This window comes from Aythya marila (assembly GCF_965140915.1).
Source record: "Aythya marila genome assembly, chromosome: 2".
Taxonomy (NCBI): Eukaryota; Metazoa; Chordata; class Aves; order Anseriformes; family Anatidae; genus Aythya; species Aythya marila.
Window position 1 is genome coordinate 65,001,759 of NC_139043.1, and position 288,358 is coordinate 65,290,116.

General features: G+C 41.1%; 4 protein-coding genes across 25 annotated transcripts; 1 reads left to right on the forward strand and 3 right to left on the reverse strand.

The window, feature by feature from the left end:
* Positions 1-68,563: 68,563 nt before the first annotated feature.
* Positions 68,564-100,884, forward strand: ADTRP (androgen dependent TFPI regulating protein; the record flags this gene model as incomplete). Its single annotated transcript, XM_082755073.1, has 6 exons — positions 68,564-68,716; positions 76,746-76,880; positions 78,290-78,391; positions 89,395-89,510; positions 94,415-94,566; positions 100,595-100,884. 6 exons carry the CDS (start codon positions 68,564-68,566, stop codon positions 100,636-100,638), a joined length of 702 nt encoding a protein of 233 aa, XP_082611199.1. The 3' UTR covers positions 100,639-100,884.
* A 10,526-nt stretch (positions 100,885-111,410) lies between these two features.
* Positions 111,411-192,388, reverse strand: LOC309875139 (uncharacterized protein). Of its 22 annotated transcripts, XM_082754240.1 has the most exons (10): positions 191,741-192,388; positions 185,793-185,893; positions 184,358-184,524; positions 180,908-181,018; positions 140,371-140,482; positions 139,881-139,991; positions 139,294-139,474; positions 138,763-138,896; positions 137,689-137,794; positions 135,319-137,198 (listed from the first exon to the last, which is right to left on the reverse strand). In XM_082754240.1, exons 1-4 carry the CDS (start codon positions 192,281-192,283, stop codon positions 180,915-180,917), a joined length of 915 nt encoding a protein of 304 aa, XP_082610366.1. In that variant the 5' UTR covers positions 192,284-192,388; the 3' UTR covers positions 135,319-137,198; positions 137,689-137,794; positions 138,763-138,896; positions 139,294-139,474; positions 139,881-139,991; positions 140,371-140,482; positions 180,908-180,914. The 22 variants fall into 22 exon arrangements, with proteins under 22 accessions (XP_082610358.1, XP_082610353.1, XP_082610366.1 ...); XM_082754241.1 differs by lacking the exon at positions 139,881-139,991; XM_082754237.1 differs by lacking the exons at positions 135,319-137,198; positions 137,689-137,794; positions 138,763-138,896; ... (1 more) ...; positions 139,881-139,991; positions 140,371-140,482 and adding exons at positions 179,991-180,025; positions 182,321-182,560; positions 183,093-183,180 and having other exon boundaries at positions 180,908-181,241.
* Positions 146,301-164,157, reverse strand: LOC309875140 (transmembrane protein 170B-like). The gene is made up of 3 exons (XM_082754244.1): positions 163,783-164,157; positions 157,175-157,345; positions 146,301-152,821 (listed from the first exon to the last, which is right to left on the reverse strand). Exons 1-3 carry the CDS (start codon positions 163,877-163,879, stop codon positions 152,691-152,693), a joined length of 399 nt encoding a protein of 132 aa, XP_082610370.1. The 5' UTR covers positions 163,880-164,157; the 3' UTR covers positions 146,301-152,690.
* A 5,853-nt stretch (positions 192,389-198,241) lies between the features above and the next one.
* On the reverse strand, positions 198,242-202,855 carry CCK (cholecystokinin; the record flags this gene model as incomplete). The annotated part of the gene is made up of 3 exons (XM_082753258.1): positions 202,821-202,855; positions 201,407-201,664; positions 198,242-198,378 (listed from the first exon to the last, which is right to left on the reverse strand). The coding sequence occupies exons 2-3, from the start codon at positions 201,660-201,662 to the stop codon at positions 198,242-198,244; spliced, it is 393 nt and encodes a 130-aa protein (XP_082609384.1). The 5' UTR covers positions 201,663-201,664; positions 202,821-202,855.
* Between the last annotated feature and the right edge of the window lie 85,503 nt (positions 202,856-288,358).

Below are 288,358 nucleotides of genomic sequence, written 5' to 3' on the forward strand. Positions count from 1 at the left end.
TTCCTCCTGAGCTCACTTAATCTCCACCTTGAAAACACGCGTGGCTTGCAGCAGTGGTGGGCTCCCTGCCGGAGGCAGAAGCCAGGCAGATAATCCATCTGCAAACAACCAGGCTAGTCTGCAGCCAGACAGTAAGGCTGAGGTGACGTTCATTGCCATTGTTAATTAGAGTGTCATGGGAGGATGGAATCCTCAAAGAGAATCCTTAGGAAAAATACTCCATTCCACTGCCTCTTGTCAGAGAAGAAAAAGATGAACTCTTTGAGAGGAGCCTTTTCATCTTCCCCCTCTGGCTTTCAGAATTAGGGCTCTGACTTGAAAAACAGAATTGCCATTAGCCTGAGCATGCTGATATGATGAATTTGACACCCCCCCCCCCCTCCCAGGTGCTGACAGCTGAAACTTGTCCACCAGATCTGACCAGTCACAAACCTGAGCTCACATGACCTCTGAAATTAGCTCTGGACCTCCACTTGGCATCTTTAGCTGTCCTTCACCCATCTCGCTCCTTCCTATTCTACCCATTGCTGGAAAGCTTTAGGTTGTTATCAGCATGTCGTAAGGGAGGAAGAATCAGATGCTGCCCTTCCTCATAAGATGCCACAGCTGTTGCAGGTGCCAAAGGAAGACCCAATCCACCCATTTCTTTGCAAGGTCCTGAGTAAGTTCAACACAGATGCTCTGACCTGCAAGATAGCATGATAGACAGCAGGAAACTGAAAGAAGTAAAACTGCATCCCACCCAGCAATGTGAAAATCCATCCCTTTTTGCTCACCAATATGTACAGAGGTATAACCAGTGCCCTTCCTCTGCAGACAAGCACAAGTTGTCCTTCCAGAGCAATTCAGTGAGATGGCAAAGAGGAGGCAGCTCCTTGATGGGGGAGAAGAGGACAGTGGGGTACTCATATTTATCAAATGGTGCCAGTTAGAACATAAAAAAGGTGATTTGGGTCCGAGTACACAACACAGAACTGAAAGTCTGACCCTATGAGGTTGTTGCCACCAGGACCTGGAGAAGCAGCCATGAGCTGCTGCCGCTCCTCAGCCTGCACACCCCGACTGAGCAGGGGTAGGACCCAAAGAGTAGTCTCTGGTTCATCTCAAGGGTGGCAGAAAATCTGCTCCCAGAGCAGCCCTGGGAAAGTTTTGAAAAGACAGCATAACGGGCTGTTTGTTTCCTGGCCGTGTAAGCCTGGGCAGACCACTTCATCTTTTTCTGTCTGTTTTTCCATCAGTAAAAAGGAAGTGCATACCCACTTAGTACAGCACATTGGGAAAAGTACTATGTACGCTTGCTGGCAGGAGGCATGTAGTAATCTTCTCAAACCTGCAAATGAGGGATTTTTTTTTAAAGTTTTCAGCAACATCTGAAATGTCACATCGGTAAGCATGTTGAAAAAAAAAAAAAACTTTCATGGCAGAATTTAGATACTTTTAAAAATCTCACCGAAAAGAAGCCCTACAGGATACATTTTCCTTTTAAATGACTGCATGTATATCCGAACAGTGAAGATTAAGGCTTTTTTCCTGCTAAAACTCAACTATGCTTTCAGGAGGGTACCTATTTTTAAACATCCTCTAGATTTACACTTGAAACCCCTACGCTCAGAAACTGGTATTCTTTAATGGCTCACAGGTATTTTATGTATAAATATATACACACACACACACATTAGGCTCTCAAGAAACCACGATACATTAGGTACTTTTAAATAATTCATTGTTAAGCACCCCGTGATAAATCTCTAGTTGAACAGTATGTGATTTTGCTAGAATTCTTGGTATATAGTGAGTGAGAAGCACTGTGGTAAATTTAACTGTGCTGAGCATCAAATGTGAAAATGTTATACTGTACATTACATCCCAACACATGACAGAATCTTTATTATTAAGGCTTCAGGGAATTTTTGAGGTAACTTCTGAAGTCCTGAAAAGGAAAGAAAAAAAGACTGTGCACCATTTCTCTGCAAAAGTTGAAATTTTCTCAGAGAAGGGAAATTCCATAAGCAGCCTTTATTGAATTAACATAAAGGGCTTGTTAAGAGAATTGCCATCTAATAGCTTGTGCTCTGAGGCTCCTCATTCAGCCCAAATCAGCCAGAGGAACTGAAGTATTGTGGCTTACCTAGTACAAGCTAGTGCTCAGAGCATTTCCAGGGCTGTGTTCCTAAAGCAAGGCCAGAGAGATACGGCAGCATCTGCTGCTGCCAGGGGCAGCCATTTTTTCCACTTTTCTCTGGCAGTAACTGTCACCCCAGATACCCACACCTTGCCCTTGTCAGCAGCAGCCAGGCGTTCTCCTGGGGGCAGGCAGGGTCACCAGCAGGGGCCTGGCCACATGCCTTCTGCTCTGAGCACCTCCCTGCTCAGGACCTGACAGCAGTGTCCCCTGTCTCCACTCCCAGGGTGTCTGAAAGGGACATTGCTTTTCTTTTGTCCTGTAGATTGATTCAGTTCCTTCCCATTTGGACAAACTGGTATTATGCAGTGGAAAAATGCTCCGGTGAGGAATTTTGGCCCAATCTTACTTTCTACCTCTCCTGTGTACCACAGCTGTGTGTGATGGCCACCACGAAATGGGGCAAGTCCATCCAGCTCCAGCTGAACGGAGTGATACAGGGCATAATTTACTGACAGAGCTTTAAACCTTCTCAGGTATTATTAACCAGACATTTTTGCAGACATTCATTCAACCTTCCGTCTTCCTTCCCAGCACACCAGGCCTCATATGTCTGGTCACAGAACCTGAGATCAGCCGCAGAGCGAAGCAGTTGCTGAGGAGGACACCTTCTCACAGAGTCCCTGTGAGGTCTCCTTCACTACCACAAGCTCTGTTGAGGCTGTAGCACCATGCCCAGGCCATGTGTGTGCAACCCAGGCCTCCCTGCAGACACGGCCAAGAGCAAGAGGCTCCTCCTCAGCATTCTGCAGACTGGCTGTACACTCTGCCTAGCCAAACCCTCCGTGATGGCAGTGACAGCAGGGCTTTGTGGGATGCAGCATCAGCCCCTTCTGGGAGGGAGCTATGGTCACATGCAACTTTGAGATGGGCAATGGAGGATTCAGGAGAAGGCACAGGGTCATGTGCCATGCAGGATATAATACCATTAGGGTTACATTAAAAGGCTGAGACAGCTCAGCCTCCCTTCCTCCTCCCAGAGATGGAGCTCACCCAAGGCCCTGAGCACAGTCTTGTGTCCAAACACACAAGACAAGTTTCAGCTTGGGCTGGTGCTCTGAAGTTAGTGTAGATGCACCCATGAAAAGCAAGTCCCAGAGCTTTTTGCTTTCCCCTGAGAACTGCTTCTGTCTTTTCAGAAAGAATTGTTTCTCTGTAGCTCAGCAGGTTCTGTACTTTTGCAGCCATTTTACTTCCTTCCAACCATGTACTTTTACTCTCAACTGAGATAGACAGGTTTCTTGCCATCTCTGAACTTTTTCATAAAGTTGCTCACATTTTCCACTGCATCTCCCTTCACATCAGCTCACAGGTTTGCTCTGATCTTTTTTTTTTTTTTTTTCAGTAGTTTCTGAACAGTTCATTTAAATAGAGTGTGGTTTGCCAGCATTTTTTTGCAAAACCTTTTATTTTATCTATTGAAGAAACAGAAGGCATACATGCAGTTAAGACATGTTCACCTTGCCAAGATGTTTGCTATGGTATGCTTTTTCTTTACATCTGTCCATAAACATGTTAATATATCTGAATGACTGAAAAGCATTTCACCCTGTGGTTTCCTCTGAAAGTATTTTTGCCATTCAACTGCAGTCTAGCATTATGTTTGCCACAGACATGTATGAGAGTGTTCTTTTTAAATATCACATTCTGAGCACATAAAATTAGTTTAGCAACTCAAAGTTTGCAGGGTTGATGATGTATTATTCATTTCCTTACTTTCTTCCCTGTATACGTTTTCTCTCATACACTCTCCAGTACATATGTGAGTAAAAGAAGGCCATAAATATGGAGAAAAAAAAAAATAGAGAGAAAGAAAAAGAAAAACTTTGTATTGAAAATTTCAAACTAAAATTTCTGATTACTGGGATGTTTGCTTTGCCATGCATACTGCAAATAAGCAATCACAGCTCAAGAGTGAAACTTCAAGTTCCTCTAGCCTTGTTTTCCTGACTGAAATGACATTCAAGTAATATAGAGAGTACTTGCAATGATGCATCACAAGCCAGACATGTAGAACCTTTTATAAGCTATAGCATTTCTAATCATTTAAGTTCCGCAAGTCACCCTTAAATCCAAAGGACTACAGCAATAACCAAATGTACAGATTTTGCTTTGAGTGATCTTGATACTTTTCTTGCCATGTAATCTCTCCCTTTATGGGTCTCCTGAAAAATCAGTTTCTCCAGCTATGGTCAATGAATTTGTTAAGTCTTTATATCTGTTTTTAAAAACAAAGGCTAACAAGTGTCAGGCCCCAATGCTAAGGAGCATAAAGTTTCAAAACACGCTTTAGCAAATAAATGCGAATTGAAAACACAGCACTTGCTATTTTGCAGCTGTCCCAAAATTTCACAAAGCCAAAGCTGTAAGAGCCCTAACTCTCATTCTCCAAAATCCTATCACAGCAGCATGACTGCATCATATACCCTTTTTCACACATGGATGAACAATTACCTGTGTAGCATAAAAGATAGAGGGAAACTAGGCATACAGAGCAACAATGATACAACTAGGATACCTAGTTCAAGGCTGGCTTGTCACTATGCTAAGTCGTACTGAGAAAAATACCCTGGCCTTGGTCACACAGAGAGTGGTCAGGCTGGCTTCGCCGCCTCTGTCAGGGCTTCTTCAGGTCCGGCTGCACCCTTTTCAGGAGGTTATGCTATCAGCTTGTCACATCCTGGCTGCAATGCTCCTTTTCTCTAAGAGGGGACAAAGTTTTTCAGACCTGACTATATTTTACAATAGAATAGCATCTCTTAGGTTGGAAAAGACCTTGAGATCATCAAGTCCAACCATCAACCTGACACTACCAAGTCCATCACTAAAACATTTTCCCAAATACTGCATCTACACGTCTCTTAAATACCTCCAGGGATGGAGACCCCACCACTGCCCCAGGCAGCCCCTTCCAAGGCCTGGCCACCCTCTCTGAGAGGAAATCCTTCCTGACACCCAGCCCAAGCCCCCCCTGGTGCAGCTTGGGGCTGTCACCTCGTGTCCTGTCGCTTGTCACCTGAGCACGGAGGAGAGTGACAAGCTGCTCCTGGCTGCAGCCTCCTGTCAGGCAGCTGTGGAGAGCTGGGAGTTCTGCCCTCAACCTCCTCCCCTCTGGGCTGAGCAGCCCCAGGGCCCCCAGCCACTCCTCACACCTCTTGTTTTCTCTTCACCTATTTTTGGTCCTCTTCTCTGCACACACTCAAGCAACCCAAATCTTGTGTGTGAAAAGGGTCCCAAAACTGAACACAACACTGAAATTCCCTAGTCCTTCTGACCACCAATTTCTGATGCAAACAGTGCAATGTCTTAAAATGCAATGTCAAAATGTACTCTTGTTTACAATAGGAAGCCTCAAATCTACCCATCTATTGGCTTAAGACGTGCTTCAACAGAAAAAACAGCACTTCGTTTACTTCAGAGGTGAATCATTCCTCAGGCTCCTTTTTACAGCATGTACTAAGGCCTTTCCTATGTCACAAAAATAGAACATATATTGTGTTTTGACCAAATGGTGAAACAATCATACTGATGAATTAAATGTGACCATGTTAGTGGAGAGGAGAATCTGACACTGGTGCACAATTTAGCTAGCAGTTACGCTCATAGTAAATCAAGAAGTGGAAGTTAAGACATCACATCCTCCCTGAGTTTGAACTGGCATAGCTCCACTGAGATATGTATATTATATCATTGCTATCAAAATCCTACTGGAGGTGGTAGGAGTAGCTGGATAGCCTGTGAAACCTCAAATGTGGCATGCAGGCAACTCATAACAGCACTGAGGTTGATATGGGTGCCAAACGCCCTGGTCAGTGCTTCACTTGAAGAAACCCACCATGGAGGCCAGGCCTGCTGAGGTAAGAGAACCTACCCAGGTGTGGAGAATCTGGCACACAGATAAGGGAGGAACTTAGATTAGGAGTGAACTTAGATTAGGAACACAGATAGAGGGGGAAAGAAGAAACTCAGCTCCATGAAGGCTTTGCACACCAAGGTACAGAGAAGCAGGTAAAAGTATATAGCAGAGTATGAACCCTTCTCTGGAGAGGGGCATACCTTATGGAGCAGTTTTTCCTGTGTGTATCTTCAGGAAAGGGCTTGTGTGCCTGTTAAGTCCTACTAATGCCAGCAAGCATGCCTTCAGGAAGAGAGAGCATATGCTTAAGTGCTTGTTGTATCAAATTTTACAGGCATTATTTGAATGCACAAGTCACCCTGTTGGCTTGGTGGGACTACTCAACCATAGTGTTCCTAATAGTCTTACAATGGTCTCACCAGTAAGCTTCAAATGGAGAAAAAAATAAGTTCGTATTACAGTCATAAAAGCTCATAATTTTAATATAACCCATACACACACCTCCCACCCCACCCACCAACATCAGTCTTCATTTTGTACATATGATCCTATGAACAGCTTGCACAATGTGACACTGAGATCAGTGGGGCTAACAAAACATGGGTTGTGCCTTTTTGTTGAGTCAAAACCATTGTGTGGTGAAATTAAGAGCCTGTTCTGCAACCCTTGCTATGCACGATCTTATTATCAAGACTGTAGTGCCATTCTGGTATAATGATTTAGAGATACTTCTCTAGTAAAAAACAAACAAACAAAAAACAACAACAACACACAACTGTGTACTACTTCTGTTGTTTCTTAAATAAAAATACAAAAAGCTGTAAAATCCATTCATTCTAATTATGTTAGAAAACCAATCGCATTAGAAATGAAGCAGATGCCAAGAACATTTTAATAACACAGAAGTCAAGAGATGCAGAATTACTTCCCTGAGTTGCTATGGATTGTAGAATGAAGCAAACAAGACAGCTTCAATCTGGTTTATGGAGGCCAAACTCATGGCACCCACTGTGCGTTTCCTCTTTTTTTCCCTGCATGCTGCCTATAAGCTTTTGTTATTTTAAACATCCTTTCCACTTACACTTTAATTACTTCTTCATTCCACACACCCATTCCCAGGACTTATCTTGTTGCTGTTTTGTCTCTTTATCCTGTTCCTCCCCACACTACTCTCCCAACTTCAAAGGACCTTCTTCCTACCCAGGTTGAATAAGGAGATATTATATGCTCCATGTTATTTCCTCCCCAAATGCACATTTTGAGAAGGTGCAGATTAGGAAGAAAAAGGACTGAAGCTTCCTTCACCAACTTTTCTATTGTCTCAGCCTGTTAGCTGACCATCTGGTACATGCCTCTTAGGCAGCTCACCATGGGAGCACAGAAAGGATGCAGAAGTGCAAATAGCTATTCCTTGTTTTCAGATTTGAGACTTACTACCCAGTCATGGTAATACTGAGGCCAAACCAATTCCTTAATATTGTGGAATGGACTGGATGTAGTCACATGCACACACACACACAAAAGTAAGTCAAAATGATGTTTCTGGAATTCTATTGCAGAAACACCATCCAGTTTCAATCTTAGTCCTCTCGACCTACAAAATAAAAGCATGTTAGTCTGATTGATAAGAAACAGTGACTACAACCTAAACACTAAGCTCTGGAAACATTCACATGAACCACATTAGTGCATGCTTCTTACCTAGATAGGAAATGCTTTGCAGGCTCAATCCAATGAGGTGAAACACTGAATATGGGATTATCTTTATTCACGAACAAAGTCCTCTAGAGAAAACTGAACCATGAATTTTCGTGTCTGAAAATAAAAGTATTATCTAGAATTTCTTCAGCAGTGGAAATGTTATGGCAGGGTCACCAGAAGTTTCTGTTCCTTACTTCTGTCATCTTTTGCCACTTTGCTGCCTCCAGGGAAAGAGGAGCCAGTAGGAAGCAACTCCTTCTTCATTAGACAAAAAGAACTTCAGTTAGAAAGCTTCTGCAGAGGGGACAGAAATCACCATCTACTATTGCTTAAGTACTGACAGCCACACTAGCTCATCCCTACACATTAACAAACATAAGAGAGCATCAGAGAGCAGCAAGAGCATGTCTTCTCCTCAAGGGAAGAGGAGGTGAGGAGCTGAGGTGATCCCATGGCCTGCCCCACACCACCTGAGTGAACCGAGCAGGACAGACTCAAAGATGGTAACCAGGTCCAACCACGAACCCATGTCACAAGCCAAAAGCATAGTGATAGGGCAGGTCTAAGGTCAAACCAGGAAGCCAGTCTATGGGTCAGCTCTAGTAAATTCCAGGCAGAGCTGTGATGATGAGGCAGAGCCAAGTTCAAGCTGGGAGACAAATCTGCATACAAAGCTCAGGATAAAAGGACTCCACAGCCAGGCACAACTGAGCTGGAGACCAGCACTCCTCCAAAAAGCTCAGGCAGGGGCTGATGATCTCAGGCTAAGCTTAAAAGGTTTTCTGAGAGCATTTAAGGTAGGTGGAGACCACAGGTGAGGCTGGTCAGGGCATTAAGGCCTGCAAGTGGCCTTGGGGCCCCAACAGAAGGAGTAAAAGAAGTTGCAAACTACACTTGTTTACATATACAGACTTGTATATCTGTATGTATGTATAACACATAATGTAATGTCATCGTGTTAATACTCTCATTCTTAAACACCTTCTCTTCATTTCCAAACACCTGGCAGATGATTTTAGATCCTCTAAGGCTTGGAATAGTCCCTAGCTATAAAAATGTATCTGATGCCACACTGAAAGAAAAAGATTGAAAAGTTAAAGAAAGACACAGCTAAGGGATTGCAAATTTCAATTCAAACTCCAAGCTTCAAATACTATGTCCTGCATTCAAAATTATATCAAGTCCCACTTTAAAATCTCCTTGAGGACTTTTTATATCGCCTTGCTCCAAAGTATTATAATTCCACAGAGACTCCTCTTGCACTTCCTGCATCCTTCCTACATCCTATCTTTTTATTTACATTACTGCTTTCTAATTCTGCTGCTACCTGCTATGTTTACTCCTAGAACTATTTTCCTCAAATTAATTCTCCCTTTGATCTTTCCAGTCCACAGGGGTAACCTTTCCAATCTGCTCTCTATTATTTGTGGTCTTCAGTGGCACCTGTAGTCCATCAAAGTTAAAAATCAACTGAAAAAATCATTCATGTGCTGTTTCTTCATTCATGTGCCTTTTCTCTGCTCTTACTAATGAGTATCTGACACCAGGCTGCACCCTGCACTGAATCCTGAAATGGCATGAATTTGAACAAAAATTTGCATTCCCAGAACTTGCCCTTGCCATTGGCTGGGTTGTTACAAGCAGCATACATGCAGACAAGCACACGCACACACAGGATCAGGTTTGCAACAGTTGGGTTTCCTGGGACAAGGATTAGATCCCAATGATCCTGCAGCAAGACCTTTTGGGGCTGCTGAAAACAATATATTAAATATAAAACAATTACTTTCATTACAGACTTCCTCTACCTCATGTTCCAGCTTAATTTGTTTTTCTCTGTATTTACAGTCTGTTTTTAAGTCATAATTATTCCTGGCCAAATCATCTGAAACAATTTTTCTTAAACATTTAATTTTGCAAATGTTCCCATACAAATTCAAATCCTTTAATAGAGGTGGGATATTGTATTTTTTCTTTCCTCTTTGCTACAGATTTGTGTAATTAAATTTTAATTTAGTTTGTGTTGGAATTTGCTAATATTTAAAATCCCATCCATGCCCTAGCATCACCTCCACCAATGGCACAGGTATAAGTCAGCTGGATTTCAAGTCTGTGGATAAATATCCTCTACTACTCATTTTTCTTTGATATAATTAAGCACACTAGTGTCCTGCATGAAATTTACTACTCCAGCTCTGGCAGCAGAAGGGGTTGTGTGGACACTCCCCAAGCTGCTCCACTGCATGTGGGCTAGTTTAGACTGCCTTCGTTAGTGGTTTAAGTTAAATGAGTTAATTTTGTAAAGAAGCAAATAGCATATGTAAACATATTTCCAGCTGCTGGCAGGTCAGTGGGAATGGTGACCTCTGGCACCGGAAAAATAGAATACCTGGGTTGGCAACATCTTCAACCAGCAGAGATAACTGCAAAGCAAACATGCATTTGTCACCTACCTCAGCTAAAACCAAGAAAGCAAGAATACTGCAAGAGCTGTGTTAAGCTTTGGAAAGAGAGATAGAAGTGGCAAAGAAGAACTGTGCAGGGTATTGCATATGAGAGTTACAAGACTTGGTGAGCAATTGCACAGGGCAATTCCCTCTGGGTTGTTCTGGAAAATGCATGTGTGTGGAGCCAGAAAAACAGCAAACCATCCTGGATTGCACAGATGACTCAATAGAACTTCAAAACCATCTATACGGAATAATTCATCGAGGGTGATTCATGACCATTGGCAGAAGGGGATTATCCAGGGAGAGGAGAAGGGCAGTTTCACTTTCTGAAGCAACTTCAGAGAAAATGAACCAGACTCACACTGAACCCCAGTCACCAGTAGCAGCTATCATGCTCTGAACTGTAGACAGTGTCTGTTGCTCAGCATGCATAACCAGAGGAGATCCAAAATGCTTTAGAAACTACAGAGCAACCTGCTGGAGAGATGCAGCAAGGGCTCCTCTTCGCACTACATAAGCATGGTCTTCCTGGTGGAGAGGAGACCATGGCTGAGGAGTGGGAAAAACAAAACAAAAACAAAAATTTGATGAAAAGAGCACCATTCTTATACATTTATGAACAGGCAACTTCTTGTACCTTTTTTCATTTCCACAGTTACAGATGAGCTGCCAGGATCCAGCCCTCATCTGTTTCTGAAATGAAAACCGGCATTTAGTTGATAATAGTGATATTATCATAATTTAGTTTAATAAATTATGAGTGATATTATCATAATTTAGTTTAATAAATTATGATAATATCTAAAATTATGATAATATCTAAAATATCTAATAAAGTAGATAATTTAGTTGATAATAGTAACTCCACACATGAGTGTGGAACGGGAAATGAAAAATGCCTTTTCTAACTAATAACAGCAATTTTAGGTAGATGGAACAGTAATGGTGGATGCCAAGATGGATGCTGGCCACCCCATGGCTTTTCAGCAGCAGTTTTGGTCTTTGGAAGCTTTTTACAGGCTGACAATGATTCAGAAGAGTCTACTTTTGTCTGGGATTACAAAAATCAATTGCACAACTTGTACATAACATAAATAGTTTCTGTGTGGATAGCCCCTTCAGCTGACTGACCTTTATTCCAGGTTATCACATCCAGAATGCTGTCACAGAAAGCTCTTTCCAGCTTTATGGTACTGTTTATCAGAAGACTATTTCCACTTTTAAACCAAGTTTTCATTCTCAAAGGAGAATAAATTATTTTTCTCCTCACAGACAAAGTTAGCTTCCTCAGGGAAGGTTTAGGTGTTGGTAATGTGTCCCAGGCCCTCTTGGTCTTGTAAGCCACCTCAAGACCTACACTCAACACCCATGTCACTTGTAGCCTAGCACCTTTTGTCTACACAAAATGGATCTTCAGTTGTAACTACCTTTCAATCTTTCCTTCAGTGCAGAAAAGACATATAATTGGTAGAAATCAGAGTTCTGCCAATATTATACCTCCTTTCCATTGGAAAAGCCTTCTTAACCAAAACAAGCATTTTGTACACAAATATCACACCACAGCAGAGAATTGGGTTTGCTAGCTGTCCGTATATCTGCATTTCAGCCTGATGGAATAATAGAGACAACCCAGAGCAGTCTGAAAGCTATCCAGTTTCATGATGAGGGAATTGCCTAACTTGGCAATTCAAATTACTACAAAGTGAGCAGAGCGATTTCTAAATTTGAGGATGATGTAAGGATTAGGACTAGGACATCCCCACCACCAGGCAATGCTGAGTTGCTGCACTTGTCCCCTTTGCTTTCTCCTTTCATACTGTTCTTGGGGCCACCAGCAGTTGGCATAAATCAAAGAAGCCTTCAGTCTTCACTTTAGGTTGGGAAAACAGTTTTGTTCACATTGGACTCATGGACAATAATTTAAAAAATTCCCTTCACCACTTCTACCCCCAAAATGATGCCTTGTGCTGATCTACTTCAGCAAAGACACTTGGGACACAACACTTAGTAACTCCACAGTGAATCAGACATGTTACACAATGATTCGACTAAAGGAAGCATTCCTCTTCAACTGAGACACTGTTAAATCATGGATCTGCACAGAAAAACTTCCAAACTATCATTCATCCAACAGGCCAGACCAGCTATTAATATTTAAAGAGCATCAGAATTTACTAAGCATCTCTCAAATACCTATGGGATTTAAATGTTCCCTGTGAGGGCCACTTGATAGACTCACTGTGATTTTGGCCATGGTATAGGCCAAAATCATCTCCCCCTAGAGTATTTCCTGGTGCATGGCAAAGAAAAGATAGCAAAAAGATTGTTGTGGAAAGTCACACATACACATGATTCACATATATTTTACATAACATGTATCTCTATGTGTACTTAGACACAAAAACCTGCACAGAAAACATTACTCAGACTGTAAAGTTCGGCACTCTGTAGGCAGGAAACCCTACAAGAAAGACTGCCCACTCTGCTTTGGCTCAGTCCTGAGTGGTGAGTACAGCAAATCAACTTCGTGTTACTTTGCTCTGGGGGAAGCCACAGCATGCACCACATGTGGCTGGGGATGGCACTCCAGTGGAGCAGGGTCAGGTGTGTTTTGATCACAGCTCGTCCCGAGCAAGAGTCTACTGCCCTGGTCCTCCTGCCAGCTGCTCACCACCCCTTCTCTGCCAGGCATATGATCACACTTTCTGATCTGCCAGAACAGTTCCATCTGCAGTAATTTCTTAACGCAAGTTCTGTCGAATGATCTGTGGTTTGTGGTTTCTTTTTGGGTATATATATATATAAAGGTCAGACAAATCTGTGCCCCCACCAGGTCAGACCATTTTTGCAAACAGGAGCAGCTAGAAGTGCTTCTCTGCCAGCAGATCTGAGGGGTTAGCAACCTAAGACAGGATCTGATGCAGCCAGAACATTGTGTCTGCACCATTAATGAGCTCCTGTTCAATATTGCTTTTTCACCGTATTGCTCAAGGCGTGGTACCAAAGCCTTAGTAATGGTGCCTTTCAAACCCTGTGGTGGAGACAGGATTACTAATATCTACAACACCCACCACAGCAGTATCACAAATACCCATTTGTTCGTTAATTTTAAATGCCCAATTTGATTTTTTTTTTTCCAGAATCTTTAGCATTATACAGCACTTTGTTTGATCAGGGAACAACTTAGGTTGAATTTTGTTGCAAGCATAAGCATCAGCACATGAGGTATGGAATGTAGGATATAAGAAATATACTTTTTAAAATAAGCTGTCAGAATCTGACTAGCACCATATAGGAATTAGAGCAGAACCATGAACAGACTTTTTTTTTTTTTTTTTTTTTCCAGGCCAAGCCATGGCTCTGACAGTCTATAGTCTCTCTCAATCCTTCATCTCATATAATACACATTTGGTGATTTCTATGTCAAACAAAGCAGGGGAAAAAAGCCCAGATCTGCTCCAAAAGAGATCCATCCTGCACCTTCAGCAGAGCCCTCAGGGAAAAAGCATGCATGGTCATCCAATTAAAGGCACAAATCTCATCTCTGAGAGGATTTTGCTGCATGTGCAACCTTAATTCTAATAGTACCCAAATACTAGGAATTTGATTTTTTAAAACATTAATAAAAGAAAAAAAGACAATGATATAATTATTATTTCCTTTTGTTTTAAAAGCACCCTGAAAGCCCAGAAATTTATTTTTGTTGCTTCTCAAAGCCACAGTCATTGGCACACAGGAACCTGTACAATGGGTTTGAAGACGTCTGCCACTTGAGCTAAAGGACACCTTCCACTCATGTCTGACCATTGTCCTGTATATCTGCCAGGATCTCTGTGTGTGAGAGAGAGAGAAACTTTGTTTGTGGGTTTCACTGTTATCCACCAGAAAGTATGAACCAAAAAATATGTGCTACAAGAGGCCCGTGCTCTTCTAGTTTTCCTTCCCAAGTTCCTAAAAAAGTGTCTGAGCCCATGGGAGTCCCTCTGTAAAAATCTCAGTTTTCAGCATCATCTCATCCTGACCCTTTTCTTTCCCCTTTCCCACTGATAGATTGATTTTCCAGTCAGCCCCACATTGGACTAAGGGTGATTCTTCTCTCCCAGATCCCTTTCTCCCTGTCCTTTCCCACTGGGTGGGCATCATCTCCTTAACAAGCTTGCAATCTTACTACCTCTTAGCTTCATATATCCCCTTAAAACCTGTCTCCAGGTCTCCTCTTCAACAACTTCTCACTCCAAAGCGCTTGTCTGCTGGCATGTGGATGGATTATCAGTGATGAAGAGAAGAGGACTCTGAAGAGTTTGGTAATTTTCTCTGTCCAAAGAAGCCTGCAGCAGGAACTACAGAAGCAGACGTCTATCTTTGTCCTTCTAACCCTAATACACAGCTATAAACCAAGTATTGAGTATCAGTTGTCTGCTCATACTTACATGAGATGCAGAAGAATCTGCTCTAAAGGATGTGTAATCTAATTAGACATTAATGGAAGTGCTACAGCACAAAATATTGCCTTAATATTATTTCCTACCATTAGACATACTCAGTGAATGTTAATAGCTTGCTCTGCAAGGTCATTTACATGGGGATCTGAAAATCCCCTGAGGTTTCCCCATGAGCAAAGCTGAGAAGCTTGGAGAAAGCAGTAATGAGGCCCCACCTGAACCAAAGAGCTCCCACACACTTGCTTGATTTGTGATTAAAAAAAAAAAAAAAAAAAAGCCACTCAGATTCTCTGCATTCACCTTCTTTTCCACCATGGCATTTGAGCTAGGGAAAGAGTTCAGGCAGCGTAGGACTTCCCTTCCCAACCAGAGAGGTACATTCTCAGTGCAGGTGTGGCTCAGCAGAGCTCAGGAGCCAACCAAATAAGCTGTGCTGGGATCTATGCTCTTGTTTCTGGAGCAGCAAAAAATCAGCAGGAGCATGGGAAGCTGAGACACAGGAGAGAAAGCAGCAGCAAAGACTCTGGGCTGCTGGAGACTGAAGTGAGAACCTGTGACAAAGGTGGAAGTTATACACTGGGGACAAGGCTGAGGAGGAAAAAAAGTCAAAGCTCCAGTGCAAAGAAGCTTGCTTCAAAACTGTTGGCAACCACTGGCCTCACGACACTGGCAGCTTACAGCAATTAATGTATTCCATTACCTCATGGTTTTACGCTTCAGATGCAGATTAATAACACTCATTCAAACAAAGAATGATATCATCTGCATAAAATCCTTCCCAGTGTCATAGAGTATTATCTGGCTGATTATTGTTGGTTCACTGGGTTAGCAATGGTGTTTCAACCTTTATTTTGCTTTCTGATTTAAAATAAGTCCTTCCATCTTCCCATCAAGCTAGTTTTGCAATAATTCTCCTAATGGAGGAAGGACTTTGCATCCAAATCTTTATATCATCTCCACCCTCTCCTCATGTCTCCTTCCTGTGTTAGTTTCACACATTTAACAGTTCTCCTCAAATCTACTTCAGCAAAGTCTCCATTGTGGCTAACTGGGTTGATGATTAGCTACAGCACTGAGGTAAAATTGTGCAGTTGTTGCTGAAGCAATTTAGCTTGGGCATGGAGTCTTGACCAATGCTGTCAGATCTTGTAGGCCTCTCCTTCTTGCTTTACAGGACACAATTTCTTTATCTCTTACAGCTTACTATCTTAAGTAACTACCTGCCCTTCTCTTTCCTACAGCTACCTTCTGCAGAGAGCCTGTGTGTCTTCAGAGTTCATCCTACAAACAACCATCTGGGGGCAGATTGTGAGCTTGTGGGACCTTTTCTTGAGATAAAACAGCGATTACATTCCTATGTACCAGTCTGCAGCACACTCTAGCCCTGTATTTTTTGGTATCACGATCTTATTAAAGATAAGTAATCTCCAAAGATACTAAGGCAAAGGAAACGACAGAATATTCCTTTGGATAGCAAAAATCTCTCATATACTCATATACAACCAATGTCAACCTCTTGAATTTCAGAGAAACACAGTCTTCTCTCAGCTTTTTCACAAAGCTTCCATTAGAGACCAGTTGGGTTCACATGCATGGGATGAGGAGAATATACCCAAGGGCAGTTACAAAAGGTGAACAGGTAAAACAAATTCTAAAGACTTTTTTGCTTTGTCTTTTCATTTTTCAATCAGTTTCTATTCTGAAACATGCAATTAAGAACATGTTGTGCTATCTGAAACAATAGGTAGGGTTTACATATAGCTGTCAATTATCACAGAAGGTGCTGGGAAACATCCTGTAAAGCTCGATCTACACTATGTGAAAAGGAAATCACAGCTGCAGCTAAGCAAGCAACATAATAATAATAATTACCCTGAAATCATCTGCTTGAATTTTCAAATGAATCCACATGACCAGGCTTAAGCTCAAATAGCATTCCTTTTCTGGCAGCTTTCTATCAGTTCATTATTACAAGCTTGTGCAGAAAGAATACTTATAGGACCTTAGAGCTGGAAAGATTTTCTGGGTGTCTGATTTTTGCTCCCTGCTGTGCCTGGTAGACATTCTGTATTTGAACCACTTGCAGGTGATAAAGCTCTGTCTTTAAAAAGAAAAAGGTGGGCAATTCTTTCTATAATTTCCCTTTAAAAGATGCTCACCATTTAGAAGCATCTCATCTCCAGCTTGATCTTTTCTTAGCTAAAATTGTCCTTCAGCATCAATATCTTCCCACTGTTTACTACCTATGAACTCTTGCAGACTGGGTTTTCATTCAGTAAATAAGCTAAGCTTTTCTGGTCTCCTCCTATAGAAGTTTCTAGATAGTCAAATGAAGGATGGAAGGAAGGAAGAGAGAGAGAGAGAGAGAGAGAGGAAATAACAATCCAGATCTGTATCCAGACCTACATATGGAGATTTTCATCAGGTTTCTGCCATCATTCCACAAAAATAAAAATAAAAAAATCTTACTATTGTTCTGTGTTGTTGCAAGAAAACAGATTGCCCCAAAGCTGCAGATGGAGGGAAAAGGGAAATGTGTCCTAGGGCACATTTCAAATAGAGACCGATGGCTATGTTTCACATCCCTAGAAACCTTTTTCCCTCTTGCAGTCACTTCAACTTGGCATGTTCATTCTCAGAGTAAATCACAAGTAGAACACTTAATGGTCCCTTGTAGTCAGAAACTGCCTGAAGGAAGTATTTTCTCCCCAATGGAGAATGTTGACTCATCTACACCGAATGCTCCAAAGAGACTCTGATTACAGAAAATGTCCAGTTGTTGATTGTTACATGACCTCTTGTATTTAGAGATCTTTCCTGGGGCTAGTGCCTGGGCAATGGATGGATGGATGGATGGATGAAGTGTGGATGTATATAAGTGAAAGAGAGGTACAGGTCTATTTTAGATAACGGACTGGATGGGTCACTGATATTTTCAGTATGTTTTGACAGTGTGATAGGTGTGCTAAAGAAAATAGTGCTAAGTGGCATCAGTCTGACTGACAGCAATGTTGGAAGAAGGAGGGAGGCAAGGGTAGAACTCAGAAAAGGGAAAGGAAAACTGCTGTGGTGCACGGTGCAGGCTGAGGTTCAAGGAGAAGAGGCTCTGTATTCCTGAGAGCATAGCCCAGGAAAGCACTCAAGAACATCTTGGCACGGTGAGAAAACTGAGGCATATTATGGCACATAGACATTTTATTATTTTGTCTAGTAGTGTTGAGTGGGCAGGAAGGGGGTGTGGGGATGTGGTTGGAAACCTTCTGCAAAGACTCCACTATAAGTTTCATCTATCATGTATCCCTGAAGAGGCAATCTGCCAGAATACCCACAGAACTGGTGCTCTGGGAAAGGGTTTGATTAAGTCATTAGGGGGTCTCTGAGACCTGATACCAGGCTCAGGACCTGCATCAGTGACAGCAAACAGTTACATGGAGGTCAAATTCAGTGCTGACAAAGATTTGAGCTGGCACCAAAGACAAACCAGCTACAATGTTTTTGCACACATGAACTTGGTGCTAAATGCCAAAACCCCTACCAAGCTGGATGTCAAGGTCTCAGTTCTCAGAAGGGGATGCTCGCTTTGGGAGTACTTTGAGAACATGTCTAGAAACCCAAAGCCAAGAAGCAAGCATACTGCAGACTGGACCAACTCACACAGAGAGGAGGGAGAGCAGAACTGAGAGTACAGCACCAAGCTCTCCAGAGCTCACCATGCAGACTGCTGGGGAGTGATGAACTGAATCACCAGCCCACAACCTTCCAGCTCCTCAGGAAGGTGGGAGACCTTGTAGTTTGCAAGCCCTGGTCCTGTGAGCCACATGAACCAGTTTTCAGCACCCCCCCTTCCCTAGCAGCCTGCCAGAAATGAAGCAACCCCAAGGGATTTTCTTTTCACAGAAAATTTTAAAATTTAGATTTCATTCCCATCTGGAAAGGAACCAGATTTTGCTAGATCAAAATCCTCTGTGAAATCAAATGAGTTCTCATGGCACAGCTTTTCTGATTGATGTAGACTGCATCTAACCAAGAACAGCCCCCTAAATGGCTATTGTAATCAGAATTTCCTGGTCTGTCACTTTCAAGAACACAATTAACTGCAAAAACAGAGGCTTGCAATTTTGCAAAAAGGCAAAAAGGCCAAACAGATCAGATACAGCAACAACAAAATGTCACACAGCCTGCATCTCCCCTTGTCAACCTGTCTTGTCCAACTGAACTGTGGCGGTAGCCTCTGTCCCCCTGTCCCTCAACACATGCACAGGTACCTGCTTCTCTCAGCTCTGAAGTTTTCATGCTGCAGCCAGCAATACTGCAGCCATTTCTGTTTGCATGCACTACAGCTGAGCTCAGAGCAGTCATTGCTTTGTACTTTGTGGGAAGTTTGCAGTATGCTCCCTTGTGCTAATCAGCCAGCAGGCAGCCTCGATGGCTGGGAGACTGCTGGCAGATGTGTGTCTAGTTTTCTCATTTGTCTTAATCGCCCATTTTCCCCCAGTAAGAGTATTTGATTTAAGGTGGAGAGGAAATACAAATTGAGGATTGAGGAATTCTGTACATGAAAGAATACTGCATCAAGTGTTTTTGCACAACAATTACTTCTATTTATCACCTTCAAACACATGCACATGGCTTCAGTTTTTACAGCAGTTGCCTAACCTAGCTGCTGCATATGGACGATAAGATACTTGACTGTGAGACAGGTTCAATTAATTCTACTGTGCAGTTAGTTTGGTAAATTCATTGGATACTCCAATCTGAATGACACAGTCTTATTAATATCTGCAGGCACAGGAGAATGCTGCAGAGTAATATTTCTGAAACAGAAAAGCTCTAAGACATGATTGAGACAATACAACTTTTTCCTTGTTGTACAAGATGATTACTGTAAACTCCCTTTCCATTAAGTACCAAAAGCTGGAGGCACAAGAAAAGGCTGAGGATATTTATTTTTACTTCTTATTTTATTGGAAGAAGATTAAAAGAGAATAAGCATAAACTTTAAATGATGTGTTTCAGAAAATATAGCCTATAAAACAAGGAAATAGACCAACATGACTTTTTCCTTATATTCACCTCTGGAAGAATTTTTAAGCTTAGCTACATGTCTATGCTGTCCTTTTTGTTGGTGGTGTTGCTAGCTTGCTATGTTTTTCCTTATTTGTTCATGTCATTCATTCATTCCCCCAGCCCCATGGGGGGACCAAAGACCTACAGCCTACCCTGAAACAGAGCACTTGTCCTAGGCATCTCTGCCATATCACCCCCGAAGACATCATTAGGGCCAAGGCAGACAAAAACATGCTTCCAAAAATATGCTTTTCTGCAGCCAGAACTGAAGCTGTTGGGGAAAGGGGGAAGGCTGTACTATATAATGTAAGCAAGAAAATATGTTCATGTTTTAAAAATCAATATTCCCTAGGAATTTCACTGTGTCCTTGTGGTATCTAATTACTTGGGAACTTTCATTCACTTTGACATCTGTGTGTTGGAGGGAGGAAAGCTGAAGGGAACTGTTCATATCTTCCTTTATCCCCCACAAGTATTAGGTTTTAAAAGTTGTATCTGTTACAAGCATACTCTTTCCATTGGGAAACATTACATGTATAATCCACTTAGTATCTTGCTACCAAGACAGGTACTATTTGGAACAATACACATCTTTTTCAGAGAATCTGTAATCTCAGTTAAGCCATAAATAATCGATGAAAAGTCAGGAGTCTCTCTCTCTTTGGTCAAAGTTGTAAAGCATACAAAACCCAAGTGTCTGGCCATAGCCGGCTCCTCCTCTACCCTAACAGCATGCACAGCCACGAAAAAGCAGCAGTAATTAACACAGTGAGCTCATTTTAAAAACATCTCAAAAGTTTCTAGGAATAATTCCATTGACTTGCTCTTTTATACCAGACTTCTTTTGTTCCCTTCCTCTCCAGGCTGCAAGCTGTCCATGAGTACTTATGTGTGAGTAGTAGCTTACACTGGAACAGTAACAGTTATTTCTCTGGGGATTTCTGGGTGTTTGCACACAGTGAAGTTTTGTCATCTATCCAAAGAAGATTGCTTCCAGGACAGATCAGTTACCTGGAAACCAGCAGCTTTTATTCTCTTTTTCACTCTTTTTTTTTTTCCTCCCCCCCCCCCCCCCCCGCCCTGTCCCTCTCCCCCATTTAATTTTTTGTCTTTACATTGATTGCCAAGCAAAACAAACACCTCCCACGGAGCTCTAAGTAATGAGAGAACAAACTGTGGAACTTGTAATTATTGAAGTAGTGCCACGCAATGGAGTTAGCGTAAATTTGGTTCCGTGGTGCTGGGAAGGATCAGAGATGAGAAGTACACAACCAGGAGTAAGGCGGATGGTACACAGATCTCATCCATGGCGGTGTAAGAATGAAATACATAAAGAAAAGGAATTAGCTGCTCTCTTGCACAGGACTGCTGCAGTATTGGCAAGTGGGCCCTCATTATGTTATTACTCAGACAAAATGCTCAGCATTGCAGGCGTGCACACCCCATAAGACAAAGTTCAAATATTTTATGTGGGACTTATCTGGCCTGCAGGGAAATTCCTGATGCCCCTATATTTAACTTGTACCACAACAGGCCAATAAAATTCCCTGTGGTTTTAACTCTCTGAGTAGTGACTGTTCAAAATTAGCTGGCAGACTTCCTTTTATTTTTTATTTTTCATAATGGCATAAAGCTATCCAGAGGAATCTTACTAGATGAAATAATATTTACCCTGTGCTGAAGCAGGATGCCTCTTTCAAGGAGCTGCATCCACTTCTGTTCTTCACAATGTGGGAAAGCTGCTCGCACTCAGGTTTTGATACTACTGAAGCCCATGGTACCTGTGGAGCAGCACCAGCCCTGGGAGTGCAACCAAACCATTCCCACCATCACTGCTGGGCTGGGGCAGGGTGGCAGGCTGCAGCACAGGTCTTGTGACCTCTTTGCTTCTTTCTTTGGGGATAAGCAACATGGTAACTCGTTCCTTTGGCAATAGTGGAGCGTCTGTAGGTGACAGCAAATGAGAGGATATTTTGCATTCCCAGCTTGTGCTGTCCTGCACCCTGGCTATGCTGGATGTCACTGAATCACCAAATGGGTGAGGTGAGCGGGAGCCTCTGGAGATTATGCAGTCTAGCCTCCCTGCACAAAGTAGGGACAACTAGGGCAGGTTGCTCAATGCCACCTCCAGCTGGGTTTTGAACATCTCCAAGGATGGAGCCTCCATGGACACCTGTCCCAGCATTCAACTACCCTCAGAGTGGAAAAGCTTTTGCTTAGACTTAGATGGAATTTCCTTTCTTTTAAGTTGTCCATTACCTCCTGTCATGCCACTGGGCACCACTGGAAATAGCCTGTCTCTGTCTTTACTTCCTCCATCAGATGTTGCACACAGTGATGACTTCTCTTCTCCAAGCTGAACAGTCCCAGCTCTCTCAGCCCTCTATAGATGTTTCTTTATCACCTTCCATGGTGGTGCCCTTATCTCCCTTGCACTGGAAAGTCCAGAACTGGAAGCATCACTCCAGCGGTGGCTGCACCGTGGTTGAACAGAGGGGAAGGGTCACCTTGATCTGCTGGTAACATTCCTCCTGGTGCAGCCCAAGATGCTGCTGGGTTTCTTTGTGCCAAGGGCATATTTACTGATTCATGGTCAACCTGTCCATCAGGACCACTATGTCCTTTTCTGCAAAGCTGCTCACCAGCTGATCGGTCTTTATCACATGCTGGTGCATGGGGTTATTCTTATCGAAGGACACTTTACTTTGTGGAACTTCACAATGTTCTTGTCAGCCTATTCCTCCAGCCGGTTGAGATCCCTCCACATGACAACACAAACCTTTTGTCTTATCAATCACTTTTCCCAGCTCTGCTTTAACTGCAACATTGTAGAGGATGTACTATATCCCATCGTCCAGCTCATTAATGAGGAGATTACTCAGTATTGGATTTCGTCTCATCCATTAGGGCACACCAGTTGTGCCACTGATCACATTAGATTGTGCCAATGGAAAAACCTGTTGCCCTTTATATCTCTCACCAGGTTCAACTCCAGGTGGGGTTTGGCTTTTTTTTGTCTCATCTCTGAACGCCCTGACAGTGTCCATATATTCCTCCTGGATCACCTGCTCCTGCTTCAATTTCCTGTACACCTCCTTTTACATTTGAATTTTGCCAAGAGCTCCTTGTTCATTCATGCAGGCCTCCTGCCACCTTGTCTTGATTTCCTGTTCATTGGGATGGACTTTTCTTGAGCTGGGAGGAGGTGATGCTTGAAAATCAACCAGCTCTCCTGGACCCCTCTTATCTCCAGAGCCTTTTCTTACTGGGATTCTTCGATGCAGAAACTGAAGAGGCCAAATCCTGCCCTTCTAAATTACAGTCCAGGGCTGTAATTTAGTCTTGTTTCCTCCCCTCAGGATCCCGAACTCCACCACTGCAAATGCTGAAGAGCAGAGAGGCACCTTGTTCCCAGTTTGGCACAAGACATATGAAAAGCCAATTCTTCATGTGCTGGAGTGAGAAAAAAAGTCTAAAATAATAATAAAAATGATAGATTTTCCTTCGGAAATGTTGGCTGAAACATTTGTTTTTGTCTCTTTTTTTCTTCCCAAATGGCTTCCATGAGAATATTTCTTAATGCTTTTACATAACATTTTATATTGTGTTAAATCACTGATCAGATTTCTTTGAAGGGAATACTTGTGGGGCTTTTGCAATGCTAGAAAAAAAAAAAAAAAAAAAAAAAAAAAAGCATATTCCTTTCTTTCTTTCCAACTGGAAAAAGCCAACCCAAATCAACAGGGAAATGGTTTAATTTCATACTCCTACAGTGATATTAAACACATTATATTATTCATAAGGAGAAGAAAAACATTTTAAAAAGGTACAACTGATATTTCATTTTCTTTTCTGTTTCACATCAATCTTTCCTGTCCATTAAAGTGGTGTAAACTTTTTTTTTTTTTTAAGGTACAGATTTAAAATATTCGTTTCAGATACATAATCTTTGCTGTCAAAAAAATAAAAGCTTACATTCTTGTGAGAAGATGTGACATGGTGGCTCCAGATTGCCACCATTGCTTTGCTTTTTACCAGACATATTTGAACCATGGAGTTTTTTATTTCTTTCAGTGAGTGCTAAGAATAAGGTGCAGGTAATTCTACTCATTGTTGAGGGCTTTTGGAATATATACATCCAATTGCATGTTAGCTAAACTAGGCTTCACATAAAAGCTGTAGAAATTCAGATATTAGCTGAAGAATGTCTACCATAAATACTGTCACAAAAGTCTATAGAAGTATGCGAAACTATATTTTTAAGGGAGTATGGTTAGAAAGTTTATATAAGTTTCTGGAAAAGTTGGCAATTTGTGGAGTCTATGAATACAGAAACATTGGATGTACAAGTTTTTCATCTATTATGGTAAAATTTGCAGATTAAGTATCACTAGATTGTTTTCCCTTTCTGTCTTGTACCACTGGAGAAAAAATATAGACACACCAGAGAATACAATTTCCACACAAAACTCCATCCTGAACCACAACTAAACTACATGGAAATGTAGTTGTCCTGGTTTCAGTTAGGATAGAGTTAATTTTCCTCCTAGTAGCATGTAGGGTGCTATGTTCTGGCTTAGGATGAGAAGAGTGCTGATAACATGCTGATGTTTTAATTGTTGCAGAGCAGTGCTTACACTAAGCCAAGGACTTTTCAGCTTCTTGCTCTCTCCTGCCAGCGGGCAGGCTGGGGGTGCAGCAGGAGTTGGAAGGGAATAGACCCAGGGCAGCTGACCCAAACTGGCCAAAGGGGTATTCTATACCATCTGACGTCATGCTGAACAATATATAGGGGTGGCTAGCCGGGGTGGGAGGGTTGGACTGCTTGGGGTTAGGCTGGGCATCGGTCAGCGGGTGGTGAGCAACTGAATTGTGCATCACTTGTTTCATACACATTATTATTAGTAGTACTATTATCATTATTATTGTTGTTGTTATTATTATTTTCCTGTCTTAATAAACTGTCTTTATCTCAACTCACAGGCTTCATTTTCCTGTTTCTCTCCCCCATCCCAGAGAGGGAGGGGGGAGGGTGAGCGAACAGCTGTGTGGTGTTTAGCTGCCAGCCAGGTTAAACTACAACAGTAGTCCCCCTTTAAACGGGGGGTTTGTGTGTGGCTCTCTCTTTGGTAACCCATGGAAAACCGGCCCTGCCTGCTCCAGTCTCCCAGCTCTGTGGTGTCCATTTTTATTCCCTGCTTCCCCAGACTCCCAAGCAAAATATTTCCATTCTAGGGAGAGATTTCATAGAATCATAGAAACACAAGTTTGGAAAGAATCTACAAGATCATCTAATCCAACTGTCCTATCACCGATACTGCCCACTAAGCTACTAAATCATATCTTGTAGCATCTTGTCCAGGCGCTTCTTGAACGCCGTGAGGGATGGTGACTCCACCACCTCCCCAGGCAGGGCATTCCACTGCCTGACCACTCTTTAAGAGAAAAAGGTTCTCCTGATATCTAATCTAAATCTCCCCAGGTGCAACTTGTGGCCGTTTCCTCAAGTCATCATTAGTTATCTGAGAGAAGAGGCTGACCCTTTTCTCATTACAACCTCCCTTCAGGAAGTTGTAGAGACCAAGAAGTCTCCCCTGAGCCTCCTCTTCTCCAGACTAAACAATCCCAGCTCCCTCAGACAGTCCTCATAAGAGTTGTGCTCCAGACCCCTCACCAGTTTTGCTACCCTTCTCTGGACATGCTCCAGGGCCTCAAAGACTTTCTTGTAGTGAGGGGCCCAAAACTGAACACAGCATTCAAGGTGTGGCCTCACCAAAGCTGAGTACAGGGGGATGATCACCTCCCTGCTCCTTATGGCTACACTATTTCTAATATAGGCCAGGATACCATTGGCCTTCTTGGCCACCTGAGCACACTGCTGGCTCATGTTCAGCCGAGCATCGATCAACATTCCCAGGTCCCTTTCCTTTTCACAGTCTTCTAGCCACTCTGCCCCAAGCCAGAGTGCATGGGGTTATTGTGGCCAAACTGCAGGACTTGGCACTTGGCCTTGTTGAATGCCATCCCATTTGCCTCAGCCCAGCAGTCCAGCCTATCCAGATTCCTCTGAAAGGCCACCCTACCTTCAGGCAGGTCAACACTACCTCCCAGCTTGGTGTCATCTGCAAACTTACTGAGGGTATGCTCAATCCCCTCATCAATATGATATAATATGCTCATCAATAAACCTATTAAACAAGATAAGCTCCAGTACCGACACCTGGGGGACACCACTTGTAACAGGACACCAGCTGGACTTAACTCCATTAACCACTACCCATTGGGCACAGCCCTGCAGCCAGCTCTTTACCCAGAAAAAAAGTATACCTGTCCAGGCCACAGGCAGCCAGTTTTCCCAGGAGAATACTGTGGGAGACCGTGTCAAAGGCTTTGCAGAAGTCTAAGTAGACTATATAAACAGCCTTTCCCTCATCTACTAGTCTGGTCACATGGTCATAGAAGGAGACGAGGTTGGACAAGCGCAACCTGCCTTTCATGAACACATGCTGGCTGGGCTTGATCCCCTGGATGCCACGTAAGTGCTGTGTGATCTCACCCAAGATGATTTGCTCAATAACTTTCTCCGGAACCAAGGTCAGGCTGACAAGCCTGTAGTTCCCTGGGTCCTCCTTATGGCCTTCCTTGTAGATGGGAGTCACATCAGCAAACCTCCAATCTTCCAGGACCTCTCCAGATAACCAGGAATGCTGATAGATCATGGAAAGAGGCTCGGCAATTATCTCCGCCAGCTCCCTCAGCACCCTAGGGTGGAACTCATCTGGTCCCATGGACTTGTGGCATTCCAGATGCAGGAGCAGTTCTCTAACTGTCTCTTCCTGGATCACAGGGGGTGATTCTCTACCTGAATCACAGGGGACATCCGGGTCAGGGCATAAAGTACCCTGGGGATAACTGTTCCAACTATTAAAGACAGATGTAAAGGCGCTGAGAACCTCAGCCTTATCTTTATCCTCAGTGATCACATTCCCTGCTGCGTCAAGTAAAGGATGGAAATTTTCCTTGGCTCTTCTCTTGCTGTTAATATATTTGTTAAAGGATTTCTTGTTCTCTTTTACTGCAGTGGCCAGAGTTCAAGCTGGGCTTTTGCCTTTCTAACTTCCTCTCTGCATATCTTAGCAACTTCCTTGTAGTTGCCCCAAGTAGCCTGTCCCTTCTTCCAGTGGACTTAGACTCTCTTTTTCCCCCGGAGTCTTAATAAAAGTTCCCAGTTCATCCATGCCAGTTTTCTTCCCCTCCAGCTTGCCTTACAGGACTCAGGAACAGCCTGCTCCTGTGCCTTTCAAGATGATTTCCTTCTTGAGGAGCATCCAGGCTTCCTGCACCCCTTTGCCCTTCAGGAGTGACTCCCAAGGGACCCCTGCAACAAGTGTTCTGAATAGCTCAAAGTCTGCCCTCCAGAAGTTCAAGACAATGGTTTTGCTAGTAACCCTTCTAACATCACCAAGGATAGAAAATTCTAAAGTTTCATGGTCACTCTGCCAAAGACAGTCCCCAAATTTCACATCTCCCACCAGTCCTTCTCTGTTAGTGAAGAGCAGGTCTAGCGTGGCACCTCCCCTGGTAGGCTCTTGAACCATCTGTGTCAGGAAGCTACCTTTCACATACTCTAGAAACCTCCTAGACTGGTTCCTCTGCGCAGTATTATACTTCCAGCATATATCAAGGAAGTTGAAGTCTCCCATGAGAACGAGTTCTGGTGATTGTTTAATTTTTGCAAGCTGCTCATAGAATGCCTCATCTATCTCTTTATCCTGATTAGGCAGTCTGTAACAGACCCCCACCAAGATGTCACCCCTACAGGCCTTCTCCCTGTTCCTTATCCATAAATACTCAACTGTATTATTCCCAACCGCAAGCTCTTCAACATCAAAACACTCTTAAATATAAAGAGCCACACCACAACCTTGTCTATCCCTTCTGAAGAGCTTGTAGACATTCATCACAGTACTCCAGTCGTGGGAGTGATCCCACCATGTTTCAGTTACTGCAACTAGGTTGTAGCTAGCCTGTCACACAATCACTTCTAGCTCCTCCTGTTTGTTGCCCATGCTATGTGCATTGGTGTAGATGCACTTCAGATGGGACATCTGCCTCACCCCCAGTTTCAGCATTGTTCCCTTTGGCACTTTTCTGGTGAGCCTTGTTTTACCCCCCTCCCCTGTCATAGCTAGTTTAAAGCTCTCTTGATGAGTCCTGCTAGCTCCTGCACTAGGATTCATTTCCCCCTTTGAGACAGGTGGGTTCCATCCATTGACAACAGGCCAGGGGTCAAGTAAACAGCCCCATGGTCAAAGAATCCAAAGTTCTTATCTTGACACCAGCCTTTCAGCCAATTATTCATTACCTGCGTTTTCCTAGCTTGCTCTGCGTCCTTCACCTCCCCAGAAGGAACAGAACAAAACACAACTTGTTTTCCCACTCCTTGAACTATTTGCCTCAAACCCCTGAAATCTATTTTAACAGTTTGCAGGCTTCTCTGAGCTATTTCATCACTGTCCACCTGAAGTATGAGTAATGGGTAATCAGTGGGGTGAACCAGCTCCGGGAGTTTTCTAGTTATGTCCCTGACCCGGGCCCCAGGTAGGCAGCACTCTTCCCTATGGCTCGGGTCTGGTCTGCAAATGGGGCCCTCTGTTCCTCTGAGAAGGGAGACACCTACCACAACCACCATTCTTTCTTTCCTGGCAGAGGCATTTTGAATGCATGGAGTCAACTGCCTCTTCCTTGGTAACCTCTTTGGGGAATATTCCCATGCCTCCCCACTTACCTTCCCTTCAATGTCCAACACTAGGATTATTTTCAGAAATATTTAGTACCCAACATCTCTCCTAAAATAAATGGATAGATTTTCAAAAAAAGCTCAGCAGCTTCTCTATGGAGGAACTGCTGAGAGACAGACTTTCTCCTTCCTGCTGCCCCAGTTGGGCATCTTACTTAAATATCCCACAGGCTGGGTACCAGTCCCTAATGAACACTCATCAATGTGTGGCTTTCTAATTGTAATCATTAACTGATCTCTGAGGTTTGTAATAGAAATAACTATAATCCAAATCAGGTCACAAAGTTATTTACTTACCTAGAAGTAACTCCAAACTTCAGAAAAAGAGCTGGCATTATTCACAGTATAAGTCACTGGAGCCATATATTTCGGCACAGACAAATCAAACCTCTTCTGCATTAAACAGGTAGCAAAACACAAAGTTCACTTGCAAATCCAGGGAGATTTTCTTGCATAAAGGCAAAGCTGCTCGAGTTTTAAAAGGATTGAAAATTGCAAAACTATGCATATACAACCAAGCCTTGCATAAAACACAGTTTAAAATGATCCAACCTTTATAAATTACTGGCGACTATTAAAATATAGGCCCATTTATGTGGCATCTCAGAAGAGTGCAAACTGAACAGCCATTGCATTTCGTTGTGCAATAGTCAGAAGCAAAAGTGGTGCTGTGTTCTAAGCATTCATTAAATGTCAGAATATGTACTGAGGATATAAATGTTGACTAGACTCTCAGGGAAGTACATAATTCATATTCAAAACTAAGCTTCATGATAAATACCAGCTTCAAATCTCTTTGGACAGTGTCTCTTGATAGGTTTCTAAAATTGTACATTTATGGAGTAAACAGAATATTTAATGGCTGCTAGCAGTATATCAGATTTGTGATGCTTATGGGAGCTGTGGTCATCAAATATTCATGATGAAGGTTGTTATGCAATGCTGACAACTTTCTAACTTGTGAAATAAATAATGGGTCAGTGGGAACAGCTTTATCTCAGAAGGGTGACCACGCTTTCCTGTGGCTGCAGGAGGATTAAGAGTTGCATTCTCAAAGCAAGACAGAAAATTTGAAGGTGTATTTCTTCAGCTTACACATCTCTAGGTCTGGCCTTTATCTTATTCTCTCCCTCTAACTGCCCCTCCCAGATCATGGGAGGTATTTGTTGATGTCAAGGTCAAGCAATACAAAACTAACTCATAAGTTTCTGCTACCAGAAACTTATACTAGATCATTTCAGGTGAGGGTGAGAGGAGGTTGGTAGCATATACATAACCCAGCCTCATATTTCTTATGTTGGCAGTTTGCCCTTACTCCAATTAGGGCAAATAAAGGATTTTAAAGGATTTTGCCTCTTTAAGGAACATGAGAGAAGGTCCGGTCCATGAGGAGCTGCCTTTTTCTCTCTCTCTCTCTTTTTTTTTTTTTTTTTTTTTTTTTTTAAATAAATTGTCCCACACTCTTCAGTGCTGGTACACCTTCAATGCATTGTTTGAATACTACTAAACTACATGCCTCTGATTGACAATTTGGCATAATTAATTGGAAAAAATCTGCAAGTTAACCAGTTACTCATTATCATAAAACTATATCAGATAAGAGGACATTTCCAGCACAGATGTTCTTCAATATCTTAATTGGCCTTTATTTTATATGAAATCAATGGGTTATGCAGTAGTTATACATCCTTAGTACTATCTGATCTCAGTACCTGGCCTTCATCCCTCCAGTTCCTGGAATAGCTCTGTGCAAGTCAAGACAAGAAAGAATATCTTCACAACTGTCCAGAGAAACACTGTGTGCCCAGCATACTGTAAGATAACACCAGTGACTTTATTGGCAGCTATGTTCTTTTTAGAATTAAAACACAAGTTACCTTTGATTTACTTCTCAGGATGAGCTTCCTCATCTATGTGTCAACATGAAGAAATTATGGATCTCACAGATTTAACTTGTTGGTTACTTTAAATGGTAAATTACAGAATTTGAACAAAAACATTTCAAAAGTACAGTATGATGTCTATTTAAGCAAATCTATATTTACAATACAAAAGTCCAGTTTTCAACCACAAGATAAAATGCTTCAGAACAGAAACTGATTCCAATGCTCTTTCTATTAAAAATAAGGGGCAAACTCATGCTGAAGTCATGTAGGATTTTACCCGCACTCCAAAGAATGACTTGCCTCAAACATAGATAATGATGTAGAGGACCCTGGATAAGTCAATCTTTTTATTGCAGCCCTTGAAAGATAAGAATGTTAGAGAAAGGATGAAAGCCCTAAACCTCAGCCCTAGCCTCAGATAAAGCATGAGTAACCCAGAGCTTAATCTTGCAAATTTAACCTGGGCAGAGCTGCAGAACAGACTAAACAAGAAAAGTAAAGGGTGCAATTTGAATCTCTACTTCTTGTCACTTCATGCTTTCTTTGCAGCATAAACTGTAATTCAGTGGGAACATAAAATGTGAAAAAAGCCAATGCCTTCACATTGCCATCAAATTGCCTTTGATGAAAGTTGTATAACTATGATAGAAGTAGTATACACAGGAGACAAATTCTGTAAAGGACGGTTAAAGGATGATTTCCTGCTACAGAAATTTCTTTCTAATGCTCTGGCAGTCAGATGTTTGAATGTGCAGTCAGATGTCTTGAAGGAGAATCTATATTCTTGACAAGAATTCACTGTTTTCTTCTTCTCTCCCTGAAATCTGTGTGTTATGTATTTTTAGACAAGACAAGCTAAAATTCATTGTTGTAACACTGGTAAAGACATATATATTGTTCACACTCTTCTAAAATCATTTGCAATTTTATTTTATTTTATTTTTTTATTTACTATAACACACTATTACAAGCTTGCAAGATGTGAAAAATGGAAACTGTAGTTTTCTACTTGGGTCTTCTCCTCCAAATACAAATCTGTTAAAACAAACAAACAAACAAACAAAAAACACATGCAAAGATAAACAAACAAACAAACTCCCGTTCATCCTTCAAAGTACACTCGGTTCTCTTGAGCTTCTTTACACCAAATGCCAACCCCAGGAAAAACTAGCAGCATGGTATTGCTATCTGTACACCACCATAATGTTCTCATTTTCTATAGCCTTCCCACAAATATTCCATCATTACAGCTCCATTTTTATTTTTTAATTTATTTTTTATTTTTTTGCCTTCTCTGCTCCAGACCAGCTGAGGCTGGTGGGGGTAAATCAGCAGAAATTTAAACACAGAGAAACAAAGACAATTTGAAAAGCTCAGCTTCTACATCCTTAAAGTGAGAACTACTTTGCATATGCCTTCTCCAAGACCAAATCCATCTGATCAGTTCATTCTCCACCATTTCACCTATCTACCTTTTACTCTGATTTATGATTTTCCTGTTGATCATCTCTTACAATACAATACTTGCTCATCATATTATGCAATTCCCATAACTTCAAGATGTTCTGTGATCTTTTATGATTTAATTTAGTAAGCGCACAAATACAATTTTGTGGTTTGTAATTGTCTTACCTCCCAGAAGAGACTTTCAAACATCAAGGACACTGTGACACCTCTGAGATGTCCAAAATAATGGACGTCAGATAAATGCTCTTTCTATAAACTCAGTCCTTTTATCATTTTTATCTTTCACAAAGCCTAAGAGCTCTGGAGAATTTCTATGATCTAGTTTGTCCAGTTCTTTCAAGTTATTTTCTTCTCTGTAGTTTTGAACAGTACCACTGGCCAACCTCAGGAAAGAAAAGAATCACTCTTGATTAGGCGTCTTTTCAATGACTCAGTGACTTTCACGTTTCTGCAGTGATCCTTCTAACCATCCAAAATCTAACTCTTTTCTGAATTCTGTCCTCCTGATATGTCAAAGATTTCTTGCTAACTTTTTTTTTCTTTTTTTTTCTTTTTTTTTTTTTTGATGCGTCTTTCCCCCAGATATCTGTACCATTTGCCTTTTCCATTACAGCTCTTCCTTACATTTCTCCTGCTGTAGTTTAATTTCTTTTTATTGGCTTGATACACTAAAATTTTCACTTTCTGATGGTTAAAATTACATCCTGGCTACTCTTGCCTACTAGGTATATTGGAGTCCATGCTCCCTTCTTAATTCAGTGGTATTCCTGCTTTCTAGTGCTTTATTCTGGTGAGGGTCTTTTTTGTTTTTGTGTATTTGTTTTACCCTTTCTCTGCTGTTTCTGTAGGATCTAAAAGATATCCAAGCTTATTTGATTATTATTTTTTTTTAAATTATCCTTCTAAAATACAATGCTACTAGGCTAAGGTATGTTACATTTCACACAGAATCACAGAATTTCTAGGTTGGAAGAGACCTCAACATCATCGAGTCCAACCTCTGACCTAACGCTAACAGTCCCCACTAAACCATATCCCTAAGCTCTACATCTAAGCGTCTTTTAAAGACCTCCAGGGATGGTGACTCCACCACTTCCCTGGGCAGCCTGTTCCAACGTCTAACAACCCTTTCGGTAAAGAAGTTCTTCCTAAGACCCAACCTAAAACTCCCCTGGCTCAACTTTAGCCCATTCCCCCTCGTCCTGTCACCAGGCACGTGGGAGAACAGACCAACCCCCACCTCTCTACAGCCTCCTTTAAGGTACCTGTAGAGAGCAATAAGGTCGCCCCTGAGCCTCCTTTTCTCCAGGCTGAACAAGCCCAGCTCCCTCAGCCGCTCCTCATAGGACTTGTTCTCCAGACTCCTCACCAACTTCGTCACCCTTCTCTGGACCCGCTCAAGCATCTCCATGTCCTTCTTGTAGCGAGGGGCCCAAAACTGAACACAGTACTCGAGGTGCGGCCTCACCAGAGCTGAGTACAGGGGGACAATCACCTCCCTAGCCCTGCTGGTCACACTGTTTCTTATGCAAGCCAGGATGCTGTTGGCCTTCTTGGCCACCTGAGCACACTGCTGGCTCATATTCAGCCGACTATCAACCATCACTCCCAGGTCCTTCTCTGCCTGGCAGCTCTCCAACCACTCATCTCCCAGCCTGTAGCTCTGCTTGGGGTTGTTGCGCCCCAGGTGCAGGACCCGGCACTTGGCCTTGTTGAACTTCATGCAGTTGACCTCAGCCCATCGGTGCAGCCTATCCAGATCCTCCTGCAGAGCCTTCCTACCCTCAAGCAGATCGACACACGCACCTAGCTTGGTGTCATATGCAAACTTACTGAAGGTGCACTCAATCCCCTCATCCAGATCGTTAAGATATTAAAGAGGACCGGCCCCAGCACCGAGCCCTGGGGAACGCCACTAGTGACCGACCTCCAACTGGACTTGACTCCATTTACCATGACTCTTTATGCCCGGGTATCCAGCCAGTTTCTAACCCAACGAAGCGTGCGGCAGTCCAAGCCAAGAGCAGCCAGTTTCTTGAGGAGAATGCTGTGGGAAATGGTGTCAAAAGCCTTGCTGAAGTCAAGGTAGACCACATCCACAGCCTTTCCCTCATCCACCCAGCGCGTCACTTTGTCATAGAAGGAGATCAGGTTCGTCAAGCAGGACCTGCCTTTCATAAACCCATGCTGACTGGGCCTGATCGCCTGCTTGCCCTGCAAGTGCTGCGTGATGACTCTCAAGAGAATCTGCTCCATGAGCTTCCCTGGCACTGAGGTCAAACTGACAGGCCTGTAGTTTCCCGGGTCTGCCCTCCGGCCCTTCTTGTAGATGGGCGTCACGTTTGCTAGCTGCCAGTCAACTGGGACCTCCCCCGATAGCCAGGACTGCTGATAAATGATGGTAAGCAGCTTGGCCAGCTCCTCTGCCAGTTCTTTCAGTACCCTTGGGTGGATCCCATCTGACTTGTGCACATCCAAGTGCCGTAGCAGGTCACCAACCATTTCTTCGTGGATAGTGAGGGCCACATCCTGCTCCCCATCCCCTTCCACCAGCTCAGGGTACTGGGTATCCAGAGAACAACTGGTATTGCCGCTAATTTCCTTACCCAAAGATGTAGAAAATTATTAGTTTGAAGTTCTGCTGAAGCCAGGCTTACACTATATCAGTGTGATATCAAATACTTGAATAGACAATGACTACTATGTTTTTCTGTTGTTATTGTTTGTAAACAAACAAACAAACAAACTAAAACCAAAAAACACTTTCTGGGAATTCTCCATCAATCACCATCAATCACCTCTTGTCTTCCACAGAGTAGGCTAAGACCACCTGCTGAACTATGGGCCATTTGCCCTCACCTTGTATTTGCAAAATCAAGGGTAAAAGTTCAGCAGTTTCCAAATTATCTTTTGCAACAGGAATTGTTAGTAGAAATAAATCAGTTCCTGGTGCGACAACAGCTGGCCAACACACACACCTTTTTCCAATGAGGTTTCTACTTTTTCTTTTAGATGGTCTAGGGGGTTTATATAATAACTCATGTCTTACTGCTAGCAAAGTATTTTCATACATGAGGTTGAGTTCATCAACACAACTGAGAAATGTAGTTTCCCCTGCATCTAATTCACAGGTCTGTAATTATGGTTGTGAAAGAGAGCAAAAATAGGGAGCCAGCTTCCCACAACATACTTTTTTTTTTTTTTTTACACCTGTGTTTAGCCTAAATGTATGGAAAAGTCCTTAGCATAATCTTACACAATATTTTTATTTCCTCTCTTAAAAGGACTGAGCAAATTCATGAAATATCTTTAGTTGGTTTATCAGAGTATATTTGAAATCCTGCTAAACCATATTAAATCCTTCTTAAATAAAACCACAGAGGAAGAAATGTTATAACAGGGACATGAAAATAAATCTGATGTAAGGTGATACAAATCTGTTGGCACCTTTTTCAGTAACGAGATTGATTCTCTTCTCATACAAATCAGTGGAGAAGCAGAGAACTTGTCCCATTAGTGTTAAGGTATCTCAAGATTACTTGGTGTAGCCATCTGCACTTGAACAAAGCAAACAAAGCACAGTGACAAAAATCAGACAATAATTTCTTATGTCTTTGTCCAAGAGCTTTGGGCAACCGCAGGAGCACCTGCAGTTTAGTGTTTGTACAGGATGGTAACAAAGAGGTGCAAATGACAATGGCCCCATCCTGCTAGTAGCTCTGCCCCAGATACTGCCACAGCCTTGGCAGGAGGTCACCTGCCTTGGCTCGTCCCAAACAGAAACCCACAAACACTTTCCAAGAGGATTTGAACCATGTTGTCCTCCATTAGCAATAACTGTTGTAGGACCAGATACCAAAAATGACCTTTTCAATGGGCCAACTTTCCAACCATCCTTTCAGCAACATGCAGTGTAGCCCTCTTTTCCCTTGGGTTGGGATGACGGGTCTAGAGGATGTCAGTTGTCTTTGTCAGCCCCTCACGAAGAGGCATCCCCACCGAGACTAGCTCTGTACAGTTTTCATGACTGCCATTTCCACCAATACTGAAGACATTTGCTGGGGCACATGGTGCCTCTGCAAAGGCTCCGCATCGTACCATTTTGCCTTGTAGGATTTGCACTCCAGCAGCATTCCCAATTGCTGTTTCACTCTGTACTTCACCTGATACCAGAAATATAAGCAAACATGCAAAATGAGAAAAGGGATTGCTGAGATGTGACACTATGGAACTGCACTCACTAATTAACTGATGCTAATTAACAGAGTCTGGATTCAGCCTTGGGGGTGAGATGGAGTGAGAGGTCAGGTCAGAGTACCACCATGAAGAACGGCTACCTCCTGACCTGACACAGACTGCCAGCACAGCAGTGCTTTGTCTTTTATACCTCCTGGGGCAAAGAATGGGGAAAAAGTGTCTGCACAGCTTTTGAGGCAATGCCTACCTTTTTCTCCTCTCTGCAAAGAGAGTGCTTCTGCACACATGGTTACTTATAAAGGATGTCCCGTGGCTGGTACAATGGATATGTAGAGCTACATGAAAATCACAACGGCCTTTGGTACACATCTGAAGAGCCATATTAAGTCACAGAAATCGATGTTAAGGTGGGTACTAATAATCTGCTGGCTCAGACACTCAGAACAAGCAGCTAGTAATCTTTGAAACCTGCAGGAAGCAAACACAGACAAACTAAAATAACGAATACAGAGCAATGTGCTGTAATGCTTCCCAATAAACAATCCCATTTGGCTAAGAGGAAAATGAATACAAATAAACCAGCTGAAGCACAATAAAATAAATGATTTCCAAGATGCAGAGGAGAATCCAAAAATGCGTTAGTGGGGAGGGAGAACATATGGAAGGATGGACTGCATTATACTCAGCAGCTTCCTTCTCCTGATGGTGAATTATGACCACTCCATCCTCTCCTTTTCTTCCTCTTTGTCTAAACGCATTAAGACAATAAGACTTCAAAATGAAGAAATAAACCTTTAATTAATAGTCTACAAAAGAATTAACTTATCCATGGTGTGCACACGCTCAATACAATTTTGTTCCCTCTTTGTCTGCCTTCTTATATGTTTCTATCTTCAGTATTCTTCATTTCTCACTTTTGTGACTCAACTCATTTTTAGATATGACACATAATGAATAACAGTTCAATGTGTCTGAGTGGCAATTACATCACTTACTAGGTCAAGCATATACAAGCTATAGCGACCACTGAATGCCTCCTCTGTGTGAGCACACCATAGCCATACCTCAGATGCATTGTCGATTTTTCATCTCTTTCTTCCTTCCTCACCATGGTTTACTGTTAGATTTTTTTCTGCTGTTTTATATCCTGGCTAGATATCCTTTCTAGAAAACTTCATTAGAAGGTAATTATGGGAAAACCAGTTCTATACATACCTGTTTCCAGCCAAAGAACAGAAGATAGAATCAACCACTATACCACACACATGACCTGCATTTCCAAGTGATTTTTTATAACTTAAGAAAATGGAAGGAATATTTTTAGGTTTTCACTTATGACAACTCTTTTAAGTAGAGATAGATCAAGACTGAGATAACAATTTACTACAACCTATTGAGGTAAAACGTGCATAGTCACACTGAAGCACTATTTCATACATCTATAGATTGATTGTGCAAAGTACTGAGCATGAGGCTTCTGAAGTCCCAAAGCAACTTATGTGCATGCTTAAATGTGAGCCTATGGCTAAGTCCTATGGGGGTCAGCAACTGCAGAGAAAATGGGCTGGGAGGGGGAACCTGGGCCTTGAGCTCTTCTCTAGGGTTTGGCTGAAGGAGAGAAACCTCCAGGCCCATGCGGCAGCAGCCAGTGTCCCACCTGCTGCACAAATGCGGAAAAAAAACACTCCCTGATGCCAGCAAGGAAGGTGGTAGCTTCTCCCAGCCTTCCCACCAAACCATCTCCCTAGAACAAGCAACAGCCTGCCATAGCAGGGAAATGACTGAGACATATGCCTGCAGCGATATCATCTTCAATTGTGAATTAATCAAATCTCAGAAGTTGAGCTTAGGTGTTATAGGCTTCTCTGGGGAGCTCAAATTTACCTGAAAGAATTCAAAGAGTTTTAAACAAAATTATAGCTACAATTTAGCAAAGAAAATGTGTATAGCTACACTTCTTCTTGCTGGAGTGATGTAAAATTGAAGCAAATTTTCAACCTGATTAATTCATTCAGAATGATTCCTGTTGAGTAATTATCTTCAATAAAGATCTGTCAATACAATTCCTAGCTATTGTCATTTTATATCAAATATAAATTACACAGTATAATGAATTCAGGTACACCTAAACTCAATGTCAGATTAAATCCTTGCATGATAATCAAGTGCAATAATCACTCTGAGAAGATAAAAACAAAAGAACTTTCTTTGTACAAGAACCATAAAACCCCTCCTTGTTTCTGGATTAAGAGAGCATGAATGATTGTCAAAATTTTCTGGGATGTACATCCCAGGTAAGCTCAACCTAATAAAGCTTTCACAAACACATGTTGGAAAGAAAGAGCCATTATTTTGGCTGGTATAAAATAGCATTGCTTTAAAATAGATAAAATCATACTCGTATATATTCCAGGTGAAGACTGGGCAAAGAAACATTGATTTAAGCACTAGTTTGCTAATATATTTAGATAATTGTTGCATGGCCAGAAACACTGAAATGGCGTACTGCCCAAGGGGTTAATTTAACAGATTTATTAATTTCAGGGACAAAGAATCCTGCAGATATGTTTTGGATAGAGCATCGCCAGCTGGTACGTGGCCTGATACACCTGAATGAGAAAGTTTCAGTTCAGCTCTTCTGCTTACACCCAGCATTGGGAAAACAGGGTGATGCTGGACCAGAGGTCAGGCCACAGCTCTCAAGCATCTGAAAGTGCAACAGAGTTGTTTTTCCCAGAAGAAATTTATTTTTGCCCTGTTTAACAGCTTATAGGGAACTGACACCTAGCAGCAACAAAAATAGGTCTATAACCTCAGCCCCACTGAGCAAACACGGGATTGTCTCATGCTCAAAGCAGCTTCCCACAGGAGCTGCAGGGACTCAGTGCTCCGGAAGATCAGCTGTGAGGTGCAGATGCAGGGGCTTGGCCCCATGGCAGGTGTGGGCACTTAGGCTTTTGCCTGGCCCACTCCAGTTTCAAGGAGATAGGAGCCCTGGTCCTGCATCCTGTCCTCCCATGCCATTCACTGCCCTCCCACACTGTTCTCCAAGCCATGGCATGGCACGGCACAGCAGCCCCAGCTGAAAAATATTGTTTTGACAATCTTTTTTTTTTTTTTTAGTTCTAAAAGTGGAGAACATTTCTAAGGAGATGGGTTTTATGCCTTTAAATCTCCACATTGTTGTTCTCTCTTTCTCCAGCTCTTTGTCTGAAAGCCTCTCAAAGGCAAACAGCTTGTAAATATTTTTTAAATTCATCTAGTAGCCAGATTACCCCTGCACAGCAACAGCAACTCAACAACTTTTATGTTTCTTAATTGAAGATTTAAGCTAAAAAAAAAAAAACAGTGCTTTTATATATGTGGAGTTAATAGCAGAAACCCCAAAGTTAGGTGGAAAAACAGGGGCACATTTAAAAGCTTTTTTTTTTTTTTTTTTTTTTACAGGCCCAACAGAAGATTCAAACATGCATCACCCAAAACAGAAAAAAACAGCAGCCTCAAGCAGCACTCTACCAGATATCAGAAACTAGCATTCAGCTCTAATAATGCAGAATAAAAGCTACAAAGAGCTCCTTGCTTCTCCCTCCCAACTTAATAATAACTTATCTGTTTCAAAACACTCCACTAAACATGGTATTCTCCAGTGGCCCTTTCCAGTGGCAATATAACTTGCAGAGTTGCACATGCACAAACTCAGGAAGTGCATAACGCAGGACGAGTGTCTGCCTTGTAAATAAAACTCTCATCTGTCCGAATGGGACTATTAACAAATTATTTTTAACAGAAGTTTGAGTACTCAGATCAATCCTAAATGAAAGATTGACACTGTGAGATGCTGAGAGCTCTCAGCCTCCAAGTGTATCCTTGCTGAATTAGATGTATGCTCAGACTGTGTTTGGGGATTGTTGAGGTGATGCCAACAAAGCCTTTAGGAAACCAGCAAGTGTTTTGCACAAATCTGCATGGATGCACACTGCTAGGTTAGCTCCTTAATGTTTTGCACCTGATATTAAGATTTAATTATTCTGCAACTTGCAATTATCTCTCTTCCTGGCTCCTTTAAACCCTTGCTTTCTGGTTACTGTAAATCCCTGCTTTGCCTTACAGTTCCCCTTGGCTTCAGTTGCTCTATTATTAGTGATGGACTTACCAGAGTAGTAAATCAGCTCAGACAGGAAGACTGCAGTATTATTCCTCCGCTTACACTTTGCCTGACCAGGGGGGAGCAGAAGTCACACACATCAAAGTAGCTGGTAAATTGATTACAAGCCATACCAATTAAGATATCATCCGTAGTACATTATTTACTCAAGCTTGTGCCATAATAAAACTTATCCCAATCAACAACAACAAAAAAGCAATTACATTTTGAGATATTCCAACATTATCTATTGCAAGACACTGGAGCAAATACTGATTAAGCCCTATTTTCTTGTCTCCAATAATACATACATTGGACATTTTAAAGCAGGGTAGTGAAAATTGTTATTTTGCTGCTTCTTTAACTTTATATCACACTGAGTTTTACTAAGTAAAGTTATGTGACCATCTACATGTATAAATACATGTTTATTTATGCTTCTGCAGACTGCAATATAAAGCAGCACTTCTATAACCATAGGAGAGTGAAACAATGAAATTCCATTAACTTTTAGCTGGACACAGAGAAGGTTATGCTTCCTGTTACCTTTTATCTGCTTTTATGCATCAGAAATCTGCAGTTGTATTGGCATTCAGTCATTCAAAGATTTGAAGGAGAAAAGCTCTCGAAATTAATTTCCTTGATGTAAATTTTGGATGAACTGAAGGAAAAAATGCTAAATTATGTAACAAAACCAAGAATATTTGCTGAATAATGTATGATCTGGACTCCCTGTTTCAGAATTATAGAATCATAGAAACACAAGGTTGGAAAGGATCTACAAGATCATCTAGTTCAATTGTCCTCCTATCACCAATACTACCCACTAAGCTACTAAATGCACCAAGTATTTGGGCAGAGGTCTGCAACAGGTCCAATGTATTGGGGTCATTCCAGTTTACAGAAAGAGAAAGCAAAGCTTCTACCTTCCAAATTCATCATGCACTCCAGGATGGGAAAATTATGAATGTTTGATGTACTCTGGAAATAAAAAATATAAATCTGCTGCAGAAGGCACGTTATTCAAAGAGATCAGTAGTCGCAGCCCTGCATTCTTTAGAAGCCCCACCACTGCTATTTGTAACACTGCAAGTGTCTTTGGAGCTACAGAAGGCCCAGCCAGCACCAAGACAAGTATTTTCCCACCTGTGAGGACAGAGGACCTGTTTGTGCAGCAGTGACTCAGCAGCACCCAGCAGCTGGGGCTCCTGCAGCCCCGACACTTCCTATGTTTGCAGAGCACTCCTGGATGAGAGACGCTGCACGCACACACGCTGAGCCATGCTTTTGCAAAGCTAAATATATCGTATACAAGCTGGCAGGGTAAGCACCATAAAATAACACGGATTTTTTCAGGGAGTTTTCAATAGAAAGGTGGTTGTAGGAGAGCTTGAGAATGGAAACTCGTCCAGAAAGCTCCTTCTGTTCTGCTTGCTGCTCAGTCATCTGCTGATCATATTTGCAATGAAAGCTTATAGAGAACTGCTACTCCTCTTTCTAAGAGGAACTCTCACTCTCCCCTCTGCACCTGAGGTCAGTTGTCCTTAAATTTTCCCAGACAAAAACAACTTGTGTCTTTCCCAATAATTTTGTTTGGCTGTTTTGAATTTACCATGTCATTTGTTCTAGTCAAGGGGTTTGTATACAAACTCTGAGGCAAGTCTCAACCTTTCAGTAGCAACAGTAACATCTTCGATGCTGGAGGTATTTAATAAGAAAATGGCCTTCTCTGGAGTGGAAGGTACAGAATAATGCACAAAGCCAGCATTGCTAAGAAGTTTTTTAGCTCTCTTCTTCTCAAGTAATGCAACCACACCTCTGAGCTCTTATCTTCTAGACATGTTAGAAAGGAATCTAACGCTTGAGAACAAGAAGCCTTATGTGGTTGTGGCAGAAAGGAAGCTAATGCAGTTGTACAACTGTGTCCATGTGACTAGTCTCCCCCCCCCCCCCCCCCCTCCCCTTCTGCAACCCGTAGTCAGGATTTTGTTCTGTACACGGTGGTTTTGTTTTAAACAGGAACTGCATGTAAGGGAAAACTAAATTCCAGCTCCAAACTTCAGGTTGAATAAAAAATGGAATTTTGCAAATCTGTACTAGAGAGCACCTCAATGGACAAGAACCTCATCGCCGTGTTTCAAAGTAAGTCTGCAGATACACCTGTCTGCCAAGGACAGTAGTCAGGGAAATTGAATCACCAGCTGCAGAAACCGCAGCCTCTGGCTCTCCCCTCTGAGGGCCAAATAAGTGAAGAGAAAGAGACAAACGTAACATTTCCCTGCCAGCACAACTCGCGGTCACCCAGAAGGTTGCCACATTGGCATTTTCCAGCTTCTCTGGTCTTGACCCAACATGATCTAAAACTTATTACTCTCAACAAAAAGGGGATGTCTGATGTAAGGGTACTCCAGCAAGCAGACCCACTTCAGGTTCCCATTCCAAATCATGTGGACCGAGGATGTCAGTATAGGCCTTCCCAAGAACCACAGGGCTGCTGGCTCTTTGGCCTTCAGATTCAGTAATTCCAGTTGGAGCTGCTCCATTTTGTGCAAATAACTAAAAGTGAACATATCTGGTTTTGTCACTGCCATGAAGCTCCAGGTGGAATAGCACTAGGAAACAGTTTTCACAAAAATTCATAGTCCGCATCATGTCATGCTGTAAAAAGAAGTTGTGAATTTCCTCTGTGGTGAAAGAAGGAACTGAGGTTGGAAACCCCAAACCATGGGCAACATGTTTCAGTCCAGCTACAGAATAAAATTGAAAAACATGCAAATAATGGAGGAAAAAAACCACTGCCGGTATAATGTCACATCAGTAGAACTATCCTGGGAACCCTAGAGGCCTTTCTGCAGCTCAAAGACAACTGAATGAGGCAATGAAGACTGAAAATATCTACTTGCTTTACTTTATCTCAGCTCAGCAGGTGTTTCTGGAAAATTCCCTCTGTGCTCTGAAAGTGCACATCCACCAGCATCCACTACCTTACTTGGGAAAGCTTTTGTGGATGTCTGAGATCTGAGCAGTATTCTTAGGGCTGTAGAGCAAGTTTCAGAAAGGAATCAAACCATATAGGGATAGTGCTGGCAAGGAGAAACAGGTTTGAAAGCTTGTCCCTCACACACTCCAACCCAACAAATTCTGGCTTCTTGCAAATCTGTGTCTTGTGGTTGACTTCAAGCTCCCAGAGAAGTTTTTCCTGTGGTTCAGACTCTCAAAGGGTCTCTCTCACATGGGTACTCAGGCAGTTAGTAACGTATATGATCATGTTGCAGGCTTTTCCTGAACTAGGACATGCATCTTGCCTTTTTACTTTATTGGGCTCTAACTTTCACATGACAGATGGAATTTAACCATGTCTCAGACATTTTTCCTCTATAAAAAATATTCTCAAAAGTGACTGAAGGATTCAACCACTAAGAGGACCAAGCCAGGCAGCCAAAACAATTGCATAAGACTTGCTTCCAAAATTCAAACAAAATGAAAACAGAATTCAAGTAGCTGCCATCCTAGTCTCTTAGTTCTCTAATTCTAGCAAACTAGTTTGCCAGAAGGACTGGAAAATGTGCAGTCCAAAGAAGTCACATTGTCTGCATTTACAATGTCCTAAAGATTTAAGGCCTCCATTTTTGAGCCCCGTGTTCTAGAGTAGTGAAGAAATCAATGCATCATTTAGCAAAGCTTTCCTTCATTTGCCTGTTGGTTTTTTTTTGGTGAAAATATTATGAATATTTTATTGAAAATTTTCAGCGCATGGTTGAAAAACAGGCATGCTTGTGCAGAAATGAGCAGCCTTATCTGAGATATCATCTTCAAGAAAAAGTTTTAACAAACATTGTTTGGCAGTGCTCATCAGGATACATAGCTGTATAGCGTATGTACGAGGTGAGTAAAAAAACCTGTTTTACAGACTGATGCTCTGGTGAAAGGGGTAGCTGACCTGGCAATGGAGAAGGCCATATTCCATACCTACCACACAACACCCAGAAAAGGTGGACCTGTTCCTAAAGAAAAAAAAAAAAAAAAAAGAACCACATACAACAACAACAACACAAACAAACAAAAAAACTTTAGACAAACATGATCTGCCACAGAAGCACTTGGCAGATGGGGACTGCATTGACTTCTCAGTGGACTTTCATTACTGGGCAGGACAACCTACCCGACATTTTCTGCACCACCTACAAATTTTGCACCATGCAGGGCTGTCTCTTGGAGTGAAGTGAGGTGCTGGCACAAGGGGCATTGCTAGGCATTCAGCTCAGCCCAGGCTGGCAGCTAGCACCAGCTCCCTGCCCCAGGGGTGATAGCCAGACATTTGGGAGGAGGAAAAGGAAGAAGAGGGTGTCAGTGTTATGCCTCATACCATATGTAGCAGCAACCGCAGCAGCCAAGAAGGCTTGTCTGCCAGGGAACTAGATTGCAAATAACTGAGCCTCCTTCCATGGGTGTATACAACAGCATGTGGGAGGGTTATCTGCCTTGTTGGATGCTTTTTCCCTTGACTGAACCAGGGTCAGTAGCCCATCAGTAGCCATTTATAAGAAGCAATATGTGGCTCAAAATGCTCCTCTATCATTCTATGTGTAAATAATAGACACAGCACAAGCTGCATCATGTTTAACTGAAAGCAATGGCTTCTATAGATTTATTGTTGACTGTGTACATGCAAACATGAAAATACATTTTTAAAAGCCTAAACACAGTATATGTTTTCTGAGTCTGCATTCTTAAATTGATAAAACATCTGCTCTGAAGAGCTATTACAGCTTATCACAGAAACTTGAATCTAATTTACTGCCAGCAAAAAGCTTTCTCAAATTCTTGCTTTCTTTTTCAGAGGTTGTACCATAAAACATGATAATTCACATTAAAAATACATTTAAACACTGCTGAAAAGACAACTTGTCCTGAATAAAAGGCAGCATTCACCCAGGGTGAAGGCTAGCATAAAACATAGCCAAGACTGGAAATAAAAACTTCAGTGATTTGGAGTTCTGCAAGTCTTACCTGATGAGCCTCAAACACCCCTAGAGCCTGCTCAAAACCATTGCTCCTTATATCACTTCCCTTTTGGGACCTCAAAGCCACCAGATACTTGAGAAGCCCAGACCCATGATCTTCACCCCACTCTCCCTCCTTCATGGCTTTGGTACCCACTAGAGATAGGCAAGATCTGCTGCTGTCCCAATTCCTTGGATGTCATTAAAAAAAAAAAAAAAAAAAAAAAGAAAGAAAAAGAGAAGGGGATACAAATACCAAATACCTACTAGCAGACATTGGCAGTAAGCTGATGTTAGGTACACCACTGGATGCTCTGGCCCTCCTCTACCCCAAGGTCAAGCAGGTACTGCTATGCCTCAGGGAAAGGCTAAGGGGAAGAGCTTACCAAAGAAGCCTGAGGAGTTGGTGGGGTCCACGTGAAGCAGTCCTGCTTATTTCCCAGACCATCCCATGTAAGAAATATATTTATGGAGCCATTTCTATTAAAAACAAACAAACAAACAAACAAACCATATTTTTTATATACACAGAGTTACAAAAGAGCTTGGGATGCTGCAGTGCCAGCCTTCTGGAGAAAAACTTCTTTGCAAAATTGAGAATCAGGAACTCTCTGTGCTTTTAATAGGGTTTCGGCTTTTCATCTTGGCTTCAAAATCTTTTTTTTCCAATTAGTCCTTGGCTTACCAAAACAAAGTGCTGGCCTTGCACTCTCCTCAGAAAAGGCTACTCCAACCTCTCCTGGGCTTTTGGCAATTCATGGAGCATCACAACACTGAAGAAGCCAATACCAACAGCTACCCATTAACTACCTACCTCAGCTGTTGCTCATGTCAGATATAAGCAGCATCACACCATACCTTCCTCCAACTTAATGAGCACCATGTGCATTGCAAGCATCAGAGGAGAGCTAGATAGACAGAATTTAAGGTTGGAAAAAGCTTAAAAAGTCAAAATGCAGTTCTTCCTGTAATTGTTCTAGAAGGGGTAGAATGGGTGTAATTGCTCCAGAATGGGTGAAAGAAAGGATGGATTTTAAAGGATTGAAGGGGATTCTGGCATGTTTTTCCCTTTAGTGTTCCAAGTTTTGGGTTGGAAAAGGCTGTATTTGGGAGATATTTTTGTTGTTTTGGTTGTGCTGCTAGACATATTTAGTCTTTTTAACTGATATTACCCATTATGAGAAGTTGCAGTTGGAGTTATGGAGCCATTTATCAATAGAGAAAGTGCACACAATTATTACAGCATAGTCTAAAACAAAGAGCTCAATTTTCATTACCATGAGGTGTTGAAAAGGCTCTGACATTCTTCACTTCATTATTACTCTCTTGACAAAATTAATCTTTTGGAAACTGACTATACCTTTGTTATGAAGAGGACATTGGGGATGAACTGCTGTCCTGCTGCAGAGAAGCAGATGCTGCCTCATGGGTAACCCCAGAAAGAGCAGTGTGTCTTGGGCAGAGCCAGCTGGAGCCATCCAAAACAGAGCTAGCTGTTAAGCAGCATGAACAAACATCTTCATACAGGCTCTCTGGCACGTGCAGAGAGACCAAGAAAGTTGGGCAGGATGGCAGCGACAGGACACAAATTTGAACTATGCCTTTAGACTTGTATCATCCTTAACCCCTCCCCCTTTTGACAGAGTCACAGAATGGTTGAGGTTGGAAGGGACCTCTGGAGAAGGTCGCCTTGCTCAAGCAGAATTACTTAGAGCCATTTCCTCCAGACAGTGTCTAGACAGCTTTTGAATACCTCCAGGAATTGAGATTATTCCCTTTGAAACATTTGTTTTCTTTGTGTAAATGTATGAAGTGCCTTATTTTTACCCAAACCATCCTTATGACAGGAAACAAATCACCCAGGTAACAGATCTTCCCTGTGGAAGGGAAGATCAAGCAAGCCTGCAGGTACTGACAACGTGGTTGGTGATATTGCATGGTCAGGACAGCCTTTTAGCTCTCTCACAAAACAGCAACCATACATTTTGCTTCCTGTGAGCAACAATTCTTTAAATCCAGAGGAATTTTCCCTCTTCAGAACTTTCTCTCTTCACCTTTTCATGAGGATGTCTTCATATATGCACACCTTGCCTGTGGCACTGGGTCTTGAAGGACGATTACTAAGACTGAGGGATCCATCTCTTCTGAAACACCCAAGAACAACACAACCAACTTTTTGAGCACCTTATCCCATCAAAAAGGACAATGTGGATGATGAATATTGCAGAACTGCACTAGTTAGTTCTTGTTATCCATGCAGCTTCCCATGTCTTTTTTTTTAAAAAACAAAACAAGACAAAACTTCAGGACTTTGCTGACTTGCAGTGGTAAGAAGCTTCACTTTTTTTTTTTTTTTTTTTTTTTTCCCCTCCCCTCATCTAGCAAGGCATCTTCGCTGTATGTACAAAAGTACAGCTATGTACTTTTTGGAAACTATTCAGAATTCCCCACAACATTTTCATTTTCCTGTCATGATCTGTTATGTCCCTGCTCCAGCACCAGCTGAAATAATTAGGAGAGATCTTCATGAGATTCAACTGGCTGAGAATGAAATCTCTAGTTTCCTGGATGACACTTTTTGAAAAAGCCTACCACAGTGAGCTGCCCTGTGATGCAAGTGAGTCTTACTTGAGAGGGTGGCTGGGCATCTGGAAAATGAAACTGCATGTTTTTCTTGCAGGGCTGAAGGCCTCTCACTTCCAGTAGAGTGACCTAGCACTGAGGGACAACCATGAGGGATCAACCTCCTAGATGATCCTGTCTTGTATTACGTCTTTGTTTACCTCAGTTGTTATCATACCTAATTCTTCATTGACAATACAGTGTGACTCTAATGGCCCAAATTAAATGTACCTGCTCAGGTTAGTAATTGAAAAATATATTAATGAAGAAAAAAGCAAGCACAATCCCTTTGATTTGTGCCAGCTTATACTTTTAATTTCTTGTACCTTTATCAAATTGGATAATCGGGTTGATTCCATTTCTGTTTATGATTTCATTTTTATTTATGGTTAAATTTCACTGTTGGGATTTAGCTGCAAAAGATGTAACAGGGAAGGGACGGAGCTGTGGATGAAAACCAGCTGCTAACACTGGAATTTCCTAAAAAATGGGAGACATTTTCTACGTTTCTTTTCCTATCATTGCCTAATTTGTAGCAAATCACAAACACATTCCTACAGATGAAGGTGATGACAGTGTCAGAAGGGACTCATTGTTCTTAGAGGTCACAGGAGGATGACGGCAATGGGAGGACCAGGGTCCCCCTACAAAGATATTTTCAGAGGTTTTAGGATTTGCCCTTAACAGAAATCTAGGGTGAAAATATAGTTTGTCAAAAATGACTTCAAATTAACATTTTGGCAAAGACATCATGTACATGTATATTATCATTCCTACCATATACACATGATTGCTGCATCAGGCTGTTTTCAGGCTTTTTCCACAAACACAGATTGTGCCAAAATAAGAAATTCTAAGTTAACTATACAGTTTATTGTCTAAGCAATCCAAGTCCAAAAGACAGCATTAGTCTTTTCTTTAACCCCATAAAATACATTGGAGGGTCTGAACTCACATGTTTCAAGTTAGGTCATGCCCCAGATGGGCTGTGATACCTGGGTACCAAACACAAAATATCCCCTTTTGAATAATGCCACCCTGCCAAAGAGCAGAGACAAACAAAACAAGCAAACAAAGGGAATCATAGCAAGAGGTACCTTCCTCCACTGGGAGCACCAACATTTGCTATAAGCAAATTTCAGTGGTGTTAAGATGCATCCCTGCAGGGAACAGACAGCACCTCCAAGGGGGGCACACCACTCAGCCCTGCTCCATCAGTACACAGCTCACCCCATCTGTGCAGCACAGTGAGAGCACCTTAGCCACACTTTAAAACATGTCATTTTAACCCACCCCATGCTGTGGGTGCAACATCACGCTGCTTGGATATTTTTCTGAGGTCTTACATGGCACTTTCATTGCTCATGCTTGCTCTGTCATTCACCACTTAATTGATTTGGCTTCACACTCCAATTGGAATCCTGCACTCTGCTGGCTCTCACCTGCAGACTTGCTTTGATTCCTTAAATCGGGCTTTTACCTCTCTCTGGTCCAGCAAGCTGGTTCCTTGTTCATTATTTCCACTTGATCAATCACCATCATTATGTAGTAGGTCAGGACACTGGCTTTGTTTTTCGAGGTCCAGGCTGCTGATGGCATCATTCCTAGCTCTGCCTACCTCACCTGGCTGCAATCAGCCACAAGGTGAGATGATGTTGACAGGTGCAAGCTGCTGCAGTGCTCCCACAGGGAGACCAAAGAGGCTGTAGCTACACCGCTCTTAGGAGGATGCTCTGCAACCTAGTAGCATCTAGCAGCTCCTGGTGCCTTAACTTCAAAGGGAGATGGCTCCCTCATAAATATTATCTGGTGTAAAAACAGAACAAAACAAACACACCACATGCTCATCATACATCAAAGGGTATTGCTGAAAAACTAAGAACCACAGACCTCAGAATCATGCTCAGAAATGAATAAACTATTCATAGCAAATTATATCCTGTATTCCTTCACACCTTTCTCTTCTTTCAATTGCATATTGTCCACCAGCCTTTGGATGCATGAGTTGTCTAACATAAATCTTCAAATAACTATCTTCATAATTTGTCACGTAGATTATTTGTGAGCAGACTCCATAAGCATGTAATATTCAAAATTCAAGCTGTGCTGATTAGTCTTGATTGAACACCCAAATCAGCCAGTGTCTTGCTGTATTTTAATGACCGGGGAGGAAAAATGCCTATGTTTATTATGAAGTAAGAATTAGGTTTTGGGGGGACAACCATGATATGTGTCTTTTCTTATTTAATCTAAAAATCCACAGCACTCTCACCAGTATGTCCATTTACAGAAAATAAACAGAAGAGGTGGATGTATTCCAGTAGTTTCTCGTAAAAGTTGCAATTTATTCATTTACAAAAGTTCTCTGCAACACTTGCTCTGACCCCTGATTCTTCAGACAAATAGTGAATCTATGCTGATTAGCCGTGGACAATTTGCTGACAATAAAAGTCAAAGTGATTTAAAGTGGTCTTTTTTCTGGTCTGTCTTGCCTAGGATCAGATCAATGGATGTGAAAGACTGTAGACAGGGGATCTTCCATTTAAGTATTTTCAGAAGAATATCTTGAAAATTTCCTCTTTCTTTAAGATGAAAAGTCTTTTGAACTGCATTGCCTGTTCAGTGCCAGTATTGAGATCAAAATGAAGGGTTTCTTACCTTCCCCCCCCCGCCCCTTTAAGTATAAGCCTAGAGAAATAACAGCTGGCTGATATTCCTGGTTCCCTTTGTTTTCTCTTGTGGCAAATGTCCTCTTCATCCTTGGACACTACTGTCCTCCACTACACGTGTAAGCCCAGAGCCAAGGAAGGATGCCCTAAAAAATAACCCCAACTGCTAGATAGCAAGCATCACTATAAATATCCTATTACTAGCCAAATTTGTAACCAACCACATTATGTTGTTACAACAAAATACACAAATCACATCACGCAAGAGACCACTGATATCACAAGTAATCAATAAAGGAAAATAACCATGCAAAAAGCATATGTTCCCTTCGAAAACAGCATTCAATCAGAATCAAAGAAGCATAAAGTCATACCAGGTGTAGTGGGTTTATGTGGCAAGGTTTTGGTAGCAGGGGGGCGTAGGGGTGGCTTCTGTGAGAAGGATCTAGAAGCTGCCCGTTCTTTTGTAAGGGCCCCACTGCTGACCAGAGCTGAGCCAATGAGCAATGTTGTTTTGCGCCTCTGTGAGAGCATATTTAAGACAGGGAAAAAAACGCTGCACCACACAGCAGCTGGGAGAGTGAGAGGAGTGAGGAACAGCCTTGCAGGCGCCAAGGTCAGTGAAGAAGGAGGGGGAGAGGTGCTCCAGGTGCCAGAGCAGAAGTCCCCTGCGGCCTGTGGTGAGGACCATGGTGAAGCAGGCTGTCCCCATGCAGCCCATGGAGTACCACGGTGGAGCAGGGTTCCATGCTGCAGCCCGTGGAGGAGACCACGGTGGAGCAGGTGGACCTGCACCGATGGAGGCTGCGGCCTGTGGAAGACCCCTGCTGGAGCAGATTCTGGGCCGGACCTGTAGCCCGTGGAGAGGAGACCACGCAGGAGCAGGTGACCTGGCAGGAGCTGCTGCCTGTGGGGGACCCGTGCTGGAGCAGTTTTCTCCTGAGGGATGGACCCCGTGGTATGGACCCATACCTGGAGCAGTTCTTGAAGAGCTACTGCCTGTGGGAAGCCCATGCCGGATCAGTTCATCAAGGACTGTATCCCATGGGAGGGGCCCCACAGCACAGGGGATGAGAGTGATCGAGAAGGAGCGGCAGAGAAGAAGCGCTGTAGACTGACCGTAACCCCCATTCCCCTGTTCCCCTGTGCTGCTCAGGGGGAGGAGGTGGAAGAAGGTGGTTAGGGTGTTTTTGGTTTCTTTCCTTTGTTTCTCACTTCTCTAGCTTGTTAGTAATAGGTAATAAATCTTACTATCTCCCTATGCTGAGTCTCTTTTGTCCGTCACAATAATTACTGCATGATCTCCCTGTCCTTGTCTCAACCCTTGAGTCACAGAATATCACAGAATATCACAGAATTTCTAGGTTGGAAGAGACCTCAAGATCTTCGAGTCCAACCTCTGACCTAACGCTAACAGTCCCCACTAAACCATATCCCTAAGCTCTACATCTAAACGTCTTTTAAAGACCTCCAGGGATGGTGACTCCACCACTTCCCTGGGCAGCCTGTTCCAATGCCTCACAACGCTTTCGGTAAAGAAGTTCTTCCTAAGACCCAACCTAAAACTCCCCTGGCTCAACTTTAGCCCATTCCCCCTCGTCCTGTCACCAGGCACGTGGGAGAACAGACCAACCCCCAGCCTCCTTTAAGGTACCTGTAGAGAGCAATAAGGTCGCCCCTGAGCCTCCTTTTCTCCAGGCTGAACAAGCCCAGCTCCCTCAGCCACTCCTCATAGGACTTGTTCTCCAGGCCCCTCACCAACTTTGTCACCCTTCTCTGGACCCGCTCAAGCACCTCCATGTCCTTCTTGTAGCGAGGGGCCCAAAACTGAACACAGTACTCGAGGTGCAGCCTCACCAGAGCCAAGTACAGGGGGACAATCACTTCCCTAGACCTGCTGGTCACACTGTTTCTTATGCAAGCCAGGATGCTGTTGGCCTTCTTGGCCACCTGAGCACACTGCTGGCTCATATTCAGCCGACTATCAACCATCACTCCCAGGTCCTTCTCTGCCTGGCAGCTCTCCAACCACTCATCTCCCAGCCTGTAGCTCTGCTTGGGGTTGTTGCGCCCCAGGTGCAGGACCCGGCACTTGGCCTTGTTGAACTTCATGCAGTTGACCTCAGCCCATCGGTGCAGCCTATCCAGATCCTCCTGCAGAGCCTTCCTACCCTCAAGCAGATCGACACACGCACCTAGCTTGGTGTCATATGCAAACTTACTGAAGGTGCACTCAATCCCCTCATCCAGATCGTTAAGATATTAAAGAGGACCGGCCCCAGCACCGAGCCCTGGGGAACGCCACTAGTGACCGGCCTCCAACTGGACTTGACTCCACTTACCACAACTCTTTGGGCCCGGGTATCCAGCCAGTTTTGTATTTTCTCCCTGTGTTCCTCTTTCAGGAGGGGGAGTGAGAGAGCGGTTGTAGTGAAGTTTGGCCACCCACCCAAGTAAAACCACCACACCAAGATGCCAGGTTTCACTGACAATTAATTTTGGAAATAATACCAAAAAGTAAATGTTGTCAATATCAAAAAGACGGTGTTGTACAGTTTCAGTATTCTCAAACAGATTTAATGTTTCCATTTCCAAACAACTTCTCCTTCACTTTTCAGGGTTATGATCTATTACCACAAGAAAAGAAGAGTGGGGTGGAAATGCTCTAAGGCATAAGGCATGCTGGGACATGGTTTTGGGGCCTTTTTTTTTCTTTTTTCTTTTTTCTTTTTTTTTTATTATTATTATGGTCAAGAACTGTGCAATTTGGGGTTGTTTCTCTGAATCGGCAGGAAATAACACTTGGATAAAACAATTGAGAAATTATCGTGGAAGGGCACCTCCCTCCTTCATCCAAGGCAGAGCTGAGGGGTTTAGATGCTGCATGCACTCACAGTCTTCCCTTTGCCCAGCAGGGAAGGTCTAAGGAGCTTTGGAGTCTTGCAGTTTCTACCCACAAGGCAAGGAGGTGCTCAGCCACCTACAGCCAGCAACCCAGGGGCAGGGAGTTCCCCAATGCAAACATCAAGAAGGCAGAAAAGGTGGCAGGAAAGGGGGTGGGCATGTGGGAGAGGGAAGAGCAAATGGCAGCTGCTGCTGCTGGGGACATGGTAAAGGTCCCTAACCAAGGTTTCTGGGGGGTGGGGATTCCCCAGCAGTTGCTTTTTTTACCACTTCCAACTGAAGAACGGGGACTTGGGAAAATTTGTTTGTAAATGACACTGAAAAATACCCAGCCCTCCAACTTCTGTTTGTGCTTCAGATGGGGAAACCAACTGAAGCCTGACTCTGCTTTTTACAGCATCTGCACCATGTACATACACTTACATGCACCTTATGTTTTTGTTTGTTTGTTTGTTTGTTTTTCCTCCACGTGTCCATGAGGAGGACAGGGAAAGAACAGTGCCACTTAGAGATATGAAGCCTGTATTAATTTCACAAGAAGAGCAAGACAAAGTCAGACAAGGTGCAAGCTGGCAGAGCTGCATCTGTTTGTGTTGCAGAGAGGGTGGTTTGTTAGCTCTGAAGGGAAGCCCAATTTTAAAATGAGCCCTGTCTTACATTCAGGAGCTGTTTTACAAAGCTGAGCCCACCAGGAGGCTTCCTAATAAATATTGCCTTCACTCCCTGCATCTGCAGGTCTGTGGCTGTGGTCTGCTGCAGAAGAGAGCTGCTTGGGCATCCCTGCTGCTGGCACAGTGGGCTGAGCACAGTGGAATGGCACGGCCTCTCCTGTGTCAGCACCAGGCCCTCTCTCTCCTGGGACAGAGCTGGTTCACATACTGGGTGACCACATGGCAAAGCTCCCAAGCTTTGCACTAGCCTGTTTCAGGAAAACAGCAACAACAACAACAAAAATTGGCAGAGCAGAGGGACAGCACCATGTGAGTACATGCTCCTACTCACCAAAACACAGCTGGCTAGAGTTATTTTTAGACCTGCTTTGACAAGGTCCCTTTAAATTTTACTGGCTTTTGTCAGTTTTTATCACAGAGCTAACATTGTTTAAATGCAGCATATTATTTTTGGCCTGTGAATCATACCGCTCACTCAGGAACCTTTTCATGCAAGCCATTGAGAGGCCTCTGTTTTCATGGCATCGGATTATTGCTAAAAAACTAATCACCAGGTACAGCAAAAGGGCTTCAAGGACCTGCTAATTAAGAGTAAGTTATCAAATAGCTTCCTGGGGCTGTAAGCCATGCAAGCCCTGTTGCTCTTAATGAGGGTTTCTGCTGCTAAATACTCTTTTCTATAGGCACTCATATATACACACTGCAGCGCCTTGGATGCGAGGGCTGATGCACTCTCGGCTGATTCCCTCCTGCTCTGGAGCCACGTGGGGTGTCCCCGGTGCAACATCAATAAACCCAAGCAGCAGGCAACCAGAGAGGCCCCCCGGGATTCCGCGGCAGGGGCATCCCCGGGGAGCAGCGGCAGCAATCATTGGGTTGTGGTTTTGAGGGAAATGCTGGCAGAGGAGCTGTGGGAGTGTCACGAGGGAGGGTGAAGCAACAGGGGACTTTTAAGCAGGAAGGGAAAAAAAAAAGTTTGTTTTTCATCTGTATTCCCAAAGATGCCTGGTCTCTATATAAACATTGCCTTATTCTTAAGCACCGTCAGCATCTGGTGACAGGGAACATCCTCCTTTCCAACAGAGGAACATTGCCAGCCCTGGCCAGGCTCATATATGGGGCTGCCCTCAAGCATCACATTTTGTGGGGCTGAGTGCCTCACCCAGCAGCCTGCCAACTGTGCTGCACTTTGGGAAGCAAAACAAAACCAAAGCACACATTTCTCTGTTCTTGGAGTTGGCTGGGGGTGGGTTTAGGAGATGATTTGCAGCTGTTGCACAAGCCCACAGATCACTGCAGGCATCAGCCCCTTTGGAGCACCCAGGGGAAGGAAAAACAAAGCCCAGAGGAGGGTCTAGGAATGCAAGTCCTCACACTGAGCAGTCCCAGTTGTTGCTGGCTTTCCTCAGCCTCCTCAGTCTATACACATCCAAGAATGGCTATTGTAGAACCACAGGAATATCCAAATCATAACATATGTGTGAAAATGAAAGAAATGCTTGTGCTTTTTTTTTTTTTTTAAAGATCAGGTCTGGGGATTCTCCTCTGCTCTAAATAAAAACAGAGAAACGGAAGGGGTGGGGGTGGGGGAAGAAAAGTACAAGGCTTGCATTTCCCATGCTGAAATAAAGAAACAATTTGCTTTTTTGCACAGGGGAACTCCACACTATTCATTCCTCTGCCAAAAGCAGTCCCACAGCATGACCCAGGCACGGCTGCAGCCCAGTGGCAGGGCACAGGACTGGGCACCACCGGGTTGTCTGCAAAAATAACTTGGCTGTGGCCATGTTTCTTCCTCACTGCCCTCCAAGCGAGGGGGTAAGAGCCCTGCACACCAGTCCTACCTGCCCTGATTTCTCTTAAAAGGTGAGCCATGCTGTGGTTTGTTCAAAAGGGAAGGCAGCAGGGATGGATATGACAGACTAAAGAACAAAGAGGTTGGGAGAGATGAGAAGCAGCATTAAACCAGCAACAATCCTCTGCAGAATAAAAATGGTAACTACCAGGAAATGATGGTTTAGAGAGATACCAGACTCAAAATACCATATTGGAAGGAAAGGGAAGGGGAGGGGAGGGGAGGGACAGCAAAAGCTCGACAGGGACATCTTCAAACCTATTTCCTGTGCATTGCTTTTCTGCCCATTCTCTGTGCCTCCATCTTAATTTAAACCAGCTTTTGAGGTTAACTAGGACCTTGGTTTTGGGGATAAGTCTGATGCTTGGTGATTTTCATTAATTGCAAAGAGCTACCAGTTGCCACTACAGTTACCAAGCAGCACACTGGAAATATACTGTGCTTACCCAACCTTTCCGTTCACCCTGTTAGGCAGTGCCGTAAGCATATAATATGCAACCCATGCATTAAATGCAACAAGTGAGCCAGAAGAGCAACCGACATCAGGGCCTCATACAGAAGTACAATTCAGAGATATCCCTTCCTATGCCTGTCTGAATTTAAAAAGCAATTGGACTGTGCACTTAGTCACATGGTCTAAACTTTTGGGCAGACCTGTGCGGTGCCAGGAGTTGGACTTGATGATCCTTATGGGTACCTTCCAACTCAGGATATTCTATGATTTCTCCATCATGGAGCTGCTCTGATACAAATGAAGCAACAATGTAAGGTCATTCAACAGGTGGTCAAAATCACATGGATACACACACACACACAGAGAATCCAGAAGACATAATCCCTCCTCCTTTCTTCAAACCATTTTTTTGATTCTAAACCAGCAACCTTCATAGCTTATCATCCTTTACAGAGATAGCACCCAAAGATAACAAGGCCACTCAGAACTGCTGCTCCCAATAACTAACTATTTGTGCAGGTATCTTCTGCATTTGAAAAGCAGAACAGTTTGAAGAATTATACTCCAGCTTCCTGAAAGCTGGTTGCCATTTCCTGTTTCCATTCCTTTATGTCTCTTTTCTTCTGCATATTTTCTTCCTGTAGATCACAGGATATTTTTCATTCCTTGTCTTCATCTTCTTTTGCCTGCCAGACTTGTCTCCATGGCCTAAATGCAAAGCTAACCATTCAAGCACATTGTGAAAGCAAAGGTGAACTCTGTGAGACCAATTAGAAAGAATTGGACAGAAGAAGGGCTTTTTTTTTTTTTTCCTCCACTGCAGAAATACATTTCAAATACATCTTTAAAAGTCTGCACATGTCCTACAGACTTATGCAGCTAGTTAGATTTGTGACAGCAATCCTCAAATCCATCATTTAAAGATGCCCAGACCATTGCACTACTGAGTCAACTCTAAGAACTCATTTAAACCTATATTCTCCTGTTCCACACAGTTTTTCGTGGCTCTATTTCATATTTTCACTATATATATAGTAACAAATAGGACAAAAAAAGGAAACAGCATATCCTAATTTTATGTTGTATGTATTTGGAGTACCTCCACATTGAAGCAGAAGGCTCCTGTTTCAGATCTAAAGAAGGGCTTTTGTTCTCAGAGCTTGTCTGCTTCCTCCCACTGCATGAGGCATACTAATGAAAGCTGCTACCTTATCCCTCCTGTAAGCTTGAGTCACTGCTGGAATGGCCTCTACAAGTCCAGCAAAGCAACAAATGCTGTGGAGTCACTGGTGAGCCACAAAAACCAGTTTCACGGAAGAAACAGCTTTGGGATTTTAATGACATCTGGCTCAGCTTTTTTGTTAACTGGTTGCTCCCCACAAACATTATTCTCAAACTATAGCAAAGCTCTTGTATAGCAAAGTCTGTCCTGTCTTTGAGAAACAATCTCCTATATCATGAAGATGTAAGCCATTTTTGGTGCATGTAAGATCTGCTTATTTTATGCATTAGCTTTGTGCTGATGAAGAGCATCTCCTTTGCAACAGTAAAGCAAAGCAAAACGGCACTAGCAAATCCCTCTGGTAGCTTCATATCCTAAATCTGCAAGCTGCCTTGAACACAGACCCTTCTGGTCCTTTGCAGAACCTCTCGTAATTGCTTTTTGCTCTGCTTGTAGAAACCCTACCTGCATGATTCAGCCCCTGTTAGTTGCACAAGGTCACATTTTGTTGTGTGTGCATGCACACTGTCACGCTGCATTTCCTGGCTCCACTGTAAAGAGACTCAGGCATGCAGCAAGGGAGAAGTACAACAGCAAGCTCATCTGGACAGCTAGGGGAGCAGGGCTGTAGGGTGCACCACAGTTTCTACCTCCCACACAGTACAGATGCAGCCCAGGTGGTTTGCAGATCCTTTATTTCTGCACTGATGGAGGAGCTTGAAGGAATGCAGCTCTGGACAGTCTGGAAGTCATTATTGCATGGCACTGTCTTTAGAGTAGCTATTCTGCCTTGAACAAAGCTTTCTGAGAGCATATGCAGCCTAACTTTTATGACTGAATAAGTGAAAGCTTTACTTAAATTTATCCACCAGGGTATATAGATCAATCTTTGCGACGAGTATGCATTTGCTAAACCAGGAAAACTGTTTTGGAAAGCAAAGATAAGCTGTTCAAGGATTTAGGAAATACCTGCAAAGAACCAGAGAGGCCCAACATCATTCAGCATAGACCTTCGCTGCTCAGTACAGTCAGCCATATGCACACATGATACTTGGCCTTCCTGAATTGCATGTTTTATGCTCTTTTTTTTTTTTCTTTCCTTCTTTTTTTTTTTTTTTCCTTAATAAAAAGAAAAAAAAATAAGTAAAGTAAAAAAAAAGGCAATTCAAAGCACCCTCAGCATGTGCTGCAGTCATGTGCCACATCCTATCTGCTGCTAGGGAGGATTGAACTCAACATTCTCCACAGACAGTGGTTTGATCTGGTCACTGGTATTCTTGGCAAAGTCTTTCCTCTAACACAGCATCAGTTTCCCTCAGCTCCAACACCAAACTGGCTATCAGATCACAACTTTTGCAACCTTTATATGGTAAGCATAAATGTTTCTGTCTTGTGGTCACATGCAAAACAAAATTTCTCTCCCCTTTAAGTTTCCTAAAACAACATAATAACATTAGCTTTTGAGCTTGGAAATTTGCATCCCAGTGGAGAGGATAGAGACAAAAGGATAAGAGAGCAAAATAAGCAAAGCTGGGAATGGCTGCCCTTTTAACAGAGCAATTTGTCCACCAACATTCTGGTATGAGCTTTAGGTCCTTTCCGTCCTTTCCTTTAACTAATGACATTCACTGTTTGGTTATTCGTTAGTTTTCAAACAGTCTGGATTCTCTTCTGCTCTGCTCCTGGTTTCATCATGAAGCATGCACAAAATAATGCCTGATTTCATAGCACTGAGCCCACTCAGCTCTCAATATATCACCTTTCCTTGAAGCCACAGTAGACTGAACCAGATTGTTTTACTCCACAGTTACTGCACATTTAACCAGAAAAGCAGCAACATCTTGATTCGTGTTTATTGTATGAACCCCTCCACAGACCAAAGGAAAGAAACAGGCCATGCTTATGTACTTCTATGTAAATGAATGCTTCTGCCACCAAAGCCAGAGGAATAACAACAAACTGAACCCAAGAGCACAGGCGAGCTCCTGGCTTTTAGTATCATTGCAGGATCACCTGCTTTTTCCACTGTGCTTTCTGTATACATGCTGGGCTGAACTCCAGGGATTAATTTACCACCCACCATGCAGTTTTACAGAGGAGGAAGGGATCAAAGGCTCGTTCAACAGCATGAAGCTGTCACTAATGACGCAGAGGCTGACACTTCCTCTTGGCAGCCCAGGGCACAGAGGGAAGTGGCACTGGCACCTCATTAGGTGGCACCAGCACTCCTCTGTAGGACAGAGTAACACTTCTGGGAGCTGGCACTGCCCTGCACTTGCTATGTTTGGCTTTGAGAACCTTCAGCCTCAGCATCCCAGCCAAATTTCATCTCTGCTTATGTGAGGCTGGTGCTGATGGTAAACAGCAAGAGTCTCATCCAGTTCTGAGGGTTTTTGATCTCATTGCCACTCTGCCTCAGTCACCAGCACAAATCATCACTGGTCAGAGCCACCTGCAGCAGCAGCACTCAATGTCAGCAAACACAAAAGCAGGCAATGCCACTGCTGTGGGGCATGATTTGCTGAGATACAGGATTCTCTCAACTCCAAACTGCTGTCTTTTCACCTGTTTCCACCCAATACTTTGTGACCACAACCCTTGCACAGCTCATCCAGGATCTCAGGTTTATTCAACACAAGAGTGACTACGCCTTCCCTTTTTAATGTGTCTCAAAATGTGCAAGCAGAAAGCATTACCATGGATCTCTCCTCAGTCTTACAATTAAACAGGAGAAGAAAACTTCTGAGGAAAACAAGCAAGCAGCTCTGTCCTGCAGGCTGCAGATGAACTCAGGCTCACTGCCAAATGTGAGCAATTGTTTAGCTGCATGAGCAATAAACAGTAGAATGAGCTGATAACCAGCATCTTGAATTTGGCAGGGGCAGGTTTCTTGGTTTCTCTTCCAGCCCCACTTTCAGGAAGCAAGAATGTAAGAGAACTCCTAAGTGTATGAAACAAGATGACAACAACAAATCCTCCAGCAGCTGGTCCAGGACGCAGACAGGTCTACCAAGCACCTTGAAAGTGCTTCACTAAGAAGCTAAAACATGTGACCAAGAAAGCTCAGGCCCCTCAAATATTGTGCAACATTTAGTGTTTAAGTAATGTGTTTTCAGAGGGCAGCAGAAAGGAAGGGCTCAGTGCAAGAGTTTTGTAGCATATGGCCTTATTCCAAACTCAGATTCCTCACAGATATGTCTGATTATTTAACCAAAAACCAAGTGAAGTGCTGCAAAAGCTAAAGGCACTTCTCCTCAGCACTGAAAATAGCTGTAAAGTAAGGAAGCACACTACTGTGCTACACACAGCAATACCAGTAGGGATGATAGGAAAGGTAATGTGGATTTTGTCAAAAAAGATGGAAAAATGTTGATTTTTTGTTTGTTTTCTCCCATCTCTTCCTTGAACGCAAGTGCATTTCTACATACAATAACATTAAAAAAAGTTTTAAACAGACAGCCTGCCTTTGAGAAGCCACCACTGACCTGACTCAGTCCTCAAGATCCTGATATAGCACATGAATAAAGCAGGCCCTGGCAGCAGGTACAGAAGTAATACAGCTGCTCTCTCTTTCCCAAAACTTACAAGCAGAGATAGCAGGGCTGAGGAAGGAGGCAAAGTGTTCTTAATGTCACCTTGGTTATCTATACCTTTGCCTTTGCCTATGCAGATTGCAGATGGGTACCTATGTTAGAACTTGTTACTACCTAGCGCAGCTAGGTAGATAACACAGGTTTTACTACAGAATTTGGAGGAGATGGGAAAGGGAAAAGACACACAGACAGTAAGATCTGTGCAAATTAAAAACTACAGAGAGCAAGTGTATGAATGAGAGCTGAGAGGAAACCAGGGGAAGTAGCCCAACCCCAGCATCTTTAAGTGGGGGTCAGTCCTGGTAAACAGGATAAGAAATGGAGAGGAGGTGTAGACCACTTCAACTTGGAGAAGCCAGGTGTGAATGTGCACAGAGACTTGCTCAGAACACAGTCCTTTCTTATCTCATCTTCAACAAGGAACCAAGAAAACTCAGAGGGGAGATCTCCAGGTGAAGGAGCTGGGTAGCAGGAAACAACTTGCCAGCTCTTCAACGGCACCATTCACACACTGCTGTTGCAGAACAGTAGCTAAGACACTGAGATATCACTGGTACTTGCACAGCCTTCTTACTAACCCCTGTTTCAGTAAGGAATGGCTGACAGCTGGATTCTCATTACTGAAGTAGGACACAGAGCTACAGGCTGTGTCAGAGCCTAGTGATATCTTATGTGAAGACCACTACAAGAAAGCACTGCTGGTAGACACTGGGAAGAAACCCACTTTTTGTCCCCATCGCTAGGCAGGCAGTTTCACCAAGTCACTAAATTTCATAATGTTGTTGACATCACATTGTTAGCACCATTAAAGCATTTTAATCTTTATTTTACCCATGTCTATGACATACTGAAAAATTTACTTTTTTCTTTTCACTGTCAGGGGACAAACAGGAACTGAACATGGATTTGATATACTAAGGAAATCAGTGTCCCTGGGGAAGGAAGTCCCTGTAAATAATCAAAGCTGAGATAGATTCAGGGACTACAAAAGCACAGGCTATAGATGGGCCTTGTCTTTATTTCATTTTTCCATTATCCATTTGCAACCATAGATATATATATATATACATTTAAGATAGATTTGCACTTAAGCTACAACTGTTCAGCAAGTACTGACTGATGCGGTCACTGTTGGGTGACTCTCTATTGCCTCGTACTTCAAATAGCTATTTATGATTGCACATACACCACAAAGTCAGCACAAAGAGTTGTGGCTAGACCTTAGGAAAAAAAAAAAAAAAAAAAAAAAAGAGGGTTTATGATCTTTGGAAAAGAGGGTGGGCCACTCAGGAAGACTAAAGGATGTTGTAAGGATGTGCAGGGACAAAATTAGAAAGGCCAAAGCTCATCTGGAGCTCAGTCTGGCTACTGCTGTTAAAAATAACAGAAAATGTTTTTATAAATACATTAACACAAAAAGGAGGACTGAGGAGAATCTCCACCCCTTACTGGATATGGCGGAAAAGTGGTGATGAGAGATGAGGAAAATAATGAGGTGCTCAATTCCTTCTTTGCCTCAGTCTTTAGCAGCAAGACCAGTTCTCTGGTTACCCATTACCATGACCTGGTGGAAGGGGATGGGGAGCAGGATGTGGCCCTCACAATCCACGAGGAAATGGTTGACGACCTGCTACAGCACTTAGATGTACACAAGTCAATAAGGCTGGATGGGATCCACCTGAGGGTACTGAGAGAACTATTGGAAGAACTGGCCAGGCCAGGGAACTATAGGCCTGTCAGTTGGACCTCAGTGCCAGGGAAGCTCATGAATCAGATTGTCTTGAGTATCATCATGCGGCACTTGCAGGGCAACCAGGCGATCATGCCCAGTCAGCATGGGTTTATGAAAGGCAGGTCCTGCTAGACTAACCTGATCTCTTTCTATGACAAAGTGAAGCCCTTAGTGGATGAGGGAAAGGTTGTGGATGTGGTCTATCTTGACTTCAATAAGGCTTTTGACATCATTTCCCACAGCATTTTCCTCAAGAAACTGGTTGCTCTTGGCATGGACTGGCGTACACTTCGTTGCGTTAAAAACTGGCTGCATAGCTGGGCCCAAAGAGTCATGGTGAATGGAGTCAAATCCAGTTGGAGGCCGGTCACTAGTGGCGTTCCCCAGGGCTCAGTACTAGGGCCAGTTCTCTTTGATATCTTGATCAGTAATCTGGATGAGGGAATCGAGTGCACCTTCAGTAAGTTTGCAGATGACACCAAGTTAGGTGCGTGTGTTGATCTGCTCGAGGGTGGGAAGGCTCTGCAGGAGGATCTGGATAGGCTGCACTGATGGGCTGAGGCCAACTGTTTGAAGTTCAACAAGGCCAAGTGCTGGGTCCTGCTCCTGGGACACAACAACCCCAAGCAGAGCTACAGGCTGGGAGATGAGTGGTTGGAGAGCTGCCAGGCAGAGAAGGACCTGGGAGTGATGGTGGATAGTCAGCTGAATATGAGCCAGCAGTGTGCTCAGGTGGCCAAGAAGGCCAACAGCATCCTGGCTTGTATAAGAAGCAGTGTGACCAGTAGGTCTAGGGAAGTGATTGTCCCCCTGTACTCAGCTCTAGTGAGGCAATACCTCAAGTACTGTGTCCAGTTTTGGGCCCCTCGCTACAAGAAGGACATGGAGATGCTTGAGTGGGTCCAGAGAAGGGCAACAAAGCTGGTGAGGGGTCTGGAGAACAAGTCTTTTGAGGAGCTGGGATTGTTTAGCCTGGAGAAAAGGAGGCTCGGGGGTGACCTTATTGCTCTCTACACATACCTTAAAGGAGGCTGTAGAGAGGTGGGGGTTGGTCTGTTCTCTCACGTGCCTGGTGACAGGACGAGGGGGAAGGGGATAAATTTGCACCAGGGGAGGTTCAGGTTGGATATTGGAAAGAACTTCTTCACTGAAAGGGTTGTGAGGCACTGGAACAGGCTGCCCAGGGAAGTGGTTGAGTCACCATCCCTGGAGGTCTTTAAAAGATGTTTAGATGTAGAGCTTAGTGATATGGTTTAGTGGAGGACTGGTTAGTGTTAGGTCAGCAGTTGGACTAGGTGATCTTGAGGTCTCTTCCAACCTAGGTGATTATGTGATATAAATCACTTTCTGTCTTGCCCTTAAACATACATATAAATAAAATCTCATGCAAGATGAAGATGAGAGGCCAATGCAGAAAGTTGCATAAGCTTTCTTTCAACAGTTGAACTTTTCTGCTTTCCATAAACAGCAGGTTGGAGTGGCTGTGTTCAATAAAGTTCTGAGAAGGAGCAAACTCTCAGGATATTTTTATTGGTTACTGCTAACTCTGCCATGTAGTTAGGCAAGGCCCTTGGCTTTTATTAGCAGATAGAGCATTTTTACATTTGTCTCTCACACAACTGTAAAGAAGAGCTAGGAAACTCAGATCCCTAGAAGCTACTGAAATCCTAGACAAATAAGATTGGAAAGAACTAAATCTTGTGCATTACGCTAACCACGTGAGTTTTGAGAGCTTGCCTCAGGATTTGAGAACGTTAGAGGAGACTACACCAGGCTTGCAATTTTGCCAGTTATATTTCATTTCATTTCATACATTGGGACAGTCAGAGAATCATTATTGTAACTGTTATTACAAACATCCATAAGGACAAGGCTCACGCAGCCTCCTGCTATATGCTAAAAAGCTTTCTTAGCTAATACTCCTTAGAAAATGTGCCTTCTGCATATGCTCCTGCATTATCCACAACAACACCAGAACTGAGAAGAGATGTGCTATATCAGTGCTGGACAGGCTCATGTAACATACAGAAAATGCTGTAGAAGAACAGCCCTGGGTTCCGCTTTCAAGGAATGCCACCCTTAACACAAGTCAGTTTATGACAGCAGTAAATTAAAAAATAATTAAGCAATTAAATCCAGGCATAGGATAATAAAACTGCATTCATGATGGAAACAAGTGTCAGAAAGTTTGGACAAAATTGTACTTGCCCCACTCATCATGTCTTGTTCACCTAATAAAATCCACCTAAGACAAGTTCCATTTCCATGTAAGTCCCTGGTTCCTAGAGCATACCACCTGAAAAAGAAGCTAGACACAAAGACAAAGCTTTGTTTTCATATTCTTTCCTTCCTTCCACCTCCCCCAATGCCACCCCCCTCAAAAACAAACAAACAACAAACAAACAAAAACAAACCACTTTCCTAGTCTTGGTTTTGAATCCTTTCCTCCCACCTGTCCTTAACTGCAGTCACCTGCCTGCAATGTTCTGCCTTGGTCTTACTTGTTTTGCATTAATGGATGCAGCCCTGGCAGAAAGCAAAATAAGCCAGCACAAAAATATCAGAAAATAGTTGAAAGACACCTCATTGTTTTTTAAATAAATTACCAGCCCACGAGGAAGCAGGAATACTTGTTTCTAGCAGCAGGGGCAGCTTCCAGGTCCCAGAGCAGAGCCTCTTCTGTGCATTACACCTTGCAGGCCATTTGCATACATAATCACACACACATCGTAGGAACGAGTACTTATTGCTCCTATTTTTCAGTCTCATTAGAGACTGGTGGAAGTGTTAACTAGGCCCTGCATGGCAATAATGGGCTTAAGGGGACTGCTTGGTAGCCTGGAAATACAATGCCAATCAGTGGAGCCCATTTCAGGGCGAAGAAGGGTAAGCTCTCTCTCCTAGAAGAGGGCATGAGCAGAGGCTATTTTGTGTGCATAAGGTGATTTACAACACCAGTTACTTGTTAGTGTGCTGCAGCTGGATCACATTAATGGACCAAGCTCTGAATTTGCTTTAGTACAAAGTCAACTACTACTGCTCAAACCAGGTGAGCCCCTACAGCAGGCTGGGAGCATTGACAGGGTGCAATGTGGCTCAGCTGCAGGGGAGCAGTACATTTGAGCTGGGGTGTGGTTTCAAGCAGATGGAAAATGGATCTCCCCAACCTGTCCTACTTAATCTGTAGCAGTGCATCTGCCTTTATCCTGATGTGGTCCCTCTTCCTTCCTTGTGAAAGTCCCTCCATCCCTTGTGAAAAAGGCTTTGGATTTAATTTCCTGTTCCACTGAACCTTGAGTAGATGTTCACACCAATGGGGAGAAGGCAAACCCCTTTTCCAGTGTATTTGCTCTCTGCATCACACTGGCAGTGAGATAAGAAAGGCTCTATGAAGCATAACGTGAGAGACTTCAGGCCTATCTGGCACTCATCCTTTCTTTGTGACTTTTCTACAGTGGAACTTCATCCCTTACATCCCTTAGCTAAGCTGAAGGATATGTATCCTGCTTCTTGTATATGGGAAAACAAAGCAGATGGTTTCAGTCAGTGGGACAGGTGTCCACATCACAAAACTGTCACCAAACTTCACGCCTTCTCAGCCCTACTGGCTAAAATCCTCCACAAAAGAAAAACATACCTTGCCATTTTGCATGCATCTACATTCATTTTTGTGAATTCAGGCATCTGCTGAGAAGAAGCACATCCCTTCCTGTTTTTAAAGTTGTCCTATAGCAAAACCATCAAAAAGACTGGTGTGAAGATAACTTGTTAAGTGCTGAAGGCCTGGTGTTATTGATATTGCAAATCAATAATAAAAAATGGCCTTTCCATGCCATTCTCCTATTCTGCTCCTACCTTTTGTCATAGGGATGAGTCTTAACCAGGTGGAACAGAGGAAGCAGCTCATGACGGCGCTTCCTCTCCTCAGACAGCCTGTGAAAGTAATTGAAAACTATTTTCTACTGTATTTCCTCAGAAAAGGCCAATGACATTGTCAGAGTCCAAACCATATTCCCATCTTTTTTTCTTCACTTTTTTTTTTTTTTTTTTTTTTTTTTTGGCAAGGGATTTTCTCATCTATCCTTAAGCAACCACAAGACTATCTACATCTTTATTTTTCCTTCTTAAGGCAGAAATAATCCATTTGGGTTGTGATGGCTGGAGTGCCTGGGGAATTGGGATGCAGGTAATCTGAACTAGGGGAGAAGTCAGTGAAGCATGGGAGGATGTTTAAATGATTTAGTGTGATGACTGTTTCCTACATGCATGCACATCACTGTCTGAGTTTGTAGGAAATCATCCCACGTGGAGCCTTATGTCCAGTATCAGGGGGGGGGAAAAGATCCAAGAGAAAAACCAAAACAACCCAAAACACAGCAGATTGCTCAATGTTCCCTCCAGGCCAGTTAAAAGAGGAAAGAGAATTTAAAAAAAAAAAAAAAAAAAAAAGAGAGAGAGAGATCACTTCAATGCAGTCTGCTTGGCCGAAGCTAAGCCCTGTCCAGGGGGACAGCCTCTGTAGGAGGAACACTCAATTGTAGGAGGAACACTCAGTTGAGTGTATGAGGAACACTCAATTGCCATGTCCTGTCACAAGAAGGTTTGGGCAAGGCTTGGGCACAGCAAAACACCTGGGTGGAAAATATTGCCAACAGCACTGCAATTACAGGGACTCTGGCCCAGAAAAAGCTGTGTGCATTTTCCAGTGCTAATTAGGGCAGCATGGCAAGGTGGAAGGGGAGGGAAAAATGAGGTTTTCCATGGGAATTTAATTTTATGAATATGGTATGAGTACCATTTTTGCTCTGCTTCACTCTTGCCCCATCCAGTCACATCTGGGAAGAGGGGTTGTCTGAAGATGGAAGACAGCAAGAAAAGAAGGCGATAGGCAAGGGCTCAGATTTTGTCACCCAAAGCCCTCACCCCATGTTTCCATTCCTGCTGGAGGTTCAGAGTGACTCAGGCTCTGGCTGCCCTGCTGCGCACATGTGTGAGGGACTCCAGCTGCACACAGCAGCATGAAGGAGGCCGAACCTTTTCCCATAAAAAATGTCAACACTCAGTGTTTTTCAACCTGGAGAACCTTTGCCTACTAATCCTCTCAGCTTCCTTTCCACCTCCACAGCCTATTAACAACTCAGTTTCTCTTTCACAGACCGCTGTGTTTCCCACTTCTTCCTTTGGCACAAGGGAAAAGAGTCACAAAGGCTTCTTAAAGTAAGCCAGAGACATGCCTACACTGCTAGCTACAAGCAAGTAAAGTGCTGCTTATTTTCACTCACTGCCTAGAGCACAACAACCAGTTACACAAAATAAGTAGCAAAGCTCCCTCGTCTTCTTAAAAAAAAAAAAATCTAAAAAACTTATGTAATTGTGCAACTAATCTTCACTAATCTTGAGCAAGGCATTTAAATCCAGGGAATAAACCTATTCTTCTCCCTCCCCCTATCTTTGCAGTAAAAAGGGAAAAAAAACAGAAGCAAAGTTCACAGTGCTGTGAATATTCCTATCGAGAGCAAGTGTCAAAGGGGCCCTAGTCTGCTCCAAAGCAAACCCTCCTGTCCTGCCATTTCCCATGCACAGCCACTGAGGACTTTAAGAGAAAAGCTTCTTTCAGACTGATTATCACTTGCTTTTAGCTAAAGCATGGAAATCTCTACTCTCACAGTGTACCATTGCCTTGCTTTTGTCTGGTATTTTTTTGTCATCTATTCAATCACATGTCTCAGAACAGAAGAACGGCCATCTGAAGTGTTCCTTTATGGTGGCCAGTGGAAATATTTGACAGTCCTCAATCTGGTAAGCAAATCGTGTTGTACAATATGTCTATTTGTTTGTCTGCCATCTGTGCCTCAAGATACATGCAGCTGGTAGATTTGCTGATGTTAAACTGCTTCCTTTAATGGTTTATACCCCAAAGGAAACTAAATAGGTATCTATGCTTGTGCAATGAAATGTATTCACAGGTTTTATGCAGAAAGAATACGGGTTGGCAAGCTGCTGGTTTTTAAAGAGTATGTACTCCAGAGCTAGCTGCTTCTTTGTAAAAGAGATGAGGTACCAGTAAGAATAGAGGCACAAAGGTAGAATGTGTTCAGCCAGGATATGTGACTTTGATGCATGCTGTCTAACTGTTTGTTAATTAATAGTTAAGCAATAGCAATACACATTATAATGCTGCTTGCAGTTTGTCTTCCATTTCTATAAGGTTGTGTGTGACCTGTATATTCAAGAAAAGGTAAAACAAAGCAAAGCACAGTGCTAATTTAGCCAGTCAGAGTACATGCTTAGTTTGAAAATCAGTTTAGAGCATGAGGAAAAGAAATTCCAGCCTAGAGAGGTATGCTTGTGATATAATTATGTGTGTTTTAATAGTGTTATCAACTCTTTGCTACATTTCCTAAAATTACAGGGAAAAATGTGGACCATAATGTGTTCTGTTACACTAGCATTTCATGAGGAAGAAATCAAAATGAAAGGATGTGAGATAGTCTGAGGGGGAGAACGTGTTTACAGTCCAAATGGTACATCAAGTGACTTGGGGTGGTGGCAGTGGGGCGGGAAAAACTGGGCATGGGGAGCGGGTTTCTTCAGGGGACAGATTTCTGGGACACTATCTAACCTGAAAGGATGAAGGTCCCTTTGGTCTTTCATCCATTGTGCCAGAGCTAAAGACCAATGGGAGGCCTGGGTACAGCTGTATTTATCTTTTACTCTTCGGACAGAGACACACCACGGTGATGTTCAATGGAAGTCTAAAGGGTCCCTGGCTTTCAGACATCCTCAGGGATCTGGGAAATTTGGGTCCCTTCCAACCACAACCATTCTGTGATTCTGGGAAATATTTGCAATGAAAGCACAAGAGGTGGCCAACACCATCCCAGTTTTCAGGGACCCATGGGATTTTTCTCAGTGGACACCTTGTGGAAGGATGAGGGCATATATGTCACTGCTGTCAGGATGGCTTATGTGTGGTTTGTTGCTAAATTAGCTTCATAACACAACACTTGGACATTGGTGAAGTTTTCAGAAATTATTATTACATGTATTATTTTCTGAAATGCCAGCAGTTGAATGGAAAGGGTGCAACAATCTTAAGAATATACAGTTCCTCCTGCTGGAACATATGTCAGTAGACTAAAACACTAACAGCCAAGTCCAATGGAAGACAGGCTGCTCCCTGTAGGTCTAGCTCCTCTTCTTTGTGTTTTTGGTTAAAGCTGTCTCCACTAAAGCACCAGCCATACCCTCAGGCAAAAGAGCACTTCCATCCCACATCCCCAGGCACAGTTATAATGAGATCTACCACCCAGTATGTGACAGAGCCCTAAAGCAGCAGATCAAGAGGAGAAAGCAAGTGGCCTTTGTCTTGGCATTTTGGGAAGCAGAAATATCCATTGAAACTAGTATCCAGCTTCCCTTAGTGACGAACAGTGATCAGGTAAAGGCCGCACAAGACAAGAGTATGTGTAGGTGTAAAATAATCTTTCCACAGTTCTACCCTCTGAGCTTGCCTTCCAATGGCATCCAGACAGACCCAGACAGAAGGTAAATGCAGGCTGAGAGAACTAGTACTTATTCAAAGACTACCTGTCATCTATCTAAAGGAATAAACTTACTTGTTTATACTTCTGGTACCTTCCCTATTCCATGGCAATGAGTTCCACAACACAATTATGCCTTCCGTGAAAGAACAATTCATTTTGTTGGCATAAACCTGCTTCCTGACAGCTGAATAGGGTGCCCTTTCACTTCTGTGTTACAATTTAATTGTCTGTCCCTGTTCACTTTCTCTTTGCTGCTCATTAGATGTATCTGCAAGGTTTCCTTCCCCCAGTTATTCTTTTCTCCAAGCTGAAAGTCTGTCCTTTTTATCTCTCTTCACAAATGGATACTTCTTTCATTAAAGCACCATTGTTGCCCTTCTCCATCATTTTTTTAGTTTTAGGAAGGGGTAAGTAGGGCAGCCTGCAGTGATTAAGCTATGAGCACAACATGTATTTATACAGTGGCCTAAGGTGTTTCCTAGTCTGTTTGTTTCTTCTTAAAAAATCTTACCTCTCTACTTTCTTTTTTTGATAAACAATGAGCAAGGAGCCATCAGTGTGAGACCTATCCAGAGTGAGCTCCAAATTTATTTCCTGAATCATCACAGCTAATTTAGAAACCACTGTTCCAAAATACATAATTGAATTTTTTTTTCCTTTTTTATTATTATTTTTTCTCCTGAAATGCACTGCATTGCATTTACCAACACTTATTTTTGCCTGTTGTTTGCTGTTGCCCAGCTCATTTCCAAGTCTGCTGAACAGCTCAGGGCTTGTTAAATGCCGTGTTGCACTTCTCCAGTCCTTTGTCTCCCTTCTTTAACCACTTATTGATCTGGTTTTAACTCCAAAATGGAGGTGTCAGCCAACAGGGAGATGATTTGAGCTGAAGACACTGTTGTGCTCTGACACAGAAAAGGTGCAAGATTACTCTTTCATATCTGGTAGTCCCTCTGCTGCATGGGTTGGAGCCCACAGCTGGGCTGTGTTTCAGAGGTTCCTGATGGACTGTGCCTATTCAGTAAAGCCACCAGGCTGGGCCATGCCCTTGAAGCTTTCCGAGAGCCAGACGCTTAGAGCTCTGGTCCAGCTCTATCTGTTTCCTGCCATACCGTCATTGCCTGGCTTCACACATTGGCCAGCTGAATTGCTTGGAAATTTTCCCCAAAATTTCCTCCTAAAATTTGGAATTGCATTTTAAAAAGGCAAGAAATTCCATTCAGCAAAAAGCTGATGTAGCAAGCTCACTCTGATCTGAAATGGAAATACTGGGAAATGCAATTTTTCCAGGGGATGAAAATGCACTTTGACTCCTAGCACTGCTGGAGGGATGCTGGATGAATTTCTTCTAGATATGATCCTCTTCTAGCACTTCATCCAATGCCTTGCTAACCATGTGATTTTCCCAAGAGGGTGACAGCTTTCATGTTACTCCAGATTCATTTATCTATTTAATGATCATAGCAATCAAGATTCAGAAAGGAAATATTTTTGTAGGAAAAAAAAAAAAAAAAAAGATAAGTGGATTTTCTACCAAAGAAGTTCATTGACTGACTATTAAACCAGCAGAAATAACAGATAAAAAGAGTTTTGTATTCATTTGTCTGTTATACAAAACAGCATAAGCTGAATCATTCATTGCCTTAAATAGCTGAGCTCATAAAAATCTGCTTGCTGCTGTAAATCCATTAGTAAATCATTGCATAATGAGCACACTGCACCCTTAAAAACTATTAATTGCATTCCTGTCCCGTCTTATTCCTTATGCTTTTGTCTCATATAATTCATATAATTTAAATATTTTCATTTCTCCTGAAAGCTGTTTTTACTTATTTCCAAATAGACCCAGCATTTAGTACACACATTTTCCAGGTTGTTGTCCTGTGAATACATGGCTGTCTACACTAAATGTTGACTGTTTATATCTAATAGCCCCCTCAGAATATTAGATTTATATCCCTTTAAAGTATAAAGAGCTTGGAGCCTAATTTATTTGTACTAGTTTGAGAATTCAATATACACACATGGCTAGATCTCAAAGCAAATCATGACAGGTTAGTTAAACAAAAACACCCCTTTGATCAGTGCAACAGATGAAAATTAAGGTTTTCCTTTGTCACCATGATTCTTAGTTTGCAAAAAAATCAAACTGGCCAAATGAAGCACTTCTACAGCACCTAGTGCCATGAAGTTGTACAGGATCTGTAGAGGAAAACAACATCTCTCCAATAGGGATAATCATAACCATATTCTCCTCTTTGGGTTAATTGTTAGCTTTCTGAATGCTTCCAGTCTTCCTTCTGTTCATGTGGGAATACTTTAGGGGATCCTCTTTATTTCCAGCCAGTGTATTTATAGTCTACAATCGTCTGCAGTGTCTTGGTGAGCGCCAGCACTGCTGTTTGGGAAATTCACAGGACATCTGGAATAATTTAATGTTTTCATTTTGTTTGTTTGTTTGTTTTTAATGTCAACATTTTCCCACTAGTGAAGGGCTGCAAGATTTGGATATACTTTTCTTACAGGAACAAGCCTGAGTTTGGAAAAATGCAGGCTGGGAGTTCTGATTCAAGCCTACCAGTGGTTCATCCTGCCAGAGGAATGATTCTAGATAGGTGTTTTTTTTGGTATGAAACTTATTCTTCTCCTGAAAATACAGGGTAATCACCCAGTGACTGAAACCCTTTGAATCCACACATGGGTAGACATGGGCATGAGTAGGGCTATGAACAGCACAAAAATGAACTGCTGAGACTGAATTCCGACTTGTTCAGGAGATGCTCTTTTTAATGCTCAGCCAGAGAAGTGGGTCAGGTTACATATTTAGATAAATATTTTCCATTCAGAAGATAATATTGTCCTCCCCTGCATGTGACTGAGAATGGGGCTGTTTTGGGACTATATGTTTGTTGTTTTTTTTTTCAGATATGTTTGTTTTAGTTAATTTTGAAGGGCTGGGATGGAAGGAGAAGCCTACCCCTGTTCCATGATTAATGTAAGGCTGACCATGAACAAGATAATAATAGCCTCATCCTCTGGGAACCATGCCTCTCCCTCACTGCTTTATTGGTATTTAGTCACTGTGTGTCACCACACTGTCACCACCCTCATGTACATTTTTCATGCTTTTTACAGAAAGTTACTGCTGTGTTTACAGAAAGTTACTGCTGGCTTACAGGGTGTAAAAAGAGCCTTTTTTTTCCTTTTTTTTTTTTTTTTTTCTTTTCTTAGCTCTTCAAGGACTTTGTTTTAGTGTCCTGGTGAGGCCAAGCACTTGGGCGCGTGTTTGTGCTGAACACATGCTTGCTCTAAGCACACTGCTCCCCAGTATGTACTTCTCTGAACCAGACCCATGACTTGGAGGGTTGAATCCCCAGGGACTGAGATTGTGCCTGGAGTCACAGAGGCTGATTGTGCCTGGAGTCACAGAGGCTAATTGTGACAATGAAGAGAAAACCACAAAAGAGATGGTTTGAGTGCCTTGGAATTGAACAAAACCATATGTGTATTTTTATGTAAAAACGTGGCTGTTCACCTGTCGTGGTTCTGCTCGAGTGGGCAGCCGAGCTCCACCACAGCCGCTCTCTCACTCCCCCTCCTCAAAGAGGAATGGGGAGAAAATATGTGAAAAGGGCTCAAGGGTTGAGATAAGGACGAGAAAATCACGCAATAATTATTGTAACGGGCAAAACAGACTCAGCATAAGAAGATAGTAAGATTTATTGCTCATTACTAACAAGCTAGAGAAGTGAGAAACAAAGGAAAGAAACCAAAAGCACCTTCCCCCCCCATCCACCCTCTTCCACCTCCTCCCCCCAAGCGGCGCAGGGGAACAGGGGAATGGGGGTTATGGTCAGTCTACAGCACTTCTTCTCTGCTGCTCCTTCTCGGTCACTCTCGTCCCCTGTGCTGTGGGGTCCCACCCATGGGATGCAGTCCTTGATGAACTGATCCGGCATGGGCTTCCCACAGGCAGCAGCTCTTCCAGAGCTGCTCCAGATATGGGTCCATACCACGGGGTCCATCCCTCAGGAGAAAACTGCTCCAACCTGGCTCCCCTACGGGCAGCAGCTCCTGCCAGGTCACCTGCTCCTGCGTGGTCTCCTCTCCACGGGCTACAGGTCCGGCCCAGAATCTGCTCCAGCAGGGGTCTTCCACAGGCCGCAGCCTCCGTCAGTGCAGGGCCACCTGCTCCACCGTGGTCTCCTCCACGGGCTACAGCATGGAACTCTGCTCCACCATGGTACTCCATGGGCTGCATGGGGACATCCTGCTTCACCATGGTCCTTACCACAGGCCACAGGGGACTTCTGCTCCGGCGCCTGGAGCACCTCTCCCCCTCCTTCTTCACTGACCTTGGCACCTGCAAGGCTGTTCCTCACTCCTCTCACTCTCCCAGCTGCTGTGTGGTGCAGCGTTTTTTTCCCTGTCTTAAATATGCTCTCACAGAGGCGCAAAACAACATTGCTTATTGGCTCAGCTCTGGAAAACAATGGGGCCCTTCCCAAACATGGGGCAGCTTCTAGATCTTTCTCACAGAAACCACCCCTATGGCCCCCTGCTACCAAAACCTTGCCACGTAAACCCACTACATCACCCCATGCTCCTGAGAGGAAACATTGAGGTTTTACAGCTGAACCGGGTGGTGCATGACCTCTGCTACCTTGTCCTGAGTGACCCTGTAGAAAGCACACGGCCAGCATTGTCTCATCTGTAGCTGCACTGCTATGGGTGCATGAAGGCAGGGGGGATGCTCCACCAGCCCACCCTGCTGGCACCCAGCTGCAGTCTACCACAATGACCATCTCAACTGCGGAAAGGATAGAGAAGGAAGGATACATTCTTCCTCTTTGCCAGGAAGCTGGGAAATAGGTGGAGCAACTTGCATTTAAATGCAGGGATGCTTTGGTCATGCAATCTACAGTTGTTTTGCTCCCTAAGAAGACTCAGTCTCTAAAACTTTCTGTAAAGGCTTGCAGAAGCCCTTGTACAAAGATGAGCATGGAGAAATCAGTCCCTGCCTTCCCTCAGACATTTCAATAACAGGGATTTCTGATGTAAAAGCATTGCACTAATTCTGTCCCCTCCCAAGCACCACCCTTCTCTCTCCTTCAGAAATTAGTGAAGTAATAAACCACAACTTCAGATACTTTTCTCAAAATAAACATCTGATTCAGAGTAAGATCATGGCAAAAGAGATCTCATCCTGAAAGCTGTAACAATCTCTTTCCAGTTAAGCATCAACATCTGATCCAGCATTTGCAGTAGGTTGAATTTCACATATTGCATCACTTGGAACCAACCGAGCCTTAAAAAGAAGAGGCTACCCCATGAGTTACAAGAACCAAACTAGACTCAGCTATCTGAATGCAAGATAGCAGAAGAAGTGCATTTCTGGTAGGCTCTGTGTGTCTGATGCATCTGATTCTGCATGATTCACTGTGTAGCATTATGAGAGAAAACAAAGTAATCAGAAAAGCAACATTGGTTTAAACCACAATACTCTGACAATTTCATGCATAATTTCATACAAAATTCACAGAATTCTGTTTTGTCACGGTGCACTTGATTATTTACAAAATCCTCCTAGCACCCTCCTCAAACATCCCCACACTCACAACTTGCAAATGATATAATGACCACTCCCCACTCCAAAATTAATTAGTTATAAATAGTTTAACTTATTCAGTTTTATTTAGTAAAGTCTGTATCTCTCCTTCTAAACACTTAAATGACTTTTCTGAATCCTCCTGAGTTCAGCAAAAGAGGTTTTGGTTTTGGTAACTTCTGCAATTAATTTTTATGTTAGAGCATTTTGAACTACTTGGCTTGTATGACTCTGAGATCAGCTGCACCGTGAGTCCCCAGAAAGAAGGCCCTATGTCGACTAAGCCATGGGAGAAGCTATCTAGCAGTTCTCTTCCAGGAAGCATTTCCTATCATATTCCAAATTTTGTTCTGTCCTGGTCCTCCTTAGATACACTGAACACAGCAATTAACATATAAAGCATGAAGGAGCTGGCTTTCAACATATCCTTATACCCCTCCCATCTAAATCACATCACACATCTCTGTTCAGTCTATTAAACAAGATATTGTTAAAGTTATCTCCCAGAATACTTTATTTAATCACTTTCAGTTAGTAAAAAAAGGATTTAGCCAAAAGCTATTTCCCTCACATGGGCTTGCAGCTCACAAACAAAACAGCAAGAACTGAGTTCATTGAGGAACATGCTAATTAAAGCTGGATGAGTGTCCCTCATTAGATGTAATTACTTTAGGTTTTGCAGGCTGTCTTCTATGGGGTGTCCTTCCTGGCTGATGTGTTGAGACTAATTAAGAAACTGCGATGTGCTAAGTGCATAATTTCCAGCAGAGACCTTCTTTTCAGTGTCCTGGCTTTCCCAGTGTCCACAGTAAGTAACCTCTGTATATAAAAATAATGTTTGCACAAATGTGTATAGCAAAACATGCAAATATGTAAAACAGATAAGAATTGTAGACTCTTTTACTCTTTCAAAATGGATTTGGACCATCTAGAAGAAGAGATGGTGTTCAGATCTTTGTGTAAACCTTTTGCATTCATGGTTGAAAGCAAAGCCTCTTGTAAAAACTTTAGGGTGTTTGTCCCTGAACGAACAGAGATTGACCCCAAAGAGTGAAGTATAACCTCTCTGTTAATCTTATTTTCCAAATAGCTTTGGAGTTATCCACTTAGGGCATTTCTCTGAAGGGCAACGGGGGCCAGGAGGATATGAGAGGGTGCCTAGGATGCAGCAAAAGCTGACACCTCCTTCTCTGATTCCAGTATGACTTTAAATACACATTAGAGAGAAATAGATTCAGAGGACACTAATTATAGTCATAGCCTTCATCAGATCATGGACCACCCACTCCCTCACAGATAGTGCTGTTCATCTCATGCTGGGCATTGGAACCAATGGGTTACTTTAACATGTAGATGCTTCTGGTTGTGAGTGAAGCCTGCAATCACCTCTGAATCTCAAAGAGCTGAGAAGCACTTCTTAAATCTGGTCCACAAGCAGCTCAGACAGCTGGCTCACTAAAGAAATCCTGCCAGAGATGGAAACAGTGCGATTGGTAATTTATCTTTACTGCACAGCAGTATTCACCATGCTGCTATCCTAACCCCCAGGCATCTTCACCAGGACAGAGGCACAGAGTGGTCTCTTTTCTCCAGCATCTCAAACCCCTGATTTCCAGGAGGCACAAAGTGTGCTCGAGCACAAAGCTGGGCCATGAAAATGCCGATCAGCTTCCAGGTGTTAGTAGCTGATACCAGAGTGTGTTTCCTCCCATTAGCTTCTCCCACTATAGAATCTCTATTGGAAAAGATGGGTGCCCACCATGAAACTTGCATTTGCAAATTGGGAATTAGGCAGATGAATTGTGAAGATAAAATAAGTTTTAGGTGATCTGCCTTATCAAGGGCTTACTTTGTTACTGAGCTGAACAAGTGCTGTGGCTTGACCGCCAATCCATCAAAGGTGAACTCCAAAAATTCTATCAGAAAAAAAAAAAAAAAAAAAAAGTTTAAAACTAATCACATGGTCCACAGAAAATGTCAGTGTTGGCAATTTATAACGGAGCATTTTCTCACAATATCAATTCAGAACATGGAACCTCAGCGTAAATTCCTTTTTTTTTTTTATGTAGTAAGGTGAGATACAGGAAACTATCTGGCAATATCAATGTTTTCCATGTAGGAGATATTTTTCTTCTCAGAAATGAAAGCATTATCCAAATCTCATCAATTACATTTCTCTCATTTTGAAATATCGTTCTTTTTGTATTTTGTTTCCAGTTTGTGTCTATATCCTTTTGGACACTGTATACCTACAACCGAGAGCTAGTTTACCCCAAAAGCCTTGACGGAGTCATTCCGCTCTGGTTAAATCATGCTATGGTGAGTAAGAAACATCCCTGCATCTTGCTCAGAAGAGAGATTTTGCAATGTGTGTCCCACCATTGGGTTAGGTTTTCCAGAAAAGTTTCACAGCTTCTTCTTTCTCACCTCCTCCTTCCTACTTATCTGACTTTGATGTTGAGCTGTACACAACAAAAAGATGCGTGCTTGAAGTTGCCTCAAGAAGCCTTTTAGCACACCAGGAATGTCAGTGAATCATTGCTAGTCAAACCTCTGAAGCCACTGAAATGCTGTGCAGTCACAGGGAAAACAAAACAAAACAAAACAAAACAAAACAAAACAAAAACACACACACACACACAAAAAAACTTCTTGGTTATTGTAGTTCAAAAAAATCATCTCTGCAAACAGAAATATATGAAATACAAAGTGTCTGTGAGTATAACAAAGTGCTTCTTAGTTTTTAAAAAAGGTTAAAGAACCAAAGAATCTGATGGCTCAACAGCTAATAAGCTAATGTGTGCACAGCTTTGAATAGCTGAATTGAAATGATTGTTTACAGATTTCTATAAATACTTTCCAGATTTCTCCTTCATTTGCTCTGGCTGTTTTTATGATGTGTTGAATAATCACATATTTCTCATCAGTCAAGTGTAAGAAGGATGACAGTAACATGGAAACTGTGGGTGGATTGCAAGGTCAGGGAGGCTTCATAAGTCTAATGGGAAGGGGGAGAGAAGGGAGAGGTTCAGTGTTAGACTGAATCAGAGGAGCCAGAAAGTATGAAATAAGAGCGCAGAAGTCCCAGTCTTATTTCTCTCCAGATTTCAGTTCTTAAGTACAACACTTTGCAACCCACTGCAGCAGTTCCCAAGGCATTCAAAAGGTAAACTTGTCAAAGGTCTTGAACAGCCCTTTGATTGAGATAAGCTTATTTTGGAATCCAAAAACACATAGGCATGTCCGCATTGCTGATATCCAAGTGATAAACTGCAGTTGTTGTGCACTTTTAACCTTATCACCTGCTCTCTGCACACCAACCCATCTCCACTGGGGCTCTTAAGCAATCCAAACCTCCAAACAGATGCAAAAAGACACTGCTCCTTCTTAAAACCATCATCCACCAGAAAAGATTCTTTTTGTCCTCAATATCACAGTTTTCAGGTCCAGAGTTTGATATTGGTGACTGGTCAAAGGTCAAAATCTTCACAGTAGAAGATGAACTGGGGAAGGGGAGGACACAGGATAGTGATGAGAGGAGAGACTTTGCTTTTTGTTTAACCCTGGTGCACAGCTGAGAATTTGCCCTTTCCATTTCCACATTTGTTTATGACATGGGAAGGTTAGGAGGTGCTAGAACTTACATTTTAATTTCATGAGAAAGAAGTATTCAGATAAACTCCTAAAACGTATTCATTATAACTTCCTTCTTACCCTACCTACATCTACATTTTATAACAGAGTCATTTTGACAACAACAAAAAGTTTTTCCATTTTAGAGATGTCAAAAACAAGTGTTAAAAAAGGAAAACAATTCTTCCTCAAAATTATTTTGGTGAGAGAAATTTCACATAAAGCAAACTTCTACCACAACCTAGTATTTTATTTCTAAAGTTCTTAGTATACTGCATATATCTTGTGCTTGACAAGATATAATTTCCCTGGGTGGGAAATTTTCCTTCCAGTAGCTATTGAGTGCAAGATACCTGCCATGAGTTCCGACTGTTACCTGCATGGACTATCCGTATGTTTTGGGACACTTTTCCACAGCAGAGCACCTTAGAAATCAGCAGTACACTAGCTTACCAGGCTATAATGTGCTACGCTGCACGGCTCTGAAGCAAGGGCCAGGGTGCAGCCACAGCACCAACCAGCCACTCAGAAATGATCTGCTCAGTCCCATGAAAATATTTGGTAGTCCTACCACCTCCTCCTCACCACTGGGTAGCAAAGCTGTTTTTGTTGAAGGTGAATCATCTAATAATGATAAAGATTTGAAAATAAATCTTTAGTGCACTTTAGAATGAAGCTTCCTTCTAGCGTTGCAGAAAGCTTTCTTTCCAGCCCAACAGCATTCAAGTCTTCAGTCTTAGCTGAGGCATTTCTTTCTTCCAATCCAAAATATTCACTGTGAAGATATGGTGAGCTACTGACACTCTAAGGGATAATGTCTAGGTATTGATTACCAAGCAGATGCCTATTTTTGGGGGGGTTCATTTTCTTGCAGGTTGCTATGTTTTATGGCTCTGAGATTACAGACATTTCATAGCAGATTGAGGCAGCAGCTATCTGGCTTTGGTAGAAAAAGACACCAGTGTATCAGCAATACACGTCAGTGCCATATCATTTGCAGTGGGATTATTATTTTTTTTTTTATCTTGGTCTATTTTAACATTCTAAATAGGGAAAGCATATGTTATTATGCAACCAAAGAGTAAAACTAAAAAATAAGCATATGAAAACACTTCAGGAATATGAAGCTCTTAAGTACACAGTGATGCTTCAGCACTTTCCTTCCAAAAATGAACTAGCCACTTATTTTTCTCACATTCACTGCTCTCAAAGTGGGAAGCTGTTATTGCCCACCAGGTAGTCCAGAGTCATTCAGTGCATTACATTTTAGGCATGTTTTTGCAGCCTCAATTGAAACATTCCCTGTTCTGCAGAGAAGATTGCTAATGCTGAAAGGAGCGGATACCTAGGTTTCTCTCATTGCCTTTCTACTGAGTTTACCACAAAGATTGTGTCTCAGTTTCCTTTTCTGCTTGTCTGGGATAATTGTGTTTTGCTGTCCTTATACAAAACTTTAAGATTCACAGATGAAGGGAAAACAAACAAACAAAAAAAAACAAAAAACTACTTATGTCTCCAACACAATAATATATTTTTTTGAATGGCTGAGATGGCTGAGACAAAGGTGCACTGGTACATTTGTCAAGCAAAATTGTTTCTTTCTGAGTCATCTCTTTTCAAGCAACATCTGGATACTCTCCAGAAGGCCACTAACTGCTGGAGGCAGCTTGGATAAAATCATATTCATGTATTATTCAACTTAATGGCAATAGAGGGGAATACTACTTTTTGAAGGGTCTGACAAGATTGAATGCTGAACAAAAACGAGCAATGGCAGATCAGAAGAGATCGCTCAAAGCATTTTAATCTATAGCAAAAGAAAAGATACATGTCAACATTAACGCCCAGTTGCATTCATAAGAGTGGTAATGGTACAATTGTCTTTTCATAAAGGAGGTTTGTATTTTCTGTCTGCAAGGCACAATTCCTGTAAAACGCATATTTTCTTGTAACAAATACATTTTCCTTTATTTTTAGGCCATAGCTAAGTTTGGTTTAGCCAGCTTTTTTTTTTTTTTTTTTTTTTTTTTTTTCCCCAAGTTATTCTGTAGCCATACTACCCCCTCTCCTTGAAAAAAAAAAAAAATCATCATTTTAGTGTCCTAGGCACTTTACTGACACATAATTATAAACATTTCCTGTCTTGAAGATCTAGTAAACTAAATAGCTAAGAATAAAAAAGAAGCAGTGGCAAATAGAGGCAAAGAAGAAAAATGACTTTCTGTTGTCTTCTTTGCTGAAGCCATATTGTCTGAGCCTCTTAAGCATCTGGGCATTTTGCTCTGATGAAGAGTAGCTAAGCAGCACCTGAAAGTAAAAACAAAACAAAACAAACAAACAAACAAACAAACAAACAAAAAACAGGACAGTCAAAGAAAAACCTGGGTGGATAAGTATAATTGACCTTCACTGAAGCAAGGCACTGATGCCCTGACAGTAACACCAGCAAGATGTGCTATGCGTTTGCTCATCTTGGAGCTTTTTGGAATCTACAAGCTGCTTTTCTGATAGCCATCTAGCTTTTCCTTTTCCATTGCCTTTCTAGTGTAGATACAACTGCATCAACAGAAATGTGGTGTTGTATCAGTATGGTTTACCTCCACCTAGAAAAGCAAACAAGTTGTATGAATACAAATCACTCTTATTCATATATGAGGGCATCTATATGAAGGATTATATCTTTCTATAACTGCACTGGAAAGCTGCTGCAACACTAACCAACCGAAGAGGTGCAAAATCAATGCATAGAGCAAAACCTGCTTGTCCAGGCCACTCCAACCAGACTCCTGCTTGAAGCATGTACACAAGAACAGTTTCATCTATGACCACCTCACATGATTCTTTATACAATTGTATTTAACTCTTAATAATTCTTATATATTTACACAAGAGAGAAACATTTCCATTTGTTTTCATTTCACAGTATCTCAAACTTAAGCTGTCTGGCAACTATGGACATTCATAAGCTTCCAATTATATTCAGCTTTTGGCAAAGAAAAAGAATGTGTGTGCGAGGGATAAGGCACATTAAATTAATCACCCCATATACTTTAAATGCAAAGATACTTAGCTTTTCCCAGCATTACATATGTTTTTTGAAGTTTCCATTTTTATTGACATAAGCCCATTTCCTCAGGGAGAAAATATGTTTCACAGACAAATATTATGGCAGGGAATCCTCCCTGGCTGCTGCTACCTCAGCACGCACAGGTGCTGTACCCATAACCTACCCTGTGAAGGAACAGCTGGAGAAAAGTATTCTGCAGAGAAGGATGTGTCATTCCAGTCCCATGTCAGCTTCCAGCTGCAGTGCAACCTCAGCTTCCTAGAGTATGCATCTAATGCCAGGGAAAAATGCAATTAAAATTCTGTCTTTTGCACCGATACAAAACATTTGTTAGTAAGCATTCAGATATTCAGCCAGGGCCTTCTTTACAGAAATGCATACATGCATGCAGGAAATGTTACCTCTGATGCCACTATACTTTTGATCGTACAGTTGCTCTGATGTTTCATTTGTTTTCCCAATCACACCCCCAAACTACCTACATGTCTATGAAAACACAGAAAAAATAATGCCTTTAAGACATATAAGCATAAATGGAATTGGAAAGGGCAGACACAAGTAGTAGCTGAAAGTTTGGTGGAGTGGTACAGGACTTAAATTGAGCAATGGTACCACACCTGCTCAGTAATGGTGCTCCATCTATAAAATTTTGTGATTTCCTGAACATGCACTGATGGCTGAGAATATAAGAGAAATTTGATAGACACAGCTTTTCTCTGAGAGAAGAGTAGTTATATAGCTAAGTATTTTAATCAAAACAATGTACCTTTTAAATAAATAAGTGAACAGTGCTGCTTAAACCCCTCCCACTCTAAAAAAAAGAAGGGGAGGTTTAGAGAGGAAGAAAAAAATGCGTAATGACAAAACACAAAATAAAATTTTAAAGGAGGAATTTGAATGAAGACAGTTTAATAGCAAAATAAATCAAAAGAGGGAATTTACCCCAAGATGAAGCCAAGAAAGTTGACAGCACACAGGGATCCAGAAAATTATGAGGAGTATTAAACTTGATAGAAGCTATGGTGTCAGTAAGCCATTTAGTTTTATGATTTTGAGATAATATTCTGTAAATATTTATTTAAAATATAATAATAACCCAAGGAAATTTGAAGAGACAATAGAAATTTTCCCAAAAATGAGCTGAACAACTGAGTAAACACTTCAAAAGTCAGCCAGTGAAGACTGGATTTTTGCATCTCAGAAGACCACATTGAAGCAGATTTCTGCTTTTTACTGGCAGTGACATACTGGTGGAGAAGATACAAACATGGGTATCTACCACAAGAGTTTTTCAGCACACAGGCTCTGTGGAGAATTTGTCTGAAAAAGATGGGCAGTTTTTCAAAAGCACTTGATTGTGCCTGACTGTGCCCAGTGAAGTTTAGTTTGGCCAGTGGTAACTGTGAAAAATCCCCTGCTAAAATCTCACGTTAATGGAAAGCAGACACGGAGGGTATGTAAATGCAGACAAATGAGAAACAAAAAACTATGGTCAATCATGGCATCATTTCCTCAACTTTGGAGTCAAACAGGGTCGAACTGAGTCAAACTGAAATGCATGCGTTAGGCATACAAGTGATCTCAGCAGCTCTGGGGAGATTATTCATGTGATTAAAACTCAGCATAGGCTGGAGTCTGCAGCTGAACAAAGCTCTACCCAACCCTGTCTTCTTGGCCCTAGGAAACCTGCTTTTACTTATATTCTTAACAACAAAACAAGTATATAACGTTGAATAAACAGGCAAATTACTCAAAATAATAAGTATGGGAAGTAAAAATTCCATGTGGTCTCACCCAACAGCAGAAATAATATCCAGAGAGGTCTGTTTATCTCAGTTTAAATGCATGAACCTGAAATGTATCCTAGGAAACAACTTACAACATAGGGTAGGGAACAAAAAAGAGAAACAGGAAAATGTTATAATTTCATCATTCTCTGCAGGAGATGAATTAACACGCCAGTATTTCAGATGGAGTTCAGCACACATTCAAGAAACTTTTTTCCCTGTAGTCATATGCCAAAGTTCATGAGAACCACAGAGGATTTTTCAGTCAAAAGATTGTAAAAAGGATTCAGATGATAAATCGGATTAATTAACAAAATGATAATTTTGAAAGTTCCGTAACCTTCATCTTTCCACTATACGAATAAAAATATGCCATTCAAAATGTTTCTATTCCCACAAAATTTGTAAGCTAAAAGCTTTCCTCAACAAGCAGAGGTTATTAGGTAAGTAAATATTAATATTTAAAAGAACAGAAAAATAAGTACTAACAGGTTTCCTACCAAGACAAAGAAAAGAGGCTCTATAATTCAGTTCAGTTCATTGATAGCCAGAACAGTGCACACAACTATTGTTTTACCCAGTTTTCCTTACCTTGTAGTGAAATATTTTTTTCTCCCTCTGTGATAATTATTTTTGACAGTTTCACTGTTTATATGTGAAACTGAGAAACTGTTAATTGAAATAAAAAGTGAGTCACTGTTTCCAGCAATTTTTGCCAATATTTTTATCTCTGTCAATCTGAGCTTAATGATTAAGGTTTTTTTTTGATTTTTTTTTTTTTTTTAAAGCAAGAGGCAAGACTCTGTGTTTGAATTTGTCCCCATACAAATAATGCACTCTTTAGTCAAATATCAGTTTAACAATACAAAGCATACTCAAAAAAGGGTTGAAAGCATGTTTAATGAACCATGAACTAGAGATCTATGGCAAAAATAATGAGAGAGAAAAAAATACATCTTTTTGATGAGGATGTGAGAAGTCTTTAAAGCCTTTCAGCAGACATGATTAGCTATGATGCATCATCTATCACTAATGATGTTGCCAAAATCAACGTCTGTCGGCTATGAGAGGGAAGTCATTTGGAAAGCTAACCACATGTTGTAGGCAAAGGGCAAGCTCCGCACTCGGTAGCAAACTATGCATTCCTCTGATATCTGCTGTATAAATATGTATCACAAGGACTCATCTGTTGTTGTAAACATACTTGCTTAATCAGTAGAAATTCCACTGTGATTTTGCCACAAATGGTAAAACTTGCCCTGGCAGAAATATATGACATCACCATCAGACACTGGGATAACAAAAACACAAGGGAAGATTTTTCCAGGACCTTTTCTGGATATATAATTGGTTTCTGGATTGTATGTGTAAAGAAAAAGAAACTTGATATCCAAAAAGCAAAATGTTAAACCAAAACATTTTCATTCTGGGTGTGCATGAAGTAACTGAGAACAATCTGTCTTGAGAAGTTATTTGTACGGCAATTTCAAATGGCCCTAGAAAGAGTTTACCTAGTTCATACATACAGTTCATTCTCTAACCAGTAAAAAGCTAAAAAATATATTGATAAATAAAAATGATAAATACAATTATTTGTACAGAAGATACAGCACTTACGTTAATAAATTGTATGCCAGTGTCATAGTTAGACTTGGGAGGAAAACAGCTTTCCTACACCACAACAAATTCATTTCCTTTTCTTTTTCTCCTTTTTTTCCTTCTTCTCCTTTTTCTTTTTCCATATCAGGATAGATCCAAGACCTGTAAGAAACTGATCACAAAACAAGAGGCAGGCAGCCCCATGCCTGAACAGTGCTGTTGCTTTCAGAGGTGGCAGTACTCTTCCAGTGAGTGGGAAGCTCGGCTTCAGCCTTTGTGAATCATGAAGAGCAGAAATTTGAACCAGCACCTCACCACTAAACTCCTGGCCATTTCCAAAAGCACATGCACTTTCAGCTTTACCAAAGACTTTCAAACTTCTTTTGATTTACAGGCCCCTCAGCAGAGCTCCCAACCATCTTTCACACCCAGTACTGGTTTCCTCACCATCTGTGGTGCCAATGCATAAGTTAGCGTAGGCTTCCCCTCACCACCCCCAGCTAATTGCTCACTGTGACCATATCAGAGAGCACTGCACTGCTGCCTACATGTTGTTAATGAGCTGCTGCAGGGTGCCTCGAGCCCTCATCTGACTCCTCTCTCATTTTACTTTTCTCTCTAGATGCAACAATGCATTCAGTCATGATTGCTACTGCTGTCTTTAGACTGCTTTCTTGTACATGTTTTCCTGCTGTTTGTGCTGGTCTTTCTCTCGGTGTGCTCCAAGTTATCTGCACCTGTCAAAATGGTGTGTCCCAAATCATAGGCAGAGTGCCAGCCAAAACCTCATCAATGTCAAGGAGAGTAGAATAATTACGTCCCAGATCTTACACATAATATTCCTGTTAATAACGTCCCAGTGTGCCATGTACTTCTATTAAAGCAGCATCATACTGGTGACTCGTACTTATTTAGCATTCACTCTGAGGACAAAAAGACTCAAACCAAGGAATTAAGTATATAAAACAACCCCCACCTGAAAACTGTTTACTTCAATGAAAGATTATTTCACCAGGTCACTTTTGCTAAATTCTTCTTAGTACACCAGTAATATAGCTGGAGCAACCAGCTTATAGTTGTTAAAAGTATTTAAATTAATTAAATGACTAGCAAGGACATTTTATGTTTCCCAAAGGAATTTTGTAGGCATTTCATGTCAGATGAAAACCAGGACATATATCCACTTTGTATAATGGACAAATCCACTGTAAACAACTAAAGCCTAATTGTGAGGACAGAGCAGAGGTTTTCTATCATTGCTGTCTTTCATGGGTAGTTTTGTTTGAAGACAAGCTATTGCTCACCTATAGGAAAGCAAAACAAAACAATCAAATAATTATTACTAATATTCTAAAAGCAGTCTAATACATAGATTTTGGAGTAAAAGACAGTTACAAGGATTATATATGAAAACAGACTCTGAGGCATTTTTCCGGTTAAATTAATGAAGGAATCTCTTGTACTGATACAACTAGACATATCCTATCAGCCAACAGGGTTGTAGAGCTGAAGAATATCTTTGTGAAACAGAACAGAAAAAATAATTCAGTGCCAGTAAGTGAGAGAAATGGGAAGGTGAAATAAATATTTTCTCTCTCTTTTCTCTGAGAAATGATAACTGAGATGGAAAGGTTTTGGCAATGGGACAACCACACATGAAAAACAACTCTTGGGAGTGTGTTGGGGGAGGACGTACAGCGTCCAGTAAGCTGTTGCTTGGCAGTGACAGAAAAGACTGATGCCCACCTCTTAAAGAAATAGAAATAAGAATGTTTAGAAATATAAATGTTTTCATGTATGCATTTAAAGATTGATGTACATGTAAAGAATTTCATGTGTATTTTTGGCATCTCATACTATAAATATGCAGCAATAAAACTTTGACACCATGCTACAATACCATATACTCAGCACGGTTTCTGACAAATATATACCTTGAAGGTAGAAGAACCATTCCCTTTAGACAAGAGGAAACTTCATAACATACACCCAAGAGGTTGGGTTTTTAAGGGAGAAACAAAAAATCATTAGTTTCTTGTTTGTTTGTGTGTTGTTTTTTTTTTTTGTTTTTTTTTTTAAAGCCTATGTATCTTTTTCTGCTGTCCTGCTCCCTTCCCCCTGTCATCTACCCATGAAAACATTTGCTTAGTTATTAGCATTCTAATTGACAATCAACAATCTCTGCAATAGTTTCCTCTCATTGTACCTCATTGACTGTTTTTTTTCTGTGTTGTTTCCCAACATTGTTTACTCCATCTGTCCTAGGTATTGAGATTTATAACTATTGTTTGTTTGCACAGTGAAAATTACAAAGTTTTAGCAGGGAAATTTCATCCTGACAAATTATTTTCTGAAGTTGCCACAAATCAGCCAACAAGGTGAGGCATTAGCATATCAAGAGCCCCACTTTGCCCATTTGACATCCAAGCCCATAAGGAGTTGTGCTGTGCTCCATCCTCTCCATGGGTGTACAGGTAAGGAGCATCCTCCTGAAGGAAGCTCCCCAACAACAAAACAGTCAGTGTTTCTGTCAAAAATCCTCCTTGGTCCAACAGTTACCTTCATAAAGGGCCTTGACGCTGATGCTATTTAATACAATTCAAACTCTTACAAAAGAAAACCAAACAAAACAAAAAAGGTCCTCCAGCAAGCTGACTCTTTACTGACTCTTGGTTAAGCTTCTCGAGGATCCTTAACCATCTTGAATTACAGCTAACTTAAATTCTCTATCCTTTATCACCACATTTTTCATTTTACAAAGAGCAGAACACTATATTTGCAATAGAGTAACTGATAACATATAAAATACAGTAATGACCTGAAGAAAACATGAAGGCAATTCAGCAATTGCTTAATGAGTTCAAGAACAAGACTGTCATCCTCAAATGCACATAACAATGGACTTCAACATTCTTTGTATTCTAATGGGAGTTACCAAAAGCTCTATTGCATTATTAAATATAAAGGAAAGATCACTTATTACAAAATAGTACAGATCTTTCTATGGGTGGACATCATTACAATACCTTTTACAGCATACTAACAAGAAAATTTCAGTGCTCGTTACTGTAGGGGTACTTCTTTGCTATGAAAAATGAAGTGTATATGTATGCAATTAACACTCAGTATTATTAAACACCCCTTTGCCCACATGCTGGCTTGTGAGCTTTGTGAGCAGCAATGAATGAGCATGAGGCATTGTGACCAGTCTGTGACAGACTCTCTTTTCTCCTCAGCACACGGCAATATTGCCAGTTGCTCTCCTGGAAATCCTTGCCACACCACATCGCTACCCAGCAAAGAAGAAGGGACTGATCCTATTAGGATGTGCTGCTTTTCTTTATATCAGTTGGTAAGAATTACATATGTTGAAACATTTTCTTTGAATAATCTGCTTTGAAAACAAGGCCAAACTCTATACTTATACTAAGTTCCCTCTCACACTTGGTAGACAATAGTCTGGTCTGTGGGTAAGTCATTTATAAATAGGTGAGATCCATGAAAACTATTTCCAGACACAGGCAGAGCAGGTTTCTTCAAACTCAGTACAGCTTCTGAGACCACACTTCGTATCTCCTGCTCTTCTGGGGTCTCTTTAGAAAGGCAGCTAAACTGCCATAAACTGCAGGGCACTTTGAGTTATTCCTGCTGGGCTGGAGTTCTCCTTTCATCTCTACTAGTACCACCAAATTTACCCCTGCTTGTTGTCTTGCCTACTGCAAAACCACCAAATCTCAAAGGTCCAGGAGTCATGGGAGCAGAGGAAGAATATCAGTCACTCAGTTTGGTATTTGGCAGGGTCATGACTAGATTTAGAAACTTGAGTTAGAAAGCGATACTCAGAACCAGCTGCAAACTGACAGATGCCAAGGAGGCATCTGTCCCACTACCACCTCCTACTCCATCAGTGGAAAAATCTTCCCAGTGACATGACCCAATTTATCTCCAACCTGTTAAACCACATCTAACAGGGCCTCTGCTCTGTCCATAGCCCTCCATCCACCTCCTTTATGTGTCATACAGCCCTGGAGCTAGCCTTGCATTCATTCCTGCTCATAGCATTCACGCTCTAGTGCCAGGGTCCAGAAGAATGGCCCATCCCATCTAACTACAGGCAGCCGCCAACGTTTCCAACAACTTGGAGACTCAGCTCTGGAATGGATCTGTGTAGTTTCAGGGTATGCTGTGCTATCAGACAGTTTCCAGAGCTTAGGAAGCACTTGGGGCCTAGGGTGAAGGACACAGAATAACTGGTCAGTAGAGAAGGGATTTGTCCTCACACAGATCTTTCTGAGAAGCAGCTGGAACTATGCGGGGATCCAAACTTCCCATTTCTGCCCATCATTTAGCTAGAAAGCATCTTCATTGCACTGAATGACAAACTGGAATAGATGATAAGCATCACAGATGAAACACTCTTGTGATTTAAAACCTATGAGAGTAGCTTTGGAAGCAATGGACTTCAGCACTATGTTATGTAACAAAGTTTGGAGCCATTTACCCTAACCAAGGCCACAGCCCAATGTGGTTACAACTGTGAGAGACACGTGTTGTCCCCCTGGGTTCTTTTCAGTCAATCCTGCCAGACATCTCGGAGTAAGCTTGAATTATCCACAGGACCACCAACCTTCCTGGCTCCCCAGCGAAAGTCCTGCCTTGGCCTTGTGGGTCACATATGGATGCAAAAGCAAACTGCTAGCATGCCATGCTCACAAGACAATCCCCTCCTGCCCCAGATTTCCAGCCAGGAAAAGTTAGTGGTGCAGGCAAGCACAGGTGGAACCCGTACGATCAGATGTTGATCATCCTCCACATTTGAGTCATTGCAGTATCTTCTTTGAATTGATGTTTCATGGTGCTGCATGCATCCTGGGTTCCTTACAGTGCTTGTCCTGTGTCCCAGGACCCCAGCACCTGGATAAAAGCTCTTTAGGATTTCAGTGCTCTTGTTTTCTCTCCTCCTGAGGTATTGAAGAATCTCCCATCTCCCTTCCTTTTCTCTGCAACCAGAGACAAAAGATTTCCACTAATAGAAAAGCTTTTCAGTCTGTGCACCAAAGTCTTAACACATGTAGAAATTTTATTCTTGGTCCTGCAACCTGCTGAATAAATAGCCCCATGTGGGTGCCTTATGTTTCACAAGCAATGCAGAGTTCTCTCTAAAAGTCTCTGCTTGAGCAGTCACTGTTGTCATCACACAGTCTCCTCCCTGCTATCGGTGGGCTGAGAACTGCCAGTTCCCTGCCAGGCAGTGAGAAATGAAGCAGTAGGTGACTCCTTGCACCAGGTGCCTACCTCTGAGCAAGGCTTCGCTGTAACTTTGAATATCTGTATAGTTCAAAAAAAAAAAAAAAAAGGTGGTTTCCAGTCATGGAATATCTGGGCTAAGAGAATTGTTGTGCAAGTTAATTAATTCTTGCGTGGATGGACCTTGCATTACCTGCTTGTATTAATGAATGCATTACTCCTGAAGTCATCACACTGAAAGCAATGAAGAATATACAAATTTTAGAACTGGCATTTTAAATCTTAGAAAAGAAGTAATAATAGCATGTCCTTTCCCATTTCAGTGGCAATATCAATTTAGTAATGAAGATCAGGATAAAATAAATGTTATTCTTCACAATTGTACCTGTGTTTTTGGAGAAAAGATCAAGCTACCATTGTGAGGGAATATAAATCATTATACATTGCACACCATCTATAGGAAACTTAAATCACTATAGATTGCACATCATCAGCAAAAACCTGAAATCCAAAAAAAAAAAATAAAATTATCCCATTGAATCTAGAGACTGATAGCTTTCTTATAATATGCCCATATTTCACCTCTGTTAGGAATCAAAATATTTTTCCTTCACTGCATATTCATTTTCAGTTTATAACCTTTGAATTTTGAATTAACCACAGTTTCAAAGAATTCATATGTGGCCAATATGTTTTCTTCTCCTTTTTAGATCTCCCATTTAATAATTCCGTAGTTGTTTGTTTGTTTGTTTGTTTTTGTTGTTTTTTTTGTTTTGTTTTGTTTTGTTTTGTTTTTCTTCCCTCCAGCAAAGGGGGAGCTCCCATTAGCATGTCATCTTCCTTTGGTATCTATATGCTGTCCCTCAGTCCTACAACGCTTTGATAGCTTTGGTTATACCCAGGCTGTTATTTCAATCTATTTTCTCCATAATTCTGGGCATTGTATAATAACTTATTGCTGTAAAATCTTGGTAAAAAATAGAAATGTGGAGAAAAAATATGTTCAGAATAATAAGCCTCTGAATCCTACTTGTATGTTTAATAGGTGATTACCCACAAGGAAAAGCAATATGCATTTGCAAGTTATGGGGTGCATTTTATGAAATCCTTAGCAAAATAAACAAACAAACAAACAAAAACTGTCAATCATTCTGTGGCCAAAATAAGTAAACTCAAGAATCTGAAGATACGTCCCAATATAAAACCCTAGCTACATGCAGCTTCCACCAGATCAGAAAGCTGAAGGTGCTTTAGTGCTTCTGAACAGTCAAGCAATTTTTTAAGTTCAAATATACAAGTTGAGGTTCTTCCTATCAGGCACTCCAAGCTGTCCAAACTAGTTCAAGATAATCTAGTTCCTCATTATACAAAGACATTTGTCACTCTCTGGTTTACTGTGAGAGACACATTAAGAAAATAGCAACCCCACAAGGTGAAGAACACTTGCTGACATCCGCACCTGGTCTTTCGTGTTTCTGCTCAGCTTCCTCCTGGCCTTTGCACGGGCTTTTTTCTTTTTATTACTGTTTTGCAACACTATTTTTTTGGTGAGAGAACATCTCTTGAATCAGAAAAATTAGTCTCTACATCTCACATTTTCATGCTCAGCCCAGACAGCTCTGCCACTAATCCCCTCCAACTCTCCAATCTACCCCTTAGCTGGGGATTAACATATCTCTCTTCACAGCCAAGGTAAAACCCAGCCACTTTTATGCCCTACTCCTTCCTTCTTTACTGGAAGAAATAAGAAGCCATCTATTCAGCTGTGTGTTTTTTATTTTTATTTATTTTTTTTTTTTTACCTTAGCACTCCCCAGTGTCTCACTTTGGTGAAACGTTTTCACTCTGGTGGGTCAGCCAGTTGGATGCTTCACTTTGAGACATAACACTCCTGGCAAGGTGGCAGGCAGGGTGTCTTCAGGGAGAGTGGCATTGTATTCCCATCCCAGGCACACAATGGTGGTGGGTAAGGCAAACTCCACTGGTGTGTTTTCCAATCAAGAATTAAACCCTTTAGGACTTTCTTGACCCAAAGGATCTTTTTAAGAAACTGTTGCCCTATACTAGAAACACAGCCTTGTAGCGATCACTGAAGACCTGCCATATTTTTAATATTCTTTACATTCTCAACTCAAATATATATAATTTAATCTACAGAAATAGAATTTTCTATGGTTTATATCTAGACACCATTTTAATATTCTTAAATTCAGACACTTTCCACCAGCCACTCTTAAAAGGTGTAAATAATGAAATTAATGTCAGTGAACTGGCAGCTACTACAAGACTCCTTTGGAGAGAAGAAATAGGCAGAAAGAACGTGCCTAAGTAGAAGGAAAGAAGCCCTATACAGCAAACATATTCGTCCTCATCCTCTTCTTTCCTTCCATCTCCCAAATGATACCTTGTAAATGACTCTGGAACAAAAGAGCAAAGCAGGTACATCTCTTTCCCACCCACTTGTTTGTCCTCTCCTAATTTTGGATCAAGAGAAAAGAGAATTATGCTTGACCTGTTGACTCCTTCCCCATTTCTTCCCACTTCTCCAAAGAGTGTTCAACAGCAGCAGGATAGAGACAGTGAGAAAACACACTTTTGTCACCATATACCCTCAAGATCTCGATTGGGACTGACAAGCTGCAGTAACCGAAGAAGAAGCACGTGAGAGCTTATTTGAATAAGCCTCGCTTAGCATAGTGAAATGCACACCTGTATTTCCAAGTATTTGACTATTTTACTGTTATTTTACTGCTGTGACAGCCAATGCCACCAGGGTTATGGCAGAACATTGTGTGCATTTCAAGCTGCACTGAAACCAATCTAATTTAGCAGCAATTCAATGTGCTTCACAGCAAATAGCCCAAATGCAGAGGAGCTGTATCAACAGCTGAACTAATTTTCTCTGCATTAAGATTGTTTGGATAACTTAGCCCTTTAGTAGTTAGAAATCAACAAGTGGTTCTTCTAACTGAATGGTCCTAACCAAAGGTCATTTCTCTCATTGTCTAGGGTCCTGTGGATCCATTTTGTAACAGGAGAGTGGGTATACCCTCTCTTTGCTTCCTTCAGCCCAGCTGGGCTAGGAGCCTTTTTCATCGGTAACTTTGCCATCATCGTCTGTTTCTACAACTTTGGAGAGTTTCTCAACCGTATGATATGGGGTCAGTCCAAATTTTGTTTTTCACATCTATCTGTATGAAAAGGGGAAAAAAAAAATCATCTACAATGAATTCCTGCGATTACTGGGGCAGGTGGGGAGAGGAGGAGGAGGACCCATGTACACTGGGGGTGGAGGTGGTATTTGGGTGATTGAGATTGCCTGGTCCTGAGTAGTCACTAACAAACAAAACAAATCAGAGAAAGATTCCCAGCCCTACTAAACAAACAGGTGGGCCACTTTTCTCTAATATGGCTTGAGAAGCACCTCACAGCAGCATAATCACTGGATTTTGAATTCATTCTCAAACAATGGTCCTGAGAAGCAAAACACCACTGGCTAAAACTCTTACGCCTGCATCACATGGTGTTTTTCAGAAAACTAACATGTGATGTTAGTTAGGAATGGTTTACTAACAATTTATAGGAAGGCATTAGCCTATCCAAGAGAAAGCACTGCAGTGTCTCTGTGGGTAAAGCAGCACTTCAGAAAGTTTTAACAGGCTGTTGAGAACATCTCCCTTTGGCTTCAGTGGTACAATCAGTAATGATTTAAAGAAAATGAGTCAGGCTATTTGGACAAGTGGGCAGTCAGAAAAAAAATAGGTAGTTTAGAAGGATGCCAGTTGGAAGAGGAAAGAGAACTGATGAAGCATGAGACTTTATTGTTATTATTATATTTCCTTCTGGTTGCCTCTCTTCTTTTTCATTCAAGATTAAGTTTTTGAGGATGAAAGTGTTTCTGTCAGGAAAATGTGTGTATTTTATTTAGGACAAATGTGTGAACATTTGCAATTTCTTAAACTAGATTTCTGATGAAAGAAAAAGCCCTGCAGAAACACCTCTGAAAGTAAACAAGACAACCTCCCTCTGTTCTCAGGGAACATTTGATGCCTGATACATTTTGTGAAGTCTCACATGCCTGTCAAGCCAAAGTAGAGTGTCTGTTGCTAGTCTCTCACCATCCATACTCAGCTACCTAAAAGCAGCAGATTGACTTTCAAATGTGCTGAATAACTTCAGTGGTTCATACCTTTGCAAATAAGATGCTAGGTCTGCATGCCCATGTTTGGAAATTTTGGCCAAATTCTATTCTTGCGTAAATATGATATATTATGAAGATTGCTGATAACTGAAAACAGATCTGCAAGCATTCTGCACTAGCTCTGATTTAAGAGGCATTACATAAATAACAACTACTACTACCAGTACTTTTTGCCCTTTCTATTTAATCAAAAACTAAGCCACCACCACAGTGTCAGTCTTACATGAGATATCGGGACTTATGTCATTTAAGTGTCAGATTTTTTTCATCAGTGAGTAAGTATTAGTAATTTCAGGTCTCAAGCGTGCTTGGTGCAACCGTTGAAGATAATAAAAATAAAAATAATTTGATTCCTAAGGTGTAAACTGACTCGGCTAAAAGTTATGCCAAGCAGAGATCAAATCAATTGTAAAAAAATAGATGCATTTTGAGCAATTGAGTAGGTAAATATATTCATGTAAGAAAGATATTAATTCAAGAGATTTCTAGGAAACTGGAGCAAACACACAACTTTCTTTTCTGTGCACACAGAAAGGCTGAAAAGCACTCCCAGTTGTGATGGTATTAATGTAACCTCAGAGAATATATATGAGCACAGCATACATATATCCTCCATCAATGTCTGACGTGCTCTCACAGTCCAGGGAGGCCCTCTGTGTGTGGTGGGTCCATCTGTCCATGCATACTTGTATTTTTCTCATTGCTTTAAATGTATCCTCAGCTCCTTACCTCCAGGACTGATGGCATTCTCTAGGTTTGCTGTACACCAATACAGAAAGCAGCAAGCTGCACCCCAATATCTGGCCACTCCATGGTATCTGAGCCTGCAGTTTGATAACTTGGGAGCTTTGGGAGCAATAACATCTCAATAAGTTCCTGCCCACCACTCCCCACTCGTTCCTACTCCACCATAAATGCCTGTTTCTTGCAGGCAGTGGTTGTTTTTAACTCAGATAATTTTCCTGATCCATTTCCCAGCTGCGTCCACCCAGGAGAAAAGCAGCACTTCCTTAAGCTGGTATTGATAACAAGATCCCAATAGTGTTGAAACACAGCCAGAGGGAAGCCATTCCAAATTACAGTGTGCCAGAGTCTTAATATATTCCTGACTGAGACAAATCTTCTGCTCAGCATTGCCAGAGTAAAAACAGCTGCAGATGGAATGAAGATGCAATTCCAACATACCTTTCTTGCAGCAAAAATGCCTCCATGCACTTTTTTTCATTCTACTCATTCCCACCTCAACTTCCCATCCCAGTGGGAAAGATAATACAGCTAAAATAACCCTGTGGAAAAAACACACACATGAGAATAAATAATAATAATAATAATAAAATAAATATAATAAAATAAAAATTTAAAAACAAACAAAAACAAACAAACAAACAAAAACAATATGTGGTGGTGGTGGGAAAGGACAAAGCCCATCTGAGCTGTTGTGACCACCCTTTGCCCCAAAGGGAAAGGCTCAGGGGCAGCTACTTCTTTTTCTTTCCTTCCCACTTCAGGGAATAAAACTGGCTGAGATTGTGCCCACAGTAACTGTGATAAGCTGTGTTTATTCGAGGATGCGCTGCAAGAGCATCAAACCTGATTTCCTGGTGGACTTGTATTCTGTGGAGGATAGTAGGCTGTAAATGGAGCTTGTCCCACAGTGCTGTGCTCTGTAAGGACTCTCCTCCATATTCTTTTGTAGCCTCAGGCCACTACCACTTCTGCTAAAACAAAGAGCACCAGCTACAAATGTTTATTTTTTTTCCACCCATAAAGGTATACTTAGCTCCAAATTATTGCAGAGTCCATGGATGGCAGCTTCCAGCTTTGAGCAAGGAATTTTTAAAGCTATGTCCTGTGCACCACCAAAAAGATGCAGTATCATTTCTGAAAGCAGAAAATACAGTTTAATAATATAACCTTGTTTTTCCTTTTCAGAACAGCCAAAAGATGCCAGACCCTAAATTTGTTTTATTATTTATAGACAAACTGTTTCATATAGTATTAGAGGTTTTAAAAATGTATTATTTTTCATTTGCCTTTCCCTCCACTTGCACAGCTGGATTCATGGTAACTAAGGCAACCCAGCTGCACAGGCTGAGAGGCACAGAAAATAGTACCATGTAATGACTTTTTTTTTGTCGTTGTTTTAAATCCCAGAGTTTCTAGAGTACTAGACAATGTTGAGCAATACAGAAACTCCAAAGAGGATAATTGGAAACAATGGGCTGATTCTTTCACTGCCATAAATTTACCTCAGCCAAGAATTTGGCTGCAGGGCCTGAGTACCAAAGATGTACCGTGTGATAGCTTCTCTTGTTCTCTACGGGTAGAAAACTTCACTCAGGCAACTGATCTCACATTACTTTGACCAGCAAAACTGTAACCCTCTAAAGCAAAGCAAAGCAAAGCAAAGCAGCTTTACCTCAGGTTTGGCTCCTGGTGACACAAACAGATCCGCAGGAGACATTCAGATCAAAGTTCTCCAAATCAGACAGAGCAAAATTTCATATGAGGTTTCTTCTTTGGCACCAGTGTTTGAAGCTGCAGGGGATTAATTTGCCTTTTGTCTAGCAGACCTGATAAAACATTCAGCAGCTGCTTCATTTCAATATTTTGAAATGCAGGGTAATATGAGCAATGGGTGAACAACTAGCAACAGCTTCCCGCTCTGCAAGTGATTTAAATGCCTGCTGAGGGACACCTTGCAAATCACTTGCAAGGTTTTACACCCACAAGGTCTCTGCCAGATCCAGAGAAAATGTTCATCCCCAAGGACCTCTTCCCAAATTGTCCTCTGGGTGAGAACCCCAGGGCAGAAGGGAAGGCTGACTGTCAGAGCAGGGGCAGCAGCTCCAGCAGTCCCAGCAGTCAACCCCAACTCTTGGGGATCACTTTTCTCTGCAAGGGAAAGCTTTGGGCAGCAGCTGGCTGAGAAACACCAAGGACAGGGCAAAGCCAGTACTAAAAATATTTCTAAAGTAGGGGAGGCAATCTGGTGTATTGCAGTGGATAAGGCAGTACAATGAGGTTTGCATGAGCAGCAAGAACAGTTGCTCTCAGGAAAAAGAGGAAACCTAAAGTGGAATACATTTCTCATGCTCAGGGCATGCATGGATGTGCTCTTTCAGATCTTCTAGGAGTTCTTGAATATCTTGGAAAGACTAAGCTGAAATGTATTCACTCAAGGCTGAACTGAAGTTAGAGGACAATCTTTTCTTGAACATATTTTCCCTCTTGTTTTTGAATTACTTTTGTGTGAAATGCATTTTACAGAACCACATAACGTGTTTTACCAGCTGGTTGTTTTCCCTGGGTTTTATTTTTGTACTTGTGAAACCAAGCTCCCTTAACACCAAGTGGCCAGCTATTGGGAAACCCAACCTGTATAATGGCAGATGGGTCTGTGCAAAATAAAGTAAAATCATAATGCAATCAAATTCTTGATGCTCTCATTTTCCCAGCAGTTACTGAGTTGAGCTTGCAGAAACCCAAGTGGCAAAGAGGGGATGCAAAGTGTAGCTGTGTGGGGTGAGAAGTTATTCTACTAGTGTGTTGGCACAGACTTAAGAACAGCATGTTTTGTATGAACATTAAAAAGCTCGTGTTCCACAGGTAATTATCAATCTAGACACAGAATCCACCCTTCATTATTACAGTCCTCTTACTTCTTTACAGTCCAGCATGGATTTTTAAACGGAGCCTCCTTAATGGAATACATTTGTTATATCTTGCCTTTAAAAACAGAGTATAACAGTCCAGGGTGTATCCGTTTCTTTCATTGAACTAATAATGTTTTTGTTTATAGTATCACTATATTGCCAGTGACGAGTGGAATTCAAGTTTAAGAGGATTAAACAGCCCAGAGTTTGCAAACCACATACAAATACTTACTTTTGCCTCATCCATTCATCCTTGTTGTGCCACAATCTCGTGATAGCATATTTATATCTTTCATATTCGTCACTCCCCTAGGCTGCAGATTACCCCTCTGGCACAGGAGTCCAGCTATTTAAAGGAAACCTGCACCAGCTGTCACATGCCTTAGCAGTGCTGACAAGTTTATCTGATGACCCACTGGGGGGAGGGGGACACATGGGCAGAAGCTGTGGCTACCCAGGGCTTACATTTTCATCACTAGGGGCCCGACATTAACAGGTGCTTAGTCCTGTGTGTCGTTCCCTCCTCCCTCCCCCCGCCCCCCCCCCCCCCCATCTTTGTTCTGGTCAGCATAAAATACACGATCATTTAGGAGGGAAGAAATGCTGGGACTTTGTTGCATATCAGCTCAATTGCCACATGCAATGCAGGCTGGAGATAAATAAAATACAGCATTTACTGTGCTTCAGAGTCTCTGAGCTCTACAGACAAGGAAAGCACCTTTAAAAGAGGGTTCCTTGTGAGTAAATTGTCATCAACAGGGAAGAAGAAAGGCTGAGAGTTTCAGATGATAAGGGTTCCCAAACATACTGGGTTATTGGCAGCACATTTGGTCTCTGACTCAGAAAGCTGTGTCTGGCAGTAAGTCCTGTGCCATCCTGGCCAGCCATGTAAGCTCCAGACATACTAGCTACAGGGTTTAGTATCTGCTGCCTTTTCAGACAAGCTTTGATTCTTTTCATGTATTCTTGCACCAAACTAGGTTTGTTTGGTGGCAGATACTTTTTCCAGTAGCAAAGCACCATTATTCTCAATGGATGTGGTCCGTGGTAGATTGGAAGTCATTCCTCCAGAAACTGAGCAATCCTTCACTTGTCATGGACGTCCCAGGCTCACTTGACTTTTGCAGCACTTTAGACAATAGCAGCTGGTCCAAACTGCCTTTCTCCTAATCTCAGGCAGGTTCAGTTCCCCAGTGCTGCTGACAGGCTGGGGACAGGTTCACATCCTCTGCCCAACAGCATGTTTGATCTATAAAAGGACTTCATATTCTGCCTTTTTTTTTTTTTTTTTTTTTTTTTTTAAACAATCTGTTCTCCTCTGCCTCGGAACAGGAGATTCAATAGTAATACTGGACTACAAGCAGAAAGGCAAGTGAATGCTTCTTTTCAAGCCAATCTCTCCATGAATGCTGAAGCCATGAAGTAGAGGAAAATAAACGCAGCTGTGATAAATCCTTTCTCCAATGCACTGCAGCTTCTGGTGAAGCCATTATGTCATCAGATGTATGGAAAACTGGTGGAAAATACGAAATGTTTGCCTCTTACATGATAACTCCACAACTGCTATGAATCAGAAAATGGTGTTAATCTGTTTACACATATTTTACGTCTCTTGCACAACATACATGAGGATGTGTCCATGGTTAAAACTTGTCACTGGTAAACAAACTCCCTCACAAGCTTGGCACTGCTTGGTGAGGGACCTGTAAATGCTAGCCAGATCTTGTTTGGATTGCCCTTAATCAGGTCTGAAAAAAAAAATATGAGGAGGGATAATTTTAACACTGCTGTGAATTCTAGGCTAGATAGATAACAAATTGGACTAATAAGGACTGCAATTTGGAATGTCTGCTCAGAAAGTTCACCATGAAGCCAGATTCTTCTAATGAGAAACATTCTGGAATACTAATGTGCATAATATCTCCCCTCCATTTCAGAATGAAATCTGAAGGCAACACTTTTTTCAGATAATTTTGCAGCAAAAGTAACCTAATTATACTGACTGTATGATTGCTTTGACAGAAAGCATGTTAATTTAAAGCAGTGTTTAACATAAAGCTGCCTGCCATATAATTACACTCCATTCACATGTTTACTAATCTTGTTCAATATAGTTGATTTCTGTTATTAGCCCCAACATCTTGTTAACATCTAAAACACTAGAGATGTGCTTTGTAAACTGCAATAAACAAGCAAAACTGACAGTAGTGGAAGTGTTCTTTAATGTTCAATGTGAAAAAAGAATGATCTCTTTTTATATTTAAGATTAGCATTGCATTTAAATGAGGATTTGAAACTAGTTGCAGTACTTTGGTGTCTAAACTCTATCTTCATTGCCAAAACCCATAGCTTAGAGCTTCTACGTATTCAGTTCACTGGAGTGTTATTTTCATCTTTTTAATGCTGCTGTAGCTTAGCAAAAATGAAACACATTTTAAGCTGCCTGTGAGCAATGGAAGAAATTGTGTGTACATAAGATTGTTCTCCTCACCTGTTAAGCACCTGATAAGGTTTTAGTCTGTGTACTTGACACACTAGGACTAACCTGCAAAGTAAGTTAACTCAGTGAGATGTACACATTCAGCAGTTCTCATTTTATCTAGGTAACTCACTCCAGCTACCTTTGCAAAGGGAATACAGATAAGTGCACCCAACTTTTCTGTTGAAGTTGAACGCGAGCATGGAAAGGATCCAGCTGAAAGATGCTGGTCAGAGGAAATATTTCAGAGAGGCAGACAGATGAAAACCATGAAATGAATTAGGGAAGAGGAGAAAGTTCAGGAGATTCCTTATATGGTCGCATTTTATTATGGTTATTATTTTTGCACTGATAGTCTAGTGCAAGCTTTTTAAATGTCAGAAGCTCAAAACAAAGCCTGATAAAGGGGCTGGTTCTTTCCCCATACCTTCAGCCAGAGAAGCTGAAGGGCAAACCTGAGCTCTTGTTTGTGCTGTGATTAACTGTGGCATCTGAGGCTGAAGACTTTCTTGATGGACTGCAGAAGTGTGAGGAGGATTGCTTCTTGCTTTGGAGAGGACTCAGGGAAGGCTTTGTTCTCTGTTACGTTCTGCATGCTGCTGGAGAAGGGGGAAGCTGGGTCTGAGTTATGTGCTTCGAGCAGGAATTCAGGAATGCTTGTCTCCAAAACACAAGTGCTGGTATCTCAGGTTGCTTTGCTCCTTTCTCTCTAACACACATGAAACTATGCAAAGGAGAAAGGATATATTGTTGATCACAAACAAATATTTTCCCCCCGATTTCAAAAAGGCTTTACTGATGTACGCCAAGTAAGGATCTGGCCTTTATGACATTTACACTAGATTTCTCCTTCTCATTTTGTTTTGAGTAAGCATGCAAAGTCAGTCAGAACTGTTTATTTATAGAAGCAGATTTTCATGGCTGTATAAATTAGAAGTTATTACTGAATGAGATGCCTGCCTACTCACACAGTGCAGCTGTATAGGAATCCTTTCATGCTGCTCCACTGTACACAGTCTAGAACGGGAAGAAAATTACCTGCCCCCAGCCAAACAAAAGGACTGCTGCTCAAACCCTTGGGCGAAAACACAGCAATTAATTTTTTCTTCAGTACAATGTGGAGTATGACAACCACAATTACCTAATACTCCTTAGACCTGCCACTTTTGTTTGTCAGAGGGAGAAAATGAAGATTTAAATTCACTAGAGAGAAAAAAAATCAAACAACAAAAACATACACAAAACATATAACCTACAGCTGGACTTTCTTTTTATAAAATTGTTTCTTTGTTTGTTTTGTTTGATAGTATGGGATAGATAGAGGAAAACTGATTGTTGTATGTGACAGAGCAGCTCCAGCAAATATGGACTAACCCCATATACTCACCCAGAGTTATTTCCAGCAGAAATATCTAGAAACCAATATCTACCATGTTGAGGAGCTTTCACTCCAGTGCACACCTTTGTAACAGTTTACTCCTGCAAAAAGCATAGACAAATGCTAATTTATTCCCTCCCCAATGTCCAACACAGCTTTCTTGGTCTGGGTCTCTGCCAGGGTTTCAGGGTCACAATCTGACCTCAAAAACATAACTTAGGGCTGTTCCAAGCCTCCAGTGGAAGTTGCTGAAGATTTACTTTGATGGATATGGGGCCAGGATCTGGCATGCAGGAAATATGCATTTATGTTGTACCAAAGCATCTAAAATAGTTGCCCAGTGAGGATAAAATTCAATTGGAGACCTTGCATTCACTTGGCAGAGCACATAATTAAATAATTTGTGCCACAGAATTAACCAGCAGCTCTCAGGGGTATTGGAAAGAGAAGGCTTTCAGTCAACCCTTAGAGCCAAACAAAGACCCATTTCCCAGGCAAGGTATTCGATAGCCATTGGAATAAAGCAGTCACGTTCATCTGTGGATGGGATCGCAACCCTTTTTGTCAGCATCCATCCCCGCTGATCGTCTGCCCGCCCTCACCGTTGTCCAGCCTACAGCTGCGCCTTGCCGAGCACCGGGAGTCACCTTTCTTCACCTGCTCCCTTCCCAGCAAAGGGGACCCTGACCCGGCACCCTCACTTCGTGTCGGCTGCCGACACCGGGACATTTTAGGGGTCAGACATTTTGGCTCTGAGGCGCCGCGGCTCCATCTTGTGGCCGCCCTGCGGTGCAGCCCCGGCGGCAGCGTTACACTTCCCAGCCGGAGGTGTCGCCTGGATGCACCAGACAAACTGTCCCCAGCCCCGCACAAAAAAAAAAAAAAAAAAAAAAAACACGTTTTGCCCCACTGTGCATCATCTCGCACGCAGCAGCGTGTTATTAAGTCAAAATCACAGGGATAATAAATAGAAAGTGGGTCTTTTCGGTGAACACAGGCAACCAGGGAGGTGATCGTCCTTCTGTGCTCTGCTCTGGCGAGGCTGCATCTTGAGCACTGTGTTCAGTTTTGGATCCCTCAGTATGGGAAGGACATGGAGGCTCTGGAGTGTGTCCAGAGAAGGGCTATGAAGCAGGTGAAGGGCCTGGAACACAAGTCCCGTGAGGAGCGGCTGAGGGAACTGGGGGTGTTCAGTCTGGAGAAGAGGCGGCTCAGGGAAAAAGACCATACTGTTCTCTACAACTACCTGAAAGGAAGTTCTGGGGAGCTGGGGGTCCACCTCTTCTTGCAGATAACTAGTGATAGGACAAGGGGGAATGGCCTCAAGTTGCACCAGGGGAGGTTTAGTTTGGAAATTAGTAGACATTTCTCCACAGAAAGAGTAGTCTGGTATTGGAACAGGTTGCCCAGGGAAGCAGTGCTTCACTGTCCCTGGGGGTGTTCATGGAAAGGTGGGACATGGTGCTTAGGGACATGGTTTAGTGGGTAACACTGGTAGTAGTAGGGTGATGGTCAGACCAGATGATCATTAAGGTCTTTTCCAACCTTGATGATTCTATGATGTAACAGCACACAACAGGAAAGAAACAACATTAATAGAGAGCATTATTTTTATGCACAGTCTTAAATATATATGTTTAAACAGATATTTCCAAATAATTTTGACCTCAAATTGTACATATAAAATGGATCTCAGCCTTGGGAGGAACAGCACCTAGGCTCTAACTGCAACATCACTAAAGCAGTTGTCTTGTTGCCAAACAATAGCTGTTGTTCCTGAAGTAGCTAGCCAAAAATAATATGATGTGCAACTGCATTCCCACTGTTGTTCTTGCAAGAGTACTTATTTCCAGAGTTGGCTGGGGATGGTGAACAACACAAATAAACCAAGGACGACCAGAACAACTTGAAAAGCATGTAGAAACAGGTGGAGTAGGAATAACATAGTTAGTACGGGATGAAGGGGATGAAAGAGGATAAAAACATTTATACCAAAAGTTAGTGAAGAGTTTTAAGTTAAGCAGCTGCTTTTATGTTGTTACATAGGTGAAAGCAGAACACAAGTATTTAGGTGCTCTGCTTGTGTGCAGATTTGTGAGAATTGTCTATTAATCTTGAGCATGGTAGTTGCACACTTGCACCTTAAATGTTGCTTTTTGGCTCTGATTTTAGAGAGAAAATGAAATGCAAAGAGGAGAAAATATACAGAAAGCTGAGGTACTTTTCTCCTTTAGCTTTTCTCTCCCATTTTTCAACTTTTACTATGACTTTGCCAGTGTTGGTTCTCAAGACACAAATTTGAATGACTGTGAGGAACCATAAAAAGGCTACCTGGCCTGGCCTAGGGGAAAAAAGTTACTTGAAGGCAAAATATCTGGACATCACTGGCATCACAGACATGTAGCTATATACACATAGCCTCTGGCTTGTAGGAGGTCCATATTGAATTCAGAACTTCACAGAAAAGCATACAGGAAAAGAAAAAAAAGTGAGGGATGTGGGTGGAAGGGGTGTTGTTCTAAATCTCTTCCTTAGTAACTGGTAACTGAACTTGTTTGCTACCTGTACCGCAAAAAATACCCATGAAAGATTGGGTTCGTTTTTTTTGCTGTCAATAGTCCAGACAATGGCTGAGGCATCTTGGTCAACCATGGGAACTTCTGCACATTTTCTGTACATTTCTGGAAATAAAATAAAGATGACAGTGTCTAGACTATCAATCTACCTTCCATCAGGAATACATTTATCTCGTTGATGAAGAACGCCATGAAAGAAAAGACAAATCTACAGTTCATGGTGCAAAAATTTGATTTTCAAAGTCTTTATCTGTATTTCTACTTCTTGTCATCAGACTCAGTCACCCAAAGTCTCAGTTCTAGACTCCGACATAAACAGAGACATGAACTTTGACCTAAGTTCAGAATCGTAAGTATAGGAAAACCAAAATGGGCTAGAAGGAATCACTTCAACTCTCTCAGATGAGAGCTATTTCTATTTTTAAATTATAGTTTGAGTTTCTGGCAAACCCTGATGCTGATTTCCATGTAATGCTCTCCAAGTATACCATATTTACTAACCACAGTATGTTTATTGCTGACAAAATGCTGCACATGCTTGCTATAATGGGCCCCTGTTTAGCCATTACTGGGTATTTGATAAATGATCTACAGTGGCAGAAGGTCACAGAAGAATAGCAGAGAAACACTAAAAAACAAAAATTAAGGGGAAAAATGTCAGGCACCCAGTGGCCAGAATGACTAGACTCAGCTATGCTCTCCCTTTAAATGTGAAAATACCTTATAAGGGAGAAAAATATCACAACATTTAAAGCACAGTCTACACAGTCTGTAGGCAAAGTCTGTGCCATTTAGTTGTCTCCCCCAAAGCCTGGTCCCTAGGGGGACGTGTGTATACTCAGCACAAAAGTATGTTCCACTGAACCCACGGGTGCAGCAAGTTCCTCCTTGGGGGACCAACATTCATACGTCCACAGAAACACGCACGTGGGTTCAGGTCTGACCAGCCAAGGTGACAAAGTGTAAGATCCTTCCAGAGCAGAAGAAAAGGAAATGACCTGGAGGAAATGTGCAGAACATCGTTTCACAAATTCACTGCTGTCATAAGCTGGGCAAAACAAACAAACATACAAAAAACAGTCGCAATGGAAATGAGATTGAACTGGTCATTACGCTGACAGAAATAAATGCATTTCCATCTAATGGCTGTGGTGATACCTTTTAGGAGTTTTGGGTTTGTTTTGTTAGTTAGTGGGGTTTGGAGCTTTCCAGTTACCAGAGCATTCACAAAGTACTCCTACATTCTTGGTCTGTGCATATGAGTGCTGTCTCCTATTCCCAGATGAGAAAGACTTAATTTGTTAAATTCTTAACAAATTGATAAGGTGGAACTTTCCCATGCAGTTGCTGTCGAGCAATGGGAATGCTGCACGGCATGTTAGAAATGAAAAATATGCATCCGTTCTTTTCAACTTGGACAAACCCTCCAGCTCCTCCTTGTCATCTCAGGGTCAGAGCAAGATCGGCAAACATCTCCCAGACTACAGCACTTGCTCCAGGAAACGCCAGATGCGGTCTCTTGCACTGGGTTTGATCCTTTGGCATGCCTATCTTAACTGATGGGAAGTTTCAGTCAAGCAGGGAAAAAAAAAAAAAAAAGTAGCTGATGGAATAAAGAGTAAAATGTTGTATTAAACCTAAGTAACAAGCTTGCAATGCTTCTTGTTTGTGTATTGCCTCATATGCTTTGAGGGGCAATTAGTAGAATGTAATTTCCCTCAGACTGGTGAATTACTAGCAGCACAGACCAAAAATCTCCAAGATCCAGGTTTACAGTGCTTGCAATGCACTCTTACAGGGATATTCATGCAGGAGGATTTTCCACTGAGCAAAGGGGAATTCCCTGCTTGATAACACACAATCACATGAAACATATAAAAATCCCCATTCCCAAAAAGTTGAAGAGGTGGTTCAGGTTTAGACAAGTGGTTTGATCACAGAGCCATGTTTGCAATTAACTGAGGGGTTCCTGCCTTTAAGCCCCACTGGCGGTGATCTCTTGGTTGTGCAGGGGACAATCAATGCTTTCCAAGCACAGGCAGTGTGGAGCAGCAGATGGGAGGCCAAATCTTGCAGCACCCTGCCGCTGAGAGCAGGCAGACACCATGGCCAGCTCAAGGACTCTGCTTCCTGCCATTGTTATCACTGCAGCCTGGAATTTCATCCAAATGGATTTGACCCCTCTGCTAAACAGCCAGCACATATTTCCCCGGTTAGGGTATTCCAGTGTGAGGACAGGATGGCGTGGGGGGCTTGGAAGGGGAGCAGCCTGCTCCCTTCATGCCAAAGTGACACGAGCATGTTGTTATGTGCTGGAGTCCTCATTTGGCATGCTGCTTTCTGAGGAACAACAGCTCACCCAGCTGATGCTGATCTGTGCACCCAGAGTGTGTTTCTCCTGCAGCAAATGCAGAAGGAAAGAGAAAATAATGGGAAGGATGCAGTTCTTCAGTTGGGTTGCACTTACTTGTAATAGAAATTCAGTAGGCGCCACTTATGGCCTGCACTTTAGGAAGATTCTGTTCTTATTTCAGGTTTTCAAGACTGAAATGCACCGTGCTTTCTTACAGCACAGCTTGCCTCACCGTGTTTGCATGCAGACTTTATTTCTGCACACACTGTATATTGGTTTTGCACAGCATTCCCCTGCACAAGAGCTGGCCTTGTTTTTTGCCTGTGAGATACCCTCTTTGCAACCCTTACTTTGCAGGATTTTATTTAATCCATGGGATCACTTTAATAATGGTTCACTACCAGTAAGCCTCTGATATCTCAGATGATGCTCCAGTTCCACAAGAATACATCCCAATGGTCCTTGCCTCATGAATTGACGGCCAAAGCCACCCCAAAGATAACTGCTGTTTTTACCTTTTTTGAGCCTTATATTCAGGAACAGCTTGGTCCTGTTCTCAAGTATCTCCCTCTTTTCCCCTTCATATTTGTACCAGAGTATACCCTTCTAAAATTCCCTTTGCCATACTTTTAACTAGCCCTCAAAACATAAGGAAATGTTACATATAACCCATAATAACCACCAATTAGCGTGACAATCTGCTTCCAGCTGCCCCATCTAGTCGTTCTTCATTCTATTCTCCCAGCTTTCCTGTAAGAGAAACTTCAGTTTCTTCCTTGACAAGACTGCTGATGTCCAAAGGTCACTGTCACCACTTTAACCCATATCATCCAACTTGTGCACATTCTTGAACGCATTTCTAAAAGCTAAATATTGAAGAGACCACTTAAATTTGAATCCAAGCTATGCCTTTGGAGATCTTCTTAGTTCCTCCTCCAGAACAACCTCTCATCCCTTGTAGGAGTTGGAAACATTTGGACCACCTTGCTCCTCTCCTGTAAGTCAACCTTTCCACATCTGTCTTAAACAGAAAATTTTGAGTTAACAGAAAACCTTCTCACTTTTTTTTTTTTCTTCCCCTCCTTCTCTATCCCATACTTCACTCCCTATCAGATGCCAATCACCCACTCTCTACAAAGAAGCATATTCCCTCTTCCTTCCCCTCAGGACCTCAAAGAAGCATTGTTTCTCTTTACTCTCCAGTTCTAAACTTCAGCTCTAATGCAGGCACGGCAATGTTATAAACATTAACAATCCTAGCTAATAAAAAGCTATTCAGGGAAAGGTTTATAGTTTGCTATGTATTGATAGAGTTTTTGACATCCCAGAGCCATGGCTTCCTTGTAACTTTAAGCATGAGTCAATGTCAGAGGATACTGATCATAATCTGTTTCAGCAGATTGATCTTCCCCCTAAGAGCATGTGAGAAACACTCCATAGCCAATAACTTAGGCTCAGGCGAGGATCTCAGTGAAGTAGTAATTTATTCGCGATTGCAATGGCGGGCGCCCCACAAGCAGGAGAGAGCGCATCTACTAGTTCCAAAACACAGTTTATATACCTTTTGATGGCAGGACCCTCCCCTGTTTCCCCACTGAGTGGGTAATCCAGATTCACAATCTATCTGATGCTTCACAAACAATGCATGGCCTTCAGTCGCCGGCCTGTTAAATTTCAAATTTCTTTTGACATTTTTACTGCTTGAAGTGGTAATGTTTCTTCACTTATCTGACTTGACTTGACACCGTGATTTTCACCTAATTGTCCTAAGGAGTCTGATTGTCTGCATTTTACAAGGTCGCCTGCTAAACTTTCTTATCACTGTAAGCATATCTCAGTACCACATTCCCTCCTTCTAAACAATGTAATTCTGCAAAAACAACATTTCTATTCCCACAATTCCCCCCCTTTTCTTTTTTTATAAACTGTTGATTTTTGCAAAAACTCTTTTTATTTTTATTTATTTATTTATTTTAAGTGTAATTTGGTAAATATCTTCCTCTTCACTTTCTTTGCTCTCCATTTCCTCTAATATCATTTTATCTGAGTAGGGTGGTGGATCTATGGTCATTTGTTTCAATAATGTGGTTTCAATTAACCGCTGGACAAGTCCCCTTACACAGGGGATAATGCAACAGCCAATAGCTGTCAAAACTCCTGCTACTATAATTGAGGATGTAAATATGGACGTTACCATCCCTTTCCATTTACCAAACCAAGATTTCAACCATCCTGTGATGGAAGTGTCTGCTCCCAAATTTTCTGCCAATTCATTGGCAAGGGTGGTAAGCCCTTGCAATGCTCTTGTTACTGTGCCATCCGGGGTAGTATTGTTACGGATAAAAGTACAACAGTTGCCCAGCATCACGCATACACCACCCTTCTCCACAAGCATCATATCTAATGCTATCCTGTTTTCCCAAGCCATTTTGCTGATGACATCTAGTTGTTCAGCGATTCCTCTCATCGCATCCTTGGTATAATTGATGAATCTCTGCTGATTATAATAGAAATAATTAATCCAATCCACATTTTTATTGATTGTTACCCACCAGAACAGTAACTCAAACCCTGCAGCAATTTAATTTCTGGCTTTATATTCATCCCGAACTCCTCTAGGTACCCCAATAGAATCTATGTATACTCTATCATCAAATGATATTCCTAAGCCTCCTTTACTTCTTCTGGGTATTTGTGATGTTTCTCTTTCAAATGCCAGGGTGAAGGGTATAGCTGATTGAACAAGTGCACAAGTGCCTTCCCAATTAGATGGTAGGGTGGACCGTAAGATCTTCCCTCCACTGTACCACCAGAGATCTGCCCTGGCGATCTCTAGTCTTGAGCAGTTTCCCATCAAGTCTTTGGTAGCACAAGGCAAATTCTCCCAGATGCCAGGTAGCACTCACACCCTGCTGTGAGAGGCAAGCTGTATGGTTACCTATAGCTGTAGAGAATGCAGGGGGAACTGTGATATTGTTATCATGCAAGAAACAGCAAAGAGAGACTTACAGGCCTCATTTCCCCAGGCAGTCTTTTCTTGGTACAATGCAATCATACATCGCATCCCTTGGGAGTCTTTGGTCCACCCCCATGGGAAGGGCACTATCTGGGCAATCGGTCATCCCGAGGCACAAGCATAGCAGTAGCTACGATTGAGACTCTGGACAGTATGTTTGACCCATTCTATCCAGGCATTCACATCCCCATACCCTGTTTGAATCTCAAATGTTTGAACTGCCACATTTCAGAGGGCCTCCTGTTTACTCTCCTGTTTTCTCCTTGAGTTTCTCCCTTTCTCTGATGGCAATAGAGGATTGTTTCCATACAGCTATTCTCAATCTGGCTGTTGTGTCTCTCCCAGTTATTTGTTCTCTCTGCTCAATTGTCATTGGGCATTTAAATCTCCACAAGCTAACACCTCACAAGCATCAAACTTGACGGCTTGTGGTACATAACCCTCTGTCACAGTCACCCATATTTTGATGGGGTATCCCGTTTTTGCTATTATCTGGTCATGCCTTTTCCAAGTTACCAATTGACCAAGGCCTTCTCTGAGGCCTAGAATCACTAAAAACAAAATTAGTAATCAATTTTTCCCTGTCATTATTTTTAAACCTTAGGTTTCCAAATAATTATCGATACAAAAATAAGATGTACACTACTACTATAACAACCCCCCCCTTGGGAGCACTGCAGTTCACTATAGGTCTGTCCTTTCTCTCAATCACAAGTCACACTCATTAGTTACCTGTGAAAATAAAAGGTTAGTTTACAATTGTAAGCTCTTATCCTGCTCAGAGTCCACTACAAAATTTTTCTCTTCAATTTCAACTTCCAACAAGTCTTTTGTAGGAACAGCTTCCCAGGTACTAGCGTCGACAGATGCCTTCACTCGAGTATAGTGAGTCCAACCTTTTTCCGCAGTTCTTACGGCTGTTTCAGTGGTCAGTAATTGTCCTTCCCATTCAGGCCAGAGTTGACTCTTTCCAGGTCCGAATCAGGACCCAGTTTCCTGGATGATGGTGGTGAATGGGGAATTCCAAAGGTGGGGTTTGAGCCAACAACCCACAGGTCCTGAGAGATGACAAAGAAGAAGACAACCCCAGAATACAGCTCTTAAGGAAACTCTCTTATTTTGAATTGTGGTATCTCATCCCTTCTGCCCAGATAGGGCAATCTGAACAGCATCTCATATGGTGAAATTCCTATATCCTTTCTTGGTGCTGTTTAAACCTGTAGGAGTAAGCATTTTACCAAAGGAAGTTGGGTTTCTAACACTAGTTTAGTTAATTGCTTCTTTAATGTCTGATTCATTCGCTCCACCTTCCCAGAAGAGGAGGGGTGCCAGGGGCTGTGAAAATCCCACTCAATCTCTAAGGCCTGCTTTAACCCTTGCAGTAAAGCTTACACCCATCTAGTCACGTGGTCAATTAGGACAAACAAGTAACTCAGTAAAGTTTACCTGTATACTTTGGAAAGGTCAAACCCCTGGCTCCCGTCCCCCTCTAGATGGGTTACAGAACACCTTTTTATTTACCTTTTGACATATGGTACACCCGCTACATATGTGCTTCCCTAAAGTGTATATTCCTACACAGACATACTTTCTTAGCACAACATCACACATTGCTTGCACCTCCTAATGACTCTTCTGATGTAAAACAGTTAATATTTGCCTCATTATCACTTTATTCAGCATTTCTCTCCCATCAGGGAGTATCGATTTTCTTTCAGACTTCATGGCTCCTGATTCCTTAAAAAAATCTTTCTTTTAAAACTTTTTAGTTCTTTCTTAATTTTCAACAATTCCCTGAATCCTCTCTGCATTTATTCTGTTTTCCTTCAGACATTAGATGCCTTAAATACCTGACTTCTCTTTCTCCATATTGTAATTTATTTATTTATTTATTTATTAATACTCCCAAGCCCTGCTTTCCCAGAAAGTTGAATAGCTTGTTAGTAGCTTTCTTCACAACTCTTTTCTCCTGTCCTGACAATAGAAAACGATCCACATATTTGTTAACATTAATACCTCCTTGGGAGGTTGTAATTGCTCCAAAATCTTTTGTTATTTAAACTGACCCAAATAGATAGGTGTCCCTGTAAACCCCTGAGGTAAAATTGTCCACCTATATTGTTGCTTCCGCCCCCATTTAAGGGTCTTTCCAGTCAGAGGTGAATATACATGTATGTTTGCTCTCAGGGCCAGAGAGCACTCCATTAATAACACTGTTATTCCAGTCTAACAATTTACTATTTGAATGCCCAATTTAATCATCAAATCCCTTCCCAACAAATTAGTCCTTGCCTTGGGTACATACAATAATTACCCAGTGATCATTTTATCCCCTAGTCTCAGCTTGGTATCCCCCCCAAAGTGGCACTGTTATCCCAGCCCCACTTTTTAGGGTTTCATTAGTTAATTTAATCCCTGATACTTTACAGGTCAGTAATGACCTAGCTGTTCCCCAGTGTATTGGGTTTGATGGCAAGGTTCGGGGGCTGCGAGTAGGGGGGTGGGAAACTGCAGTGGCAGCCCCCGTGAGAAAAAAAACCCGGAAGCCTCCCCGTGGCAGATAAGGGACAATTTCATCTGGCCCTAAGGGGCCCACTGCTGCCCAGAGCCAAGCCATGAGCAATACAGTCAGTGCCTCTGTGAGAGCACATCCACGAAAACAAACAAACAAAGAAACAAACAAAAACCTGCTTCTCAACAGCAGTTGAGAGAGCGAGAAACCCCCCCGCAGACACCAAAGTCACTGCAGAAGGAGGGGGAGGAGGCGCTCCAGGCGCTGGAGCCGAAACCCCCCTGCGGCCGCTGGAGAGGCCCCTGGTGGAGCAGGCTGTTCCCCCCTCCCGGATGCTTGGGAAACTGAACAAACACCACAGCAAATATGCAAATATACCAAAACTTCTAGACTGTTACTTAGATAACGCCTACATCACCTTTCCCTGCTCATTCAATTTCAAACAGCTCTGTTAAATATTACATGCCACACTTTTAACACCTTCGGCAAGACTTTTAACACTTCCTTTATCTTTCTCCAGCCCGCACTTTTCTAATACCAGCACCAAAGGCTCAGTCAGAGTCCAACTTAATTCCATACCTTTTCCCTCCAAGATACTGAAACAACATATCAATATAGCATATTTCATCCCATTTTCCTTCTTTCCTCCTTCTTCCACTCCAGATATTCCCATTCGAAGTGGCCAGCCTGGCCACACTTAAAACATCTTATCAAAGCCTGTCTCTGCTAGGACTCGGGCCACAACACAGGCAGCCTTCTTTGCCTGCCATTCCTTCATCTCTCTTCCTCTCCTTTCCATCCTGGCCCTGACTCCCCCTGAAGATTTTCTTCACCTTTCTCCAACCCTCTGCCTCACTACCCGCTGCACTGTCAATACCATTAGTTTCGATCTTTTTTTTTTTTTTTTTTTTTTTTTTTTCCCTTCTTATCTCCCCTCCAGACACACCCCTCCAGGGCCTCCCGCAGGAGGGTCCCCCAGTGACTGTTCACTACGTTCCCCCACCTTCTGAAGCATTTTCTGCGTATTTTGCAAGGCTTTAATCACACAATGAACTTTCAAGAGCCCTTGGGATACTGGGTCCTCAGGTCTCATCCCCAAGTACTTTCTCATTCTAACCCGAAGTCTCTCATATGATTTCTGTGTTGCACACTATTATTATTCCAGCCAGGATTGGCAAGTGGGTATTTCTGCCCTGCCGGTATTACCCCTGGTCCTGGAGGATGAGCTCTTTCCCATTCTTGTATAGCAGCTCTCCTCCTGATCATTCCCATTTCTTTCCCTGTAAACAACATACTTATAGACATAATTCCCTCCCCCAAGAGTATAAATCAGGTCGTAGGAACTGGTCTAATTGTTCAGCTAGGCTGTTGGGGTCCTTGAATAAAGACTTCCTCTCCTTCTTAAAAAGTCCTAACCTCTCTGCTGGTAAGGAGGAGGGGGTAGTTCACCTAAGAGGATACACAGTTAGTGTTAGTACTGTTAGTATCAGGGAAGGCAAAATTCTCAACATATCTTCTACCTTGTTCTAATTCTTGCCAGAGCCTAGAGTACAATCCTTCTTTAGGGACAGTGTTAATTACAGTCCCTGTCTCCCTTCCCGGAGTGACTGCTGCTGCCACCAGTTCAATATTAAGATTATAGGGAGCATAACTTGACTCCTTCTCTGAAAAAGGAATCTTATTGTTTACACATAAATTTAAAGCCTGAATTTTCATCAGACCCGTATTTTGGCCAAAATACTGCTGTTTCCTTAATTGATTCTTTTGTCCAGACTGATACGCAATGTTTAACCTTTTTTTTTTTTTTTTTTTTAATTACTTTTCTTTTACAATCCCTCTAATTTTGGGATTATGTTTCCAATTTCTTATCATTTTTCAGGAAGAACTATTAGTAGGCACTCCCCCAGGGATATCTCCCTGTCCCCTGGAACTCATATTTTCCCATTTTTCCTAACCCTCGCCAGTATGTGCTACAGAAATTTCCCTTCTGCAGTGTACCACACACCAACGTACTGAAAAATGGGGGTGTACCGCCAAGCACTTCCCCGTGCCAGCGTTACCGCACACCTATGAGTTTACCAGATTCCCTGGAACTCGTACTTCCCATCTTTCCTAACCCTCGCCAGTATGTGCTACAGAATTTTCCCTTCTGCAGTGTACCACACACCAACGTACTGAAAGATGGGGGTGTACCGCCAAGCACTTCCCCGTGCCAGCGTTACCGCACACCTGAGTTTACCAGATTCCCTGGTGTACTTCCAAGCACTTCCCCGTGCAAGGATTACCGTACACCAGATTCCCCTGGTGTAGTGCCAGCACTTCCCCGTGCAAGGGCTTACCATACACCAGATCACCCGACCCCCAAGGCAATACTTAATATTTCTTACCTTGGTCTGTGCACAGAGTTACCGGATCGATTCTTAAAAACCCGGAGTGCCTACCTTCTTCCTTTCCCCACTACTTCACGGATCCTGCCTCTTTAACCAGTCTCGGGCCCTCTGTCAGCTTTCCGCAGAACCGCCACCGTCGATGCACAGGACCGCTGAAATCAGCGGGGCATGCCTTCCTGCTGCTGCGGCGGTGGGGCTCCCCAGCAGGTGACTGGATCCCGGACGAGCCCCCAAATTGTGAGAAACACTCCATAGCCAATAACTTAGGCTCAGGCGAGGATCTCAGTGAAGTAGTAATTTATTCGCGATTGCAATGGCGGGCGCCCCACAAGCAGGAGAGAGCGCATCTACTAGTTCCAAAACACAGTTTATATACCTTTTGATGGCAGGACCCTCCCCTGTTTCCCCACTGAGTGGGTAATCCAGATTCACAATCTATCTGATGCTTCACAAACAATGCATGGCCTTCAGTCGCCAGCCTGTTAAATTTCAAATTTCTTTTGACGTTTTTACTGCTTGAAGTGGTAATGTTTCTTCACTTATCTGACTTGACTTGACACTGTGATTTTCACCTAATTGTCCTAAGGAGTCTGATTGTCTGCATTTTACAAGGTCGCCTGCTAAACTTTCTTATCACTGTAAGCGTATCTCAGTACCACATTCCCTCCTTCTAAACAATGTAATTCTGCAAAAACAACATTTCTATTCCCACAAGCATATTAAACAACATTTTGTTTGAATAGATCTGCAAGTACTTTGGGTAGGAACATCAGCTGTGTGTCAGCATAGCTCTATCTGAAGTTAGTGGTATCAAGTCAGTTTATGTCTGGAGTCACTGACCTAGCATAAAGTTTCTTTTACTTGAGAAAATATAAATATCCCCAAAATATTAACTAAGCCTGAAAATGAGATTAAGACTTTAATATCACATTGCAACCAGGGAAACAGACTTGAAAAGGCAAACCCCAGATACTCCATCATATCCACTGCTTCTGAATGGGGGCATGTGAAAACACATCTAGACTGAATTTTCAGTGCAACTCAGCACAACAGAAGACAGGGAAAATGCTTGCCTGGCAGCATTTCTGATGGCCATGCCATACTGTGTTACCCTAAAATAGAAAATCATAAACCAAGAGCTACTTTCAAAGCACACAAAGCTAGAAGTTCTGATCAGAGCACTGCAGGCTTAACAGAAAAGGATCTGGGTCTCCCAGCACGAGACCCCCGTTTCACTCCCTTTGTCTTTACTGGGCTTTGGATCAATGCAGGCAAAAAGGCTTCCTCTGTACCAGGCTTTAACTTTGACCGTCCACTCAACCATTCATTCCCATAATCTTATGCTATTATTATGGTTTTAATTAGCAAAGGTTATACACCTAAATCTATTGTTTCAGTAAAGTTTTGGCCACAAAGTCCACATGATCATACAGAGATGAAAACCAAAGTCATCAAGTAATCAAGTTCAATACTTTTGTTGCAATTACAGCACCATATGTGTTTTATTCACATATACCTTCCTTTCCTGCCCTGTCTTCCTCCAAAACCCTACCACCAGTTTATTGTTGCTTTGCTGTGATCAGTAACTCTGCATCATGCAGACAGCTGAATAAAATTCTCTCTCTGTACCAATCTAAACTGACATTTTGACAGGGGCATGCCTTGGTAGCAGTGTGGCAGTAAATAATGTTATAGCAAAGAGAAGCCATTTGAACTGATGAGGTATATTGCTTGCAGCTGCACTGCATGAGTTCAACCTCAAGCCAGGCTGCTCCTACCCAATGGATTCAAGTACTATAATAGATTGAGAATTCTTCCTGTGCCAAAACAATGAGAGATAAAGGGAGCTGGAGTTTCTTCCCTTTGTACTCTCATCCAGCCTCCAAAGAAACAAACAGCTTAATCACACATGTACACAAACAAGTATTTTGAAATAAAAGTGCACAGAGAAGATTGAAATGGTAGAACAAATTCTGTTCTTAGTTGCATTATCAATAGCCATGTAAAACCTATATAAAAATTTTGATCCCTGCCATTTTAGAGAACTTTCCTCTTCTGATTGTCTGATTAATCTACAGAAAGTGATTATTACCTGACACTCCACTCCATATGGCTGTTTTCTTATTTACATTTCACATAACTTGGACTGCATCATTGATTAGCCCATTTTACATTTATATTCCACCTGTCATTTTTGCTTGTTCATTTTCAGCTTCTTCATATAGAGAAGTTGTTTATTAGCTCTTCTTGAGCTCTTCAGCTTGAGATGAAAGGATGCTAGCTACTCTCAAATCCAGCAGTGTTACCTTTCTCAAAACGCTTTTAAGTCAAGGTTTATTCATGTGCCATTACAGAGGATAACAGACCTGTTGTTAGCAAAACACTTCATGACTGGAACAGAGTGGTTACCTTCTTCATCATGAATGCAACCAGGAAGTTTTCTCCACAGAAAACCACATTCAGCTTAATTAATACTTACCCTTTTCCTCAAGGTTTTGAGGGGTTACAAATGATGTAACAAAACCAGACTTTTACAGATCAGTCAGCATCTCAGAACAGATGAAGCCAAGTCCTTAGCAAGTACTATTCTTGGAATCCCCAGAAACACAAAGGAAAAAGACACAAGGAATTCTCTGTTAAGAGATCCGAAGTTAGGTGTGATAGAGCAGACAGACAATTTTTTTATCTTTGTCAAAAAATAAGGGGAACAAATGGCTTAGGATTCCTCAAAAAAAGTGCAATAACTAGCTTGTATCAGAAAAAGAATAGTAATTAATATTCCTCTCCTTTAGGATATGTTTTGTTTTCTCAGTTTTTTTTTTTTTTTTTTAATCACAGTATTGATTAGTTTTGATTTAATCCAACTTTGCTTACAACTACTCACCCATAATGAGGTCAATTTTTCTTCCTCAAACACAAATAAGCAGCAATATCCTTTTAGAGTAGTGGGTATCAAACAGTATTGTGACTTTTTGGAATTTGCCAGTTCAGAAATTAAAAGAAAATACTCTTTATTCTTAATAAAAATGCTCTTTATTATACCTATTTTTTTAAATCTCTCCCTCACTTTAATACTAATAAAAGTGATGGATATCTAAACTGGGCAGCTAACAGAGACAAAAAGTACATTCAAAACAGCCTCACAGTGGTAAGTAACATCCATATTTCATTTAACTTAATATAAGTGAAACACCCCCTAGCTTGCGTATTCCAAGTAAACTTTTCGTTTCCTACAAAGCACAGAACAGTTTGTGCTTAATGAGTAGCACTCATTTCTTTGTTAGTTATACCATTTCTAAAAAAATACAATTTCCAATAAAATTGGTCTGACACTGTATCAAATTCACATCAGAATGAAAAATGAGTGGCACACATTAGTTTTGTGCTGGAGACTTGTTGCTAGCTATTTCATTTCTGTACTTTGACAATGTTCATAATTAAATATGATGGGCACAAAAACTTACTTAACATTAAACTAGTATAACACAGAGTTCCTGAGGAAGGCCAGAATATCAGATATTCCCACTTCAGGCTTCTTTTGCTTCTCAATGAGCAGTGGCAGGAGTACATTATTGCATAAGTAATGTTCACTTGATGAATCTAGACTGATTGAGATAGCCCTCACATGTAACATCCAATCATCACAAGGCACTGCAGTAAAGGGAAAGGTGACACGGGAGTGGAAGAATGGCATCTGTCTCAGTCAGAGAAGGCTGCCCAATGGGTATCTTCAAAGTGCCAGTCAAAGAATCACAGAATATCCCAATCTGGAAGGAACCTACAAAGATCATTAAATCCAACTCCTGGCTCCAAACAGGACTACCTAAAAATTAGACCATGTATTTGAAAGTGTCTTGAACTCTGACAGGCTCAGTGCTTTGGCCACTGCTCTTGGGGAGCCTTTTCCGGTGCCTGACCACCCTCTCAGTGCAGAACCTTTTCCTAACACCCAGACTGACCCTGCCCTGTCACAGGTCCGTGCCATCCTCTCGGGTCCTGTTGTGGTTCACCAGAGAGCAGAGCTCAGTGCCTGCCCCTCCGCTCCTCTTGTAAGGGAGCTGCAGGCTGCCATGAGGCCTCCCCTCAGTTTCCTTTTATCCAGGCCAAGCAAACCAAGTGACCTCAGCCACTGCTCCTACATCTTCTGCTTTAGACCCTTCACCACCTTTTTAGCCCTGCTTTGGATGCTCTCTAGTAGTTTTATGTCCATCTGATACTGTGGTGCCCCAAACTGCACACAGTACTCAAGGTGAAGCCGCACCAGGCAGGGCAGAGTGGGACAATCCCTTCCCTCAGCCAGATAGCAGTGCTGTGCCTAATGTATGCTGGGACATGTCTGGCCCTTCTGGCTGCCAAGGCACATACTGGCTCACATTCAACTTGCCATCAACTAGAAACCACAGATCCCTTTCCACAGGGCTGCTCTCCAGCCTCTTATCCCCTACCTCGTCCCAGGTACAGAATCCAGCGCTTACTGTTGTTAAACTTCATGCTGCTGGTGATTGCCCAGCTGTCTAATTTGTTAAGATTTTTATATATGGAGTGGTAATTTGTGTCAAGAAAATGGTTGATATTAATAAAGAAGGGGGAGATTTACGAATGTGGCCATGGGGGTTGGAAAACCCCATGATTGAGATAACATCAGATTCTTAACGACGAGGCCATCAGGAATATAAAAGAGTTTAGAGGGAACAAAGAAGGGTGATTCAGGAGACTCCATGCAGTCTCAGGGTTTCTTGTTCCCCAGCTGGTTCTCTTGTTCTCCAGCCATTAAGGCATGGATGTTTCTGGGTGTTTGCTGTTGTTGTTACATTCCAAGTTGTTTGACCAATGAAAAGTTGTTTTGAAAAGAACTGCTGTGGAGAGAAGGGTATAAGAGGGGAGCCTGCCCTCAAGATAAAAAAAGGCAACACGATGGAGTTATGATCAATAAAGAAGCAGAAAGAAGGAATGAAGAGGAACAGGCTGGCAGAATGGAGACCAGGACGGGAACAGGCATTTTGATTGCCTCATGAAGATAGGTTTGGCCAGACTCAGCAAACCGCTCAGAGAAGCTCATACAGAAAGTCGCTGGGAACAGGCGCACTGGAGCTGGAGAGAAGCTCGAGCTGAGAGAAGCGGACCTGTGCACACAACTGCCTCTCGCTGGTAAGCAGTTGCGCATTATGGGGAATCATACGTCCTTAGGAACAAAGACTGTCCTGATAACCTTACAGCTTATTCTCCTCATTAACAAATGGACAGTTTATGAGCCTGAAATATGGGACCAAATTGATGTCAAGGTGTGGGACTCTGCAACTAAAAACGACAAGGTTGCAGTGGGATTGCTCGGCACCTGGCGAGCAATCTCTGAGGCCTTAAAGAGCCATGTGGAGCCACAATGACAAATGTGTGGCTTGCCAGATAGTGAGGGAGCTGCGGGCTCCTTTACTGATCCGACTGCTACGCCATTGGCCCCTCTGCTGCTACAGCCATCGAAGGCTTTTGCTGTTACACCCCCTGTTGACCTGGACGTGCCTTTTGACCTAGGCCTCATTGGCCTTGAAAAGGAGATGGATATGTTTTTCTTCGATCTGAGAAGAACGAGATACATAAGGCCTGAAGACCAAGTTGCTTGACAACTTAAAGCGAGACATATTGTTCAAAAGGAATGGTAAATGGAGACTGTTATGTTATGGAACTTAAAGGACTGTTTGTTATTTTTCCTGATTGTATGTATGTATAGGCATACTCGGGTTTAGTATGTACATGTAAAAGCGATGTTCTTAGAATGTTTGATGTTCGTGTGTGCGTGTTGGTGGAGTGTAGACTCCCTGCACTCCCAGCGCTGTTTACTTGCCTTTTATACCTTTTAGAAATATTTGTTTTATAAATATTACAAAATTCAGATTGAATTCAGACTTCATTTATAACAAGATCATCCTGCAAGGCTTCACCACCCTCAAGGGAGTCAACAATTCCTACTAATTTAGTTTTGTTTCCAGACTTACTTGGTATGCATTCAAGTTGTGCATCCAGGTCATGCATAAAAACATTGAAGTGAACTGATCCTAAAATGGAGCCCTGTGGAACCCCACTAGTGACTGGCTGCCAACCTGATGTTACCTCACTTATTCTAACTCTTTGAGCTCAAACAGTCATCTAATTGTTCACACATCATACTATGTATTTGTCCAGCTGTACATTGAAGATTTTGTCCAGACAGGTTCTGATAGAGCAGAAATCTTTGCTGAAATCAAAAAACATTGTATATGCTGTCTTCCCTTGGTCAAACAGATGGGTAAACTTGTCCTAAAAAGAAATTAATTTAGGATTTTATTAAGTTTGGAAATTAAAAAGAAGTGATCTCTTGTAACTATTTAGTCAAGGGGACTCCAGACATGGGATGAGGTGATAGCTGGAGCCCAGGCCATATGAGAGAAGGTGGAAGGCAGTCCCACTGCCAGAGGGGAAGCCTTTCTTTCTGGTTAGAAAAATGGCATGGGGGAGCCATTACCAGGAAAAAGGCTTTGTGCATGACTGCATTCACCTGGGAGGTGGTGGTCATCCCTCATTGCAGTGCCCTTCTCCGGGCTATGTCTCACCCATGGGGTAATGGCTGGAGGCTATGTCACCATGACCTTCAGAAAACAATGTGGGGCCCAGGAACACCAATCATTCAGAGAACGGTGTGGGGCCCAGGCATGCCCACCATCCTGAGAACAGTGTGGGTCTCAGATGTCTAAAATATAGAGAACAGAATCTAAGGGTATTTATTTTAAAATGGCCAAACAGGGGCTTCACAACATGAGAAGAATATAAAACTATTAGAGAGAGTCCAAAGGAGGGATACAAAGACAGTGAAGGTTCCAGAGTAGAAGACACGAGGAGTGGCTGAGGTCTCTTGGTTTGCTCAGCCCAGAGCAGAGCAGGCTGAGGGGAGGCCTCATGGCGGCCTGCAGCTCCCTCACGAGGGGAGTGGAGGGGCAGACGCTGATCTCTGCTCTCTGGGGACGGCGACAGGACCCGAGGGAATGGCATGGAGCTGGGACAGGGGAGGGTCAGGCTGGGTATAGGAAAAGGCCCTTCACTGGGAGGGTGGTTGGGCACTGGAACCTCTCACCAGGGAGGTGGTGGTGGATTTACTGTGCTAGGCAGCTAAACAACACAACCGCTCTCTCACGCAGACCTTCTCTTCACAAACAGAGAAGGACTGGTGGAGGATGTGATTGTCGGGAGCTGTCTTGGGCAGAGTGACCACGAAATGGTGGAGTTCTCTATTCTTGGCAAGGCCAGGAAGGGGACCAGTAAAACCGCTGTATTAGACTTCCGGAGGGCTGACTTTGAGCTGCTCAGGACACTGGTTGGCAGAGTCCCTTGGGAGGCGGTTCTGAAGGGCAGAGGAGTCCAGGAAGGCTGGGTGCTCTTCAAGAGGGAAATCTTAATGGCGCAGGAACGGTCTGTCCCCACGTGCCCAAAGACGAGCTGGCGGGGAAGAAGACCAGCCTGGCTGAACAGAGAATTGTGGCTTGAGCTTAGGAGAAAAAAGAGGGTTTATAATCTTTGGAAAAGTGGGCAGGCCACTAGGGAGGACTATAAGGATGTTGCGAGGCTGTGCAGGGAAAAAATTAGAAAGGCCAAAGCTCATCTGGAGTTCAATCTGGCTACTGCCGTTAAAGATAACAAAAAATGTTTTTATAAATACATCAACATAAAAAGGAGGACTAAGGAGAATCTCCATCTGGATGCGGGGGGAAACTTAGTTACAAGAGGTGAGGAAAAGGCGGAGGTGCTTAATGCCTTCTTCGCCTCAGTCTTTAGCGGCAATACCGGTTGTTCTCTGGATACCCAGTACCCTGAGCTGGTGGAAGGGGATGGGGAGCAGGATGTGGCCCTCACTATCCACGAAGAAATGGTTGGTGACCTGCTACGGCACTTGGATGTGCACAAGTTGATGGGGCCGGATGGGATCCACCCAAGGGTACTGAGAGAACTGGCAGAGGAGCTGGCCAAGCCGCTTACCATCATTTATCAGCAGTCCTGGCTATCGGGGGAGGTCCCAGTTGACTGGCAGCTAGCAAACGTGACGCCCATCTACAAGAAGGGCCGGAGGGCAGACCCGGGAAACTACAGGCCTGTCAGTTTGACCTCAGTGCCAGGGAAGCTCATGGAGCAGATTCTCTTGAGAGTCATCATGCAGCACTTGCAGGGCCAGCAGGCGATCAGGCCCAGTCAGCATGGGTTTATGAAAGGCAGGTCCTGCTTGACGAACCTGATCTCCTTCTATGACAAAGTGACGCGCTGGGTGGATGAGGGAAAGGCTGTGGGTGTGGTCTACCTTGACTTCAGCAAGGCTTTTGACACCGTCTCCCACAGCATTCTCCTCAAGAAACTGGCTGCTCTTGGCTTGGACTGCCGCACGCTTCGTTGGGTTAGAAACCGGCTGGATAGCCGGGCCCAAAGAGTCGTGGTGAATGGAGCCAAGTCCAGTTGGAGGCCAGTCACTAGTGGCGTTCCCCAGGGCTCGGTGCTGGGGCCAATCCTCTTTAATATCTTCATCGATGATCTGGATGAGGGGATTGAGTGCACCCTCAGTAAGTTTGCAGATGACACCAAGCTAGGTGCGTGTGTTGATCTGCTTGAGGGTAGGAAGGCTCTGCAGGAGGATCTGGATAGGCTGCACCGATGGGCTGAGGTCAACTGCATGAAGTTTAACAAGGCCAAGTGCCGGGTCCTGCACCTGGGGCGCAATAACCCCAAGCAGAGCTACAGGCTGGGAGATGAGTGGTTGGAGAGCTGCCAGGCAGAGAAGGACCTGGGAGTGATGGTTGATAGTCGGCTGAATATGAGCCAGCAGTGTGCTCAGGTGGCCTACAAGACCAACAGCATCCTGGCTTGCATAAGAAATAGTGTGACCAGCAGGGCTAGGGAGGTGATCGTCCCCCTGTACTCGGCTCTGGTGAGGCCGCACCTCGAGTACTGTGTCCAGTTTTGGGCCCCTCGCTACAAGAAGGACATGGAGGTGCTTGTGCGGGTCCAGAGAAGGGCGATGAAGCTGGTGAGGGGCCTGGAGAACAAGTCCTACGAGGAGCGGCTGAGGGAGCTGGGCTTGTTCAGCCTGGAGAAAAGGAGGCTCAGGGGCGACCTTATTGCTCTCTACAGGTACCTTAAAGGAGGCTGTAGAGAGGTGGGGGTTGGTCTGTTCTCCCACGTGCCTGGTGACAGGACGAGGGGGAATGGGCTAAAGTTGAGCCAGGGGAGTTTTAGGTTAGATGTTAGGAAGAACTTCTTTACCGAAAGCGTTGTTAGACATTGGAACAGGCTGCCCAGGGAAGTGGTAGAGTCACCATCCCTGGAAGTCGTTAAAAGACATTTAGATGTAGAGCTTAGGGATATGGTTTAGTAGGGACTGCTAGTGTTAGGTCAGAGGTTGGACTCAATGATCTTGCGGTCTCTTCCAACCTAGAAATTCTGTGATTCTGTGATTCTGTGATCATATGGTATGGAATATCCCTTTCGTTGGTTTAGGTCAGTTGCCCTGGAGATGTTTCTTTTCTCACTTTTTTTTTTGCCCACCCCTTAGGAGGGTTAGAGAGAGTCCTGATGCTGTGCACTGCTCAGCAGCAGACACAACAGTGGTGTGATACCACTGCTGTCCTAGCTACAAGTGCAGAGCACAGCACTGTGTGGGCTTCTGCAGGGAAAGTTAACATCCCAGACTGCCACAGTTTAGGCAGCATTAGGACAATGTACTCAGACATATGACTTAATTTTTAGGTAGTCCTGTTTGGAGCCATTGAGTTTGGACTCAATGATCCTTATGGTCCTGTCCAACTATGGCTATTCTGTGAACATGGAGCTTTCCCATCCTCTAGTACCCAGTGAAGAAAGAAGCCAGGGAAAGCGAAACCTTTCTCAGGAAAGAGATATATCAACACATCATGTAGATGACATGTTAAAATTTTCAACTGTCAACACATCTGACTACCAGTTAACTCCTGGTAAATTAATAATATAAAAAGACACTTCTACTACCTTCAGTATGGCTATAATTTTATCAGATGGAATGACAATGACATCAGCCAATTTTAAAATCATCCTTTAAACTTAGTCAGAACAGGTTTTGGAGAAAGGGAGTTTTGACCAGTAACAACATTTAGTTAAGACACTATTATGAACAGAAATTAGCAGAAACTCAGGAAATAGAAGTAAAACATTCCTCTTCCCTACCACCTCCCCAAGCCTTTTGCAATCCAAAATCTTTACTTGCATATCTGGCTTTGTTTGGCATGCATTTGATCATATAGCAAACTCGACTTTAAGCCCAGGAGAGCATAACGTTCCCCAAGAAATAAAGTGGCTTAACAGCACAATAAAAAGTTTTTGTTTTGTTTTGTGTTTTTTTTTTTTTTTTTTTTTTTTAAAAAAGTAAAAAGGTAAGAAAGGCCACATCATGCTGAGCTCTGAACCAAATGTCTACTCAGGGAGAGAGCTAATGCACAACATGATGAAACAAGAAGTTGATCATGACACAACAAGCTCAAAACTGAGTTATGTGGAATCCTAACATGCCAGTCAGATGAAAAAAAATAAATTGTAGCACAGAAAAATGTAAGAAAACATCATTGAAAAGATTATTTTTAGGGTCTTTTAGATGTGGAACAGTCTCACTAACAAAGAACAATTGGCTCATCTTGAGTCACTTTAAAATTGATTTAACAAAGATTCTATTGGCAGGGGGAAAGACATGGTGATCCAAAGGGTCTTTTCTGTTTCTAATTACCATGACCTCACCTGGACATGCCCAAAAACTTTTAGAGAGGAATGTGTGTTAACACTTATATGAGGACATAGGTCCCTGGGGAGATGAATGCATAATTGCTCCAGCAAAGATCATCTAATTGTCAGGAAAGAAACGTTATTGTACACAGAGCCAGGATTAGTCCAGTTGGGTATTTAGTTTTTATTTTATTTTATTTTATTTTATTTTATTTTATTTTATTTTATTTTATTTTATTTTATTTTATTTTATTTTATTTTATTTTTTAATTACCATCAGCAGTCTCCCAGTGTAATCCAGTAATCCAGGTGATTGATATCAGTTTTATCTTCCTAATTACTAATGGATTCTGTGATTCTGTGATATGCAAATATCACAGATAGTTTTATCTTCCTAATTACTAATTACTTGTTCTGGAGAACAAGTCCTACGAGGAGCGGCTGAGGGAGCTGGGCTTGTTCAGCCTGGAGAAAAGGAGGCTCAGGGGCGACCTTATTGCTCTCTACAGGTACCTTAAAGGAGGCTGTAGTGAGGTGGGGGTTGGTCTGTTCTCCCACGTGCCTGGTGACAGGACGAGGGGGGAATGGGCTAAAGTTGCGTCAGGGGAGTTTTAGGTTGGATATTAGGAAGAACTTCTTTTCTGAAAGGGTTGTGAGGCAGTGGAACGGGCTGCCCAGGGAAGTGGTTGAGTCACCATCCCTGGAGGTCTTTAAAAGACGTTTAGATGTAGAATTTAGTGATATGGTTTAGTGGAGGACTTGTTAATGTTAGGTCAGAGGTTGGACTCGATGATCTTGCGGTCTCTTCCAACCTAGAAATTCTGTGATTCTGTAATGAACCTCACAAATTTCAGATCAACTGTGGTTTTTTTTTTTTTTTTTTTTTTTTTTTTTTTTTATATATATCATTACTAGATAAAAGTTCATTTTAGAAAGAAATTTTAACATTTCAGATATTATCTTCACTGAGTATACTTGTCACCCTCCCCCCCCCAAAAAAAATATATATATATCAATGGCTGTAGTAATAATTAGGGCAGACTGAACTCTTATTGTTAACATTACTTAAAAAAATATATATAAAGTAGCATGAGAATATTTATATGCTTTCTTCTGAAAAGCTTTTAGTTTAAAAAAGTTTTTGGAAAAATATTTCAATTTTTGCTTAATTCTCAAATAATAAACATTTTTTTTAAAATATCAAAATTGTAACCAGAAGTTTTCAGCAACATTATATTCAAGCTTTTTGTCTACAGTTTTCTAGTTGACAAGCACAAAAATGTCACGACATAAAAATCAAACATCAAACCACATCCACTAAGCATTTCCTGAGAGGGAAAAGGGAATTACTGCCAATTTACTGTTTTATTTTCAATAATAAGAAAGTAGAACTGCTTTGTTTGAATAGTATGTTCTGAGTACCTGTCAGAGAAAACATTACCAAGTACTAACGTGTTGATAGTTGACCATTAGATACAGTCTTCCTATATTAAGAGCTTATTATATAATCACCATAAACCTCCGTGGTTAAACCAAAAACAAAGGATTAACATAAAAATTGGCATGTGAGGATACAACCATGTCCAATTGTATGCAAACTACACTGCTGCCTTTTAGTACCTGAAGCAAAGACCCGGTAATAATGTGAAGAACAGAGTTTAAAAGAAAGGCTGGAATCCCTCCAGTTCTGAAAACAGGGAAAGGTTTTGCAGTTTAAAAGACTTCCCACTCCCAAAACTGGCCACCACCATCAAGGTGGCATTTAGCCGTAAAACTTGCAGAGACAGAGGACTGAAAAAAAACATAACTGTGTATATAAGCCTCTGGCTCTTGGTATAGGTTGTGTCAGTCTTGAAGATAAATATCTGCAAAAAAAAAAAAAAAAAGGTTTATGGTTTGGAATTTTTCTAACATTAAAATGATACAGGAAAATCATCCTGCTATGTTATGTATGGTGATGAGATTTTTTTTGTCACTACTAACATTCAAATTACATTAAATATATGATGGGGAAACACTGTATTATTTGAAAGATCAGGGTATGAACTTTCACTCAATCTCTGAGAAAGGTGGGGATTTATTATTATTACTTTGTTACTGTCTTGAAATTAGCCTTAACAAGAGCTATTTTTGAAAGCGAAACATGAACAAGAAATGCTTATGTAGCAAGCCAGGGTTTCCTAGGCCACTGCTCCTCAGACAGGCTCTTATATGTTCTAAAAAACACTTAAAAACATATATTACTATTTCAGTAAAGGTGCAAAACACTGAGAGTTGCACTGCAATGCCTCTCAATAAGGCTGAACCAAACCTGTGGGGAGATGTGTTTGCAGCTGAAACACAAGCATGGCATTCCCCATTACAGCAGCAGAAACGGCACCCTATGCCCTTGGCACCCCACAGAAGAAACACAGCCCTCTGGAGGAGCCTTGTTTCTGTGCCTCAGGACACTCCTTACCAAGAGGGCGAGGAAAGGAAATGGGCTGCAGTCAGAGGCCTGCCAAACTGTGCTCTTTTAGGGTCACTAACCTACTTTGCAGCACCTCTTTTACCAGCTATGCAGCCCAGGTAGGGGTGTTGCCTATAGGAGTGCAATAGATGGAATAAATTGTTCCTTTGCTCTCTTTTCCCTAGGACACTGCTCAGCCTGTACGTGTTTTAAAAAAATATATATATGTATTAAAGTGACCATGTCTACATGCTGTAGAGACTTCATGCATACACCCATGTAGACAAACTCTAAAAATCACCATTCACATGCATATGATCCCTACAGACTGTGTTTCCTTACAAGCAATGCTCTTAGAAGACTTAGCTAGGTTGTGTTTCTTGACAATAGCCGTCTGATTAGACTGCACAAGATAGACACGTTTCAGCAAGGAATTTAAGTATGAAACCCACCTTTAAGTCATTGCATATGCATGTTTTCACTTTACTCCCTTGATAAATTGGGAACTGTAAGATTTGAAAGGAACTGGCACAAAATAAATCAAGGAATAGAATTTTGCTTTTCATAAAATTATTTAGGTTGGACAAGACCTGTAAGATCAGCAGGTCCAACCTTTGACCTAGCACTGCTGAGTTTACCACTAAAGCATGTCCCTAAGCACCACATCCACATGTCTGTTGAAGATCTCCAGGGATGGTGACTCTACCACTTCCCTGGGCAGCCTGTTCCAATGCCTCACAACCCCTTCAGTGAAGAAATTTTTTCTAGTATCCAACTTAAACTTCCCGTGGCACAACTTAAGGCCATTTCCTCTTGTCCTATTGCTTGTTGTCTGGGAGAAGAGACAGAACCCCCACCCCACTACAACTTCCTTTCAGGTAGAGAGCAGCAAGGTCCTTGAGCCTCCTTTTCTCTAGAAGAAATAGTCCCAGTTCCCTCAGACACTCTTCATAGGACTTGTTTTCTAGACCCTTCACCAGCTTTGTAGCCCTTCTTTGGGCATGCTCCAACACCTTGGTGTCCTTCTCACAGAGAGCAGCCCAAAAGTGAACACAGTACTCAAGGTGCGGCCTCACCAGAGCAGAGTACAGGGGGACAATCACTTCCCTAGCCCTGCTGGCCACACTATTTCTAATACAAGCCAGGATGCTCTTGGCCTTCTTGGCCACCTGAGCACACTGCTGGCTCATATTCAGCTGTCCATCAATCAATATCCTCCAGCTCCCTTTCTGCTGGGCAACTTTCCAGCCACTCTTCCCCCAGCAAGTAGCACTGCACAGGGTTGTCATGCCCAAAGTGCAGGACCTGGCACTTGGCCTTGTTGAACTTCATACAGTTGGCCTTGACCCATCAGTCTGGCCTACCCAGATCTGTCTGCAGAGCCTTCCTATCCTCAAGAAGATCAACACTCATGACAAACTTGCTGTCATCTGCAGATTTACTGAGGGTGCACTCAATCCTCCTTTCCAGATCATTGATAAAGATATACAGAGAACTGACCCCAATACTGAGCCCTGGGGGACACCACTTGTGACCAGCCTCCAACTGGATTTAACTTTCTTTGCTGCAACTCTTTCGGCCTGGCCACCCTGACAGTTTTTTACCCAAAGCATACACCAAGCCATGAGCAGTCAGTTTCTCCAGGAAAACAAACAAACAAACAAAAAAAAAAAAAAAAAAAAAAAAAAAAAAAAAAAACTGTGAGAAACAGTATCAAAAGCTTTACAAATATCTGGATAGACAACATCTACAGCCTTTCCCTCATCCACTAAGAGTATCACCTTGTCACAGAAATTTTGTTTTTCTTTCTCAAGCAGGACTGTGTGGTTAGTTTGGAATGACAGCTTAATGAATGCAAGATGAAAATAAACATTTTTTCTGTGCCCATTATAAAAACTCTCATGGGTGAAAAATTTCAATTTGTACACTTTTTCTGAGATACTTAGGATATAAGAGTTTTTCCTATCAGCATGACTTTCAGAGGGTCACTCCTCTATGCAGAGATGGTGTGCACCTGTTCCCAAATGCATAACATAGCTTTACCCATGTCCTCAATTAAGATAAAGTGCACACTGGATTAAAAGTGTTGTTCCGCAGTGATCCTACAAAGCCTACAAGTGTCTTAATTAAGGTCGACACTACTACTATTTAAGAACTGTGAGAAACCTTGACTGTTTGGCAATATATTTCCAAGAGAGAATTTTCTTCATCTCAGAAACGAATCATTCAAAAAACTAAAATGAAAAGAGAGACAAAAATAAAATTAAAAACAAAACAAAACAAAACACTACACACTGGCATCTGCCTAAATGTATGTTGGAAACAAATTATGACTTGGCACTTTGCAAAGTATAAATCTAGCAAGTGTTTTGGAAGCTGAGGTTTTACGTATTGGTTTTGTGTGTGCCACTGCATTCCTCTGCACCTGTCTTATACTGCACACATTTGGAATTTTTCTGTATTCTTTATAACTTCAAAGACAGGAACGTAAACATCTCTGCTTTTCCTGAGATGACTGTCAGTATGTATGTGTATGCATCACTGAAACTTCCTAGACTCCTGTGCTGTTTTCCCATGCCAGACACCACTGTGCGCCTTCCTGAAAAGCAGACATTTTTTCAATAGCAACTTAACAGCTACTAAGGGAGAGTAGGTCAGTCTCTAAGACAGGATGCCAAAAGGACAGGAATTGAATGGTGCTGGCTAGCAATGAGGCACTATGCAAATCAAGAATGCAGTGTGGTCCCCAGGGAAATAGTTCATGAGCCTGAAGTATACGATAAACCTGCAACTAAAGCATTCCTAGGCAACTGCGATAACAATGTGTCACATTCCTGAGGACTCAAAACAAAAGCTGCAAGAGTCCCTGCAAAGCAGTGCTCCCTTAAACATCTGTGCTCTCAAGGAAAATGAAAGATTATTGCAAGTTTTGTTACCTCTTTCCATTTTCTAAAAACAAAACAGGCAAGTTAGGGATTTTGAGAGGGACTAACCTAACCCTAAATCAAATGATAGCAGAAAGATTCTTTAACTGGTTAAAAAAAAAAAATATGCAGAAAACACTCATGCTTTCACAGTGTATTGAAAATAATGTAAATGTCAAAATAAGGAGGTGGCAAATAAGTTGTTTTGCTGTATATTACAAATAACTACTTCTCTGGATGTAGTGTTAACCACCAGCTGCGAAGATTAAACCCATAACTTCAAATTCGGTTTCTTACCCTTTACATTAGGCATTGTACTGCCTTTTGTAGATAAGTAGTCCCTTCACTGTTGCTTATAAATTGAGTACAAAACAGCCCAAGATACTTACTCTTTTTTTATTATTCGCCATTGTTCAGTGACTAGTCTGCAAACAAACAAATCATGAAATGGCTGCAGCAAGTATTTATTTGTTGTTAATTATTTATTCTGGCACACTGGATAAGTACCACAGGCTGCAGGAGAGGAGGGGGAAGGAATGGGAGACCAAAACAAAACACCCTTGCTAGTGTGGTGGACAAAATTCTAGCATTCATGTATGAAATACTGGCGGCAGCATGAGATTTAACAGAAGCACAGTGCACAGTGTCCTTCTGGGAACTGAGGAAGGAAAGATCAAGAGCATTCCAGAATTCATAAAGTAATTACATTGCACTTCTGTGAATCAGAACAATCTTATTACCTCACCTTGTTTTCAATCAGTGCTGGAAGCAGCAAACCTCAAGCTTATTTTTCAGATATGAAGCACTCAAGAGCTCATTTGTTTCCTTGTTCCAGATATTCCTGCCAGTAGCAATGTAAATAACAGATCTTTGTTGTGCTGCTTTGTAAAAATTCTTTGATATTAAAGATTTTTCCATAGCAGAGTGTCACAGCACAACTCACAACACACCGCTTCCACAGTGGGGTGGAAGGCTTTCCTGCCAATACCTGAAGCCAAAGATGATTAGGTGATTTGTAATAGTTAACCACCACTGTATTATTATTATTATTATTATTATTATTATTATTATTATTATTATTATTATTATTATTATTATTATTATTATTATTATTATTATTATTATTATTATTATTAAAAAATAAAAATAAAAATAAAAATAAAAATAAAAATAAAAATCAAGAACAGAAAAAAAATACGTGGAAAAAAAAGCATCAGAATTACTCCTTTCCAGATAGAAAAGCTGTGTACCAAAAATGAAAGTGCCTGGAAAACCACCAAGACTGAGCCATCTGTATCAAGACTGTCTCTCTCACATGCAACCCTGAGAACTAGGACAGCCACTAAGCAAAACTAAGGTAAACACTGCCTTCTTGCTTCTCAAAGGCATCCAGAATTCATACATTGAGTGTAAAACACATCTACATGGAAAAGAAAAAAAAAAGCTACAAAAATCTTCTGTAAAAGAAGCTGCTGTGAAAGGGCATAACACCACCGGACCACAAAATCAAAGCTTAAATACAGATGGGAGTCTCCTATGCACCAGTTTCCATTTCTGGCACTGTTTCTTAATGCATATTTTTGCCTGGCTATGCCATTTGTGGGTATTGTACTGCTGTTTATGCAGGGCTTTATTTCCAACTCTAACTGCATGACAGATCTCTCAAAGACCTCACAGGACACTGTTTAGACCATCATATTAAAAAAAAATAAATTAAGATTAACAGTCATTGTCATTTTGCAAGGATTGAAAATTATCTTCAAGCACTCCAGCAGCTTCTAATTAAGACCACGTTAAGTGTCAACATGATCAGATAAAGTGATAAAAAGCTATTTAGCATGCAGAATTTGCCTGCATAACTGTCTCCTGAAGAAACACCCAAAGGTTGCCATTACTTTTACTTTGTTTTCAGAAGAGCATACAAAATAATCTGCCCTTTGTTTCATCAGTAATTCATATACTAACAGAGCTTTCTCCATTTCATCTGTCCCCAGTCTGTGAGTCTGAAGAAAGGCAGAGTCATAGAAATAAACATTAGTTGTAATGCCTCCCACTCACTCCCATGGACTAATTCCTTCCCTTCCTCTCATATGTCTGTTCACAGAGGCTTCCTCACTGACAAAGCTGTCCATCCCATTGACAGGTAAGAGTACTAGATGTTTTGAGAACTTGAGATATTTTGCATCCCCTTTCTTGTTTTCCCTACTACTAGAGAACACAGTCCTTGTGAGTACCTGAGCTGTGCAAGGATAAGGTATTATCTAGAAGCCCTGGTCACTTTCCCTCTGTCCCATGCCAACTCCAAATCACCTGGGAAGTCAGCTGCTTTTCCAATCAAATCCATGGAAAACTGTTCCACACACACTGGAGAAGAATATGAATTCTTTGGTTTGGATTTGTATGCTGAGTTTTCCCAAGCATTCAGAGTTGCTCAGACTTAATTTTCCAGTTCAGGCACGTTAGCAGAGAGTAATACATTTGGGAAAAACAAGAATAGCACTTTAGAACAGTGATACAAAGCCCGCAAACAACAACATAAAATCAGTATTCTCTGCAGGCACCGCTTATAGCTGAATGTATGTATTCATCACAAACCTATTATAGGCTTGACTCTTGGTTTCAACTTCCTCACACTCAAACAACTCCTACACAATTATTTCCTTGATTATTCTTTCCTTCCTAACCTCCCCAGCCACTGCCTTCCTGGATGCATGCCAATTACGTTACTGCTTAAAGGTGAAAAATAAAATCTAGCCTAGGCACTCACTCTGGTAAAGTCTATCCTAACACGATTAATTTAAGAGAAGCAAAATGGCCAAGTAGGGCCAGTAGCCCCAGTACGGCACAGAAAGCCATGTGCACCTCCATTCATTCCACTTGCAGCAATAGTGCTCTAAGTCCTGCCAGTACAGAGAGCTAAACACACTTAGAACTGTGATTAATTTCCAGGCAAGTAACTAAGGATGTTGCCACAGGTGTGCTATGGAATGAAAAGGGAAGAACTTGAGAACGAAAGGGAAGTAAGACATTTAATCAGAAGCAATGTTTCCCTCCCATATAGCCCCAACACATAGCTAAAGGTTTTATCCATTTCTGTTTTGTGAAACAATCTGACTAGGCATCTAGCTTGCCTAGGGGTAACCTACTGCTCCTGTAAAAACCACCTGCAAAGTAAAGCTGAATAACAAAGCACTGATTGTTTATACCAACTGGAGACAAGCTCCCCCCAGTAATCATCTCTCTGCAAAAATTTCAGTGTCACAATTTCACTCTTTCCTTTTCAACTTACAAGATCAATGTCTTGCTGCTTTGTTTTAGTATTACATAAGAAAATAAGAAGCCATTATATGGAATTGAATTAGCCTTCATTCAAAACATGTTTTGCAAAAGGTTTGATTTATTCAGTGCCAGCCAGAGACAGTTAACTTATTTATGAGTGTTGGATCTATTGTCTAGGTTTAATTAGCTAATTATTAGACTTCCCATTTCTGTTATTGCTGGTCCTTAATACTTCTTGTAATATGATGTGTTTAGGAATGTTTTCCAAAGAAAGCAGAAGACATTTGCATTCATTCTAATTGTCCGGGAAATTAAAACTTGCCTTTTTTTCCAGCTAATTAGCTAAAAGACCTTGCTTCTAACTCCCAGAAATAACCTGTAACATCTTTCTCTCCCCTTAAATAACCAACTATTCATTTACTTCTTTTCAAAGTCTTACATCACTCAGCAACTTTTTCCACAGAATTTCCTCTCACTAGTTGCCCATTTGCCCATAAGAAAACATATCCTAATGGCTGCACTAAAGTTTGTTCTCCAGATACCAGCATAGCACATTACTGTTGATGGCTGAAGCCACTTTTGGAGGAAGAGAAGTGCATTTGCATTTCATGATGCAAAGGGGTATAGGACTGTGAATGTGTAATATACCACCATATTGCAGTCATAAACAGTAGAGAGTGTGTACGATCATAAACAGTAGAGAGAACTGTGTATGTGGACCTTCTTACTTCAGAATTTCTTTTTCACCTTTATTCCATATTGTGGAAAACATCTATAGGAAGCCAAGCATTATATATCTTATTTTGAAAGCCCCTCTGCTTCTTGAAGTACTTGAGATTGGACCCATCTATATGCAATTTGATTGTGCTATGACAAGAGGAAAGATTTAAAAACAAAATTGACCCTTTCTTTTGCCATTGGATCAACACACCCATAAAATGTACAGCAACAAAGAATTATGGGTGAAAAGAATTTACTAAAGTATGCCTTGCTTTTACAGCTGCTTCAGCAAAACATGGAGTGGTTATTTACAAAAATAAGTGGCATGAAACAGCTATCCAATATTTTTCGATGAAAATAAAAGGATGTTTAAAATAACAGTAATTCTCCTGAAAGACTTAACATTATTATTCATACAGTACCAAGACACAGAATATTCACTCTACCCATAAATCACACATCACAGAAAACAGCAGTAGGACTTCGTGTTTTCCTTTTCTACCACTTCAGACCCTCTCTGATACCACTACCCTAATGAAATGATGAACACTTACAGGAAGAAAACTGTTCTACTCCCAAACCCATTCAATCCTTGACATCTTTTAGAACATGGCAATAGCTTGTTACAGGGACATTTGCAATGTGAACAGTCATCTGCAAAGAATGAAATCATCAATATATTTCAAGATATATCCTGGAGTTATTACAAAGTTTCAAAATTCTGTTGACTGTCTTCCTTGTTTTTCTTCCTTTTTTTTTTGTTTTGTTTTGTTTTGTTTTGTTATTAATGTCTTTTGGCTTAGAAAAACATCCTAGAAATCTTACAACATGCAGCTGGTCAAAAGTGTATTTAAGACACTGAATATTCTTTAATCAAAGCTGTGGTAATGCTCATCTAGCTAAAGAATAACCCCAGTTCTCAGATTAAAAAACGAAACTACATCAATACATCTTTTCTCCTTTCTACACTCCAACACAGTTTTATCATGGCAGGAAAGCAAATGAACAACAAAATATTGTAAAGCAGACACCCTTGCAAAAATTCCACATCTCTTCATCTTGAATCTCCCTGCTGTTTCTTAGCAGATTGTTTCTTGGTAATCTGGGAAAGGCAAAGAGATTTTTATTTTTATTTTTAAATTAAATTTTAAATTTTAAAGCAGCTGTAATTTCATGTCAGAATACAAATCAAAGAATCACCATATAAATAAAAGAATCACTATAATTTTAAAATGGAAAGCCAGAGAGAAACCTTCGACAGGAATTAAAAGCAATTTGGAAGAAAGTTACCTTCACTGAAAGAGAGACTAATATTCAACAGAGGTGCCAACAAACATACAAAATGAATATGACCTGGCAGATAGCAGAGATTTAAAAACCCATAAAAGCCTGTTAAGAGCAATTAAATAGAATTGTGTGTTGCGAGACCAGTACTGATGAGGAATTATGCCTTCACTCCAGCTTATATTACCTTAGTAAGTATGCATATGAGACAGTGCATGCCTAGAGCAGTTATTATGTACGTGTATACCTCAACTGACTACAGTAATGAAAGAAATACATTCCATATTTTTAGTTGATATCATACTCACTGTAACAAGTGAGTTACAGAATGACAGCAGAACCAGATGGGAATAGAGATCAGCGCAGGTAAATTACAGCCTTTCTCCAGAGTGCTGCTGCAATAGCCACAACAACCTGTGAATGACAAGGCAATAGAGTGACACCTGTTAGTGGATTGAAAGTACTGAGAAGCAAGCTACTCATAAAGCTATTCACACCTAAAGCTTAGATCAGCCTTTTAGGACCCTGTGCTGTTTATAAATGAGCAGAGACTATGCAAGCACTGCGGAGATTTTAGAGTATTTACTGCCAGGGAAAGGAACAAAACTAACATCCAATTCACTTTTAGCAGGGCTCTTTTACACGATGTTCTAGATGCAAAAGGTATGACCTTCCAACCCCATCCCCCAAATGATGCATGCTCTTACGGTCTTGAGACATACATAAGCTCTCATCCATCACTTTCATGTTACAGTACAAGCCAAGCAATATGTCCATGCCCCTCTTAAATTGCACGTTTGTGAAACTGACCCTGGGAAGAGAAATTTCCTGACAATTACAGAAGAGTAGCTGAAAAGATCAGATGATATAACCTGTTTTTTACCCATCTATTATTCAGAGGAAGTAATAGGGCAAATAGTGTTACAATCACTAATAGTTTCACAGTTTCACATAGGTGCAGCACCATTTGCTTCTGCTCTTTTTTTCTTTTCTTTTATTTTATTTTTTATTTTTTATTTTTTTTTTCCCATGGGTCTATTACATATTAAGTCCTAAATACTTAATTTAGGTGTATAGTGAAATCAGTAGATTGTATCTTTATCAGCCAAGGGAGACCAATGTCAAACACTTTGAGGAAGAGCTGCCAAACTGAAGCCTGAAGAAGCCGAATGCTAGGCTGCATCTTGCAGACTTTCAGGTTAAAATTTCTAATAGCCACTTTAACAAACAGCAAAGATACTCTCTGAAGGCTCAAATACTGGTGTTCATAGTAGGATGGGGCTCACTGTTTCACTGACTCTGAGACTTCACTAGCAGAGACTAACTCCTTCTCTCATGTGGACTTCCAAAGTTGGAGGCAACAATCTCTTAATCAGCTATACTTGCGTATTTTCATCCAGATCACAGTGCTGATCAGTAGTGTGTTTTCAGAGGGGTCACACTGGACTGTTTGGTCTCAGAAGGAAGGTGTCTATCAGTACTCATTCCTCTTGCACTTTCAGAATTCAGTCTGACCCTAGGTAAGGACATGATTTACAATCAGATTAAATATTTGGTGTTGTTTTTTTGAATGAGAGTTATTTCTTTGAAATTCACAGCTCCACAAATTTCAAGATCAAAACTGGTTTGAACACAGAAGTGTTGGGAGATTCATTGACTAAGTTAGTGTTTTGACAGGAGAAACAACAGCCTATCATGCAATTTAATAAATGTTTGCTTTACCCTTTTTGTTTAATTATTGGAGTAATTAATCTCACCCTTACAGTTTATTTGAAGTACCTTTCAGACACATGATCAAAACACTACATTGTATGTGCTCAGAGGGCCCTCAAAGACAAACACATTAAACTATTACACTACAAGCTTACTAGAAAAGTCACCCCTCAGACTTATGATAAAGAGCAGAATATTACCATTATTAGCAATAAAAAATTACAACAGGGACTCAGCATTTATTTTTTCAACTGGAATTTTCCACAGGGTATCTTGATGATGTTTACAGTTGAGATGTAACAGATTTTTCCCTCCTCAAATAATTAGTTGTATGACTTCGGTTATCAGAGGCACTCCAAAGACTGAAAAGTTAAGTTTAACCTGGTTAGAAAAAAAATAAATAAAATCAGAAATCTGGAAGTCTTTTAATATTAACCTACTTGAAATCTGTACTCAGGTGCTGACAAAGTTAAACTTACTGATCAAAAAATGGAGTTCACATTGAATTGCTAGTGACCTCCAAAGACTGAAGCTATCCCTTTCCTCCATTTCATTACAGAATAACACATTTTCACAAAATCAATAAAAATGGCATAAGCGAACTCGTTGGCTGCGTTTGTTAATACTGTATCATAGAACAGTTCTCAACCAAAATATAAATTGTCAGACATTGAAAAAATTGCAAAAGATGCTATCTTTATTGTGATAGTGCCAGAAAATTTCAAAGACAACTGGGATTCAAGTCCCAATGTTTGATAAAAAGCCCCTTCATCATTAGGTCACCTACTGTCCATCCTTCTGCTCCAAAATAATGTTGGATTTCCCTAAGGTTCTGCAACACTGCATGTTCAAGACAGCATGTTCGTCTGAAACCAACCTCCCGAATTGATCACCCAGTCTGGAAAATATAAAGTAGTAAAATTTATCAAATCCAAGGCATGCTATGAACTTAATGGTTCAAAATGTGTATTTCTAAGAGGAGGGGAGGTAGAGTCAGGTTTAAAGTCAAATCTTAAATATGAAAACAAGCAGCTCAACCCTGTGCATAATCATAATTATTGTTTATGTGCCTGTTTAGGCACATAGGTGAAAGTATGTTTTATAAAGCTTGTACTAGGAATTTCAGGCATTTTTCTTCCATTGTAATTACTCATGTAGTTGAAGTTCACTGAAGGACAGTTTGGAAGCTTCCCTGTGGGAGATAACGTCCTGTAAGACAGCCAACCTGCAAAATAGGTCCTGCAAACATTCCGGGGGAATTGATAGGTTTCTCTCACCTTTGATTCCAATGTTGTTTTGACTGATCTGGTTGCTTACAAGGCTGATCTTCATAAGGTAGGTCAGTCAGTCAGGATATTAGTTGATCTGGATCTCCTGTCAGCAAAGAAACTACCATGACAAACACAAGGTTAGTCTCTTTAATATCTTTATCGTTGATCTGAATGAAGGGATCGAGTGCACCCTCAGTAAGTTTGCAGACGACACCAAGTTAGGTGCGTGTGTCGATCTGCTCGAGGGTAGGAAGGCTCTGCAGGAGGATCTGGATAGGCTGGACTCATGGGCTGAGGCTAACTGTATGAAGTTCAACAAGGCCAAGTACCGGGTCCTGCACCTGGGATGCAATAACCCCAAGCAGAGCTACAGGCTGGGAGATGAGTGGTTGGAGAGCTGCCAGACAGAGAAGGACCTGGGAGTGATGGTTGATAGTCAGCTGAATATGAGCCAGCAGTGTGCTCAGGTGGCCAAGAAGGCCAAGAGCATCCTGGCTTGCATAAGAAATAGTGTGACCAGCAGGTCTAGGGAAGTGATTGTCCCCCTGTACTCGGCTCTGGTGAGGCTGCACTTTGAGTACTGTGTTCAGTTTTGGGCCCCTCACTACAAGAGGGGCATGGAGGTGCTCGAGAGAGTCCAGAGAAGGCCAACAAAGCTTGTGAGGGGTCTGGAGAACAAGCCTTATGAGAAGCAGCTGAGGGAGCTGGGGTTGTTCAGTCTGGAGAAGAGGAGGCTCTCTACAGGTACCTTGGAGGAGGCTGTAGCGAGGTGGGGGTTGGTCTATTCTCCCACGTGCCTGGTGACAGGATGAGGGGGAAGGGGCTAAAATTGCACCAGGGGAGGTTTAGGTTGGATATTAGGAAGAACTTTACTGAAGGGGTTGTTGGGCATTGGAATAGGCTGCCCAGGGAAGCAGTTTAGTCGCCATCCCTGGAGGCTTATAAGACATTTAGATGCAGAGCTCAGTGATACAGTTTAGTGGAGGACTTGTTAGTGTTAGGTAAGTGGTTGGACTGGGTGGTCTTGGAGGTCTCTTCCAACCTAGATGATTCTGTCATTCTGTGTGATTCTTAGTTCTGACTTGCATTAGTGAACACAGATGACAAAACCCATCACGTTAGTAAGTTACTTAAAAAGTCCCAGCTTATCACTGTCTATAAAGGCAGAGTTAGAGCTGCATCACATGGAAAGAAAGAAAGTGGATCAGAAAAGGCAGATGCTTTAATAAGTTGAATAGAAGCAAAGTCTCAAGGAGTGATTCATTTTTTCTCCTGTTTGTTGCCACCTCTCACTTTTATAGGCAAAATGATTTTTGTCCTGGATTCCAAAACCAACCCATTACTACTACATTCCTTTATATATATATATAAAAAAAAAATCAATTTCTTCTTCTAGTCATATAAGAAGTGATTTAATATTCACATAATTGCTTTGGTCTGCATCTTCATACCTGCTCATGTAGCTTTTATTTTGAAAGCATTTGTGTTATACAGTACAATGCTAAATCTCAAGCACAGTACCAACCATAAATAATGCTTTGAATACTGGACATTGTAAAGAAAGATATATATTGAGAGAAAAAAGATGCAGACATTGTTTCTCTTCACCATTAGGCTTCAAGTGCTAAGACTTCTTGCCTTTGTAAACATAATACTCAGAAACAGCATTAAAACAACAGATGATGAGGATTATTGTTTTGGTCATTATCTGGAAGTGCAGTACGGGAGTAAAATGGGAAGGAAGGTAGGAAGGAAAAGAAAGCATGCACAGACCAAGATCACCATCTAGTGATAGAACTTATACTTTGCAGAAGGTATACTTGAATTCAAGTTTCTGACTTGGAGAAACAAGCCATCCAATTCTTTTAGAGTAATAACCCTCTAATTTAAGGACTATGTCTTCCTTTAGGAGTAGCAAAAAATTCAGAGCAGATGATCTGGTGCAGCGAGGTACTTAATATGTTGTTTATTCTCTCTGTTATAAAAACAAAGTAAAAATATCTTTCCTTGAATTTTAATTTCTTTGAATTTGAAAGATATCTACACTTCTATGGGTAGAATGATAAACTTACCTTGCAGAAAGGAAAAACAATTAGAAAACATCCTTTTCAGATTGAGCTTTTGCTCTTTTCTTATTGCACTACCTTTTATTCCCCTAGTCCTGGCTCCTTCCTTTTTACACATTACAAAGGTTTTTCACCCACATTCAGCAGGTCTGTCATGTCACTGTCCAGCAGACCTTCTCAAACACCATTCTTCTTTATCCCTAATCACTCAAGTTACTTAGCTTTGTGATAACAGGATTAATCATGGCTTAGAAAAATATTTACCCTAAAATTCTGGCATGCCAACCAACGGTATCTGTACCTTGAACTTCCCATCCATCTCACCTCCATGTAACTGTTTTCTGTTGTCCTACACTTAGAGTGCAAGCTTAGTGTACAACAGGGAAACAGTCTGTGAGCAAAGCCCCAGGAACAGGGCTGCACACCTCTCCCAGCTGATGGCTCTTCAAAAACTAGGCAATGGTTTATGCTGAGAAGCATGTGGACAAAAAGATTTCATTCCTATTATGTTGAAGGGTACTAGGAATTGACTAAAAGCAGGGACTACACACAGTAAGCTTTTGAAACATGCATTACCTTCAGCTGCAAAAGCACTGATGAAAGAACAAATAGTACAGGCAGAAGCATTAATTTCTTCATGTCTTTTTTTTTTTTTTTTTTTTTTTTTTAAACAGGACAAGGGACTTTTCACCTTATAGTTAGGCATTGTGCAAAGGGATAGCTTTATTTTTGGAATGCTTGTGCTGAAATACACTACTTGTTAAATAGAAAGCTGTATTCACACAGAAATGATTACTCTGTCTCCCCTTCTACTGATAAGATTTTAAGCTGTATTCTACAATAGTTTCATTTAGCATTTAACAATTTATAAAAAAAATACTACTGCCAATGTTTATCACAAGTGGAATGTTAGTAATCAGTGTTGTTCTACAGCCTGTCAACACAGTTGGGCTGATATATGCCATAATTAATTTGGACAAAAGGAACACATTTTCAAAAAATCCTCTATATATTTTAAACATATATCCTATTTTACAGCTTAACATAGGCTCTACTCACACTATACTTCTTCTCCCTAAACTTACTAGGAATACTTACAGAAAGAAGTAACAGGTTTTATTCTTGAAGAAAAGAGTAAAAAAATACAATTTACACATAGCATTTATAGCCACTATAAGAGCTCAAGTAAACATGGACAAAAATATATATACACACAAACATTCAAAATTCCATATTATATTGGCATCTACATATGTAATACCTTATACAAAGCATTAATGCACAGTCCTATTCTGGTAAAATCCACCTTGGAAGGCTAATTAGTTTTGGTATAGAAAAAGTGAAACTATTTCTCATGTGTCAAAAAAGTGAATTTGATTCCAAAAGCTTTTTTTTTTTTTCTTGTTGTGAAGCAGAGCAAAGAGTAATGGCTTAACACTGCTCCCCCAAAACAAAACTTCCCATAAAGCAAGAAAGTCTGTTCTTCAGGAGAAGAAACCTCTTTAAAAATACACCCATTTACTTGGGCCCATCGCTACAAGAAGGGCATCGAGGTGCTCAAGTGTGTCCAAAGAAGGGCAACAAAGCTGGTGAGGGGTCTGGAGAACAAGTCTTACGAGGAGCGGCTGAGGGAGCTGGGGTTGTTCAGTCTGGAAAACAGGAGGCTCAGGGGTGACTTTATCACACTCTGTAACTACATTAAAGGAGGCTGTAGCAAGGTGGGGGTTGGTCTATTCTCCCACGTGCCTGGTGACAGGACGAGGGGGAATGGGCTAGAGTTGCACCCGGGGAACTTTAGGTTGGATGTTAGGAAGAACTTCTTTACCAAGAGGATTGTTAGGCATTGAAATAGGCTGCCCAGGGAAGTGGTTGAGTCACCATCCCTGGAGGTCTTTAAAAGACATTTAAATGCAGAGCGTAGTGATATGATTTAGTGGAGGACTTGTTAGTGTTAGGTCAGAGGTTGGACTGTGTGATCTTGGAGGTGTGAGAAACACTCCATAGCCAATAACTTAGGCTCAGGCGAGGATCTCAGTGAAGTAGTAATTTATTCGCGATTGCAATGGCAGGCGCCCCACAAGCAGGAGAGAGCGCATCTACTAGTTCCAAAACACACCTTTTGATGGCAGGACCCTCCTCTGTTTCCCCACTGAGTGGGTAATCCAGGTTCACAATCTATCTGATGCTTCACAAACAATGCATGGCCTTCAGTCGCCGGCCTGTTAAATTTCAAATTTCTTTTGACATTTTTACTGCTTGAAGTGGTAATGTTTCTTCATTTATCTGACTTGACACCATGATTTTCACACTTAATTGTCCTAAGGAGTCTGATTGTCTGCATTTTACAGGGTCACCTGCTAAACTTTCTTATCACTGTAAGCATATCTCAGTACCACATTCCCTCCTTCTAAACAATGTAACTCTGCAAAAACAACATTTCTCTTCCCACAGTGGTCTGTTCCAACCTAGATGATTCTGTGAATGGAATCTGAGCACCCACTTCTGTGACTGTAGTCAAGATTTGTTTATGCAAGTGGATATGCGTAATTTAGAAGCGGTGACAAAAGAAAAAAAGAGCAGACTGATTTTTCTGTAGTTCATCCGGTTGTCATCTAGCAGTTTACTACCATTTGGGAAAAAAATACTGTGAGTCAACATCATGCAAGTGTTTTTGCTTAGTTTATTTTGTCAACCTGCTGAAGCATAAAGATGCCATTTGTTCCTCTTTCTGTTACATGTATTGTGTTTTTAAAGGAAGCTTAATTCACTATGAGCATATTAATTACTACTCTTAGAGATGCCATTTTGACGAATTACAATGTAAACTTTGTAATGCTTTATTTTAAGTCAGAGAATGTTTGCTGGTAAATTTTTTTTTCTACGCAGACTGAAATAACTGCTTTTACAGACTCCATTGCAACAGCTGATTTCTTGTGAGGAGATTAAGTGGCTAAGGAGACTGTTAAAAGGTTGCTACAGTTTAAGGTAGTGTTTCTTTTTTATTGTTATTATTAGTAAGTTAATGTTGCTTTCAAGACAAGCCTTTCTTGCAGAGGGTGGTGATTCTTTTCCACTTTTCATGGTGATTCTTTAAACAGCTTAAACCTCACTCACGGCAGTGCATTTCATACGAAGGTTGATGTATAGTTTTATTATGAGTTATTTATCAGCACATGCAATAAACTATGAAAAGTTACTGAAAATATTTTAACAGAAAATTTAATCCAATAAATGAGAGGAAATTGTTTGACTTGTAAATTTCATATATAAGGCTACTACCAAACATTTCCTATCACATACAAAAGATTAAAACTACTTAAAGGCTCTTGAAATCTTAGGATAGGTTTTTCATTGTGCATCTACACCAAAGTATGGAAGTGAAAACAGTGCTGAAAAAGTGTTTTACTTTAAATAACAGTCTAGCTGTTATTGCTGCTTTTCAAGGAATCTGGAAGTATATAACGAAAACAAAGCTAAATAGTCAAATAGATGTACTTCGATCACTACTGCCAATACAATGAGAAAGTTAACTACCAAAGGTTCTCAAAAAGTTTTTATTATGTACATAAAGAGAACTGTACACAAATAGGGAAATAAAGTTGCTTTAAAATGGAAGATTAATGATCAAGTACAGTATTTACAGCTCAAGGGTCACCCATTAGTGTTATTTTATTTTCTTGTATTGGAGTTATTATACAAACATGTAGTATGTCCACAACTCAAAACGAGCACCTTTTTCAAAGATGTAGTCCTGTACAATTGATAAGTCAACTGGTTGCTTATGTCACTCCTCTCCTTCACTGTTCTTGTTCTGAAACTCAAAGACAGCAATGCTTAGGTCACGATCCTTAGCTCAGGTAGCTTCAACACGTAGAAATACAAACATTTAGTTCCAAAATGTAAACTGGCAGAATGCTTTCTATCCACAAACAGTTTATGGAGAGATAAGCTGCATCGTGCATGACCTACTGTTTAAGACAAACTTTATGAAAACTGGGTAGGGGGGCACTTTTTTTTTTTTTTTCCATTGTCTAAATGGATACTAATTTTGCCTTCTTCATTTTTAAAGATTTTCATACTCACATTTCTGACCCCTCCTCATTTGCTCAGCCAAATTGGGATGGTCATAACAGTGGCTGTATTTGTAAAACTTACAGTGCAACTGTTGCAGTCCTCAGTATAGGTGTAAAATACTTCAGCCTTTTTCTAACTGTAGATAGCTATCTTAAGTGGATTCTGTAAATGTTTCTAAATTATTTGATTTCTATATATTGCCACAGTCAAAAGTTTAGTTACATAAATATGTGGCTATCCTCTGAAAACAGCAAAAATATTAAGGACCTTTGAAACTGCATTATCTGTATATGAATCGAGCACATTTTAAATGAGTAGAAACCTCCAGCCAAGTTACCAAGTTATTTTAAAAAAGACTGTTGTCGACGGAAGGAAGACACAGACGCTCAATATGAGTGAACAATGAACTTCAACTTTAATGGATAGCTCGGTCGTCTTTTATCTAGTTCGAATATAATCAACTCATACATATTGCAAAAACTAAGCTCAGGATTGGCTAACATTTCCCGCTCTTTTCAGGTAGTTCCTCCTGCTTTTATCCACCGTCCCGCCTTAGGGACTTTCCCCATCGCTCAAGGGCATCGTGTCCTTGAGCCTGATTGGCTCTCAGCCAGCTGTGTACGTGCCAGACTCATGTGAGTTGAGTACGGTACTTCACTAGCCCATTGCCTCTTAACTGCCCAACATCCACGTGTCTTATTTCACTTAACCATTCCTCCACAAAAGACTTGTTATTTTTAGCTCTGATAGCTTCAACACTATATGTTATAATGATGGATAATCTGGAAACAGATTATACAACAGTGATATTAAGTAACTTAATTAAATTTAAAAAGTTAGATTTCAAATTAAAAGAAATGTCATTTTTAAAGTGATCAACCATTTCCCTTCTTCACTTTGCCTTAACACTTTCTTTCCAATTCACAAGAGAAGAAACACAAACGGACATATTATACATTCCTTTTAACCACTGGTATTCATGAAGTAACTTCTTTAAGTCTTCCTTAGCTACAAGATGAACAACAAGAAGCATGGTAAAAAAGTATGCTCCTGAAGAAAACACTTCTCTACATCATTTACTGGACTTCAGAGTAAAATTGTACATCACTGCAGACTTGAGACATCTTGGTCATTACATTTAAACTTAATGAACAAACTTTTCAAGTATAACTCCAGGCACAAATCAGAGGAAACAGCTTGCTATCAGCACACAATCTTTCCTACTTTCAAGTATCAAATAATATGCACTCAGATTAAAGTCTACCTTCTATGATAACCTTTTTTTTTAAAACAAACAAACAAAAAAACAAAGTACATGCAGTTAAGTACACAGTGTCACCTAACCGAAGACTTCATTGCTATAACAGAGTACAATACTTCTCACTGAACTTATAGGCTACAAAAATTTACTTTTAATCCACTACATTTTTTCAGCTTCATTAAATTCATCCGTACACAAAGAACACTACCTTTCTGAAGCAACAGCTGAGGATTTAAACAGCCATTTCCATTCTGGGCTGCTCCCCAGTCTAGACATTAAAAAAAGGAATTATTCAAGAGGTATTCCACCAATATGTATTTATGCATATATGTTAAGTTCTGGTGACAATTCAAATAAAGTTATGTTCTAGTCTTGTGTGTGTGATTTTTCAAGAATTGTTGATTTGAATTTCAAATTTGAATTTTTCCAATTGCTGATCTTGGCAGCATACCTCATAATATGGTATATATGCTAGTAAAGTCAGCAATTTTTGATAAATATTGCTGGCACAAACAGCTTACACCCACCCTGTCCTCTACCTATAACTGTTTATTTTGGCAACATGAACTTTTAAGTTAGGAGATTTAAAAGCATGATCTAAAAATGACTCAGCTGACTCTCGTGCAGACATCAGAATTTGATAGACCAACTTTAAAACATACAGCTAAGCCATGACCAGTAAAGAAAACAGATTTTCATAAATCTGGATTGTTGAGTTGATTTACTTAATCTGAAATGAAGAATATCTTCATAAGCCAATTATACTTAAGAATGTTTATTTCTTCTAGGTAACGCAATCAGTTATGAGAAAGGAGTTATGAGAATGAGCCAAGATTTACTTCACCTACTTAAGTGCCTCATCATTAATTTCATCTGCCAAGCCATGAGTCACACAAATAAAAGACTTCATAGCAGTAGCTGGCAAGCTGATATGAAAATTTCTATCATGCTGGCTTTATGGAAGAACTGAGACTGTTTCATGTCAGCTGTTACTTTTAGATATATCAGACTCCAACCTCTTGTGAAAGCTGGTGGAACATGCTATTTCTTTTCAACTACTAACATACTAAGAGACGTTAAAACTAAGAGACGTTAAAACACTGAAGGAACAGACAAAGTGAGCACCTTTTGCATGTTTTGGCTATTTATGTCCACCAGCTACAGTAGTTCTTATTTTTCAAAAGGCCATGTACAAAACCATGTGGCTCAATATGACAATGAAAGAAAAGCATTATTAGCATCTGCTTAGTAAATGAAATACATAAAACAAAACAATGAAAACCATTCTTATAGGTATTAGAGCTTTGACTCCACCTTCCTCTCCAATGGCATTACATCTCTCTCTCCCCCAACACAATTCAAATACATATAAACTGTAATGAAAATAAATATCGGTATTCCTTCTTCAGTATTATTTCCTTCAGAATAGTAAAAACATTGTACTTTAAAAAGAGAAAGCTCCAAGTAAAATAATCAGGAGTACTGTCTTTGGTCCATATTGATTATTCAAAACTGGTTAAATTATTGGTTTCTTTAAGAAACTGAAGAGCAAACCTCAAATTACACCATTAGTCGCGGTAGAGATTATTTTCATAAACTTGTAACAACCCATAAATAAAAGAATAACTATTTGGAAGGTTTTCTGAAAATAAGAATTTTTATTATATCAGTAAGTCAGAATTGTGTGGAATGTATAAGTCTTTAACAATAGCAGCTTCTAACAAAGCAACAGAGCATCTTTACATTGAACAGTATATCCAGTATTCGAATGCCTCCTCCAAAGAGGAAGTCGTCTATGTATTTGTTCTCTACTATAAATTAATAATTTACAATGCACAGAATGTGCTTAGTGATACCATGCAGAAACATGCAGAGCTATTTAAAGATAGCTCTAAAAGATTTTGGGTAGACATCTGCACAATGCTTTATTGTCCAAAGCAAAGCAGAGTACCATCCGTGCCATTCACGCACAAGGTATTTCTGTAGCTTAGTAATGATGAAAAAATCCTAGGTTATCCTAATATTTTTTTTTTCTTGGGTAAGTTATTTCAGCTGCTACTTTCTGTAAAATACAGAATACACCTCCAAAACATAATTAATACACATATTTATATAAATAGCGTATACATGTATACACACACCATGCTTTGAGTAGAGCACCTTTTACAAGTTTAACACTGCTGTTCCTAAGGACGTGGAATGAAGCCTCCAAGTTTCAGAGATGTAAGGCCACTTGTATGTTTCCTCTACTGGAATTACTATTCATTAAGTTCATGCCATGATCAAGGAACATTTCATAGATGAACTAGACATCCTCATTTATCCCTCACAAGAAGCATTTAAAAACTTCATCTGTTACACCAGGTAGGCACTACATTTACTGCCTGTTCATTGTTGCTAGACAACATCATATAAAGCAGAGACAAATAAGCACCTAACCACTTTAAATGCAATTACAGTGATCTGTACAATAAAAATTATTTGGAGGAAGGTTATTCAACATCTGCAAAGATACCTCCTTGTCAAAGGAAGAAGGTTAGAGTGACAAAAAATTCATTGGCACTACAATGAAAATGACGAATGAAGTTTTATTAGTTACATAAATTTCCTAAGTTAGCAGTGGTCTCATAAGAGTTTAAGTTAGTGAAACAAAGCAAGCCTTTGAACAGTGATAGCATAAAAAAACCCATATAATAAGAATTGAGATGTTCAAGGTAATTTGGAGACAGGAAACAAGATTCAGGGTGAAGTAAAGACACGAGACATTTAAAATTGCTGAATGCAATGCTTTGTGAGAGGGTTGTTTTTGATTCAGACAAGCATTTCTAAGTTGTCAAACACAAACACTTTAAAGTCTGTTGGATGAGACATATCAAATAACCAAGCTTATTTATAATACCTAAAAAAGAACAATGAAGAGAGCAACTTTTAAAAATCTTCTCCCCTAAAAATATACATTACAAGGCACATTAGGAGAAATATCATTGATTTTATTATTCCATTTGAATTAAATACCTGAAACCAGTTCTCATATCATAAGACAATGGGGAGAAGTTTAAAATGCATTTTGACAGATGCACTAACTTTAATAGACAAAGTGCTATGACTTATGCCAAAAAGGATCAGCATAAAGTAAAAAAAAATAAAATAATAAAAATAACCAAGCCATGAAAAATAAGTTTTGAAATCAAAGTAAGGAAAATATAGGTATTACACAGCATTTTAAAGTGACTCAAAGCTAAAAGTATAACACTGAGAAGGTTTATAAACCTACATTTTACATTGTTCCCTTCATAGCCTGCAACTTTGTATATTTTCAAAAAAAATAAAATACTTCCAAAGAAAAAATATTAGCATCCTTAGTGCTTTAAAAAAAAAAGAACGGTTTATAATGAAAGAAAATAACAGAAAGCAGGTTAATTCATTATACTGTTTTGAAGCACTAAGCAATAAACCTGGATTGTACGTTGTATTTTAACCCTATTCTTTTCTTTTAGCTGTACAGCAGATGCCAGTGATTTCAACAACTCTGCAAGTCTTTTTGACATCTTAACAGCAAAACCTTTGGGCAATTAATTATTCTTATCATTACTAACAGTCAACTGCTAAAAAGCATTCAGTTGAGTAAGTATGTAAAAGATGTCTTATTCCTCATACAGAACTTTGTGCCCTTTAAATTTTGCACTTCATAAATAACATTAAAATTTCTATTCACTCCAAATGATTCACACTTAAGACATCTCACATGCATAACAGTAGTGTTCCCTTTAAACTAGAAAAGCACAAACTCTACTGAAAGATATGTATTTGAAAGTTCCAGGTGTCTTAACCTTTCCAAGGATATAAAATGTTCAGAAACGAAGTTGTAAATACACCAGTGCCGCCCCACTTCCAAACTTCCAAAGTAAGGTAACTTTTATTTAGCAAGCTTAACATTTTTGTTGCATTGAAGACTTGTGTTGTTTTTTTTTGTTTGTTTTGTTTTTAAACACTTTCCACTGGTATATTCTCAAAGTCTGTATTACATTTGTCTATTCTTTAAAGAGTATGTGTAGGGTTAATAGTACTATCAATACTTAAAAAGAGGGAGCTTACTTGCAGCAAGTAGCTTTTCTAAGGCTTTTAGAAGGGGTGGTAACCATTTCAGACAAAATAATTTAAAGGAACGCATTAGTTTAAGATTAATATGTACATACACAACAGATTATACTTCTTTCTCACACAGTCTCCTTAGACTAAGGATGCCTAAAGAACCAAAATCATGAAAAAATGATGTGCTGATCTTCAGTAAACTGACACAATTCATTCAGAGATTGTGCTAATTACATCAGGATTGGTATAGTTGTAGTTCTTCAATCCCACCAATATTTGTCTACCACTGAAATTGGACCTAACTGTTGTTTTTAATGCTGAATAAGAGTAAAAAAAAAAAAAAAAAAAAGTCATCGTACTATTCCCCCTGAAGTTAAACAGTGTATATCCACAGCTTTCTTCTATATCTACCATTTCAAAAAAAGCTCACCCAACCAACTGTTAAGAACTAAACTCCAAGTTTGGCACATACAGCAACTTTCAGGAGCGCGCATTTATTTTTATTAAAACACTGATAAGAACAATGATCCTATCACCAAGCATTAGCCTGACTGGCAGCTACTCAAGGTGCTTTATCTCAGCTTTGCACACAGGGATTGCACTTTGCCTATGATTGAAGCACATAAGGCACAACGCAGAAGTACAAGAGTTCAGACACTAGAGGACAGTCTGTTCATTCGACTGAACCTCCAGATTTGTAGTGCACGTTCCACATCGCTTCCTTTCTCTTGCACTAGCATTCAAGTTCATAAGCTGTTGAATCCACTTCCAGGAAGCTTCTCTTCAGATCAGAGATTTCTTTAGGCTAGTTGAAATTCTTTTTTACATAAGCCTCAGAGCGTTGCAAGAATCCTTGAAAATGAGATAATTAATGTCAGCACTGTCTGTCCAACACCAAAGACAAGAGCTTCTAAGGGAGCCATATTCTTTCCTGCTACTCTGTAAATTCCAGCTACTGCAGCACCTAAGAATCACAGGAAAAACAAACAGCCATCAAATTACAGATGTAAACCCAAGGCTGAAATATATAACAAATAATTTACTGTGCTTATGCATCACCTATTTCTAGAATATTACCAAACACTGTATTACTTCATGGTATTATGCAATAATTTAGCCTTGCTTGACTTTTTCTAGTTTTATGAAGAGCCTTCAGGGATGATTTTCCCAATTGAATCAGATTAACTTTCACAACACAAGCTTGATTTGAAAAAAAAAGTGAATCTTGCCATTTCTCTTTAGGTGCATTCAAATTTAATCTTTTTTTTTTCCTTCATATTTGCCTTCTGCTAATTTGAAAAATTAGCAAAAACAACATTAAAGTTTGGTTTAATTGTGCTTGCATAAATAGGGAGAAGACAACAATAAGACTTCTGGAGTCTACAAAACAATTGAAAATTTCTATGAACTTCATTTAATATTTCAGTTAAATAACCAAGTCATACTGTGTCAGTTTAACTTTGATTTAAACTACTAATTTAACAATTGTCCAGCAAATCAAGCAGAAACATGAAAAATAATCCAGAAGTCTTACACTGTCAACCATGAAAGTGTATGGGAGGAAATCTCTACAGATATCATTAGATTTTGAGTTATATCAAATTAAGACATCACTTTGCTTGTAGATGTGTGCAATTCCCATTTGTATAACATTACATGATCAAGATAAGTCAGCAATAAAATACTGCATTGTAAACAAAGCCAGTTGCTCCTAACTCCCTCCCCTCCCATTGTCTTTTACATGCTGAATTTATCACATGCATTTAAAGAGCAAAAGTCACACAGCAAAGGAATAGTTGTGTTGACTTGAAACAAGTGCCTGAGAAACATATTCTTTGCTACCAATCAAAATACCTGGCTAATGACGAAGAACATTTTCTTCTCAAATGACGTCTGAACATAGACACCAAAATGTTCATCCAAAAAAACCATCTTGTATATTTGGGAATAGAAATGTTGTTTTTGCAGAGTTACATTGTTTAGAAGGAGGGAATGTGGTACTGAGATATGCTTACAGTGATAAGAAAGTTTAGCAGGTGACCTTGTAAAATGCAATCAGATTCCTTAGGACAATTAGGTGAAAATCACGGTGTCAAGTCAAGTCAGATAAGTGAAGAAATATCACCACTTCAAGCAGTAAAAATGTCAAAAGAAATTTGAAGTTTAACAGGCCGGCGACTGAAGGCCATGCATTGTTTGTGAAGCATCAGATAGATTGTGAACCTGGATTACCCACTCAGTGGGGAAACAGAGGAGGGTCCTGCCATCAAAAGGTATATAAACTGTGTTTTGGAACTAGTAGATGCGCTCTCTCCTGCTTGTGGGGCGCCCGCCATTGCAATCGCGAATAAATTACTACTTCACTGTGATCCTCGCCTGAGCCTAAGATATGGCTATGGAATGTTTCTCACAGTATACATCTGTCTGTGGATAAAAATTTTACTCAATCCATACCTCAGAAGTTCACTTAGAATAAAGCTTTCTTAAAAAAAATATTTTTTTTCTGAGCTAATATTTGTTGTAGAGTGCTTGTTTCCCTTACCTAAAAGGAACACTGAATTTTCTGTCCTTTGAGGTTTTGGCCTTCAGGAAAAAAAATCTTAATTGTGAAATAGTTATAGAACTTTTTGTATATAATGTCTGAGAAGCCAATTAACTACTATTAAATGATTCTAGAGAATACAAAGATGCTTCTGCAAGCTCTAAGAAAACTGAAAAGCTACCACAGTTTTTGAAATAAATACCAAGAGTTTTTTTAAAAAAAAAAAAAAAAAAAACACACAATGGAATTTCCTCATTTTTACTCAGTCATTAATATGAATAGTTTGCTGAAGTGATCAAAAATCCATTAGTCAGTACCAACAGATTTTCTAGAAGTACAATCCATATCTGAGTATCACCTGATACCTTAAAAAGATTTATTTATCAAACATTATAGGAAAAGAATTCACTAATAATTGTTTCTTTACAAAAAAAATGTGAAGTATATTTTGTCAGAAACCTCACAAGGCTAGCCTTATATTATTTCACTCAGCCACCTTGCATAAGCTTTTCCATTTGTTCCTCTACTATTGACCTGTCAAAAACTGAAAGAGATCCTTGAGACTGAGCCCAGTACTGACATTAAAAATATTCAGGCAATTGAACTCTCAAACTGAATTCAAATTGCTAAGGTTTATTAATTAGTAGCATCAAATTATGGTATACCAATAATAGAACTGTTTTGCTTCTTAAGAAAACATTGAGATATTTTGGAAAACATCACTAATGAAAACATTTAAAATGTTATAGCTTGATAATTATGCGTTTATATTTGTTGAATAACTGTGTGCAATACAACCTGTAATGCATAACCCAACACAATTGGTACAGAGCCAGAGTATACTACAATAAGTTGCCATTGAAGAAATGACAACATCACCAAAAGAGTGTGTATTGAGGGAGGAGGAAGAACAGACTCTTTGGGATAAAATGCAGCTGAAATCCTTACTTCAAACTGCCTAACATACCTCTTTCTGGGGTTATTTTTGACAGTATTCACCACTATTCACTCAGTTTATTGCCTTTTTTTTTTTTTTTTTTTAAACTAACCATGTTTTTACAAAGCCTAGGAATTGAGGGGTTCGCTCATTGAAATCGGTTTGGTACTTGAATTTCTTACGTACTGGATTTCGCCTATCCAAGAAACTAAATCCTTAACTTCCATTCCAGCTTGCAGCATAATAGCTATTGAAAATACTCTTTAATATTGTATTACTATAATTGGCCTTCAGGAGCTCCTCGCAGCATTTCTTTCAGGATGAAACAACCCATTGTCATCCAGAAACAAAAATGTTTTTAGCTAACCCAGTGACAATATTCTGTGCAAAACCACTGGGAACAACATAATAAAAGTCCACAGTGCAAGCTTGGAGAAATTCTCAGGTGAAACGCATTATTTACACATAAACAGTGCTGTTTATTTGTTAAATGTTTTGACATGTAAAACTGGATGTCCCAAAACTCAACTGTGTTACTCCTCTTCTCATGCATAAAGACGAAGAAATTTCATTTCACAAACACTGATCATTCCCCACTGCAGAATACTACTGAAAAAAATCTCGGCTTGGATACCCAGCAACACATTTCCTGTCTTTTATTCTTCAGAAACAGTCAGGCACAGTCGACCTAACAGGGCCACTGCCATTTTACACATAGGACAATTCAATGTCAGCATAACTCACAATGTGAGGTTCTCAACAGGTTCCATATATGCCTTACCTTAGGAGACAAAATAAAGTGAATTATACTGAACTGCTGTTAAACACTGAAAATTCTAGGCTAGGAAATACACAGCAATTAAAACATTACTTTGAGTAAAACCTTAAGGAAGTATTTCTTCAGAAGCTTGTATTTTTATTTAATCTTGAAAGCTAGCAGGCAAGAATGACTTTCAGTATGAGAAACTTGAAGAAATAATCTCCTACAAAACACTCATGAGTGAAGCTTAAGTGTTACCGCTACTCTGATAATCTGTACAATTCAAAGACAGAATGAAAGACAACACTGCTCACCTACAGTTTAAGGCTATATGACAGTCTCTAAATTTTCAGTTCCATACCCTCTAAGACTTTATAACTAACATCATTCCTTCCTACACCAAATAAATTGGAAATTATTATAACCACACAAGACTGGGAAGGTCTTTCAAATCCGTAAGCCAAACTGTTTGGTCTGTTCTCTGAGTGGTATGCATAGTTCAGATTGTTATACAGTCACTAAAAAAAAAAAAAAAAAAGTAAAGTTTGTTTGCTGCAAGTCAGTACCTACACGGCACCTTTCCTTCCTTTAAGAGAAAGCAACATCCTATCCAAATGTAATTTAAAAACCTCCAGCAGGCTTAAGGAAATGAGCAAGAAGTCAGTCCTGTAATTAATGGGATCAAAGCTTCATTTCCAAACAAAATGGCTGTCTTTTAGAGTATTGACAGGTGATCTTGATCAAAAACTTTTGGCAAAAGGTCTGCACAAGTATGATAAGACAGGACTACACTTTCTGTTCTCAAAAAGGTATTACCTATCAAGCATACATATTTGAACAGCTTGATACCTAAACTTTACAAAATGAAAGACTAGGACAACCGTCCGATGACAATTCTGGAATCATTTTTTATCTTTACTACAACAGGAAGAGAAACTCAGCTGTCATTTTCATTAGAATTGCTACATGACTGAAGCAAAATCCTTAATAAACAATCACCAAACCACTAAGAGAAGCTTTATTTGTTTTAATATTGATTTAAATTTAGCGTAAATAAAAACACAAAAGACAGACTTACTGGTTATCATTGCTCCTGTTATAGAACCCAGAAATCCAATGCTGACCACAGTGACAGAGATTAGTCTCCCCTGCCTATGCCTCTGCAGCATCACAAACATTAACACTCCCACAGCACCATGGACAAAGAGAGAGGAAAAGAGAGCCCAGAGGAAAACCCAGTACCACATCTCTGAAAGAAAGCAGTCAAAAGATAAATTTATTGCCTGAAAAATATTAAAGAGATTTAGAAACATTGCATATAATCAATAGTAAAAGAAAAGCAATACCCATTTCAGTCTTAAAAGGAGTCAATGTGAAAACACTGGCATATGCTCAAGACACTATCCCCTTTTAGCAGTTTATCAAAGAAGTAACTATTATGATCAAAAAATTGTAAAAAGAAATCTAGTACAGTTTTTTGTGATAATACACCTGATTAAAAGACCACCATATTTTCTTCAAAGGTTTCTTTAAAAATACAATAATTTTAACTTCTTACTAGGATTTTGCAAATACAGCTGCAGAACAAAAAGTTATCTGAAACCAAGTGAACCAGAAAAAAGTCAAGAACTGTCTTTTATAATAAGGGACCACATCAAGCTAACATCAAACACAAAAGACGAGATTAAAGACTTCAGTATATCTACCCAGGAGCTGTAAGTGTTCTATTGAATTAGCTTCAAAAGGAAAAAAGAGAAATAAAAAAAAATATTAAACTGTAGTAATACATCCAGCTGCTTTATTCTAATTGCTTAGCACACACTTTTATAGGTACAGGTAGTCACTATTATTTGAGTCACTGAGCAAGGACAGGAGATTTTGAGAATGTGCAGAGTACAATCATTTCTAAGAATGCCAGGCATGATCATTACTTTCAAATACAAGAGCAGAGAGCATCAATAAAGCTACATAAAAATCAAAGAAAGTTCCTTACTTGATGGCTATCTTCTAAAAGCATTTACTATAATTCAAAAGCGTAAGAAAAACTAAAAAAGGAAAGAAGTAAAACTCTAAATATATCCACTTTTTTTTTTTTTTAAAGGTCAACTACAGTGACGATCTTGTGTGTCTCTATCATCATAAAATTCCGCAAACTGGTAGACGTTTTCCCAGCTGTCACAATCCCAAACTTAGTTTTTCCCACAGTTCACCCTAAAAAAAAATATACAGCTTCCATACAACAGTAGGACAATGTTTATCAGGCAAGCCTGTACTACTGTAGCTTGACATTCAAGCAGAAATATGACCCAATTAGCTAACTTAAAAATATATGCAAACACAGGAGATTAAGCAAAAAATACTGTAAAAGGATGCTCAGGAAGAATTGTTGCCACACAGTAACTGCAGTCCTTTGAGTCCAAGTCTGTAGAGCATACATAACACAGCACAAAAAAAAAAAGTTCAAACTTTTTCATTTAGCAGTACATGGAGCGTAGTGTCAACCCTTCCCCTTTCACACAGGCATAAAAGGTAAATCCATGTCATAGGACTTAGAACTCCTATAAATCAGGAGAATCAAAAGACCCACTTAGGAGGGCAACAAGGAAGATAGGTGGTAAATATACACACAGTTAATACTAACCGCTGTAGTTCAAGACACAACCTCTCTGAGTGTTTGGATACACACACATATTGGGGGTAGCTCTAAGCAAGTCCATAGAAGTCCACGTGCTTTATATTTAGGGCAGAAGACAGTAAAGCAGAACCATCCTCAAATGTGAGATAAAATGGAGTTCTTCACACACACTTTTCCCCTCCTGCTCCTTAAAGTGACATGCGTACTGAGTGCATTCAAAAGGCAATTAGAGAACATCCAAAAATATTTCTTGTTCTACATAAATGCAGCTGCAGTGTTTAAAGAACCCAGCTACAAACCATGACTTCACAAAGCCTTAGGTTTTCAGCTCAATAGCATCACAGTCAGCAATGCAAGAAATGAAGGTAGCATTACATGCAACTGCAATAACCCAGTACCATCTCATAATATATCATTTATACCTCTGTTTTTGCCAGACTGACTGTAGATGCTAAAATCTGCAGGTATTTACTTCAGAGCAGTTGGAGGGGAGGTGGGCAGAGGGAAGAACCCCTCATATCTTCATGATGGTAGGAACCAAACATTTGTTTAGATGTGAAAAGGGCTAAGACATATGCCTGCAATGCTCCTAGATGCAAGTCAGGCAGCCGGATGGGGGACACAGCAAGCAGTTGTGAACTGGTTAACTGTCTTTCATCCTGCAAGTAGGCAAATTGACAGAACACCAATTTGGAGTTTGTATTTGTATACCTCCAAGTACACGTTGCAGATTATCCACTCTCCAACTTGTGTGCAAATTTGTTGAATAGCTGATTAGGAAGTTACTAGACAGAGTTATGAGCAGAGAGACTAAATGTTTTTTCCCCTTACACACATTCTTGCTAGATAGCAATTCGCGTCACTTTTATCCCAACAGGTTGAAAACAGAACTTTATCCACAGTTTTTTTTTTTCCTGTGTAAGAGTTTGAGGTTCTCTACAATTCATCATTATCCAACTCCATAATTATGATGAAAGATGGCCCTTGAAAAAATACTGCGCTAGAGCTACACTGAAGGAAGCAAAGAATGGGTTGGGGATAACACAGAGACACCATGAGGGACTGGAGAAAGAGAATGCGACCTTCTGAACCCAAAGGGTCAAGGCTTTGCTTGACCAAAAAATAACCCAGTAGTTGGAAGATTTTTAATATCTATAAATGAGGCAGAAATGAGACTGCGGTGTTTTAAGAGCATGCTGATACAACAGACACTTATGCACTATATATGAGATTCATACTCTAAGGGGTATAAACACACCTTATCAATTGCTACTACCTTGACAAACAAAGCATGCTGTCAAAGAAGTTCATTATTTGTGTAACTACACTAATTAACTTGCTCTTCTGATGATATGAGCTACACAATTGGAATACTTTGCTGGTATGATAATAATGATTTCGTTTTAGCTAGCGGAAAGCTCCAAACACAAACCTAGCCTCAGTTATTTAGTCACATCCACATAGAGCTACCTGAAAGAGCCCTGAACAAAATGACAAAATGAAACTACAAAACAAAAACAAAAAACCACTCACTGGAAAAGATCCAGTACTTAGTGGCTTACAAACCACAACATCCAATCCATCGCACAGATCATCCTGGCTTTACGCAGGTGGAATTTTCCTCCCACCCCCCAGAAGAGCTACAGGGCTCAAGCACTTGCAATCCATGCTCTTTCTCTCCAGATTTAGGGTACTGCTCTGTTAATTTAGGTATTTATAGCTATTATATATAAATTATACATATAACACACAAATCACATTATGCTTATCTATTATACATGTACTTTGAAGATATCACTGTAGGCATATACAACCTCAAAGATTAGACTTCTATGATTAGAAAAAAAGTCTTAAAGGATGCTAAAGTTTAAAATGACATCTGTATTGACTTATCAAATTTGAAGTTGCATTCCATTAACAGCTTTATCTCGGGCAAATAAAAAATGTAAAGTCAAAGTATGTAAATGCTAACACTTTTGAACATGATTTATATACATGAACATGTTGTCCCACTGTCACTCAGCTTCAGTAAACAGGTAGTGAATACATCATTAGTCCTTCATCCTGAAGATTTTTCTTTCCCTCTAGTCCTTAGTTTATCTTGCCAGATGAATAGCGATTGCCTATAACATTTCATAAACCAAGACTGATTGCTGCAAAACCAAGCATCTGTCTTGAGACTCTGATCTATGTACCCAGTAACTATCTACCACTTACTGCAGAATTAAGTCTCTGTGCAGAATTCAAGTGTCTGCACCCCGAACACAAAGATACAAATTTCAGTCAACAAGATAGCACATGCTGAAGTTTGAATTAAGAAACTAAATAGTTATATCCTTGCAGATTTATGACCTCAACACACTCAGATTAAGAAATGCTTGTTTATTATACATGCAAACTTAACTTGGCTCTTTATACATTATGGTATTTTCTTCATTACTAGGTCCTTTTAGTTACTGTATGAACTGGTACACTGGAAGTTATCAGGTCTATACAGTCAAATTGTTGTTTGTAGATGCTAACATTTTTGCTGTATTAACTGGAAGAGAAGAACTTGCACTGAAATCATTAGAGACTAGACCCCCTGAAGTTGCAGAATAGGGGACAACAACATAATCCAGAAAATCAGGGGACAAATAATTGCAGAATGAAGCTTAGGGGGAAAAAAATAGAAGAAGGCATCAGTCTTTGGAACACGCAATTAATGAGACAAACAAAACACCTACTTTGCTTACAGGAAGGACAGAAATATTGCAAAGTTCCCTAAACTTGAGGTAGCATATAACATGAATATTTACTACAACTGACACTCATGCAGGGACATTTTTCAGTTCAGAATCAGTCATTAGCCAAGTCATTCCATTAAAGCCTGATCTACCACTTAGCACATAACTGGTACATGCCAAGGGGCCACTTGGATTTGTTGGAGGAGCTAAAATAGGGTGAGGCAGGAGCCCCCTCTCCTCTCCCATAGGTCACAGAGCCTTACCCTCACCATTTACAGTAACATGCCCAAGCGAAGGCAGGAAGCTATGAAGCAAAAGTCAGTGGGCCTGGGTTCAGCTACAGCAAACAGCGTTTGCTATCATGGAGCGCGATGGGCACATGGCAGGAATTCAGTTGTCTGCAGTCTCCTGTGGTACTTTGTACTATATTACCCTACATAAAAGGCTGGATTTCCCTTTGTATTGAACTTGAACCAGACTTACAGTATAAAAAAATATTGGTTCAACTTCTCATTAAAACACCAAAAAACAACAACAAAACCAATCACACATCAATTAAACCACTGAGGTTTCAAACACTTCCTGGTTTAGGCTGGAGCTTGTATTTTATTTCAAAACATTGAACAAAGTTGATACATTTTTTTTTTAAATAAAGAACATAACTTTGCTGATAAAATTGTATAACTTTTTCAAACATAATCAACATTGTTAATTTAAAGACAAATTCTTGCTTGAACAACTTAACTCCCAAATCCAAACCACAACTTTAAGTCCAAAAATAAACACAAAGCAGTCTTGAGGAATATTCATGGAACACTATATATTTATTATCTTTTCAGTACTCTGAAGAAGTTTCTCCTTCACTTTCTCCTTTCTTTTCAGCACAGAAAATCAGAACATCTGTTTTTGAACAATAATTACTTCTACAGTCAGTAAATATTTTAGAAAGATTTTATGCAAGTTTAACGACAGTTACTGATTAATATCAGTTACTACACTTAAAAAAAAATCACCTTACATATAATCAGGAACACAAACTTATATAAACAACTAAATCCACTTAAAGCTATTCATTTTTGACATTCCATGAGAGCATGCCACACACCCAATCATGGCTATTAGGACAACTTGTATTTAAAACACCAATTCAGAAACTACAGTGCATCTACAACTGACAATAATACACTCTCCTACAGCATTATCACAGATGATTAACTATTTTTTTCATGTTCTTTAAATTAAAAATAATCATTTGACATTAAAAATACCTTTTGCAACTTCTTGTTATATTGCAAAAGCACCAAGAAACATTTTTTCTTACCTAACACTCAGCATTGAATTTCACAGAAACGCCTGCATTGCATCATGTTCTAATAAGAAAAACTTTGGAGGACATCTAATACAAAGAAAAGTTACATCCATTGTTAGCTCCTTCCTTTAACGGTACAACTAGTATTTCCACAGAAAGAATGCAAGAATAACTACTCAGGAAGTGAGCTATATTCGTGTGGGGACACACTAATACCTCTAAGATTTAATCACCAGACACAGTGATACAAAGTGTATGCACTTTAAAAAGTTTAATAAAGTATAACCTATTAAAAGTTACTTTTAACTGGAAGTTAACAAGAAAGATCGTAAAGCCTAAGACTCCACCTCTGTGCTACACATATGTATCTTTCACACAGATGGGAGGGAAAAGATGATATAATACTTTTTCATAAATATTAGAAACATACACCCTTTACTCAAGATCCTTCCAGGGAATTTACTCAGTAACATCCCTACTATCAACACAAAGCCCCTTCTAGTCCGGAGGTAGAAACTCACCATTCCCTTTATGCCTGGACAGGACAAGTAGCACACAAACACACTTCCCTGCTCTATACCTTCTAAGATAGGGTACGAAGGACTGCTCTAGAACTTTTTTTCCTGCCAAAGCTCCCCTCTCCTAGCAGGCTGTAACGACCTGTCTCGAGACCCCCTTCCACAGCTTGGCTTCACCCTTCCAGAGCAGAACCCCTGAAGCTTACAATTGGGTTTACGTGCTAGCCCCGTTAACCTGTCACCCCGTTAACTCCCTCACTGCGTAGGGTGAAAAAAATAACAGAACAGTAAAAGTCTCTGCTTCTAGCACTCATTTTTCGTTTAAACAGCTTTCCCTCAGATGTCACCCATAAAAAATAAACCCGCTGACAGCGTCGCAGGAGCCCTCGCGGCCACCCCGCTCCGAGCATCCCCACAAGGAGCACCCCAATCCCAGTCCCAGTCCTAACCGGGACCCAACCGCCCCAACGCCGACCGCCCCAACGCGCCCCCGGTTACCGGTGAGGCTGCGCAGGACGGTGCCATGCGCCCAGAGGCTCAGCACCTGCTGCACCGACAGGTTGATCGCGGACAGGTCCCCCGCCTCCACCTTCATGCTGCCGGCCCGGGGGGGCCGCCCAACGGCCGTGCGTGTCCACGTGTCCCCCCGGCCCCTCACCGGCAGGGCAGGGTCCCCCTCACCTCCCCAGCGCCAACGGCCGCCGCCGCCCCGGCCGCCGCCCCGGCCACCGCCATCACCTGCGGGGGGCGGGACGAGGCGACGAGGCCCCGCCCACGCGCGGCCCCGCCCACTCGGCCGTGACCGTCGGGCTGCGCGCCGCCTGATTGGTCCTCGCCGCGAGGGGCGGGCGTGCGGCAGCAGCCGTTGCAGCGGTTGGGGCCGTTGTCCCGGAGCCGCTGGGGCGGTGGCTCCCCACAGCGTGCCGTGGGGGTGCTCGGCGGCGGCGCGCGGAGATGTCGCTCGGGCACGGGGCAGGGCAAGCCCTCAAAAGTTAAAAAAGATGACAAACCTTGAGTCAGTCCTAATCCTGTAACTACGCTTAAGCCCCTAGTTCCTTTCCTTACATAATAAAAGAAATACAACCATTAAGTTGAATGCTGCCTCTTTGGAAGTGCAGGATGTGTGGTGATTACTGATTTAATAGCAATTTTTTTCCCCACTCTTAAATATGACGTCCTAAGTTACATTTACTGCACATTTCCCATCTTTAATAAATGGCGCTTGCTACAGTACTTCGTAAGCATCATTTTCTGTCAGCACCCTTTGATGTATGGGGTTGGGGCGGTAAAGCAATTTGCACTTTATTTATTTTTTAAAGCCATGACAGATAAATCAGTTAATATCCTGCTTGATTTTTTTCAGATATACTATTGTGTGGTGTTTAGTTCAGAGGACTTTTGTTTGCAGCCAACAGTGCTTGGCATTTCTGCAAATAGGTATCAAGCCAGGCAATGAAAACACACAATGAATGACTCCTTAGATGGCTCCGGGTTTGGCTGATTGAGCACAGCATAACTGCAGCAGAGAAAGAACCCAACTGCCAGGACAGATCTGTTCCAGGATGGAGGGAATGTCCTCCCTCTCCCTGCAATCTCACCAGCAGCAACCTACCCCTGTGTGATTCAGGCAGGGTACCCACAGATACCAGCCTACTTCACTGCACACGGGCACAGTGGGAAAATAGTGTATCTTCTATGCTTAAACATAAAAAGGAGCGTCAGTGGGAAAATAGTGTATCTTCTATGCTTAAACATACAAAGGAGCGTCCAGAAAAAAACTTATGTTGGTTTATTCTTTTTAACTTCTGGACGCTCAACTTTGAGAAAGCAAACACTTCTCAACGAGCTTAAGAAAACCCAACCCAAAATCTGTATTTTAGACCACTGTCTCAACACCAAGTGTGCTCCACTTCATGATGGAGGTACAGAGAGATGTTGCACAGATCATTCTTTCTCTGGAGACACAAACATTGGAAACCTGTTGGGCTTAATGGTAGTGCCAGGTGCTGCTTTTCAGCTCATGCAGCACCCCTTGTCCTGTGCTTTCCATAGGTCTTTCTCCAGTTGTTCTCCAGGTAACTCAGCAAATCTCTCTTTCTGATTTTATTTATGTTAACTCTGTTCAGCTTCCAAAATGTTCTCCCTGGATTCTCTCTGTTGTGTCCTGCTCTTTCATTACCCACTGAGCAGGTGATCTGGATACAAATCTGTAATGCACTTTTTGTCATCTGAAAATTGGGCCGACTGGATCATTGAGGAAAAGATTGTCAGAACTACTGACACAAGTGCCTTGAATGCAGCAGCAGAAAGCATCAAAATTCCCTCTGTAGGAGCCATAACTTGATACAAGCAGGGACTTGTGGCCAGCATTTTGTCCTCATAAGGCACCTTCACCTGGGAGACATTGCCAAGGAGGACTTGAGAGTATTAGTTTCCTGTGCTGCCGTAGGGGTTATCGTAAACTCTGTAGATGTAAATAAAGCAGGAAGGAAAAAAAAAAAAAAAAAAAGATAGGAACATGATCTTAGTGTTTAATCAGGTAAGGTATTTCCTTTAAGTCTTAGAGATTACAAAAGAGAAATAGCCTGTCTGTAAGGGCCTGGTGAGCCCTCCTCTGACATGCTTCATGGTACTGTGGCACCTCATATTGAAGGAAAGGAGTCAGTCAGGGCAGGCCCAGAAGACAACACTGAAAAAGATCAGAGGAGGTTGTTGTGTGAGAGAGGGCCAAGCGAGCTGGCTGATGGGCTTAGCTTAGCTGGGCAGAAAGAATACTGCCAAGCTGTGTGTCTAACTTGAACCTGTCAACACCCTGTAGGAGTAACCACCAGCAAAGGGAGATGATTTATAGTGTGGAGTTGGGGCAGGGGCTGAACAAGTATAAATGGCCCATTAATACAATTAGGCTAGGAATTAGGAGAAGGTTTATAACTGGAGGGAAGAGTCCTGGCCACAGTTTTCCCTAGGAAAACAACAGTGAGGGAGTAGGGAGGGAAACAACTCCCAGGATATACATTGAAATACCTGTTTGTTGAGCTCAGAAGCTGCCTGCTTTCCTGCATCTTGAGAAGAGATGCAACACCTGCAATTTATTAATGAACACTGGAGATACCTGACTCTGTGCACTTGGTGGAGCTCAAGAGAGTTGGCCATGTTTTGCATGCAGCGCTAACATTGCTGGCTTGTGATCATTAGGTCTTTGAGGCTCAGGTCTGCCTTTACATGTGTGAAGCCTTTACAAGTGTGAACACACCGAAGAAAAACTCCGCAAGGAACTCCTGAAAACCTACACATGGACTAATCTTTATTCCAGAAGACCTCACTTTCCTCCCAGTGTAACTTTAGTTCCCCCATCCTCCTTCTGCAGCTGGAAGATGTAGACGATTCCTTGAGCTGCATGAATGTGAAGCATGGCAAAAAGCTGATTGTAAAGCATGGCTTTGGGTGAAGAAGGTTAGTTTTACAGGTGGAAAAGTAGGGTCAATGTAGTTTCTCTGCCCTTTAAAAGATTAGACTACATCTACATACAATGTTTAGATACTTTTTCTGTTATTACTTTCAGAAGCTGAAGAAATAATGATAAATTTGGAAAGCCCTTGGCTGAATCATTTTCCATGTGAAACGGTAATGCTGTTCAAAATGAAACAATTTCATAAGTCATGTCTCTGTAGGGAAATGAACAACACTGAGCATCCTGTATTGTCATGCTTTGAAACAAATGCTTTTTGCATCATGAAATCAGCTTTCTGTAATAGTAAGAAGTCAAAATCCAAATGGCGTATTTCGGTTACATTGAAGAAAAAAATCCCCCTGGAGATCTTCTAGCTAGTTAGCCATGCAGATCCACAGGCACTGCAGTTAAAGATCTGTTTGAGACAACCTGCTTTTACTGGATGGATGACCTCAGCACAGTTTGGATATCCGGACTTTTTTTTCCACTTCAAAGGTTTTTTTTTAGCTTATGATTCAAACTGCTGACAAGACATGACCAAGTGCAGGTAGCAAATGACGTTAACCTCCAACATTAGCAATAGATTTTTGCATGCTTGCCCCCCTTAAGCCCACAGCTTCACACACAACAGTTACTGCTCAGCCAGAAGAGCTGGCAGCTACAGTTAGTTATGGTTTGAGCACTGGGTCACTCGGAGATACTTGGCCTTGTCACCCCAGCTCTTCAAAGCCTGAAAGGTGAGCTCAGCCCCCACACCCAAAGATGGATTAAAGTGCCTCAATGGCAATGGAGGAGAGGAAGGAAGGTGATATCACAGACTAACCACTGCAACTCTTCCCAGCACAAAAAACAGCCTCACAAGTTGATCTAAGCCACCAAAACTCATTCAGTGCTGGCTTGCAGGGCCCCAGAAAGTGTTGGTGGCAAGAGGAGGGGGTGGCGCCCAGGAGAATTCTCCCTCACGCCAGTAGATGGAGCCCAGTGTCCCCGAAGAGCTCGGCATGGCTGGCAGGCCACCGCGGTGTGAGGCCTCAGCCATAGCGAGGAGCTGCCGTGACCCTGTAATGCCACTCTTCAGGTTTTGTAGAGAAGCTCAGGTGTTATTTTGCACCACAACCTGTGGGTAGCTAAAATATCGGCAGCCAGAATGTCGTTTTTCAATTAAAGCTTTGAAAAACTAAGTCTGCTTAGTAGCGTCAGAATATCCTTCTGTAAAAGCCACTGGTAGCTTATACGTATCAGGTCGTAAAGTCTTAAAGATTGGCCACATTATAAAATACATATTAAAATCCTAATGACTACTCCAATATGACTTGTGAAGTGTTGTTGTAAATAATCCTCTGCCTACACTTGGGATCTGAAATGTTTTTTTTTTTTAGCATTTATGTCTGCACTGCTTTAAATAGTGAGTGATGTGTTTGTTTTAAACAAGATTACCACTCAGAAAAATGTTGCTTTCTCCTACTGTTACTGGACACACACAAGTATGCACTCATACACGTTAACAGCACAGTTTTATGTCAGGCCTGCTATTAGTATCAACTACGCTGCTTCTTATAAAAGGCTTATACTTTGTGTTTACACATCTAAAGTACTCTTTTCTTGTGATTAAGAACATTACAAGGGTTCACGCTGAAGACTAAGTTAACCTTTGTATTTCCCTTTTTCAAGATCATTGAAAAAAAGGCAATTACATATAAAAATTGTCTTCAGAAAACATTTGGAATAGGCTAGAGGAAACAACCATCTTTCAAAACATGAATGAAATTAATTCCACCATTCCCTCAGGATTTAAGAATAAATACATGAGGAACAACCCTTGCTCCTTTGTTCTCTTCTGTGCCATGTTCAAAAATGTGTGTCTAAAATGCAAAAACCTTAAATCCTGCAAGATGCGTTTCTTCTGGAATAGTTCCCTCTTGTCCCACATCTCCCCGCTCCCCCTTTTTTTAAAAAATATAATATACCAAACTCAAGAGATTCATGTCAACAAATGGTAGTCACATTGAGTTTCTTATGTGCTTAGGTCATTAGCTAGCAGGACACTGTCAAGCAATTAGTTTTGAAATATCGTCTTTTTAAATTCTTAGTTTTGAAGTTGATGGAAGTTTGGCAGAAAAATCTGTTCCTTCATTAAACTAGTTTTTAATTTAACCTTCACGTAAGTATGTTACTCTCCAGAAAGAGTAGAGGATTTTCTGCATAGTTTGTTTATACAATCCTAAGTACTGAGGCAACAGATTTGTAAAACATATTTATAATTATTTTCTGATTCAGAATTCAAGAAAACTCAGCTTCAAATACATACATTTTGTTGAAATATCTGGAACGTGAAACGGCACAATTATGCAATATTTGTGTGTGTATACACACATACACACTTATGATCTGTAGCACCCTTACACTGAACTCTGTCTCTCACCTTGTTTGCTCCTCGCTCAGTGCACTTTTGAGCAGACAGGAGCAGGCACATCAGCATCACAAACTAAGACATCCTCAAAACTCCTACTTTTCCTCCAAGGCAGCTGTGCTATGCAGAAATCAAGAATAACATAATATATGCTGGGCAGGTGAGTCACAGTAGTAGTGTTTGTTTTCTGCAGAACACACCTAAATTGGGTCTTTTCTTTCATTTATGGGACTAATAAATGTTATGTAAAAGCATCATCAACTTTAAATGTAACCAGATATGGAATGCAAAAAGGTCTGCTTCAGGGAGGCATACTTGGAGAGCGTAGTCATATTCAGACTCAGTTTTCACCTGGTTGTTGCAACATGAAGTATGATAATATAAACCCAAAGGGTGAAATTCAGTGCCATCATGACTAGTCCAAAACGATACTATTCTGACAGCAGTTCCAAATAAGTCAAAGAGTTAGAGCTTAAATTGTACATAAACATTGACCAGGTTTTAGTCAGATTCTCCATATAAGGCTGAAATGTCACCCTCCATGAAAACAGAACCAAGGAAAAGCACATTTCTGAAATTGCTCCATTTATCATGTTAATTCCATGTCTTTCTGTTGCAGAGCCTACTACTGGGTTTTACATCAGTCTCGGTTTCAATAAGCTTAGGATCATGCAGATCTCTGTGGTGAGTTACAAAATTACCTACGAAAGGATGCCAGATGTGCATCAAGTATGAGTAACAAGCTCTTTGCAGAATTAACATCACAATTATTATCACTCAGATCTTCCATAGTCCGAAACATACTTCATATTATTAACAATAATTCTACAGGCCTAACAAAAGTCTGCTTTCCAATCAGTTCCTATAACCTGTAACTTTTGAAATTTAAATGCCAATTTTCAGAATTTACTCTGAATTCTTTTCTATTTCTATAGCACTGGGCACAACTATTCACTCCCTTTATTCCAGCCTCCATATCATCCAGCTGCAACTCATTTTGACTTCTCTGCTGACTCAACCACATGCCACAACTGGAAATAAAGGTCAAATTCAAGGCATGCTATATGCATCTTGAGTTGGAGGTACACAGTCCAGAAACATGTGTGGTCTGCCTTATGCATCCTATATAACTAGTCAGAAAGAGGAATGCTACATATGTCAGTGTAGACTTTGGCTTAAAGACAGTTTTATTTTGCTTTTTGATGTAAGTTAGTAAAGACAGCAAGGGCATTGTGTTCAGGAGAATCTCTGAGTAAAGAAACTAAACTTTGATAGAAATGTAGTAGATAGAAATTCTGCATTGACTTTCTGGCTGGCAAAGCAAATGATACCGGAGAATTACTGCTTCATTGCCTAAGAGTCTACTAATACATGCAGCTGTAATTAACAAGCACATCCTGAAATACCTAACAATAATGATGATGGAGACATAACATGCATTTAGAGTGTGTGCAAAGTATTATTTCAGCTAGGAACATTACTAATGAGTTCCTTGGGAGCCAGCAATTCAACCTGATTTCACAGACAAGTAACACTAGATCCTAGAAACATTTGATCTACTGGATATTGCTGGCGTTGTTTACTGTTGCCTTCTCTGAACACAGACTTCTGTAATGTACCCTTCCTTAGGGCACAAATAGCTCTCTCTCTTACTCAGGAGTAGATTGTTATTCTAACTAAAACGTAAGTGTATCTCTCACTATTTCAGCAGTTATCAAAGACTCTGCATATCCTTTAAAAGTTCCCTAAGGTATGATCTGAAACTATCACCCTCCCCCAAAGATTTATACTTCAAAACAATTAGTAAATTAGTATTAGTAAACAACTGTCTTTTAATCAACATGGTAAGTATGAAAAGCTCATTGAAATTTTAAAGGACTACTCTTCATGTAGAAGCTAGGAATTAAGGACAGTCAGGCAGGTTTTCTTCCTGCAGGACAACTGAAATTTGTTGAATATTGCCTATATGTACGAACTTCTCTATAGAACTCGGTGCAACACAATTTCAACCTCTTGAAAAGGGGAAGAGAAGGGGCAAGCATAATTCATAGGGAATCTTATTGGGAAGGCAGGAAAAGGAGAAATGGGATACCCCAATGACTGTTTTGCACTTCTGAAAACGTGGTAGGCAAGACCAGAATAGTCTCTTGGAATGTGTTTTGGGAAGTAAAATGATCATTGTGAAATGCATAATCCAGCTATAAGCAGAAATCAGAGCTCTGTGCCCTCCTTAACACTTATTTTGGAGGCCACCTTCAAGGTGCTTTCAGTTTTTTTGAATATACTGTTATTGCCTATTTTGCATGATTGCATCCAGAAAAACCTCTCAAGCTCTTCAGCATAGCATGTGGCTGGCGCACACAGAGGTGCTCAGTGGCCTTCCATGTCCTTTGGCAGGGGAAAGCATTCAGCTTGCCTCACCACAGATGGTTGCATGGACAGAGCTGACACGTCAGCATATGGCAGCAGTAACAGGAGCAAGGGGTCAGCAGTATCTTTAGACCATTCTTGCCAATAAACAACATACTTCAGATAAACACAAGAAAGCCAAACAAGGCAGTTATAAAGAAGGGGATTACAGTTGTACATACCAAAAGAAACTTCACTGATGAAGAGAGAGAAGGGTCAGCTAACATTAAGTACAAAATGTCATTTTCTGCATATGCATTTTGTAGGAATTTCCTACCTAAGAAGTAGGAAAAAATTTTTAGGGTTACTTCATTAACAGGCTTATTCTGCTGTACCAGGATAATTTCCGGATGATGCAGAAGCTATTGGGCATTTCAGCACACATCTCTCCTATACTACAGTTGTCACAAATTGCCATACTCCTAGCAAACAATTATGCTATATTTTTTCACTGCTTTAATTCAGATGAATTTAAAGTGGTTTTGAAAAGTGGAGGGGACTTCATTATGTGCTTAGAAGAGACAGACTTTGACAGTTTACTGCCTTGTATTCCAATCCCCCTTCCTCCCCTTGAACATTTTGACTATGTCACTCTTACTGCTGAAATACCAACAAGATGCACATTAACACAGGTACTCCAGATGCAGATGACCTTGCTTCTGTCATACATATTTGTTCCAAGCAGTTTCTTACTATGTCGTTAACTGACAATGTTGGCATAACTGCACTGCAGCTACTTTCAAAACAGGATTTAGGAGGAACCCGTAATATCTGCTCCAGAGGAATTGAAGTACATCTAAAACATCCAGCCAAAACATAAGTTTATTTGAGGATAAAGAATAAAAGCATCACATTACCATTTTTAGTTTTCCTGTGCTTAGTTTCTGGTTAATGGATATTATTAACTGCAGTTTTCAACTACTTTTAGGTTGATGCAAAAGGGAATGCACTTTGCTAATCTAAGAAATAGCTAGAAGAACTAAGTCATGTTTAAAACTACATCACACTGTTATTCTAGGCCATCAGCACCTGCCACCCATTACATTAAAAGACGCAAAACAGCCTGACCTAAAGTTACCATAAACCATGGGTGGAGGCAGGAGGGAGGGGGTGTTAAACCAAACTCCATCTGCAATTTCCATCATGGAAAGCATGACTCAACACTTAAAGGGAATAGAGGGAAGGAGGTAACAAGGCCACCATGAAGCGGTTCATGAAGGCCACCTTAGAAGTAGTTCAGAATGCAGCAGACTGTCTTCCCTAACGCTCTTCGTTCCCTGTTCTTACTCCTACAACCAAAGTAGAATTGCACAGTGAAAAACATTCACTTAAGAGGATACTGGTGGGAGAGATGGGGCACTATAAAATAGCGCAAGCAAATACAAAGCCCATTTGATAGTAGAGGTGGCACATCGCACATATACTTTTCTGGAAAAGGAAAAATGAAGGAGAACCTATCATCTTTGCTTCTGTATACCTAACCCTTCCTAACCCTCCCTCAGGTGTTTACCTTGAAAGTGTCCTTTGCAGTCACCTATGGTCTTACAAGTCCTGTGTAGATCATTTGGATGGCAAAAGCCAGCCTAGTAAACATAAGCTTTCGCCACTTTCTTAGAGCAGTCTAAAATCTCTTCTGCTGCCCTGTCCTCAACTCCTTAATACCAAGAGAATTAGTCATCATTCTTACCATGCCAAGCGCTAAGTAATACCTGTTCTTGGCTATCTAATACCCCTTCTGTTTTGCTTGTTTGATGACTGGAATGCATTGTGTTCTTTTAAATTAGCTCTGTTAGGAGGATTTTAAACATAGAACTAAGCATTTTCTTCACTATAACCAGACTGTACAGAGTAAGTAAGATCATGGTGCATGGCACAATGGACTCAAGTCAAAACGTAAAACAAGCTGCTGAGTAACTACAGAGAGGGGAAGCAGGTTAACTTAGCTCTGCTTCTTTACTATTCTGCTGCCTGTGTACTCCTTGATCATGAGCTAGCCCCACTGGTAGCAGATGTTAGCAGAGACCCGCTCACCAAGAACTGGTAAAAGAGATTACTTCTCAAAAGCATATTGTGAGAACTAATTAAGTCTAGTTTGCAGATGTCAATGTATTACTTGAGATCTTCTCTTGCATCACTTAAGCAATAAGGATGGGGGCATGTGGGGGAGTTATGCTAGCTCTGAAAAACTGGGAAAAAAAAATCTTTTTTTAAATGACATTCTAATTATGAGAAGTTCAAATCTAGCCAGAAGGCTTTGTTCAAACAGTGACAGTTGCGCGTGATGCTATGCATGTAGGTGTCACAGTTCACACCAACAGAGCATAACGCTACTAGGAACGTGACTTCAGAAGATTATAGCTTTGAAATACAAATCCCTAACCAAGGTCGCTTCTGCAAACATAACCTTTAAGAACTGGCAGAAAGCATTTTTCTTCTTTATAAGTAGTGACTGTTATTACACACTGTGCTATTTAAAATCTTCTATGAAAAATAAAATCAAACAGGTTCTGAATTTTGTAACTTTACTGCCTTATAATTACATAAGAGATGCTGATATAGGGTAACATTGTAATCCATCTTTCCCGTTTTTTTTTAAAGTACTTGGAAACATGTAGAGAAGCTTACGACGTTTTTCAGATTGTCCCAACATAGCGAAGAAATTCACTGCTTCTAGCATAGCTTTTCTAGCTTTGAAAGAAGTCTGCTTTGAGTGGCAGTTTCTCAGACTCCTTTTGACACTCTTAGTAATTGATATTCCCGCTACTTTTTTTTGTTCCCCACAATCCCAATTGCTGAAAACAAAACATTGTTAAAACCACTACAGGAATACCTATTCCTGACTGTACACCTTTAAAAATATGCTGGACCTGGATAGATTTAACGAGTTAAACTTCCACCTGGCAGGTACAGCATTTTCATGGTTAAGTGCCCCTATTTTAGTTTAATAGGACTACCATGGAGAAGTCTTCCATGGTAGTGTTTTGCAAATGGAAGGCTTCCCTTCCTCAAGGGAGGATCAACACAGGAGAGCTAACCCAGTTAAAAAAAAAAATAAAAAAAAATTAACATGAGCATCTCATAGAGCACAGCTGCCCAAAGTTCTGCCACTTCATGATTCTTTTTTTTTCTTTCCATACTGAACTAGAGATACAGTCTCTATCAAGTGTACTGGGATTTCTACTATAGGCTTTGGCGCCTTCTGCAGCATCTAACACTGGATATGCAGGGGCATTACCAGAAGAAAAACAATTAACTCATCAGTGCCTCAGTATACAGAGCGACAAGAGTAACTTGCCACTTCACTTTATTGTCTGTGTTCGATACCTAACCACTAGGAGCCAGACAGAATTGCTTTGCAAACAAGAATTTCCATGAACTCCCCGTTCCCCCAACCTACAAAAACTCTGTCAGTTGTAGCAGCTCATGAACTTTGCTGGAAAGGAAGCTGCAGGCTGTCCCTCAAAGATGTTCTGTAGGTGCCCTTAGGGCATCACCAATGTTATGTTTCCAAGAGAAAACAGACTAGGCATTGGGCAGCTCTAACAGAACACCTATAGCACAAAAGGATACAAATCCAAATGTTGTCATTTCCCCAGGGCCAAACAGGGGGTGCACATTTCCCCTATCTCCTAGTCAGGGTAGCTGGTTGCTTACCTACAGGACTCTCCCTCACCACCTGTGGCACGGCACAATCTGACTTGAAGCCAAGTACCCCCTCCTAAGAGAAGGTAGCACCACAATGCTGGGATTGTAACCTGCTTCCCCTACAAAGCTATGAAGCCTTTCTTCTGTTCAGCTGCAGTGGAGTCATTCAACTGATTTGATCTGGAAAGCCTTCAGGCTTACCATAGCCTCAGAGGGCCTCCTGTTTCCAGTAGAGTTCACACTGGCCAAGCACATGAAAAGCAAACTTGATGGTGGGTGACTTTCAGCTGTGCAGTGTGACACCAACCTCCACCTTCCTCTGGCACTCACACCTGCTCCATATAATTCACATCATGCTCCTAAAATGAGTTCTGAAAGTCCTTTGATACAAGTTCATCAAGGTCTTACTCAGTGAGAGGCATATCATTTACTCACAATGAACCTGCCAAGAGACCAGTCTGCTTAATACAATGGGCTGCAGTTTTGCACCAGTGGTTTTCACGTGAGAAACAAACAGGTGTAACAAATCAGGCACAATGTGCCCACCACATCAAACATAGACACCTCCTGAATATTAAAAGGCCTTGGGAACTTTATGATGTTTTCTATTTGTGTCTTGCTGAATGCAATAGGTTCATGTACACAGCATGTGGTTGTACTTTGGCCAAAAAAAAAAAAAAAAAAGAGAGAAAGAGAAAGACTGCAGATTGATCTTTCTTCCACTGCAGTCAACAGGAGTTTTGCTGTGCAAAACTGACACAGAGAAGTTTCCTTCCTCCCACATTAGCTGCTTAAATACAGCAGGTCAGTTTGGATAGGGAGGGGAAGGAAGACTGGCCAAAATAGAGAGAAGGTATTAAAATGCAGTCATTTCAGGTGTATCAACCCAACATTAACTTACAACCAATAGCAAAGCAGGATGATAGGAGTCTGCCTGTATGTTCTGTGAATGTAGAATAAAACAAATACATACACATACCCTGTGAGCAATAAATTAGGAATCATACCATGATTATGGTTCTCCTCCTAGATTTGCATCACAGATTACCTCTAGACTTGTAACTTGTTTCCCCTCATAAAAGATGCTTTCCTCATTCAATTAGCAGAAGTTGTTCATTGCATTATCACACCTAGTGTACAATTAAGAACTATTTCAGGTTATTTATATCCAAAAAGACTCAAATTAAAACAAGCATCTCAACCTTGGAGTTCTTAGCTTTCAAGCTTCTGCCATTTCTTTAATGAACAGATTGTGATTTCTTGGGTGAAGGAAGAGAAATACAAACTTCTTTCCCACACTCCATTCCTTAAATGCTTGTTGACTCTTTTTGCCACTTTTCTGCCTTTCTTCTCACATGCTCTCTATATCTCAGTCCAATAGCTTTGCTCAATGAACTTAAGCATCTCTCCATGAATTCCAAGTCCCGCTTTCCTTCTGATCTTCCCCAGCAGCTTCCAATCTCACATTTCAACAGGGTGCTCGCAGCCCAGAAAGCAACCCATGTCCCAGGCTGCATCAAAAGCAGTGTGGTTAGCAGGGCAAGGGAGGTGATTCTCCCCCTCTGCTCTGCTCTCATGAGACCCCACCTGGAGCCTTGCTTTCAGCTCTGGGACCTCCAGCACAGAGACAAGGAGCTGTTAGAGCAAGTCCAGAGGAGGGCCACAAGGATGATCAGGGTGACCAAGGACAGGCTGAGGGATTTGGGGTTGCTCAACCTGGAGAAGAGAAGGCCCCAGGGAGACCTTAAAGTGGCTTTCCAGTACCTAAAAGGGGTCTACAGGAAAGCTAGGGAGGGACCCTTTGTCAGGGAGCGCAGTGATAGGACAAGGAAGTATGGCTCTAGACTGAAAGAGAGCAGATATAGATTAGATATTAGAGAGCAATTCTTCACTCAGAGGGTGGTGAGGCGCTGGAACAGGTTGCCTGGGGAAGCCATGGATGCCTCATCCCTAGAAGTGTTCAAGGCCAGGCTGGATGGGGCTTTGAGCAGCATGGGCTGGTTGGAGGTGTCCCTGCCTGTGGCAGGGGGGTTGGAAATGGATGGTCTTTAAGGTTCCTTCCAAACCAAGCCATGCGGCAATTCTATGATTTTCTCCTCATGAAAGCAAAATTCTCTTTTGCCTCTACCTCCCCTGCATTCAGTGTCTCAGCACTTCTGGCTGGCATTTTTCTAAATAAATGAGTATTTTTCTAAAACCAGGCATGAGGCTTGTGAACCCCAGGGGTAATGTTAGGGCAAAAAATGGATCTGATTAAATATCATTTCTCAACAGGCCTGGCAAAACACAGATGACAGAATCAGGGTACTTACTGAGAAAGATAGAACATTTGGGGATAGACTCTGCAGTAACTGGTGCTGTTTATTAACCCTGCCTATAATTACACAAGTCAATAAGAAACAAATTAGCTGTGCCTAGGCAGTGTCCCACTGACATAAGGGAGCACACACAGCCAGCTGAAACAAGTCCTTTCTCTTTGACAAGCATTCAGTAATGGGTTTGCTACACCTGAAGCAAAGCTTTATTTCAACACTTATTTCAAAAAAGCAGCAACTAGGACAACATGCCCCAGTGATCTGTGTAATTGAGTTCATGATACATGTATATCACAATGTTTACTAAGGAAAGCAGCAGATGGTAGTTACTGTTGTTTTGGGTTTTGTGTGTTTTTTTTTTTGTTGTTGTTTTGTTGTTTTTTTTTTTTTTTTTTGAACAAGGCCATGTATGTATATCATGATTATACTCAGGGTATTCCTGTTGAAAACATCACTTTAATTCAGTAGAGGATATTAAAGTTTGTTTACAAAACATACACTCCATGCAAAGAGCAGCAGATGGAGTTAACAAGCTCACCTGCTGTTTTACTTATAAACATTCTTGTAAGAGGCTGTGTGTTTTAAATGCATATGAGACATGATTAGTAATCGTTTCCTGGGGAGGGGATGTAAACACTCTGAGGAAGGTGGCATAGCTCTGGGAGAGGGTAAAACTCCAAGGCAGAAATAAAGGCAGCCCTATCACACAAGCTTATTTCCAGCTTCATAAAATAATAGACACTGGAAGCAGATCTCAGGTGCCCCCAAAAGAAATTTTGAGTGTGTGTTTGGACATTCAAAAGAACAGATTCCTTGCAGGGAATTAACAGTCTCCAGCTTGAAATTACACTGGGCTGAAACTACACAATTTACCACATGCTTGTTCTGTCTCTTCAGGATACAGCAACGTCTGAAGGACATTCCTTAGGAGGTCCAACATTCCTAAGGACATTCCTTAGGAGGTCCAATGAGAAATGCAAAAGCCACCCTTCTAGGAGCTAAGTGTAGCCTTAAGCAAATTTTCTAGGATTTAACACTATTGTCCTGGTGACCATAAGTTTCATCAGCTGCTTTCAGTGACTGTATTTCTACATACATGCAAGAATGGCACAAGTTCACAGTAATGATTTGTAACACTGGTCAAAGTGATATAGACAAGCAGTGGGGAAAAACATATTAAACAATACCAGTTTAAGAAATATTTGAAGATAGTGGTAAAGTTAATTAGCATCACCCTTTAGGTGGCAAAAAGTTCAGAGAGTGTGTTTGCTATCTTGAATACTTGGGATACAGTTCCCATTCCGGTCTGGGCTATATGTTCAACACAGATCAGAATTTCCTGCCCTGAAATTACGGAAAATAATTCAGAAGGATAACATTCTCTGCTTCATGTTTTCTATTTGTCTTTAAGAAACACAGATTTAACACACTAGCATGATACTTCATTTATGAAGAACATCCTAGTCTGATGCAACACCTGCTATGGACAGGCAAAAAGGAGTGTTTCCTTTCCATTAAGCACTGGCAATAGCAACAGCGTGCTTGCTTTGCAATGGAACAGTGCTGCCTGCAACATGTTTTTCTCAGTTAAAAGTATTTGGAGCTTGGCCTTTAGAGTGTGTTTGTGTACACGTAATGGTCCCAAACATTGGAGCTGAATTAATACAAGCTTTTGTGAAGGCTCAATATGCTGCCTTTGTTCCTTTCCGAATTCACCAAATACTAACTTTACATAAATAAATGTATAAATAAACCTTAACATCCTGGCATAAGAACTGGGGCCTAGAATGACAATATAACCACCCCACAGAGTCAGGCTTTCTAGTGTGCAAGTGCGTGTACCTTCATAATTATGTAATTGATTACTTTAAGCCAGGAAGACTTGTAACAGTGTGTACTTCAGGGCAGATTCCAGTTAGCTGCTTAGGGCATTCTCCACAGAAGGGAGAGAGAGCAATTGAAGTGTCCTTGGGCAGTAAAGAGATGTGAACGTCAATAAATAGATGTGATCTTCCCTTTGGAAAATGAGCGAATAAGAAGCAGCCACCACTGTTTTATGAAGAGCTCTGACATCATACAGATGCTTGTATCACAACCCACAGGTGAGAAATCAAAAAGAGGTGGAGGAATTTGTGACTCCTGAAAACAGCACATTGCTGAGGCTGAGAGTTAGATTTTCATGTCCCCTACAACAGCAGAAAGGTTTTAAGGATCTGCATTTAGACAGAAATATCTGAAGCATGCATTAGGTTCCTGAATCTTTTTGGAAGAGTCCTCTGTCCATCACCTTATTCATACCAATTTCCCCAGGGTAGCAGATGCTTGCTAAGTCAGGGTCTGAATGAAATCCGAAACATTATGATTTCCTTAATTTGATTTTTACAGAACAAAGATGGAGAACATCTGTACCACTTTAATAAAAGTTTGTTTTATTTTAATAAGAAGCAGCTCTACATTCAGCAGCACTCTGTGCTCCATTCAATGAACTTCTATTTTTCAGACATTTAATTGCTTGAAAGAAAAAGGAAAAAAAAAAAAAAGAAAGCTTTACTCTGATGGAGTAAACCCAGTCAAAGGCTGTGCTGTGCTCACTGGGATTGCTTGTAAGCAGCTAGAGGATACAAGCATACAACAGGAGCAGTGTCTTTGCTAGCAGAATTTTAAACCCAGACAGGCAAAACACTGCATGCTGGGCTACTCTCTGATACTAGAACAAGATACAAGGACTTTTAATATTGTTTTTAGGGGAAAAAAGTAACAGTGGGAGTTGACAGAGAACAGACTGGCTGCCCAAGCACTTCAGAAGCTGTTGTCGACGGGAGGAAGACACAGACGCTCAATATGAGTGAACAGTGAACTTCAACTTTAATGGATAGCTCAGTCGCCTTTTATCTATTCCGAAACTCGTAAACATTCTTAAACTAAACTTAGGATTGGCTAACACTTTCCCGCGCTATGCAGTTGCTACCGTCCTGCCCCAGGGGGTCTATCCAATCGCCTAAGGGCATCGTGTTCTTGATCCTGATTGGCTCTCAGCCACCTGCGTACGTGCCCAGATCCATGTAAGCTAAGTACGGTACTTTATTAGCTTATTGCCTGCCAATTGCCCCACATTCACATGTCCCACCTCACTTAACCATTCCTCAACAAGAAGCAAAGAAGAAAACCAGAAACGGGAAAAACATCCAGCCTACCTCCAGCATAGCTAATTTCAGCTTTCATCAGAAACCAAGCATTTAGGTTCTTGCTGTCTATACACCAGGTTATTGCTGCTTCATGCTAAGCTTCAGTGGCTTACCATGGCAGGAGGAGCAGGGAGTGAGGACAAAGGTGCCACCCTCACTGCAGACCTTGCTGTTTGGCAAGCATGGGGGTCTGCATGTGTTTACTCACCTGGCTTTTATTCCAAGACTGGCCACTGTCCATTCCTGGCAGGCACTGCCTTGGCGTTTTCCGCTGGAGGACTTGGGGGAAGAGGTGATGGGTGGCAGCGAGGCTTAGGAACTTGAAAATAACCAAAAAAAGAAAAAGGGAAAAAGGCTCACTCCATCTGAGTTCATATAACATATTTCTCAATTTATATAAATAGAAATAATAAAATCCAAGTACTTACAAGTGTAGTGCAATCAATTCACTGCTACAAAAATCAATTATTTTAGACATCACCGTATAACAATAGCCAACGACATCAGTTCTGTTTTTCCTCAGCTCCAGAAAAAGCTGTGGGCTATGAGGGATATGCGTTGGTTTTGAGTTTAAGTTGAGTATCAAGGACTGTTGGGAATAAAACTGATACTAAGCCTGACTCATTCATCTGGGGAATAAAATTACTGCAGGGGAAGGCAGAAAAGAAAGAAGATGCAGCTTCTCTCTACCACCGTGCTTGATACACATCCATCTAGACTTTTTCTGCATTGCCAAATGGGGAGAGAGACACTGCACCTTCCTCTGGAGGAGACAATTCCTGTTTTCTCCCAGCTGACCTTTAAGAGGGCCCGGAGTGACTAAACAAGGATGAAGGAATCCATGCTCTGGGGCTAAACAGAGGGTACAGCTTTCCAGAGCACCCCAAGAGCCACAGGCTGCCAACACTACACCGACAGTAGCATTAGCTGCAAACATCCCATGTCAGCTTTTAATCTCTTCCTCTGCTCCTCTCTCACAGAGAGGAACGACTTGTGACCTTTGGGAAACTATTTTCTGCCATGTTCCTGAGCTTTGAGAGATTTGGATTGTCTTCTTTATCGACAGTTGCAGTAACTAGGAATGGGGACCAAGAAAAAATTCTGAAGTCTTAAAGTAACCAGATTGCAGGAGGTGTAGCTCTAATTTGTATTTTAATAAATAAATAAATAAATAAAAAACCTAGTCATTACATTGCATAGTTTGTAATGAAATTTTGATAGCATATAGTGCAAATCTGTTTCATTAGTAAGGTGACAACAACAAGAAGTCATCTTATTGAATCACTAATCTCCAAGTGACAGCTATGTGTTTTCATGGAAGACTACAGTCTGAGTACCAGTTAAGGTCAGAGTGTGTCCACATACAAGGTTTCGAACCATGTCATTAGAAAGCATGAGCAGGACATAACTGGTTTTGTTTCCAGCAAAAGGTTTTGCTGTTACCAGCAAAAGGTTTCAAAATAACACATTTTTATCAGGACATAGGATAAGAATATTCATACAATAGGAGCTGTTGGAGAAAAGAAAAGTTGCTAAGGGAAAGAGTTTTCACAGTTTACAGGTTGTTTTATCAAGGAAGTAACCATGAACGAAGTGATCTGTGTGCTTCCATTGCAGTTACCTTTCACGTGAAGTGCTTAGCTCAGGTCTTGTATGTCAAATAGTGTCTGTAGTGGGAGCGCTTCCATATGCACACCAGATGACACCTCATCTTTGTTCTTGGCTGTTATCAAGCCTCTGACCTGCCACAAGTCCCTCAGGGAAGCGGAGATGCCACCTCAACACACTTTGCCAATTGAGTCAATATCATTTTATACCCTTTTTAAGTGGAGAAAAGGGAGGCTGCCTGAAGAAGTTCAGCCTGCCAGCCAGAAGCACAACCAAGAGCAGAACAAGGGCCTCATTAGCCCCAGACAGTCACCTTCCAGTTTAAGTATGCAGATACTCTGTTTGGTTGGGGCAGGGAAGGGCATCATTCCAAATTAAAATCTGTGCTATGAATTTATTTCTTTTAAAATCTAATTTTTTTCCCCCCTTATCAAGTATGCTTATGTAAGTTCATAAGAGAATGTTTGTTTAGACAAAAACACCCTGCCATAATTACCCCTTATGCCCATCACACAACAGTTAATGTTTAAATGGTCCCACCACCCCTGTTATTGGGATTATGAGGACATAATTTCAACCACAAGCAAGTTTACACAGTCATACTGCTGAGCCCCATAACAGAATTGGCACAGGACCTTAGGGAGACAGGAGGAGACACTGGGAGAGTCCCTTCATTCCCTAGTAAAAGGCGTTGTTGTGAGCTTACAGGGTGATGGGAGTACAACAGCATGCAACAGGGCTGTGGGGAAGAAGGCAGGAGCAGGGACAGGACAAATTACCACAACCTCAGCTGCAGAAAATAAAATATCCCAGGCGGTGCATCATGACCAGTCAGCAGCTTCTCTGGGGCAGTGTCCTCTAAGATGCATGACACTGAGGAAGAGGGATAAAAGTGTGACCAGGCAAAATGCTAGAGAGGTGAAGGTCCCACAAATTTACTTGGTACTGTAACAGGTGCTACTTCAGGTAATTTTCACCACATTATCCCAAGAGTTATCTGTTTTAGTTTACTGTTTCCATCCGTTCCAGCACAGACTCATGCCACAGAAAACAAGTTGCCTGTCAAGCACTGGTTATACAAGTGGAAGAGGTCCACTGTCCTGCTCTAGCAGAAGTCCTGGGTTGGCCACAAGTCTTATAATGGTTTTAATGTGACTTTCCTGAGAAGCAGTATCAGGCAATACAACAGCTAGCTCAGCGTTAGGTACATTATGTAGTTCCTTCCACTATAAGAATAGAAACAGTTTTTCTTGGAATGAAAAACAAGGTCCATGAGCCCCTCTCAATTAAGCACCATCAAAAGGAGCAAAATAAACTTGTTTTCCTAAGCCTTGGTGATGTAGCTGCATCACAGCTAGTTTACATTGTAAAAACCTGTCTTTCACAACACAAAGTCCACGCTCCTCACAAGCAAGGGAGGAGAGCAGAAGTCTTATGGACTCCATAAATTTTGTGTACCCAGAACTACCTAAGCATTGTCAGAAAAAATAACAAGCAAAATCCTTCTCATCACAACCCAGCTGCAAGGGGTTAGTATGTTTGTTTGGCATCCATCTTTTATATTCTGTTTGTTGCACGAAGTAGGAGACACACTGGTTTTACACAGTGACAGACACATTTCTCCAGTGATGAAGACTGGCTGTCCTGCCACGAAAAGTTGTTAGCATCAGGAAAGAGACAACACTTCCTCCTCCAGAAGAGGGGTGCTATCCTAGCAACAAAATTCTGATACTCTTCCCTATGACCATTATCACATGATTCAGTAGTCTCAGCACCACTTGTCTAATTTCTGTCCTTACAGATATTAATTATAATCTATCAGAGATTAGACTAATTATAAACTGTAGCACACCAATGCAAGCAGATTCAATAGTTGGATCTTAGCCAATTTAGAGTTCAAGGACTTCACCTTCAACCACTGCTTTTATTGATAGTTACAAAAAGCTACATCCATCAGAAGCTGAAACTTTAACCTCCTACTATGAAAGTAAAATCCACAGCATGGGAACACTTGCATTAACAATCATCAAACATTGGGGTAAGTACATACCAAAAGAGTGCGAAACAGCCCAAGGAAGAGACACTCCTGCTTTTCTCTGATACTTTCTCTGCTCTCCAAGCCCTGTAAGAGGGAGTTCTCTTGGTCTACAGCCTCGCTTTCTCTCCACCTGGCTCCATTTTGGCTGGGGAAGGGCATGAACACAGCAGCCGGAGGCTCTGGACAGAACGAAGAGGTTAAACAAGGAGTGGTTGGACTTCTTACAGCTTGAAGCAATCCCTTGCTAGGGGCCTGAAACCAGGGCCTGTAAAACCAGGCCTCCTTTTGTAGGTCTTCCAGCCCAGAATATTTATTCTCTGTCTTTGTCACAGAGCGCACGAGGGAAATGATTTTGCTGCTGGATTAACAAGGAACCTTATTAAAGGTTCCTACTAAATTCCAAAACTTCTGCTGCAACTGGGACAAGTTTTTCCTTTAGGCCATCCTGTGGCCATGCAATTCATGACATCTGCGGGTAACAGGCAACACAGCTTCATTGCCTGTGCTGCTGCAAGTAAAGTTGTACCCTACTGCTGGCCCACAAAACCATGCCCCTCTCTTCAGTGCTTAGTGAGAGTTTTCTTTGCAAAACCACAGGCATAATTTTTACTTGGTGGTTTCAAAAAGGCACGCTACATATTCCCCTGAAAAAACACAGAGTTCCTTATTTACTTTCTCAAAAATACCTGTCAACCATTAAAAGCTGTTTTGCAACAACCCAAGGTAAGGAAGCAGCATTTCCCAGTCCTTGAGAGCTTCAAAGTACAGCTCAGCCCAACTCAACACCAAGCAAACTGAGTATCTTGCACTTGCTGGAGGGGCTAATGATGCATGTGTTCCTCACAGGCCTCCTCCTGCTGCTCTGCAAGATGGGAGCTGTCATAAACAAAGCACAGATGCAGCATGACAGAGCTTTGAGGTGTTCATGAGGTAGCCTCACATTGAAGGCTACCCCAGGAGAGCTGAGGTGGCTGCACAGCACATGAGGTATGGGCAGCAAGATATAGGGCTCCCAGGGCCCCCTTCCCAGCACCTTAAAAACCTGGGAGCAAACCACTGGATTCCAGCATTCAGTGCACCACCCAAGGACATTCCTGGGAGCATAACCTAGTGTATTTCTGTCATTTTGACAAGAAAATTGGATTGTTATTGTTTTTGTTTGTTTGTTTTGTTTTGTTTCTGAGCCTCACACCTCCTCCAAACTCCTATTTGCCCCTGTATCACTGAACTCCGGAGAGCAGCAAGTAACGCTGGGCTATAGAACTATCTCAGAGGTCTTGACTGTGAGAGTCCACAAAATGCCAATCCAAAACAAAGCCAGCTAACAAAAGAAAAGAAAAAAAGAAAAATCTCTGAGCACATTACAGCAAGATAAAAAGAATAGCATTTGCCTGGCAAGCTTGTGTCAAGTTGTGTATGAAGTCAAAAGCAGAGAGCAAAGACTCACTGTAAACAAAGAGAATGATTCGTCTCCTGGGGATTTGTCTCAGGGGCAGAGTCAAAAGAGCTGATTTCCTTCCCTGTGTGGTGGTGAATCTGTTGAACGACCTAGAAATAGAATAACTTTATATGTTATCAGAAATATCTTCTCTTTCATCTGCCTGTGTAACATGGAAGGTGCTGATAAGAATCCCTTTGTGTGAAATCTGATTTGGTTGGTGCTTTTGTGCAAGTAACTCAAAAGGGACAACAGCAGGAGGAGGAAATCAAAATCTCATGCACTTGCTTAGACTTGACCTAATAACTGCTACAATTCCATGGACTGCACACCACAAGCATGTTCTCCTACTGTTTGTAGCTTTGTCTGTGAACAGCTGAAAGATGATCTATTTAAGCAAGTTCTTCTTTCAGAATGATTTCCCTAAAAAATTTATAACAGGAATCCCTGAGCTGTGTATCCTTTGCAGCCATGTTACTAGGAATAGTCTGTATTCAAAATGCTAGCCAGACTGGTTAAGTTTGAATGGCCTGAGTAATCACGTGAAATTATATGAATAACTTCTATTTTTTTCAGTCTCAGCTGCACAGCAGAAACAAGTACTCATGAGCTTATAATTCATTATTTCTACACACTCTTTACACTATGTCTACAGAGATCTCTGCCATTACCAGGGAAAGGAGCAGTAGTGGCAGCAGAGTATGCAGCAGGTATAGAAGGGGTTAATAACTCCAGTATATGAAATGCATCTGAATCTTAAGTCTCTTTCCATGCGGAGAAGAAAAACTGTATCTGTTTAATTGATAAATCTCATCTGAGCAACATGTAATAACCAGTGGTATCAGCATTTGGTGGCATTTCATTACATGCTCAAATGCAAATCCATGCTAACAGGACATTATTTAGTTTACCAAGCTGAGGACTCTAGGACTGAGAAATGCTGAAAGCAAGATTACTTTATAGTTTGAGGGCACTCCTTTCATGCATGAAAACATAAATGCACATTCATGAGTTCTCCGAGGTTTATCAGACGTATTTCATATGTTGCATCTGTCCTCCAACACACAAGGGCAGCAGTGGGAACAGCACTTCAGCTTCTGCTGGGAAAGCAATAAAGTTAATCTGAGCGGAGATAAAGCTAACACATAAAAGAAATATTTTTCATTATTATTTATTTAATGAAAATGTTCATGTGTGTTGTGACAAAATGCATTATCACATATTTTCTGGCATATGGTGACAACACATGTTCATGTGTGTTCAGGCATGTTGTGAAAAAACATGTTTTCAGGCGTGTTGTGAGAAAACGTGAATAGACGTGTTTTCAGGCATTTGGTTACAACACCTGTTTATGATTTCAGGGCTTTGATGACAACGCACGTGTTCACGTGTGTTGCAACAAGATGCATTTTCACATGTTTTCAGGTGTTTGGAGAAAACGCGCCAGGCGTGGACACCTCTGTACACCTGTGTTGTGACAATACACAATTTCATGTTTTCAGGGGGTTGGCAACAACACACATGCTCACTCATGTTCACACGTTCAGCCTATGGAAGCAGCACGTGGTCACGCGTATGGAGGTGTGTGGCTGCAACATGCCTGTTCACTTCTGAAGTGGCAACACATGCTCACGCATGTCCAGGCATGTGGTGGCAACACGTGTTCACACATGTGGAACCATTCAGTGGCAAGACATGTTTACATGTGTTGAAGTGTGTATTGGGAACACTCATGTTCTCATGTGTTCTGCTGTGTGACGGCCACATGCCTGTTCATGGATGCGTCAGCAACACATGATTCTGCCTGTGGCAGTAACACAAGCATTCATGTCTGTGGAAGCCTGTTGCAGTAACGTGTGTTCAAACATGTGGCTACACCCATGTTCATGTGTGTGGCAGCTACCCCCATGCTGACGCCTGTTCAGGCATGTGGCAGCTACATGCATGTTCAGGTGTGTGGTGGCTACACGTGTTCAGGCACAAGGCCTGAACACGTTCAGGCATCCAGGAGCAATAGCCTTGTCCACACATGTGGTGTTAAGAGACGTTTTCCATGTATGGTTGAAATGTGTGTGGTTCAGGCACATGGCAGCGACTCCCGTGTGGCATTCATTTATGTACCCTGAGACATTTTTTCTCATATTCTGACCTGGTCCTCTGTCTGTCTCCACTCTGCATCACTGCTGCTCACTCCTTTTTGTTCAAATGCCTTTCAACTTCAGCTCCCACCTCACTCACCGGTGGTTCTGGCTGTTACATAGCCTTTTTGCTTAATTGCCATTCCAATTTCTCCTTCATTACTGAAACCTGCTTTGCAAAAAAACACATGGAAAAAATAATCTACTGCTCTGACACAAGACCAGTGATGTTTTATTCTCATATATTCATCAAGAAGAACATCCAGGTTAGTCCCATAAAGCCAGTGATTATATATGTCAGTAATAAAAGGATGGGACACTCAAGAAGTCATCAGTTCACTGCTTCAAGATACCCAGAAGTATTATCACAAATATTATCACTGCTCCGGTTTTCTGAGTCTGACAGGTATTTCTAAGTCTGAGGAAAATGAATAACAGTGAAGTAATGCCATAAGCCAACTCTCAATACTCTGCATCCAACTCCTCTTTAAAAAAATAAAATAATCAGAATTCATTAATTCATTCCCCTTCATTTTTCCCCCACTATTGTTGGCAGTGTTGGGAAAACGGCCATTTAAAAAACACAAAATCATGAAAAACTTTTAGGTTGCAGCAACAAATCAAAGTCACAGCCACTGTATATTAAAACAAATCATAGCACCAGAATGCTAGGCAAACGATTTCCAGTTCAGTGGGCAACTCTGTGATTGTAATGAGGTCCGAAATGAAAAGCTTTAATTGTGCACCTCTTCTGGGTATTCCCTGGTGTTGACAAGTTTCCGAGCATCTTTGGAAGCTGCTACATCGCTGGTTGCACAGTGGACACCCCAATTCAAGTCCCCAGGACACCCCTTACAGACAGCCTGGGATGACAGCTCATCTCCCTCTCTAGGAGGCTTGCAGTGTTCTGCAACAAACGTTCACTCCATGCCATTCATAGCTGAATCAATGCATGTTCTTAATCCCACCTTACTGATTTGTCAGCAGCTCCAACTGGTAACTGCTCTCCTCTCCAATGAGAAAGATGAACACAGACATTTTCCTGATCAGCTTTAATAGATTGGAACTACCGGTTGAGTTTTGCTTACTAAACTGCTATAAATAGCTGCAAACTTCCAAAAAGCAAAAGCACTATTAAACTTGTAGCAAAAAGATTTCAACCTCTTAATTCAACCCTGCTGATAACAAGTCCACACTTTCTTACTGAACCCCTCATCTCTTTTCATTCGTTACCAAGTCTGCCAAATCAGCCCTTCTGTTCCTATTTCCTCCTGTTCCTCTCCTTGTGGTTACTTGAGGCAGAAACTCTCATAGGATGTCGTGTCTTCTCAGACATTGCACAGAGAAGAACCAAGAGCTGCCAGATCTCTCTTCTTTTTCAGGATGTTCAGATGGAGCACTTCATGTAGAAGAACTGAAGTTTCCCACTCGGTAGAGTGGGAAAAAATATAGCCTGTCCAGGGCAAGTTATGTTAGTTACTGCCTCATTATCCATACCTGTCACCTCCAAGAAAATAATGCACCTTCTTGTAACTTTCTCTAAATATCCCCTGCTTGTAACTCCGGTTCATCTAGCTCAGCAGTTCTGACAAATAAGCGAATTGCCAGCCATAACCATCACCCAATTAAACTGCCATGCAAACTGGGAGGGATTAATTACTTCAGGACTTTGAAGACCTCCAAGACAACATAGGAAGAAAGATGGTAAGTAGGATTTTCTAGGAATACTTATTCCTCAGCAGACAAAAAGGCATCCAACAAATCAACAGAAATACCATAATTAAAAACAAAGTCTACTGAAATACTTGTCTCGAGAATACATACAAGCCTGTGACACTCATTATCTTCTGTCATCATTCAGGCCCTGAGCTTACCAACAAACTAAGACCTAGCAGTTAAACATTGGACAGGATACTTCACTTGGAAGGGAGCTACGAAGATCAAGTCCCACTGCATGCAACATCCATGCTTGTTTAAGATGAAATATGAATTTTAGATGTTCCCCAGAATATTCCTTATTTTCATTTGGAAACATCAGATGCCAAACAACACCATCATAGACAGGGACACTGGAACTGATTGCAAACAAAACATCCAACACCTCGTGCTGTTGCCATTAATACTGCATGTACAATACGCTTTAAAATGCAGTTTTGTATGCATAAATAGCCACCAACAGGTGACACACAGAAAAGGAGACTGTAAGAATATAATAAGAATTATGATAATCATCATAATTTATAGAAATCTACTTATAGAATTATAATTGTTATATAATAAGAATTACAATTATAAATTATAAGATTTTATAATAACCTTCCCAAGCCTCAGTCAAAATATGAGGTTATCTGGCTTACTGTACATTCCTTCTTTGTTGTGCAGTCCTAACAGCCAACATCACTATTACCTTGCATCAACAGCAAGCAGAATGACTTGCTTTACAAAGATAAAAAGAAACGACCACCGCAACATCTTGACATTTCCTTTTCAATTCCCAATTTCATTAATTTAAAGTGCAGGAAACAACTTTTATGTTATCCTACTGAGAAAAGTGACTAAACAGTTCCTCTTTACACCTAAGGATGTTTTAAAATAACTTGCCTAGCTTTGACATTTATCAACTGCCAACAACTATCCTCAGATTAAGAATTCAAAAGCAAGTAAATCATCTTTATCCAATCCACATTACTCCCTGTAACTACTGTAACTAACCTGACCTTTAGGAACAAATTTGCTCAAAAAAAAAAAAAAAAAGTGAGATACATGCAAATACAGCTGAGCCTGATCATTTTCAGGCCTCAAACTTAGAAGTGCTATGTGCAAACACTGCCAAGTACACAGCATTGTCAAATCTAAGGAGTAAAAATAAATATTTCACGAACACACTGCCTTTGCAAGGTGTTCCTATGCTTTCCTCCAGAGATTACAGAAATAGGAAAAAAAAAATACCATAAACGCCATGCACTAAGTCCAGAGGTCTTAAGGACAACTGTCTTAGGAGACAAGACAGCAACTCTGGGACTCTGCGCAGCAGGAAGGGTGGCTCTTGTCCTGCTGCCAGACCTGAGCTCGGCACTACAGATCAACACCGCCACCAGATGACGGGAGTGCAGACCAGCGACAGTTACATACAGCAGCAAATGTTAAAAAAAAAAAAGTAAAAGCACTAAGACGAATGCGATCGTCCCTGGTAATAAAGCTACATTGTCTATCGTTATCGGCTGACCAACAGCAGAAAAATTGACAAATATTACTCCCCCACGTGTCCACCGTAAATACTGTTTTCCTGTATGTCAGCCAAAAGCGCACCAGGAAAAAAAGCCAAACATGAGTCATCATCGGGTAGCTATAAAAATACCGTGTAACTTCTCGTCTATGACAAAGTCACCTAAAGGCGATAGAAAAACTTTAAATTTACAACTGGAACCCGAAGAAGCAATTCAGTCATTAAGCAGAGAGAAATACCAACACAGTGAAACAGCACTCTTTAGGGCCTGCAGGAAATCCTGGGAATCCCAGGAAACGTTACACCAAGCAGAGAGCCCAGCACGGGAAGGGAATGGGAGGGGTAGCAAAAAAAGAATTACTAGCTATGTTATAGCTATGCTATTTCAGGCTAAGGGAACAGTTGGGGGGGTGTCCCCCAAGAGGGAATGTGCTGCCATGTTCAGGCAACGATAAAAGGAACAGAAAGCGAGAAGTGTTAGCCAAAGCCAGGCCAGATTCCCGACTCTCCGGGGGAGGAAGGGCTGGAGGCCGGGCCAGACGCCGGCCTGTCCGTGTGGCCAAAGAGCGCCCCGGCCCCTCCCCGCCCCGCACCTTGAAGTTGCTGGAGTTGACCCACGCCGCCAGCTCGTCGATCACTTTGTCGAGACGCTGCGGGTCCTGCTCCACGTCCGGGGACGCCGCGGGGTCGCGCAGGTACTCGAGCAGCTCCTGCCCGACCTGCAGCCTGCGGCCCACGTCCTTCTGCTGCACCTGCTGACAGAAATGATCCATCCCGGGCGGCTCCGGGCCGGCGGGACGGGACGGGGCGGGACGGGACGGGACGGGACGGGGCTCCAGCTCCTCAGCGCCGCAGGGCCCGGCCCGACCTCCCCCGCGCCACGCCGCGGCGGGGCCGGCCCGCAGCTCGCATCCCCTCGGACCCCGGCAGCCCCCGGTCCCCTCCGCGGGGGAGCTCCGTGCCAACGGCCGTCCCCCCCTCCCCGCGGGCCGGGCTGGGCCGGGCCGAACCGAGCCCCGCAGAGCCGCCGCCGCCGCCGTCCCGGGCAACTTGCGGCCCCGCCGCGGGCCGGCGCCGGACTGACGGGGCGGGGCCCGGCACTGGGCGGGGCCCGGCACGGGGCGGGGGCTCCTCATAGCCCCGCCCCCTCAGCGAGCCCGCCCTCTCCCGCCCCGCCCACCGCCTCCACGCGGGTGGTGGCCCGCCGGAGGAGGCGCATGCGCAGCCCGCCCGCCCCGCTGTCCCCGAGGCGCTGAGGGGAGGGGCCGGGGGCTCTGAGGGGGTTTGGCGGCCGCAAGGGGGGCGGGGGCCTCAGGGAGGGTGCGCAGAGCACGCCTGTGGGTTGGGTGCCGTAAGCTCCGTAGCGGCTGGAATTGCTGTTTTGGTATCAGTTTTAAATCACAGACCCACAGAACCATAAAGCTTGCAAAAGACCTCCAAGATTGCCTAGTCCAACCATCACCCTCCCATCACTGTCACGTATTAAACCATGTCCTTAATGTGATACATGGCATAATAATTCGTGTCGAGAAAATGGGTGATATTAGAAAGAAGGGGGAGATGTGGGAGTGTGGCCATGGGGATCGGCAAGCCCCATGGTTGATGAAAACATCAGACTCATAACGATGAGGCCATCAGGAATGTAAAAATGTTTAGAGGGAACAAAGAAGGGTGATTCAGGAGACTCCATGCAGTCTCGGGTTGGAGGGTTGCTTGTTCTCCAGCCGTTAAGGCATGGAAGTTTCTGGGTGTTTGCTGTTGCTGGGCGAAGTCGTTTGAACAATGAGAAATTGTTTTTGAAAAGGACTGCTGTGGGGAGAAGGGTATAAGAGGGGAGCCTGCCCTCAAGATGAAAAAAGGCAACGCAATGTAATGAAGTTATGTCATCAATAAATAAGCAGGAAAAAGGAATGAATAGGGACAGGCTAGCAGAACAGGGACCAGGATGGGAACAGGCACATTGATCGCCTCGTGAAGATAGGTTTGGCCAAACTCACCAAACTGCTCAGAGAAGCTCATACAGAAAGTCACTGGAAATAGGCACACCAGAGCAGGAAAGAAGCTCAAGCTGAGAGAAGTGGACCCGCGCACACAACTGCCCCTCACTGGTAAGCAGCTGCGCATTATGAGGAATCACGTCCTTAGAAACAAAGACTGTCCTGGTAGCCTTACAGCTTATTCCTGAAATATGGAACCAAACTGAGGTCAAGGTGTGGGACTCTGCAACTAGAAATGACAAGGTTGGAGTGGGATTGCTGGGCACCTGGCGAGCAATCTCTGAGGCCTTAAAGAGCCATGTGGGACCACAGTCAGAAACGTGTGGTTTGCCAGATAGTGAGGGAGCTTCGGGCTCCTTTACTGATCCGACTGCTACACCATTGGCTCTTTTGCTGCTACAGCCATCGAAGGCTTTTGCTGTTCTGCTCCCTGCTGACCTGGACGTGCCTCTTGATCCAGGTCCTATTGGCCTTGAAAAGGAGATGGGTATGCTTTTCTTCGATCCGGGAAGAATAGGATACATAAGGCCCGAAGACTGAGTTGCTTAAAAACCTAAAGCAAGACATATTGTTCCCACGACTAGCCCTGGAATTCTCTGGTGTTTGTAATGAAGAAAAGGAATGGAAAATGGAGACTGTTATAAGTCATAGAAGATATGGGAGCATTCCAACCAGGCCAACTATGCTCCCCTGGTGTCCTGGTTTCAGTTAGAACAGAGTTAATTTTCTTCCTAGTAGCTGGTGGAATGCTGTGTTTTGGTTTAGGATGAGAAGAGTGCTGATAACACCCCGATGTTTTAATTGTTGCAGAGCAGTGCTTATACTAAACCAAGGACATCTCAGCTTCTTGCTCTGTCCTGCCAACAGGCAGGCTGGGGGTGCAGTAAGAGCTGGGAGGGGACAGACCCAGGACAGGTGACCCAAACTAGCCAAAGGGGTATTCCATACCATCTGACGTCATGCTAAACAATATATAGGGGTGGCTAGCCGGGGGAGGGGGCTGGACTGCTCGGGGTTAGGCTGGGCATCGGTCAGCGGGTGGTGAGCAATTGCATTGTGCATCACTTGTTTGTACATATTATTAGTAGTAGTACTATTATCATCATTGTATTATTATTATTATTATTATTATTATTATTATTATTATTATTATTATTATTATTATTATTATTATTATTATTATTATTTTCCTGTCTTATTAAACTGTCTTTATCTCAACTCACGGGCTTCACTTTCCATTTCTCTCCCCCGTCCCAGAGAGGGAGGGGGGAGGGTGAGCGAACGGCTGCGTGGTGTTTAGATGCCGGCCGGATTAAACCACGACACCTGGTCATGGACATTGATAGTAATAGACTTAAAGGATTGTTTGTTGCCTTTTCTGATTGTATATATGTATAGGCATACTTGGGTTTAGTATGTAAAAGCAATGTACTGTATATTTAGAAGGTTCGATGTTCATGTGTGCGTGTTGGTAGAGCATAGACTCCCCACGCTCCCAGCGCTGTTTACTTGTCTTTTATAAATATTACTAAATTCAGATTGAGTTGAGACTTCATTTATAACAGTGGAAGCAGTCTTGATACGTGGAGTCAATTGCTTTGACCTAGACAACCTTCTGGGTGGACCTTCCACCACATCCTCATTTACCCATCCCTCAAGTTCCAGAATCGCAAACCTATTGTTTTAGGGCACCTGCAAAGGCGAGGTAGGGAGAGAGAGAGCTTGCCTGCAATGCTAAGCAGGGACCTGTTTCATTCCTCCCCATCTCTTAGCCACCCCTTCCCCCTCCCGCTCCACCTTACAGTGACAGGGCAGAGGGTCCACTGCTATTTGGAGTGTATCACCCCTGGTGCCTTTCAGTTGCTTTCAGTTTCAATCTGACAAATCTACCAATCTAACACTTTTTACTAGTAGGTCCAGAATGATTTCTTCTTTTTGCTTATGAAATAAATGACTTCAGCAGGATGACTCATAGAATAAATTTCAACTTATTACAGTAATGGTAATGTTTATACCTTAGAAAATCTAATGTCCAAAGAAGTCATTAGCATCCAATGCATAAGAAATTAAACAGCATGAAGAAGAGTCTAAGATGACAATAACAATCCCCAGACAGCAGAATTAATGGATAAAAAAGGCCTGGAACATTTAAACAGATTTCTCCTTGGTCCATTTTTTACCTGTAAAATAAGTATATCTGTCTTCTAATGAATAAAATGGGCATACTGGCAAGATGAGCAGCCGTTTTAGCTTCTCAGTAGCTTGGAATGTACTAATGTACTAGGATTATCCAGGACCGTAATGTAATATAAATCATAAGTAAAGGGGAAGTACATTGTCTCAAACTTGCCAACCCTGTTCTGTGGAATATTGTAATTCTCACTTTGATATTTATCTGTGAATTCAATTACAATTTATTTTTGTATTTATCTTACATTTGTTATAAGGTATTGGGTAGTTTTCTGTGTTTTGTTGTATATGGAGTAGATTTTCTGTGAACTTTTCTGAACAGGGCATTGTTTTCATGGGTGCTTATAACTGTGGACACGTGCTAATTTTCTTTGGTTGTGTTTGTATTGCCAAATGATTTAGGGCCAGAGGTTGCTTTCTGCTCCTAGTGGCAAGCTGTTCATATCCAGGAACCATATGATGCCCTGGCAGCTGAGACAAAACTTCAATTTTCTTTGACTTTTTTTTTTTTTTTTTTTCCTAAATCTATACTGAACTGCAATACATCTCTCAGACTATATTAGAGTGGGGATTTAATAAAATAGAACAAAAATTAGAACAGAAATTAGAACAAAAATTAGGTATGTGTTTTATGACTGTATGGTGTCACGAAGGCCTGTTGATGGCTATGTAGTGGAGAAGGGGAACAGACAACGGAATTTTATCTGGAGTGGCTGTTGGTACATGCTATCTCTTGAACTGTATTCTGGCATTATGTAGGAGAGTGCAGGTTGGTACAGGTGAAAATGGTACCAGGAAACGTGCTAGACTTTATCTCTCTCCTTGGCTCTGATATACTTAGCAATGTGAGTAATATGATGCACTGTCATCTTTTATCATTTAATATTGTAGTAATTTCATAAGCTTTGTGCAAACACCGTAACTGTCTTTATATACACATTTTAGCTGTTAACAATGATAGTTAAGTGTACTAGATCTGGCTGGGATGGAATTAACTTTCCCTGCAGTGGCCCATAGAGTACTGTGCTCTGCGCTTGTAGCTAGAATAGCACTGAGATCACACCAATGCTTTGTCTACTGCTGAGCAGCACTAGTACAGCATCAAGATTCTCATCTTGAGAATCTTTTTGTCATTCTTGAGAATCTTTTATCATTTGTAAGAAGTTACACCCAAGAGTCATGTAGACTTGAGAGTCGAGGAGAGTCGAGGAGAGGAGAGGAGAGGAGAGGAGAGGAGAGGAGAGAGCAAAGTAAATGCTACTTGTAAAGAAACAGCACTCCAGTGGGAAATGCTTCAATCTACTCATTTTTAGATTAATTTGTATTTTCCTCATTTTAAGCAATAGTCGATTAACTGCTTTTAATCTCTTGTAAAATTTTGAGAAAAAAATGGTACTTTGGACAGTTTTCCCATGGGCAATGATCAACACTGAGGAGAAAATTCACGTATTTAGAGACTCATTACGTTTGGAAAGGAAGTAAGGAGAAAAGGCAGACTGGAAGGAGTTTGTCTAAAGGGGCCCTGAGAGGAAGAAAATTTTGTATGGCAAAGTACTTTCATTTTCTCAAGTTGAGATCCACAGAATGGGAGATTTGGGGTTACTGAGAAAGAAAATTCTGTTACCACTTGTTGAAGTCTCTTTTGCATTGCACATTTCTACAATAGTGTCTTGTCTCTTGGCTTCTGTTAGGAACAGCTCCTCAAAAATGTTTTTATTTTTGCTGTGTTCAGTAGTTGGCATAACTGCTTGTTTCCCCCAACCTTTGTAGAGTTTTATTTTGGTAGAGTTTTATTTTAGTATAAATGTTTTCTGTAGTGTCTATTATCTGCTACAGAACACACTACTGAGGTGTTTTCCTGCCTTCTTCCTTTGGCAAACACCTGATGTTCAAAATGTAAAACATGCACTCATGTTATAGTTAACGCATGCACTTGGTGGAAATTCTGCGTTACGCCGTTCAAAGCCCCCTCCTTTTGCAGCAAAGGGAATTCCTGGGCTGTGTGAACCTGCTGCTGCAGCAGAGCCGGTAGCTGCTGGAGGTGTTACTTGGGGTGGAGGTGCACACACCTGAAACACCTTTTGCAGCCTGCAGGCTGCCTCTGGGTTCAGTAACTGGGATCACCCCATTTCTCTTTAACATGGTGATTTGCTGTCTCCAGTACCTCACCCTTCCCTCAGAAGCCTCCTCTGCTCCCTTGGCACAGCTCTCCTTGCCATCCCCAAATGAAGGCTTAGCTCACCACACAGCAGGGAATGGTCTGTTTATTCCATGATTCGCAGCCATCAGCATAACTTTCACATTTAGTTCACAACATAAAATAAATAAGCCAAGAAGGTGAAGCATTTTGGCGTCATTCGTCTTTTTCTTCTAGTTTTTAGCACTGTTGACTGTTTGCCACAAACACATAGGTTGGGTATATAACTCAGTCCTTTACAGATGGGGTTACCATGAAGACAGCTGGCCTTTTCTGGTAGCATTGTGCTGTTGTGTTTGGTTTTGGACAGGTTCTCCTCAGAGAGCTCACCACTACTGTGACAAGATTTTTCTAGAAAGTGGTTCATTTGTCTGACTACTTAACACACGGAATATGTACAATGAATGAATGAAGGCATTTTCCTGCCTCTATAGTAAGACACCCAGCAACATGCGGTGACAGAACAAGACGGAATAAGTGAAATCATTTTAATATAATATTGGTGTATGAGAAACCACAAAAGAAAGAAAACATTTTCTGGAAAATTCTGCATATGTATATATTGCATTGTATAATCTTACAGACAAATTTACATCAAATACATGATATAATTTAAAACACTAATTTAAAGAGGACAACAAATTATTTTTTCTTTCTGTACAGACATAGGAGTGTGATTTTTTTTTCCTGTTGCTATAGTCTGCTGTTCTTTAGGAGGAGTACTCATATTCTTCAGCACTGCGGCGTCCAAAATCCATCCAGCCCATGTAGTCTCTGTCATTTATCCTGTGCGTAGGATCGATACTCTGTACCCTGTTTCCCATAACTGAGAGCCTTCCAGTGGGACCTAATGAAAAAGTGTGGGAGTGGAGAGAGTAAGTAGACATACTTTCATCCATTTCTGAGTGTTTTGTATTTGTTAGCAGATGTCTGCATGAAATAACTGAAACTGCTTGACTTTATACAGATCACGTAACACTGCTGTTATATCACTGGGGAAAATATCACAGAATGTTATGGGTAATGTTCTGACATTCTTTTTTTTTTCAAAAAAAAAAAAAAAACAACAAAACGGATTATTTTCATCTCTTTCTGCTCCTGGCTGCTGCAAAGGAATAGGAAATTTCATTTCCTATTTCACTAGAGAAGGAAAGTCCAGGACCTCCCTATAGTCCTGTACTACTTGAAGAGCCATATATGTAAGTATAGGAGCTCCTATAGTGCAAATTAAGTAACAAGAGTTGTAGATTTATGAATTCCAGGTTTCATAAAGAAGTGGGGATAGTCCTGAAATTCAGAACGTTGTGCCTGGAATTCACAGCTAGAGGTGTTTAATGCTGAAATTACACAGGGCTTATTACTATTTCAGTGATATTTTCACTGCCTTTATAAAGTTTTCATAACTCTTTTCACAGCAGGGTGGGATGCTGATCTTTGATCTTGCCATAGCCTTTCTATCACCCTTGTTCAGGGCATCAAAGAAATGCAAAGTTTTTGTTAGTAGTAGAGGGATAGGAGAGGTAAATGGACCACAAAAAGAAAACAAACATGCTAAAGACATTTACCTAAAACAAAATGACAAAACAATTCTATGAAAGTATGTTTGTCTACCCTTAAAGCCTCAAAACCCATTATATTCACAAGCATCATTCAGAACACAAAGTTGATGAGAATGGTTTCTTGGCACCAGACAGGGCTAGGATACTGCAGGACCATCACTCAGAAACTGCTATTAAAGAGATGTCTGAGCCTGCAGTGACCTGCAGGTTGTAAGCACTCCCCTGGTGCCATTATGGTCTGGCCTGAAAAGGGCTCTGCAGAGGACAGATCAGCGATGCACCTGTCTCAGCTACACAGCGCTGGATTCATGCTGAAAGCCTGCACATGAAGTGAATTGAAAGCTAGGGGTCATAAACAGTCAAATGAATTCCTTAAGAGTACCTTACTTTTCCTTAAATCACCAGAGATGTCCCATGGATACTGTAGAATCAACATAGAGCAAACAGCTTCAAAATTGTAGCAGTTTGACTACAGGGCTGCCATCTAGCTGCAGCCTCTTGGGAGAATTTAACTCTCCCTGTTTTAACTGGAAATATTGACCCAAATTAGCCTATTAATCACAAGGACAGATGCTATCACTGGTAATAGCTAACCTCAGAAAATGCAGACTCCCTTTCCCCCAGGATGGAATTTTCTAGTGAGTGTTATGGCTTGTACAGGTTAAAAGTGACTAGTGCAGGAGCTGCGAGTGTTCTTCAGAGATTTTTGAAGTGTTGCCCTGAACCTTTATGTTAAATGAGAACATAACATAATGTGTTGACGGGAAAGCAGTTGATTGGCAACTGTATGCATTGTTATAAGTTTTTTCGTATTTTTCTTCTGCTTTGTCCCTGTGAATCTTCTCTCTTCTGTACTAGGAAGGCGTCCACCCCTTGCCATACACTTCATGTGGTTGAGCTATTTGGAAATGTCAGCCAAATATTTAAGAGAATATAATGGCTACATAAACTAGAATGAGAAGTTCAGTTTCCTTGCAGGAAGGTGCCAAGGAATATACAGGACAAATGTAAGGAGGGTTCTGCTGTGCTGACTCCTGCTGCAAGATTCTTATTCAGTAACAGCTTTAACTGTAGCACAGAGTTTTGTATCTGAATTGTCTTTCCACTAGATCATGTGAAATGCTAAAATTAATTTCTTTAATAGATATTGTGAAAATTGGTAACATGAGATGAAGTCTCTCAGAATATATTAGAAGTGGTTATTTTTCTGTTGTTTCTGATTTGGCCCTCTTAGGTACATGGATGAATGCATATGGCAGCCTATGTAATGCATAAAATGCATGTGACATCTCTTAATTGTAAACCACCACCAAAAATAAGAATGGGATTCTGCCTATAACAGAGGTCAGCAGCGAGGCTATCAGGAAGAGAGGATTAAATTATCTACATAGGGTTGTATAGAGAGACAAGGGAAAAGAAAACTGTTGCTTGTATAAATAAAGTGAATTTCATCCTAAACACAGCCTGGGACTGGAACTGAGTTAAATTCTCAGTGTCTATATGCACAGGTTATCCTAATTACTGCTTCCCAAGTTTAAGCTCTATTTCTGTATCTTACTTCCCTGCAGTACAAGGGGATAGATGGGAGTGAAGCTATTGCAAGTAAACAAGATGTTTAACCCTTTAAGTTGCACAGTGGCTTTTCCTGGGGTTTGTAGTCATTCTTGGAGGACACAGCAGTTAGGTTGCCCATGGTGCTACTGTATTCCGGTACAAAGCAGTACAGAGATGAGAGAGTTCAAAAGTTCTTTCTTGTGAGGAGTTGCAGTGGGCAATGGTTTTGATCTATCATGTTCTGTATACATATACATGGCATGTGTTTTTGCCTATGTAAAACATGCACTGTAAGACGTCAGAAACTGCTTCACCTGCTCTTGTTAGCTCACATTAGTAATACAATTGTTTCCTCAAGTGACTAATGAATCTCAAAATAATTCAAATCCTTTAATTCCAATACTGTATCATTGTACAAGGACCTCATGTCCTTGTTACAGAATCAGCGCCATAGAGGTTTTAAGTAATTGCCAGATTCTGTCCAAAGGCTACCTGGGACTGAAAATCTAATAGGAAATGGTACTAATTATATATGTATATACATACATACACACATTGTATGTGTGTGTATATTTTTTTTTCTTTTGAGGAATTTTACAGTAGGTGAGAAAAAGAATGGTCTCTAGTTCTGGAATAACCAGGCAAAATCTACTTCCTATCTTCTATAGCAATTTAGTAATTCATGTTAGATGATGACAGAGTTAACATCTAGGTATCTTTGAAGGAAATTCCACGGATACAGAAGTAGCACATAACCAGTACCTTTTCTGGCCTGCTGAAGGTACTTGGCCAACAAAGCTCCAATGCTAGCCCTTTGGTCAAGGCTTCCATCCAGCCGTGGCGCAGATTTCAGGGGGCCAGTAGACAAAGGGGCGCGGGTATGTCGGTGATGTTCTGTCAAGCTCTGCTCAAGCTCAGCAGCCAGAAGGTTGTCATTGTGTGAGCCCCCAGTTTGCTGTCCAAAAGAACTCACAGAGAGCACAGCAAGGAACACACAGATGCATATACCACTGTACATTGCTGGAGGAAAAAGGAATGACAGGCTGTTAGAATGACCAGACTTATTACATCATGTGTTATCCTCACCCCCAAATTTCTTTGGAGGTGCTGGTTTCCGAGAAAACTTTTTTTTAATTGCAGGTAACTGTGGGATCTGTCTGAAGTTGGACAAAATGCACAGGAGTAGTTAAATATCTATTGGTAAGAGGAAGGTACCACAGTGAATTGGTTTTATCCCTTCCAGTGTATGTATTCTGTCTCCCTGACTCACTCAGTTATTACTTGCTTTTCTTTTTTCAAAGCTGCATTTCGGTAAAACACAAGGGAGCTATACCTAGCTTTAAAAAAAAAAAGTCTCAGGATTCAAACATTCTTGTACTTTCCCACTGTACTAAAATCCACTATTACAAATACTTAATTTTGACAAGTTCTGCAAAGAGCCTAAACTCTCTAACCCTTAATTGGTTTGAACTTTAGTGTTCAAGAGGTTTTGTCTCGTTGTACAAGGAAAGAAGAAACAAAACCTTGTTACAGTAGAAAAAAAAACAAAACACAAATCTAACACCACCCCAATCATTTGATCTAACAGCTGCGGTAGGAAAAGCTGTGTAAGAAATAACATGCAATATAACCATATTTTTTCATATAAAACAGAGAATTCAAGTATAAGACAATTTTGTTGCTTCCTTAAAGAAAAAGACTGCCATTTTACCAGATCATTTGATCACACAAGCTGAAATTGTATTTTTGAAACACCCAAGTTAGTCTGCTAAGAGGAGAAACGAGGTACCTAGTACTTAACACTATGAGGGTAATTTCTATTTATAAATATCCATGAAAACATCTATATGGGGTTTTTTGATAGTTTACATTTTTGAATAGCATATCGAGTATACTCCTCATTTTAGTGGAGGGGAAAACGAAGTTTGATTGCCCACCACATACCGGCATGAAAACAATCACAACCCATGAGCTACCCCTGATCAGCATCCCCAGGCACTGAACAAAAAGCACCCCTCCAGCGAGCAGCAATTACAGGTCCTGTACGCAGGCAGGGTTTGGTACTTACGCACCACTGCTGCTCTGCACCCTTTTCCGTGGGGACCTCGTTTTACCCCGACTCCCGCGTATGTTCCACCCTGTCCCCCCATTTCCGTGCGTGCGTGCCGCCCCTTACCTGTCCCGAGGACGGAACGAGGCAGAGCACCGACTACCCACCCAGGCAGGGACAAGAAGAAGTTGGAGGACGACTCGGCGGCGGCCCCTTAAATAGGGGCGGTGGTGTTTGCACAGCGCTGACGCAGGGCTCCCTGCCCGCCCCCTGCCCGCCGCCCTCGCCCCCCCGGGACTACTAGCCCACGCCGGCTACTGAGTCGCCGAGAGCTGTCCCCCCGCCCAGACACCACGAGAATGGGCTTCCCCACCCTCTGAAGCAGCAGCCGCCCCGAGCAGGGAGCTCTTCTCCCTCCCCAAATCCCACCTTGTCCCCCACTGCCCCGGCCCCGAGGGGGCTGCAGATGGTCGTCCCGCGGCGGCCGCCAGGGGGCGACGGGGCCCCGCGAGGGGCGCCCCTCCTGGGGCCACCCAGCCCGGCCCCTAGTCACTTGACGGCAGCAAGAAAATACAAATAATAACAGTAAAAGTAATAATAAAAAATTGAACGAAGGCGGCACAGCCCTCAGGATTACCGGTCTGGAAAGGGGGTCTCCTGTGGCGTGCTGTGGATGGCGTTGGCGTCGGAGGTGGTGAGGATGGGGTTGAGATTGTGGAAGCGCTCTCACCATGCCCCAGCCTGTCGGCAAGACGCATGTCCCCAGAACGGTGTTCTGGCAGCTTTTCGTCTCCCACATAGCTGAGCACCGATGCCGGGTGAAGTTGCTGTCCCAAGCTGGTTACGAAAGAGCAAACCCGCAACGTGCTTTGAGGACAGGAAAGTAAGTGGAAGCACGTTGCTGGAGGAAAGAACAATGCTGAAGCTGTTCCAGCAATACCCATCCGAGTGCCAGTTTAATGTCTCTGTCTCTCCCTGGGGAAAAACAACAACAACAACCACAAAACAGTAGTGTTTCTGATAACTCAATTTCACTACTTTGTCTTAGAGGAAAAGATGCTCGCTGCTGTTAGACAATGAAAGAGTCATCAGTGAATTGAACTGTAGGTGCCTGGGAAAAGTATCACAATCTTTCTGGGAAGGTACAATGTAATAACAATTCTGGGAGAGTCGCATCAAGCCCTTGTGAAACTCATTAGATAATGAGTTCCCAAGGGGGCAGTCCAGAGCTTAATAGAAGGGAAAGACAGAGAGCTTACTAATATGTGCATATGCATAATTCATAGCACAAAGGGATAAATATAAAAGCAGCCATTTAAGCTGACATATTTGTCTGATTGAACAAATACACACTATAGGAATTCATTTACATTGAACTGATTTTGAATATCAGTTCAATTACAGGACTGCACAAATGGAATTAATGTGTCTATATGTGCGTGCATGTGTATGCACATATGGCAACCAATTCACTGTATTTGTTCCCATGTGTATACAGAAGAGGAACGCATACAGAATCAAGTAGAAAATGCAGAAAGGTCTGCTGGACAGTTATGTACATATATCACTGTGATCTTTGATACTTTACAAGACCATATCTTATCTTTTCCACTGTAGCTCTGAAGTGGTCAAATCACTGTGGTTGCAGTGACAGGGTCAGGAGCTCAAGAGTGTCAGCACAACACAAAATTTTCTGCATTATTCTACCCACATGATCAATTACACTGACTGCAAATGCCTCTTTCTTTTCCCTAGTTAGACCTCATAGTGAATTTAAAAAAAAAAAAAAGTGAGGCTACAGCATGATGTCAAGTTATTAAAGTCAGCAGCACTGCTCTGTCTATAACTGTGGCTGCAGATTTTTGAACACTGATTTTTTCTCACTGAATTCCTCACTCCTAGTATGTATAATCCTTGGAGATCACTTTCTGATTTACTGGCATTTTCTTTGGTGAAAGTTTGAAGTTGTGTTCAACTTCCAGTCCTTGGTAAATATATGTTAATTATTGGCATTTTAGTATTGTTTTGGGCAGAGAAGAGAAATGAAAGCCTGTTCATCTTGAATAATTTGATAGGATTCTGAGGCAAGTTTCCTGTGGAAACTTAGGCTGTGTATTACAGTCTGATGTGACACAAAGAGGAAAGAATTGGGGTTTGATTAACCGTGACCTGTTAGGTTTCAGGACCAAAGTGTTCACGTAACTATCGGGCTTGTACCTTGTATGTGCAGAGTGCTAACTGCAGGAGGGCCTGGTGCCACCACCACAGGTGGGGTAAGAAAAATGCTAACCTTTTCCTGTGTTCGACCTTTGTTCCAATAGGAAGGAAAATACTTCAACTGCAGCAGACCTTGAGTAATACAGCAAGACTCCAAGTATGGATGCAAAATAAATTTAAACCTAAAATGAACCCTGCAATGCAGTAAATGCTAATATAAATGCATCCCTGAGGTAGCAGCTGGAGGATAATGCCGTTTAAAGGCTATAAGCTTTTTAAATTTATTATTATTCTTTATTTATTTATTTAATGGCAAATATCTGCTAAAAGTTTTGATTTTCTCTCTCTCTTTTCTCTCTCTTTTTTTTTTTTTTTTCCCCATCACAATCAAGATATCTCTGTCCTCAACTGTTTTCTCTAGTTTTCTGCCAAATGTTTTCTCCTGTGTAGCAGAGATGGCAAAAGGGATCATACAGCTGACCATATATTTTGTTCTGGTCCAGCACAAAGCTCTGAGTTGGGCTTGAAGCAAGAAGACAGCATGGATGGATGGAGACAGGAGGGATACACACATTGTTTATGTCTGCTGTGCAACCGAAATGGCCAGTGCCATTAGTAGAGTGCAGCAGGGCACGGTGAGCACTGGCATCTCAATCTTTCTCTGCTGTGAGATGGAGCAGATTTTGTCTGTGAGTGTCAGAGCGAGCAGAAGCTTGGAAACGCTCTGCTCTTTCCTATAGCTGTAAGCATGCACGGGCTGTGCAATACTTCATTTCTGTCAATGTCCATGTGACTTATGTCTCTATGATATACATGTATATTTTTCTTCACAATATCACACGTAGTTTGCAACAGCACAGTTGTCATGTGGACAGCATAGCAAATTAGGATGCCTATGTTTGATGCCTTTTCTTTTTACCCTAAAATGAAACGTGGCTATTATTCACTTTGCATCATTCCATGGCTTTGGATTCCAAGACATTTAGGCTGCCTATTAAATGAGGAGCAGTATATGCTGCCAAGTATAAGTACATTGGGAATTTAGACCTGGAAGGATAGAGGCAGGTCGCTGTCTTTTGGGGCTGGAGGGCCTCGTGTCCAGGAGGGCAACAGGAAATACATTCTTTTGTTCCTAAGCATTATATCCTTTCCTGATTATCACTATGCAGTGTTTTTTTAATTATTATTTTTATTATTTATTTTCCTTGGGACCCTGATGCTCAAGGGCAATCTTTACTATGTTGAGGCAAATTCATTTCATTTTGATGTGCAACTAATGGAGTGGCAGTCTGAAGGATTCCTAAGAAGTAGGAAGAATTGGTAGAGGATAGCAGGGAACAGAACAATATAGTTTTCCAGAACTAATGGACAAATTAGTGAGTATAATGTTTTGACCAATTGCATGCCTTGTAGATGTATAGAGAGTCTTGAATATAGTTTGAGATAGTATGTTTTTCTGCTACTATTTTGTATATGTTGATTCAGCCATTACCTTTTTGGTCTTTCATTTTTTCTAGTCTTTGAATTTTAATCTCTATCAAATGACCTCAGGCTTTCTCTTTTCTCTGAATTTGCATCCCACTTGATAAGAAGATAAACTTTGCTTGGAGTCAACACAGAAACTGAGGGAGAAATTTTGGTTTTGGCGAAGTGAACAGGAATGTTGTCTTGAATTATAAGGAACCTGGGACCTCAGCCTGAAGAGTGCTGACTTCCTTTCACAGAACCATGCCTCAAATTAATAAATTAGTCTGAAATGTATCAGACTAATACATTAGACTAATATCAGACTAACTTAAGAAGGGTCCAGTAGAAGCAGATTAGCAGAGCTGGGGCTGATGACCAAACACACACCTTAACCGTGTTTCAGGTGTTTTATTTAGGGCTAGCATACTTAGGTTCCAGGGACTGAAAATTAATTAGTAGTTGAAATGCACCAGGTATGCTGCTGGGTGGCAGCTTTCACTTTGGTTTCATCTGAAAGGAATCACTCGGTCTGCTGTGCAATGGAAACCAAAGAGCAATGTGTGGGAATGATCAGGGAGTCTTTTTCAAAAGTGTGCTCCTGACGTGAACTAAGTGCAGTAATGTTAACTCACTTGTTGAAAATAAGAGGAAAATCCCATTTCCAGGAGTAGAGTTGTATTGTTTAGGAAGTGAGATTTCAACCTGTATCCCATGAAATTCAGACACTTTTTCAGAAATTTTCACAAATTCAGAAATTTCAAAATTCAGAAATTTTGACACAGCTCAGCTTCCATACATCAACTGGAAAAGAGGTTTGTTTGTCATTTCCAAATTTGGTTTCCCTGTGGTTTCAAGAATATATGGTGAAGTGAAGCAGAGGAAAGAGTTACTTTCTAGGAGACAACCCAATCCCAAATCACTAGTTCGTTCGTTCTTTCCTTCTTTCCTTCTTTCTTTCTTTCTTTCTTTCTTTCTTTCTTTCTTTCTTTCTTTCTTTCTTTCTTTCTTTCTTTCTTTCTTTCTTTCTTTCTTCCTTCCTTCCTTCCTTCCTTCCTTCCTTCCTTCCTTCCTTCCTTCCTTCCTTCCTTCCTTCCTTCCTTCCTTCCTTCCTTCCTTCCTTCCTTCCTTCTTTCCTTCTTTCCTTCTTTCTTTCCTTCTTTCCTTCTTTCCTTCTTTCCTTCTTTCCTTCTTTCTTTCCTTCCTTCCTTCTTTCCTTCCTTCCTTCCTTCTTTCTTTCTTTCTTTCTTTCTTTCTTTCTTTCTTTCTTTCTTTCTTTCTTTCTTTCTTTCTTTCTTTCTTTCTTTCTTTCTTTCTTTCTTTCTTTCTTTCTTTCTTTCTTTCCTTCTTTCCTTCTTTCCTTCTTTCCTTCTTTCCTTCCTTCTTTCCTTCTTTCCTTCTTTCTTTCCTTCCTTCTTTCCTTCTTTCCTTCTTTCCTTCTTTCTTTTTCTTTCTGTCTGAAATATCAAATTGATCTTATGTGGAAATTGGTTCTCCATATACTGTAAATCCAATGACAGGATGGAGGCTTTTGTGCAAGTAGAAGACTAGAAAAGGAAATAAAAGTACTCAAAAACAAACAAACAAACAAAAACAAACAAACAAACAAACAAAAAAACACAAAGATATGTAAAGAGTTTGTTCCTAACAAATTCTCTGATTGCAGCAATACTTTGAGAGGTATGGTAGAGCTTGAAAGGTACGAAGTTGAAGGCTAACATTGACAAGCACAAAGTGAAAATATAGTAATTAGACTCATTCATGAAGAACAAGAAGTCTGTTCAATGCCTATCTTGTGGAATAGTTTGGTGTTTAGTTCTCATCTTCCCTTTTCTTTATCATCTAAGATATACCTTTGTTATTTTGCCATGTACAATTCAGGTAAAAATGGTGAAAAAAATAATAAATAATACATTGCATATCATCACAGAAGGAAGAAAGTGATAACCTGTGCCAGCTGTGCTTAAAGCATGTGAATTTATTCACAGCAGTGTGTTTCTAATTCCTGCTCCTGTGAAGTACTTAAGCATATGCTTAAGTCCCTGAAAAGACAGAGGTTATATTATGCAAATGTGGTTTGTTAGTCAGAGAGGGATGATACACCTTTAAATAATGTCCTAAATGTTCTGCTGTGACATTCATTAAAAGTTCAACTTCTTTGAACTTGTTTTTTTGGTCTTTTGAAATTTTAGGGCTCTGATCTCCCTGATTTTGTTGCATTTTAATGTTAATGTCTAAACTTCAAAATTTCATTTAGCTTCCTTCACTTATTGTTACCTTAGATACGTATAATGCACCTCAGGAGAATCCTTGCCCTTCAGTGGAGAGGTTTTGAACAGACCTTGTGTTGTCTGTCATTCAGACTTGAAGTACCTGCTTTATAATTTACTCTGAGAAAGCATCTGTGATAGCCCTCTTGTCTATTAAACTAGAACATGTATTCACAAGTATTGGAATCTGCTATACGTTGATGGGATCATTTATCATTTTAAATAATTGTATTTTATTTCATAATAAATATTTCTTTTTATGCAGGAGAAACTAGTCAAACACACTTCAAAGGTTATGTTAATTAACATATTATAAGAGTAGCCTAGTACAGAATAGAAATAAACTGTTCCTTTCAAAATACTTTGTATTTTTTGGATGTGCTCTCCATCTTGCCACCTGGACCCAGAGGAAAACATCTTTTTCTCTGTGTGATAATAACAATGACTGTGGGAGATACTGTTTTCCTCTCCTGTGAAAGGAGAATGTCTGACTAATCAACATTTGTGAAACAATTTAAATCCCCTTGAAGAGAATTCTATAAATGACAGGTATGATGTATTAGATTCTTGTCTTCCAAATATCTGCATGTTTTCATCTTTGCTAAAACCAGCATCAGAATTTAGAAGTAGTAAACTGATTTTGACACCAGACAGACTGGACAGCCAATAGTTTTATTTTTCACTGTCCTTCAGAAGAAATAGGGGCTATCTGTTTGAGGCATAAGTGCATAGGACAGCTAGAGTCTTGTTATTTCACTTCTACTGTTAAATTCACAGAATCACAGAACCATCTAGGTTGGAAGATACCTCCAAGATCATCGAGTCCAACTGCTGACCTAACACTATCAAGTCCTCCACTAAACCATATCACAAAGTGCTACATCTAAACATCTTTTAAAGACCTCCAGGGATGGTGACTCAACCACCTCCCTGGGCAGCCCATTTCAATGCCTAACAACCTTCTCGATAAAGAAGTTCTTCCTAATATCCAACCTAAACCTCCCCTGGTGCAACTCTAGCCCATTCCCCCTCGTCCTGTCACCAGGCACGTGGGAGAATAGACCAACCCCCACCTTGCTACAGCCTTCTTTACTGTACTTATAAGGAGTGATAAGGCCGCCCCTGAGCCTCGTCTTCTCCAGACTGAACAACCCCATTTCCCTCATCTGCTCCTCATAAGACTTGTCCTCCAGACCCCTCACCAGCTTTGTCGCCCCTCTCTGGACTCTCTCGTGCACCTCAATGTCCTTCTTGCAGCAAGGGGCCCAAAACTGAACACAGTACTCAAAGTGCAGCCTCACCAGAGCCGAGTACAGGGGGACAATCACTTCCCTAGCCCTGCTGGCCACACTGCTTCTTATACAAGCCAGGATGCTGTTGGCCTTCTTGGCCACCTGAGCACACTGCTGGCTCATATTCAGCCGACTATCAACCAATACTCCCAGGTCCTTCTCTGCCAGGCAGCTTTCCAACCACTCATCTCCCAACCTGTAGCACTGCTTGGGTTTATTGCGCCCCAGGTGCAGGACCCAGCACTTGGCCTTGTTAAACTTCATGCAGTTGACCTCAGCCCATTGGTGCAGCCTATCCAGATCCTCCTGCAGAGCTTTCCTACCCTCAAGCAGATCAACACACACACCTAACTTGGTGTTGTCTGCAAACTTACTGAGGGTGCACTCGATCCCCTCATCCAGATCATCGATAAAGATATTAAAGAGAACTGGCCCTAGTACTGAGCCCTGGGGGACACCACTAGTGACCAGCCTCCAACTGGATTTAACTCCATTCACCACAACTCTTTGGGCCCAGCTACCCAGCCAGTTTCTAACCCAACGAAGCGTATGCCAGTCCAAGCCAAGAGCAGCCAGTTTCTTGAGGAGAATGCTGTGGGAAATGGTATCAAAAGCCTTACTGAAGTCAAGGTAGACCACATCCACAGCCTTTCCCTCATCCACTAAGCGAGATCAGGTTCGTCAAGCAGGACCTGCCTTTCATAAACCCATGCTGAGTGGGCCTGATCGCCTGGTTGCCCTGCAAGTGCTGCATGATGGCACTCAAGATAATCTGTTCCATGAGCTTCGCTGGCACTGAGGTCAAACTAACAGGCCTAGAGTTTCCCAGATCTACCTTCCATCCCTTCTTGTAGATGGCATCACATTTGCTATCCTCCAGCTGACTGGGACATCCCTTGCTAGCCAGGACTGCTGATAAATGATGGAAAGTGGCTTGGCCAGTTCTTCCACCAGTTCTCTCAGTACCCTTGGGTGGATCCCATCCAGCCCCATTGACCTGCATACATCTAAGTGCTGTAGCAGGTTGCCAACCATTTCCTCGAGGATTGTGAGGGCCACATTCTGCTCCCCATTCCCTTTCAGCAGCTCAGGATACTGGGTATCTAGAGAACAACTGGTCTTGCCATGAAATTATACAAAATTATAATTTTGTAAATCATAGTTTTGTAAAATTGAAAGAAATTGAATTAACCTGGGTGCAAAATATGAATTGTGGTTCTGACAAGTTGCATTTGAATGGAAGTACCAGAAATGTCCACAGAAGTCATACAAGCTACATAGCTGTTTTCAGTAGCTCAGGCAGAGTGACAAAAATAACGATGGTCTTTAATCAACAACGCTGACTGCATTACAGTGAGCCCACTGAAGGAACTTGTTTTAAGAGTGTTATAAAGAAGGTACCTGGTGGTCCTAGGGATTGCTCAGTGGATGGAGTCAAAACTCCCTGCTGTTGACAAGGCTTCTCCTTTACTGATTGCTCTCCTATATGTACCAGAGGAGGGTCACCTTCCATATGGCAAAAATCAGGACAGAAAAAATATTACCCAGGTGCATTCATAGTCTAATATTTAACTTCTTGTGGCCTGATATTTCCATTGTCAGCAATGACTATGCTATGACCATGGCAACTGAATTACAGACTCCAGGAAGTTAAATTAATTCAACCTCCTCAGCTTGTTAAACAGCCGAGGAAAAAGAAATAGTTAACTGAAAACTCTATTTTAAATGTGTCTCAGCCGCCCCTTAGTGGGTGAGATTTCCTTTACAAGTGTAGAAGAGTTTGTAAATTAAGAGAGTTTACTGAATTGTTAGGTATAAATGCATTTTGAAAGCACTGGGAACTAAGAACACACATAATAGAAACAAATTATAACCCAGACAGTATAGCTAAATCTAAGAGGAATAATTATCTGGAAGCAAACAATCTTGATATATGCTGCTTTCTTTACTTTTTTAGACACAGCTGTCTGTCTAAACTAGGATTTCCTAAATTAAAAAAATATTTATTGTATTCAGAGTAGAGTCTGGAGTTACTTTAAATCCACTGTTCTGCACGGTGCTGTGTGTCATGAAAGACAGGTTTATGAGACATTTAAATAAGTATGTTTTCAGATTGACTTCCTAAGATTAACAAGACTAATTAGTGTAATTGTCCTGTATGGTAACAATATCTTAGACTCACTGTTTGATAGTACATGCTATGTGCTATATAATTATTTACTGATGTTATATTTTATGTAGCATGTTCTTAGGGTGAATAAGTAAGCTCTATCAAAAGACTAAGAGCTAACCCAAGTTCCTGACTGTACTTACCTATTACCATTTACTTGGGGGAACAGGAATAAAAACTGTTCAAATGGGATGGCTCTGAGGTCTCTGGCTCAAAATTTTCCTTTTGAAATGGAAGAGCAAGATTACTGATGACTTCACTGATGGGGCTTGTTTTTTTAGTCTACTGAGGACCAATAGTGAAAATGTGCTGTGAGGTGTGTACATATATAAAATGGAGGGGATTACAGTGACTGCATTTTCTTTTCTCTATGTATTTCATCTCAAAGTAGTATTATGGAAATGTACACTGTTTCTTTTTGCTTTCTATTATTTTCCTCCTCTGTTTACTTCACCTGGGTCTGAAATAAGCCATCCAAGCTGAAAGGTGGTATCTACCACCTGCATACAGTCAGTAAAATAGCTCTGCCATTCTGTCATTGAGCCAGTATTTTATACTTTTAGCATAACCTAGTTCAGGGATGAGGCCAAGGTAAGTGTGGGCTGGTGTGGCCTGGCCAGCGTGGGTAGGAACTTCCAGCTCAAAGCCTAAGCATAGCATGGTGGTGAAAGAGTGATGAGACTGGAGAGGTAGCCCCAGGGAAAAGGTAAGTTCTGTGGGGAACAGGCTGCTGGGTTTGGACCAAGATAAGCAAGATAACCTGCTGATTTGTTTCAAAGAAGTAGACTGAGTGTCCTGTAGCCTGTACACACCACCTGTGTTCCACCCTTTCCCCAGCTGAATGAGAGTGGTGGTGGCTGACTGCATGGTGATGTATGTATGTTCAGCAGTTGTTTTTTGGGATTCAGTGATGTGCCCCTTGTATTGCTATTCACAAGGGTGCTGGGGTTCCCAATTTGTCCTTTGTGGGGACACTGTTGTACAAGCACGTTCTTCAGGCAATAAGAGCGGTGGGAGGACAACAAAACGCATATATTTTTGCTGTCAACTTTATGAGCTGTACACGTTGTCCTTGTTCTGGCACTATAATAGTGCATCCACTGTTTGAATGTGCATGGGCTTTGCTAAATAGTTGTTGGCTACTTGATCAGAATAATCCTTACCTGAAATATCCATCTGTGTCCAGTTAGTACTGGATCTGATGATGCTCTTGTTGAACATACCATTGATTGCAATAAATGGATTGGCATTCTATTATATTCTCCTAATAGAAAAGTTGAGATCTTCAACAAGACATTCTCAAATTGTTATGTATGTCCAGTAAAATTGTGTTAAATCTCGTTAGGTTTGGTGGAGGGCAAAGATTTCAAATTTGTTACTACTGTATCACAAAACATGCCATTGTCTCTAACCATAAATAATCACAGAATCACAGAATTTCTAGGTTGGAAGAGACCTCAAGGTCATCGAGTCCAACCTCCAACCTAACACTAACAGCCCTCCACTAAACCATATCCCTAAGCTCTACATCTAAGCGTCTTTTGAAGACTTCCAGGGATGGTGACTCCACCACTTCCCTGGGCAGCCTGTTCCAGTGCCTCACAACCCTTTCAGTGAAGAAGTTCTTCCTAATATCTAACCTAAAACTCCCCTGGCTCAACTTAAGCCCATTCCCCCTCGTCCTGTCACCAGGCACATGGGAGAACAGGCCAACCCCTACCTCGCTACAGCCTCCCTTGAGGTACCTAAAAAGAGCGATAAGGTCGCCCCTGAGCCTCCTCTTCTCCAGGCTGAACAAGCCCAGCTCCCTCAGCCGCTCCTCGTAGGACTTGTTCTCCAGGCCCCTCACCAGCTTCGTCGCCCTTCTCTGCACCCGCTCAAGCACCTCGATGTCCTTCTTGTAGCGAGGGGCCCAAAACTGAACACAGTACTCGAGGTGCGGCCTCACCAGAGCTGAGTACAGGGGGACGATCACCTCCCTAGCCCTGCTGGTCACGCTGTTCCTGATACAAGCCAGGATGCTGTTGGCCTTCTTGGCCACCTGAGCACACTGCTGGCTCATATTCAGCCGACTATCCACCATCACTCCCAGGTCCTTCTCTGCCTGGCAGCTTTCCAACCATTCCTCTCCCAGCCTGTAGCTCTGCTTGGGGTTATTGCGCCCCAGGTGCAGGACCCGGCACTTGGCCTTGTTGAACTTCATGCAGTTGACCTCAGCCCATCAGCGCAGCCTATCCAGATCCTCCTGCAGAGCTTTCCTACCCTCAAGCAGATTGACACACGCACCTAACTTGGTGTCATCTGCGAACTTACTGAGGGTGCACTCGATGCCCTCGTCCAGATCATCGATGAAGATATTAAAGAGGACCGGCCCCAGCACCGAGCCCTGGGGGACGCCACTAGTGACTGGCCTCCAACTGGACTTGGCTCCATTCACCACGACTCTTTGGGCCCGGCTATCCAGCCAGTTTCTAACCCAACGAAGCGTGCGCCAGTCCAAGCCAAGAGCAGCCAGTTTCTTGAGGAGAATGCTGTGGGAGACGGTGTCAAAAGCCTTGCTGAAGTCAAGGTAGACCACATCCACAGCCTTTCCCTCATCCACCCAGCGCGTCACTCTGTCATAGAAGGAGATCAGGTTCGTCAGGCATGACCTGCCTTTCATAAAGCCATGCTGACTGGGCCTGATCGCCTGCTTCCCCTGCAAGTGTTGCGTGATGACTCTCAGGAGGATCTGCTCCATGAGCTTCCCTGGCACTGAGGTCAAACTGACAGGCCTGTAGTTTCCCGGGTCTGCCCTCCGGCCCTTCTTGTAGATGGGCGTCACGTTTGCTAGCCGCCAGTTGATTGGGACCTCCCCTGATAGCCAGGACTGTTGATAAATGATGGACAGTGGCTTGGCCAGCTCCTCTGCCAGTTCTCTCAGTACCCTTGGGTGGATCCCATCCGGCCCCATCGACTTGTGCACATCTAAGTGCCGTAGCAGGTCACCAACCAGTTCTTCATGGATAATGAGGGCCACATCCTGTTCCCCATCCCCTTCCACCAGCTCAGTGTACTGAGTATCCAGAGAACATCCGGTATTGCCGCTAAAGACTGAGGCAAAGAAGGCATTGAGCACCTCCGCCTTTTCCTCATCTCTTGTAACTAAGTTTCCCCCCGCATCCAGTAAAGGATGGAGATTCTCCTTAGTCCTCCTTTTTGTGTTGATGTATTTATAGAAACGTTTTTTGTTATCTTTAACGGCAGTAGCCAGATTGAGCTCCAGATGGGCTTTGGCCTTCCTAATTTTGTCCCTGCACAGCCTCGCTACTTCTTTAAAGTCCTCCTTAGTGGCCTGCCCACTTTTCCAAAGCTTATAAACCCTCTTTTTCCTCCTAAGATCAAGCCACAATTCTCTGTTGAGCCAGGCCGGTCTTCTTCCCCGCCAGCTCGTCTTTGGGCATGTGGGGACAGACCGTTCCTGCGCCATTAAGACTTCCCTCTTGAAGAGCGCCCAGCCTTCCTGGACCCCTCTGCCCTTCAGAACCACCTCCCAAGGGACTCCACCAACTAGTGTCCTGAGCAGCTCAAAGTCAGCCCTCCAAAAGTCCAATACAGCGGTTTTACTGGTCCCCTTCCTGGCCTCGCCAAGAATAGTGAACTCCACCATTGCGTGGTCACTCTGCCCAAGACAGCTCCCGACGATCACGTCCTCCACCAGTCCTTCTCTGTTTGTGAAGAGAAGGTCTAGCGGGGCACCACCCCTGGTAGGTTCACTAACCAGCTGCGTCAGGAAGCTATCTTCCACGCTCTCCAGAAACCTCCTAGACTGCTTTCTCTGGGCTGTGTTGTGCTTCCAGGATATGTCAGGGAAGTTGAAGTCCCCCACGAGTACAAGAGCTGATGATTTTGCAACCTCTGTCAGCTGCCTGTAGAATTCCTCATCCGTCTCCTCATCCTCGTTCGGCGGTCTATAGCAGACCCCGACCAGGACACTAGCCTTGTTGTCCCTGCCGATCCTAACCCAAAGGGACTCGACCTTGTCATTCCCAACCTCGAGTTCTACAACCTCGAAAGACTCTCTAATATAGAGAGCCACACCACCACCCCTTCTATGCTGCCTGTCCCTTCTATAGAGCTTATAGCCAGGCATTGCAGCACTCCAGTCATGAGACTGGTCCCACCACGTCTCCGTGATGGCAACCAAGTCGTAGCCTGCCTGCCGCACGATGGCTTCCAGCTCCTCCTGTTTGTTACCCATGCTGCGTGCATTGGTGTAGATGCACTTCAGCTGGGCCATTGCCTTATCCTCCGGCCTTGCCATTGTTCCCCCTGGCACAGCCCCAACAATCCTAGCCTCAGCCCCATCCCCCTTCCTACCTAGGTTTAAAGTGTATTGTCATAATATGACAATACACTGTTTGATCAAAATATTTTTAAGAAGAATTGGCCACCCAGTCCTAGGACACTACTGAAATTAGGGTCCATACTTCACATTAATCAAAATCTAGTACTTCAAGCATATTTAAATGTAATGAATTTGGGGTAGTTAGTTGTTTTTGTCTTAAAAGCTCTTCCCTCTTATGAATTTAAATCACTGTCTTGAAATTACTCAACGCCAATCCTTTCTTTTTGAACTAATAGTTAATTACTATTAAGTGGACAATTAATTGAAACATAGATCTTTGTCAATTTATGTTTTGGATTTCTGAGAGAGAATAACTCCTGCATATTCATTTATCTGGTGAATAATCACCTTTTTATATTTTCAGCACCAACTGAAACAAAACCCAGAATCCTTCAGAAGACTAGCAGAATTCAAATGACCAAGTTTCAGTAGAATCATGTTACCTTGCTACAAATACAAAATTAAGTTTCTTTGTACAACTTAATTACTTTTTACCTTGATATTTGTTATTTTTTTTCTATTGCTTTCCTTCATTACGATAGTCCTGATTCTTTTACGCTCACCCACAGTGAACAGTTTAAGCCCAACCTCCCAACCATGAATCAAACATGTAACAATACTTCAGCAAAATTATAGTTGAGTTCTTTGTACTTCTACATTTCTCCATGGAATATGTCACTTTTTGTACTCCCTTTGATCACCTGTCTCCATAAAGAGAAGAAGTGGTCCATCATGTGTATCCCAGCTGAGTTTAGTCCTGGGTAAGGACTCTGAAGATCACATGGAATGTGCAAGCATAAGACAACTGAAGTACAGATGTAGTGAAATTATTATTTGTTCATTATATTTCCTATTTAAATATGAATATTCCTAAATTGAAAGACCTTCACTTTTGGCTGAACTAAATCAGTTTTCAGACATTTGTGTGATTGGTCAGATTCACACATTTAAGCAGTTTGGGAGCTTTTTTATTCCCTCTGATGTAACAGTTAGCCAAAGCACACATGACATGCCAGTGGGTAGTATCCAAGAGTGACTTTGATAATGGAAACAGTGCCTGAGTGCAGAAAGCCAAGATTTGCATGTGAAGACAGAAGCAGATTGCAATTATCTGATTTTAGAGGTGCAAGGATCAGCCTTCCACCAAGACAGGACAGAGGGACGGGCAACAGTTCATGTGATGCTCCTCAGTGGAGTTAATAACTAAACAGTGTGTCTGATACCTTCTGTACTACCCGGCTTGTCAGGATAGCAGCAGACACAGTCTTAAAGTCTTTCCAAACTTTTGTGTGGGTAGCCATCTATGTATCATTTTATGTTTGCTTCTTTTCACATTTCTAACATAAGAGGGCCGGTCCTCTTTAATATCTTCATCGATGATCTGGACGAGGGCATTGAGTGCACCCTCAGTAAGTTTGCGGATGACACCAAGCTATGCGCATGTGTTGATCTGCTTGAGGGTAGGAAAGCTCTGCAGGAGGATCTGGATAGGCTGCACCGATGGGCTGAGGTCAACTGCATGAAGTTTAACAAGGCCAAGTGCCGGGTCCTGCACCTGGGGCGCAATAACCCCAAGCAGAGCTACAGGCTGGGAGAGGAATGGTTGGAAAGCTGCCAGGCAGAGAAGGACCTGGGAGTGATGGTGGATAGTCGGCTGAATATGAGCCAGCAGTGTGCTCAGGTGGCCAAGAAGGCCAACAGCATCCTGGCTTGTATCAGGAACAGCGTGACCAGCAGGGCTAGGGAGGTGATCGTCCCCCTGTACTCAGCTCTGGTGAGGCCGCACCTCGAGTACTGTGTTCAGTTTTGGGCCCCTCGCTACAAGAAGGACATCGAGGTGCTTGAGCGGGTGCAGAGAAGGGCGACGAAGCTGGTGAGGGGCCTGGAGAACAAGTCCTACGAGGAGCGGCTGAGGGAGCTGGGCTTGTTCAGCCTGGAGAAGAGGAGGCTCAGGGGCGACCTTATCGCTCTTTTTAGGTACCTCAAGGGAGGCTGTAGCGAGGTAGGGGTTGGCCTGTTCTCCCATGTGCCTGGTGACAGGACGAGGGGGAATGGGCTTAAGTTGAGCCAGGGGAGTTTTAGGTTAGATATTAGGAAGAACTTCTTCACTGAAAGGGTTGTGAGGCACTGGAACAGGCTGCCCAGGGAAGTGGTGGAGTCACCATCCCTGGAAGTCTTCAAAAGACGCTTAGATGTAGAGCTTAGGGATATGGTTTAGTGGAGGGCTGTTAGTGTTAGGTTGGAGGTTGGACTCGATGACCTTGAGGTCTCTTCCAACCTAGAAATTCTGTGATTCTGTGATTATTTATGGTTAGAGACAATGGCATGTTTTGTGATACAGTAGTAACAAATTTGAAATCTTTGCCCTCCACCAAACCTAACGAGATTTAACACAATTTTACTGGACATACATAACAATTTGAGAATGTCTTGTTGAAGATCTCAACTTTTCTATTAGGAGAATATAATAGAATGCCAATCCATTTATTGCAATCAATGGTATGTTCAACAAGAGCATCATCAGATCCAGTACTAACTGGACACAGATGGATATTTCAGGTAAGGATTATTCTGATCAAGTAGCCAACAACTATTTAGCAAAGCCCATGCACATTCAAACAGTGGATGCACTATTATAGTGCCAGAACAAGGACAACGTGTACAGCTCATAAAGTTGACAGCAAAAATATATGCGTTTTGTTGTCCTCCCACCGCTCTTATTGCCTGAAGAACGTGCTTGTACAACAGTGTCCCCACAAAGGACAAATTGGGAACCCCAGCACCCTTGTGAATAGCAATACAAGGGGCACATCACTGAATCCCAAAAAACAACTGCTGAACATACATACATCACCATGCAGTCAGCCACCACCACTCTCATTCAGCTGGGGAAAGGGTGGAACACAGGTGGTGTGTACAGGCTACAGGACACTCAGTCTACTTCTTTGAAACAAATCAGCAGGTTATCTTGCTTATCTTGGTCCAAACCCAGCAGCCTGTTCCCCACAGAACTTACCTTTTCCCTGGGGCTACCTCTCCAGTCTCATCACTCTTTCACCACCATGCTATGCTTAGGCTTTGAGCTGGAAGTTCCTACCCACGCTGGCCAGGCCACACCAGCCCACACTTACCTTGGCCTCATCCCTGAACTAGGTTATGCTAAAAGTATAAAATACTGGCTCAATGACAGAATGGCAGAGCTATTTTACTGACTGTATGCAGGTGGTAGATACCACCTTTCAGCTTGGATGGCTTATTTCAGACCCAGGTGAAGTAAACAGAGGAGGAAAATAATAGAAAGCAAAAAGAAACAGTGTACATTTCCATAATACTACTTTGAGATGAAATACATAGAGAAAAGAAAATGCAGTCACTGTAATCCCCTCCATTTTATATATGTACACACCTCACAGCACATTTTCACTATTGGTCCTCAGTAGACTAAAAAAACAAGCCCCATCAGTGAAGTCATCAGTAATCTTGCTCTTCCATTTCAAAAGGAAAATTTTGAGCCAGAGACCTCAGAGCCATCCCATTTGAACAGTTTTTATTCCTGTTCCCCCAAGTAAATGGTAATAGGTAAGTACAGTCAGGAACTTGGGTTAGCTCTTAGTCTTTTGATAGAGCTTACTTATTCACCCTAAGAACATGCTACATAAAATATAACATCAGTAAATAATTATATAGCACATAGCATGTACTATCAAACAGTGAGTCTAAGATATTGTTACCATACAGGACAATTACACTAATTAGTCTTGTTAATCTTAGGAAGTCAATCTGAAAACATACTTATTTAAATGTCTCATAAACCTGTCTTTCATGACACACAGCACCGTGCAGAACAGTGGATTTAAAGTAACTCCAGACTCTACTCTGAATACAATAAATATTTTTTTAATTTAGGAAATCCTAGTTTAGACAGACAGCTGTGTCTAAAAAAGTAAAGAAAGCAGCATATATCAAGATTGTTTGCTTCCAGATAATTATTCCTCTTGCATGAGTTTCCAGTCATAGAAATAGCTGTCTCATTCTATTTAATAAGAAAGGGAGGCTTATAGTGTTTGCTCAACAATTTCCCAAGGTACATTTTTTTTACTAGGCTTAGCCATGATGTTACTTTATTGCTTCTTGCTGTGTTAATGTCCTGCATTGTCTTGTCTATTCTCTGATGGAGATGCATTTGCCAGAATATCAACTGCTTTGAATCAAGGGACCTCCAGTGAAACTGTTACAGCAACATTGCTTTACGACAGATGAATATTGTCTTTTATTATTCACAAATTGCCAATGAAATTAACTATTCAGAAGCCAAGTTTTTAAAAAAAAACATATTCAGCACAGGCCAGAAAATACCACCACCACCACACTGTAATTCAATTTCTTGAAAAATGTGGATTTTTTTTTTTTTATCATGAAATAAAGCCAAGACATCTTTTTTTGGAAGTACATTTACACTTGTATTTATCTATAAAAGGAGAGAAGCTGGTTGTCTAGGAGAGTGAGTATTCCAAAAGATAAGAATAGTGAGTAATCCCTTGCTAGGACATCAATCTGAGATTTCAGGAACCTGTGTTTTTCAACTCGTGCTTCAAATATGAGAGGGACTAGAAGCCCCTTTCCATCCATTCTCACTGAATTATCTAGCTGTGGAGTTTCTCCAGATTCCATCCTGTATCTGATACATTTTTAATTAAAATATTTCTGGCAAATATTTCTGGAAACTTCTTCCTTCTTCTTCCTCCCCTTCCTTTTTTTTTTTTTTTTTTTTTTTTTTTGTCATTCATTTCTGACTGAACAATATTTTCAGTGGGAAGTAAGTAACTTTGTAAATGGGAAGTAATGATCTATACAGCATAGTTATTTTTTGGGTGAGCTCTAATTTTATTCAAATTACAGCTGGTGTGAGAAAGGTACCTTTTGCACATTAAAAAAAGCAAGCCAGCTTGCTATTACTTCAGAAGCACAAAGGAAAAGATTTTTAACAAATATGGATCCATAGAACATAATACACACAGTGTGCAGATGGTTACATGGAGGAGACGTTCTCCATCTGGGGATTTGTAACTATACAGATCATTTTTGAACTGCTCATATTGTTCTTGATGAATGCATTGAAGTCTCCATATACTATTATGGTCTCATAAATCCTAATTTACATGCAATTTCATCTGCACTGCATTGCAGCAATTACTTAAACCAGTTTTAAAAGTCTTCCTACTAACAAGTATTCTGATTATTTGAATCACTTGGTTGAATGGAATGAAAACACAATCACATTTCATGCAAACAGTAAAACTTGCAATAAGAAAAACACAACGAACTGAACACATACAATGAATAAACAACCAGTGAAAACTGTCCAGAATAGAAATCCATTATTAGATGAAATTTAATTGCTAATAAGTTGTATACAATTGTTATTGCTAGGCAAAAAAACAGTTAGTAGCAGATCATTTATAAGACTATTAAGGTATATAGAAATTGTTTTTAAAGTGAAGATAGAAAAATATTGCGGAAATGTAGTGGACAACTTGTTTAAACTAAACCCAGAACATTACTGTGCTAATGTAGCTGAGAATGTCCATATTTTACCTTTTTTTTTTTTTCTTTTTTTTTCTTTTTTTTTTTTTCTCCTATAAGGTTCTTACCTTCATTCATGTTATTTTTCCCACCCTTCTGTCTTTTCTTTATCTTATATGTATTTTTGTTACTTATGATTTCACAGAATAAGTACAACAAGATCTAATGAATTTAGCACACCACCTTCTTTCTTCTATTATAAACATCCACTTAAAATTCTTCACTAGAACTAATTTTCAATTTATGAACAAGCTAGGCGACATGACTGTAGGAGCATTTGAAGATAATATTTCTATTTCAGATGAAGCTGCCTTTGTACCAAAGTGATTTCTAAGTATGCTGAACTTTTCAGCCAAAGCAAAGAGTTGTGATTTGCAGTTGGATGGACACCAATGCAGAGTCTGTGTTAGCAGAATCTTAAGTCAAATCTGTTATTTGCTGTTGTGCATCTGTATAAGAGTACTGTGTTGCAGTGCATTGCAGTGCAGTGCAGCGTTGATGCTATTCCTCATTATAGTAGAGTCACGTGGAGAGTGTGGCAATCTTTCACATTGGAGAGCTACCATCTTTTCAATATGCAAAGACATTTCTCAAGGTGGATACAGGAGAATGGGAATACAAAAAAAGGGAGCCCATGTTACACACAAGCCTGGGACTATATGTCTGTAGTCTTTCAGTATTAATTTATGTGAAGCTGGAACTTCATTATTTGTGTGAAATATGGAGAGAGAAAGTGAGGGTTCTCTCTGAGTATGAATTTGAATCTATGACAAGGAAAGGCTAACCATGCATAAAGGAAAACATGAGAAGAAGTTTAATTCTTATTAAAGTAATTTTTGTTATTTTAACTGCGCACTTATACAGTTTTAAAGTACATTATTTTTAGCTTTTGCATCAGGTATCATAAGTCTCTGTAGTAGGTTTTCTTTTTTTTTTTTTTTTTTTTTTCCTTTGGAAATGAAATTTTTTCTTGAGAAATTCAGTACTCATGTCAAGTCTGCTAGGGTGTGGTTTCTACCTCATCTAACTTCACCTGAAAGATGAGATTGGAAGTGTACAAGTTTTTGAGTGTTCTAGTTATTGTTTTTTATGTATACTTACATAGTATATTTATATGTATTTACATAAATATGTTTATATTTCTATTATAATTAAATTTATATAAATATACTATAGTGTTTTACACATAATAGGTATCAACAAGTTTCATTAGTTGGTCTATAAAGGGATGCCATCTGACCATGAAGAGATTGTTGTTGGAGAACACAGGGCTAACCTTATTGTGAATCAACCACAAATTGAGTGAATGCATCATTTATTAAAACCAAAATTAAAAAAATGAGTTCCATCTCCACCTCAGTAGAATGACTTTTCTAATTAGGCAGTGCTTTACACAAGAGCATGAGGCAGTTCTTTATACCAACAAACAGATAATTGCCATTTACTTTTACTCCATCATAGATTCAGAGAAACAAGTAATGTTATGGTATGAATATCTGCATAGAGAAATCAGGTTATTCCTTGAAAAATGATTTTAGATAGAACTCAGTGATTGTTCTGTGAAAGAGTAGGTTAAATTCATGTAAATCTGGCTCATGGTGGTATATTTTTCTCCAAAGTAAGGAAGGATCATTCATACAAATCACCAAAATCCTTCATTAAAGCCCAATCCCTTATCTAAATGTCAAGATTCATTTTATAAAGTTTTATTACATCTTTGTCTGCTCACTAAACATTTTTCATGTATCATTGAAAGGTAAAGCAAAATTTTTATCCTGTTTGCTTTAATATGAATGCAGATCTCTCCCTAGCCTAGTTTAATATATCTAGCCATGTAAACAAGTTTTCAAGGGCAAAATTATTTTTTTTCTAGTTTGTTTCACAGCTCTGCAATATTCTTCCCTCTTTTTGCAAGTGAAACTAATGGTAACTTTAAGATTTATATGTTGCATTTTGTTGATAAGTCAAAAAATGCCATTTGGGCACCAGATAAGTGAATGGCAATGATAAGGAGGTATGTAATATTCTCTAATGGCTTCAATTCCTGGCAGTTTTCATGGGGCTGCTATTGTGCAGAAAGGGAAGTGCATTCCCATTTACCTGTAATGAAAGGTAAGTGGGATTTGCTTTCTCAATCTCTCATAGAAAGAGAGATGCTGATTAGCTTATCGGTCTTGATCTAAGTACCAGGGTTTGCCTGTTGGCATCACTTATTTTCTCTGCAGTTCATTTGCTATCAAGATGAAAGCCAGGTTTAGAAAAAACACATACCTTCCATCCTTTTCACAGCTTTCTGGTAGTTTTGAATCTGCTGTGTATCCACATACTTTTAGTCTTCCCTTCCTGGAGAGGTTATAAATTGGTTCCTTTCTAGTTAGATAATCAACAAAAGCATCTGAGTGTTTTTGTTTTTTAAAGACATTACAAACTGGTGAATTTAGCAGAAAAATTAGTCATGCAGAAAAGACCTCCCTTTTTTAGCTCACAATGAAACATTTCTGAATCTTGTGTTGCTCATATATATTTTACCATTGAATGAAATCACTATCTTTGTCAGCCAGAATTTGCACACATACATGAATACACAGGGCTGCATTTGAAATAAAATGATAACAAAGGTGGAGAAGTTGTGAAATAGATAAAGGTTTGTTTCATAGCTGGCTTTTTTTTTTTTTTTTTTTTTTTTAATGAAGTGTGGTATTGTTTGAATGCTGAAAATTTTGTTTATCTGCCTAGTAAAACAGTGACAGTATTGTCGGTATAGTTAGAGACCCCTTATTGAGATCACAGTGCTGTTTTGTTATATTCTGTAAAAACACATGGCAGACAGGTAATGAATGGTCTATGGAGCTCACAGCTCGCAGCAAGACTGTGAAGACCCTATGACTTCATAGGACAGGAAATGAAAAGAGGCCTGAATAATACATGAAGTTCACATTCTGATTAGGCTAGCTTGTATGAGATTAAACAATAAACAAACAATCATCTAAAATACAATCACTTAAAAAAGATTAAAAATGGATAAGAATTTTGACAATGAAAACAAATCTCTTAAATCATGGAAAGAGAGCTGGAGAAAAACAATCTCCTTAGCTCAAGTTCTGCCTCTAGCCATCACTACGAATACCCTAGCATTTCTCTTTTCCCCATCACTTGATCATTGTGACAGTGGTGATCATGTTTGTCTACAGTCCTTAATTGGAAACCAGGTTTTGGCAAGAAAAATGGACTGTTTCAGTCTCTTAAGATAAGGCCCAAGGCCCAGAGGAGTTTCCAACATAAACCTCTAAAAACTCCTAGTGGGGCAGTTTCTGTTCTCATTTTGTTTGTTTTATTTCTCCACCTTGGTCTCCACCTTGGACAAATGAAAAAATAACAAATTTGTTGCCACTAGAAGGGGTTGTCTATATGTAGTACAGTGCTGATTGTCCCTCACATGTTATTCTGTGTATATTGTTATTTTGCCTTGTTTACACCTTAATAATCTAATGTACTATGGATTATGGAATACAGTGGGGCAATTTGTGAGAATTTTTGAAAGCCAAAGGTTTTCTTATAGAAGTTTATCTACCTTATAGATATCTCTATATCCTGCTGCTCTGTGGGAGTGGTTTTCTCAGAGGTTAAATCAAGTCAACACACTTTCTTCTGAAACTTTGAAATATTGTGGATCTATACAGTAATAAAAAGTAACAGAAGATGAAATGGCAGTTGAGATAAGAAGGAAAGTTGAGATAAGAAGGAAACAGCAAATTAAATAGAGTTTGCCATCATTATAAGTGTAATCCAGAACAGGCACTGTTATGGCTGACCCTCAGCAGCTTTTTGTAATACCTGCTTAGCTTTTTAAGAAGTTGGATCACAGGATAGGTCTTTCCAGAGTTCCAGCAATTCCATAGCTAGAGGCCTACAAAATCATTAACAGTACAGAAAAAACCAGGAACTTCTTTTATTATTTTTTTTTTCTCCAGCGTAAGAATTGGAGGCATCAGTTGGAAGTATCACACTGTCTGATTAAAATCCAAAAAAATAAGGTGGCTTTCTAGCACTATGACCTGTAGTTAACTTGTGGGATTTATTGTCAGAGGATGTTGTGGATACGAAGAATTTGCATGGGTTTAAGGAGCAAATGGACAAGTATCTATGCAAGTTTATTAAAGACAAGGACCACCTTGACTCTGGAAGACCCTGATTCCCAAAGTATTTAAGGCTGGGAGTCATAGCATTACATATTTTCTTGTGTCACAGACACAGAGTACTACACTGGGTGGACCTTTGTTCTGACAAAAAAAAAAAAAAAAAAAAAAAAAGGCTATTCTAATGTCTGATCCTGGATTTTTTACTTAATACTGTGTGCTAGATAAATCCTCTTTCTGTTTCTTCCCCTCTGTTTGACAGGTAGCCAAGTATGAACACTAGGTCCATCTTGGGAAGCCTCTTTGCCAGTCTAATACTGATAAATCAGTATCTTCATTGCTGTACAAGTCTAATTTTAAAATTTTATTTTAAAAATATATTAAAGTTATTACATGGACTCAGTTATTGGGCATCCAAAACTTGACACCAGATCTACTTCAAATTGCTATCTGAGTGTAGTAGGTAGATCATAAGAAACTCTTTGGTTAACTGGGAGCCAAAGCCAAAGCCTTTCTTTTGGCTGACTTCAGTACTGGATCAAGATATTCCTGGGCTTTTTCTTTATCGATTATCCTGTTTTACCAATTTAGAGTGTAACATACTGTAGTACTAATCCTGTCATCACTATTCCTGTAACACTGGAGTAGATTTATTCTTCAAATCATCCAGAGTATAATTAATTCCATTATGTGATAAGTATACTTTATTTACTGTGTACCATATTGCACCAAGAAAAAAATACAAAAGAGCTTTCAAAATGTAGCATACTTAAAATGGAGAACATAAAACTGTTATTTGTCATGTTTTCTGTGTAGGCTACACTGCATGTGTGATATACTTAATTCTGTACTCTAAGTATTAAGGCATGTGAGTAAACAAGAGGCTGGTTTCCATATCTATAATCTGATCCAACATCTATTGAAATGAGGAGGTTAGTTTCCAGTGCTTCTTTGCTGTAACATTGACCTCAGTTTTATGTTCTGTCTAAAAGGAGAAAGACTGGATGCCACAACAGGGTGAATGGAGTTGGTTATCTGCTGTCTCATCATTCTTTTACTAGCTTGGCTCCCTGACTGCAGACACAAGATCAGAGCACAAGACCAGAACTCTGTTCTGCTGTTTATGCTGCATGCAGCTTGGTATCACTCATCTTTTAACACTTTAAGCTTATTCTTTTCTACTTCTGAGTCAGAAACTTCAAAGCATTTGACTCAGCTTTCTTTTCTTTTTATCTCCCTTTGGATTTTGTATTATAGTATTCTACACATTTTATAGATATAACCCGCCATCAAAGTTGTCGTCTTAATAGCATGTTTTGCCCTAGCTGCTTCTGTTCTCCAGAAAATTCTGACTTCTATTCTGTTTCTGAATTATATTTTTTTTATATTCTGGAATTTCCTAAGAAACAATACTTGAGTTTTGTTTTTGACAGAACATCACATCCTAAGCCTGTGACATCAGGTCAGCTGAAGTGCAGCTTTATCTGCTGAGGGCAGCAGTGCTGCAGTGTTATGAGGACTGCTGAGAAACCTGAGTCCCCTGTTGGAAAGATAATGGGTTGGAGTGGCTACAGGATTCAATCCAATCATATTGTATTGGGTCCTCACTGCACACGTCTATTGACTGAGCTGAATGGAAAATCATTTCTAAGGGCACTATCCTGACTTTGCTGATTCTTGGTCTTGAGGATCTTAGTTGCTTGAAGAGTTTATTAGTATTACAAGGGTCGTTTACCTCTCACTGATTATTTCTCTTGTTTCTTATGTCTCAATTCAGAATGAGGATTTCTGTAAGGTTTCTTCTTTGGAGCCATTGCTGATCCTCTACAAGTGAAATTGCCCCAGCTGATCTCCCTCATTACCATCCTGGCTTCCCTTTTCATTCTGTATAAGCCCTGGGGGGAAAAATATTCATGAATATTCTCAGTGAGAAGTAAACAGGAAGAGAAAATAACCTCTAATAGTTCATAAAGTTTGATATATAAAAAAGCATTAAAGAACAATGAAATGCATGTCTATCTCAACAGAGAACAGTTTTAAAGTTTTCCATTAGTTAACAGCTCCTAACACTAATAGCATTAAACCAGCTTTTAAAGTAGAAAACAGTTGAGCACATTTTAAAGTTAGACTTTTATAACTGGGGCTTGGCTCTACTTCCAGTAAAGAAAATTACAAATTAACTTGTTTATGGGCTATGAAAAACTTCAGAGCTTTTCCCTCCTTTCTCTGGAGTCATTGCATCAGAAGAGCTCTTAGAGAAGGCTTGCTTTCTGATGCTTCTTTTCTACTTAGGGAAAAATAGTAATTTCTCAAGTCTTCAGTTTCCTTCTGAGATTAAATGGAATAAAGACCCTTAGGAATACAACTGAACATGTTGAACATGCAGTGGAGCCACTACCTTCTTGGTGAGGTGACAGGACTGCTGGCTTCCTTTGGTTTCCCTTAGCTCTCCCATCATCATTTACAGCTGCATTCATGTTGGAAAGTACTTGAGTTTGAGCCTGATGGGATGCTTCCATGTTCTTGCTGTTACTTGTTTTCTTCAGAATTTGTGGATATGGGATGTCTGGACTGCAACCCTCACAGCGATGCTTCTATAGCATGAAGCTGAGGGTCAGTCTTACATGACCTGAGAAACACCATGAGGGCTGAAGGTGGTGGATAGTAGGATAACACTGAAAAACTGGGTGGGATGCAACACCACTGTGGTGCATTCTTGTCCCAAGTTTCCACTTGGTGCAACCTCTGTAGTAAACAGTCCCAAGAACCACATACAGGTTTTGTTTCAGAGAAAGACAATTGATGAACACTGAAAGAACATCTTGTAGCTCTGTAATATTTAAGCAGTCTGTGTGACCTGGGGGCTTGAAAATGCACAAAGAAATTAATAAATTTAAATGCTATCTGCTATATATGCGTGTGCAAATATATGCTGAGGGCCAACCAGCTGGAAAACAGCTTTGCAGAAAGGGACCTGGGGGTCCCAGTGGACACCAAGTAAAAGAAGCTGAATGGTGTCCTAGTCTGCAGTAGGAGGAGTGTTTCCAGCAAGTCAAGAAGTGGTTCTGTACCTCTCTGTACAGCACTGGTGAGGCCACACCTGAAGCACTGGGTTCCATTTTGGTTTCCTGAATACAATAGAGACATGAAACTAGAACTCATGCTCTAAGCACTATGTAACCAGGTATGTTCCCTGACTAGTATTTTGCAGTAGTTCTGCTATACACATTTTATAGATTTCAACAGCATTCTAGTTGAAGCAGAAGGAGTTTGTAGCATTTTTCCTCCTTTCTATGCCCCAGTGCCCTCTCAACATTTCCTACATTCTGCTGACAGTAGGCAGAAGTGTTATTTGGCACCACCCTCCCTCTAGATTGACTGTAAATGCATCTTGGCATTGATTCCTGGTAAACTTCATATGCTTTGCACATGGCTCCTTCCTGGTAAAGTTTTGGATAATATTCTGCTAGTTTTCTCTATCTGTGTTTCCTTTCCTGTGCTGCCAGACTGTGAGAGTGAGCATTGGTAGAGTGATTACTTTTTGCTAGTTTACTTTATGGTTAAAGTTCATCCTTGTCGATGTATGTTTTGCCTCCCTCTTCTTTGCCTTATCTCCAATTTTTTTTTTTTGTTACATGCAAATAGGAAAGAATTTTCAGCACAAGACAACATATTTTTACTAGGCACCAACAAGGCACCAAGAAAATGAAAATAATGTATTCATAGAATCATAGAATGATTTGGGCTGAAATGGACCTTTAAAGATCACAGAATCACAGAATGGTTGATATTGGAAGGGACCTCTGGATATCGCCTAGTCCACTCCCCCTGCCAAACAGGGTCACCTTGAGCACATTACCCAAGATTGTGTCCAGATGACTTTTAAATATCTCCAGGGAAGGAGACTCCATAAACTCTCTGGGCAACCTCTTCCAGTGCTCTGTCACCCTCTCAGTAAAGACACTTTTCCTCATGTTCAGTCAGAATTTTTCTGTGTTGCAATTTATGCCCATTATCTCTTGTCCTATTGCTGGGCACCACTGAGAAAAGTCTGACTCCAACCTCTTGATGCCCTCCCTTCAGATACACACATAGAACAGATCCCCCTTGAACCTTCTCTTCTCCAGGCTGAACAGGCCCAGCTCCCACAGCCTTTCCTCATATGAGAAATGCTCCACTCCATTAATCCTTTTTGTAGTCCTTTACTGGACTCTGTCCAGTAGCTCCATATCCCTCTTGTACTGGGAAGACCAGAACTGGACACAATACTCCATCTGAGGCTTCTTCAGTGATGAGTAGAGGGGGAGGATCACCTCCCTTGACCTGCTGGCAATGCTCTTCTGAATGCAGCCCAGGTTACTGTTGGCCTTCTTGGCCACAAGTGCACGTTGCTTGCTCATTGCTGGTTCATCTAATCTAATCTATTGGATCATCCAGTCCAATGTTTACTGAGTGTACAAATTCTGCTTTATTTTTTACCTATTCTGTGTATACTTTTCTTCATTTTTGAAGAGCGTGCAAGGTTCTGTTTCTTTGAAGAAAGGAGAAAACAAGGAGACAATGTTTTTGCTTATGTGTCCAGACCCCTCAGACAGTGTTGTCAAAAATTCTATACTCAGTGCTAGTCCAGCCCATTTCTGAAGCTTGCTTCTCAGTCTGTTTCTGTGGTATTTCCTTGTTTCCGTCTTGTTCAGAGCTCACTTGATCAAAGAGCAATATCCACATTTTGCTCCCATAGTTCAAATCATAGAGGATCCATATATAAACACTGTTACAGTGGTGAAAAACTGATACAAACTGCAAAGTGGTGGCCTTTGGTCAATCCAATTGATATTCTCTGTCCCCTAAACTGGTTCTTCTCTATATATCTCACTTTTAGTGCAGAGATTTCAGGAATCTGTGCTTTTATAAGATGCTTCAATCTTAACGCCTTGTGTGTTCATTTCATATTTATCTGTGTGGTGCTACAGCCTAAGAAATAATTTAACCTTCCCATTTCCCAAGGCAGCTATTCTTTATGTAACTTTTGATAGTACTGAATGACCCCTAACTTCTGCATTTTAACTATGCTTCTTGAAACCCGTCGAAGTGCCCTTTCCTGCTGTGTTTAAATGTTGAGGAATGTGAATGAAAAATTATATAGGATATAGTCATTGATGCCAATAATTTCTCTTGAAACTTTCCATTGATCTCAGTAGAAATTCTACCAAGCCTTTTTTAGGCCTATAGCAGATTGCAGTGCTTATTACTCTTTTTTTGTTTGTTTGTTTCTATCAGATATGCCTGTTGCTATGAAAAGCTGTCTGTAAATTGTGTCCTTCCCAGAAAGAGCAGTTCTTACAAGGCATGTACGTAGCTCTTTCCAAGTCAAAACTTTTACAGGAATAGCAGCTTCTCTGATAATTTACAGCAAATAGATGTACTAGACAAGGGCCAAAGGCAATTAGAACTGTGGTGATGTGACCAGCCAAGAATGTAGTGTAGATCAATGGATAAATCTGGTAAATCTGCTTGCAGTACCTGTAGCTCCTGGTTTTCAACCCTCTTGATCTGAACTACTCTTTTTCTTTTTCTTTTTCTTTTTCTTTTTCTTTTTCTTTTTCTTTTTCTTTTTCTTTTTCTTTTTCTTTTTCTTTTTCTTTTTCTTTTTCTTTTTCTTTTTCTTTCTCTTTCTCTTTCTCTTTCTCTTTCTCTTTCTCTTTCTCTTTCTCTTTTCTCTTTCTCTTTCTCTCTCTTTTTTTTTCTTTTCCTAGAAGTGATTGATTGCTACAGTAATGAAAATGACTTGAAGTAACAAGAATATTAAGATTTCATGTTTTTTGTTTTTATTTGTTTTCACAGCATTAACAATATAAGGACATTACTGAATAATTCATATATGTTTAACTGAGGCATTCTCCCCAGCAACCAAAAGCTTTCCTAATGGTTTGCCTATACAGTGATTCCAGTCTCTGCTTGGAGAGTTTGATTTGCAATGTCCCACCACTGTGCTAATACATTTTCATTCATAGCTGTCTCAGTCATAAAATTGCTTGCCTACTTATAGACTGATAAATAATTTTCCCTATTTGGCTCTGTTGATTCATATTAATATTTCATGTTGCTGTAAGTTGATCTGGATGTTCGCATTAGTGAACACGTTTTTCTGTCTGACTTTAACACTTTGGTATTTAGTCAGCTCTACCATTTTTAGGAAAGCCACTGACAAAATTGCAGGTATTTCTCTGCTGTAGACAAGCCATATATATGATTTTATGTACCCTACTCCTGTTGTATCTTCTTACTTCTATTGTCATCTACCTTACCTAAAATGGTCCCTAATGGTCTTTTAGGCAGACCATATTTATGGATTTACTTTACTGAGTATTTACCAAGGAATGTAATTGGCTGTCAAGGGAAAATGGATGCTTTCTCACTGCCTTGTTTGTATTCTGTATTTGAGCGGAGTACACAAACTCTGCACCTAGTGTGAGCTTGAGTAAAATCTGGAAATCCCCTACTAATTTACATATGTTTTGATGTCCCAACTACCTCTGAGCAACAAGCAGAAAAATCTGGCTGTAGAGTGGCTTGTTTGTAGAGTATTTGTATCTATTTCATCTAGAAGTCTACCTTAGCAACACTGGAACTAATGAGCTAGACTGAAATCTCTTCTTGTTCTGATATATCTCTTAAATACCCTGTCTCAGACACTCAGTGAATACTAGTCATTTCAGTGTCTTTGACATTCTCTTACACGGCAATGCGCAGTGGTATTATGATATTTGTTGACACATTAACTGCTAATATTAACATCAGTCTACTTTCAGCTGAGACAGCCGATTTCTTAGATGAGATGAAAACCAAATCTTAAAAGGGGATTAATTGCAGAGACCCATTAAAGGACTTTGCTTAAAGCAGACAAATACAGTATGTTTGCTTGCTGCTGTTAAAAGATGAGGTGGTGTGCCAAGATGTTGTCTGAAACAAAAATATTCTGGTGTTGGCTGGTGGGGGCAAATAAGGAATTCCAGACAAATTGCTTATGTTGAGTATCTGAATCATGGGCTTTTCCTGCTGAAGAATAAACTTTGCAGATGTATGTAATTAATGAAGCCTGCAAAATCTGATTGTGTCCTTGTAAGTCTTGGAGTGGAATATCCACTGCCTTTCTCATACTCCCATCAGCCCAAACTGGACTGAAGGTCTGTAAAGGTCTCTCTGTCTGTCACTCAAATTACAGAGCAAGGTATTCCATCAGGGGGATAGGCTGAGCTGCAGAAGCAAAGAAATCTAAGTGCAGGTGTCCCTCTTCTGTTGTGAATTCCCAAGTATCTGGTAAAGACTGAGCCAAACAATGACTTACGTGGGAAGAGCAAAAAAATCAAGTTCAAAAAAGTCTGCAGAGCAGTTCTGCACCTGATCTAGAGATCCTCTCCTTCTCAAGCAAAGCTAGCCTGTCAGTGATATGTCTGCAGTCTTTAAAGAGTACTGGGGCAGAATGAGGTGCCTTGGATGAGACTGCTTCATGCTGAGCTGGGATTCACTCATAGCCTATTTCAAATTCTGAAAACAGAGGTTTCTTTTTGGAACAGAAGTGCCTTACCTTTGTTTCTCAGAAAATGTCTTATGCTGTGACCAGAACAATGCCAATAGATGGAATGTAAGTATATGGGGGTTGGCAGCAGTTTGTTTCAGGCTTCTGCCTTATTTACTTCCATAAGGACAAGCATGAATTAAGCCATAAATCATCAGAGAGCTTCCACTTGTGACATCTGTATGAGATAATGGCTTCCTTTGGTTGAAACTGAGCATAGTTTGATGGCAAGGGAAGGAGTGCGGGGAAGGTAAAGCAAGCTTTCTTACATGCAGGTAATGCAGCTTGTAGCACTAATATGCTCCAGAAGTCATGGTGGAGACTTTTAAATCTTTAGTTTGCTCCCAAATGACCTGATTTTAATAGCCTGTCCAAACCCATATGATACTCATTTTGAATACATCAGGGCATTATATACCACAAGAGTCTGTTGTTCTACCAAATTAATTTGAAAGACTGTGCATCATCCCAAGAATAAATTGATGAAAAATTTTACAAAGGTTGATCTTTGATAACAAAGCTGAAGGCGCTTCAAATACAGCAAGCATAGGAAGTCACAAATATATTAATTTTCTAAAGAGTAGCAGTGCAACAAAAATAGGATGGAGTGTCTTTTGTTGGAATTGTACACGGTAGTACTCAGTGAACTTTTATATCACATCAGACTCTTACAGCAGAAGCTTGAAGTTTTTCATTCCAAACATAGTGCAACCATTGGCCTCCTATGTTACTCTCACAGACATGTTTCAGAGGAGCAAAACAGCTTTATTACCTTTTCCAATTAATATTATCCCATACAGTCTGGGAAAGCTCCCTACATCTCTCCCTCTATTGTCTGTCTTTAGCTTTAACTATGTCTGGCACCTTTTCTCTAGGCAGCTCTTGGGCATTTTATTATCTGAGTTAACTTTGAGCTTTCACAGTGAGTTGTCTGTGGTCAGCTGTGAAGGAGGTATATGCCATGGTATTTGCTGGGGTGCTGTTCTTCTTGCAGCACAGATGAGACATTGTTGAGTATATTACGTAGTTCCCTTCTGCATGTCTGCCTCTGTAAATCATGAAGGGAAAGGGGGTGTAGTGCTCAATCAGGTCTCGTCCGACAAAGGGCTGCAGCTCTGTGTCCATGGAGGTAGGAACAAAAAAACAGCAAGGCAGGCAGAGGTCTCACCAACTGGAGGCAGACCCAGAGTTCCTGAGCAAGGTGATCCAGGTGGGTCTGAAAACAGTATGCAAGGTCAGTCAAAAGTGTCATCATTGCCAAGAAAGCCTACAGAAACTTTTTGCAGCTGAGATCTAAGCCCAACCAAGGTTTCTCAAACATCTGTCCTCTCAGCAAGTTCAACTCTTAGGGTGGGTAAAATACGTGCAACATGCAAGCAGATATACACAACCTCAGACTGAAGTAATATCAGTGCCCTGAGAAACTACTATACCTTAACTGCTCTGACCAGATTTGCTGAGGGTGCATATTGTGCCATCACTTAAGTTGTTGAGAAAAATACTGAATATTGGTACCAGTGATATGCCATTTGTTGCCAGCAGGCAGCCTAATGTTGAGCCATTGACTATGGCTAGGTAATGAGGGCACTAACAACCTTAATGTTCCTGACCAACCTCAACTGGGGCTTCCACCTATGCCTTCTGCCCATGGCCTCAGGTGCTCCATTTAAACTAAGTTTGACCGTTTGCTCCTGGTCTGAGTTATGTCACAGGTATCCATATCTCCAATTCTGCCTCTGGCCTTGTTTCTTAGAGGGACCTTGGACCAGGATTTTAGGTAGCTTCTCCCTAGTGCTGTCTCTTGGATGGTTATTAGGCCCACGCTATAATGTTTTTTTTCAGTCCTATCTCTGGTCTCATCTCCTGCTGTTTCTGCATGGCCTCCAGGTTAGACCCTGGAACTAGCTCATTACCCTGCTCTTTCTGGGACTGTCGATGAACCCTGTTATCACCACTATGCTGCTTGCCATGTTCAAACCCTGTTGGAGTGTGCCCTGGTTGTCATCTTTAGCTCCTGGCTTGTCACCCCTTGTGGAGCTGCTCTGCTCTTACTGCTCTCCAGTAGGTAAAATAACACTGGAGATCTGTTGGTATTTTTGTTTTGTTTTGTTTGGTTTGGTTTTTATGGCTACAAAGTTCAAACAAATTAGGATGTTGTTTTGTATAAAAAGGACAAAAAATATGGTGAATCTAAAGGAAGAATAGAGAATAATATTAAAGGAGAAGAATAAATGATTCCAATTGTTAAATACCTATCACTCTGAATCTGACCTAGCTTTTTCACTCTGAATCTGACCTAGCTTTTATTTTTCTGTGCAAATTGTCTTTGGCAATAAGATGTTGGCAACACTATTTAATCCAACAACCCATTTCAAATGCTGTATTTTTTGTTGTTCTCCTCAGCTGCAAAGGTTTCCCGCAAGGATCGTTTCTGAGAAGGCTGAGGGGTCCTGTGGGGAAAAGAAAAAAAAAAAAAAGAGAGAGAGAGAGACAGCCCTGAAGGTAGTAACATTTATGCTAAAAAGAGAACTTGCAATATTGGAGGAGTTTATTATTATTATTATTATTAGTAGTAGTAGTAGTTAAAAGGCTAAAACTGATCATTTCTGCAATGTAGGCAGGATGATCTCACTAAATCATACTGTGAATACAATGCTCTCTTCTCAAGAGTCTTTTTATGTCTCAGGGCTTGCAAATTTGCCATAATTTTTCAACTGTTTTCTGTCAGTGCAGATCTTGTCTGTTTCTCAGTCTTTCAAGCCCACAGACTGTTTATCTGCATGCAGTAGCTGGATTTGTGTCTTCAGCTTTGCCTCTCTGACCATAATACATGACAAATAATAATAGTAGCAAGATCTTTTTTCTGAGTCTGGAGTAACTTTAAAGCATTAAATTTTCCCTAAGGGCTAGAGTAACCATTAGTGCCCTTTCTTAGAGTGGTAGAAGAGAAATGTGGATATAGCAAAGATGTTTAACTCCTGTTTTCATGATGTTAAGCTTAAGCTTAACAATTAACTGAAAAAAGGGAAATGGTCACGTACAGTACAAAGTATATGTCCAGAAGGACAGCTGCCTTGTACCAAAAACTGTGGTGTCCACATTAACTACTACAACCTACTAGCCACTACTGCAAATTTTCTGGGACTGATCAGTGTGTAACATACTGGCTTTACAGAGAAGGGTAAAAATCAAGACACAGAAGGACCCAGGGCTCTCTTATGCTTTTTTCTTTAACAATCTCAAAGCTGCTTCTGGTGAGCAAATTAGCAAGCTAGCTGTTGGTACCTGATGTGTCCAAACAGACAAGAAAGTGCTTGGGGAGTTGCAGAAAGCAGAACCATTCCTTAAAGTATATGGCAAGAGAGTTGTTGGTGAGCCTAGGTGTAGAGTCCTTACAGGGTCTTACAGGGTCTCCTAATGGGCAGGAGGAGAGACATTGTATGGAGTGCAAGGGGGAAGAATATCTGGGCAAAGCTGATTTTGAGGCATACTGTGTGGTTTTGATATGAGGGTACAGAATTATGGGAGAGGTGAGCCTTATGTGGGAAGGACGTAGAGGGTTGCTCAGAAAGACTTATAGGTGTAAGTGGATGAAGGAGGAGAGGCTGGTGCTGGTATGCAGTAAATGGGATTAAACACAATCTCTGCAAAAGGAGGGAGGGAAAGTAATGTAGCTTTGTTGAGATGTATGAAGAGACCTAGTATAGAAGAAGATGAGGACACAAATAAGGCTCTTTCTGGAAAGGACGTGGGGAACATCCTGTCTCTTTTGCATGAGGGACAACCAAGGACTATGATGGAGAGTGCATGAGCACAGGGACTTTTTGCTTTGAGACACTGCATTTTAAAACTGGAATTTGGGTAAATGAGAATGATAGAGCACTGGTGTAGCTACCTGTGAACTGTCTAGCTATCAACCAATATTACAGATGTGCCTAGCTGGCAATTTCAGAACTATGAAGCTAACAATACAATTCCTTTTTTTCAGGTTATCTTATTTGTGTACACATGAGAAACTCTTATTTTTGAGCAATTAGAAGCGCGTTTAGTCAATGTGGGTTTAGCAAAGAAAAACGGGTAGAATTTTCAAGAGCACTTAGGAACAAAAGTTCTGTGGTTTTAAACTATTCTGTAATACTGAAACTGCTTTGTTTTTATGAAGCCTCCCCCCCCCCCCGAAATTTTCTGGAGTTACTGTTATTTTGGGTGGAGGGGAGTAAGCAAGCTGTCATGAAAAGGGTAGACTCTTAGCAACTGTTGTGTCTGGAAAGTTCACAGAACTGACTATTTCTAGGGCTCTGAATATGTAGCTAGACTTGCTCCAAGATTCAGCAATGGGAGCTGTGGCTGCTTATAGCAATATTTTAGCTTTCTGTAGGGAAGGCCCAAAAATACAAAGTAGATCATCCTTTGTTTAACATATGCTTTCTATGCCTAAACATGTCAAACACAAGCACTCCAACACAATATTTATTTTCTAAAGTAAATATCCTCATTGGTAGACATCTGTATTCTTATTTCTGTTCTTTATTTAAACATCTGTTAGAGAAAATGTCATGCCATATTTTTTCTGTTTGCAGTGGTTTCCAGCTCCAGATGTTCCCAATAAAGTGGGAATAATCCTGGATAACCCAGCAATCCTGCTGATGATATTGCAACAGTTACTTGGCATGCATGGCAATCTGAGTATTAAAATTCACTGAAGTGGATCGTCTGCAAATTAGATTGAAGTATTTGGGAACTTGGTTTCCTTTAAAACTGAAGATAAATATGGATGGAAGTTCCTCTTTGTCTGACCTTCTTATGTTCTCTTCTCTATGTAGTAGACACATTCCTGTCTTTGTTCATCAATTTGCCTTGGGCTTAGCAAGAGTGGCATTTCATTCATAATTCCTTCTAAACAATACTACTGTTTAAGTATACATTTGCCATGTTGATGACACGATACAAAAGTAATGCAAAGAATAGGTTTTTTTTTCCTACTCTGATGTAGTTCTTTGTATGGTAGTCCTATCTGCACCACAAATGTAAACTCTGACTTTGAAGTTTGGCTTCGTGGGATTTCAGGAAAGCAAGGAGCATTTTTTTTTTCTCTCAAAAAAAGAGGTGCCTAAACTACTATAAGGGGACAGGTTGATAGGTTCCTAAATGTTTGAGGCTAAAAAGGACACTAAAGCATCTGTTTGGCTGAGAATGCTCTGAGGAGATTCCCACATCACAGGCAGTGCTGACACCAGAGTCATAACAGAGAATTTTAGCATTTCCTCAGTTCCTTCCAGCATCAGGGTACTCCTTCAACAGCTGTGCTGCCTCCTTTTCTGAGCAATGGTCTCTGAGCTGCTGTATTAGCCCAATTTAGTACCTCATTTGCAGGGTCAGTGTCGTGGTTTAACCCGGCTGGCAGCTAAACACCACACCTCCACCCTCCCTCTCTGGGATGGGGGAGAGAAATGGGAAAGTGAAGCCTGTGAGTTGAGATAAAGACAGTTTATTAAGACAGAAAAATAATAATAACAATAATAGTACCAATAATGACGATAATAGTACTAATAATAATAATGTGTACAAAACAAGTGATGCACAATGCAATTGCTCACCACCTGCTAACCGATGCCCAGCCTAATCCCAAGCAGTCTGGACCCGCTACCCCGGCTAGCCACCCCTATATGTTGTTCAGCATGACATCAGATGGTATGGAATACCCCTTTGGCCAGCTTGGGTCACCTGTCCTGAGTCAGTCCCCTCCCAGCTCTTGCTGCACCCCCAGCCTGCCCGTTGGCAGGACAGAGCAAGAAGCTGAGACGTCCTTGGCTTGGTGTAAGCACTGCTCTGCAACAACTAAAACATCGGCGTGTTATCAGCACTCTTCTTATCCTAAGCCAAAACATAACATCCTACCAGCTACTAGGAAGAAAATTAGCTCTGTCCTAACTGAAACCAGGACAGTCAGGTAGCATTACTTCTTGTCTCTCTTTTAAGGTAGGTTAGTTTTCAGCTCTGTTTTACGCTGGTGTACAAAGCTGGAATCACTGAAATTCACTTTCTGACCTATTGTGTCTGTCCATGGTTGAAACACATATCCTTGTGAAATTCTGGCCCCAGCTTTTCAACTTTATGTAATCTGAAGTTAATACCACATGATATGCCAAGCAGACAGCCTTTGCTTAACATAACCATGTTCTGAGCAGGTTGTCATATCTGCATTGCTAAGGCGAGTGTCTTCCAAACCACATCACTGGAAAGATTTCAGTAAGTTACAGGAAGATTTCAGGAAGTCACAGTAAGTTTCCAGTAGTAGCAGTAAACTTGTTCAGTTGAATCTTCACTAAGGAGCTAAAGCTGGACTCAGGCAAGGAAGAAACTTTTTGAGGGGAGGATGAGATCTTATATTACGGAACTGATCTTCACCATATTTATGAACACCCAAGAGCTGCTAAAAACAGGAATTAGAAGAGTGGTGCCATGGCAGGTTAGGCTGTAGGTGAGGCCTTTCAGTTTCTCAACTCAGATGAGAGCATCACTGACAAAAGAAAGGATTTAGTCAAACTTTAACTACTTGTCAACTAACCTCTGGGTCCGAATGCTTGTGTAATTGATTTCAGCAGAGCCTGACTCCTTGTGTTTGTTTTTTTTTTTTTTTTTTTAGTTTCTTCCTTATCTCTTCACCTGTCTACAGATCCTGTTTTAATATTTTACAGCTAGAAACATGAACAGCATGAATAAAACAAGTTTCTGATTTATGAAGTCTGTGTGACCCCTGTTGTTTAAGAATCCTTGTCAACTGTAGCATGCCAGCTTTAGGTAGATGTCAGTTTTAGTGAAAAAGAATGAATGGAAAATGAAATTATTTAGAGAGGAAAAAACCTGACAGTTAAAATTCACCTCAAGCAGGGATTTTTGTTTGCTTCTTCATGTGAAAACATAAACAATAAGTTTATTCAAGAAACTAATATTTCGGAGAAGTTGTTTCTGATTAACTTGAGAGACTTCTTTTCTGGATCTAATTTGGTAGCTTCCTATAGTAATTATTAGAGCTCTTGGAAAAATCTTGGCAGAAACGAGGAAAAGAAGTCAAATTTCTTAGCTCTTCTTTTTGTCCAGCAGTAAAAAATTTTCAGTTTAAAATGACATTTTAAATTAAATGGAGCTGCAAAAACACTGAAGCTATACTTTTCAAGAGAAGGCACAAAGCCTATCTTTGAATGTAGGTACAGCAACACTGGGAATGCAAATGGTTGTTAACTATTGCATAGTGATACTTTTAAAATTTTCAAATATCAATGTATAGAATACAAAATTATCAGAGAGATGCACTCCAGATGATAAAAATAATAGGTTAGTGAGGTAGGACTTATTCTTTGAATGTGAAGAAGTTTTAATGAGGCTCACTGTAAATAACATTACTATGGAACTATGTTCTCCTGGACAGATTCTGTACCATTTTTCTTACCAGTATCTTTTTCAGTATTTCATTCAGTGTGAATATGGTAGTGGACCCTTCTTTGATACTGTCAGTTCATGCGGGTTGTTCCTTTTTTGGAGATGATTATGAGAACCCATACATAGGCATAAAATATCAACTTTGAAGTGGTTACATGAATAAATGTAACTGGAAGTGCGCTCAAGCCACTTTCAATAACTTACCAGCAGTCCTAGCTAACTGGGGAGGTTCCATTTGATTGCAATGTGATGTCCATCTACAAGAAGGCCAGGAGGATCCATGAAACCACAGGCCTATGAGTCTGACTTCTCATGCCAGGGAGGGTCATGGAGCAGAGCATCCTGAGTGCCATCACACAGCACATACAGGACAACCAGGTGATCAGACAGAAACCCACTGCGTGGGTTTTTGAAAGGCAGATCCTGCCTGGCTAACCTGATCTCCTTTTACAGTAACATGACCTGCTTAGTGGACAAGGGAAAGGCTGTGGATGTTGTTTACTCAGATTTTAGCAAGGCATTTGATACTGTTTCCAACAGAAATCTCCTGGAGGAACTGACTGCTAGTGGCTTGGATGAATGTATTTTTCACTGGGTGAAAAACTGGCTGGGTGGCCAGGCCTAAAGGGCTTCTGTGAATTGAGCTGTATCCAGTTGGTGGCTGGTCACCAGTGGTGTTCCCCAGGGCTCAGCACTAGGCCCAATTGTGTTTAAGATTTTTATTGGTGCTCTTGAGGAGGGGATTAAGTGCATCCTCAGTGCATTTGCAGATGACTCCAAGTTGGGCAGGAGTGTTGATCTGCCTGAGGGCAGGAAGGCCCTGCAGAGGGATATGGATAGACTGGATTGAAGGCCTGCATTCAACTGTATGGGATTCAACAAAGCTAAGTTCTGGGTGCTGCACTTAGGTCATAACAAACTCATGTAGTGGTATAGGCTTGGGGATGAGTGACTGGAAAGTTGCCCAGCAGAAAAGGACCTGGGGGTGCTGGTTGACAGCCGGTTGAACATGAGCCAGTGGTGTGCCCAGGTGTAGCCCATCCTGGCCTATATAATAAATTGTGTAGTCAGCAGAACTATGAAAGTGATTACCCCTCTGTACTCAGCACTGGTGAGACTACACCTTCAGTACTGTCCTCAGTTTTGGGCTCCTCACTAGATGAAGGATAGTGACTTGCTTTACCATGTGCAGGGAAGAGCAACAAAGCTGATAAAGGGACTAGAAAACAAGACATGAGTTGCTGCTGAGGAAGCTGGGGCTGTTTAGTCTGGAGAGGAGGAGGCTGAGGGCAGACCTCATCTTTCAGGTAGTTGTAGAGAGTGGCTTTAAGTAAGGTGGGTATTGGTCTTTCCTGATTAAGCTATGCAAGGTTTACTGCACAGTGCAGGAGAAGCAAACAGCTCTGCATCCAAGGGTACTCTCATTTGCCAGCCATGCTTGTCTGTCCTTTGTGCTATAAACTGACCATATCAATCCACAACATGTGAAGCACTTCTGTTACTAGAATATTGAATGTGTTGATATCATCACAATTACTACGACATCAGGTTTTCCCTGATGTTACAAACACTTGCAGTAGCACTTGAGTTTTCATTTTCTTGGCATAAATTTTGAGAATAGTTTCTATCTTGGAGTTTTGCTATTCCATCATGGATTGGGATGGCTATCTGCATAATTCTTGGTGCTTAACTGAGGATTTGAAATTCTTATTTGCAGCAGTGGAGCTCCATTGGTTGAAAATTTAAAACAGATTGCTATGGGGAAGTACAGAGAAGGTGCATTAGATTGCGTAAGCTAGATTTTATAGCTGAAAAACTACTTTTAGGTTACTACTGCTCTTAAATAACCAAAATACTTTGTGAACAATACATTGCAAGAAGGAAGACTTTTTGTGAAGAGTTTGAAGCCTAATGTTTTCTAAAATATATTTTAGAAAGATATAGGAGAGTTCCTGGGAGGATTCAGTGTCCTTATCAGGGACTGACAGTTTTCTGGGACTCTTTTCACCATGTGATCTTTTTACTCCGGTCTGCTTACTTTTCTGTTTTCAGCAGAAGCTGACACTTCTGTGGCAAAAATCATGCTATACAGTCAAACATCAGAGACAAGGACATTATTTTACAGATAACATTTCATAGAACTTATGAGAATATTAGCAAATAGCTTGGAAAGAGACTGGACAGATGTAGTAACACGTTCTTTATTTAATGAAGTATACACAGTAGTCAACGGATAACACTTCCATAAACGTAAAACTGTTCTCAGATGTAAAGCTTCATTGCAATGCAATGAATTCATTTAATCTTGCATGCTTTATATCATTGGAGTGGTTAAAAAAAATTCAGCTGAATATCCTTCTGTTGATTTGTCAGGTTGTCTAGGCATTTGGCTCTGCTACAGGGAGCCAAAGTGTCATCGTTTTTATATCAAATACCAGGTAATGAATGGTTGGGAAACAACTTAATTTACATAACCTTATGATTTAAGGTAATTTTGTATTCCTCAGGCTTATACTTCCCCTTTATCTCTAACCAAATCTTAGGGAGGATAAAATTATTGATCCATGGGCTGCAGTCTGACTCTTTTTATTGTTTTCCATTCCTTTCACAGGTTTTCCTCCTGTACTCTTATCAGTAGGGCTTTAACTGTCACTCTTTTAAGCCCCTTCCTCATCCTTTTTAGCTCTTACTAGAATTTCTAAAACTGAGAATATGTGAGCTTTGTGAAGGCACATGCCAAACTTTAATTTGATTCTTGTTTCCTTAGTAAGCCCACTTTTTGGCCTCAACAGCTCTGAAGGCTTGGGATGGTATGATCTTTGAATTTAGGAGTTGGGTCACTCTGTGCAGTGCAGCTTCAGCATCTATTATAGTCAGTTGAGATCTAGTTGGTGCAGTCATTAAGTTGTAATTAATTCCATCATTAAGTGTACATTTAAGGGAAGCCTGCCAAATTCCATGCTAAAAATGTCCATCTCTATTTACCCGTTAAAGAAAGTATATGTAGTGAATAACATAGACACATACACTTAAAATTCAGGGAGGCAGATCAGAAACAGGAGTAAAGATTGCTTTACCTAAAGTATCTTTCTGACAGTGACAGGAAGCTGATATAGATATTTGGGTATTTCACTTCTGTATAGCTGTTTTTCACTCAATTTAGGTTCAGGAAACAATCTGGAAAAGCTGTGTGTCATGTTTCTCAACATGCGTGTCAAGAGAGGAGACAGTTCATAATGTCTATTTGGTTCCTGGCCTTTTTACCAGTGGGGTTTATAATTCTGATTTGCCTAGTGGGTGGCATGGAAAGGATGAAGATACATCAATTATTCACTACCCTCCTGTCTTCTCCAGAATAAGAACTACAGTGTCATCAAATGAAACTAACAGTTACCGTGTTCAAAGTGAAAGGTTGTGATCCTTTATCCAATGTGCAGCTGAACTGGGAGACAGGACAAGTCCAAAGAGCAAAAAGTCAGTGATGACAACTGATTATGTTAAAAAATAAAAATAAAATATCTGGATCAGTAAATACTCAAGCTGACTGTGAGAGTTGGGGAAATTATGCTGAAGAGGATTATAACAATAGAATTGTTCTGTTCTTTTACTCTTCAGGAATCAAGTTTTTTCCACTGTCAGGATGCTAACAAGATACTGGACTAGTTTTTGGTTGGAGTGGTTCTTAAGACCATAGTGAAATGTCTTACAACATAAACAGGGCTCCTTCAATGGCAAAGGTGTTCATAACATCTAGCTTACTTGAATAGGAAATTAATGTGCGTTTATATAGGTGTAAGCAGTTTACATTGTGTGGTCTTTATAACATTCATTATTGTTACATATCAGCCTTTAAAACAGTGCATTGTCAGTAACATATCTAGTATATAACACTTTCTCATAAGCTTTCCTAATACTCAGTTTGCATGAATATCACCCAAAGGTAAAGAATGGCAGATATGAAGTCCAGCCAATATTTATGGAGATGGATCACTGCTCCGACTCCAATGTTTTCATGTTAAAACTTACCTAACTTTTATGAAATGATTTATGAATCAGTGATTCTGTGCTTTTCAGATGTGCAGCTTTTCATGAAATTTCTGTTGAGCCTTTGTATCGGTGACAGCTTATGGCTTGATGAGTTTCTGAATTCTAGGATTCTATGATCCCCACCATATGTGGCAGAGCGGATGCTGAATGTAATGCTTGAGCACATAGTGCAAACGTCTAGAGCAAGGGGAATTGATGGCTTTCCAAAGACAGTTGTGCATCTATCTGGATGAAGGCACTTCATTAATGGCAGTTGGCTTTCATAACATTCCTGGACTATTTTGCTAGAGAAACTTTCAATGAGAAAAAGCTGATCCTCAGACCTTGAGGGGTAATGCCTTCACACAAAGTTACAAACATGGCATAATCTCTGTAGGGTGTTCCAAGTGTTACTGTTATGCAAACTCTAGTCACAGTGTTGACTTGATGTTAAACTCTGATTCGTGTAAGAGCGAGTCTGTTACTTCCTACAGAATCTCAAAATTTTAACATTACTTTAATACCTATCTAATTCTGCTTCTGTTGAATGACATATGTGAAGGAAAATTAGACCTTATTACTATATTAGATTAACTTGGTTTCTGTTGTTGGCTATTTTTGTCCCAATTACTTTTTCTTCCACTTAAACTAATGTGAGTATGGAGCTGACATCTACCTGCATTCCAGCCCATAAATACTCAGCATCTCACAAAGGTCAAGAAACTTTAAGGTACACACTAAATGCTATCCTGATGGCTGAGAATTAACAGTTGTTTACTCTAAATTGTAGGGATTTTTAGGAATAATTAAAGACAATAATATCCAGACATTTAAAGCAGCTAAATGAGAACATAAATACAATTTTTTATTTCCAATATAAACCTGTTATTTTGATATCTTTGATATTTCCATTTCTTCTTTGACATCTTTTATTTACGTATTATATATGTGTCAGGGAAAAGGATAGAAATTATTATTCGAGGATTTTAAGAAATATTTTTGTGATTTTTTTTTCCTACCAACTTTTTTTTTTTTTTTTTTTTTTTGGCTAGGATTTAGAATACTGAAGAAAGTTAATGCAGGAGAGAGAAAAATGAATTATGTATCCCAAATGATTTTCTAGAACATATTTTGAGATGCTTCTGTGCTGCAGTAAGCTATAGTTGAAGAGAATCTGATAGCCCCAGTCATGTTTAGTCATGGATGTTTTGAATAATCTGTGAACATGTATATCTGATAGATAGAGATACTACACATTTTGTAGTTCTCTGCTCCTTCAGGGAGTACGTGATCTGTACATATTTTACTTCTGTGTTTATATACATACAGAGCCTTATGAAGCAAATGCTTTCTTCCTTACTTTGCTTCCCTTATAATATTTGTAACTGAGTATTCTACTTTACAGGTAGTATTTAAGTAATGCACTGTGAGGGGACGTAATTGAAAATATCCTATTATCTTAGGGAAAAGGAATATCAAACTAGCCCATGAGCTATTTTTTGTTGAGTATATGTTTGAAACTTAGAATTGCTTTTATGAGGAAAGCAGTTACACTTGTGGCAACTAAAGGAGAAGATCAATGTTCAGAGCACTTCACTGAAGAGGTTAGATGGACAATTACACACTTACTGAACTGCCATCAGCCCTGACTTGTCAGAAACACTTGATCTTTCTGAGTGCAAAACCTGATGTCTTTGCAATCTAAACTGGCTCATTTTGTGAGCACTGGTCTAAGTGCTCGTCTTAGCTGCTTGTATTTGTCTAAAAATAAATGTATTTGATTTATTGCCTTTTTTATTTGACTACAGGGAGTGATTATTTGCTTGTTTTCTGCAGTTATAAATGCCAGGAAAACACTCTCTTTAATCTAATGTGTTGTGGTTTTTTTTCATGTTAGTCTGCTCTGAATGCATGCTAGCTTGCTTTTGTGGACAGTAAATTATCACCTGCCATCCAAAGAACCTGTGTACCTGTTGCTGTAATAAATTTCACTTAACTGCATTGTTCCTAGCTGTGATAGTTCTCACTGAACATGACTGAACTATCAGGGGTACTGAACTACCCCCAGCTGGACCCATAACAGTTAATTGGCTACATCCCTTCATGTGACAATACTATAGGTCTTCTAGTGTAAGATACCTCCCTGAATTTATAAAGGACTTTCAGAAATTGTTCTGTGATTTTATTATCTTGTAGGCCCTAATAAACAAACAAACAAACAAATAAATAAATGAATAAAAACTATTCTTCAGTGTTAATCACCTAACTGATATTGTACACAGAGATAACACAGACTGTAGGGTGGTTCTTAAGTGTCACATTCGCTTCCTTTGCCCCAGACATGGTAAGAGCTCAGCTCAGTTTTTTGTCTGAGTCTCTTCAGTTGCAGGTGCAGTTTTTAGATTTATAGTAAAGATTCAATCTGATTCTCACGAAATTTTTTTAGATAGTACCTCTATTGGAGGCTGACTTCCCACTAATTTCTAGTGTTTCTCCATTAGCCACTTCACTCTTCATGTAATATGTGCTTTGTATTTCAGTTTTTAGAAATTGTCTGCTGTACAATACTATAATTGCTTCACAAATGGCCATTATATCTATGTAACTGTTTTTTATAATCTGTTCTTGCCATTTATGAGTGTTTAACTAATAGAGGTGGAGCATGACCAAAATTGCTGATCAAAATGTCAGTATTACCTTTCCTTCAGTGATGAGAGAGTCAATAGGAGTAAACTTATCATGGCTATCATAAAAAAAAAAAAAAGTCAGAATTGCCAGATGTTTTAACTTGTATGTGGATGTTATTTTCCCACTGGGAGCTGTCTACCCACATGTACTGTCAGGATTCAAATCATGTTTAAGAATAACATTGTGAAACAACAGATTTTGGTGTTAAAAGGACAGGGCTTTTACTGCATATATTTCCATGCAGGGAAAAGTGATAGGGAACAGATTGAGCAGGGAACAATAAAAAAGTCTCTCTTAAATAGTCTTTAAGATTTGCAGGAGTGAAAGTAAATAATTTTTTCATTAAAAGCCAAAATGCTGTACTCTCACTCTTCTCTAAGCAGAGACAGAATGAGGTAGCAATAGAGGACAAGAGGAAATGGGCACAAACAAACACAGGAGGTTCCCTCTGAACATCAGGAAGCACCTTTTCATGGCGAGGGTGATGGAGCACTGGCACAGATTGCACAAAGAGGCTGTGGAGTCTCTGTCCTTGGAGATCTTCAAAAGCTGCCTGGACATGATCATGGGTAACTGGCTTTATGCTCCTTGAGCTGGGGGGTAGACTGGATGATCTCCAGAGGCCCCTTCCAACCTCAAGCATGAGGTGATTCTGTGATTTTGTAATATGAGGCATGAAATGATAGGACTTTGATGCCAATGCAATAAAAATATAGTGAAGGATCATAACTAGTGTAGAACGGGTTCTCATTTTTAATATTATATTGATGTTTGATTTCTGAATGGCCTATGAATGACATAAACAAACAATAGATGTTACAAACCTGAATGCTTAATCTTTTTAAAGTATTTATAATTAGGATGTTAATATGAAGCCAGTTTTCTTTTTACTATGGTGTAACACTGCCTGGAGGTGGGAGAGTGTATATTGATTTAATGAAATATTTACTCTTTCAATACATTCAGTGAACTTGATATGTTGGATTCTCTGAAGTGGCAGTATCACATGAGATGATCTTGATACAAAGTGCTGACCTAAATTTCCTTTACATTTGTTGATGTTCAAGTCTAGAGTCAGAGACAAATAAGCCTTAAGTAAACAGAAGTGGAACAAAACTGAGTACTGATGTGGAAGCAATGCTGGGAGTCAAGCCCAACTCTTCCCACAGTGAAGATGGGACAGTGTGTGTGTGTGTGGGGGGGGGGAATCCTCTGTACAAATCTCCAGGAGCTATATATGACTTTTCAGGCTCATTTATAGTGATTCCCAGGCAGACAATGGCCTCACTGTAGATGGAAAAGGAGATATACAGCAGCACTAGTACGCGGTGATGACAAAGTTCCAGTGTATCCCCATTACAGTAAATTTCTAACAAATGAACCTAATCATTACCTTTAAAATACAAAAAACTCCTACCTGTTACATTTGAGTCCTAAACATCTTATTGGAAATTATAGGCACAAATGGTGCTTACTGGTAGAGGTTCAAATGCAGAGACAAATCCTAGTAAGCAGAGAACCTGATGTGTTTTGACATGTAGGGATCCTTATTTGCATTCTACTTAACTTGGACAATTTACCAAAGTAGGAGAAAAGCTGAAAACAAAAGCCTTAGAACATAGCTACTTTAATGGTAGGGCACATGCTTTGTACTTTCACAATTGCTTTGTAATGAAAAGAAGACAGGCTTTATCATTAGACTATGGTAGTTTTCTAAATAGAAAATAGCACTTGTAATGACCACCTAGCATCAACTATACTAACGTGTTGCACTGCAATTACATGCCTGTTTGCTGTATCATCTCTTTATCTCATCTATCTGAGAGTATTCTGGAGATAACGCAATCTGTTCTTCTCTGCTGTTTTGACTGGTTTCCTGTCCTATCTAGACAATTTGATAATGAAAAGAGTATGTTACCTATTTCCAAGATCTATGGTTCCTAATAAACAGAGTTGGAGAAACAGCTACAGCAGACAGGCTCATGGACCATGAATCACTATGTAAGAGATGTTTTTATAATTCTTGGTCTCCATAGCGGTATGTCCTGATTCCCTGACCTGTTGTAGCAAAGTGGAGCTTGCCAGAAGAATGCAACTAAGGAATTTTTGTGCCAAGTTTATCATAAAATACTCTGTCCTGGTCCTAGGAATGTAAGAATTGGCAGATTGAAACGTCCTTCACTGCACTGAAATCTTATTCCTTACAAATATCTGATGGGAGAATCTGATGGGAGCAGGTGGAAAGAAAGCACCTTTGCCCTGGCAGGTTACCAGTGCCAACCTTCTTCTGTGTGCAAACTAGGTTGACAATGGTATTACATAAAGGGGAATACAGTACATACTATAGAGCCTTTTCTTAGTCAAAAAAAACCCACCCCCAAACTTCCCAGTGTGGGATTTTGTAGAATCTCTTGATAAAGCTGCACATGAATGAACGCTACTGAATATGTTTAATGCTCCTTTTTGTTCAAGTTTTGTTCACAGAGAAAAAGAAGACTAAAATTGCCACCATTAAAAGTGCAGAGAAAGCCTCCAGGAAGCCATTCAGTGCTACTGTAATAAACATTCATTATTAATACTACTTTGTGAACTAAGAACAAAGCTATTTTGCTAGTATGACAGACCTGCTGTGTACAGCTCTGAAGCATGCTAGCAATACACACTGAAGCAAGTATTGATATTCAATAAGAGTCTTTACTAATTCTTCAAATTTACCCTTATGGGCAATAGAAATAATCATATCCTGTATTATTTATTTGAAGATGCTGAGTCAATTATTGGGCATAGTAAGAGCACTACAATGTTTTTTCTGTCCAGTTCAGATCACCTCATGGCCCCAAGCAGGTTTCTTTAATACATTTGTAGCAGCCCAGTGGAAATAGGGATATGCTTAATGGAACTACTCAGTAGGTAACATATTGGTGACAAGGGCATCATGACCAGTCAAGTCTATTTATAAAGGACGTCATTTATGTGGATCATTTTACTACTATGTGAGTTCACATGAGTTTGCATTAGTCCCCACTGAGCACTTCCTGTGGGTCTGAAAAGTGCATTCCATTGATACTGGAGACGCAGGAGTTGAGAACATGCTGAGTCTCTGTTAGCATTTAACACCAGGTTTTTCCGTAATTTATCTGGGAGTTGTCAACAAAATGGTCCACTTGCTGGGCAGCAATATTGACAATCTAATGGACAAATCAAGTAGGACTGTTAGTGGGCTCTATTTAAGGTCCATGTCAGAGAAGCGTTTTTGTGAGAAGAGTCTCACTTGACAACAAATTGAGCATAAGCCAGCAATACACACGGGCAGTAAAGAAGGCCAACAGTGTAAGGAAGACATGGAGTTATTGGAATGAGCCCAATGTAGGGCCACAAAGGTGATCAAAGGACAAGTATATCTCTTATATGGTGAGAAGTGGACAGAGGTTAGATTATTTAGCTGAAAGAAGATAAGGTTTGGGGTGGGGAAATCTTATTCCTTGCAAATATCTGATAAGAGGATGTAACAGATTATGACTATTTCTGGTGGTGCTCAGTGACAGGACAAGGTATGATGAGCACAAGTTGAAACAGAAAACTTGATCAGAACATAAGAAAAAACATCATAAGAAAGGAAAAAAAGAAAAACTGTTCTACTGTGAGGATGTTTGAATACTGGACTAGATTGCACAGAGATGTGGTGGAGTCTCTATGCTTAGAGATATTCAAAACCCAGCAGGACACAGTTCTAGGCAATGTGTTCTATGTAATCAAGTTTTTTGCAGTGGCGGTTGGACTAGATGATACCAGAGGTTTCTTCCAGCCTCAGCCATTCTGTGACTCTTCAAGCATCGAGTCCCTGAAATAAGGCAATGTTTTTTTTTTTTTTCCAGCCTTATGCACCTTTCATGCATCAGTTTTATAGATGGGGTAGGTAGCACCTATTATTTCCAGATGCTTAGGATGTTTCCCATTACCAGAATCTGTAATCTGGACCCTGTAATATAAACCCAGCTTCTCTTGGTTTGCTGAATTTTACCTTATTCCAGCTGACAGACTGCATTAAAAAAGTTTATACTTTAATATTGCTGCTAAATATCATGAGGCTCTCTAGACTCTTCCGTGAGAGACCTTGGCTTGAGAATGAGGCTACCTCTTTCATCTCATCTAGGAGGAATGAATAACAATGCTGTTCCAAAAGGTAGAGGGAGAAGTTCACCCTTTAGGTGGAGGGTTGGAATTGGAGTGTGACATCAGCCTGCAGACGCGGCCTGGTCCTGTAGTTCTGCCTTTCATTCCCCTCATATCTGCTCTGGACCCTCACACAAGACCCCACCTGCTTCCTTTCCTCTTGTATTTTTCTACTACACATACAACATTCTGTTTACCTGTATTTTTATACCATATGTACTATGATTCAGAATATCTGAGCAACATATTTAATGGCTTAGTACATTGTTATGTACATTACAGTTAGATTGGTAGTGGTTAGCATGTTGTCCAAAAGATTAGGCTACAGGAAAGAAACCTAGCTGATAGTTCTCTGTAATTTTCTCAGATATTGCAGTGGTGTTCTGAAGAATCATGGACTTTATTTGTGGTTTTATTATGTAGCAAAATGAACAAATGAAATAGTTCTAATGAAATTAAACAAGCTTGAATTTCATTTGGCATCTTGTCAGACTCAAAGATAAGGTAAAGAATCCTACATCTGAATATATGACATTCAGGATGAATTGTTATTTACTTTTTTCAAGCAGCAATACAAAGGCAGTTCTTTAAATTAAAGTAGTAAGAACACGACACTGATGTTCTCAAGAGAGTAAGTATCTGTCCTGTCACTAGCACTGCAGCTTGCTTCTATAATTTAAACTACAAAATGCAATAGACTTGTCTTTTTCCTTTAATTAAAGTTTGAACAGAAGGTAGGCTGGCTGGCAAGGGCCTGTTCTTGCCCCAGTTAAACTAATGTATCCTATTAGTAAGTTCTGTTGGAGAGTTCAGCAACTAAAAAGGACACATTTTTCTAACTTTCTGAAGACCTATTCTAAAAATAAGAACATATTCACTGTATTTCTGCCTATTTCATTTCAAATTCATCAAAGAGCTGAGAGTTCATATCTGCATCTGTTGGCTTCAAAGGCAAAGTTTTGGTACAGGACAGATGATGAACAGAATTAAGAACTGATTTCTCCTTGAAAGAATCTATAGCCCACCAGTCCATCTTTCAACTATGATTAATTCTTCTCCCCAGCCTTTAATACGTAGCTTGTTGTGGGAATACTTGTTCCAAAAAAGGGTAGAACAGGACAACCTCATTAGCTGACCACAAAGAGACATCAGATACATCTTTTCCACCATTGACTGTGATGATCAATATAGGAAAAGTTCCTCTGGATAGGATTTTGAAGTAAAAGAGTCTTTGCTTTGAGTGCTCAGAGAGATGAGCAAATCTTTAACTATGTGTAGGTGTTTGAGTAAAGCACAGCTTGAGTGTCTGGCAGACTGTTTCACTAGGATGCCATGAATTGCAATTGGCTTTGCTTTTTATTGGTAGGAATCAAGTGGAGCTTTTTGCTTAAAATACCAAGAGCCAATTTTTACTTGGGATTTATCATTGCTATTCCCACTCCCTTCTGTAGAGGCTAACATTTGCCCTGTCATATGACCAGATTCTTCTATCCTGGTGGTCTCTGAACACCTTTAATGTTAAAGTCTGTGCCAGAAGCAATGTAAAAACACTCATTGTAAGTATGATTGCAGTACTATTATGCCCTATTCCAAGCAGGGGAGCAACTTACTGAGGCGTAGACATACCCAGCAGATGCTTCTGGCTAAAGATGTAACAGTCCTTTGTCCCCGACAAAACTTGTGCACTGTTGTCATACTGGAATTTATCACCTCTTTTAGCCTGTTGGCAGAAAAGAATTTGCAATTCTTCCTCATTGATTAAGTGCAAACTTCACCAACTAAATGTAAACTTCTGGAAGAGATGGTTTGATTTAAACTGTGACACTTGCAACCATTTGCTGATAAAATGTCTGCCTGCATCTAAACCGAGTGATACTTAAGAAGATAAGTTATGCCAATCACAACCTCTTCTAAGGTGATCTGGGTTCAAATCTAATCAAGTTAGTCCTCAAACCCTCCTGAAAATGTGTTTATCCTGTAAGAAACTTCAGTTAGAACTCTGTTCATCTATTCATCGTAAATGTAATATTTTCTTACAGAATATTGAAAAATTGCTTTCTTAATCATAGTCCAGGTAAGAACAAAATGTCATGTAAGAAACAGACTGAGAGGAGAATAGGAGTCCTTGTATTCCACACAGTATCCTTAAAACAAAAAGATTTTATTTTAAAAAAAGATACTGCTTCAGGAAATTTGGAGACGTGGAGCTTCCAGTACTGTAAGTGGAGGAAGATAAAAATTGTATAACTCAAAATAGTTTTGATTTCCTACATTTAAGCAAATTTCTGTACATTATTATTGAGATATTGAGATAACACCCTCTCTAAATAAGACCTTATAAAAAAAGAGTGTAGCACAGATGAATTTCATGTATAATAACTAAGCCAAGAATTGTCAAAAATAGGAGTGTATGGTTAGGTGAATTCTGTCAAAGTGATGAGAGTCCAGAAGGTTCTATGGCAGAAAATGGAAGCAGTCACTTGGTTGCAGTTTTGAAAAAAAATTATGTGAATGTTTGTGCTGGGAGCAAACAGTGCATCAAAACTTTGTGCTTTTTAGTCCTGAAGTGACTGTTGAAGTCCTGTTCTTGACCTTTATTGGATGTCTCTCTTATATGAATATTTCCAAAAACTACCTCTAGCTTTTCCCAATAGATCATAATTTGTATTAGTTTTATATAATCACTAGTAACCTACATGTACATAAAGTCCAACCATAAAACCTATCTGTATTCAAACTGAGTATATGTGTCAGAATGAAACCAACACAGTAACTTATTGCTGGATGTTGATTCTAACACTCTTCCCACACAATGATTTACCGAGAAGAGCTACCTTATCACAGTGTCACTATCAATCTTGCTGAACTGTGGAAAAGCAAGTAAGCAATCCAAAAGGGTCTATAGAAGAGTCATTTATTATCTGTAGAACAAGCAAATGCAGTGAAGGGAGGTGTAGAACTTCCTAGTAAATTAAAATGTACAAACATGCATGCCTGTATACAATAAAGTGCAAACCCCAGAAGAGGAAGGAATCATTCTCACCAATGCTGATGGTGCTTGGAAGGATAAGCAAGGAAATGCTGAAACTTTAATCATAGCCATTTTTATCCAATATTATTGGTTGATCAGGCAAGCAAAGATAAAGACTGTGTTTTAAGAACACTCAAATTAAGAACACTCGAAAATGCTAATCCGTTTTGGTTGAATACCAACCTTACCAGATTCAAATGAAGTTGTTTTGTGTATTTTAAGCACAAAATTTAAGGTCATGTGACTTGCAGTCTTTGCCTTTTCTAGCCATCCTTATTTTGCAGTTCTGTTCCATGGAAAAGAGAAATGCATAGATTTTTTTCATCCTGTAATAGAGTGAAGTGAAAAATTTTTATAACGTTTCTCTCCAGTTTTTCTGAGACTCCACATATGCAATAGTTCCAGTGATGTGGGCAGATACCTTTGTAAGCAACTTAAATTCTCCCAGCTGCTCTGCAAACAAGGCCCTCCTCCTTTCTTGGCAAGGAGGAAAAGGTGAGGCTGCCTGACCATTGCTCTGCAAAATTGCTCAAGCCTGCAGCATGCCATGTGTGGCACAGTGATCAGAGGCCCTCCCTTGTTGTAGGAAGGCTGCTGTTGAACAGAAATCCTACTGTGGACCAGAGAAACCAAAACAGTCAGTGGAACCAGCACAACTCTGAAGCAAATTTCTTTCAGAGGCAAAAGTTTCATGTGCATTTTTGTTTTTTGACTTAATGGAAAATTAAGCTGTAGTTTAAATTTTTCTCTCACTTATATGACTTAGTTTGTAGTCCTGAATGATTAAAAATGGAAACTAGAGGTAGAACTCTGTACTTGCTTATTCCTTCCATATGCTGAAAAAGTTACAATCGCTTCTGATCTTGCGCTTAAAAAGAGTTTAGAGGATGTCTGTGCAGCTCCAAAAGGCAAATTTAGCTAACTGCAGATGCATCTCTAAAGTGTCTTTGCAAGTAAGATGTCAGTGCTGGTTAGGAAAACCAGAGTGAAACTTCTAATCACCTCTGTCATTTATTCTAGTACTATGACATGTTCTTATCACTCATTTCCAGTATTCATTGCCAGCTTCAAAGGCAAAGTATAACACAACAGTGAATGTTTTTGGATGTAGCTTTCTTTTACACAGGAGTATCTTATATTAAAAAGAAACTTTTGAAGGCAAAACTATAGACTATGGAGAAAACAATGTGTCTTCAGTAAAGCCAGCATTAGATATAGGTTTCACTAGGTTCTGTAAGCTTTTTAGGTATGGGTCACTCTTCTCTGTATGGGACTATATATGCAACCTGTAAAGGCAATTGTGTATGCCCTCTATATCAAATACCAAACTTTTTTTGTATTAATTACCAATTGGGTCAAACAACATATGTTTCCTTTACTGTGCCTGTAATATACATGTTTTTAATAGCCTAGAAATATTGTCAGAAAAAGAGTAATTTCCATTTCTTACGATGATTACACTGTTGAGGATGTTGAAACCAGGAATGAAGGGTGTGATGCTGAGAAGAGGCATATCCTTTACTATCTCTGTTAATGACTTAAATCCCAATCTGATGTCAGATCTTGTTTGAGAGACGCCTGACAGAATTTCAGATAGCATATCACAGGATGGTTGATGTTGGAAGAGGCCTCTGAAGGTCATCTGGTCCAATCCATCTGCTCAAGCAGGGGCACACAGAGCTGCTTGCCCAGGACCATGCCCTGATGGCTTTGGAAAATCTGAAAGGAGGAAGACTCCACTACCTCTCTGGGCAACCGGTGCTCAGTCAACTGAGCTTCCTGATGTTCAGAGCAAATCTCCTGTATTCCAGTTTGTGCCCATTGCCTCTTGTCCTGTCACTGGCCACCACTTGACATAGCCTTATTCCATCCTCCTTGTGGCCTCCCTTCATGTATTTATAGACATGGATGAGATTCCCCTGAGCCTCAACTTCTCCTGGCTGGACAGTTCCAGCTTCCTGAGCCTTTCCTCATAGAAGAGGTGCTCCAGACCCCCATCATCTCTGTGGCTTCATCATCTTTGCTGGACTCTCTCCCGTAGCTCCATGTCTCACTTGTACTTGTGAGCACAGAACTGGACCCTCTACTCCAAGTGTGGCCTCACAAATACCAGAGGTGGAAAGATCACCTCTCTTGATCTGCTGATAACACTGCTCCTAATGCAGCCCAAGATACTCAGAATCACAGAATCATCTAGGTTGGAAGAGACCTCCAAGATCACACAGTCCAACCTCTGACCTAACACTAACCAGTCCTCCACTAAAACATATAATTAAGCTCTACATCTAAGCGTCTTTTAAAGATCTCCAGGGATGGTGACTCAACCACTTCCCTGGGCAGCCCATTCCAATGCCTCACAACCTTCTCGGTAAAGAAGTTCTTTCTAATATCCAACCTAAACCTCCCATGGTGCAACTTTAGCCCATTCCCCCTCATCCTGTCAACAGGCACGTGGGAGAACAGACCAAGACCCACATCGCCACAGCCTCCTTTAATGTACCTAGAGAGAGCAATAAGGTCACCCCTGAGCCTCGTCTTCTCCAGGCTGAACAAGCCCAGCTCCCTCAGCCACTCCTCATAGGACTTGTTCTCCAGACCCCTCACCAGCTTTGTTGCCCTTCTCTGGGCTCTCTCGAGCACCTCCATGTCCTTCTTGTAGCGAGGGGCCCAAAACTGAACACAGTACTTGAGGTGTGGCCTCACCAGAGCCAAGTAAAGGGGGACAACCACTTCCCTAAAGGGCTACATAGTAGCTAGATAGGAATAGGGAAATTCATAGAAACTGTTGGTTTTTTTAATTGTTGTTGTTTTTTTAACAAACAAAAAAAGCTATCATGGCCATCTGATGAACTGGTGACAAGAAAGTTGTGTATAAGATGAATTTTGGAGAGATACTGCAAAGAAAATGAAGAAAATGAAAAATAAGTGTTTTTAAAGAGGTAGATGAAGCACTAATTTGAAGCTACAGTGACCTCTGTGCACATCCATCTATAGTATATACAGGAGTTCAGAAGAGCTTAACACACAGAAAGGCGATACATATGTGTTAGGGTTCTATTATATCAGTATTGAGAGATCAACTACACAGACAGAAAGAAAAAGCTTATTTTTAAGTGAAGTAGTCCTTTCTAATGATGATACCTGTATGGTGTTGAATATGAAAGGGTCTGTTTTAATTGAGTGTGCTGAGGTTGTTTGTGTCAAAGGTAATTGCTTTTTTTACACCAGTGAAACATTTATAGAACCAGCTGCTTGTGCTATGTTTTAACACTAATCAGGAAGTATGAAGACTTTACTATTTACAGACCCAAGATTTATAATCTATTAAGGTCAATACAAGTTGTAGTGACCTTAGCTTTTCTCAAGAATGGGTCTTTACCATTAGTATCAGTCAGCATATTTGTGTCAAATCTGCCTCAATGCAGGTGCTTATGCTGGATATTTAAACATTCTTCCAGCACTACATTTCTATGAAAACTTATCATTCCTGAAGGAACAAACTGAATGAAGAATAAAAGACACGGGCTGTGTCACTCCCTTTCATAGAATGTCCTTTCCTAAGATTTGAAGAAATAGAATGAAAATAAAAATAAAAATAAAAATAAAAATAAAAATAAAAATAAAAATAAAAATAAAAATAAAAATAAAAATAAAAATAAATAAGTGGGGAGTGGAAAGAAAACAATTATCCAAGGGGACACACTAAAAATGCTAAATTATGGTTACTCCTGGTGTGAGCACAGCAAATGAGTCATGGCTGGCTTGTTGCCAATTTTCTATTTGCTCTGAAATTGTATGAGCAAATGCAAAGTTATTCTAATATGATCATGCAGTCAGAATCTGGCCCTCTTTATTTTCTTTTTCATAATTATAGAGATTTTTCACTGTACAATAAAACATAGTTCAAACTAACCATTTGTACTTACCTATCCTTCGAAAAAAAATCAGATAGGGTTCTAAGTGTCTAATTTATCTTCAGGATTGTTAGTAGAGAGGCTGACAAAGTAGATGCAATAGGCTGACTAAAGTTTGGAAAAATTTCTCATAACCAGCTGTAGCCCTCTGTTAGCTGACTTATATACCCATGTGGTTCTGGGCCACATGAGTTGTGCAACTTTCCAGTTTGAGCTATATGACAGTTTTCTATAAAGTCCACGTGACTTCATAAGTTGTAGCACTCTTTTTGATGAGAAGGATGCATGTTCCACATGAGCTTTTTAAGTGTTGAAGAGCTGCATTCCTAAGTATTAATGCTATGATTGTTTGGTTAGTGAGCCTACCAGGGGAGGTGCCCTGCTAGACCTTTTGTTCACAGAGAAGAACTGGTGGGAGATGTGGTGGTCAGGAGCCATCTTGAGCAGAGTGGCCACAAAATGGTAGAGTTCTCTATTCTTGGCAAAGTCAGGAGGGGGACCAGTAAAACTGCTGTTTTGGACTTCCAGAGGGCTGACTTTAAGCTGTTCAGGACACTGGTTGGCAGAGTCCCTTGGGAGGCAGTTCTGAAGGACAGAAGAGTCCAGGAAGGCTGGGCACTCCTCAAGAAGGAAATCTTAATGGTTCAGGAGTGGTCTGTCCCCACGTGCCCAAAGAGGAGCCAGTGCAGAAGAAGACCAGCCTGGCTGGACAGAGAGTTGTGGCTAGACCTTAGGGAAAAAAAGAGGTTTTATGATCTTTGGAAAAGAGGGCAGGCCACTCAGAATGATTATAAGGATGCTGTAAGGATGTGTAGGGACAAAACTAGAAAGGCCAAAGCTCATCTGGAGCTCAATCTGGCTACTGCTGTTAAAGATAATAGAAAATGTTTTTATAAATACATCAACACAAAAAGGAGGACTAAGGAGAATCTCCACACCTGTCCTGGTTTCAGTTAGAACAGAATTAATTTTCTTCCTAGTAGCTGGTGGAATGCTGTGTTTTGGCTTAGGATGAGAAGAGTGCTGATAACACCCCGATGTTTTAATTGTTGCAGAGCAGTGCTTATACCAAGCCAAGGACATCTCAGCCTTTCGCTCTGTCCTGCCAACAGGCAGGCTGGGGGTGCAGTAAGAGCTGGGAGGGGACAGACCCAGGACAGGTGACCCAAACTAGCCAAAGGGGTATTCCATACCATCTGACGTCATGCTAAACAATATATAGGGGTGGCTAGCCAGGGGGAGGGGGCCGGACTGCTCGGGGTTAGGCTGGGCATCGGTCAGCGGGTGGTGAGCAATTGCATTGTGCATCACTTGTTTGTACATATTATTATTACTTTCCTATTATCACCATTGTATCATTATTATTATTATTATTATTTTGTTATTATTATTTTCCTGTCTTATTAAACTGTCTTTATCTCAACTCACGGGCTTCGCTTTCCATTTCTCTCCCCCGTCCCAGAGAGGGAGTGGGAAGGGTGAGCGAACGGCTGCGTGGTGTTTAGCTGCCGGCCGGGTTAAACCACGACAGTCTTTTTGGCGCCCAACGTGGGGCTCGAAAGGTTGAGATAACGGCAGATCTGACCAGAGTGTGTTAAACTAAAATTGGTGTAAGTATTAGACCTGCTTAATAGTCACTTGTCATAATGCTGATTGCTTTAATCTCAACTCTGCTGCGCCTGTTTTCCAAATTGAGTATTATAGTACATTATTTTCCGTATTTGCTCTCTGTCATGTTGTTTATCCTCTCCGGGCCCTGGTTTCAGATCATTATGGTACTGAGTGTTGTAGCAATGGCTTATGAGACAATGAGATATCTGGTCATGACTCTAACTTGGTATTTGTACTCAGTAACATCATCGACTCTGTATTTTGGAAACTGTATCTTGGAAACTATTAGCAATTATACTTATTGTTTTTTTCCATTAGGGAGTCAATCTGTGGAGGGGAAAGGGGAAGATATTTTTTCTTACTTGATTACTCTCCCCTTCTCCTTCACCACCCCTGTATCCTCCTGGATCACTATGCCTTCCTCCTTCACCACCCTCTTACCCTCCGAGCTTGCTACAATAGCTCTCCAAGATATTGAATATCTTTGGGATAGTCAGACCAGCATAGTCTTGTTGTTCTGCCTCCTGAATGCACTTCAGGTTCTGCTTAAAATTAAACAACTACTTAGGAAGCTCATCCAGAGATCTGCCCGGAGGCAGTATAGTTGTGGGTGGCAGGGAGTATGGGAGGATATGGGCAGGCATCTAGAGCAGTTGGCACCCCCAGTGTTTTGGAAATTCACCCCTGAACAACTGCAAAATCCTCAAAAACTGGCAGAATGCTTGAGAAAAAGGTGTCATGATTCTGGCAGTTCCAAAGTAACACAAATCATTGTAACATGCTGGGGCCTGGCTCATGCCTATCGAGCTGCCATGGATACTGCTATCAACTTAGTGACAGACCCTGCGGCCACTCCAAGCCCTGTGACAGATCCAACGGCCACTGTGACCCCTACGGTGGACTCTGCAGCCGCTCCAGTCCCAGCTCCTGCAGCCACTCCAGTCCCAGCTCCTGCAGCCACTCCAGTTCCAGCTCCTGCAGCCACTCCAGTTCCAGCTCCTGCAGCTGCTCCAGTCCCAGCTCCTGCAGCCACTCCAGTTCGAGCTCCTGCAGCCGCTCCAGTCCCAGCTCCTGCAGCTGCTCCAGTCCCAGCTCCTACAGCCGCTTCAGTCCCAGCTCCTGCAGCCGCTCCAGTCCCAGCTCCTGCAGCCGCTCCAGTTCCAGCTCCTGCTGCTACTCCAGTCCCAGCTCCTGCAACTGCTCCAACTCCAGTTCCTGCAGCCACTCCAGCTCCGGTTCCTGCAGCTGCTCCAGCTCCTGCAGCCACTCTAGCTTCTGTGGCTGGGTCAGAGAAAAGAGCTGTAGCAGTGCAAGTTGACCCTGCAGAGGGTATTCCAACCCCTGTGGCAGACCCTGTAACGGGGTCAGAGAAACGAGTTGTAGCAGTGCAAGTTGACCCTGCAGAGGGTATTCCAACCTCTGTGGCAGACCCTGTAACAAGGTCAGAGAAACGAGCTGTAGCAGTGCAAGTCGACCCTGCAGAGGGTATTCCAACCTCTGTGGCAGACCCTGTAACAAGGTCAGAGAAATGAGCTGTAGCAGTGCAAGTTGACCCTGCAGAGGGTATTCCAACCTCTGTGGCAGACCCTGTAACAAGGTCAGAGAAACGAGCAGTAGCAGTGCAAGCTGCCCCTGTAGAGAAGGTGAAAAAATGGTATAGAGATTCAGGTAGTTTAGAACGCAGAGAGTCTTCTGCCAAATCTAGGTATAGAGACGACGGAGACGACGACGACGCTGGGCCATCAAGGGTTCAGGAGGAGGAAGATGAGGATGCCGAAAAATCAACAGTAACTACCCGAAGCCTAAACGAGTGTGAGTTAAGAGATGTGCGAAAAGATTTTGGTCGCTGTATAGGTGAGCAGCTTGTCACCTGGCTGCTCCGATGCTGGGACTCTGGAGCCAATTGTGTGGAATTAGACGGCAGGGAAGCCAAGTGACTGGGATCCCTTGCTAGAGACGCAGGCATTGACAAAGCAATTGCAAATGGAGCACAATCTCACAGCCTCTGGAGGTGTCTCCTCTCAGCTGTGAGGGAAAGGTATCCCTTCAAGGAAGAACTTTTATGTCTACCAGGCAAGTGGACCACTATGGAGAAGGGAATCCAGTACCTGAGGGAATTAGCCGTACGGGAAGTGATTTATGAGGATCCAGACCTCAGACAAACATCCAAAGATCCAGATGAAGTCAGGTGTACACGACCCATGTGGCGGAAGTTTGTACAGAGTGGACCATCATCATATGCCAGCTCATTGGCAATAATGGCCTGGAAAGAGGATGAGGAACCCACAGTGGATGAAGCGGCTAAACAACTCCGGCAGTACGAAGAAAGTCTCTCTTCTTCCTTACAGGCCTGTGTCTCAGCTGTGGAGAAACTTTCTGAAAAGGTTCACCAACTTGAAGAGAATCTATCATCCTCCCCACCTGAACCAACCGGTGTCCACCGACCAAAAGAGAACACTTGGGAGAAACTTTCTGAAAAGGTTCACCAACTTGAAGAGAGATTATTCTCCTCCGCACCTGTACAAAGCAGTGTCTCAGCTATCAGGGGTAGGCGTTCATCCACACAAGGAAGACGATATGGTGGGTACTCACCCCGTGCCACCCTGTGGTTTTACTTACGAGACCATGGAGAGGACATGAGAAAATGGGATGGAAAATCTACTGCGACCCTAGAGGCACGGGTACATGAGTTGCAAAAGAAAACAATCAAGAAAAAGGGATTCTCTGAAAAGTTTGCTGCTCCAACTTCCAGCAGACAGTCCTTCAAACACAGAAATGAAGAAGATTCTGACCAGGATTAGGGGGGCCCTGCCTCCAGCCAGGGGGAGGAAAGGGACAATCGAGTTTATTGGACTGTGTGGATTCGATGGCCTGGCACGTCAGACGCACAGAAGTATAAGGCTTTAGTAGACACCGGTGCACAATGTACTATAATGCCATCGAGATATAAAGGACCAGAGCCCATCTATATTTGTGGAGTGACAGGGGGATCTCAGCAGTTGACTGTATTGGAGGCTGAAGTGAGTCTGACTGGGAATGAGTGGGAAAAGCACTGCATTGTGACTGGCCCGGATGCTCCATGTATCCTTGGCATAGACTATCTTAGAAGAGGATATTGCAAGGACCCAAAAGGGTTCCAGTGGGCTTTTGGTATAGCTGCCTTAGAGACAGAAGGTATTAAACAATTATCTACCTTGCCTGGTCTCTCAGAGGACCCCTCTGTTGTGGGGTTGCTGAGGGTCGAAGAACAGCAAGTGCCAATCGCTACCACAACTGTGCACCGGCGGCAATATCGCACTAACCGAGACTCCCTGATTCCCATCCATAAGCTAATTCGTCAATTGGAGAGCCAAGGAGTGATCAGCAAGACTCATTCACCTTTCAATAGTCCCATATGGCCAGTGCGAAAGTCTAATGGCGAGTGGAGACTAACAGTGGACTATCGTGGCCTGAACGAAGTGACGCCACCACTGAGTGCTGCAGTGCCGGACATGCTGGAACTTCAGTACGAACTTGAATCGAAGGCAGCCAAGTGGTACGCCACAATTGATATCGCTAATGCATTTTTCTCCATCCCTCTAGCAGCAGCATGCAGGCCACAATTTGCCTTCACTTGGAGGGGAGTCCAATATACTTGGAATCGACTGCCCCAGGGGTGGAAACACAGCCCTACCATTTGCCATGGGCTGATCCAGTCTGTGCTAGAGCAGGGGGAAGCTCCTGAACACCTGCAGTACATCAATGACATTATTGTGTGGGGTGACACAGCAGAGGAAGTTTTTGAGAAAGGGAAGAAAATAGTCCAAATCCTTCTGAAAGCCAGTTTTGCCATAAAACAAAATAAAGTCAAAGGACCTGCACGAGAGATCCAGTTTTTAGGAATAAAATGGCAAGATGGACGTCGTCAAATCCCAATGGATGTGATCAACAAAATAACAGCTATGTCTCCACCAACTAACAAAAAAGAAACACAGACTTTCCTAGGTGTTGTGGGGTTTTGGAGAATGCACATCCCAAATTACAGTCTGATTGTAAACCCGCTCTACCAAGTAACCCGTAAGAAGAATGACTTTGAATGGGGCCCTGAACAACGACAAGCCTTTGAACAAATCAAGCAGGAAATAGTCCATGCAGTAGCCCTTGGGCCAGTTCGAACAGGACCAGATGTAAAGAATGTGCTCTACACTGCAGCCGGGGAGAACGGCCCCACCTGGAGCCTCTGGCAGAAAGAACCTGGGGAAACTCGAGGTCGGCCCCTGGGGTTTTGGAGTCGGGGATACAGAGGATCTGAGGCCCGCTATACTCCAACTGAAAAGGAGATATTGGCAGCATATGAAGGAGTTCGATCTGCTTCGGAGGTGGTCGGTACTGAAGTGCAGCTCTTCCTAGCACCCCGATTGCCGGTACTAGGCTGGATGTTCAAGGGAAGGGTCTCCTCTACGCATCATGCAACTGATGCTACGTGGAGCAAGTGGGTTGCACTGATCACTCAGTGGGCTCGAATAGGAAACCCCAGTCGCCCAGGAATATTGGAAGTGATTATGGACTGGCCAGAAGGCAAATACTTTGGGATATCATCAGAGGAGGAGGTGGGTCGTGCTGAAGAAGCCCCACTGTACAACCAGTTACCAGAGAATGAAAAGAAATATGCCCTGTTCACTGATGGGTCCTGTCGTATTGTGGGGAAGCATCGGAGATGGAAGGCTGCTGTGTGGAGTCCTACACGACGAGTTGCAGAAGCTGCTGAGGAAGAAGGTGAATCGAGTCAGTTTGCAGAAGTGAAAGCCATTCAGCTGGCTTTAGACATTGCTGAACAAGAAAAACGGCCAGTTCTCTATCTCTACACCGATTCATGGATGGTAGCAAATGCCCTGTGGGGATGGTTACAGCAATGGAAGCAAAACAACTGGCAGCGTAGGGGCAAACCCATCTGGGCTGCTGCTTTGTGGCAAGACATTGCTGCTCGGGTAGAGAACCTGGCTGTGAAAGTACGTCACGTAGATGCTCATGTGCCCAAGAATCGGGCTACTGAAGAACATCAAAACAACCAGCAGGTGGATCAGGCTGCTAAGATTGAAGTAGCTCAGGTGGACCTGGATTGGCAGCATAAAGGTGAATTATTTATAGCCCGATGGGCCCATGACACCTCAGGCCATCAAGGTAGAGATGCAACATACAGATGGGCTCGTGATCGAGGGGTGGACCTGACCATGGACGCTATAGCACAGGTTATTCATGACTGTGAAACATGTGCTGCAATCAAGCAAGCCAAACGGTCAAAGCCTCTTTGGTATGGAGGACGATGGCTGAAATATAAATATGGAGAGGCCTGGCAGATTGATTACATCACACTCCCTCAAACTCGCAATGGCAAGCGCCACGTACTTACAATGGTGGAAGCAACCACCGGATGGCTGGAAACATATCCTGTGCCTCATGCCACCGCCCGGAACACTATCCTGGGCCTTGAAAAGCAAGTCCTATGGCGACATGGTACCCCAGAAAGAATAGAATCAGACAATGGGACTCACTTCCGAAACAACCTTATAGACACTTGGGCCAAAGAACATGGTATTGAGTGGGTGTATCACATCCCCTATCATGCACCAGCCTCCGGGAAAGTTGAACGATACAATGGACTGTTAAAGACTACATTGAAAGCAATGGGCGCTGGGACATTCAAAAATTGGGATACGCATTTGGCAAAGGCCACCTGGTTAGTCAATACTAGGGGATCTGCCAACCAAGCTGGACCTGCCCAATCAAACCTGTTACGTACTGTAGATGGGGATAAAGTTCCTGTAGTGCATGTAAGAAATATGCTGGGTAAAACAGTCTGGGCTACTCCTGCCTCAGGAAAAGGCAAACCTATTCGTGGAATTGTTTTCGCTCAGGGACCTGGATACACTTGGTGGGTGATGCAAAAGAACGGAGAGGTCCGGTGTGTACCTCAAGGAGATTTATAACTGGGTGAGAATAGCCCATGAACTGAATTGTACCATGTTAATTACTATATAATACTGTATGTTATCACTACTATGACTACTGTAGGTGACTAATTAGAATGTATGGAAAAGAGTGTAACCTGAGCATGACATAAATGGTATGGAATAAGGGGTGGATAGATGTCCTGGTTTCAGTTAGAAAAGAGTTAATTTTCTTCCTAGTAGCTGGTGGAATGCTGTATTTTGGCTTAGGATGAGAAGAGTGCTGATAACACCCCGATGTTTTAATTGTTGCGGAGCAGTGCTTATACCAAGCCAAGGACATCTCAGCCTTTCGCTCTGTCCTGCCAACAGGCAGGCTGGGGGTGCAGTAAGAGCTGGGAGGGGACAGACCCAGGACAGGTGACCCAAACTAGCCAAAGGGGTATTCCATACCATCTGACGTCATGCTAAACAATATATAGGGGTGGCTAGCCGGGGGGAGGGGGCCGGACTGCTCGGGGTTAGGCTGGGCATCGGTCAGCGGGTGGTGAGCAATTGCATTGTGCATCACTTGTTTGTACATATTATTATTACTTTCCTATTATCACCATTGTATCATTATTATTATTATTATTATTATTATTATTATTATTATTATTATTATTATTATTATTATTATTATTATTTTGTTATTATTATTTTCCTGTCTTATTAAACTGTCTTTATCTCAACTCACGGGCTTCACTTTCCATTTCTCTCCCCCGTCCCAGAGAGGGAGTGGGGAGGGTGAGCGAACGGCTGCGTGGTGTTTAGCTGCCGGCCGGGTTAAACCACGACAACACCTTACAGGATGCAGGGGGAAACTTAGTGATGAGAGATGAGGAAAAAACTGAGGTGCTTAATGCCTTCTTTGTCTCAGTCTTTAGAAGCAAGACCAGTTATTCTCTGGTTACCCAGTACCCTGAGCTACTGGAAGGGGATGGGGAGCAGAATGTGGCCCTCACAATCCTTGAGGAAATGGCTGACGACCTGCTACGGCACTTGGATGTACGCAAGTAAATGGGGCTGGATGGGATCCACCTGAGGGTACTGAGAGAACTGGTGGAAGAACTGGCCAAGCCACTTTCCATCTTTTATCAACAGTCCTGGCTATCAGGGGAGGTCCCAGTTGACTGGCGGATAGCAAATGTGATGCCCATCTACAAGAAGGGATGAAAGGTAGATCTGGGAAACTCTAGACCTGTTAGTTTGACCTCAGTACCAGGGAAGCTCACAGAGCAGATTATCTTGAGTGTCATCATGTGGCACTTGCAGGGCAACCAGGCGATCAGGCCCAGTCAGCATGGGTTTATGAAAGGCAGGTCCTGCTTGACAAACCTGATTTCCTTCTATGACAAAGTGACACGCTTAGTGGATAAGGGAAAGGCTGTGGATGTAGTCTACCTTGACTTCAGTAAAGCTTTTGATACTGTTTCCCACAGCATTCTCCTCAAGAAACTAACTGCTCATGGCTTGGACTGGTGTACGGTTTGTTGGGTTAAGAACTGGCTGGATGGCTGGGCCCAAAGAGTTGTGGTGAATGGAGTTAAATCCAGTTGGAGGCTGGTCACTAGTGGCGTTCCCCAGGGCTCAGTACTAGGGCCAGTTCTCTTTAATAGCTTGATCAGTAATCTGGATGAGGGGATCGAGTGCACCCTCAGTAAGTTTGCAGACGACACCAAGTTAGGTGTGTGTGTCGATCTGCTTGAGGGTAGGAAGGCTCTGCAGGAGGATCTGGATAGGCTGGACCAATGGGCTGAGGTCAACTGTATGAAGTTCAACAAGGCCAAGCGCTGGGTCCTGCACCTGGGGCGCAATAACCCTAAGCAGTGCTACAGGTTGGGAGATGAGTGGTTGGAAAGCTGCCAGGCAGAGAAGGACCTGGGAGTATTGGTTGATAGTCGGCTGAATATGAGCCAGCAGTGTGCTCAGGTGGCCAAGAAGGCCAACAGCATCCTGGCTTGTATAAGAAACAGTGTGACCAGCAGGGCTAGGGAGGTGATCGTCCCCCTGTACTCGGCTCTGGTGAGGCCGCACCTCGAGTACTGTGTTCAGTTTTGGGCCCCTTGCTACAAGGACATTGAGGACCTCTTTCTTAGGAATCATCTTTTGGTCAGGACTGGGTTTTAAATAGTTTTATATTTCTAGCAAAGATTGTATACAGAAAAGTCTTTGCTGCTTTCAATATATTTCCTTGTACTTTAAGATTTAATCAAAATGTAAACTTGGCTTGAAATACTGCACTATGGTTCTGAAGGTTACACTGTGTTGTGACTCAGCAACAGTGTAATTAAATTCAAAAGCTTTGTCTTGCAGTGAAATGGCTTTGGCATGCACTTGGAAAGACAACTAAACACTGAAAAGAGTTGCATCAATTATTATTTTTATCGCATGCCTGACCACCCTTTCTGTGGAGGATTTTTTCCTGATATACAATCTAAACCTCCCCTGGCACAACTTGAGTCTGTTGCCTTTTGTCCTATCACTTGTCAGCCGAGAGTTAATCACTTTAAAAGTTAAAAACAGTAAATAAGGAGTCCTACCAAAAAACAAAAAACAAAAAAAAAAAAAGGAAAAAACATAGAGAAAGTTGAGACATTTTCCTAATTTTGCTCTTGGAAAAAAGCTACAATTTATTGCGTTTATACATTTATAAATAAAAATAGATCTTTTGCTTCTTTTTATTAAGGGATGTTACTCTTCTGTTCATAGTTATACTGTTTGTTGAGAAATATTTGCCCCAGAAATTTTGCACTACCTCAGAGAGAATGTTGTGCTATAGCCATATAAGATATTTGTGTGTACCGATAAAGCTTCCTGTACAGTAATACTGTTTTGTGTGAATGAGTAGTATATATTCTAACCTGATGTATTGGCCACAGAGACACCCATAATGGATGTGAAAGGTTCCTAGCACAAACAATGTCTGTTGGACTTCAAACTCAGTTTAAACTTCTTGGGAACATATTATAATATGAAATTTTAGCTCATTTTTATCTATAAGCCAAGCTATTATCTTCTATGGCTTGCTCTACTGGTACCATCAGAAAACTTGTTCATATTGAAATCAGCAGGAATTTGCAATTAACTTAGAGTCAGAGAACAGGCAACACAATGAATCTTTTTGGTTCTGATTTTGTCTGAGTTTCAAACTATATTTGATCAAGAGATGTTTCAGTACAACCTGTTGTATTTCATGTTTCCATTTCTCTTTAATTATAAAACCTAAATATGCTTTGATACACTCTTGGTGTGGGTATCAGTTGAGCAAAAAAATGATTCATCCCCCAGGTAGCCTATTTGTCCCTGGAATGTCCCAGCATGCCGGGCTTTCCCTGGTGTACTCTGATGCTTTTCGAGTAGCAGTCCATTGTGTATAATAAAGAAACATTGAGAGTTTCTTAAACCTCTATGAGGTGACTTTACCATGATTCATTAATCTGGGTCCCCTATGACTGTAACATGTATTTATCTGAGTACAGTAAAAACTATAATTGGCAGACTTGTTTTAACACAATGTAGTTTGTTTTCCATTTGCTTGGAATATATCTTTGAAATGCATGCTTTCCCTCTCCCTCTGTCACACACACATTTACTTGCCAGTCAAAGTCATCCTTGTCTTAAACAGTTTGAAGACCAAGACAGAGGCAAAGTTGTAGTGGTAAAGATCTAAAGATCTGTCTCACTTTTGGAAAAAGTTGAGCTGTCAAAGCAAAAAACAAACAAACAAACAAACAAACAAAAAACACACAACAAAACAAAACAAAACAACAACAACAACAAAACAACATTGAAGATATACAACTGTCTTCTAACCTTCTATCAGATTCTGGCGCAGTATTAGTGGCTTTGTCTCCCAGGAAAGGACAATTAAAGGCTGTTTCATAATGAGGTAGTGATGAGTTTTAGAAGAAAACAGTGTAAATACTTTTGGCAGCTGATCAATAGTACTGACTGAAAGGTGCTAAGTAAGCTGCATGGAGCAGGTACATCATGGATAATTGCCACATCATCATATACAAATTCATCTTTGCAAATTAAAAATCAAGAGTGACTTAAGATGCCTTTGCTTTGACATTGTGAGAATACTTTAGACCTATTTATCTATTTTGACCTAATTTCTCTGTCAGTGATGCATGATAACTTTCACGTTTTCATCTTATACTGTCAGAAACACATTCAAAAGCTAAAGTATGACAATGGTCTATCTAGTATAAAGAGGACCAGAAAGTGGACCAAAGGAAAAAAAAAAAAAAGTAGAAAAGGCAAAAGGTTTCCAGAAATTTTGATAATGTTATAAGTCTTTTAGCTGGGGATCTGTTGCAGGGAAGAAAAACTACTTAAGACAGCTCCTATACAATACTCTTTAGATGCAGCATGCTTCCAAATCAGGTTCCCATGAGCCAGCTGTGTGTAAATCACTTGTTGGATTTAGGCTCAATACCCCCACTTAATATAAATGGAGATCACCTTTACATGGATTGCTTATATGGTAATATCAAATATAAAGAAGACATATACATGCGCTTACTGTTTGCACAGCACAATGTCTGTTTGTTATGGTTGTGGTCCTTGATAGAAAGCTACAATTACAGCCATTTTTTGTTAAGTGTTTCACATAAAGCCCTCATGCTGACTTTGTAAGTCTTGCACAACATGTTTGGCAATAAACCGCATGAGCAAACGTTTTTTTTTTTTTCCCAGGGAACAGAATTTAAATTATTGATTAGAGAGCTACTGATGAGTTAAAAGACAAAGGCACTGTACAGCAGATCAGATTCAAACAAAAGATTAACCATATCTTGGAAGTTACTTTCAATGTGCCTTTTGATGGCAGAGATACCATTAGTGTGCTTGTACACTTCAAATCTTTGAATATTGAAAGAATAGCTGCTTTTTCTTTGTAGTGGTGAGAAATATGAACTACCCTGGGTTTATTTCCTTTGTGTTAGAGGCATGGAAGGACTTATGTTGGTTTCAGATCAAGACTTTCTCATAATTTCTGCAGCATTTGTCATATGTCTGTGTTGATATGTCTAACAAGTATCAGCAAATTCAGTCTTGGCCTTTCCCACTGTTGGGGATCTTGATGTGACAGTATTTGTGTCACATAATTGTGACATTTTACTTCATGTTTACCTCTACTCCAGGAATTTTCTGATAACAGAAATAGTTTGTCATTTCTAGTGAGGGATGCGGCATCCAACTTCCTTCTTACAGCAAAGGACTACTGAAAATCTTGTACTCAGTTCTAACTGCCTGAGAAGTGTGTACTTTTCTGGCCTCACACCTGGTCAATCACACATCACCTGATTCTCTTCTCCTTGTCCTCTCCTGTGGTCTGTCCTCTACACCATCTCCTTCTAGTCCCACACTCCTTTGATGAATGGCTTTTTGACCACATAGTCAGTCCAGGATCAATATTTCCTTTGCATCTGTTTCCCATGCCTTCTCTCTCCGTTATTTTTATTCTTTCTTTTTCCACCAATCTGTTTTCAGACAGACATTCTCAGGTTGTTCATTACCTGTTCAACTCCTTCCCTGTTCTCTCTGTCTAGTGGAAAGGGAAAGAGTTTTATGTTAGAACAAAAAGACGTCAAGGGTGGTGAAGAGAGAGAGAGGAGAAGATGGAGAAGGGCTCAAGAAGATAGACCAACACTGGACTCAGTGTGTGTGTGTGTGTGTGTGTGTGTTCAGATACCATCTATGTATGTCCTAGGCATATTTACTTCATTGTTATTATTTACTGGGACAGTCTCCTTTACTTCTTAAATCTGAAAGTCCTGGATAATATATATAAATTTATATATATTATTAAAAAAAAAAAAAAAAGAAAGAATATTATAGGGTGACTCATTGATAAGTCTCAGGATCAGACAGGCAGAGATTATGGCAATGTATGTTGAATTAAGTTGGGGGATTCCTTTTTTGCAGCTCTTTGGGGAAAAAAGGAGGTAACTACTGTGGTTCTTTTCAAAGACATTCTTTGTATTTGTATCCATACTGTAGGTACTGTGTTTTCTTAAAGGAATGGTACCTATAATGCCTGGAGGATGAACAGAAAATGTATCGTGGTGAAAAAGGAGACAGAGATGTCCACAGCTGCTGGGAGAATACTGGGAGTACATGCAGATTGTGACATGTTCAGGGAAAGACAAGAGACAAAAGCCTGGAAATTTACCCTTCTTTTGAGTTTTCACAGAACTAACCTACCCTCAGTCAGAGGCTCCTGACCACAGGGTTATCATTACTAATGCCTACACCTTTCCACACTACTTCTGCCTATTAGCAACTGCTTCTTGTATGCCTTTGGGGTAGTAGACTGTGTACCATTTCCTCTGCTCCCTGTAGTTCCAACTTACTCCAGCCTTTCATTTGTCCTTGCAATCCATGGGAGTATCAAATGGTCTGGGATGAAATTCAGGCTGGAACAAATAACAGAAACAGTAGTGATAGTAGGATCTCTGAAGTCATGGAGGTGTTTGCCCAAAAACCAAAGGGAATATCCATCATGTGAATGAGTTTAGCCTGGACGGAGCAGAGCACTAGAAATCCAGGTAGAGAAAATGCTACAATGAGTAGCACTATACCATGAGCAGAATAGATTAGGTCAAGACCAGCAAAGATAATGATTTCAGATATTAGTTTTTTTTCCTAGACTATAACTGGGAATATCAGTACAATATAATCAGGTGCTATTGCTTCTCAGAGAGGCAAGCCATAGTTTGCCAACTGGGAACTTCTGTCTCACCCTGGTGCCTCTTACAGACTGATGTGGCACCCATTGTGATAAGAGTTTGCTTTTCCCATTCATTCCCATGTACAAAGCCCACAAAATTCCAAGGAGTTATGAGGAATTTGTTCATCTCTGGAGGCTGTTGCCCCCTTAGATTTCCCTCTAATTAACTCAAGTATCACTGCACAATTGCTTTCTATCAACACTACCAGAACAGAGTGCTTTTGAGCTAAAACGTGATGTGATGTATCTGCAACGGTAGCTGTACTCTGTTGTATCTTTTATGATACAGTGCTGCAATTGTTGGCTTGTTCTTAGGGGACATTCAGAAGTAGCAAAAGGAAAATATTTACAGGGGTTATTAACTGAATATTCTCTCATAGAATGCTTCCTCAGCTTATGTGAACATACAACAGCCAGCAGTGTTTTTCTTTTGACTGATAATCTTTGAATGATTTGTACATTGACCACATTCTCTGTGGTCAATGTACAGAGGAAACATTTGAAAAAAGCAGTCTTAGCTTTTAAAATAAAGTATTGGTATCCAGTGTACTATACATACTGTGTAAGAAGGTTGTTCACTTGTTTTACTTCAATTCAAGCAAAGGAGGTAATTCTTGGGCAAGTGCTCTATTCACTAAAGCAGCTGTTCTGTTCTCAGATGCAGTCTGGACATAAGAAACTTGGGCACCCAATAATGACCTTGTGAAAATATATGCTTAAAAGCCCTAGTAGTGCTGAATGTTGCCATCAGTGGAATTGAGCCTTAGTTTATATTTCCATAAAGAAAAATAGTTTTACATGCACAAAACTGACCAAAGGGAGTTACAGTTTCCACCCTTTTCTCTCTACTCCCTTTCAACTTCGATTAATAAATAGTTTCCCTTCTCCGGCCAGCTCTCTCCATGGTGCATGTATCTTCTTTCAGTTGCACAGCAGGTGCCTGGCTGGAATCCTGGCTTCCACCCAAAATTTTCTTGGGTATATTTGTTTGATATGTTGCCAAATGTTAGAGAGCAACATTAAGAGTTTTATTCTCTATTGTATAGGACAGAAAGATTTGAGTTTTCGCTCCTGTTTAATAGTCTCCACTGTTCTATGAATGAATGATCAAATGAACAGGATCTATGGGAGCTCAGACCTTTGCTTATTTCCTCTGCTATCCTCTGCTATCCTCTGCATTCCTTATCAGGTTACCTGTGTGTCCTGCTGAGAGGACAATAGAACAGGATGTCTGCACGCTTGCCACTTACATGAAAAACAAGTCTTTTCACAATGAACAGATTGCATGTTTCAATTTAGATGAGGATTAATAGCCTTGAAAGCTGAATCAAAATGAGGCATCTACTGCAAGGATGGTATTTCCTTAATTGTATCATTGGCCCAACGGCATTAACATACATTGAAATTCTGACACTGGCATTAATTTCTGCTTATCATACTCTTGGAGTACATTTGAAAGACCATAGAATCATTTAGGTTGGAAAAGACCTCTAAGATCATCAAGTCCAGCTGTTAACCTAGCACTGCCAAGTCTACCACTAAATTATTTCTCTAAACACCACATTTACTCATTGAACACTTCCAGGGATGGTGACTCAACCATTTCCCTGGGCAGCCTGTTCGATGCCTCACAACCCTTTCAGTGAAGAAATTTTTCCTAATATCCAACCTAAACCTCCCCTAGCACAGCTTGAGGCCATTTCCTATCACTTGTTGCTTCAGAGGAGAGACTGATCCCCACCTTGCTTACAACCTCCTTTGAGGCAGTTGTAGAGAGCGACAAGGTATCCCCTGAACCTCCTTTCCTCCAAGATAGATAATCCCAGTTCCCTTAGCTGCTCCTCATTAGATCTCTAGAGATCTTTAGAGATCTAAGATCTTTTATATCAGCTTCTCCACATACCAGAAAACCATTTATCTTTTTGTTTTGCTTTTCTCATTTAAGTTAACATTCTTTCCTCATTTAAACACCATGTTTTTCATAAGCCTCCAGGATTTAGTTACTGGAGATTTAGTCCCCTGTTAACTCTGTCCTTCTTATGGCCAGAGGACAGGATTGAGAGAAAAAACAGCATTTGACATTGTTAAGTATTTGTTCTGTGGGCATACCTGGAAAAAATGCTCTCAAATTCGAAGTCACAATACCAGAATTGTAAGTGATATCATGGCACCATGCATTAGGTGGAGGTAGCCCTTCACTTCAAATTGCAAGGTTTACAAGCAAGTCAAAAACTCAGTGGTAGACTAATACAGGAACAGCTAGCAATTACATACGTGCCTGGTTCTTGTATTTCTCAGAGAGTAATTCTATCAACTCTCACGCTACTGTTTGGATAAGTTAAATGTATGTTTGTGAATACGAAATTGTATATAGGAGGTGAATAAGAGCTAAAGCTAGCTGAATAAGGTATCAGAGAGACAGCCAGCAAGAAATGACAGTTTGCAGTATGAGACAGATTAAAATATCTATTAATCCAAATGTATTTTTAATTACATTTTAAAAATGTAATTTTAAAATACTTTTCAGTATTTAAAGGAGTCTTATAAGAAAGTGACTTTTTCTTATAAGAGAATGACTTTTTGCTTGGGCAGATAGTAATAGGACAAGGAGGAATGGTTATAAACTAAAAACTAAAAAAGGGGAGCTTTAGATTAGATGTTAGGAGGCAATTCTTCACCCAGAGAGTGGTGAGGCACTGGAAAAGGTTGCCCAGAGAAGCTGTGGATGCCCCATCCCTGGAGGTATTCAAGACCAGGTTAGATGAAACCCTGGGCAATGTAATCTAGATCATGGTGGCATCCCTGCCTATGGCAGGGGGGTTGGAACTAGATGATCTTTAAGGTCCCTTCCAAGCCAAGCCATTCTATGATTCTATTATTCACTGCAGTCCTGAGTCTCAGGCTCGGTCCTAGTGGGACTTGCTTCCCTCATCCCATATCTGCCAGTTTGGAAATCACCTGTAGTGTAGGAGACTCCAACATTCTCTTTCTAACTCTTTTCAATTTTTTTCCTGATTTATATTACCATTGTGCCCTGTTGTTAAATACATACCTTTGTTTGGCCTGCACGGAGACAAATCTTATAATGACAGGGATGAACATATGCTTTTTAACAGATGTGTAACTCTGTAACTTTTATCATTTTGCAAGAGCCACTTAGATAGTAAGGATGGCAAACAGAAGCATGAAGAGACCTGAGACTGTGAGGATGTCTTAACTGTGTAATATTACATTACACTTGGATTTAAAGGAGCCCTTCAGCATGTAGTATCACAACCATGCAGTTAATCTTTCTTACCTGCTTTGCTGCTTTTTCTCTGATTGGTACGTCAGCTTCCCTGTGAGATTACGCCACTGTCACATAGTGTAATAATGCCTTGGTTCTTTTCTCCTTACAATCATTTGCTTTTCCATTTATCTGCTTCTTTTCAGTGTGGTCATGTTTATTTGTTTTAGATTCATATAGTCTTTGGATGAATGAAAATGAAACAGTTTGGCTTCTCTGATGTTCAGCTCATTTACTTAAGAAAATCATTTGTTTCCCTGAATGGTTGCCTTCAGTTTTGTTAGTAAGAATAGTTTACCTTATGACCCACTGAACTTATGACCCAGTAAACTAAATGGTTACCCCTCTTAGCTATTAATGATCCAGCTGATTATGACCAATGATCTCTTTTAATATTGCACTATAGATAATGTAAGTGATTATTCTGATTGATTAGCTGTACAAGGATATGCTCCAGAGCCACAGGACCACCTTTATTTCCCTTAAGGAGGTCAAGGAGATTCAAAACAACAGAATAAAGTGACAAGAAAAAAGAAATATTCAACATCAGATGGGATGCGTAAAATTCACTTCTGAATAAGACTTTTTTTTTTTTTTTTTTAACCAGTGGCAATTAAAAGCAGTGACTCATTGCTTGCCTTGATGTTCATTAGAGTATGATAATTGAACTGCAGCCCACCTGGATGGTAACAGGAGGTGAGGAGAGAAGAAGATGAGAAAACACAGCACTATTGTCCTGCAACTGGCACAGAAGTGCTAGAAAGCAAGGGATTGTACTTGCTTTGGAACTAGAAGTTCAAAGAGTTGCTGAAAAACTTTCCTACGTGAAATGTCATGAAATGATACCACATGTAAAAGTTAAAGAAAAAGCCCAGCAGGAAAATGATATAAAGAGAGTGAAAAGAACCTGTATCTTTTTTTAGCAGCTTTTCAGCTTGTAAAAGAAGAACCTACCACAGATTACACCCTGTTCTTTCTTCTTGCTTTCTGCAATACCTAATATCCATTGGTGTTTTACAGCTCAGTCAAGGGGAAAGAATTCTAAAATCAGCTTATTTTGTAGGATTGCAAACTCTGGGTGTTTTGACTGCAAGTAGACTCAGAGCTAACAAATGGGAAGAAGCTTATAGTAAGTGACAGGGAAGTGGCAAGATGAAGGGCTATATTTTTAAAGCTTTAAAAATATTGAACTTATTTCATAGGAACAAGTCAAATACTTGTAATTTTTATGCATCCTATTTATTTCTGAATAACTTGTGCAGATTTCACACCAGTATCCATTACAACAAGATAGTTGTATTTATGCTACTGGGAACACTATGAAGAGTTTTGGAAACATGAACTTAAACCTGCCTTCTGCAGCTGTACGGGGCTCTGAAATCCCACTTCACGTATCACATCAGGAGAGTGGAAAGTAAAGTAGCTCTATGGCTTTTAAATAACGTTTGAGCAAGTACCTCTGAACACCACTTAGTTGAAATGAAGGGTTCAAAGTTTACTATTCTTAAGCTAGTGCTTTATAAGGAGGAGGAAGTAGAAGTACACATCTTCACCACTATTACATATACAGTTCATGTTACCATTGCCATTTCTGGGATTCTGTAACAGAGATGACAAAGTGGAGCTGTCCTCTTAAGAACCTATTCCATTGAGGTTGACAGAATTTTTTATTTTTTTTTTAATTTTTATTTTTTAAACATGTGGCTCTAGCTTTTCTTCTATAAGAATCAGTAGAAATGGGACTATGTCCGTTAATTTTCCAAAGAGCTAAACTGGGTCTTGCAGCAAGAGTGCTGAGCTCAGCAAAAACTAACGCATGTCTCCCTTTCTGGAAAAGGAGGAAAAACTCACAGAAACCAGATAAAATCATAACAAAAATAGCAACACACTGAGCTGTGAATTTTGAAGATGTTTTCAGAAAGAGAAGATGGTAAACTCACTGTCACGATGGAATGCAAATCAAAATGCAATGCCTCTTGGGGCTGGACAGTGTGACCTGACAAGCCATTAGGCTGGCATTCAATTTGCAGTAAAGTACAGATGAGGAAAAAAAAGGAAACACTATTTCAGGTAGGAATCCAGCTGGTACATTTCAGCTAGCATCCTCAAGGCCTGCAAGATCACCTCTAAATTGGTGAAAAATGACCTACCAATTTATTGATGCTGCTAATCGTAGTTGTGTTAAATATAACATGACCCAAACAGAAAATTTTCAACTATTCATGTCATCAAATTGTGTAACTTTTTCTGTATGCACTTTGTCAAATGTAATGAAAAGAAATTGAACTTCTGCAACAACTTCAGCCCCTTCTTCTGGAACTATGTGCTCATGCAGTTCACCTCTTGATGGGACTGCTGGTGAGTGAAGGGCAACCTGTTTTTCCACTCCTGCAGCAGGGGAACTTTGTTCAGCTGCAGAGTTTTCATGTTCTTTTTCTACCCACTCTCTAATGAACTGGCTTCCAAGTGCATCACTAGGACAGCAACATAATGTGGGTATGAATTAGACACTGTAGGCAAGATAGCAAAAGGGCTGACACAAATAAAGATATGTCTTTTTCAAGGCCAAACATGCAGATAGTTTTATTATTATTCACACTGCCCAAGGTAACTACACTGTTTGGCTTGAGTTGGGGGCTAAATTGTTGTTAACACCAAGTGAAAAAGTTAAACAAATTAAAGTGTCCTGATGATCAATGTAAGAAAGAAAAGATTTTTTTCTCCCTCCTCTATAAGTATTTGAAAATGTCTCTAAAGCTATGTTCAGTCAGCTAAGTAAACAACAGGTTATATGATGTAATAAAACAAGTTTTGGTATACCAGAGGTCTTGGGTATATCTACTAGCAGCAATGCAGCTGTTAAGATGAAATGCAATTTGAAATAGAAAGTTTTGTGTTTGTTTGTTTATTTTTAAGATTTGCTTTATGTCTTTTTTCAAGTGTTTCTGCTCATTTGCAGTAATAATTGCAAGGATAATCAATGGTGATCAAGTTCTTTGGAAGCACTTGAGTGCAGTTTTTTTTTCTAAATCCCAGTCCTCAAAATGGTCTTGTTGTCCACCAGAGTAGACATTCAAGCTAGGAGGTAGTCAGTGCACGATGGCATGCTGTGCTACTAAAGACAGTGAAGAGCTGTGCAAGATGTAGCACTGTTTTGAACTTAATATATTAAAACAGCTGTCCGTTGCTTATCTTCAAGCTTTTTTCTTCATCCTCATCTCTTCCATCAGGAAATCATTTTATTCTCTCCACAGAGAAAAACAGAGAGGTTTCCTTCCAGTCTGAGGGAACAGCACGCTATTTTAGGCTGTTTGTCTTCTCATAAAGATTCTGCTTGGGGAAGGTGGCTTCAGTTTCTGCAGAAAGCTCTGTCATAGTATGAAAGCTGCTGAGAATAGCTAGTAAAGGAGCACATGGTTGAAGATGCAAAAGGGCCTAGGCCTCAGTTTTCCTTCTGTCAGTCTTCAAATCCACCATGCCACCCTACAAAGGAGGAAAAAATGAAGTAGGTGTATGAAAAATCACTGCATTTCCAGGAAACCTCCCACAGCCATAGCTACTGTGTCAGTGCTCTGCATGGCCCACTAAGCAAGGAACATTGTGAACTAATAATACTCCAGTTGTGCCCAAAAGTTTCTACTGTCCAGACATCTCTGCATTATCAACAATGTTTTTCAAACAGCCAGCTACCAAAATTAATTTGGGTCTTGCTTTCTTATCAGAAACAAGTTGCAGGTATTTTTATTCATTCTCTGTCTCATCACCATGACAAGTTTTTAAGAGAGGGCTCAGACATGTATTCCTGTCTCTAATAAATGTCTAGGTGGTCATTGAGACTTTTATTATGTTTTTTTAGAATTCAATAGCTTGGGCTGTTGTCAACAGAATAGACCATGAATGCTCCTGATAACAGCCAAGTTTGGACCAAGTATCTCAAAAGTAAGGCAGTGCTTAGTAGTTCTCATATTCGCAAAGTTTATATACCAGTGGGTCCTGAAAGTGGGTTGTTTAGAAAACAGCAGCAAAATTATACCTCTCCCTCTGAAAGATGAGTGAGAAGGTCCTGTTCAATCTATTTATGCAGTCACTGTACATTATCAAAGCTCATTTTTAATGAACTGTAGAGGGAATTGTACATCTATAGGCTAGAACCCATGGGGGAAGACATGTAGGGGGCACTTACTTGGAGTAATAAAATCAGACACATGCTTATGATTCTGAGATTTTACCTATTAATTAATGACCATAGAAAACTCCTTTATTTTTCATGAAGTGGGAGAGATGAACTGCTTAATCGCCTGTGCTACAGAATACATTGTTCCATAGACCTGCTTCTCTTCTGACACCTAATAAATGTTCTAGGCTCAGTTCTGGGGCATGCAGTTGTGTATTGTATAGGCAAGTGAGGAATGCAAGGTTGCTTTGCTGACTGTCCTTGCACTGTTCAATTGTAGGAAGCCAGGGGTTACTTTTGTAAGATGGATGAGAGCAGTGGTTTGTATATCCCCCTGCTGAACACCATGAAATCAAATGCTCTTCTCAGGAAAGTACATGTAAAGGAGTGACTAAACATTTGCAGAACCAAGACTTTTCTGGCTCCTCTTTCCCCGAGGCACAGATGTTCTTTTCTCTAAATTGGAATCACCCTATAGCATCTTTTCTATCCAGCTATTTGGCCAGCTGCTCCATGGCTCCTCTAGCTGCTACTTCATGTGAAGTGGCAATGTGAGAGGACAACCTGTCATCAGCTCAGTCAATACTGCTCTTCGTCCTGCTTCTGAACCCTTTCAATGTGCTTCAGCCTGAGGAATCTGTCCTTTTCTTTTAGTTGTAGGAAGAAATAGGTATTTTTACAGAGCACATAGGATCTGGAAACTCTGGACCAGGCTTTTGAGAGCAGTCTGCTAGTTCTGAGGATTTTCAGACCTGGAACTGACAGGTCTTTTCTTCTCAGTGCCCTTGGGAAGTAAACATTGGAGAAAACGTGAACCAAGAAATTACTAGAGCTATCTGACAATCTGACAATGCAGGGTGAGGTACAGTAAATGATTTTTATTTATTTATTTATTTATTTATTAATGCCTGGTGATGATGCTTCTCCATTGGCTTAAGCAAAGATTAGGCTTTTACAAGTGAACTGTGGAAGAACCCTATTTTCTAGCAGTCATACCTCTCTCTCCACAGTCTACAGAGCAGTAGGATTTTGTGTGGGTATGGTGGTGCCCTGCTCTGCCTACTCACACTTCTGCAGTGAGATCTGACTGGTGCCAGGCCTGAGGTTTGCTCAGAAGATGGGTGGGATTAGGTCCCCTTGTCAAGGTGTGCATTGCTCCTTCCCACTCTTGATGAGCTCAAAGTCTTCATTTCAAGCCACAGAAGGCTTATTTTGTCTCAAGGCTTCTGGGACTTCAGCCAGAGCTGCTGGTTTTGGAGCAATTCATTAGCTGTACAGTAGCAATGTTTATAAGTGCTGTAATACCAGTGGTGTCTGTGTTGTGAACTTGGCCCATAACCTGTGCTTAAATCTTTTTGAAAGCTGAACTTACACTCCAATGATTTTCATTAGGATTAGAATTCCAACTCTGCTTACTTTGTTTTAAAAAAAATCAGTGTTAGTTTTATAGGTGATTATTCAAAATCCGTCTAAGTGCTTGTTCATGTAGCCATCCAACATCCTTGTTAAATGTAATTATTAGTTGATCTGTGAGGCAGGGGTTATCTTCTACTTTTGTTCCAGACAGCTGTCTTCTGTACAAAATTGCTGGGAAGCTAACGATGCAGATGTCTGTAAACAATACTGGCATATATGGAACTGGTCTAAACTGTTAATTTAAAAAAATAAATTAAAAAAAAATATATTTTTCTCAGTCAGTAATTTGAGAAATGAGTGGGTTGGGCCTACATAAAGGGCTTGGTCAGACAATGTTAGCATTCTTCTAGAACTATTCAAATAATTTATAGAAAGCAATGAAGTGAAGGCAACAAAGCTGGTAAAAGGACTGGAAGGCGTGTCCTGTGAGGAGAGGCTGTGAGGGCACTTTGGATGTCTAATCTGGAGAAGAGGACACTCAGAAGTGTCCTCATTGCTCTCTACAACTTCCTGAGGAGGGGAAGTGCAGAAGGAGGTGCCCATCTCTGCTCCCCATTAACCAATGATAGGACACATGGGAACAGCACAAAGCTGCATCAATATCTTCCTTAATATGCTTTAACTTTTGATTAGCCCTGAAGTGGTCAGGCAGTTGGACTTAATGATTTTTGTATAGCTTCCTTCCAACTGAGTTGTTCCATCCTGTTCTACTCTACTCTACTCTACTCTACTCTACTCTACTCTACTCTACGCTACGCTACGCTACGCTACGCTACGCTACTCTATGCTACTCTACCCTAAATAAAATAAATATATATTTTAAATAGGATGTAAGCCTTCATGTCACTACTAGTTATTGCTGCTTCTCACAGAGATAAGCATGAAGAAAAGGCTGTAAATTGTTCCAGATGAATCCCAGCTGCTTCATTAATGGTTCTGGGTTATATGAAAGCACTGTGCTTCAGGGAAACAAGGTAAGACGGAATCTAATCTTTATTGCAGAAAATGTAAAGAGTGTATGGAAAATAAAGAATAGCCATCAGCTTTCGACTTTTGACAGGCTCCTCAGAGGAAGATTTCATATTTATTGTGCAGGCCAAATCTTTGCTGGCTCCCAAAGCAATTAAAAAAATCCCAAAGGCCAAAACATTAACCTGCCTAATTAAGATAGCATCATTAAATTGGTGGAAATATTCTGATTTGCTGTAGCGCAGACTCTGTCCCTGAGTGTTGTCCTGCATGCCATAACTGGACTTTAGTTATGGGAGGAGATAAATAGTGACATGGAAGGAATGCACAGATCAGTTGCAACTGTACTCTTCTTGTTGTGGCCTCCTGAAAAAAATTACAGGCCATTTTTCCTGGGGAATGGAATTGTCTTTAGTTTATTTATTACCTATACAAAAATCAGATTCCTTGACACAAGTATTTTTCAATTTTAAATTCAGATACCACCTAGAAAGTGCTTATTTATATGTGGTCTTTCTTTTATAGTCATTTGGCAGATTTCCTATACCAAGCTTGGCAAGCTAGCCAAGATATGTACATTTAATAGTAAATAAATGATTTACAGTGCACAAATGACTGTACACTGAAATTTGACTGAAATCTCTCTTTGGCAATATTGTAGAGGTAGTAGGGAGGCCTTTATGACTGTTCTTTCTGTATTTCCTCATAGACACTTCCAGTTACAGGATTTTTCTATATGACAGAACTAAACTAAACTAATCTAAACTAAACTAAACTAAACTAAAATAAAATAAAATAAAATAAAAGGGAGAGTGAGTGCTCTTTTTACACAAGTGTTATTAAATCAACTTAATATGTCCTGTACAGGTATTTCATATCAAATTTCACATTTGTTCATTTGTAAGTCTTAACTGCTGGAAAAAGTAGAAAAATAATTCTAGCAGCACCTTTCTGATCTGTTGTTCCTCTGTGCAGCTAAAATTTTAAGAAGTGACACCAGTTTCACTTTATAATTAATTACTTGAAAGATAGCTAAGAGGTAACATGTCTAGGCACACATAGTGAGTTAGTGGCAGAACTTAGGAAAGATGCCACAGCATCTAAATTCAAAGTTTTTGGCCTAGCAACCATGAATCATGTAATTTCACAGCCTAGCTTCTCATGGTACATGGCATCATTAACTCACTGTAGTGTGAGTTACAAGGTTTTATTATCTCATCTTTCCTTTGCCTTATTGTGGCACTTAAAAGCACCTTAGTGAGTAAGCATCTATTATACTAGGAACTGGATAAATAAATAACAGAAATGCAAGTTTTTTCTTAGAATTTGCAAGTCAGCAGAGTTTCTTACCCCATCTTAGGTGACAAGCTCCTTCTAAAGAATATGGAGTAAAAAAATTACATACAAGTCCAAAAACTCATCTTCATAGACCAGTCATTCTCAAGGCTCCCTATTGTTGCAACATACTTTATATATTTTGCAAATTGTTGTAAAATCTATCTTAACTTTCCTTCTGCAATGGACAATGAACTGACCTCAGAATTTTGACCACAGCATTTTGCAGGCAGATCTGTCATATAATTTAGAAGCCACATATGATTAAAATCACCACCACCAACAGAAACAAAAACAACACACAACCAAACTTTATTGGTTTACCATTAAATTCTGCGTAATTGAAGCATATAAACATATCTTGAAAATACTAACACATGCATGAAAATAGTATTTCTCTAATACGAAATATCTGCTCTAAAGACTTATTCTATTGATAGTACTGATATATCTATCCAGTGAGTTTCTCCTAATTTATTGCCACTTTGACCTATTTATTTTGGTGAAACTGTGACCATCTGCAATGTTATATTATTTATTCTGTTTTTGTAAGATAGTTCTGAATTGTTTTGCCTAGGGGTAGGAAAAAAAAAAGTCAGCTTTTAACATTCTTTAAGTCTCAGCTTCAGCATTTATGTATGAAAACATTCTCATTTATGTATGAAAACATCTCTTCTCAGTGAGCTGATACTTCAGAGAGTAAGACAGGACAGTTACCCAGGGCAGTCTTATGACTGAAGCTAACTAAATTGTTGGCAGCACTTTTACTTTCATTCATAATCCTTGTATTTTGTAGTATTTTTAGCTCATCTAATTTCTGTATTCAGATGTGTTTATGAAAATGGAGATTTAATGTGATAAACCTTAGAAACTGTACTGTCATCTGCTGTGTAGAAATTGTTTGCTAGGGAGTATCAAATCTGTTACTGACCTTCAGTCTAATTTCAGCTGTCAGGTTTCCAATCCATGAAAAGTGCTTGGAGGAGGATTTTAACTTTATAGTTTTTTCCTGATCTCTGTTCAGTTTAGTCTTCTCTTAGAGTTCTCCCAAAATGCAGTGAAAGTGGAAGTGGGAATCTGATGGTAGTGGTTTGGGGCAAAAGGGGAGCCAATAGTGGTCAGAAAAAAAATAGTATATTTTCTGTGTTATCTTAAACTCATAGTGCTGAGACTTTTTAAGCAAGACAAAGCCTTATCTACTAAAAAGGAACCTGAAAGCCAAACAATGCCAAAAAATTGGAAGTGGGCAGAAAAAGCCCTGCTGGTTAGACAGGAAAGTTTTGCCTGTCAACATCTATAAACAGAGGGCATATGACCCTTTCCCACTTGTTGAGGTGAGAATGATTTGGGGATGACATGAAAAATTGTAGCTAACGACCTTGTGACTTGTGCAGGATGAAGAATGTCAGCAGTATCTTCTGTATTCTGCCACCAGCTCCTGTCCAGTCTGTAGTACATCTGTTAGAAAGACACCTACACCTGCGCACAGTTTAAGGTCCCTTAGTAAATTAATACAATGGATAATTGCCATCACAGCTCATAATTAACAATTCACTTCTGCTCTGATATGCCATCACTTTGCAATATGTCGTGGTTTAACCCGACCGGCAGCTAAACACCACGCAGCCGTTCGCTCACCCTCCCCCCTCCCTCTCTGGGACGGGGGAGAGAAATGGAAAGTGAAGCCCGTGAGTTGAGATAAAGACAGTTTAATAAGACAGGGAAAAAAAAAAAATAACAAAATAATAATAACAATAATAATAATGATGATACAATGGTGATAATACGAAAGTAATAATAGTATGTACAAACAAGTGATGCACAATGCAATTGCTCACCACCCGCTGACCGATGCCCAGCCTAACCCCGAGCAGTCCGGCCCCCTCCCCCCGGCTAGCCACCCCTATATATTGTTTAGCATGACGTCAGATGGTATGGAATACCCCTTTGGCTAGTTTGGGTCACCTGTCCTGGGTCTGTCCCCTCCCAGCTCTTACTGCACCCCCCAGCCTGCCCGTTGGCAGGACAGAGCAAAGGCTGAGATGTCCTTGGCTTAGTATAAGCACTGCTCTGCAACAATTAAAGCATCGGGGTGTTATCAGCACTCTTCTCATTCTAAGCCAAAACACAGCATTCCACCAGCTACTAGGAAGAAAATTAATTCTGTGCTAACTGAAACCAGGACACAATACTAAATCTTGTCATGCCTTTTCTTCCTCAGACTAATCTTTCAAAAATCTCTTCTCTGGGAAAATAGCTTACACTGTGGTCAAGTCATTTTGTTATGTTCTGAGATTTTTAAACCCTCTAGTTTTCTGAACTTTTTATTTGCCAATCACTTAATTTACTACCACCTGCACAGCTACCATTGAACCTTTGGAAATCTTAGTAGTCTAATGATATTTCACATTTCTAAATTAAAAAAGTCTTAAAATATACTTAGAATACGCTTCAGCTATCTAACTACTTTTCAACTGTCTCTAAGCCAGCAACTTACAAGAACATTGAGAAAGAAAAATATCTACTACATGTGGATTTGTTCCCAAGTCTTTCAAATATGATTAAGGTTCCCAGAAAGATTCTTTACTGCAAATTACACAAGATATACTTGCATCTTGATTTCTCTTTGCCTGACTACGTATATGTATGGCCCCACTGTAAGATAGAAATTTGTCTTATTTGCCTCAGACTTTCACAGATCACAATGAATACTTCATGAGCCAAGAAAATGACAGGAAGGATAAATTTAACACAGGAATAAATCAAATTCCTCACTCTTCTCACAATCTATTAGATGATCTCTTCTTCCTTCTTAATTTTAGGTATGGTTCAAAGTCTTTCACTTTACAGATGCAAAAGATTCTGCTCCTTATTGATACTGCTGTAAGAGTTAATGCAGTTGATGCACTGAGTTAGCAAACCTTTGCTTTGTTTGCTTTTAATTGAACAATACACAGCACTCCTCAGCCATGCATGAGTACTCTGCAGTGATCAAAGAATGAGGCAGCAGCGAGAGACTTGGAGATGAAGAACCTCAGATAGTTTTCCCAGGCTGATCACACGCCTGCCACAAGCACAGAAAGGCAAGAGGCAGTTGTGCTGGTGGGTGCAGGAGGTCAGAGCTGACTGACCCAGATGAGGGAGGTGTGGAGTGCACTGCATGAATGGGTTGTGCAGTGGGGCACACACTAAAAAAAGCAGAAGTACAGAAATGGGTAAAGATGGTGCTCTGACGTGGCAGAAAATGGTGGCTGGAAAAAGATGTACTGATCTGAAGGTGTAGATGGTGGGAATGCATGCATATTTTAAATTACTTTTAAGCACTGTTGATTTATATCCAGCAATGCCGTTATGTAAAGAGTATAGAGCAGATGGGCCACTGTCCAAAACAAGGGTGCATTTGCTCAACAGACTTGTGAAAAATTGCACTCATTTGAGCCTTCACATAATCTCTTTGAATGAATGCAAGTAACAAAGGCAGGACTGTTATATCTAGTGAACTTGCTAGAAGAAACATAGGGAATACTTTATTCATTTTCTGCCTAGGCAGAGAACTTATGGTTTCTTTCCTTCTGTGCTGCCAGCTGTGCTGCCAGCTGACGTCCATTGACTTCGGGGTCTTGGATTTGAAAATTTTCTGTTGCTCATGTGAACTCATGTTTAAAAGAAAAAAAAGGCAGGGTGATTCTGGGTGCATGAGTGGGCACCACGCACAATACACAGGTTCAGGGTAGAAAGTTAATACAAAATGTGTTGCTAATCTGCCTGCAGATCTCTGCCCCAGTTATCTGGAAAGCTACT

Excerpts from the sequence above, each read along its gene's own strand:
- LOC309875140 (XM_082754244.1), bottom strand. The coding sequence starts at position 163,879 with ATGAAGGTGGAGGCGGGGGACCTGTCCGCGATCAACCTGTCGGTGCAG. Across the intron at positions 157,346-163,782 it reads CGTCCTGCGCAGCCTCACCG|AGATGTGGTACTGGGTTTTC; the intron begins GTAACCGGGGGC and ends GCTTTCTTTCAG. Across the intron at positions 152,822-157,174 it reads AACAGGAGCAATGATAACCA|GTGCTGCAGTAGCTGGAATT; the intron begins GTAAGTCTGTCT and ends TGTGATTCTTAG.
- LOC309875139 (XM_082754237.1), bottom strand. The coding sequence starts at position 192,283 with ATGAGGAGCCCCCGCCCCGTGCCGGGCCCCGCCCAGTGCCGGGCCCCG. Across the intron at positions 184,525-185,792 it reads AATCATTCTCTTTGTTTACA|AGCCTCCGGCTGCTGTGTTC; the intron begins GTGAGTCTTTGC and ends CGTTCTGTCCAG. Across the intron at positions 183,181-184,357 it reads GGCTGTTTCGCACTCTTTTG|TGTCATGCATCTTAGAGGAC; the intron begins GTATGTACTTAC and ends CCTCTTCCTCAG.